The 270,806-nt window shown below is 39.0% G+C and overlaps 9 protein-coding genes and 1 pseudogene across 11 annotated transcripts; 3 read left to right on the top strand and 7 right to left on the bottom strand.

Moving 5' to 3' along the window:
• Nucleotides 1–16,508: 16,508 nt before the first annotated feature.
• Nucleotides 16,509–115,500, bottom strand: LOC129776694 (ATP-dependent RNA helicase DDX47). The gene is made up of 4 exons (XM_055782490.1): nt 115,225–115,500; nt 113,897–115,163; nt 17,142–17,303; nt 16,509–16,996 (listed from the first exon to the last, which is right to left on the bottom strand). The coding sequence occupies exons 1-3, from the start codon at nt 115,399–115,401 to the stop codon at nt 17,266–17,268; spliced, it is 1,482 nt and encodes a 493-aa protein (XP_055638465.1). The 5' UTR covers nt 115,402–115,500; the 3' UTR covers nt 16,509–16,996; nt 17,142–17,265.
• LOC129776695 (transcription factor E2F5) lies at nt 103,013–105,107 on the bottom strand. The gene is made up of 3 exons (XM_055782491.1): nt 104,633–105,107; nt 104,440–104,549; nt 103,013–104,086 (listed from the first exon to the last, which is right to left on the bottom strand). The coding sequence occupies exons 1-3, from the start codon at nt 104,783–104,785 to the stop codon at nt 103,264–103,266; spliced, it is 1,086 nt and encodes a 361-aa protein (XP_055638466.1). The 5' UTR covers nt 104,786–105,107; the 3' UTR covers nt 103,013–103,263.
• Nucleotides 115,501–117,582: 2,082 nt separating the features above from the next.
• Nucleotides 117,583–118,699, top strand: LOC129776696 (peptidyl-prolyl cis-trans isomerase E). The gene is made up of 3 exons (XM_055782492.1): nt 117,583–118,252; nt 118,318–118,490; nt 118,548–118,699. Exons 1-3 carry the CDS (start codon nt 117,671–117,673, stop codon nt 118,693–118,695), a joined length of 903 nt encoding a protein of 300 aa, XP_055638467.1. The 5' UTR covers nt 117,583–117,670; the 3' UTR covers nt 118,696–118,699.
• Nucleotides 118,700–118,748: 49 nt separating this feature from the next.
• LOC129776693 (coiled-coil and C2 domain-containing protein 2A) lies at nt 118,749–133,162 on the bottom strand. 3 transcript variants are annotated; one of them, XM_055782488.1, is made up of 7 exons: nt 132,483–132,750; nt 131,817–132,420; nt 130,309–131,761; nt 129,954–130,246; nt 119,661–120,122; nt 119,117–119,604; nt 118,749–119,060 (listed from the first exon to the last, which is right to left on the bottom strand). In XM_055782488.1, the coding sequence occupies exons 1-7, from the start codon at nt 132,614–132,616 to the stop codon at nt 118,757–118,759; spliced, it is 3,738 nt and encodes a 1,245-aa protein (XP_055638463.1). In that variant the 5' UTR covers nt 132,617–132,750; the 3' UTR covers nt 118,749–118,756. The 3 variants fall into 3 exon arrangements, with proteins under 3 accessions (XP_055638463.1, XP_055638462.1, XP_055638461.1); XM_055782487.1 differs by having other exon boundaries at nt 130,309–131,743; nt 131,817–133,162; XM_055782486.1 differs by having other exon boundaries at nt 131,817–133,144.
• A 4,468-nt stretch (nt 133,163–137,630) lies between these two features.
• Nucleotides 137,631–137,781, bottom strand: LOC129780951 (U4 spliceosomal RNA; annotated as a pseudogene).
• A 5,440-nt stretch (nt 137,782–143,221) lies between these two features.
• Nucleotides 143,222–153,563, top strand: LOC129776458 (uncharacterized). The gene is made up of 6 exons (XM_055782115.1): nt 143,222–143,446; nt 143,622–143,702; nt 143,762–143,869; nt 143,935–144,048; nt 144,176–144,348; nt 153,093–153,563. The coding sequence occupies exons 1-6, from the start codon at nt 143,395–143,397 to the stop codon at nt 153,441–153,443; spliced, it is 879 nt and encodes a 292-aa protein (XP_055638090.1). The 5' UTR covers nt 143,222–143,394; the 3' UTR covers nt 153,444–153,563.
• Nucleotides 153,440–175,605, top strand: LOC129776457 (tRNA-specific adenosine deaminase 1). The gene is made up of 2 exons (XM_055782114.1): nt 153,440–154,513; nt 175,213–175,605. Exons 1-2 carry the CDS (start codon nt 153,576–153,578, stop codon nt 175,553–175,555), a joined length of 1,281 nt encoding a protein of 426 aa, XP_055638089.1. The 5' UTR covers nt 153,440–153,575; the 3' UTR covers nt 175,556–175,605.
• A 12,981-nt stretch (nt 175,606–188,586) lies between these two features.
• On the bottom strand, nt 188,587–190,935 carry LOC129773480 (uncharacterized). The gene has a single exon (XM_055777090.1). It carries the CDS (start codon nt 190,933–190,935, stop codon nt 188,587–188,589), a length of 2,349 nt encoding a protein of 782 aa, XP_055633065.1.
• A 201-nt stretch (nt 190,936–191,136) lies between these two features.
• Nucleotides 191,137–191,721, bottom strand: LOC129773481 (uncharacterized). Its single transcript, XM_055777092.1, has one exon. The coding sequence runs from the start codon at nt 191,719–191,721 to the stop codon at nt 191,137–191,139; it is 585 nt and encodes a 194-aa protein (XP_055633067.1).
• A 167-nt stretch (nt 191,722–191,888) lies between these two features.
• LOC129773482 (uncharacterized) lies at nt 191,889–194,012 on the bottom strand. The gene has a single exon (XM_055777093.1). It carries the CDS (start codon nt 194,010–194,012, stop codon nt 191,889–191,891), a length of 2,124 nt encoding a protein of 707 aa, XP_055633068.1.
• Between the last annotated feature and the right edge of the window lie 76,794 nt (nt 194,013–270,806).

The following is a 270,806-nucleotide window of genomic DNA, read 5'->3' on the forward strand; positions in this document are numbered from 1 at the left end:
CAATACATTTCAGATTTGGTAATGTTTTCCAAGGATCGCAAATTTAAGCGTATCCAATAAAGTTTGTGTGGCAATCATTGTCATCTCCATAGCGAAGTAATTGTGCAATATTCTCTTGCACAATTTCCCCCTTTTATTGGCACAATTCCCCATTAGGGGGGAATTCCCCCCATCATTCACACCAAATTGAAAATTTTTATTAATATAAAAGTAAACCTATAAATATTTTTCATAACTTTAAAAAATATAGTACTCAACGCCGCTCTCTCTCTTCTTCTTGGCTCTACCAGACACAATAAACGAATTTCTGAATACAAGTTAATGCATGAATGTGATCATTTCAATAACGATTACCAGGATTAAATATAAAAATACCTTCTATTCAGCCATTCCATGCCAAATCGATATAGTGGTTCTCAGATCATTGTCAAAAGTGGTAATTTTGTTCTTTATCGCAAGACATTAGACCCGTATTTTTTATTTTTTTATTGGGGTGCTCACTTTCATTTTAGGGTGGTCCAAAAAATCAATTTTTTCCACTTTTTCCCAAAAATGACTTTTTTCAAAAATTCAGAACTTTTGAACCGCTGAACCAATTCAGAAGATTGATATATCAAATTGAAGCCAATGTGCTTGTTTTTTATTTAAAAATATAGAAAACTTGCAAACAAAATGAATTTTATTTTCGTAATTATTGATTGTAGTGGTTTTTTGTTGTGTTTATGGCTTTGGACTAGAGGGCGCAATATTTTTTTATATTTATTCTTGAGAGCTGAGGATTTTTACATAACATTTCTCGATATGAGAGATGCTATTTTTTCGTTTTTGAGAAATAATTTTTCAAAATTAACCGATGGTTTGAAAAAACAAATTTTCCCCCTTCTTTCCACTACAAAAATTCATAACCTTTGAACTACTGGACCGAATCAGATGATCGATATATCAAATTAAAGCTTGTGATTTTTTTTTAAATATTATTTTTGGTAAGAATTTGGATTTTTGTCTATGTAATGATTGATTGAGGTGGTTTTTCATAGTTTTCTCGGTTAAAGATAGAGAGCGCTATTTTTTTAAATGTTTTTTTCTGGAAAGCTCAGGTTTTCTTACATCTTCTTCTTCTTCTTCTTCAATGGCACTAACGTTCCTAGAGGAACTTCGCCGTCTCAACGTAGTATTACTTGCGTCATTTTTATTAGTACTTAGTTGAGATTTCTATGCCATATAACACGCCTTGAATGCATTCTGAGTGGCAAGCTCTAGAATACGCGTGATCACAGTGCAAGTCGGAGGAAATTTCTTTGACGAAAAATTCCCCCGACCAGAACGGGAATCGAACCCGAACACCCGGCATGTTAGTTATGACGCTAACCACTCGGCCAAGGGAGCACAGGTTTTCTTACATACTAAATCCGAAAATCAGAGAGGTGTTGTTTTTCGTTTTTAAGTTATTATTTTGCAAAATTAACAGTCTTCGTTCAATATTCCCACGTGACTAGACTAGACCTATGCGACTAGAATCCAATCTTCCCACAAGTGTGATAAATGAGGTTAGCAAATTGGCTTCAATTTAATATATCGATCATCTAAATCGGTTCAGCAGTTCAAATGTTATGAATTTTTGCAAAAAGTTGTTTTTGGATAAAAGGGAAAAATGATTTTTCGGACCACCGGTTAACTTTGAAAAATCATATCTCAAAAACGAAAAAATTGCATCTTTGATTTCTAGACATGTTATGTAAAGAAAACCTCAGCGTTATGCAAAAATATAGCGCCCTCTAGTCCAACGTCATGAAAACAATAAAAAAAACTACTACAATCAATAATTACGAAAGTAAAATCCATTTTTCTTGCTAGTCCTATATTTTTTAATAAAAGGCTTTGAACTATTGACATTGGCTTCAATATGATATGTCGATCATCAAAATCGGTTCAGTGGTTAAAAAGTTATGAATTTTTGAAAAAAGTCATTTTTGGGAAAAAGTGGAAAAATTGCTTTTTCGGACTACCCTAAAATAAAAATGGTCACCCTAACAAAAAAATAAAAAATACGGGTCTAATATTTTGCGATAAAGAACAAAACTACCATTTTTCATGGATCTGGAACCACTATATCGGTTTGGCATGGAATGGCTATATTAAAATATATCTGTAAATAGTACATTCGGGTAAATGTTACAATGTGGTATGTATTGCATTCGGCTAAATGTCACATTCCAGTAAATGTTCATTCGGGTAGATGTTCAATTCGGGTACCTGTCGCATTCGGAGATTCGTTACGTTCGGGTGATTGGAACTTGGGTGATTGGTCTTCGGGTAAAAGTATTTCGGGTAAATGTGACACAATCCAGAATGTGATAAGGAATATTAGCTTCGGTAAACAAAACATTTTGAGTCGTTATCCACCACTGATCACTTTGTCCCCAAACATCAAAAGAATTGCTATGCGCATTAATCGCAAAGATCGAACAAAATATCTGTTCACCTATCCTAGAATATGTGAACAGTCGTCCAAACTGAAGATTTGTCTAAGATATCAGATTGAATAAACTAAATTTCACGAGAAATTCCTTCGATACGAAGCGCACAGAACTACGGCCGAATGGCTACCGAGAGAGCGATTTCTGCTTTTATTTATATTTTGACATGGGACAGCCCTAATGATGTACAGGGTGATTCAAATGTCAGGAAATTCTTCGAACGTAAGATGACTATCAATTCCGCATCAATAGTCAATAGTTTTACTACCAAACAAACAGGTTACACCTTTGCCCCCACTACCCCTATGTCGATAACGGTCCACTGTGTCAGTGCCCTGGGGAACACAGTGAGGACAAACTAAGGTAACAGTAAGTAAGGGTAATAGTTATATAAGTAATAGTGATAGTTAGCGTCTCACATTATCATGTCGGGTGTTCGGGTTCGATTCCCGTTCTGGCCGGGGGATTTTTCGTCAGATAAATTTCCTTCGACTTGCACTGTGGTCACGCGTATTCTAGAACTTGCCCATCGGAATACATTCAAGGCGTGTTATTTGGCTTAAGAAATTTCAACTAAGTATTAATAAATGACGCTAGTTAATGCATACGTTGCGACGGCAAAAGTTCCACAGGGAACGTTAATGCCATTCAAGAATAGTACCTCATGTGGGTCTGTTGTCCACTTGCACTCGGATTTGTTAGCCTTCGGTGGGTGTGGATGATCCAAATCGGTAGAATGTGCAAAGATGTCTATTACACCCATACCTCGCTTTACGGCCTAGATACGTTCCACGAAATTCGGCCGCAAAGCGAAAAGCCGTATAAGGAATCTGTTCGCACACGAAATAAATTATCTAAGCAAACTATGTTGAATGTCAAATTAGAATTTCGCCTCCATGCCACCCAAACAACCAATGCTACGCAACAGTTAAAACAATACATCAGTAATGTTTGTTCTTATGGTAACCAAACAAATCATACCAAGCAACCGTTAAAAACAAATATAACAGCGAATACGATTGGCCACCTCAAATTGTTCAAAGGGTATAAAATGAAAACCAATCTAGGATTTGAATTATGATCATCATTCGGCATCGGACTGTTGAGCAGTCCAGTTCACTTTGCTTTCGCTGCGCTTCGATCTAAGATTGGACCCCACCAGTGGTAATCCAACTTGGATATCGTCCGGTTTTTTATTTTCGTTTTTCGCGTTATTCGTATCGTGTGTTTTCTTCTTACCGCGTCATAAATTTGACGCTTCGCGTAGTGTGTGATGAGCAAGAAGAAGAGGAAGGCAGGCTCGAGCCCTGCAAAAAATGATCGCATTGCCAGGGGCAATAAATTTTCAAGGCAAGCGTCATCTAATGATGCACGCGATGGTGGCGCGGTGAAAAGTGCCCGCACAGAGTCGAGCCTTCGCGACTGTGACACCGCATCGAACGGCACTGAAGTAGGCGACTTCGGCGCGACGGTTGAAAATGCAAACTCTGCTACTGAGGCAGCATCCAAAATCAAACTCCCTCCGCTGGTGGTGAAGGCGGTCGCTCTCGACAAACTCATCAGTGAATTTGCATCGATGGGCGTTAAAGCAGAATATAAGCTATGTGGCATCGGCACTAAAGTTTTCCTCCGTACGCGGAATGAATTTGATCTGGTCGTGGCGTTTTTGAAGAATGCCAATATTGAGTTTTTCACCCACGACATCCCGGGGGACAAACCCTTCAAGGCTGTTATTCGCGGCCTGTCTAACTACGACCCGAAGACGATCACCGCTGAACTCAAGGATCGGTTTAAGCTAGTCGTAACCGCCATTTACCGGATGAAACGTAGAGGTGAAAACGAGAAGATGTACCCGGACTGTCTGTTTCTGGTGCACTTTCAGAAAGGGACGGTGACGCTGAATGCCCTCAAAGCGATCCGCTCTCTTTTTTCCCTGAGAATCCGATGGGAACCTTACCGTGGCGGCCGTCGCGACGTCACCCAGTGCCAGCGGTGCCTGAATTTTGGACATGGCACCCGCAACTGTAACATCAAACCTCGCTGCAGCACGTGTGCTAAGGACCACGCCACTGGTGACTGCCCAGTGGACAAAGCTGGTAAAGTGGAGTACAAATGTATCAACTGTGGCGGCGCTCATCAGGGTTCGGACCGGCAATGCCCGAAACGCGAAAATTTCAAACATATCCGCAAGCAGGCGTCTATCAACAATCAACCGGGGCGGAAGAAGGAGAAGTCGTTTAGAGCAGAAGATTTTCCTCCGCTTCGCCCCACTCAGCAAACAACTCATCCAAGCGCTCGGGATCGAGCTGCCCCTCCTCAACGTACCTCCGGCGAGCCCGCCGGACAGCGCTCGCCTCCCACCCCCCCTGGATTTTGACACCCACCACAAACTGAAACCAACTCCGAAAAGTTCACCCCGACGGAGCTACTGGAAATTTTTGACAAGATGACGACCGCCCTCCGCGCTTGCCGCAACAAGCCCGAGCAGATAAATGTGCTTGGTAAGTTTATCATTGAATATGGCTCTTAGGTCTCTGAAAATTGCCACTTGGAACGCTTGCTCGATAAGAGCAAAAGCCATCGAGTTTGCCGATTTCGTCGGCAGACACAGCATCGACGTGGGTCTGCTCTCAGAGACCCACCTAAAATCCGGTGACAGTTTCTGGCTGCCGGATCACAACATCATCCGGCTTGATCGCACCAGCTCTAGGGGGGGCGGTGTTGCGGTCATCGTACGGAAAGGCCTGAAGCTCAACATACTTCCGCACGTTCGCACGTCGGTCATCGAGGCGATTAGTGTGGAGGTCGCATTGACAAACGGCAACATCCATTTCATTGCCGTGTACTGTCCTCATCAGTGTCCGAACAGCAACAGGATGGCGCGTCAGTTCCAAAATGACTTGACTGCCATCACTCGCACCTCTTCTCGCTTTGTTGTTGGGGGTGATCTCAACGCCCGCCATGAGGATTGGCGGAACTACCGACAAAATCAAAACGGGCGGCTTCTCTTCGACCACGCGCAACATGGGCAGTATGCGGTACAGTTCTCGGACGAGCCGACCTTCACCTCACCTGCGGGAAATCCATCGACTTTGGACATCTTCCTTTCAAACATCATGCTGACCAAGCCGGTGGCGGTAAACGAGCTCAGCTCCGATCACCTTCCGGTGGTTGCTGAAGTAGGGGTCAACATTGTTCCAGCCATCTACCTTCGAAAGGATTACCATCACGTCAACTGGCTGGCGTTTGGAAGGATGGTGAACCATCACCTCGAGGAGAACCCGCTGCTGCATTCAGTGGAGGACATCGACCAAGCATTAGAGGGACTTCAATACGCCATCTCCGTGGCTGATGTGGCGTGTGTGCGGCGTGTTCCTGTGAGGGATAAGTTCGTTGCTATTGACTCTCACACTCAACTATTGATCCGCTTGCGAAATGTGCGTAGACGCCAGTTTCAGAAGACCGGGGATCTCGGCAGAAAGGAAGAGATGGCCGATCTGAACAGGCAGATTGCTTCCAGGATGGTCTCTCTTCGAAACAACAGCTTCGGGCGCACCGTACAAAACTTGGATGATCGCTCCAGACCAGTTTGGAAGGTTGCCTAAGTGCTGAAAAACCATCCGAAACCAGTTCCTCCTCTCAAGGTCGGCGATAGTCTCCTCGTTGCGCCTATTGAGAAAGCGAATGCGATAGGCAATCACATTGCATCGTCGCATTTGCTTGGCTCGCATATGGCTAGTCCGCTCGAACAGCAGGTTGCGCAGTGCGTCCAAGAACTAGATACCTCCCCTTGTGCCATACCTCGGGAAGATAAGGTCAATGCAGAACAAGTTTGCTCGGCGTTGAAGGCCACTAAGAATATGAAGGCTCTCGGGTTTGATGGAATCTTCAACCTGATCCTGAAAAGGCTCACTCCCAAAGTCACAGCAACATCTTCAATCGATGCTTGGAATTGCACTATTATCCAAGCATCTGGAAAGAAGCGAAGATCGTGCCGATCCGCAAACCCGGGAAGGATCCAACTCTACCTTCAAGCTACAGACCTATCAGCCTCCTTTCAGCGCTGGGCAAACTTTTTGAAAAAATCATTTTATTCCGATTGCAAAAATTTGTTGAGGTCAACAACATCCTCCTGCCTGAACAGTTTGGGTTTAGACGGGGGCATTCGACTATCCACCAACTAGTGAGAGTGATGAACACCATCCAAAGGAACAGGGCTGTATCCAAGTCCACAGCCTTGGCACTGTTGGATGTCGAAAAGGCTTTCGACTGTGTCTGGCATGACGGGCTTGTATATAAGCTCTGTTCCTTTAACATTCCAATTTATCTCGTGAAAATCATCCGGTGTTACCTTCAGCAAAGATCGTTCAGGGTATCGTTGAATGGCTGTTTGTCAAACACATTTTCCATCCAGGCAGGGGTCCCGCAGGGAAGTCTGCTGGGCCCTTTGCTGTACAGCCTTTACACCTCTGACACTCCTCCCCTGGGAGATGGCTGCGCGTCCTTTCTGTTTGCAGATGACACCGCAATTGCCGTCAAGGGGAGGATGGCTCGTGAAATAACAAACAGGCTTCAACGATGCCTTGACGCCTTTGTTGAATATGCTAACATATGGAAAATTAAAATCAATGCCTCCAAAACCCAAACAATCATGTTCCTGCACAGGCAGTCTCCCAAACTAAAACCTCCTCCATCTTGCGTTGTGGTGATGAATGGCACAAGGGTTGAGTGGTCCGCTGAAGTAACATATTTGGGGCTAGTGATAGATCAGAAACTCCTCTTCCGTCAGCACGTGGAGAAGAATTTGAATAGGTGTTCCGCTTTGGTTCGATCTCTGTACCCTCTGATCTGTCGACGATCCCGTCTCTCAAAGGTGAACAAACTGGCCGTCTACAATCAAATCATAGCTCCTGCCATCCTTTATGCAATTGTGGTGTGGGGGTCATGTGCTCAGACTCACAGGAACAAACTCCAAGTGGTGCAAAATCGTGCATTGAGGATGATTCTTGATCGTCCTTTTGACACAAGGATCTCGGATCTACACCAAGAGGCTAATATCCAAAAACTAGATGCAATTATGTATGAAACAAAAGCTAAATTTGTTGAGAAATCTAGATCCTCTGAATTTGACCTGATAAAAAATTTGTATATAGTAGATTAGTTAGTTGGTTATTAGTTAGTTAGTTAGTAGTTTATAAGTAGTCTCTTTCAAATTTAATTTCAAACAATACCATTAAAATGGTGAACAACTGTCAAATTATAAATAAGGAACTTTTGCTTAACAGTATGGTTTTAAATCCAAAAGCTGAACCGAAGATGTAAAGCCCAGACTGTGTCACTTGAACTGTAAAATATGTATGCAAATAGCAAAACATCTGAATAAAAATGCATTTAAGTTGTAAGGATTTGAATTATTAGTGATCAAAACTTCCAAGTGAAAGTTCCAGTTCCGGCCCTCCCAGTGCCAGTGCCAAGTTAGCTACTACATTCCGTGGTGGCGACGAGTTCCAGTTCGGGCAATCCCAGTGCCATTGCCAAGTTAGCTACCACATTCCGTGGTGGCGACGAGTTCCAGTTCGGGCCTTCCCAGTGCCATTGCCAAGTTAGCTACCACATTCCGTGGTGGTGACGAGTTCCAGTTCGGGCCCTCCCAGTGCCATTGCCAAGTTAGCTACCACATTCCGTGGTGGCGACGAGTTCCAGTTCGGGCCCTCCCAGTGCCATTGCCAAGTTAGCTACCACATTCCGTGGTGGCGACGAGTTCCAGTTCGGGCCTTCCCAGTGCTATTGCCAAGTTAGCTACCACATTCCGTGGTGGTGACGAGTTCCAGTTCGGGCCCTCCCAGTGCCATTGCCAAGTTAGCTACCACATTCCGTGGTGGCGACGAGTTCCAGTTCGGGCCCTCCCAGTGCCATTGCCAAGTTAGCTACCACATTCCGTGGTGGCGACGAGTTCCAGTTCGGGCCTTCCCAGTGCCATTGCCAAGTTAGCTACCACATTCCGTGGTGGCGACGAGTTCCAGTTCGGGCCCTCCCAGTGCCATTGCCAAGTTAGCTACCACATTCCGTGGTGGTGACGAGTTCCAGTTCGGGCCCTCCCAGTGCCATTGCCAAGTTAGCTACCACATTCCGTGGTGGTGACGAGTTCCAGTTCGGGCCCTCCCAGTGCCATTGCCAAGTTAGCTACCACATTCCGTGGTGGTGACGAGTTCCAGTTCGGGCCTTCCCAGTGCCATTGCCAAGTTAGCTACCACATTCCGTGGTGGTGACGAGTTCCAGTTCGGGCCCTCCCAGTGCCATTGCCAAGTTAGCTACCACATTCCGTGGTGGCGACGAGTTCCAGTTCGGGCCCTCCCAGTGCCATTGCTAAGTTAGCTACCACATTCCGTGGTGGTGACGAGTTCCAGTTCGGGCCATCCCAGTGCCAAGTTAGCTACTACATTCCGTGGTAGCGACGTGTCCAGATCCGGCCCTCCCAGTGCTAGATTTAGCTACTACAACCATGGTGGCGACGAATACAGTTCCGGCCTTTTGCTGTAAAAGTGGTGGCGTTTCCCATAACAGTTGGCTAGGGAGCCAACAGAATCAATTATTGTAATTCAAATTCATACAAATTCAATCAGATCGGTTCCAAACCATGTTAAATATATACCATGGTTTATCATTCAAAATGCATTTTATCTTTTTATTTTTCATTCATTTTAATCAAAAATACATACATAACATAAACAAAAAACATACACTACATGAAAACCAACAATAATCTTTAAACAAAAATGAAACAACTTCATGTTACATAGAATATGTGTATGTATACATACCTAATTTGTATGTTGCTTAAGTTATTGTCTTGCAAATATTTTTTCACTTCTGTACAAAAGTGATTTTTGAACCAATCCTCGGTTTTTTTTGCCGTTATAACGAGACATTTTAGGCCGTAAATTAAAAATGTGTCTTAATTGAAAAGGGCCGTTATAGCGAAATGCCGTATAAAGAGCGCCCGTATAGCGAAGTATGGGTGTATTCTGACTCCCTGGTAATTTCTGCGTAGGTAAACTGCTAATTTGTCGAAGTATGCCTCTGCACAAGCCGATAGTGCCGGTGTGCTTTATTCAACATTTTCTTGCGGAGTCGCTTCGATGAATTGTTTTATCGAGCTGTTATCGAGTTGTCTAAATTGCACGAGAATAACCAAATACTTTATGACCGTGCTGAAAATCTGCGAAAAAATTAAACGATGAAGTTTTCATTTACTCTTACATATTTATATAATACCATGTGAATAACACTGTTGTCGATGTCAAAAAATCCATTGGCGGAAAATTTCTTCTTTTGCAGTAGATTTTTCAAAAGAAATTTATTGATTTGCCTGGTCGTTTTCTTACTCATGGGGATATGTTCAATCGAATAACTTGTGCAAAAAATAGTGTCATCAACCTGTAAGAAATTAGACAGAATCATAGAAAGAATGAATATTTGACAGTTCCTTCAATGTCATATATATCCAACACATTTCAAATAGACTAGAGCTGATATTCCATTTCTGAATAAAAACTAGATCAGAATATTATCACCACGAAATAATAGGCTTACCTCCGATGTTGTACTGTCACACGCGCTGAATATACAGAAAATTGATCCGGTGCTGAAGACAGCATATAATAGGAAGAAAAGTGTTGTCCCAAACCAAAGTTCAGTGCCGTAAGATATGAATATAAAATATGCCGAAAGGCTACATCGCAATAAAGCTACCACACATATTCCTAAGAAGAACGATCCATAGTATTCGTTGATGGCTCGCAAAACAACCAAATTTACATCAAAATCCTCTAGGATTTGAGCAATGTGTTCGCTGTTTTCAGTGGCCAGACGTTTCTTCAAACGGCGAAACATCCATTTCAGTGCCCATACCTGAACATACACGTGAATGCTATACAAATCATGCAAAGTTGCTTGCAGTACATCATTGCACTTTGATACTGTTTCAAACGATATATCATTCGGAGAGAGCAATAATTGTAACAACCTTGCGACGATTACTGTGCACGTGGTGAGTTTTAGACGGAACGATACATCCGGCAAGTATGATCCTATACGAGACTCCACTCGCTTGATTATGGTGAAGAGTCGGATAAACTTTTCCACGTTCGTGATACTGTGCAGCGTAATGAGAAGCGTCATTATTTGCAAATGACAGTATCCAGTAATAATAACAAAACGTGATGTTTTGTCCACCCCTATGGTATAAATCCAAGCGTCAGGATAAACAATCTGTAGTAGACCTATTGTGAGAAAACTCGAATGTAGTACACAGCAATAGAGGGTATAGTTTCTTCTGTTCTGATATCTTGAATCGTATAGTATACATGGGAAAGGAATCAATCCCCCAATGCCTAACAAACGAAGCAGGTGCTTTTGCAATTCGAACAGTCCCATCACTGAACATTTGTGCATTGACAAAGCATCGAAAGCGTCCGTCCCTAATTGAACTGAGACACCTTCCTGACACATATTATCATAGAATGATCGCAATCTCCTAATACCACCAGCATTGAATCCTACAACCACCCTCTTGTAATTTTAATGACATCTAATGCGTTAGTTTTCAAGGCTCCGACGGTACCAGACAAATATTGGTTTTGTTTTTCTACAAGTGATGGGAAAAGGAAGAGTTTCCTCAATTGTCGGTGAATGAGAGCGCTGGGGGCGAGACCCAAATAATACAAAGAGTGTAGCATCGATTCGTGGCACAATTCATCCAATTAGAGTTTCGTTTTTATAACACACTAAGCAATAATAAAAACTTCTACGAAGCAAGAAGCTAGTTGACTATTTTATTAATTAGGTAATAAGCCAACTCAAACGTTTGCATCAATCCCATCATTCCATAACATACTTTTAGAATGAAAGCAATGAATTATACAGGAACATCAAATCTCCCTTATAGGGTATGATATCTAACCCGCTCATCTTCGGATACAACAAATCCTCACTTCAGAAGCGATTTTAGGAATGAGGAGCAATAATTTCCTACTCGGCGAAACTCATTGTACAAGCCGTGGGAGCAGAATTCTGTGCGATTAGAAAGCTAGCTCCCGTCAATTCCACTACTGTTACTTGTTTCATCGCAAAAACAAGTAGAGGATCAAGGTGAAGGAACCAGATTCACTCGCCTGGTGAGGTCGCCAGCATAACACTACTGTAGAAATTTGGAAGCATATCGAGAAAGTAGTTCTGCAAAATATAGTGCACTGTATCTCGATCCGAATTTTTAGAGTTATAGCCGGAATGAAAAATTGTGAACAATTCAAAAATCATACCGACGGGGTAAAACGAACAGTTTCTAGTTAGAGTAAGACGGACATCGAAAAGCTAGTAATGGAAAGAGCATCCAACTCTCGCTCTCTTTTTCCCGTCTCTCTTACTCTCTCTCTCTTTCTTCTAGGGTTACCATCTGTCCTGATTCAGCAGGACATGTCCTGATTTTGAGAAGTTTTTGGGGTGTCCTGATTTATTTTCCATATTCTAGCATTTGTTCTAATTTTTATGAATCATAATCAGGGCCTTACAATTTTTCAGTTTGCTGCAAACTCATGCAAGCTAAAAATAATGCTACCTTGTCTTCACGGTCAATAAAAAGAACATCACTTCATCTTTGAACAATCTTGTTTCGTTCCACGTACATTTGATTAATTCTTCACACTGATGCGAAGTTATCAAATCGTGAAATGAAAATGAAAGTGTCTTCTATTTGTATGAAAATTTCGTTTGAGTTCGGCTTGTGAGAAAAGATGAAGTAGGAAAATAATTTTCATCTTCATGTTTCGAAATTGTCAAGCTCTGGTCATAATAAATTTTTTTTTGTTTGTTTTGTTTTTGACTATCGGGAACATACTGGGGTACCAAAGTGAAAAACGAAAAAACTGTCGCATCGCGTAAATTGTCCAAATTCAAGCACTCATTGCTCAGTCATTTGCTGATAGATTTTCAAGATATTTGCATCAATCGATTTAGGCATTTCTTAATATATATATATATATATATATATATATATATATATATATATATATATATATATATATATATATATATATATATATATATATATATATATATATATATATATATATACGTATTTCGTTTTCATATGTGTTACATATGTTATCACTATTACCATTGTGGTAGTGTAGTGATCAGAGATACTCAAAAATTCTATTACGTTAGAATAGTTATAAGTTTACTTTACAATCTTAGATTTATGGTTTAATCCAGTGCATGTAGGAGTTGCGTGTTACACGTATGAAAGTGTTGTGTTGTACAAATTTGTGTGTATAATTTATACTAAACGGCTACATTGGGGTTTATGGGGTCAGGGAGGGTTCTTATGATAGTTCGAGACCCCTCTCCTGTCATACAAATGAAACAAAAATTTCTGAAATTTGGCATGTAAAGGTTTTAGACTGCAATGAATGTTCTTACGGTGGTTAGACACTCCACCCCCCTCTCTAAGGGGGGTCTGCCATACAACTTCTTCTTCTTGAATGGCGTTAACGTTCCCTGGGGATCTTTTGGCGTCTCAACGTATGCATTAACTAGCGTCATTTTTTAATACTTAGTTGAGATTTCTTAAGCCAAATAACACGCCTTGAATGTATTCCGAGGGGCAAGCTCTAGAATACGCGTGACCACTGTGCAAGTCGAAGGAAATTTCTTTGACGAAAAAATCCTCCGGCCAGAACGGGAATCGAAACCGAACACCCGGCATGATAATGTGAGACGCTAATCACTCGGCCACGGGCTGCCATTCAAATGAAACACAAATTTCTGCATTACTCGAGAATTGATCAAACAAATCAAACGAAATTTGGTATATGGAGGTTTTAGGGTGCAATAAATGATTCTATGTGGTTGAACACTCCACCCGTCTTTCTGAGGGGGTGGATAGGGAGTGTACTGCCATACAAATGAAGCATACATTTTTGCATAATTCAAGAACTAATCAAGCAAACGGAAACAAATTTGGCGTGTGGAGGTTTTAGGGGGCAAGAAACATTTCTGATGTGGTTCAACACTCCTCCCACCTTTCTAAGGGATGGCTGCCATAGAAATGAAACACAAAGGAGGGTCCTGAACAACTCGAGAACTAATCAAACAAATGGAATCAAACTTAGCATATAGAGGTTTTAGGAATCGATAAACGTTTCTATGGTAGTTCGACACTCCTCCCCCCTCTCTAAAGGGGGGCTCCCATACAAATGAAACACAAATTTCTGCATAACTCGAGAACTAATCAAGTAAATTGTGCCATATTTGGCATGTGGAGGTTTTAGGGGCACACAACGTTTCTATGGTGGTTCGACACACCTACCCTTTCTCAAAGGGCATGGAGGCTGCCATGCAAATGAAACACAAACTTATGCATAACTCGAGAACTAATCAAGCAAATGGAGCCAAGTTTGGGATGTGAGGGTTTTTGGGTACGAGAAATGTTTCTGTGATGGTATGACACCCTTTCCTCCTCTGGAAAGAAGAGGAGTGCCATAAGTATGATGCACATATTTCAATCAAACATATTCCACATAACATTTGCAAATTTTCGAAAAACGCTGAAAGAAAATGGGAAAATTCGAAAAATTCAATTCGCATGTGTTCTACAATTACATATTGACCAGCGTTGTTAGTCCATTTGATGTTTGCGCTATCGAAATTGATCTTCGTTCGAAAGTGGAAATGGATTTTAATGTAATAAAACGCACTCCTATATCGTCTTCTATCTATATAAATAAAAATGGATCACCGAATGTGCAAAACTCGAGACAGGAATTGTCCGATTTGAGGCTGTCTTCATTGTATCATATTTTCTGTATCAAACATTTATTCCATGTAACGGACAATATATAGTAAAAACCATTTTAAAGGGTAAATTAGAAGATCAATCAATGAACAGTTTTGCGATTGGACCCATGAACGTGAGCTTAGTAAGAAAACGAGGATGTGATAACGGAAAATAAATTTTGAGCGGGACGAAGTTTGCCGGGTCAGCTAGTAATTCAATACAATGAAGAAAATTATGTATTTTATGAATCTAACCATTGAACAATTGAAAAATGTCAAGCATTATCTACACCAAAGTCCCGCGTTCTGATTGGTCAATTGGCTCAAGCAATCTGTGCGCTCCCAGTTGCTCATTAAATCCGAATACGGGACCGTGCAATGCATTATGCGTTTGGTTCGATTTTCTGATGTGGTAAATCTCACGTTTGGATTAGACCAATTTGATCTCCACCAGTTCTCATCTCTTTCCCATTCGGCATCTTTTATTGTCTTTATTGTCTTAATTATTTATACATTATTTGACATCAAGGTCTTTATGAAACTTACTACATAAATTAAAATGGACACGCGGAAAATAAACGTTGACGAAATGTACAAGTAGACACATTAAAATCAAACAAATTGTATGCTACACGAATACGTCTACAAACAAAATTAATTGGATCGTGTGAGCCATATCGGGTATTCCTGCGTGTAGCTTGGATAATTTGCCTAGATCGCAGAACTCGTTCAGGTGCATATATGCGCATGCGACCCAGTAGCTCAGAACTGTCAATTTCAGCCCGTAGGATCTTCGCTCCGAATACAGCTTGATTGATAGCACGCCGAATTTGAATGGGTTCAATATGCAACAGCGCGCATCGATCCTCATAAGGTGGAAGATTCATCGGGTCACGCCAAGGCAGGTTATTCAGTGCCCGCCTCACAAATCTCCTTTGCACGGACTCAATTCTCGCAATCCACACTGGTTATCGTGCCCTTTACAAAATTCACATCAATTTCACATGAATTACAATGAGTTTCTAATTCGAAGGTCATCTTTAGTTCTCAATCAGTTCAAATAACCCATTCGGGGTGGTTCTGACCAAGTTGTGCCATGTTGTAGTAAGTATCTCATTCTACGCAGATAAAACTGCTCGTTTATGTTCTTCAAATCCCTCATACTGCTTGTAAGGCAAATATTATTTATGGTGTAAAAAGGAAAGTTACCGAAATTACCGGTTATTCATTGTAAAATTACCGGTAATCAGATAATGAAAAATGAACCGGTATTACAGGTAAAACCGGTAACAATCCCTACTTCAGATTCTGGACTGGTCAGCATGTTACCAAATCAAAACCCTGTCATGAACTCATGAGGAGTGATCGTACGAATAGTAGATGCAGCTTACAAGCAGTATGAGTTATTTGGAGAACTTAAACGAGCAGTATCCTCTGCGTAGAACGAGATACACACTACAACATGGCGCAACTGGGTCAACTTGAGAACTAAAGATGACCTACGAATTAGAAACTTATTGTAATTCATGTGAAACTGAAGTTGATTTTGTAAAGGAGTGAGAGTTTTTCCATCTTGTTCTATACGTATGAAACACTGGAATTTTAGCTCTTTGTTGTTTTATTGCACCGGAACACAGCAATAAAGTTCAAATGGCCAGTCTTTTAAATGAAGATAGTTATTATATCCTACACTATATACTCCAATTCAACCGACTTCTTAATATCACTGGAAACTCAGAAAAAATTAGTGGTTCTATAGTTGTATGTATATCGCTTTCAGTTTTGCATGTATGTATGCACATAAACCCATATATAACGATATACGATGCTTTTTATACTGATATGCGATTTGATCCGACAATGCTATGCAAAATGAGTTGTGTGTGCGTATATAATACTGCATATAACGATACTAGGATGATCGTTATACCGATACACGACTTCATTCATCAATGATATCGCAAATAGTGTTTTTGCATTTTATACGATTTCGAATACACATGATGCATCCTTTGATTGATATTTTATACGGTTATAATTTGACACGAATTTATTTCATTCTTAAAGATGAAATTATTTCACACCTGTTCGTAATATTTGGCATTGGTTCACTTTCATTTCGACAGCAAGTAAACTCCCAGTTCGATCGTAGAAAAACATCTCGTCTTACACCATTTTACGTGTTTTATTCAGCCTATAACTTCAAATACATCTTTACTGTCAATTTGCTATTCATTGTATTTGGGGCCTGTTTGATTGATTGTTTTTTTTTTCTATTACAGAGGGTTTGAACTACGGAGTTCATCCGTCTCTAAAGCCTGTTTTCTATTCATTGAACATATACGATGAAAAGTGATCATTTTTCAATATCTACACTATCTGAATTTCCTCAAATAACAGTTCCATGATGGAACAATGGTTTGTTGCTAACTTTAAATAATGTTTAACTCATTTAACTTGTTTGATCTCTATACATTCCAAATGCGAACTAGACAAACTATGTAAAAAAGCAAATTTCAATTGTGGATATAGCAATTCGTTGTATAATGTTATTATTCTCTGTATTATTATCCTATTTATGCACTGCCAGCAATCGTTTCATTTCGTTCGCCGTGGGTCAAATCGTTCTCGAGCTGTTTGAATTGTATCAGTATCACAAGATAGGTGATGATTGAGCTGAAGACCTGCAAAAGATAAAACAGGAGTTATCCGTTGAAGAATAGAAACTAAAGACGTTGTCAAGATATCAGTGTAGACGACACGAGCTTCCCAGCTTTCGCTCTTAGCTCAAAATAAATGTAAAAAAAATAAATAAATCTAAAATCTCACCGTATAAATTACGCTGTTATCGATGTCGAAGAATCCGTACGCAGAAAACTTTTTCTTCTGATGTAAATTTTTCAACAAGAACTTATTGATTTGTTTGGCAATCTTCCTGTTCTTTATCGAGTGGTCATCGAAATGTCTCGTACACAGCGCCGTCTCGTTTGCCTTAAAATTGACAAAGCAAAATATCATTCTTAGAGATTACATTGACAAGATATGTTGTGTGAATGATAAAGAGAAAAATGAAATACAATAAACAGAAATATGAAATAAGAGCTTCGGAAATATACCGCCTTAGAAATATTTGTGTACCATGTCAGCAGCACTGTTAGTGACAATTATCATGTTTCAGCCTCATATCGGTCTGATGCAAGGAGTGTGTTGAATAGTCAGAATGAAAATTATTTCTGCACCTTCCGAGAGGAAAAAATAAGGGGTTGTATCTGGGATACGATCGCATATTCTCGACGTAGAACTACGAAGTTATATTATGAATCAACTTGTTTAACACTTCGAATATTAGTTTGGAATGCATCAAAATTTTGTAATAGATTATGTTCTTCTGTACACATAAATTTGATGAACGTCCTTTTACGTTTGATATTATGCCTAAGACTACCCAAATATTTGAACGGAAAGATTGTCAAACGATCATTGTATTTTACATTTCCCTCTGAAATTATTGCACATCTCATGTTTACGTAGTTCTCGAACCGCGAAAGTTCGTTCACCTCTAGTATCTGAAATAACGATTTTCCCAGGCTTCTCAGTACAAAGCGAGTACGAAAGTACTCACCACCAAAAATTATCCCCGACTTGCATGTATATGCAAAGCGGATCCCCCCAGACACATTAATTTTGAAATCCGTGTTAGGGAAACACAGCTCAGTGGAAAAAAATACCCCCAACTTGCATGTTTTATGGAAGCGGATTCCCCCAGGCACAATTATTTTGAAGTCCGTGTTAGGGAACACAGCTCGGTGGGAACAAATATCCCCCCGACTTGCATGTATATTTGCAAAGCGGATTTCCACAGGTACATCGATTTTGAAGTCTGTGTTGGGGAAACCGTAAATCGGGCCAATAAAAACTTGACAGTTAACCAAGTTTTGCATTCACAGTGAAAATAGTTATTAACATTAACTTTATTTCATAAAAACGTGACCTGTTCTCTGATTTGACACCCTTCCTGAAAGACGTAGTTCTACGTCAAAAATAATACCGACGTAGTTGCCAATAAAACCTAATATACCTTCGAAAAACAAGTGCACATTTACAAACCTTGGAAATTGTATTACTGCTCGCAAATAAAAAATCCAAAGTCACAACAACCGAAGCCATTAAAGCAAAACGGTTCCATGCTCTCAGCAGGGCGCCATCGAAATGCATCATTTCCTCGGGAAATACCCAATGCCGGTAGAGCAATACGGTGATCCAAGATAACTGCTGGGTACACATTAGCAGGAACGGCATTCCATAGAAATTGTTTATCACATCAACAGTTTCGAGAAGTAGTAATCCGTAATGGTAGTACCGGTCCCCATCGAGATTGGTCTTTTCGAACTTGACAAACAGCTCTCCCAGAATGTTCAACATTACCGAACATTCCATAATATATATGACGATGATCAGCGCGTTCAGTAGCAATGTTCCTAGAACCAATGTTGCTATGAGATCCTGGTTCGATTTTAAAACATAGAACGGAATCGCAAGTGCGAGTTTTGGAATCACGGCGATCGCCAGACATGCACAGGTTTTATTCGTAAGCCACCGAACACTCAAACCAAATACATTACACAAGTATTCAAGCCTCAAAAGCAGCAATTTATGTTCTTTCATATACACCATGTAATAGTTTCTCATAATCCACATGGTCACCAGCGTCTGATAAGCCAACAAAACTTCCACTGCATATAAAGTATGCTTCTGGGTGCAGTTTACGGCTGCCGCAAACCTACAATCGACACAGGTGTTCGCTACGATGAAGACTGCACAAATGAAGAACAATGCATTACTGTAGACAAAATAGCAAATTTTCACTAGTTTAGTTTTTTCGTCATCGATCCAAACGCTGTGCATTCCCAGTAAACTCATCAAGATGTACAGCGGACGAAATTGTATGATTAGACTCATGCTATATCCACGTGTCCTAAGAGTTAACTAATCCAAAGGTTCGCGAATAGTGCTATCCATAGTATCAGCGGCCGCTGTCAATCTTTATCGATGGCTGTGTAATTTTTAATATGGTAGATGGATATAACTAATTACTAAAGTGACTGCAAATAGAACAAGATAAACGGATTATATTTTGGATCCTGGCATCCCGGAACGTCGAGCGGAAGGCCGGTAGTGCCCGTCAGGCGAAGATTATTATGAAAAAGAAGGAATCTTTGAAAAAGCTATTCGACAACAAGGACGGTACGAGTTTGCGTAACGCCGGCCGAAAATTTCGTTGCTCCCATTCCTACATCCGCAGAACCCTCAAGTAGGAGGGCATCATCTGTCGGAAGAAGACTAGATCCCCAGATTACACGGACGAGCAGATGGCGACCGTGGAATCTCAGTGCCGGCGGATGACGAAGAATTAACGCGGGACGTTGTTCGTGCTGGATGACGAGAGTTATTTTCCGCTGTCAAAGCTGCTGTGTGGACGCCTTGTCGCTGGTATAGTACCGGTCATTACCGGGAGTGTGGGGTAATGAACGGTACTATACCAGCGACAAGGCGTCCACACCCCCGGGGTGAAATAGAAAAACAAGCATAAGTTTGAGAAGAATGTTAAGCTGTACATTGCAATCTCCGACAAAGGGATTTCAAAGCCTTGATTTAACAAGCCGAGCGGACTTGCCATCAACCAGAAGGTGTACCAGGAGGAGTGCCTGGAGAAGATTCTGGTTCCGTTCATAAAGAAGCATCATTCAGATGGGGAGTACGTCTTCTGGCTGGAGAAGGCGTCTTCCCATTACGGAACCCGACAAACTTGTCCCAGTGCCACCCGATCAAGGATTTTTTCGGCTCCCTCGGTGTCCTGGTGTACAAGAATAATTGGCGGGTCACGGACCCTAGTGCCGTCCAGCGCTCTTGTGAGAGCATCTCCACCAAGTTTCGCCGTAAGGTTGAGAACGGCCCCTTTGTTAACATTCATTGACCTTCTTTAAGAACAACCGTTATGTTTTTTATAAAGAAATACTGAATTGCTTGAAAAAAAACTTTTTTTTATATCACTGAAGAAATTCACACTATATTGAACACCCGTTAGTTAGTAGATTCAATGTCTGTAAAATATATTAAATCCGATAGTTGGGGCTAATCCTGTCGACATTAGTGAACAAAATGAAAATATGGATATGAAAGTGGTACCGAATCAGAGACCAAGTTTTACTATGAAATAGTTTTACCGTTTATAAAATAAAGAAATACATCACTGGTTGAATTGTGAGGAGTTTTTCCGATTACGAAATTTATCGCCAGTCCGATTGGCTTGCAATAGAAGTTCTTTCGGTTACCTTCTCAGGTTTCCCAAAAGTTACTTTCCACAGTAGCGATTCGATTTCTATGAAACGAACGGTCAATGAATAACGAAATATATCGTCGGGTTGATTGATTTTAGAAGAATTCTCTTGGTTATCTTCTCAGCTTACCTCGCGATTGGGGTAGATTCTACGGTGGAATGAAGAATACGCGCATTGAGCTGCGGAATTTATCACCGGTTTCAGGTAACCCATGAATATTATCCGTCGTCGGATGTTTAAGAATGCGACAAATTGAAGATCCCACGATACACTGAATCACGAAATATATTATAGGTATGTTTCATTGTAGAGATGTTTTTCAGGCCACCTTTTCAGGTGGTTCATGGTGTCATCTGTCGTCCGGTGTTCGAGAATGTCAAATTGAATCACGAAATTGATATTCGACTAGTATTGTGGTTGTGTTTTCCAGGTTACCTGTTCGGGTGGCCGATGGATACCATGCGTCGTAAGTGTTTAAGAATGTGTAAATTTGAAGGGTCCACGACCTATTGAATCGTATATTCTATGTGAAATGAATATGTAAAAAAAATATATTTATCTGTTTTTAAAATACATCGCTGGTCCGTTAGTCGAAATACATTCGATTTCGTAATTCAGTTTCGTCGATTGGTTGACAATCCGCGTTTACAGAATCATATCACTAACCACAGTGAATCCTGATTATTACCCCTTCCCACTAACAAACTATCTCTTCCATGATAAACGCTAGGGAACCACGCTATAGAGGCGACCCTTCTGGTCTTCGGGCGGCGAATATCATACTAACATTCCTTCCCTTCCCCTGGTGACTGTAAGGACGTGGCCGGCGTCGTTATTGACCATTCAAAGCTCGAATCACCGATAATTGCACAACGAGAATGATTTGCTAGCCCCAAGCGTCATTCTGTGTGTTCTTTGTGCAATTTGGTTGGTTCAGGTCAATCACGGAGAGCAACTACGAATTGTACAGTCTACCTAAGCTCAAGCTAAGCTCAAGAAATAGTTTTACCGTTTATATTTATTTTAGCTCAGAGCGGATATTGATGATTTACATTCCAATCGAAGAGAAAATTTTCTAGAATTTTTCGATGAGGCTTTCTAACCCATAAATGATCTAAATTACGGATAATTGAAAAAATACACATTTTCCTATCGTGTTCGTGTATGTATCAGCGAGGTACAATATTTGAGTAGCACTGCTTATCAGACGAGCATTCGTTCTACAGACAATGTGGATAGAGAAAATATTGCTTAGGCGTCGTGCGTAACGCGAGTAGGGGGGGAGGGGGTCGAGATTTCGTTACTTAATGTTACATGGGGGGGGGGGCGTAGTAGGGTGGCCGTGATCGTTACGTAACAAAATTTCACTTTTATTCCTGAATAAATTCACGTGCCCCTAGCTTTGATTCTGAGACCAAAAGAGGTGTATTTCCTTTAACCTACCGAATCATGATTTTGTCATAGCTGGAAAACATCGACTTATTCCGTCTATTATCGGAGGATGCAAAATAAAGCTAGGGCTCCTTGATCGAGCTGAAGTAGTTCTATGCAGTGTTTCAATATACGTTGCAGTTTGTTCAGGAAGGCACTGTTTTTCGAACGCATTTCTTCATGGGATCGATTTTCAAAGCGTGTGCGAGCTGGCTGAATTCGAGATTATTCGGTACCAAAGTATAATCAAGCCAGTAACCATAATTAATGTGGGTGGAGGACCAGGCGAGAACCTCTTTAATAAAAAGGTCATAGATATTTTCGATCTATCATTTTAATCAATTGAATCTTGATGCAATATTAGTTCCTAAAAATTCTCCAGCACGCAGTGCATTCAACTGAGTTGGATTGTCCCCCTTTCCCGGCAGATTGAATACTTCCTCGTGATCATCAGGGATCTCACTTGGATGAAAAACTCGAAACAAGGAACCCGGAAATGGAAAGAAACCATTTTTTGCAATCGATGGATATCCCGTCAAAGCAGAATATAGGGGAAGGGTGGTGAAGTCGGACACCTTAAGTAAACGTTGATTTTGTTCGTGAACTTTACTAAAAAATATTTAATTATCTCACCACAAATTGATATTCTAAGCCTGTTTTTATAATAAAATTTGTCTTTGAGGCAGACATTTGGCAAAATGAATGTGTCGGGCATTTTTGAAAAAATAAGATTGAGTCGGGAAAGACGGACACTTGGCGGGAAAGACGGGCACATGGGGTGGGAAAGATGAACACTATCTTAAAACTCAGAAAAATTTATGTACTCGATAAATGTTGGTGGTCTTCAAAAAGGCCTTAAAACGATCGAACAAAAAGGCTAGACAGAAATCACCTGAAGGACTTGCAATTTGTCTCATTTTTTCCATGTTTTTTATTTGTTTTTTAAATAAATTTGACAGAAGGCCAGCTAAGTGTACATAGTCAGTGCCACAGGGATTCATACACTGTATTGCAAGTTTGTACATCATTCAAATTCAAAATAAAAAATGTGATTTATTTATAATACAGGGGTGTCCGTCTTTCCAGACTTTCCCATATTAAGTCCGTAAACTCCCAAATCGACGAAGCGAAAACAGAATAATATCTAGTCGAGTTGTTTGCTCGTCACGTAAGGTCATCCCAAGACATTTTGCAAGGAGTGAAATGTAACGACAGGAACTACTGCATTGAACGAAGGTGTAGTTATTTTTGTGCAAATCAACATCAATTTATACCAGTCCATGTTCCTCTCAGCTAAACGCCAGATGGTTTGAAAGCACCAATCCCAACAGATGTGAGCATTAATTTTCCGTCTCGGTTTGTTCGAAATTCTATGAACTTGTCGAAAGTTCTTCCGAAGTCACTACTTACATATAAAGAACTTCCGTCTGAACATTTGATTCCGACGTGGGCAGATATCTGATTTCTTACGTTGATATTCTCATTACTTAAAAAAAGCATAAAAAATTTCAAACGATTTTGACTTTGTGTACAGATTAACCTTACGTAACATAAGGGGAGGGGGGTTCGTCTTGCGTTACTTTTTGTTAAATAGGGGGGGGAGGTGGTCTAAAAACCTCATTTTTAGCGTTACGTAATTTGTGCATGACGCCTAAGCTCCTCTGTATTCTATTCATTGAGTAAGAACTTCCAACGGCTCTATCTCGAAAATATGAGAGCAAATTCAGAGCGGATTGAAGAGATTTGTTCGTTAGGGAATTTCTGATAATCTCTCATATGACTTGAAAGGAATTGGACTTTCATTTAAAAATAACTTGAATTCAATGCAGAGACTAACTGAAAACATTGCTGAATTTCTTAGCAAGTGGAACATCGCAGTCAGGAAGGTATCCGAAACTACAGTAAAGTTCCTATTGGAAAATATACCTGTTCTGCAAAAAAAAAATGTGTAAATTATATTACTATCAGTTTTTTTTTTTATTTAAATCGTTTATTTTTACAGGCTCAGTTACATAGGTTTAAAGGAGCCGAACTCCTTACTGTATTGTTACTAGTATATATACATTTTTCCTTAATTCTAATGTTAATAATATAGGAAACCGATTACTCGCGGTCAACTCGAGTTTAGAAGGGTGACATATTTTCTTCAGGAAAAGGAGGGGATATGAGGATATGTTGACATTGATCACACTCACACTCTCAATCACACTCATCACACTCAATTCTTAAACCTATCTTATATCTAATATGTATTTACATTTCATCTTATTCTTAAGAAGGGATCCGATCTCTCACAAAGGAAAAGGAAAAGGAAAAACTAAGGGTATAAGGACAATCACACACGAAGATCGATAGCTTTAAGGAATACATATATTTGGGACATGTAATCAAGGTCTAACCGAGCCAACACGTCTCTCACCGGCACATTGGGCTGCCTTCCTCGGGCCCGAAGGGTGACTACTAAATTCGATCTGGCGACAAGATACAGCTCGCACGACCAAACAACGTGCTCGATGTCGTGGTAACCTTGGCCACAAACACAAAGATTGTTGTCGGCAAGATTAATACGAAAGAGTAGCGCATCTAACGAACAGTGATTGGACATGAGTCGGGAGAAGGTGCGAATAAAGTCCCGGCTCAAGTCCAGACTTTTGAACCATGGTTTGAGGCTAACCTTAGGGATAATCGAGTGGAGCCACCGGCCCAATTCATCTTCGTTCCATTTGCGTTGCCAGTTAACTATGGTATTTTTGCGGACTAAAGAATAAAATTCATTGAAGGCGATTTGACGCTGATAAATATCGCCTTCAATTGCACCTACCTTTGCTAATGAGTCAGCCCTCTCATTACCCAGAATTGAGCAATGTGAAGGGACCCAGACAAAGGTAATGACATAACAGCGTCTGGATAAAGCACTCAAAATTTCTCGTATTCTCTCAAGGAAGTACGGCGAGTGCTTTTCCGGCCTCACTGAACGGATAGCTTCGACAGAGCTAAGACTATCCGTTACAATGTAATAGTGTTCAACAGGTCGTGAGGCGACGCTGTCCAGCGCCCAGTGTATCGCTGCCAATTCAGCAATATACACTGAGCAAGGATTCTGAAGACTGTGTGAGGTGCTAAAAAATTCGTTGAACACTCCAAATCCTGTGGACTCATTCATAGAGGACCCATCAGTAAAGTACATATTATCACAATTGATATCCCCATACTTTGCATCGAAGATCGTTGGAACGATCCTCGATCGAAGATAATCTGATGTTCCATGGATATCCTGCTTCATGGACAGATCAAAATGCACAGAGGAATTGATGTAGTCAGGAAAACAAACACGGTTGGGAATATACGAAGAAGGATCAACCTGCATGGAGACGAATTCATGATATGAGCTCATGAATCCAGAATGAAAATTTAGCTCGATCAGCTGCTCAAAATTTCCGATCACCAATGGGTTCATAACCTTACACCGGATGAGGAACCGAAGAGATAATAAATTGAAGCGATCTTTTAGTGGGAGTAGGCCTGCCAAAACCTCGAGACTCATGGTATGCGTTGAGGGCATACATCCCAACGCGATACGGAGACAAAGATACTGAATTCGCTCGAGTTTAATGAGGTGTGTTTTGGCAGCTGATTGAAAACAGAAACTGCCATACTCCATCACTGAGAGAATAGTTGTTCGATACAACATTATAAGATCTTCGGGATGGGCTCCCCACCAGGTGCCGGTAATTGTACGGAGAAAGTTTATTCTTTGTTGACATTTTTTACTCAGATACCTAATATGGGCCCCCCAAGTACATTTAGAGTCGAACCAGACCCCAAGATACTTGAATGACATAGCATGAGTGATCGGTTTACCCAAAAGTTGAAGCTTTGGTTTTGCTGGTCTATGCTTCCTAGAAAAAACCACCATCTCTGTTTTCTCCGTGGAGAATTCGATCCCTAGCCCAATGGCCCAGGTTGAAAAATTGTTCAAAGTATCTTGTAAGGATTCTTGCAGGTCGGATTCGTTTGATCCTACGACAGACACCACTCCATCATCTGCAAGTTGTCTTAGGCTGCAATTTTGTGTAAGGCAATTGTCAATGTCGCTTACGTAGAAGTTGTACAAAAGGGGGCTTAAACATGAGCCCTGGGGGAGTCCCATGTAAGAGACCCGACTTACTGCCGAATCTCCGTGAGAAAAGTTCAAATGTTTCTCACAAAGCAAGTTATATAACATATTATTCAATAGAGGCGGCAGACCCCGAGATTGTAATTTGTCTGACAAAACCTCTATTGAAACAGAATCAAAGGCCCCCTTTATGTCCAAGAATACTGAAGCCATTTGTTTTTTTTCGGCGTAAGCCATTTGAATTTCTGAAGAAAGCAACGCAAGACAATCATTCGTCCCCTTGCCCCTGCGGAACCCATATTGTGTATCTGAGAGTAGGCCATTCGTTTCAACCCATCGATCAAGGCGAAACAAGATAATTTTCTCCAACAATTTCCGTATACAAGACAGCATTGCTATTGGGCGGTACGAATTGAAGTCGGACGCGGGTTTTCCGGGTTTTTGAATAGCTATAACTCGTACTTGTCTCCAATCATCTGGAACAATATTATGCTCCAGAAACCGATTGAATAAATTCAACAAGCGATGTTTCGCCACATCAGGGAGATTTTTCAGCAAGTTGAACTTAATTCTATCCGATCCCGGAGCAGAATTGTTACATGAAAGGAGAGCAAGAGAGAATTCTACCATCGAAAACTCGGAATCAAGATCGCACCTATCTTGTGGTATATCTCGAATAATTCTTTGCACTGGAGCGGAATCGGGACAAACCTTTCGTGCAAAATTAAAAATCCATCGATGTGAATATTCCTCGCTTTCATTGGATGAAGAGCGATTTCTCATGTTTCGAGCCACTTTCCATAATTTTTTCATTGACGTTTCTCGTGACAAACCTCCCACGAAATTTCGCCAATAAGCACGTTTTTTCCCTTTGATCAAGTTTTTAAATTGATTTTCAAGGTCCAAATACTTCTGAAAATTTTCAGGGGTTCCACGTTTCCGAAAAGCTTTAAATGCATTCGATTTATCTCCATAAAGCTTGGAACACTGGCCATCCCACCATGGATTGGGAGGCCTTCGACGAATAGTGGAACCTGGGATGGGTTTCGTTTGAGCGCGAACCGCGCTGTCATAGATCAAACGAGAAATGAAGTTATACTCCTCCAATGGAGGCAAACCATCTCTGGAATTGATGGCTAGAGCAATCGCGTCCGCATATTTTTTCCAGTCAATGTGTCTTGTGAGGTCGTATGCCATGTTTATTGATTCAGAAGAATTCAACCCATTGGTGATAGAAATTTTGATTGGCAAGTGGTCACTACCGTTGGGATCCTGGATTACATTCCACTTGCAATCTAACGATAGTGAATTCGAGCAAAGCGAGAGGTCAAGAGCACTTGTTTTAGCAGGAGGTTTAGGTACACGTGTTGTTTCCCCAGTGTTCAAAACGGTCATATTGAAGCTGTTACAAAGGTCATATATCAACGATGAACGATTGTCGTCGTACTGTTCCCCCCAGGCAGTTCCGTGAGAGTTGAAGTCTCCCAAGATTAATCGTGGCTCAGGAAGGAGTGAGCACATGTCAACAAGTTGCTTGCGGCTAACCGCAGCTCTCGGAGGCCAATACAAGCTGACTATACAGAGGTCTTTGCCTCTGATGTTTGCATGACAAGCAACAGCTTCGATCCCTCCAGTAGGTGGAAGGTCAATTCTAAAAAATGAGTGACACTTATTGATCCCCAATAGTACCCCTCCGTATCTGTCATCACGGTCCAAGCGTATTATATTAAAATCGTGGAAAGAGAGATCATTTTGAGAAGAGAGCCAGGTTTCGGATAGAGCAAAAACATCACAATTGAGTTTATGAATTAGAAATTTGAATGTATCCAATTTAGGGATAAGACTACGACAATTCCACTGTAAAACAGTGATATCTCCGACCTCTCTATTTAAATTAGACATCAAGAGAGATAATCATTGCAAGGAGGGGCCATGTTTGCATCAATTGCTGCAAAATTGTCTTTAGTACTGGAAGCATTGCGGTGACAATGGTTCTGATGGAGTCGGAAACATTAAAACACGTGAAGATTTGATCCACAAGGTCAGACAACTTTATAAATCCCGATTGGGAAGTTGAACTTGACGGAAAAACAGGGACAGTTGGGGTTTTTGATGTCCCCTCGAGTGCTGGGTCGTTCGAAGGTGAACTATTACCACGGAGGCCAGGAGGGACCTGATTTTGCTTATCCGCTGCACTCGATTTTTTGGGCAAGCTAACAGGGGGTATCACCGGAGGGACTTGTCCTTGAACTTTGGGAGTGGTCACATTTTTGCGCCGGGGATTCCCTTGAGAAATAAACGGCGTGCCCCCGTTAGCTGTATCCGCTTCCATTTCGTCAACTGGCAAAGTAGCGAAGACATTGTGTGTATTGATTGGTTGTTGTTCTTGAGCCAGTGGAGAAGCGCCCTTCAAAATTTCTGCGAAAGATACTATCAGTTTCATCAATATTAAATTTCTCTTTCAATTTTGTTTAGCCTTTTATAATAGCGCAATTGGTTTGGGAGTTACAGCTGTTTCAAGTTATGCATTTTGTTCTGCCTCAGTCCTAATAAACAAGCCATTCGCGATTTTAAATTACAGTATTCAGAATTCATCAACAAAATGTCGAAATAAAGGCTGACCCGAGTCAAATTGCATCACGAGAAAAGATTTGCCAGAATTCACCCATTCAACTGATCATCTTAAAATTTTCAAGGAATAAAGTAAAACATATTATTCAACTTTTACCATGTTTAATTTATTCAACCATGTATTTTTTGGCTAACTCCGACATTAGGTCGTATGAATAAAACAAAGTATTTACTTATTCTGCCCGTTTCCAAGTAAAGTAAACTTTCCTAGTATATACTTGAATCCGTATGAATAAAAGTTTACTTTACTAATTTGATTTTCGAATTCGAACATAGTTTTTACTTTGTCAAACATCTATCAACTGATTGTTTAGGTTTCGTTTCAAAACGTTTTTTTTTTGGACAAAGCGTGAATTCGCGATGAAAAAGGAATAGTGTCGACGTCTGGTGGCGACTTTCAATTAGGGACCATAGTTTGGGTCCCTATCTCGTTAGTGTAATACCTATCATATTAGAAGACACGAAGTCAGTTTTCAAATGTTAAAATTTGAATGAAAATGTTCACATCATGTTATTTAATCACTTAAAACACTTTTTCCGACTTTTATTTAACTTTTATTTTGTCTATACATTTCCAACATCATTACTGAAACTTTTCATTATAACACAGGGTGGGCCATTTAAAGTGGAAGCATCTGGCAACCCCATAACTTTTGACAGAGATGTCAGATTAACAAATGTCATACCGCGTTGGAAGCGTACAATTTTAACCATGGAACAATACACACCTAAACAACGCGCTGAAATTGTTCAGCTGTACATTCAAAATAACTTCTCAATTGTGTTAACTAAACGTGCGTGGAAAAATAAAAATAAAGTTAAAACATCGCCTGGAGACAACACTATACGTCGATTATATGCCAAATTTATATCGTCTGGTAGTGTTGGTAATGCCAGTCATCTGTCCAGACAACGACCAAGACGTTTCGACGAGAATATTGATGCCGTTCGAGCCAGTGTTGCAGAGACTCCATCGACATCAGGTCGCCATCGTTCGCAAGAGTTAGGCATCGCTCGAACCACTTTGTTCGTGAAAATGAATTGGACAATTACTGGTTCCAACAGGACGGCGCTACATGCCATACAGCGGCTGCCACGACCAAATTATTGCGCGAAATGTTCCCCGGAAGATTAATATCGAAAAACGGTGATTATGACTGGCCACCGAAATCTCCTGATTTGACGCCTCTTGACTTTTTTTATGGGGATATTTAAAATCCAAGGTATACACTGGTAAACCAAGGACCCTGGCTGCGCTGAAAGGCAATATCCGACAAGAAATTGCTGCCATATCGGCCGAAACATTGGGCAAAGTGATGGAAGATGCCGAAAAAAGGGCACATTTTGCGGTCAAGGCCAGAGGCGGTCATTTACGAGATATCATAATCAAAAAGTAGTTAGAACAAATCTCCTTGGACCAAAATAAATGAATTTAGAAAAAAAAATTTTAATTCCACTTCTTTACTTTTCTATTGCAAAAACAAATCCTTCCACTTTAAATGGCCCACCCTGTATATAGTTGTCTTCAAAAACAATATCGTACAAGAGTTTTTCACCACCTGCAAACAAAAGTGTTTTTCGTTTGAACAGAATGCCAAATTGGTACGGAAAGGTTATTTTTCATTCATAATTTAAATTTCGAAAACGTGTTCATTCCGCCTGAAAATCAATCAATTTTTTACGCTCCCCTGAACTAGTAAACGAAGCTCAATGCCATCAATGCGGATCGTTAACTTGTTTAACTTCAAGCGCAAGATAGCAGCATTAAACATAAATCGGATATGACATCAAAACGAATGATAGTGTTTTCAGATCCAAAGTATACTCATGAACATACTTGATAATAACGATGTAAATACTTGATGAATGCTGTTTTATTCATACGAAATCAGCTAAATATCCATTTTCGAAAAGTAAATACTTTGTTGTTTCTTTTATTCATACCAAACGTAGTAAAAACTTAATCTCACTGCTCGACTGCTCAAATGAAGTAAAGTAAAGGTGAATTTTGTTTTTATTCATACGGCCTATTATCTGCTTTCGAACGTCCTCAGGAACATCAAACTCATAATGAGCAGCTTTTGGCACGTGATTTTGCCACCTTATTCTCCCGTTCATTGCGATTCGGTGACTTTTGGACTTTGTACGTCTGTAATCCGTGTGTAATTTTTGACGTTGAACTACGTCTTTCAGGAAGGGTGCCAAATCAGAAAACAGGTCACTTTTTTATGAAATAAAGTTATCGTTAATAACTATTTTCACTGCGAACGGATTCCCATGATTTGCATACCAATTGAATCGGAAATTCTCTAAGATTTGTTTGATATGCTGTACATTACAATTCGTTAATCTCTAAACGGTTTAAATTCATGAAAACTGGAAGAACTTCCTTTTTTCCCACACATTTGTTCTGCCGATTTGTGTGCTGCCCGTATTGTGCAATTCCAAATGAAATCGTCCAAAAAATGCAGATTTTAAAAACATGTATTTTTGATTCGAATGAAAGTTTGTATTCCGTTTGGGTTGGAGGAAATATGAGTTTTCCACAGCAATTGGGATTTTTTGACTCAAGCGTAACTTTTGAAAACGGCGTATCGATTTTAGTAGAAGAAATCTTTGATACTTTATATCTAAAAAACTATGAGTCGTGCCGAAATAGTGTCTTAGAAAGAGTTATAGCGCATTGATGTCTAAACATGATAAAAATATACACTGAGAAAAAAAAATAGTACTGTTTTTTATTTACAAAAAAACTTTAATTTGTAATATCCAAAATACTATTTTTTATTTATTTTTTATTTTTTCATATAAAATAGAAGTCATGTAGAAAATTTAAAAGATGTGTACAAGATGGTAAAAGTATTCTTGACGAACTTTGTGGAACATCGATTTTTTATGAATTTCCGAAACTTCGAATTTTTGTATGTTAACAATCATTTTTAGCCACAAATTATGATTTCTGATGTGATTTAAAACAAAAAAGCTCATTATAAATCTCCTTCTAAATGTAACCATTCTCGAGATATTTTAAAAAATATTTTTAATTTATTGTCTTTTTTATAGTAAATATTCCCTTTTAATATGTTTGTCGTGTTATACCGTCATGTTCATGAAATTTTATGAATTTGCTTATAATTTCCAACAACTTTTCCAAATACATCATTATGGTAAAAATATATGTTAGATTATACCTGAAGTCAGGTATCTCTAAGCTACCTCTGTACAGGTATATAAAGTCAGGTACCTTCAAGGTACCTTTATAATGTATAAAAAGTTACTCATATTCAAACATCGTTCATCAGTCGAACAATCTTCCTTATAGAGTGAATAACAGTATATCACGATGGACTACAAAAAAAACTCATGTTGTAGACTGTTTCCGAAAAACGGTAAGAAATGTTCATCTGAAAAACGTTTCTTAACCGTGTCAATGATTGAGAAACTTAAGTCAATGGGATGCAATATCCTTTTAGATACATCTTTAAAAATTTGCGGATCTGTATACTCTTCCAAACCAAAGCAGTGTAATACTGAGGAGCAGATCAGTACAGCAGTAGGAAATACTTTAGAAGAAGTACCATCAATAGTTTCAGTCGTTTCAGAATCTTCGCAAGATTCCCAAATCAGCAATATACCAGAGTATTCCCGAGCATACAACATTGAGCTATTCAACAAGGGAATCGCCGGTTTTAACGTTTCACCAATAATGACGAAAAGACTTGGACAGGCTAGTTACCCCGAACAAAAATTCAAAGAAATTTCTAAAAGTATTAAAAGAAATCTATTTTCCTTTTCACATGAAGAAGACGAAGAGTCGAACTTTAAACAAAAGAGTTTGATGAGATTATCAATCAGCTCAAAGAGAAATTTGACCACACAGATAAAACAAGATCAGAAAAAGTTAGAATTTTAACAGTTTTGCCTAAGTCTTGATCCAGTGGAGGCGATCTGGCGTAGTGGTAACATCCATGCCTCTCACGCTAAAGGTCACGAGTTCAATTCTCACTCCCGACATTCTTCCAAAAATGGAAGTAAAAAGTGACGAACCAGCCAAATGAGTTGAAAATCACTATAATACAGATAAAAAAAAAAAAAAAAAAAAAAGTCTTGATCCGTGCAAAAAATGGAAGAAGAATTTGGCGTTAATAAATATATGTCAATTCAAGCTAAAAAACTGGCAAATGAAAAAGGTGCATTGTCGACACCACATAGCAAATATGTGTGGGGCTTAGGCAAGACAACCCGATGAGGGTCTACTATCAGTCCAACTGTGTGCGGCCGACTCCACAATATGGACCAAGTTTAAGTGAAGATGTTAAAAATCATGTTTCGGAATTTTATAATGACGACGATATCAGTCGATCATTACCTGCAGAAAGAGACTGTGTTTCTGTAGCCAAAGATGGGAAGCGTCAACACATCCAAAAAAGGTTATTAACACTAGAACTACCGACGTTTAATATATACCTAGTTCTACCGCACCCGTCAAATTGACGGATTTCTGACTAGCGCGTTTGTTGTATTTTTTTACTTATTTTATGTTAATGAAAGAATGTGATTTGACAAAAACAACATTGAATATAACACTTCATATGTTTTTTAATTTAAAAAACTAACAAAAAGGTTTATATTTACATTTATAGGTCTATGACTATGAGGCACATATCTTACAAAAACATGTTATTCCGGATTCCGGATTCCACTTGCCACAAACGTATTTGTTGCATGTATTAAAAGTTTTGTTTTTGTTGCACAATTGTATTTGACAAGATTTTCGTTCTTGAGGTCTTTTAGTTAAGTTTTCTGTAGTACAATCCATTGCTTTGTTTGGTTGTTTTTTGTTCTCTGCAGCACTTATGTTCATTGGAAAATTCTTCTTCTGTCTTTTTGTATAAAGTCCACGAATTGATTGCTGCTAGGTCCAAAATAAAGTAGAATACTTGCAATATCCATCTACAAGACTTTGCTTTTACGCTATATTTGCGTGCCATCTGGTCAACTACATCAACTCCAAACTTGGTTTGATTGTAAAACGATACAATTTCAGGTATTTCTGTTTCTACATTCTAAATTTCGTAACTAATCCAAACTATAACATATCGAACAACTATTGTGCGTAAACTGCACGAAATTGCATGTCTAATTGACTGCAAATAATCATTGATATCCACCATTTCATGGATGATGCATAGATTGTTATAAACTTGGAAATTGCCAGATCCGTCAATTTGACCGGTCTCGGTAGAAATAGGTATAGATGGTACTGATTATGGAAGTTAAAACCGGTAAACAGTAATTGAATATGAATAATAAACTATCCTTACATCTCATGAAAAGTCATCGCTAAATTCTAGAACAATACATCTTCTTCTTCTTCTTCTTCAATGGCACTAACGTTCCTAGAGGAACTTCGCCGTCTCAACGTAGTATTACTTGCGTCATTTTTATTAGTACTTAGTTGAGATTTCTATGCCAAATAACACGCCTTGAATGCATTCTGAGTGGCAAGTTCTAGAATACGCGTGATCACAGTGCAAGTCGGAGGAAATTTCTTTGACGAAAAATTCCCCCGACCAGAACGGGAATCGAACCTGAACACCCGGCATGTTAGTTATGACGCTAACCACTCGGCCAAGGGAGCACCTAGAACAATTATATAAAATTATATAAAATTTTTCACCATGAAATTTTAAATCCGTCAAATTGACGGTTTCGGTAGTTCTAGTTTTAATAACATCATAACGGGAAACTTTCAACAGTTTTAAGGAACCTAATCCAAATTGCAAAATTGGATTTAGTTCTTTTGCATCAACGCGTCCGAAGCATTGCAAATTGCTGAGTAGTTCAGGAAATCATAACGTTTGTGTTTGTACATTCCATGAAAATGTAAATCTTATGCCTCATAGTCTCAAAAAATATTCCTTTAACATTGAATGCAAAGAATATATGGAAAAAATACTATGTATCATATCAAATAGATCAAAATACTGTTACCTTCGTGATTGTAAAAAAGGCCCAACAATGGACGAGTTTGGAAACTGGTTTCTAGATGAGCTTCAGGAACGCAATTTAATTCAAATCACTTATGCACAATGGATTTCAACTGATCGATGCGACATAGAAACTCTTGTAAAACCGGTGGAAGAATTTGTATCGTATTTTTGCGAAAAAATAGAAAAAATACTTACTCATGATTACATTAAAACACAACAGTCTACATTTCTTAACAATATAAACGCTAATTTGCAAGAAAATGAGGTTGTTGTGATTTGCGACTTTTCCGAAAATTATTCATTTGTGCTTCAAGATGAAGTTCAAAGTCATCACTGGAACAATGATCAAGCAACAATCCATCCATTCGTTGTTTATTATAGAGATGAAAAAGGTTCTCTGGCAAATTTAAGCTTTGTAGTTATATCTGAAGTTTTAAGTCATGACACAAGCTGTGCAAGTATTCATTTCTAGATTGGTGAAATTTTTGAAACAACAAATGCAGGTAAAAAGAATAAAATTCATGTCGGATGGTGCTGCATCCCAGTATAAAAATAGGAAAAAATTCGCGAGTTTATGTCAGTTTAAATCGAAATACGACATTGACGCTGAATGGCATTTTTTGCAACATCACACGGCAAAGGACCTTGTGATGCAATTGGTGGTACATTAAAACGGATGGCAACAAGAGCTAGTTTGGCTAGGCAGCATGAACATCCGATTACGAATGCAAAATGTTATTTGACTGGACTAGCAAGCGAAAAGAAGACTATCTTACAAAATTGTCACAAGAAGAACATGATCAGGGTGTGGAAGAGTTGGGTAGCATGTTTGATAACACCAAACAAATTCCAGGTACCCAAAAGTATCATTCTTTTGTACCTGTATCCGAGAATGAAGTAGCAGCAAAGTTGTACTCTAACAACAATGCAGCAAGTTATCATAAAATATAAGAAAATAATGAATAAATTAAATTATATACAACAGAATTGTTAGTTGATAAAAATAAATGTTGATAAAAAATAAATGCTAAAAATTCTAGTATTATTCTTAGTATCTCTTAAACTCCGATAAATATCGGAATTATCTGGCCAAATTGTAGAGAATTATATTTTTTCCTTTTATAAATGTTGCGTTCTGTTGACGCAACATGTATAACATGTTAATAGTTTGTATTAAGATAAAAAAACATTGTTTAATATCGCTACGTTTTATATTAACCCACATGTGTTCAAATGATTTTCAACGTAACTCCTAAACATATATTTTTACCATGATGGTGCATTTGGAAAAGTTGTTGGAAATTATAAGCAAATTCATAAAATTTCCTGAACATGACGGTATAACAAACATATTAAAAGGGATTATTAACTATAAAAAAGACAATAAATTAGAAATATGTTTCAAAATATTTCGAGAATGGCTGCATTTAGAAGGAGATTCATAATGAGCTTTTTTGTTTTAAATCACATCAGGAATCATAATTTGTGGCTAAAAATGATTGTTAACATACGAAAATTAGAAGTTTCGAAAATTCATAAAAATTCGATGTTCCACAAAGTTCGTCAAAAATAGTTTTACCATCTTGGACCCATTTTTTAAATTTTCTACATGACTTCTATTTTATATGAAAAAAAATAAATAAAAAATATGTATTTGTGATATTGAAAATTAATGTTTTTTTTTTGTAAATAAAAAAAAGAGTACTAATTTTTTTCTCAGTGTATATTTTTTTCATGTTTAGACATTAATACTCTATAACTCTTTCTCAGACACTATTTCGGTACGACTCATAGTTTTTGAGATATAAATTATCAAAGATTTCCCCTACTAAAATCGATACGCCCTTTTCAAAAGTTGCGCTTGAGTCAAAAAAATTCCGCTTCTGTAGGAACTCCTTAAGGTAAACCTGCCCGTTTACCGTGCCGGTCATCACGAAGGGGGCGCTCCGCTTGCCACACCATGTACTTTTTGGCAAACTTGGATAGTTTCTGCTTGCGAATCTCCTCCGGAACGCTGAATTTGTCCTCTGCGGAGAAGAACAACAGGTCCGGCAGCTGACGAAAGTCCGCTTTGACGTAGGTTTCGTCGTCCATTACCAGGCAATGCGGCTTTGTCAGCATTTTGGTGTATAGCTTCCGGGCTCGCGTCTTCCCCACCATGTTTTGCCTTTCGTCGCGGTTAGGAGCCTTCTGAACCTTGTATGTACGCAGGCCCTCCCGCTGCTTGGTCCGCTGGACGAATGAACTTGACAAATTCAGCTTATTGGCGACATCCCGGACCGAACTTCTCGGATCACGACTAAACTGCTTAACTACGCGCTTGTGATCTTTTTCACTGACGGAGCATCCATTTTTGCCTTTCTTCACCTTCCGGTCGATGGTTAGGTTCTCGAAGTATCGTTTTAGTACTCTGCTGACCGTGGATTGGAGTATTCCCAGCATCATACAGATGTCCCGATGTGACAACTCCGGATTCTCGAAATGAGTGCACAGGATTAATTCACGACGCTCTTTTTCGTTCGACGACATTTTTCCAAATTTACGAAAAATTGACAGTGAAGCATGGCCAACGTGATCTATACACTCTTATCTGATTATAAGCGAAAACTGAAGATATAATTCCTAAAAATTTAATTTCTACAGCGTTTTTTCCGTGATGCAATTTGATGTGACACACCCTTTAGTAGCGGACACGCAATCAGCTACGAAGACCCTCGTTACAGTATTTGTTGCATGTTGATTTTGAAAATCGTTGATAACACCACAGTCGTACCTGACCACTTTCAGTCACGGCTATGTTACTGCCAACTTTTACTTTCTTATTCTTCTTCTTGTTTGTAATGAAAGGCTTTCAACTTTCCAGTTCATCCGCCTTGAAAAAGGTCATTTGATGTTCGAGAAGATAACGTAACGTTCTATTGGTCGCAGTCGGAGACAATTTGGTGGGTTGATGTGGTTTTCGACGTACATGATGTTGTGTTCAGCGAACCACTGGAGAGTGGATTTGGAGTTGTCAAATCTGGCCAGAACAGAGGAGGCAGGTCATGATTTCTATACAATGGAAGCAATTTCTTCTTCTAGCATTCGTTCGGATAAATTAGAGAATTCACGGACCCTTCAGAAACATGTTTAGCACCAAATCAAGTACTGAAATCGACAATGAAAAGTTTATTCATATTGAGAAACATATTAGGGGCATAAAAAATAAGACATGTTTGTTAAATTCATAAAAAAAACTCACTCTCATTACTGTAATTGGTACTACTACTATGATTGGTATTTTTATCCTACAAAATAGTTTCATATTCGCACATTACCTCACATGCAGTGCTGCCCAACATCCACGCCATAGCCACAAATTTACCAACTGAAGGAAACAACCACAGCATAAAATTCCAGATTATATCTTGCTCATTAGCTGCCATCCAGGAGTCAGTCATCCTCAGGAACAAAAGGAATGTTTGTACTGTCCCCTCAAGCAAAACAATTACAATAAACAGGACGATTGGCAGGGCAAAACATTCCATCAGTAGTCGAAACGACGAAATCAGTTTAAAATATAACTGAGATAGTTCTTTAAAATCATTTCCCGAAGTTTTGATCAGTAATGCTCCAAGAGTAACTAAATTTGTCTTCATAATCCACGCTATACTGTTGAACAGAATTAAATAAATTTCGCTGCACAACTCCAGAACGTTACGTTACATATACGCCGGAAAATGTCGAGGAATCCGCTGAAAAGTGGAAACCACATAGAGTCGCCGCTTTTAACATCACACTTATCGTAAGCCACACGTTAATACTTGTACATAACCGCGTGAACTTCTCACCATCGACCTGAACGGTTGCTGTCTGTTTCTGAATCGAGTTTAACGAATTTAACAATAACACCAATTTACTTGATACTCGAGAATGATTGAAAACCATAGCATAGCTCAAACCAAATCTTATTTCACCCTCTACCATCCAAACTGCGTTGAAGATATGACCGTAATGATCGGACCACGCCAATAATTCACGATAACGATTCCACGCAAACAGCACATTGCATATCATGATTAGAAGAACGTTTATCACTAAGAAGGAGCATTTTTTCTTCGCTTTGCGGTATCTTTTAATGCTCTCATCGTACTCGACAGAAGTAAAGGATAGTAAATTACAGAGGAAAATAACAATACTAAGGGCTTTACGCTGTTCATGATATTGGAACAAAAACACACGCGCTCGGAAATACTAACTCAATGACACTGAAACAGGACATTTGTTGTGACTATTCGTGGAAAACTATGAATGATTCATATAAGGTACAATATATGCTAACAATGCTAGATCTATTTTAAAATGCATATAGAGATGTCCCTTGAGTGATTGGCATCGACTAAGCTAATCACACATATCGTTGAGGAAGCTTCGGGTCGTCGAAGAAATTTGTTCTGCGTATTTTTAAACCTTCAAAGTATTAGTCACAAATGATTCATAAATATGGAACTGACATATTTCACTTTTTCATAATTTGCAATCATGATAGTGAAATGCAATTTGTATTACTCTCTACAAGTAACAGAATGACGAACCGGTAATAATCTGACGAGGCCAAGTCTGAAAAATATGGCAGGCGCAATAACATCTCTCCGTTAAGGGTTTTCATTGCACTTTAATGGTGCGCCGGTGCGTTGTTATGCTGTAATATTACCATACCTTGTATTTCGGCCCATTTCTGTTTTTTTAATCGATGCAATGTTTAAATTTATCATTTGTTGAGACTAGAAGGATATGTACACCATACTCTTCTAGTCTCACGACGCACAGATCATCGTCTTCCGACCGGAACGATTTGACTTCGCTGTGGATAGACTAGCTTTGTTAGGTGGAAACCATGATTTTTTGCGATTTTTTTTCTTTAAATTTCAGACTTTCCTACACATAACATATCCAAAAATCAGAAGAGTGTTTTTTTCGGTATTGTATTATAATTTTTCAAGGTTAACAAGTTTTCAGTTTTCGTTCAATATTCTTATGCACCTATATCGATTTATAGCAACTGTAACAAGGTTGCATTATCAATACTCATTATAATTTTTAATCCTAGACTATCATGTTATACGTACACTCAAACTAGTGTTGGCAGAAAACATTTCATCTTTGGCAGAAATGTGCTGTGGAGAGTGTGCTGGAGAGTCAAATGCGCAAATAATGAGCTGTTTTAAAAGCTTAAAAATGGTCTGTATGTATGCGAGCAGACATTTTTTCTGTTTTCTTTTCTCATCTCATTTGGGATTGTGCCAAAAAAAAAGTCCATACGACGTCAATGGGGATCGAACTAAGGCCGGCTGGAATGCAACGCTATTTTATACGACCACGCTATCCACATGACTAATGATGCTTCAGCAGTTGTTCAGCAAATACGTGATAATATTGCACCTGATTATAAAATGAAATTGGGAAGTGTTTTCTAAGATTAAAAAAGGAACGCATGAAGGAGAACAATATCTGTCTCGGTCTGGGCCGTGTATGTGGCAAAGTATGCGGAGAGCTTATTTGTCTTTTGTTTCGCTCGCTCGTATTAATCTTATATTGCTGTACCATGTATATTATACAAATTCTTATCAGTATTTGTGAGTCATGTCATTTTCTGTTATGTTATGCCTCATTTAATGTCATAAATCGGGATGTCAAAACATGAGCTGAAAATCAATTTTGAGTGTGGAGACATGAATCATTTTCGATTATTAGTTTCGTATCTAATAAATTAATTAGATCGAATTCAGGTAATACATCTTCCCCAGACTATAAGGAACTGCAAATCGTAACCATTTTGATTTGATTCAATGTTTTGATAAGACAATCTTATGTTTTCTAGCTATGCACATGACAGGACCGGAGCAAAATTAATTCATCTGGTATATTTTCCATATATTCTAGCGGTCATCAAAATTGATTCAAGTCTCTACATTTAACATTGATATGTCAATCGTCTAAATCAGTCCAGTAGTTCAATAGTTATAAATTTTTGAAAAAGGTCATTTTTGGAAAAGTTTAATCGAATCGGCGTCGTTATTTTTCTTCGTTCAATCCGGTGCCGAAAAGAATTAAAATCTAGTAAGAATTACCCTTTAATAATGTTATGCATTATTCCCAATAAATTTTCTTCACCACTAAAATTATTTTTTACATTTCATTGATTTCGTTTTACATTCTCAAAATGGAAAAAAGTCACTTGTCCAGAAAAGTTACTCCTACATTCCCGTTGGTCACACAGACCGATTATAGTAAAAAAGTAAACATGTAAACATGTCCCCTTCGTTCTAAAATATGCGATACGCTTAACAATGACGAACAACGAATGAAGAAGCTACAGGGAATCGCAAAGTCATAGTGTTGATATTTTCTGAAAAATCCGATGCGGACCGGTGCGTTAATATAGGAGGGTTAAAATAAAATGGTTTACAGGATCTTGTTCTTCCAATTTTTTAGAGGCACTTTTCCAGTTTTGAAAACAAATTAATGGCAACCCTAGTAGTAAGACTTATTTTTTATGGCGTGATTCTCCGCGATAACAGATGTACAGTGTCGACGTCTGCTGGCAACTTTCAAGTTCGGGACCATAATTTGGGGCCCAAACCCCAAAATACGAATTCCTGACTCTTACTCAACCTTTTGTCTGTACATTTTCCTATATTTTTACTGAAATTCTTCATTATAATATATGGTCTGGGGAAAAGAAATATCGTATATTGTCAATATATGGCAACACTTAAACATATCTTGTGTTGTACTTATCGCATCGGGTCATACTATACGGCTATTTAAAGACGAAAATCTGTGCTACAAGTGTCGTTTTGACAGTGTTGTGATTGTCCTTTTCAGTCTCAAGTTATAGCGCGTCAAAGATGGAGTCCACCAAGCAAGAAATTCGTCATATTTAACGTTTTTACTACCTGCGAGGTAAAACTGCAACGAAGGCGGCCGAAAAAAATCGTGTAGTTTATGGCCCCAAAACTGTAACGATTCGCACAGCACAACGTTGGTTTGATCGATTTCGTTCTGGTGTAGTGGCTGTCGAAGATACACCCCGTACTGGTAGGCCAATCGTCGTGGAAACCGATAAAATCGTTGAAATCATCCAAGTAGACCGGCATGTCTACTCGCTCGCTGAATTGGCCAGAAACTGGGTATAGACCATAAAACCATTTGGAACCATTTGCAGAAGATTGTATTCCAAAAAAAGCTGGATATATGGGTGCCACACGAGTTGACGCAAAAAAATCTTTTAGACCGAATTAACACCTGCAATGCACTGCTGAAACGGAACGAACTTGTCCAAGTTTTGAAGAAGATGGTGACTGGTGATGAAAAGTGGATCACGTACAACAACCTAAAGCGAAAAAAGTCGTGTTCGAAGCGCGGTTAGCCGGCCCAAACCATCGCCAAGCCGGGATTGACGGCCAGGAAGGTTTTGCTGTGTGTTTGGTGGGATTGGAAGGGAGTCATCCACTTTGAGCTGCTCAACTATGGCCAGACCCTCAACTCGGTTCTCTACTGTGAGCAGCTTGACCGTGTGACTATTATTAGTAGTAAAGTAAAAATCGTGATTCAGATTTTTATTTTTTTGAGGGATTGTTTAAAAATATATTGTAGCTTAATTAAATAAGATAGGATTTTGGTATCAGAGAGCAAATTGTAGAGCGGTTTTAAAACTTTAATTGGGTTGATAAAATCAACAAAGTTTATTATGCATTTTGGAGATATAATTAATAATATCACTTTAAAAAACACTAACTTTCAAGTTTTTTTTTTAAATTACTTCCAAGATGTTACTTTAATCCACTAATTTGGATGATTCTCAACTGTATCCTATTTTAAATTTCCTAATATTTATATTTCAAAGGGATGCAACAGAATCATCCTACAAAACGTATTGTTTAAGTACTGCCAGTTTAAGGCAAACAGATCCCGAAACAAAAATAACCACTGGAACAAAACGAAGTCAGTGTTCTAATACAGCCATTCCATGCCAAACCGATATAGTGGTATTTTTTTTCAGTTTTTTATTAGGGTGCCCATTTCTATTTTAGGGTGGTCCGAAAAATCAATTTTTAACACTATTTTCCCAAAAATGTTTTTTTTAAATTCATAACTTTTGAACCATTGAACCCAATAGATGGTCGATATATCAAATTAAAGTCAACGAGCTAGTCTTTCTTTAAAAAATATTAATCTCGCAAAAACAACGGGTTTTTTTCCCTAATTATCGATTGTAGTCTTTTTTTATTGTTTTCGTGGCATTGGACTAGAGGGCGCTCTATTTTTTTATATTTTTTAATGAAAGCTGAGGATTGTTTATATCGATATCAGAGATTCTTTTTTTCGTCTTTGAGATATGATTTTTCAAAGTTAACCGATGGTTTGAAAGAAACAATTTCTCCCTTTTTCCACCACCAAATCATAACTTTTGAACTACAGGACCGATTCAGATTATCGACAAATCAAATTGAAGCTTATGAGTTGGTTTTCTTTGAACAAATATTACTTTTGCGAAAAATTTTAATTTTTGCTTTTGTAATTATTGATTGAGTTAGTTATTCATCGATGTAAAAAATTTAAATATTTTTTTTTCGTAAAAGTAACAAAATATAAATATTTATTGGAGTTTTCAAAACTGCCTTTTGTTTTGCGGTGCGATTGATGTTTATTGAATTTTTCATCATCAAAGACGAAGGGGTAATTTTTCATTCAAACTGAAATATCTCTGTGTGGGAAGGTCCTACACGAACGTTCTGGGAACCAAATGAAAGCTGGTTGATAAGGTTTATTGGATTTGCTGTTGAGTTGGTTAGCCAAAAATTGTGTCAGTCCAGAATATTCTTGAAAAAACAAAGAAAAGTCGATTTTTCATTTCTTCCCCATATTGTCGCCCACTGAACCTATACACAGCAGAATAAAAATATGTACATGAAATATTATAAAACCTGAAAATTGTAGCTTCAAAATGATGCGCATCCCATTGATATGCGTTAATTTTTCACGAAGTTACAGAATGTCAAAAATCACTTAAAATTTCCGACTTCGCACTCAGTTTGTTGCGACAGCAATGAAAGGCAACGCACTGATTTTTGTAACGAGTATTTATTTACTGCTTCAAAATTTCAGTGGCCCGTTCAGCAGGTTGGCCTTTCAATTCACCGTCGAACTTCAGGTTAGATTTAGATCCTTTTCTAGTTCGTAAGTAGATTTAGAACTAGATAATAAGCTTGAAATTTCACGTAATTTTCAATTTGATTTAAATAAATTTTCAAAACTATTTCACCGCACATGAGATATGTTTTCTATTGTTTTGTGTATACATTTCTTTTCTATAGTCCCAATTCATCACAACATCGCAGCTGACAGTTTATCGTTCAAGCGGTGGAACCGGTAGAGACAGGCTCGACGGTACCGTTGTCAATACTGTTCCTCTAATTTTTTTGTCGAGTGTATAACAGTTCGGCTGAAAAGTTCATAAGGTTGTCATCTAGATGGCGCCTTTTGCAAAAAATTACTGGACTATCACAATTTACTTATCTTTCAATGGGTACGTGTCAAAATTTGACAGCAATCGGTCGAATGGTTCGTGAGTTACAGCATTGAGAGTGAAGCAACTTTTGTTACTGTGAAAAAAAAAGGAAAAATCCGAATTTCGTGTATTGACCTGAAGAGAATGCTCGCTGGCAATAAATTCAAGATCGATGATTAAGTGACTATCGAAATTGAGGCCTATTTTGAGTAAAAAAGAGTATTATAAAAAATGTAAAAATTATAAATTATTCGATACCATTTTTATAATTACATATTATAAAAAGTATTATATGTAATTATAAAAATGGTATCGAAAAGTTGCAAGATCGCTATAATCGCTGTGTCGCCCTCGAAGGCAATTATGTTGAATAATGAAATTGAATTTTGCAAGGAAAAACTGTTTTACTGTGTTACCTTATAAACTTTTCAGTCGAACTGTTAGATAGAAGATATAGCGCCCTCTAGTCCAAAGAAGAAGTGGAAAAAATGATTTTCCGGACCACCCTAAAATGGAAATAGGCACCCTAATAAAAAAATAAAATATACAGATCTAATGTTTTGCGACGAAGAACAAAATTACCACTTTTGACGAAAATCTGAGAACCACTTTATCGGTTTGCCTTGAAATGGCTGAACAAGACTATATGTTTTGAAAAAATGGTCAATGATTTTGGATACACGTCTATAGAATCAGTCATTATTAAATTTAATCATATGATAGTGAACAATTTCAATTTGAGTACTCTCCGCCATGTGTACAAAGTATAAAAGAATTGAAGAAGGTTTAGTCAAAATAAATTATTGTTCGGCTAATTCGACGTGGAATTACTCAGTATCTATTCTGAGTTTCTTTTACTAGTTTTTTTTTCGGTTGTAGTTATTGTTCCACACTACTGCATAATTCATCATAAATGATAGCTCAAAGCCAAGTATCGCAACAATCTTAATTTTTTTCCGTTGAACTCGAACTCGTTGAACTATACCATATAAAGTACTTATCCAAAGCCATGTGAATAATTACATGTCCCTATAAGTGATTTATAAAAAGTTGAATGTCAAATTTATAGACGTACCTCGTAAGATGTGTCACTGGCTAGTAAAATCATTATAAAACACTTACACACTAACGGTTTTATCCATGTGATATATACGGCGAGTGCTAGTACTTTTTCTTGGGTATCAACAGCCGCACTCACTTTCTGGTATAACTCGAATGATTGCACAGTACACTGTATAAATGTCAACAGGAAGCAGGACAACACAGGAATACCCAAGCTTTTCATCAACAAATGACCCAACAAAATAATGTCGAAGAACAGTTTCGATAAGGAACGTTGGTTGCTTCCCACTCCTCCAATCAGCGACGTTTTCAAAACGGTTAAATAATGCTTTAATAGCCACAAAATACTACCGAATAGTAGAAAATATATGTCATTCAGTATGTCCCCGATTGCGATCATTAGATGTATTATAGTATCGTACCATGTAGTGGAATCCCACGCAACATATCGGTAGAAACCCACGTATACTAGCCTGTACACAACACTTGCTATGAGCCACAAAACAATTTTGATGTGTAAATTCTTACTCAAGCGATAGTTGCTTTCGAACAACAGAGCGCTGTTCTGAATGCGGTATAATGCGTTGAATAACTTCGCCACATTCTTCGATTTTAACCAGTAGTTTATTATGGGCGAAAAATACAGTCCATAGCACATAATACCGTCTAGCATCCACACGTAAGTGAGGATCCTACCGACTGCTTCGAAATTATGCTGCAGCCTGTACATGAAATGCCATAGATAAATGAAGTTACATGTGGCAAACCACGCCACGTATAGCAACATAGGTCTCGATTTCCGTTCGGGGGTTCTATAGAGGCTCAATGTTTCGTCAAATTCTAGATAGAATAGCCCAAGCGCATTTGTTAGCCAAATTAGATTCTCCAATGATGCTATGAAATGCATGATGACTTCGAACTACACTACCAGCTTTCTTCTAGGATACAGTAGGCACAAGCGGATCATGCTTCTATTGTCCAGATGAGATAATTCATCATTTCAGCAGCCTAAATCATAACGGAAAATTACCTAAAAATAGGTATCTCATTTATCACCTTCGTCTGGGAGGGATAATTGATTATGATGTCCAAAATGATTGTTATCAGTCATGGTAATCATAAATGGGGAATAATACAAAAATTACCGTTGTGAAGTGAACGAACGAAATAAACCACAAACAAAAGATACTTGTTGTACATACTTGGTATTTAGCACATCCTGTTCATATCCTTGGACTAGTACTATTTATTATTATTGTTATCATATCCATCTCAAGTATTACGCCATATTCTGTAGAGAACCTTTCGTCATGGGTTACATCTGCCATACCTCACTTCCGTCAAATAACATAAAACGCTTTACAGAATACTTCCTACCTATAGCGAATAGCCTAAATCGATTATTTGTAGGTAGCATTCAATATTAATCGTTTTATCAGACTTCAACAGCTCTCAATAAATCACATTCTTCTGATTCTGCAAAACACAAGGAACAATTCCACGCCAAATCAGGTGACAGCTACCCAAAATCACAAAGTTCATTATGATAGATTATGAATTTGAATTGCGACTATTTTTTCTCAAAGGGTGTACATGAAACCATTGATCTTTTTTTTCAAAAATTTATTACTCGAAATCCAGATGTCTGATTGAAATATGGTGTTTAGCAAGGTTGCTGGATTATTAATGATTTATTTCACATACCTCGTCAATGACGCCACTGGCTAGAAGTACCATCGCACAAAACTTGTACACCAACGGTACCACCCAAGACCCATACACAACGAAGGTTGATACCCTCTCTGTGTCGTTACTAGATTCACTCAGCGACTCGAACAACAGGAACGACTGAGACGTACACTCTATGAATGTTAACAAACAACAACATAACATCGTCAATGAAAGACTCTTGAACGATAACTGACATAGTGCGAGAACTTCAAAAAACAGTATAGCCATTGAATTCCATTCGTTCTCAGCTGCTCTGCTCATCAAACTTTTGATAATGATTAAATATTTCTTTGCCGACCACATAACGCACCCAAAACATATGAAGTAAACTTCATTCAGAAAATCGCCCACCGCGAACAGAAAACTGATTCCACTCAGAACCCATGATGTATGCGTTAGCAGTCGAATACCAAGTATAAACGTTAGTTTGTAGGCTACACAAATTATGACCCACATTAGAAAGTGTCTATTTATCTGCTCACATAACATAATGTCAACCGTAGCTATAGCATTGAAGGCATTGAACAACTTCTCTAAACTTTTTGCATTCAGCCAGTTGTAGAATACTGGTGAATAATATAAGGCGAAACATACTTGGGCGTCTATTATCCACACAAAACTCTGGACTCTTCCGTGAACGCCGACATTTGACTGCTCTTGCCAGCAAAGAAACGCAATATGCAGTCCGTGAAAGGTTGCATACACTGCTATATTCGTAAGTAAAGAGCATGTTCTTCTTGTGATGGTTTTGTAGTTACTCAATTCCCGATCAAATTCGATTGATGTGAATCCGAACATGTTTGTTAAATACAGAATACCCCTAAACGAGTCGAAGCTTTCCATCATCTAACGCGGTACTAATGTGATGTTTCGACCTTTAGAACATCCTAGAAACCTGCATATCGGTTTAAGGTAAAGTGATCAATCATCTCTTCCAGCTTAGATAATCTTGAAATACCTAACATGACTTGCTAGTCATACCGAGGCTCACCTAAATGATGGTTGTTGAGGATGTTCTCAGGATTTTGGTTGAACATATTTTGATTGATTACCGGCGACTACGTAATTGATAATAAGCGCTAATTTACATCTGTTCGCTCAGCGGATTTCATCGGACGTCGTGCTTTTGTTCTGTTAGACCAGTGATTTTCAACCAGTGGGGAATTCCCCCCTAGTGGGGAATTTGGTCATTAAAAGGGGGGAATTGTGTAAGGGAATATTGCATATTTACTTCACTTTGAAGTAGGGGGAATGCCATTAGCAAAAATTTCCGCAAAAGCTTTATTGGATACTCTAAAATTTGCGATTCTCGGCAGACATTTCCAAATCTGAAATGTAATGTACAATTGAACAACATCGCAATGTTTGAATGACTTTCGTCAGTGAATGATGATGGAACAGACGACGGAAATTGTACAATGAATAAATTTGTCAAGACTTTTTACGACAAATTAACACATTAAGGACCGCATGTTTTGGGGCAAAATGGAACGCTTCATTTGTTCGGATTCCACGAATGAGATCGTTTCCATGTGGATGAGACGAAGGCGAGCCATCGGTAAGCCTTGTTAGATTCTTGGCAAACCAAGGATTTAACCTTCAAGTGTAGAAAACACGGGTTATTTCGTAATCCATCCGTAACAGACGGAACGCGAAACACGAGAAATTCTCGTGAGCGGTCCGCAATGTGTTAAACTTGAAAGGAAAAGGAAAATCCTTATATCGAAGAAAGAGATCTGAACATAGTTTGAAATCCCTTCCGACTGGCAGTGATGAACGTTTCGGATCAATTTCAAAACAAACTCAATTGATCGATTCTCATCCTGATTTGCAGAATAAGCGCTATGAGTGTTATTATTTTTTTGTAGTATTTATGTGAATCTGGATTTCCTACAATGCTGCTGATGGGAACAAAACACCGTAACAGAGTGGATATCAAAGATGACAAGATGAAAAGATGGTGTGCTTTTCTACAACGTTCTCAAGAATTACGATTTTGGCGGAAAACGTTCAGGCGCAGATGCCATTCTTACTTGACAGACTTTATATACAATTTTTGTGATCAGTTACAAGTATAAAATTAATTATTTAATTGATATGCTACAGACTTTCTCCCGAAATACTGATAGGGGGAAGCATTGGAATTAGCTTTCGTAAACGGGGGAACGGAGCAAAAATGGTTGAAAACCGCTGTGTTAGACATTGCACCCTTGGTCGCGACCAATAATGGTAGCTAGCCAAATATGACCTGAGCTCCATATGATTCTTGTGCACATGTGCACCACGCATTTTTAAGTACTTCTCGCGTTCTTTGTTCGCAGCCACAGATCTAGAGTTTAATTAAACAATATTATCAACAAAAACAAACTTGAAGTTGCGAAGGCCATTTCCGCGATATCTCGTTTGACCCGGCAAGCTGCAAAAAAACCACAACTTTCTCTTACTTGAATGTATCGTAACAAAACTTAAACCACCGAAAGAGGTGAACTTCCCAAACAATCTGCTGTCAAAAGTTTGCAGAACCGACCAGTGGGAACGCGGTATAAAGAAGAGCAGTACGTACAGGTTCCAACCAAGGTTTTAGTTTTTGTTACACCTAAACAAATTTTGAACAGGATAGATTATTTCATTTAAGGTTAACAATAATAAAATTCGTAACTGTAAATCATAGATGGGGTAGTCGTCATGAACACTTACTGTTAAATTTTGAATGCAATAAACTAAACGTACATGCAAACGTATTGGGTTGGGGAAAAAGAAATGTCGTATATTGTCAATATATGGCAACACTTAAACATATCTTGTGTTGTACTTATCGCATCGGGTCATACTATACGGCTATTTAAAGACGATAATTTGTGCTACAAGTATCCTTTTCAGTCTCAAGTTATAGCGCGTCAAAGATGGAGTCCACTAAGCAAGAAATTCGCCATATTTTACGTTTTCAGTAGCTGCGAGGTAAAAGTGCAACGAAGGCGGCAGAAAAAAATCGTGTAGTTTATGGACCCGATTTTTGAAGAAGATGGTGACTGGTGATTAAAAGTGGATAACGTACGACAACCTAAAGCGAAAAAAGTCGTGGTCGAAGCGCGGTGAGCAAACCATCGCCAAATCCGGATTGACGGCCAGGAAGGTTTTGCTGTGTTTTTGGTAGGATTGGAAGGGAATCATCCACTATGAGCTGCTCAACTATGGCCAGACCCTCAACTCGGTTCTCTACTGTGAGCAGCTTGACCGTTTGAAGCAGACGATTGACCAGAAGCGGCCAGAAATGATCAATGGGAATGGTGTTGTTTTCCACCAGGACAACGCTCGGCCTCACACATCTTTGATGACCCGCCAGAAGCTACGGGAGCTCGGATGGGATGTCCTATTGCATCCACCGTATAATCCGGACCTGGCTCCAAGTGATTATCATCTCTTCCGGTCCATACAAAACGCTCTTGGTGATACTAAGTTGGCCTCAAAAGAGGCTTGCGAAAACTGGCTGTCTGAGTTTTTTTTGCAAATAAGGAGAGGGGGTTTTATAAGGGGGGATAATGAAGTTGCCTTCTAAATGGAAACAAGTTTGCGAACAAAACGGCGCATATTTGACTTAAATTGGATAACTTTAAGTATGCTAAATAAAGCGTCAAATTTCGATCAGAAATACGACATTTCTTTTTCCACAACCCTATATAATATACTGGAATGAAATAATGAATTTGAAAAAAATATATGGTTCTAGGCCTAGGGTACGAACCGAAGCTTGACGTATGACTGGGGTTGTGGGAGTAATTGCATTTGAAAAGATTTTCAAAATTACGCTACTTAAGACAATTCTGTTGCTTCCATTCGAAAGATGAGAAAATTTTACATTTAGTGGATTTAAGTAACATTTTAGAAGTGAAAAACTTCAAAGTTAGTGGTTTTTATGGTGTTAATCTTAATTTTACCCAAAAAATACATGAAAAACTTAATTGTTTCCATCAACCAAATTAAAGCTCTCTAACCGCTCTACAATTCGTTTTTTGACACCCAGCTTCTATCTTATTTATTTTCGCTGCAATATCATTTTAAACAATCCCCGGTGAATCTTCATCAAAAATCACGATTTATACTTCACTGTACTCATAATAGTTAATAAACTTTTACTTTAAGGTTGAAATACAGGTCGGACTCGATTATATACAAACTCGATTATATGTGATTCGATTATATAAAATTTTAGACTCGATTATATACAGTTTGAAATAAATTTGTTTTTTATCTTTCAAATATGACTTATTTCAAGAAAAAATGTTACCGTTATAGTCATATTTAAGTTGAGTAAAAATTGCGATTTTTGAAGATTTTGCATGAATTTTCACCAGGAATTGTTTATATCGATATTGTAGCGAGAAAAATAGAAATTGGGTGTCAAAGAACAAATTGTAAAGTGATTTGAGAGCTTTAATTCAATTTATAGAAACAATCAAGTTTAATATGATTTTTAACCAATTATTAACCATTGAACATTACTAACTTTTCAATGTTCACTTCTAAAATGTTATTTAATTCCACTAATTCAGATGTTCCACTGTTATATCCTGTACTAAATTTTCTCATCTTTTAAATGAAGGCAACAGAATTGGCTTACGTAGAGTACTTTTTAGTGTAGAGCCAGTTTAAGGCAATAGAGTCCGAAACAAATTAAAATGTTCTATGACTCAGTCATTGTTGAAATTCGAACATACAGGTAGAAGGATTTTTTCATCAAATATGATCATCTATCATCTCTTGAGATATTCTGGAAACTAAATAATTTTTCATGTGAGAAAGGTGTTTTCTGACTTTCAATAAACGAAAAATATATGCATAAAAAACGAATAAAAAAATTTTGTTTTTTACTCAATTATACACAGGATTCGATTATATACAGTGAAAAGAAATCGGAGACTGTATAAAATCGAGTCCGCGCTGTATTTCATTTTCGCCTGAAATAAGTCATATTTGAAAATATATTCATTGAAATATTTAAAAAAAAAATTTTTAACTGTATATAATCGAGTCTATAATTGTATACAATCGAATCATATACAATCGAGTCTGTATATAATCGAGTCCGACTTGTATAACGTTTTATCATAGAACAATCGTTCTCGAGATATAATAAATTTAATATAATGAAAATCATGAACATCATGCCACGGGGCAATGCTTGTAGGCAGGGTTGCCAACAATAATTTTTAAAAATCAGAAAAAATGAAAATAAAAATCAGGATAAATCAGGATAGCTCATATTGGGTTGTCCGAGTTAATGTCGATTTTTAGGAAAACAAAAACATCATTTTCAATCAAAGCATTATAATGTAATTTGATATCCCTAGTTCTGTTTCACAATCTTTGCCCATCTTTCACACAGCTTAAATATTCTATCCTTCAGCACATGTTTGCTTCCTCGTCGAAAACTGCTGCGAGCCATACATGCGAAAAACAGGTTGCTTGGTAGTAGCTCACAATACAGAATCCATTGCAAATCCCACCAGAAACAGAGTACATCTTTCTTTGGGCGAAAACCGGATATATAAAAGAATTAATGAGGTATAAATCCTCGCATAAGCGGAAATGCTAGTGTTTCTTTTGATAGTTTATATTTTTTCCTAAAAAACCTACAGCATCACTACAGTCAATTGCAGAGAAATGAATATTCAACTTTTCACTAAATCCATCGTCTATGCTTTGGAATAAATCTTTACTCGACAAACGTGGGAAGCTTGTTGAATTTTTCCTAATTTTTATGATATTTAGTACAGCTATAGATATATTTACCATAGTCCCATCTTTACAGTTTTTCGACAAGATCGATCACCCTCTAACAGCAGTAAAGGTTCTGGTGGCGGAGTTTTGCTGGCTATTCGTTCTCGCTATAAGTCCCGGTTACTAACCCCTCCCAAAATCTTGACGGTTGAGCAATTGTTGGTGTCGATCAATGAGGGCGACCCAACGCTCTTCATCTGTGTGGTGTATATTACTCCGGATCGTGTAAACGACAATACTCTTATCGAAAGGCACTTGTTGTCGCTAAACTGGATTATCTAATACCTAAAGCGAAAAAAGTCGTGGTCGAAGCGCGGTGAGCCGGCCCAAACTATCGCCAAACCCGGAATGACGGCCAGGAAGGTTTTGCTGTGTGTTTGGTAGGATTGGAAGGGAATCATCCACTATGAGCTGCTCAACTATGGCCAGACCCTCCACTCGGTTCTCTACTATGAGCAGCTTGACCGTTTGAAGCAGACGATTGACCAGAAGCGGCCAGAAATAATCAATAGGAATGGTGTTGTTTTCCACCAGGACAACGCTCGGCCTCACATATCTTTGATGACCCGCCAGAAGCTACGGGAGCTCGGATGGAATGTCCTATTGCACCCACCGTATAATCCGGACCTGACTCCAAGTGATTATCATCTCTTCCGGTCCATGCAAAACGCTCTTGGTGATACTCAAAGTTGGCCTCAAAAGATGCTTGCGAAAACTGGCTGTCTGAGTTTTTTGTAAATAAGGAGAGAGGGTTTTATAAGGGGGGAATAATGAAGTTGCCTTCTAAATGGCAACAAGTTTGCGAACAAAACTTTGTCCCCAACCCTATATATTGCCTTAAGGCTTTCTACTGCTTGGTATTTTATGATGAAACTAACATTTTACACATCAGACGCAACGACACAATGGATGGTTGAGTTACTCCATCCCACAACATTTGATGGCTGTCTGCTGCTCTTTTCTTCAAAGGAAAACAAAACAACAAAGCTTCCCGCGAGCGCATCTTTGTTGACACAAAAGATGACATATTTGAATTAACCCTTTCACGTCGTTTGTGTGCTCTCAGCCACCACAGCTTGGAATCATACTAAATACTTTATTCAACGATGTAATTGTTTACATTTTTCCTAAACGAATCCTAATGTCTAGTGGACTTTTTCACGAATATATACGGAGTTTCTATGAACAATTGGTAACGGTACTCGGTATAAACAAAATATTATTAGCGTGGAAAGATAAGATAATCTCTTTGAAGGGAAATTAATTCCGACCGCAAAGGGTTAACACTTCCGAAAGATAATACGCCCTGAAACAAAAGATCAACACTGATGATTGAACATGAAAAAATCGAAACATTGCTCGATACATTTTAGTCACACTGACGCCATCTATCAGGAATGTTCCAAAACTTACTTGTACACCCAACATATATAAAGTTCATTTGAATAGTATTATTTACCTCCTCAAAAGTTCTTCCAGCTAACCAAAACGTCATACCGAATTTTGTCATCGTACTCAGTGACCATATCAAGTACATGATAAAAAGCCAAACATCATCAAAAACGATTATCTCTGAACCGAAGATACGTTGATATATATGAAATATTTGCGTCGTAGTGTCGGTGATCACCAACAGAATAAAGTACACCACGGGTAATCCTAAACATTTCATTAATAGGGGCTGTAACGATAGTACCTCAAAAAAGAGTTTTGCTATTAACGTCCAATCACGACCGGAATGAGTGCTCATCAACGCTTTCAAATTGTACATTTCAGTTTGCAGTAGCCAAACAATGCTGTTAAACAAGATAATATAAACATCACTACAGACATCGATAACCATATAAATAGAGCCTACGAAAGAACTAAGCCATGTTTCGGAAATCGAGATAAAGTGCCCCACAGCAATCGATTTTTGGAAAACTAACAAACACAAGCAAAAGGTGATCCTTTGTCTAAGCTTCCTACATACATCGTCATATCCGTTAAACAATATCTTCTCATTTCGTATTATATAAATCGAATTTAATAATCTTATTAACGTGTTTGACTTCATCATGTTATTCACAATCGAAGTATAAACAAACCACAGCCATAACTCTTCTTGAATCATCCACACAATTGATAAAACATTTCCGCTACCCTCGTAGGCGTCATAATTGTCCACATATTTGATCCACAAGTAAAGTCCTTTGAAAGTAGTGTATAGTACTAGATTCGCCGACAGTATCGCCAGTCTTCGCTTTGATGTTACATAAACATTTAGGTTCTCGTCAAATTTGACGGAGCTGAAGGCGATTAAGTTACTACAAATTAAAATTAACTCCAGAGGGTCCTTGCAGTCCATGTTTGGAGTAACTACTGGATTCCATCGTTACATGGTTCATAACAGTGTAATTCATTATGAAATTATTCATTCAACATTCAGCAAGTTTGACACGCGTGTCGTTCAATCGGACCAGCAACAATGAACGAATGATGCATTGGAGAAACATAATTTGAACAAGCATTGTGTCATCTTTCTGGATACCCATTTTGGATAAAATTTGTTGTATGCGCTTCATGTGTAGGTGGTACATATTTTGTATTTGTTGCGAAACAACGCTTCTATTTACTCAAATTTTTCTTGTGTGATTCGCAGCAGTTTCAAAATGCAAAAAAATGAAGCTCTTGACACTCATAGTGCAAAGCAAATAGTAATATACACAAAATCATTTATTTGAATTACCATTACGTTAGCTTTAGTCTAAGAGAATATATATGGATTCAGATATGTTGTTAGATTTTATATATGAATGGGATTATTCCAGACTTCAACAATGAGCAAAGTGTGCTATTTACATCTTTTTTTCAGTTCATCGGAATTATAATTTAAAGAACACTAAAATGTAATCATTTACCTCCTCAAAAGTACTTCCTGCTAACCACAACGTCACACCGAACTTGACCATAGTACTCAGTGACCATATTAAATACGTGATACAAATCAGAACATTTTCGATTTCAATTATGCCCGAATCAAAAATAGGTTTTTTTTTATTAATTCGTTTATTTTTACAGGCTCAGTTACTTAAGTTCAAAGGAGCCGAATTCTTAAATATAATTTTAAAACTATATATATGTATATATATATATATATATATATATATATATATATATATATATATATATATATATATATATATATATATATATATATATATATATATATATATATATATATATATATATATATATATATATACATATATATATATATAACCAATTTTCTTACATCTATGGTTAGTAAGGTGGAAAACCGATTACTCGCGGTGTACTCGAGTTTAGAAGGGTGACATATTTTTAGGAGAAGGATGGGATATAAGGAAATTGTAACAATGTTGATGAACACTTAATTCTTAAATCTATTCGTATATCTATAGTTTATTTACATTTCAACTTATTCTACTATTTATAGCAAGGGGACGAATTACCCGCAAAGGAAGGAAAGGAGGGTATAAGGATGTAGGGACAATCACACACGAAGATCTATAGCTTTAAGGAAAATATATATATGGGACATGTAATCGAGGTCTAACCGAGCCAACACATCTCTCACCGGCACATTGGGCTGTCTTCCTCGGGCCCGAAGGGAGTTTTCTAAATTCGATCTGGCGACCAGATACACATCGCACGACCAAACAACGTGCTCGATGTCGTGATAACCTTGGCCACAAACGCAGAGATTGCTGCTGGCAAGATTGAAACGGAAGAGTAGTGCATCTAACGAACAGTGATTGGACATGAGTCGGGAGAAGGTGCGAATAAAGTCCCGACTCAAGTCCAGACTTTTCAACCACGGTTTGAGGCTAACCTTAGGGATATCAGCCCTCTCATTACCCGGAATTGAGCAATGTGAAGGGACCCAGACAAAGGTAATGACATAACAGCGTCTGGATAAAGCACTCAAAATTTCTCGTATTCTCTCAAGGAAGTACGGCGAGTGCTTTTCCGGCCTCACTGAACGGATAGCTTCGACAGAGCTAAGACTATCCGTTACAATGTAATAGTGTTCAACAGGTCGTGAGGCGACGCTGTCCAGCGCCCAGTATATCGCTGCTAATTCAGCAATATATACCGAGCAAGGATTCTGAAGACTGTGTGAGGTGCTAAAAATACGTTGAACACTCCAAATCCTGTGGACTCATTCATAGAGGACCCATCAGTAAAGTACATATTATCACAATTGATACGCCCATACTTTGCATTGAAGATCGTAGGAACGAACCCCAATCTAAGATAATCTGGATTTTCATGGATTTTCTCCTACATGAACAGATCGAAATGTACAGAGGAATTGATGTAGTCAGGAAAACAAACACGGTTGGGAATATACGAAGAAGGAACAACCCAAAAATACGTTGATATATATGAAATACTTCCATTGTGGTGTCTGTGAACACCAAGAACATAAAGTACACTACTGGTAATCCTAAACTTTTCATCAATAGAGGTTGTAACGAAATTAATTCAAAAAAGAGCTCCGCCCTCGCCGCCCAGTCACATCCGGAATTGGTACTCATCAACGCTTTTCAATTATTCATTTCCATATTCAGTAACCAAACAATACTGTTATACAATATTATATAAATATCACTGCATATATAAACAATTATGAAGATAGAGCCTAGAATATAACTAAACCATTTAACTGACAATAAAACAAATTGGCCCACAACAATCAATTTGTGGAAAAATAACAAAAACAAGGAAATGTTAATCTTTCGTCAAAGATTCCTAGATATATTCTCACTTGGATTAAACATTTTCTTTCTGATTCGTATCATATTAATCGAATTCAATAATCTTAACAACAATTGCGATTTAATCGGATTATTCGCGATCGCGATATAATTAAATAACATCCATAGTTCTACTTGGATTATCCACACAATCGCTAAAACATTTCCACTATCCTCGTAAACTTCAGGAATTTCGACGAATCTATACCACAGGTAGAGTCCTTTCAAAATGGTGTAGTACAATATTAGCAACCAATATTGCAAGTTTTCGCTGAACAGTTCAATTACAGTTCAATCTTTCGTCAAATGTAACAGACGTGAAGGTGATTGAGTTGCTCTAACTGAAAATTAGTTTCAGAGGATCTTCACTATCCATGATTAGTGTCGATACTGGGAAATGTTGCCCCGTGGCCCTGATCGACATGAATTGATCATAAATCATCAATTTATCGTTCAAGCGTGGCACAGTCGTCATTAAGTTGGACATACAATCAATATGGAATTACGTTTTGAGGAATTCTCGTTTGATATGTATCGATAAAAGGATGTTCATCATTCTCGCTCAATATTGGTATGTATACGCTTTTCATGTTACTATTAAGAGGTACAGAGCAGCCAAAATGGACTGAAGCAGGTTGGCCTTCGAGAATTCTCCCTGGAACCAAGATGTCTTTATCGAATTGAGACGATTCGAACAATTTTGGCATGACTTTGTATGTGAACCTTAACAGTGTATCCGAGAAAAAATAAACTTAAGCGTTAGTTCTAGTAAATATTCTGAGCGAGCAAGAGTTTCTCATTCGAGGATTGGCAGTATTTCCTTTCCACATTTAAAATCAGCATGAAACGGAATTGATAACGAACGCGTTCTACACTTCATGATGGCTCATGTAAATCCTTTTTGGAGAGTTTTCGAACAATCAATCAAATTAAAAATTTTGGGAACCAAAAGGAACTCCGAAGGTGCGACTCCTCTGCAGCAAGAGTTACCCCATAAGAAATGTTCACCACCTTGAAAAAACACCCTATGCAAAATATCAGCTCAATCGGATTTAAGGGAGAGTGGCGCAAGGCGGTCAAAGTTAAAATTTTTTGAAAATCGAAAAATGACCCAAGGGGGAAGTAAAGGAAATCAGTGTCTTGAAATTGCGTGAATCGTCGAGATCTAGTGTCATCTCGAAAAAAAATTGTCAAAAATCGACACCCTGGCACCCTGGGGTTTTTTTTTTTGGAATACGAGACGAAACGTATGGTTTTGGGTACTAATAAAAATAGTTATCTCGATTTCTCATTCGGAACATGCTGCGAAGTATTCATTTGCTCGACAATATACCTTATAGCTTTCCATCATAAGGAATAACTACTACGAGCAATTCAAAAGAAAAGTGATTTTTTTTAAACCAGATACCCAATCCTGCCTTAAGGCGGATTACTAGTTTTCTGGTTTATATAAAAAAACCGTACATTTGAAAAATTGCCGTTATGTTTTTCGATTTTCTCATCAAAAGCATGATCTACTATAGTTTTTTTTCACGCAAATAAGAAATTTGGGTTTTAAAGGGTTAAGTTCAGTCTGTGAAATCCTTTTACTAACATTCAAGACGTTGCGAATAAATAAATAAAAGTCAATATTCATAACTAACATGCTAAAATCAAGCCATCAACATCACGGAACGCTCTTCTATGTATGACTGTGTCTTTGATATATATATATATATATATATATATATATATATATATATATATATATATATATATATATATATATATATATATATATATATATATATATATATATATATATATATATATATATATATATATATACGGCAGGAAAAATGCGAAAATGTTTAAACTTTAATTTTGGGTTAAATTATGTAACCAATGACTTATTTCTGTTGGCAGTATATTTAATTAGGTTTACTTTCAAGTGCAGCATCAGAACGCTGGAATTGTTTTTTTTTCTAGCAAATTTGTGCAAATATGCGCTAAGAAGTGATTATTAGTTTGCTGCTCGCTCGAAAGACGTTGTTGTCATTTGGCCACAATTTATCGCATCAAAAGTTCTCTACAGGATAGTTCTATGGAGCGGAAGCCGGGAAATGAGGTCCGCTGATTGTACGTACGTCACACGTGATCAAATTGCTCGCAACCCAGTTCTTTCCATCAGGAAAGAAATCAACATTTCTGAAAAATACAGGTGAAGAATCATCAAAAAAAACTTGCACGCCTTTTCCAGAGCTAGTGGGAATCTAAATCAAGAACAAGATTTTCGATAAAAGGGTCTTCCAGTCGTCTCTATAAGGCAAGTGTCCATAGTAAGCATTTTGCGTTTGATACAAACCTAGCTCTCGGCACGAATGATTTGTCGGACCTTTTCATCGAATTTATACATCATAGTGGCTCCGGTCTTGCGAACGAATCCAGTGAGGAGTATTCTTTCGTCCGGGCAATTACAACTCTACTACTGAGCATCGACAGTCTGTTGTTAATCTGTGTTTCAGAGAGGGAAGCGCCGTAACGAAGGTCCGGAGTATTCCATTTAGAACAAAATCGAGGACTCTAACATCACAATCGTACTCGAGGACTAGTGTATCCATCACTAACGCATATACCAAGCAAGAACTGGTGCTGACAGAAGCTATGCTTACGTTGGTGCAGACGAATCGCCTGAACTATTGAAAGACTTCTATATTTAGTATTTGTGAACATGCCACAATTCGAATTCCACCACAAACCATTCATCGCACTATTAGACATTAGAAGTGATCTGCGAGAATCAGTTTCCGCTCTCGAGATGAATTGTCAACGTGGTTTCTTCGATGTACCGAATGACGTTCTCTTGACTATCTATTTCGAATTTCTGGAGGCACTTAAAATACCGGTGAATCTAACGTAGTCGTAGACCTGTAAACTAACTAATAACCACACTCTAAACCTGCCATCTGGTTTCGGTGTAGCATTTCATGTTAGGGGCTTGATGAGGTTTGGATTTGAAGTTGCGAACAAAATCGGCCCACGGTGTGTGATCTCATTTATTCGCTGCCGACCATCCGAAGTGATATTGCTTTCACACTTCGTATCAGGCAAAACCGTTGTGTGTGACATAAGCATTAAGCAAGACTGTTGACTGCTCGCTGGCTGGAGCAAGACAATTTCAAAGAAATCGCGAATGGTTTCGTGTATATCCAAGCTTAAGTTTCAATAGGCGGATTTCATGCCAACTCGTTCGGGTGTAAAAACATTGATCATTTAAGGCAGTATTCTAGTCTAGAAATTAAAAAAAAACAAATTTTTTGTTTCATCTTTCTGAAGTTTACGCAAAGAAAACGGAAGAAATTCTCGAAAACCCCATTATTTACCGAATTATAGCCATTTTAATGATGCGGTATCTTATCTAGTACGGCCATAACAATTAACTTCGAACGCATTTTTCTCGAAACTATTTTTTTCAAACTGGCGTACACGATATCTCAAGTTCTACTGAACCGATTCATGTCGAATTCATACGAATACAATCTGTATGGGTCTCCCTATCGCATGAACCAATAAAAATCATGATTTTCAATTTTATTATTTTTAAAAAATCGGGAAAAGTAGAAAAAAAGTTTTAACAGCATTGTTATTTTTTTGTTTTTGGCGCCATTCTACAAAAAAAAATGTTTTTGACTTGTCCGTGGCAAATTTACAGATTCAGAATATGTTCGATTTTTTTTTTTTTTAGATAATCAGAAAGGCTGAAATCGTGTACGGCATGGCACAACTTTTGTTTAACTCTTTCACTTTAACAGCTTGTAGTTTTTCTTATTATGGATATTTTTTTCCAGTCAATATTTGCTTTATTGCTAATAAACAGATGATTATATCATCATAGTAAAACATTCTTTGTTTTATTTTTTCGGAGTTCGAAAAACCGTCCGAAATTCGTGCCTCTGCATTAGAATACTCCCTTAATCAACCTCACATACTTGAAATCTCCAAAAAAAATTGACTACTTTTTGAAAACATATCTGCTTAATTTTTTATGGAATACTCAAAAACTATAAGATACACAGGATTTTTATCGAAGAATGTACCCTTGCGGGGAACTCCAGATCAACACGGTTCGAGCGGGATTTTGCCTTTCCCTTCACTTTTCCTCCTTTACCATGTCCAGACATGGCTGCTTAGGTTGGTTTGTTGATGTGTTGTGATGCGAACCGATGTGGTGTACGGTTTGAATGAGAATGATCGTTACGGCAGCGGAGTGGGGATTTTTAAGCTAACTGGCTGGCTCGAGAATTACGCATGTGTGAGACTGCGACCAATGTTTCGTTCATTTTTATTTCTTTTTCCTTTCCAATCGTGCTTCATTGTATTTCGCTGCTGCTCTGGTTGCCCGTTTTGGTCGGTTCGATTTGAGGAGCACAAAATGGACCAATCAAAAATGGGCACATAGTGCATTTTGACAATGCTTGATATTTCACAATTATTCAATTATTTATCTCAAGAAAAATGAAATGTTATTCGTTATGATAGATGCGTAGATATATTTCCTATCAATTGATGCAAAAACCTTTGCGATCTATTGAGAAATGCTCGAGTTATAAGCGTTCCAAATCTTGCATTTTTTCCTACTTGTTCAGTGCCTAGATTTCCATTTCACCCCCTATATCTTCCGGTTAGACGTAGTCCTGCGTCAAAAACTCAGACAGCCAGTTTCCGCAAGCCTCTTTTGAGGCCAACTTAGTATCACCAAGAGCGTTTTGTATGGACCGGAAGAGATGATAATCACTTGGAGCCAGGTCCGGATTATACGGTGGATGCAATAGGACATCCCATCCGAGCTCCCGTAGCTTCTGGCGGGTCATCAAAGATATGTGAGGCCGAGCGTTGTCCTGGTGGAAAACAACAGCATTCCTATTGATCATTTCTGGCCGCTTCTAGTCAATCGCCTGCTTCAAACGGTCAAGCTGCTCACAGTAGAGAACCAAGTTGAGAGTCTGGGCATAGTTGAGCAACTCATAGTGGATGATTCCCTTCCAATCCCACCAAGCACACAGCAAAACCTTCCTGGCCGTCAATCCGGGCTTGGCGATGGTTTGGGCCGGCTCACCGCGCTTCGACCACGACTTTTTTCGCTTTCGGTTGTCGTACGTGATCCACTTTTCATCACCAGTCACCATCTTCTTCAAAAATGGGTCGAGTTCGTTCCGTTTCAGCAGTGCATCGCAGACGTTGATTCGGTCTAAAAGATTTTTTTGCGTCAACTCGTGTCCAGCTTTTTTTGGAATCAAATTTTCTGCAAATGGTTCCAAACGGTTTTATGGTCTATACCCAGCAACTTGCCAATCGAGCGTGTGCTCACATGCCGGTCTACTTGGATGGTTTCAACGATTTTATCGGTTTCCACGACGATTGGCCTACCAGTACGGGGTGTATCTTCGACAGCCACTACACCAGAACGAAATCGATCAAACCAACGCTGTGCTGTGCGAATCGTTACAGTATCGGGTCCATAAACTACACGATTTTTTTCTGCCGCCTTCGTTGCAGTTTTACCTCGCAGGTAGTAAAAACGTAAAATATGGCGAATTTCTTGCTTGGTGGACTCCGTCAAAGATTGACGCTATAACTTGGGACTGAAAAGGACAATCACAACACTGTCAAAACGACACTTGTAGCACATATTGTCGACTTTAAATAGCCGTATAGTATGACCCGATGCGATAAGTACAACACAAGATATGTCGAAGTGTTGCCATATATTGACAATATACGTCATTTCTTTTTCCCCAACCCAATAAATGGTGACTTGCCAGAAGCTCCCCTGTAAAATGCGTTGTGTTAAACAGCCGGAAATTATATTTGAAAGAAACAGAATTGGCCAAATTTATTGGAAAGGATAAGACGGTAAGGACGGTAAGGACATGGCATAATCTTACTGGTGAAAAATTCACCTCGAAAGTCGAAGTTGTGTTACTTACTTTGTATTAGAGATAGGAATTACGTAAAGGAAGGAGGGCGTCCAAAAACCGTATTCTAAGTGTTACGTAATTTGTGCACCACGCCATATGAGAATTGGCGATAATTTTTGTTTGTTTGTTTATCTTCGACATAAAAAAATCGTACAGGTATAATTAATTACTAAGTCTAAGCCTAAACACATTCTTTGATATATCAAAGTCAAACATATAAGACACTTCGTTGAACTTGCTACAACAGACGTCCAACGGATTGTTCATACCATAGGTGGTGCGGTGATTCGCTCGGCGGAGAAATTCTGATTGCCGCGTCACTCGAGAGGTGCGTTGAAACGTACTTTCGCTAATATGTCTGAACAACAATCGATGCGATCTGTCAAGACGTCAAAGACGAGTAATCGCTGAAGAAACACTCGTCTACTTGTTAATGTTGGCAGGTCAATCAGCAAGCAACGGCTTTCATACACTGGTAAATTCGTACTATCGCTCCAGTTGTGGTTCCGAAGAGCATACCGAATAAAATGTTTTTGGACTCGCTATATCCGATTTATGTGGACTACATGGAACGGTGCCCAAACTTGTACTCCGTATTCCAACACACTACGCACCAATGAACGTTTTCAAACAATAAATATCTTCAAAGCATTTCGTGTTTCGTTTGATGAAACCTAACATGGAGTATGCCTTCGCAGTGACTGACGCACTGTGTTCCGTGAACCTTAGTTTGCTGTCTACGAGAATTCTCAGATCCTTTACGATACTCGTACGCTTCAAACCTGTTGTCGCCATTTTATAGTCGAAGACAATCGGCGTACGTGAGCGACTGAATGAAATCACGCAACATTTGCTGACATTAACATCCATCCCGTTCAAACTGCACCATTCCAAAATCGTATCGACGTCCGATTGAAACGCACAACAGCCTACTAGCGTTGAGATTACTCGAAAAAATTATACATCGTTAGCATACATCGATTTTCGTGATTTCAGTGTTATGCATAGGTCGTTAATAAAGAGAACGAAGAGCAAAGGTCCCAGGATACTACCTTGAGGGACTCCGGAATGTATCTGGAACGGGGCAGAGTAGGCAGAACCACTGAGTTTCACTGAGGAACAGCGTCCAGTAAGGTATGATAGAATCCATCGTGTTAGCCACTCTGGAATTCCTATCCTCTTAAACCTCTCAACAGCTAGTATGTGTGGCACTTTGTCGAATGCTTTGGCGAAGTCAACATACACAGCGTCGACTTGCTGCCGTTTCTCCATTTTGTCTACCATAGTCGATACGAAGCTTAACAAGTTGGTTGTAGTCGAGCGTTTTTTCATAAAACCATGTTGGTCGTCAGAGATCATGCATTTCGTAGACTGGTAGAGCACATCATGTACCATTCCTTCGAAGACCTTCGGTAAACAGCTAAGAATGGAGATCGCACGATAGTTCTCTACATCGTTGATCGACCCCGACTTATGGATTGGTGTGATCGAGGCGGATTTCCATATAGTGGGAAAGAGCATCTCACTGAGAGAACAGTTGAACAGAATGCTAGCTGGAGAAGCAAGAGAGCTCGCACACTGTTTAATGAAAAAAGGTGGTAATTGATCTGGTCCAGGTCCTTTTGATCCGTCGATGGATTGCAGCTTGAGCAGGACTTCGTGTGCTGAAAAACTAATTCGAGGCACGTTCACATCGAACTGCGGAATATTGTTCAGGTAACTTTCAGTCAAAGGTGGTGAGTTATTACTTGACACACTTTGAAAGAACGACGAAAACAGATGCGCTGAGTCCTGCGACGTGATGGCAACAGTTCCCCGGTAGCGCATGTTTTGAGATATAACTTTCGTCGTTTTCGATCGTTCACGTAGTTCCAGAATGATTTCGGGTTCGGTCTTGCTAGTGGTACCGCAATCTCTGTATCCATTTCTTTCGTTCCTTCGATTTTTTGACGTAGGACTACGTCTAACCGGAAGATATAGGGGGTGAAATGAAAATCTAGGCACTGAACAAGTAGGAAAAAATGCAAGATTTGAAACGCTTATATCTCGAGCATTTATCAATAGATCGCAAAGGTGTTTGCATCAATTGATAGGAAATATATCTACGCATCTATCATAACGAATAACATTTCATTTTTCTTGAGATAAACAGTTGAATAATTGTGAAATATCAAGCATTGTCCAAATGCACTATGTGCCCATTTTTGATTGGTCCATTTTGTGCTCCTCAAATCGTACCGACCAAAACGGGCAACCAGAGCAGCAGCGAAATAGAATGAACCACGATTGGAAAGGAAAAAGAAAAAAATGAACGAAACATTGGTCGCAGTCTCACACATGCGTAATTCTCGAGCCAGCCAGTCAGCTTAAAAATCCCCGCTCCGCTGCCGTAACGATCATTCTTTGTGTGGACACCGACTGGACAACATCGTTGCTGGACGGGCTGGACGGCGAGGGATCGAGTGCCTTTCTCAAGGCAAGAGGGCGGAGGTGGTAGCGCTGGAGTAGAATAGAGTAGAGTTTTCAAAGGGCCTTTCTCAAGGCTAGAGACGAATGAACTGCAAAAGTTTAAAGTCTCTATAATACAATACCTTCCTTCCTTCCTTCCGTAACGATCATTTTCATCCAAACCGTACACCACATCGTTTCGCATCACATCACATCAACAAACCAACACAAGCAGCCATGTCTGGACATGGCAAAGGAGGAAAAGTGGAAGGAAAGGCAAAATCCCGCTCGAACAGTGTTGGTCTCCTGTTCCCCGTAGGTGTATCCGCCAATTGCTCCGCAAGGGTAGCTAGGCCGAGCGCGTTAGTATCAGTGCACCAGTTGGCGTTATATAGTTTCGGCCGCCGAAGTGATCGAGTTAGCTGGCAAAGCTGCTCGCGACGATAAGAAAATCCGCATACAGAACAGACCACATTCGGTTCGGTGGACATCAAGACAACAACAGGCGGTTGCAGCGAGTGGCGAGTGGCAATCGCAAAACTGCAGCAGGTAGCAGAAGAAACAAGTTTGTTCTTCAAACAAACTGCTTTGGTGGCAAATCCAGAACAGGGCGGCATCGAGGGCGTTCGAAATGGTTTTTTTCAAAACCACGAGTACTAAGTTTTCTAAATTGGAACCATTCCATAAAACACGGCGCTTATCAGGGCTATTAAACCTTTCAAAAAAGAGTTTACGAAATACAGTTTAATGCATTCTAAAATATTATCCAAAATAATAATAAAACACAAATTGATTTTTTCTTAATTTGTTTGCCAGGATATAATGAGTATGAGAATTTGGCAGTTGTTCTGAGCTTATTGATGGTTGGGGAATTTCCCGATTATTCAATTTTCACCAATTAAATTGCTTCCAGATTGAAAGTACAGTAATTTACATTTAGTTCGACATTTAGCTAATTGGACGGACCTGTAATGTGACATATTTAGTTGGACATTTTTGTAAACATAGAGTTTGGGGCCAAATTATGACCCAACATGTCCCAAGCTGGATGGGAAGAAATTTTCCAACTGTGAAAGCTGTACCACTGTCATCGCAAATGTTCAATTACAGGTTAAAATCGCCTCCAATGCGAAACTGAGTGGTGCTTCGGCATGTCGCATTAAATGTAATTTACAGTACAACATGTCCCAAGCTGGATGGGAAGAAATTTTCCAACTGTGAATCCTGTGGCGAGTGGCAAACGAAATCGCTAAACAGGTTTAGCCGAACAAGATGAGGATATCGAGGGATAACAAAACAATAAACTCTTTAGATTAAAGATGATTTTGTGGTCCCTTTTTTGGGTTTGCTTCCGAATCTTTATTTGGTGTTAGTATACTTCTTCACCGCTTTGGTACCTTCGGAAACCGCATGCAAGTTCACCGGGCAGCAACAGACTGATTGCGATCTGAATTTCCCACGCCGTAATGGTTAACCGCTTATTGTAGTGGGTTAGACGCGAGACTTCCGCTACGATACGCTCAAAGATGCATTGACGAAACTCATGACGCTCATCGTCTTCGATGAAAAACCGATGTCGGAACATAATATGACATATAATATGAACTGAATTATTTTGTTTATGCTTGTTTTTGAGCTTATTGGTGGTTAGGGTCTTTTAAATTGATCATTCAGCTTTGGTTGATAACTGATGTTGAAAATTGACTGACGTTATATCTGCATTGTATAGAAACATAACTGGGGAGCAACATAATGAGCTATGTATTTCCTGCTGCTCTGTTCTTATTTTAAAGGACTTTAATCCGAAGGTCATTCGTCCCTGTATTTACTGTTGGTTTTTCAGAACGCTTATAGCTCGTTTATTTCTCGACAGATCGTAGATTTCGTCTGCAAAACCTCAGTTCTTTTTCATTTTTATTTACTTTGTTTGCGGAGACTACAAATCATACAATTCATTCGTCTCCGAAACCACAGTTTAAGGTACGGTAATGTGCTCAATAGTGAAATATATGATAGTGAATGAGCTATGCATTCCCTATCACAGCCATCATTTTGATTGTACGATATGTGTATACGCCAAAAGATGCCCGGCGTTGAACATTTAATAAGGACAAAGCCTTCAGAAAAAAAAATCAAGAATCAATCATAGGACAGTGAGAAAAAAAATGAGAAAGTTTGTAAAAAAACGCAAAAACACAACACCAAAGGTTCTTTTCAGAACTCCCAACATGTTCATAAAGAGTAAACAGTAAACTAATCCATATTTCAGGTAGATAGGTAGGTATTCATGTGCTCCCGTGGCCGAGTGGTTAGCGTCAAAACTTAACATGCCGGGGGTTCGGGTTCGATTCCCGTTCTGGTCGGGGGAATTTTTCGTCAAAGAAATTTCCTCCGACTTGCACTGTGGTCCCGCGTATTCTAGAGCTTGCCACTCAGAATGCATTCAAGGCGTGTTATTTGGCATAGAAATCTCAACTAAGTACTAGTAAATTGACGCAAGTAATATTACGTTGAGACGGCGAAGTTCCTCTAGGAACGTTGGTGCCATTTAAGAAGAAGAAGAAGGTAGGTATTCATGTATAAGAAGAAGGTAAAACAATATATTTAAAATATATATTTAGAAAAAGCTGTCCCCTTTGTATAGTCCTACGTCACTCCGGTTATGTCCCCGACATTACCCACCCGTCTTTTTTTTTTGCAACGGGAACATCATTGTACTCGTCCCCTTCTTGCAAACGACGGCGCTTCCGTGTGATATGTGATGTGGCAAGTTGTTTGTTAGGACTCAGTGGTTGTGCGATCGGGATAGAGCTGTGTTGTACGATAGAGTTTATTTTTGCTGTATTCAGCTCAATTTCTCTCCTAAGCTCCTGCAGCACTTTGTTATGTTCCTCGTTAACAGCTTGCATTACCGTGTTGATGGATGAAATCGTTTGCCGGAAATTGACGATCGACATCATTTTAGTGCATCCCTTGCACATCCAAAACAATTAGGAGGAACTGTTGACCATGTCACGGGTAGTAGAGGTTTGATTGACGCATTTCAAGTGGAACGAAGACTTACAGAAGCCATTGCAGATAATTGCATCGATATCCTGCAGTGCTCTTGTGCAAGAGAAGCAGATGTTGTTCGCTTTCATTGTATTGTTTATCTCCATTGCGGAGTTTGTATACAATGGATTGAAACGATAAAATTCGTCGATTATGGTGCCAGAAAAACAGTTCACAAATATAACTCCAACGTATTCCGATGCAGCAGTAATCGATGCGTTTGATGAGGTAAGTTATTTTAATAAAACGGTGATAAGAACGTAAAAAAAAACACAAATTAGTACAGAACAAAAAATCTAACGACAGATTTGTTTACCTTCACAGATTCAATTGCTTTGCATTGAAATCAACTCCAGAGGAGGTGCGGTCCTCGCTGTTCATGTTTTGAGTCTATACTGGAATCATCGTTGCGTAGTTCGCACCAATATAACCCATTATCAAATTACCTAATTAATATACAGCATGCTTGACACATATGTCATTAAAATAGACATCAATAATGAGCTTATGACATTCTGGATAAACACAATTCAACATGCATTGTGTTCTGCTGGAAGAACTTTGGCCAAAATTTGATATACTTCCACGCGGCCAAGATCATATTACCGTGCGATAACACATTCAGGACATTTATACTGAGTGCAAATTTCAATAATATGAATTCGAAACGCATCACTTGTAGATGCATATTTTACATTTTCGCGAAACAACACTGAGATGCGAAACCAGGATGTTTCTTGAGTATTTCGTAGCAGTTTAACAATGGAAAATATCGACGCTCTGGAGACTTACAATCGCAGATTTTATTCAGAAATATTTAGTTTTGAACAAAAAATAAAAAAAACTTAATACAACCGTCATTATTCCAGCAATATAATTAACTAATGAAATAGAAGATAAGACGCTGAACTGAAAATAAATGATAAGTCGTGCATAAATTACGCACAATGCGCGGGGAAGTGGAGAAGATGGATCGAGGTTGCGTTGGTTGTAACGTGTTACCTTACGTTACGCAAAGGGGGTAAGGGTCCGGAAACTGTATTTTTAGCGTTACGTGATTTGTACACGGTGTCCCATGATGAACATGAATACAACAAGCAGAGGTGACTGAACGCGGCTCTAGCAAATTGAAATCTTCTTTGTTTTTAACAGGCTTTAAACTTTGCAGTTCATTCGCCTCTAAAATTGAAATGTCTCGAATATACACAAAAGCATTGATTTATCATACTGATAATTTTAGATGGATTTGATGGGAAGATAGTTTAGATATAAATATATAGAGATAATTTTGAAGTTTATACTTAACAAAGTTTATACTACATACACATTCTTCTTTAATATTTTCTAGTTATAACATAAATAATAATGAAATATAATAATTTACCTCATCAAAAGTACTTCCAGCTAACCAAAACGTCATCCCGAACTTGGCCATAGAACTCAGCGACCATATCAAGTACATTACAAAAACCAGACAATCTCGATGTCAATTATATTCGAATCAAAAACGCGTTGGTATACGTGAAATAGTACCAATGTAGTATCTGCGAACACTACGATAATAAAATACACTACCGGCAATCCTAAACTTTTCATCAAAAGTGGCTGCAACGAAAGTAGTTTAAAAAAGAGCTCCGCAATAGACGCCCAGTCACATTCGGAATTAGTACTCATCAACGCTTTCAAATTGATTATTTCCATTTTCATTAACCAGACAATACTGTTGAACAATACTATACAAATATCACTACACATATAGATAATAATAAACGTGGAGCCTATAATATAACTAAACCATTTTTCTGATATTAAAATGAACTGGCATAGCATGAATAATTTATGAAGAACTAACAAAAACAAGACAAAGATGATCTTTCGTCATATACTACTAAATATAGTCTCACTTGTGTTAAATAACTTCTTTTCGCTCCGTATCATATGAAACGAATTCAATAATCTCAAAAATGATTGCGATTCAATCGCGTTATTCGCGATTGATATATAATTAAATAACATCCATAATTCTACTTGTATTATCCCTACAATCTTCAAAACAGTCCCGCTATCCTCGTAATCTTCAGGATTTTCAACGAATCTATCCCACAAGTATATTCCTTTGAAAATGGTGTATAATGTTATTTTGATGACCAATATTGCAACTTTTCGCTGAATAATTCGGTAACGATTCAAGCTTTCATCGAACGTAACAGACGTAAAGGCGAATGAGTTGCTCAACTTTAAAATGAATTTCAGAGGGTCCTTGCCGTCCATGATTTGAACCGATACTGGGAACGACACTCAACATGATTTGTTCGCCACTTTGTTTTGATTTATTATTCAGGAAGCAAGGATGACACATTTGTCATTGAAATGGACAAACAATAAATACTTGATAGCGTTTCAAAGAATGTGCATTTCATAGGTACGATACCGGCTCGATATAGTTTTCTTCAAGCATCTCCACAAGCAACGACTTGTCGTTTGAACTTCACACCTAATTTTGTTTTTCGCATTCTATGCGGCTTGTACACTGCCCATGTTTGTATAGGAGACGTAAGCGACCAAATGAACAGAATCGACTTTTTCGCCGTTTTGCATTCTACGCAATGCAATTCGTTTGCATTTTTTGTTCAAAAACATCTGAGCAATTTTGCAAAAACGTTTCCGAAAAATCACTGTTTGGCCGCATAACAGACGCAGGTCCATACAGCTTCCATACATCGTTCGAAAATTAACAATTATAAGTATTATGTGCTATAAGCTAAATCTACATTTGAATCAAGTCCTTTGTCCAAACATGCCTGTCACGATAGTGTCTTATTACTTAGTGTTGCCTAATAGTTGAATATAAGAAACCATTGAAACACTGCTCATATAATTACTATTTTCTGTACACTGCACTGCGATGAACAAATAGAAACAATTGTGTTTTTTAATGTTATAAATTTCTTCATTTGAAACTTCAAGTAGATAATGAAACAATCAGATCAGTAGTAAAATTAAAACAATATTGGTTCTTAGCATTATAACTCCTCGGACTCGACATCAAATTATTCCGCATACTCAGTATTTACTCATACCGTTGGTGTGAGTCACTCCACCATCTTTATGCGATTGATCGTGATATCGGTAAATAATGTTGCTAAAATTACTAACATTGCAGATTGCCTTTACAAATTCCATTGATTAAAGAAACACGAACCTGCTGTTCTTATCATATCCCAGAGTATTCAAGAAAAAGTACTGATCTAGACTTGCAACCAGGGTTGCCAACTATAATTTGAAAAAATCAGGGAGAATGAAAATAAAAATCAGGATAAATCAGGATAGCTCATATTGGGTTGTCCGAAAAGTTAATATCGATTTTTGGGAAAACAAAAACATCATTTTCAATCAAAGCATAATATAATAATTTAATTTTATATCCATAATTCTATGTCTTCCTTCCTGCGGGCGAAGACCGGATATGTAAAAGAATTAATAAGCATGGTATAATTCCTCGCATAAGCGGAAATGCTAGTGTTTCGCCTGACTTTTTGAACGTTTATATTTTTTCCGAACCACCTACAGCATCACTACAGAGATTCGCAGAGAAATCAATATTCAAATTTCCACTGAACTCATCATCCATGCTTTGGAATAAATCTTTACTCAAAAAATGAGGAAAGCATATCAGCAGAGAAACACTTTTTTTAGAATTTTCCCTAATTTGAATGATATTTTTAGTACGGTTATCGATATAATTACCATAGTCCCATCTTTTAAGTTAATTCAACTTTGAATCAGACGAACAAATTATAAATAAAATCTTTTCATATTGACTGTGGATTCAAAAGTATTCTCTTGAGTAATTTTACACTCTGAAACGTATTCCTACATGATTAACACTGGGGATACATCTACATACACATTATCCTCAATAATGCAATTTTGTTCCTGTTCCTGTTGGTTTAATGAAATTTACTAGCATTGTTTTGGAGAGCCACGAAACAATTGAGGGTAGAGATAAAAAAGTTAAGTACAAAGTTTAACTTAATGTAAGATATATACAAGTGCGAGCCGGAGAACTATCATGACAGAAAACTTTGGCATGGCAACCAGTATATTTATCACGAATAATGTAATGAGCACAAACATCAGGAAAAATCAGGATGTTTTCAGAAAAATCAGGATAAATTAAGTATTCATCAGGAAATCAGGGAGCGTGCTAAAAAGTCTGGGAAATCTTCCTGATTAAGGTTGGCATCTCTGCTCGCAACAAATCAAGAGTGCTTTTTCTAGACACTTTACTAATTTTCTTCCAAACCTTTTTGATTTTATCCGATAACAACTTGAACTACCGACTGAGACGTTTTGACTATTATCGCAACTAACGCTACAGACAGAGCAACCTGGCGGTTAGCTATGCGAACAAATGTTCATTGAAATGATTGATTGTCCACATAAATAGACGTACCCACTGGCCTGGAGCCATGGTCCGAGGACATCCTAGTCATCTGAGTCAGCAAGCAGGCAGCAAGTGAAGAAACTCCAATAATTTTTATTTAATTATTTAAAAATGTTTTAAAATGTCTTAATGTTATTATTCTAGTTCAAATTGTTGTTCGTTCAATTTCAAATTTATGTTAATTTTTATGTATATTTTATGTCATTTGTTTAACCATGCGGCAATGTCTACTGCCGTCGCTACAGAGGCGAACCAGCCTAGGAGGCTGAAAGCCTCTCAAATAAAGAATAAAAAAAAATAAATAGACGTAAGCGTTTTCCAAATGGAAAAAAATATGTTTTAATTGTTTTAAAAAAATATGCAAAAAAAACAATAAAATTGCATTTTCCCCACATTAATGGTGTTGGTGATTACGTCTCTTATGCAAACATGGACAGTACAGGGCGGACTCAATTATATACAGTCTACAATTTTTTCCACTGTATATAATCGTATCGAAAAAATATTATTGTTTTATATACAGCCATTCCATGCCAAATCGATATACGAGGGTCGTTCAAAAAATAAGTTTCAGTGCCTCAAAAATCGTGGAAAAATAAAGGTGATTTCCGTAATCTAGGGGAACCCAGGGCAATAGTGCCATACAAGGCAAGAATCTGAATATTTTGCCTATTTCCGTCTTTTAGAATTATTTAACTACAGCACTTTGTTTTATACAGATACTGCATATATCTCACATATTATCAGCCAGAACCTTAAATATTTTTTATTAGAAAATAGATAAATACTAACTGAGCTTCTTACAACTGCAATCTATATAAGAACGCACAGGCGCAAATTAACGAAATACCCTCAGTTTCTATATGTTTGCATGACTCCACCCATAAATACAAATAGAATAATTATTTTTCTTCAACTTACTGTATGAACTAATTTAAATCGTACGCATTTAGTTCAATAAAAAATAAATTTGTTATCTCTCAACTTCCGGGGCGAAAGGTGCCATTATTACCGGGGTAAAAATGCCATAGTCGTAACCTCGAATTCGATCTGTCAAACGCGAATAGTGTAATCGTGGTTGTGTTTGTTGTGGTCATGGTTTGTAAATATGAACGGATTTCGTTCCGAAACCAGTGGCAGACGGAAACTACGGTTGTTGCCGTACATTCTGTAAATCATGGAGACGAGCTGCGGAGGAATATAGTTTGCCCAGGAGAACATTGGCCAAATATGTGCAGATGTTAGGCCGTTTTAAAATTGTGTTTTCTAAACAACAGGAGGAGTAACTCGTGAGTCACATCCCTCATATGCAGACATTTTTTTATGGGCTGACAACACACGACATCCCGAACCTAGGGTATAAAATCGCAGAGTGCAATAATTTAGATCACTCTTTCGACAAACATCCAAATTGGCCGGAGAAGATTGGCTTGTCGGTTTTCGTGAACGCCACCAGAACTTGAGTTTGCGTTCTTTGGAACTACCGTGAATTTCACAGTGTTTTTTTCATCAAAAATTATATTTTTATAAGATTGGCACTCTTGCCCCGTCGAGGTGGCACTCTTGCCCCGTACTGGAAAAATACAAGCCAAAAACATTATTTTTGTAAATGAAACCTTTTCATAGTAAACATAACTTTTGAGCAATTTGATGCATAGCTACACCTAAATAGAAGTATAAATGAACAAATCAGCAAAAAAATGGAAAAAAAATTAACAAAAGAGCATTCAAAAACGCGTATTAGTGTGGCACTCTTGCCCCGGGTTCCCCTACGTTTTATTTTCTATTTTTCTACATAATCGCCGTAACGTTCGAGGCATTTTTCATAGCGTGGCACGAGTTTTTCTATTACGAGCGCGAAGTGCGTAGCGTCCAACTTTTTGAAGTACGATGTAACTGCGTCACGAATTTCTTCAGTGTTATCGAATCGATGACCGACGAACGCCTGTTTCATTACCGGGAATAAGTGATAGTCGCTAGGGGCGAGGTCAGGGGAGTAAGTAGGATGCTCAAACACAGTCCATTCGAATTTTTTCAATTGCTCTTGAGTTACGCGAGCAGAATGGGGTCGCGCATTATCGTGGATAAGAAACACTCCTTTCATCAATAAACCTGGCCTTTTGTTCTTAATCGCGGTTCTTAATCGGTCCAAAAACTTCACAATGGTACGGTGATGAAACAGGCGCTCGGCGGTGAACGATTCGATAACACTGAAGAAATTCGTGACGCAGTTACATCGTACTTCAAAAAGTTGGTCGCTACGCACTTCGCACTCGGAATAGAAAAACTCGTGCCACGCTATGAAAAATGCCTCGAACGTTACGGCAATTATGTAGAAAAATAGACAATAAAACGTAGATTACGAAAATCACCTTGTTTTTTGTCCTAACTTTATTTTTCTGTGATTTCTGAGGCACTGAAACTTATTTTTTTAAACGACCCTCGTAGTATATCTAAATTTTCGTAAGAAATTGGTACTTTCGTTCCTTATCGCAGGAGATTAGACCCATATTCTTCAATTTTAAAATTAGGGTTCCAATTTCCACCGGTTCAGATGATCGGCCACATCAAATTGAAGCCACTACTAATTTTGTTTTCGTAATCATTGATTGTACTTGTTTTTTATGATTTGCGAGCCTTAGGGGTAGAGGGCACTATATTTTATCATATTATTTCTTGAAAGTTCAGTCTTTTTTACGTAACATATCCAAAAATCAGATAGGTGCTTTCTTCCTTTTTATGTTATGTTTCAAAGTTAACTTGTTTTAGTTGCGCAGGTATCTTAATGAAAAATATAACAGATGAACTAATTTTATTCCGAACCTGTGAAAACCATAAGATTGTCTTATCAAAATAATATATCTAAATATTGAAACTAATCAAAAAGGATATCGATACGAAGTTCCTTATAGTTCGGGAAAGATGTGTTACCTAAATTCAATTTTTTATGATATACAAAAGCAATCATCGAAACTGATTCGAGTCTCTACATATAAAACTATAGTCGAGGATTGGAAATAATAATGAGTATGCAACCTTGTTACAATTGCTATAAATTAATGCAGGCGCTTTTTTCTTCAATACTTTCGGTTTATAGCATAAACAATGTTGAAATATAATAATTTACCTCGTCAAAAGTACTTCCAGCTAACCAAAACGTCATACAAAACTTGGCTATCGAACTTAGCGACCATATCAAGTACATGATAAAAGTTAGAACAATTTCGATGTCAATTATCCCCGAATCAAAGACGCGTTGATATATATGGAACAGTATCATTGTAGAGCCTGCGAACACTAAAATAATAAAGTACACTACCGGCAGTCCTAAACTTTTCATCAAAAGTGACTGCAGCGAAAGTAATTTAAAAAAAAGCTCCGCTATCGACACCCAGTCACAACCGGAATCAGCACTCATCAATGCTTTTAAATTGATCATTTCCATTTTCAGTAACCAAACAACACTGTTGAACAAAACTATACAAATATCACTGTACACATAGATAATAATAAACGTAGGGCCTATAATAAAACTAAACCATTTCTCTGATATTATAATGAATTGGCATAGCATAAATAATTTATGAAGAACTACCAAAAACAAGGCAATATTAATCCTTCGTCAAATATTCCTAGAACTATCATCACTTGCGTTGAATAGCTTTTTTCCGCTCCGTATCATATGAACCGAATTCAACAATCTCAACAATGCTTTCGTTTTAATCGCGTTATTCGCAATCGATACATAGTTAAACAACATCCATAATTCTACTTGGATTATCCATACAATCGTTAAAACAGTTCCACTATCCTCGTAAGCTTCAGGATTTTCCAGGAATCTATACCACAAGTATAGTGCTTTCAAAACTAGGTATAGAGCAATATTAATGACCAATATCGTAAGTTTACGCTCGACTTTTCGATAACGATTTAAGTTTTCGTCGAATGTAACAGACGTAAAGGCAATAGCGTTGCTCAACTTTAAAATTAATATCAGAGGGTCCTTGCCGTCCATGATTAGAACCGGAACTGGGAACCGTTGTTGTGTGCGAACACTCAACAGGATTTGTTCGTAACTTATTGATTTATTGTTCACCGAGCATGACACTTTTGTCATTGAAATGACAAACAATAAATACTTGATAACTTTTCAAAGAAATTTGCATTTCAACAGATACGATACCGGACAGTGACGGCCAATGAACCGGAAGCCATCATCTACTTTTCCAAAACGACATCGGAATACGATATTCGACTTCTGCTGTTAAAGCCCTTTCACCCAGTACCCGTATCGTAGGGATTTTCTATTACTGCTAGGTTGACCAAACGTACCGTTTTGAACGGGGCAGTACCGTTTTTCGACTATTTTCGAGTGTCCCACATTTTTATCACTTTGTACCGTTTTTTGAGTATAATAATTATAATAATACTAGCTGATTAGTGTCGAACCTCCATAGAAATATTTTTTTGTCACCTAAAACGATCACATGCACATGCAATTTGGTTCCTTGAATAGTTCTCAAGTTATGCAGAAATTTGTGTTCCATTTGTGCGGCTGGTTAAGTGTATAAGTTAGGGATCGTTCAAACATTTATTGGCCCTGTCGAAAAAGACGATGTATCCACCACTTAACACATTAAGGACCGCACGTTTTGGGGCACACTTGTACACTTCATTTGTTCGGATTCCACGAATGAGATCGTTTCCTTCGGTGTGGATGAGACCAAGGCGCCTCTATATGTACCAGGTGAAACAATCATATGAAATGCACTTTCAGCCATATTGGAATTGCTGTCGGTATTGTTTACAAACAGCTGCCGGCGGCTCTCTACAAACTGCCACAATGCTTATTCGAACGATGCCTACTATGTTCGGCTTTCGCGAATTTATGTGAAAAAGAAGGGATGATTTTGTAGAATTTCATTTTCATCCAGTTCATCCACAACTCTCGCATGTGAAAATTCAAAAATGGCGTATCCTAGCAATAACAAAACAAACAACCTCCGCTCCACAAACCGTAATCCCCTTCTTTATGAAGTGATGATGTTGCTTCACCTGTCATACATTTATACAAGCGCCTTGGATGAGACGAAGGCGAGCCATCAGTAGGCCTTGTTAGATTCTTGGCAGACCAAGGATTAAACCATCAAGTGTAGAAAACACGGGTTATTTCGTGATCTATCCGTAATAGACGGGACGCGAAACACGAGAAATCTCGTGAGCGGTCCGCAATGTGTTAAGCTGCTGTTAATTTCAGTGAGGTTATTAGAATTCTTCAGGTATATTTGAATAGTGAAGTGTAAAGTGTTTCAAAAGATTCAGGAGAAATATGGGAGGTTTTTTTCTAAAACTTTAGAAACATTTTTACGACAATACATTGGAAAATGGAAGGCCAGTCTACGGGAAACACAATAGTAAAGTGTTTTTCAGATATAATTTGGTCCCTTATTTTTATTCACTACAGCGACTTTAGATTTCACATCTAGAAACTGAGACAGCATTTTGATTTGGATGGTTTCTTTATCCAGTAGTAAAAAATTCATCAAGATTGAAGGACACATTCAAAAGTTATCGACGATGGAACACGGAAAATTCTGCAAACTCACGTTGAGAACACGACGTGGTCAGGAGGAAAGATCGCAAAATTCCTGAAATTTACAAATTCGACTGTAAATACCGTATTCAAACGTTACCGGGAGACCCTTACGTTGTATCGGGCGAAAGCAATCAGGAATCTGCGTGCAACTTATAGCGAATTCGTTTTTGTTCAGTTTCAACCCCAGTGCCGCACTAAATGCTGTCAAAACGTTTTTTTTATTCACTCAGTTTCGCACTCAGTGTCGAACTAGTTCGCCCCGAAAGCAGTTAGTTTTGCACTGATATGTTTCACGGGTTGGCACTCGGGTTCACCAATACAACTATACTGAACTGTCAAGTTCCGAGTATTGTTTTGGAAAATCTAAAAATAAAGACTATGAAAATGGAAAACCTGCTGCTCTTGCTTTTGTATTATTGGAATCGTAATCCAATTCTGATTCTGATTTTGAAGAGTATATTTGTGTATACGGCATTAAGCTCCTTGTGCTTTCATTGGGAGTCGAACATTATTATGGATATTCAGGAGGAATAAACATGCTCTCAAAATCAAAATTATGAATGAAAATTTACTTTAACGTATCAAATATTCATTTTATGTGATGAAATAAGAAGGTTTTTTCCCGATATCACAGAAACATTGAACGAAAAATGTGTCTAACGATGATTTTATACTATAATAGTAATTATTTGTGGAACAAACAGAAAATGCATCGACAAATGGTTAAGTGAGTGTCAGGACTACATGTGTTAGGTAATCAAACAATATGAAGCAAAAATTTTCATTTAAACTTTTATATTTTTACACTGCACTTGGCCCCTCTGATCTGATAGAGAATAATTTACCTATCGCCACCAGACGTCGACACTGTACATTTGTCGTCACAAATATAAACAGATCATACTATATAACGCACACCAACAAACCACCGCATTCGTGAAACTGAAAACGTTTTTTTATTACAGAGTCAGTGTTGCACTGACTCAGTTTTAAAAACGAATTCGCTATTAGACTCGAGCAGTCCAAAACAATCCTGGGCTCTCCTTGTGGGATGGCTGTACGCTGTACGAGCAATTGTTGACCAAGTACAAAGGATGCATTTTGATGGACGATTGAACATACGTAAAAATGGATTTCGAACAAATAGCCGGTAACGAATGTTACCTTGCCAAGCCGAAAAGGGATGTTGCGAATAGGTTCAAATTTGCTCACGCAGATGGATTTGCCCGTAAGTTGAAGATTTGGCAAGGGATCCGTAGCTGTAGAGAGAAGACAAAAGTTTTTGTCATTGGGACAACAATGAATACTAAAATTTACAAAGAGGAGTGTCTTCAGAACAGGATGTTGCCATTCATTCGATCACACAAAGGTCCGGTGAAATTCTGCCCTGACTTAGCAAGCTGCCATTACAGCTGGGATGTCGTCAAGTTGTATAAGGAGAACAAGATCGATTCCATTAAAAAACAAACTACCAATCCACCAAATTGTCCGGATTTTCGTCTCATCGCAATTTGGTCAATTATCAAAGACAAACTGCAGAAATGTGGCAGAACAGTCAAAAAACGAGCTCAAATGGAAAATTGGTGGAACAAGATAGCAGATACGGTTACCAGTAGTACTGTGCAGAGAATTATACCACCCACACGAAAAGTTCAAAAATTCATCCGAACAGCTGACGAATAATTTTCTCCCTCAAACTTCATTAAGTTCACCTATAAAATGACAAATGTCCTGCTTTAGACGACCAAATTATGACTGAAACAGGCTTTATAAATGGATTGTATTCAAATCTATTTCTGAGTGGTCAGAGATTCGAAGAAGCATTAGTAAAAAAAACTTCCAATTTAATTTTACCATGAAATGCGTTACTTTTTAACACATTTTATGAAAAAAAAAATCAAAAATACATCTCAATCAATATTCGTTGTAGAGTGCAAAGTGCGTAGCTTTAACAATGTTTGATTGTTTTTTTATTCTGGATTGTAGTCCCCTAAAAAAGTTCTTCAAAAAATACTGTTTTTTTGTTTTTGTTTTTGCGGGCAAGCATGCAAGTTTTTAATCGTGAACTTTTTGCTCAGCCTAATTATTGCTGGTCATTTAGAGTCAGTATCATTATGCCGGAAGCCGATACAAGATTATGAACCCTATTCTAGAGATCGAGTGAATAATAATTTTGCTCGTTAGCTCAATTTATTATTATAGATACCGAGTAAATCGATAGAATTTTTCTATTTGTTTTCTATTTGTTATATTTTCAGAGATTTTTTTGTTATGGTTTGCGTTCCTGATATTTTTTTTGGGAAACGTTTCAGAAACGCTTAAATATATGCAATTTGCAACACATGAAGTGCTACCTCGGTAAGTGAGTGAATGATAGAAATTGCATCGACTTCTCGACTCGATTCACATAATAGGGTCTGTTATTTTCACCCATTATCCATATAATTGGCGATGTATGTCATTTCTGGCCAATCGGGAGTAGATTCATAAATAGGCCGACCAAACGTACCGTTTTTAACGGGACAGTACCTTTTCTGATTGTCCCGTCGTTTTATCGATTTGTACCGTATTTTGAGTATAAAGAAAAAATATTTATTTCTTTATCATTATTTTCAATAACATAGTTCTATAAAAATTCAACTTTTCTGCTGCCATGAGTTCAATCAATAATTATTTATGAGCTGCGGCACAAAATTGAACGTCCTTGAGTTTGAGTCCTTTTTACCCTAAAAGAAAAATGATACATCAATAGAAATTTTTGAAAAATCTGAATTTTTAGGATGTTTGGCCGCCATTTTTTCTAGAAGCAAGATACCGAAAAACTAAGAATAGTACCATGTGGCCATAGGTTTTACCAATACATTGCTACAAAGCGAATAAAGATTAGCGCCTAAAACTGTGCTCGATGTCATTTCAGCATTCAGCGTATTTTCAGATATCTTCAGAAAGATGGTCAGAAAGCAGATTCGGCGGAAAGCTTTGTATATGAAAATCATCCCAGAATAGACTTTTAAAAGCAGTTTTAGGTGCAATTCTTTTATATTTTGAATCTATAAATAGCAATGCATTGGTAAAATCTGTGTCTTCGTGGTACCATTTTTAGTTTTTTGATTTAAAAAATGTGAGGGGTTGTATATAGGACACGACCGGATATTTTCGACGAAGAACTACGCAATTATATTATGCAATTCACTTGTTTACCACTTCGAATATTATTTTAGAATGCATCGAAATTTTTGTAATAGATTATGTTCTTCGTTACAAATAAATTTGATGAACGTCCTTTTACGTTTGATATGATACCCAGGACTACCAAAATGTGTGAACGAAAGGATTGTGAAACGATCATTGTATTTTACTTGTATTGTATTTTTTATTGCACATCTCATGTTTACGTATTTCTCGAACCGCGAAAGTTCATTCACCTCTTGTATCTGAAATGACTTCCCAGGCTTCTCAGTTTAAAAGTAAATTTTAGGGAAACATATTCCGGTCTGCACAACGACAAGCGAGTACAAAAATACTCAACACCAAAAAATATCCCCGGATTCCCCCAGGTAAATGGATTTTGAAGTCCGTGCTAGGGAAACACAGCTCGGAGGGAACAAAAATACCCCCGACTTGCATGTATATTTGCAAAGCGGATTTCCACAGGTACACCGATTTTGAAGTCTGTGTTGGGAAAACCCGATTTACGGCCAGTTAAAACTTGGCAGTTAGGGCGTTTAGATAACGCTTGACATTTTACAGTTGTTCATCTCATGAAAAATAATATTTTATTAATTGTGATAGACGCGCCTATCAATTGATGCAAACATCTTTCCGACCTGTAAAGAAATGTTCGATTTATAAGCATTCGAAATACGGGTAGGGTTAGCACACAATTCGACAGAAAAAAATGTATGAGAAAAAAGGAAGTTCTTCCAGTTTCATGAATTTAAACCGTTTAGAGATTAACGAATTATAATGTATAGCATATCAAACAAATCTTAGAGAATTTACGATTCGATTGGTATGCAATTCATGAGAATTCGTTCACAGTGAAAAAAGTTATTGATTTTAACTTTATTTCATAAGAACGTGACCTGTTTTCTGATTTGGCACCCTTCCTGAAAGACGTAGTTCCACATCAAAACAGACTACCGAAAACCCTAAAGCAATACGATTTTTCAAAAAATCAAATAGTGCCTTTCTAATTATGTGGAAAGGGGTTAAAACTTTCCAACGTTTATTTTTGAGCCAAATACAATTGAGAAATCATAAAAAAGCAAAGCAAAATTTGATGCACCGTGAATTTTTTAGAAGTTTCAATTTAGATTTAAATTTCACTCGTTGTATTCGCAGATATTTTACATAGCTGTCATATTGAAAGCAGTGAAAGCTTAAAAACATTTTCCTAACTACGCGGTTTGATAAAACAATTGAACAATTTTTTATTTCGTCGATGAACGGTATGATAAATTACTTGAGCAGGGTAACATATGATTTTTTTTGACGTGGGACTACGTTTAACCGGAGTATATGGGGGGTAAAATGAAAACAGAAACACAGAACATGCAGGAAAAAATTAAAGATTCCGAATGCTTACAACTCGAACATTTCTTACTGGATCGGAAAGATGTTTGCATCAATTGATACGGAATATTTCTACGCTTCTATCGCAATTAATAAAATGTTATTTTTCATTAGATAAACAATTAAATAACTGTAAAATGTTAAGCGTTATCTAAACTCCCTAACTACCTCGTTTTGATTGGCCCGATTTACGGTTTCCCCAACACAGCCATCAAAACCGAGCAGCCTTGGGGAAATCGGCATTGCAAATACATGAAAGTATGGGGACTTTTGTTCTCACCGAAATCTGTTCCCTAACACAAACTTCAAAACCAAGCAGCATTAGAGAAATCGGCATTGCAAATACATGAAGGTCGGAGGCATTTTTGTTCCGGCTGAAATGTGTTTCCCCAATACAGACTTCGGAGCCAAGGTGTCTGGGGAAATTGTCATTGCAAATACATGCAAATCGGGGGCATTTTTGTTCCGACTGAATTAAACAATCTTTCTTCTCACAAAGCAAATATATTGAATTCAATTGAATTCGGAAATTGTTTCATTCAAACAAAAATTTGGGGGTCTCCGTAGCCACATTGGTTGCGCGTTCGCTTAGTAAGCGATCGATCGTGAGTTCAAAACTCAGGGCCCTCATTGACCATCTTTGTGTTGTTACAGAATAGCTACGTCCACGCAACAATCATCAGCGATGGAGATCGATCCACGGTCGAAATAAGATCGATTCATCCATACAACTGCTCTGCTCTGCCAGACACATCGGGCTACTGTTCTATAAATAACTCAACAATGATCAAACAACTGTCTCCGCTGTCCGGTGGTCCAACTGGATTGGATAATGGAAGAACAGAAAAAATACCCTTACGCCTAAATGGCTTTTGTGTGAATGTACCATATGTAATGATATAGAAGGAATACTGGCGAATGGCAACTGTGTAATGTGCTAATTATAGATATGATAACCATGTGACATGTACACGATTAAAATTCGGCTCTGTTACAGCTAAAATGCTAATGAGCCTTAAATAAATAAATGGGATAAAAAAAAACAAAAATTTAATCAATACAAACAAATGATTGCTAAGCTAAGGTAGTCCCACGTCAACCTTGCGGTTATATTGTAGATATAACCCACCCATTTTTTTCTCTTGGATTTCTCTTGGAAGGCGCGTAGAAGTATATCCTAAGGTGGGCCAACTTGCTAAAACCACTCTTCAGCCATCTTGGAAGTCTACTGTGTTCTGTTTGTAAACAAAACACAATACGCTTGTACCCAAGCTCGCTCGTGATCAGTCTGTCTCTTTGACGCTTCAAGGAAATCATTCTCCTTCTACTTTCTTCCGTACTGTTTTCATATACCGCTCCCCTAACCAACTTAGTGACGAAACGGCCTCACCTAGCACCATAGACCCATCTTGCTTTTATCGAGAGAAAAATCGATTTTTGACGAATTGCGCTCCTGTTTTCTTTCATAGGAAAAATGTCCTGTTGTACTACGCGATTAATTTGAAGCCCCCTGTCACAAAACATGGTTGTTTTTTTTCAGAAATCAGTAGGTGACATTTCAAACGTTTATTGATTGTTGAAAAAGACGATATATCAGCCACTGAATTTGTTGTTATTTTTGATGATTTCAGTAGTGTTCCTTATAGTCTAAATTTCTTAGAACATGTGGAAAATTTCTACGATATTTTCTACGAATTGAAGAATGGAAGGCTAGTCTACGAGAAACACAACACTATAAATGGGTTGTATTAAAGCTCATTCCTGAACGGATAGGGATTCAAAGTAGCATTAGTGAGAAAAAAAAACTGCTGTTGAAATAGATGAAAACATATTGTTTGGTTGGTGGAAGACGATCGAAGGAATTATAATTATTGAGATAAAAATTACATTGCTTTTTTACTCTGCTGGAGCAGAGTCAGAATAACGTTTGTCAAGCCATACTTTGGTTTGCACTGTATTTTTTCCATCTAAAAGCAATGCTTTATCAATACACGAAATTCGGATGTTTTCCATTTTTTTCACAATAACAAAAGTTGCTCTCAATGCTGTAACTCACGAACCAAACGACCCATTGCTGTCAAATTTTGACACGTATCCATTTAAACATGGTGCTTTGTGATAGTCAAGTAGATTTTTGCAAGAGGCGCCATCTAGTCGTCAACATAAAAAACCGTAAAATCGTTCATCCGAACTGTTATTCATAAAACTTAGTTAAAGAGTTACCCTATACTCATCATGATAGATACGACGTTGTGTTTCAATAAAAGAGAATTCTCCCGTCACTGGAAATTGGTTAATTCCTTCTTTGGTGGATGAATTGTGATAATTTTTGGAACTAGTACCGGTTATTTATTTATTTTCTTGAAGCATTCTCGCATCTTTTGTTTTATCTCATTTATTTGTTTATTTAGGCTCATTAGCATTTTAGCTGTAACAGAGCCGGACTTAATCGTGTACATGTTACATGTTGATCGTATCAATAAATTGTAAATTACACAGTAGCCATTTAGGTGTAAGAGTATTCCTTCTGGTCCATTGTTCAGTTAGACCGATCAAAGGAGATTAGTTAATATAATCATTGTTGTGTTATTTATAACACAATAGCCCGATGTTTTTGTTGCAAGCAGAGCTTGTATGAATGGAGAGAGGTCTGGACTTCGACCGTGAATCGATCGCCATCGTTGATGATTGTCGCGTGGACAACAACCATAACAACGCAAAGATGGTCAACTGAGGGTCCTCAGTTTTGAACTCACGATCGATCGCTTAGTAAGCGAAAGCACAACCAATTTGGCTACGAAAAGTTAAAATAGTAAAATAGTTAAGAAATGAAATGTTTCAATGATAAAATGTTCTACAATTTGCAAAATAGGGTAACAAATATTATGAGATTTCCGAATACTAATTACCTGCGCGCTTACGTCACTCGCCAACCACGTCAATACAATCAGTTTGATGAATAAAGGCCAGAGCCACGCTGCAAAACTCAAAATTTCAATCACCATCACTTCTATCTCTAATCCTATGGTGGACAGATGAAAGATTTGGAACATTTGTAGAGTCCCTTCATAGAACGTCAGCAGAATGTAGAACAGCATAGGCAAACCAAATGATTTCGTTAACAATCGCATCAATGAGATTAATTTGAAGTACACTATCGCCAAAATTCGTAGCTCTTCTAGATTTTTATGTGTCCTTTTTACGCGCTCTCTAATGAATTTTAACTCTGTTCGTAACACTACTAGGAATACATTGAACTGAATTATGTACATATCAGATGCTGTCATCAGTGTTGCGATAATGAGAATGATTCCCGCGTCGATCCAAAATTCGGATAAGCCTGCGGCTAGTAATTGGATTCCACAGATGAAAATATAGTTATACAGTGTGTTGGAGATTATGCACACTTTCAGTTTTCGCCAAATTCCGAAATAGTTTGGGGCACCACTCATCGTCTGAGTTTTCTGTCTAACGCTGTATAAAGAATTCAATAATTTCAAAATGCACTTGGAATTGCGCAATCCGCTCACAATGATTAAATAGTACCAGCAAAAACATAACTGACAGTCGGAAATCAACAACAAACTTAATATTGTTCCATAGAATTTGAATCCCTTGTCGACAGTCATAACCACGTAAATCAGGTACAGAACGTTCGAAAGCAGCACGCACGATAACACAATTAAAACGTTTATGCATCGAGTCCTTTTGCGATAATAGCGCCTTGTTTTTCTATCGAAACCTGCCGGATGCTGAGCGAAGAAATTTGTCACAGGCAATATTATTTCCAAAGGATCTTTTCCAACCATCCTCACAAAAGCGAGATTTCGACGACTATTATGTTCAATTCCAGGTTGGAGATAAGTTAGAAACAAAAACGTTGTCGCTTTGTTTCACCCGGAAATGTCTGATTATTCATAAATAATATCAATCAATCATTTAACAATATCCCCTTTTGCATGGAATATAATTTTGATACGGCTCCTTTATCGATTGGAATTATCTTGATCGATATTCGATTTCTCATAATTACAATTTAATAGCATTTGCTTTGATTGAGAATTCGTTTCCACTAACTTACCGCTCGCGCCCGTTTACTGGGTGTTATTACGTGCCACAAAAAAGAACAAACGAAATTCATTTCATTTAATTATTTTAATGATTTTCAAGACAATTACACGTCTGCTGAATAGAGAACTGATTTCCCGGAAAATACATACGGATTCGCGATTCTATCCATTAATCTTTTGACTCCAAGATACAATAAATATTTTTTTTTAAGATTTCAGAGAGAAATTTCGTATGTATGAAAAATGAGCGGTGTTTGATCTGTAAAACGGTGAAAAACGTCCTTCAAAACAACGCACTGAAGGTTTTTTAGATTTTGGAGATCAAACATTGTAAATAAAACAGTTTTGTTTAACTGCTCACAAATTGAGTAAAAAAATCCATATTCTGGAAAAGAGTACACATATTGTATCCATTTTGAACCGCATCATGTCGAAGAAAAATTGAGACCCACAAGCCGAAATGATGGAAAAAAACATGGAGTTTGTATTCAATTAAAATGAACAGAATTGTTGCTATTGACTATTCATTGAAGTTATCTTTTTGTATAATTTCTACCCGAATGAATTCTGGAATATATGTCGAATACCTTGAAGATTTTTTTGATTTCTGCTCACAATCGCGAGAACCTTTAGGTTACATTATTGGCTAAGATTGTCTATGCAATCTCACGATAGTTCACGATGAACTTTCCGTCAGGCCTTCTTCGGTCCCTGTGGTGGGTAGGTGACTTTTCAATAAACATTTTCTAGTTTTGTTATTATCGTTTCCAGTGCCGACGCACTCCAAACGAAAAGTTCACTGTTGGTCCAATGAGACCGGCGCGAACCAGACGGAAAATTAAGTGTCAGTTCTCATGGACCAACGCAGAGCTTAACGTGCTAACAACCTTTTTGGGTCATGGACAGCATTTCGGGAGCGTACGACAACCTATCCGAATCGATTCCACTTGGTCTACCCGCCTCGCTGCGCCCGTCGTCTCGTATCCACCAAATTCCTGATGAACAGCTTTTGCAGGATAGCTGTCCGGTATTCTTGCAAACTATCCTGCCCAGCGTTTCATTCCTACTTTGGCCACTTCATGGAGATTGAGATCAACGATGAGTTGTGTGAGTTCGTCGTTTATCCTTCGCCCCCTGCACACCGACTAAGATAGTTCTTAACACTCGTCGTTCTAAAACCCCGAGTGCTCGCAATTCTTTCATTTACCACATCTCGTGTCCGTTGAAGACAACAGGTCTTATGAGCGTTTTGTACAGAGAACGCACGATTTCTAAATCTGCTTGACCTCAATTATTTGTGGAACAATTCCACGCCAAATCGGCCAAAAAACAGCAAATTTTGTCTCGACCCTCTCCAGTTTTCTTGAAACTTGGTACTCATGAACTACTTGAAATCACAATTTTCTTTACAATAGGACCAATTTAAATTACCATTGTTTTTTGAAAAGGGCGAGACTAAAATAAAATCGTGGGCACGTTGAACTTCCGTTATTCATAGTTAATAGTTTCATCATATGCCCCATGATTTTATTTTACTCTCATCGATGCCCTAGATTACAGGAAGGGACGTGATAACTGCTAACTGCTACTTGTCTAATTATTTGCTTGATTTTAGTACATCATATGTATGATTCTTATGTTTTACCACAATGAAACCGGTTAACTTAAAAAGTTCTTTTTTCCTTTTTTAAATTTTGCTTTCAACTGCTACTGTTAACACGAAAAAACATGTATACAAGGGATTGTCCATATATCACATGGACAACTTTGAGGACGGTAGGGGTTACGAAAATGTCCACCCTTGTCCACGATTAGGGGGAAGAGGGTATAGATATTGTTCACGTGGACACGTTAAATACATAATTTTAAAAAATAACATCTGTATTTAACAATAAACGAAATTTCTTCTGCATATTTTTTAAATTTATCGGTATTTATCAAGGTTTAGGGAGAGGGAGGCAAGTTGGCGAGGGAGGCAAGATGACGAATCGGTAATTTGACCCGTTGTAATGAAGGTAGCGCCACCTACTTTTTACTGGAGATGCATCATAACAAGGCCAAACTTTGTACTCGGTAACTCTGCCGAAAACGTTATCACAAAAAAGTGAAAAGTTAAAATTTCAAAATAATTTTATACATGATATAGGTACTCTATTGTACATAATCTGTTTGTTTCCGGCGAGTTTCAATCATGAATTTTTTTCAGCTAAATTTTTTTATTGAAAAAGTTGCTTGGGGGCAAATTGGCGAACTGCAACATTATGTTAATTTTTGGTTTTTTATTGCACATGGTTAAAACTTATGAGCGAAAAAGAGACCAATATTGGTCGGACACCAGTTTGGAGAATGTTATGAATGCTATAGAAAAAGGTTTGTCTGTTCTGGGTGCTTCAAAACAGTTCGGTGTGCCAGAACCAACTTTGAGACGCTATCGACGAAAATATCCAGACATGGAGGTTAGATTTTCAATTCAGCATTTGCGTTTCCATGTTCTTCATGCAAGAAATATTAAATCTGTATCAACTTCAGGATACGTCGTCCAATAAAGGCCGCTTTAAAGCCACATTCAGGTCCAGCTTCGAAGAATTGCCTATTCGTTTGCGGTTAAAAATGGCATAGAGCACCCTTTCAAAGGAACATGCGCTGGACGAACATGGGTTGAAATGTTTATGAAGGCTCCTAAGCTATCTTTGAGAAAGCCAGAAAATACCTCAGCGGCTCGATTAATGGCGTTCAATGAAGAAAATTGTGACTTATTTTTTTCGAACTTTGGGAGATATACGAGCTCAGTATCGTTTTCCTGCGTGTGACATTTACAGTGTTGATGAAAATGACATTTCCACTGTTCCAACCAAGGATAAATAAATAATTGTTATTACATTTTGTTGATTTTTAGGTGACCAAACCATATTCGCCAACTTGCCTCCACGTGGAGGCAAGATGGCGAATTCGACGCTTTTTGGGCAAAGCTTTTGGGTGGACAAGTTTTTTAGTTTTATTGCCCATCCAATAGATAATATGATAGAAAACATTTCAGGCTATATGAATCAGCATCAACATTAAAAAAAAATAATTCCAAGATCCAGGGCTCGCCAAAGCTTAACGTTGTGCACCCGCGACCGAGTGGTTAGCGTCTCACATTATCATGCCGGGTGTTCGGGTTCGATTCCCGTTCTGGCCGGAGGATTTTTCGTCAAAGGAATTTCCTTCGACTTGCACTGTGGTCACGCGTATTCAAGAGCTTGCCCCTCGGAATACATTCAAGGCGTGTTATTTGGCTTAAGAAATCTCATCTAAGTATTAATAAATGACGCTAGTTAATGCATACGTTGAGACGGCAAAAGTTCCACAGGGAACGTTAACGCAATTCAAGAAGAAGACAAAGCTTAACGTCGCCAACTTTCCTCCCTCTCCGCTACCTGTCTGATAGTGCTTCCCGGTCGAAAATCCATATTTTTTCCATATCGTTGAACTTCTTTGCTTAAAATGTGTATTCTGATAGTAACGCACATCAACCGAAAGCGACCGATTTATTTCCGCTAGTTAAGAAGGATAATGCCGAAATGACAGGATAAAGCCACCGTCAAATCATGTTAGAATGTTGTAATATTAAAAATACACGACGTTGTTTTCCTAGATGGGATTTTTGGTTCAACTTCCGTTCTTGACGAAAGAACCGTTTTGCAAGGTCACCGCGAATAGCGAAAATCGCGGATAACGCGGATAACATTTAATGGATCGTATTTCCATCAGATCGCCTTTTCAAACTCACAGTTTTGAAGCAAATCGTGACTGGTGATGAAAATTCCAAACATTCACAACAATGTTGTGCGAAAAAAAACATCTTTAAGCCTGCCAAATGACCTCCATAAGCTGTCCTCAAAGCCTCTCTCCACTAGGAGAAAGTCATTCTTTGTCTCAGATATTGCATCTTCAGATTATCATTTGTTCAGGCCGGTGAAAAAAAAACAAGAATTTCGACTCATTGGATATCATGAATAGCATGTTGCGCAGTCTTTTGACAAAAAAAAATTATAGTAGGTTGTGTCCAAGATACGACCGCATTGTTGACGTAGAACTACGCTGTTATTTTATATAAGTCGCTTGTTTATACCTTCGGATATCGTTCTATAATGCTGTGAAATTTTAGGAACAACTGCTTAGTAGGATAATCTCTGAAATGGTTTTTTCATTGTAGAATCAGTTGACGATAATTGATTGATGATTCATCCTTCCCTCGCAAAACAATACACTAACTGATTGCATTTCGCCATTTATTTCATGTCATGTTGCACCAGCACCATTATTCCACATCTCATAACTACATCAATATATATTTGGCACCGCATGGAAACAACAACAATGACAACGATTGCAAGTATCAAATATCATGCTACATGTTATTTAGTATTGTCTCAAAGGAATCGCACCTCTAGGCATCGTTCGTACAACGTAAACCAAGCGCCAAACGAGCGTTCGCCATAGCATGCATACAAATCCATTACATTGGTGGCTTGAAACTACTAGGAATATAAACACTTCTCAACGAGAAGCGCAGCTGTCACCCTTAGTGGAGGAAGTTTTGCTACTGATAAGCAAAACCTAATCACATACAAAATTTCAAAGCGACGTTTACTTACTTGGTGACTTAACAAAAGAAATAAACACTTTTGTTGATATCAACAACCTCGAAAACAGTAGCATTGCTTCACTGTGATCAAGATTAGCGCAAATGCAATCCTAGTTGAAGGCAGATTTGCTACTGGCACGCGAACCCAAATAACTTTTAACATCCCAGTAAGACATTAAAGATGCTTGGTTTTCCCCAAATATTTTTTGGCGCACAACCTTAACGCCTGCTTCGCCATAACATCAGTTTAATGCATTGATGCATTCTCAAAGGCACCAACGAAACCCTAATGATGACGGAAAACACACAATGTTAACTGCTTGGAAATAGACTGAATTATGCCACACAGCTTGTAGTCTGCTGTAACACCCATCGATGCGAATTCGCTGATGAGTTTGTCAAGAGAGGCCGCCTTCACCACCAGCGGGGGGAGCTTGATTTTGGTTGCTGCCTGGGTAACGGCGCTTTTTTCCCTTGTTGGATGTGAACCACTGCGTCCATTAGTTTGAACTATTGTGGTATAACGGCGCTTACATTTTCGACCGACGTGCCGAAGTCGCCTTCTTCGCTGTTGTTCGATGCGGTGTCACACTCGCGAAGGCTCGGTTCAGTGCGAGCGCTTTTTACTGCACCCACATCGCGTGCATCATTAGATGACGCTTGCCTCGAAATTTTATTGCCCCTGGCAATGCGTTCGTTTTTTACAGGGCTCGAGCCTGCCTTCCTCTTCTTCTTGCTTTTCTTTCAGCGTACAATTTATGACGCGGAAAGAAAAACATACGATACGAATAACGCGAAAAACGGACATAAAAACCAAACGACGTTGACCAAGTTGGATTACCATTGGTGGGGTCCAATCTTAGATTGAAGCGCAACAAAAGCAAAGTGAACTGGATTTCTCAACAGTCCGATGCCGAATGAAAGTTTGCCTCAGCGAGATCCACTGTTTATACTCTAGGCAAGTATTCCCCTTCATTCTTCTACTTTTCCTTTGTTCACGGAGACTTTAAATCCTACGATTTCCCCTCCGTTGGTCGTCGATAAGTTGCTCGTTATTGACAGCTCTGTTCGGGAAAGCACACAAATGGACAAAACAAATGTATGAGAAAAAGGAAACGCTTAAAGTTTTCATGAATTTTAACCATTTACAAACCAGGGGATTCTAATGTATGGCATATTAAACAAATCTTAGGGAATTTCCGATTCATTTAGTATGTAAATCGCCAAAATCCGTTCGCGGCAAAAATAGTTATTAACGTTAACTTTATTTCATAAAAACGTGACCTGTTTTCTGATTTGGCACCCTTAATGAAAGACGTAGTTCTACGTCAAAAAACAAAGAAGTTCTGCGATGTAGGAATTTTCATGTTACGTGAAGGATGCAGAGCTGCATTTTTTATCAATGACAACTGACGAGTCACATTAGTCGCTTCCTACTGTCAAAAATCTTGGTCAAATGGCGGAGTACGATGCAACACTTTGCCTGTTACTAAGCTTCTTCAATACGCTTTGACCGATCAGGTAGGCGGTAAAATTGCCCTTAACGAATTGATGATTGTCGCAGATTGCATTTTATTTTCATCGCTTCGCAAAGCTTCGATTTTCGTTCCGATTGTTGTTTCTTGTATTTCTTGAAGTGAATACTAAGTCGATCACGCGTTACCGTGTGAGCGATTTCAAATCGTTTAGGCAACGGAATCTATCAATGCTTCATGAGCTTTAATACCAGTGCTCAGCATCTCAGATTTGTCTTAGAGGCGAATGAACTGCAATGTTTAAAGCCTCTCGAAAACAAAGAATGAATCAGATTTGTCTGTCATAGAATATTGGTGAGTTTTTTTTGAATCCATCAATCTATTGATGAACCGTGTGAAATATGCAATCCGAAGCTACCCAAATTCAAGAGATTTTCTTCACCATTTTGAAATTCCTGTTGCAGTCCGCGTAATATGATCAAATCACATTGGTACCATCCATCGACACAAAAACAAGTTTGTTCCCAGACCTTCTTTAAATACTGCGAATTAATCTCTTGAGAACGTTAATGTAACGATGTACCACCTCCAGTTCTTTTTCATCCCAAAATCTGACATTCAGATCCATCTGCTGCATCTTTGTTGTCTTGCAGTCCATGAAACCAACGATAAAGTATAGCTTACAAAGTTTCATCGAGCTCAAATTTAGAATTCGGGGCAAAGCCAAACATAAAGCTCATTTTATAACTTCAGGGTGTTGATTAAAAACCCGAAAAAATATTCCCTGTTATTCCCTGATTTTCCAGTAATTTTTCAGAAAAAAGTCCAGATGTAGACTAGTAATCCAATTCATTACTGTAGTTCCTTAACCATTTAGTTAACTTAAACAGTGAAATTTAAAAACATCCGTCGATATCTTCTAATGAATGAATTGTTTTGACGTAGGACTACGTCTAACCTTTCAATATAGGGGCCCATTTCAATATTTCAATATGTGAAAAAGTGTTCAGTTTTTGAACACTAATACCTCCTCAATTAATGAATGGATTTTGGTTCCAAATACACACATTGATAGGAAATATCCTCAGCAATTGTTTATGTGCACATTACGGGTTTTCAGCTCATATAACGTTCAAATTGATGAAAAATTGGAAGAAAGAATTCCCTACTTTCCCTTACACTTTGTCTACGCTCCCGCAGCAAACAGCTATTCATTACAAACAACCACGGGTACGGGCGAAACGTATGGACAAGGTGAAGGAGGGAGACAAAAAAGAGATTATAAATAAATATAGGCGGTCGCTACAACATTAACTATATGGCTATATAAAGTGAGCGATGGTGGGACTTGGCCACATTCTATCATCGGACGCCAAGCAGGATGGACGATATCTTGAAATTGATTATCAGCAAAAGAGATATGGCTGCATTTGCCGGGCATGTATGCGGTGCGATACCGCAAGAGTGAGAGACAGGAGTTTCAATGGGATGTGGAGCAGGAAGGCTTATCAAAGTGTGTTAAAAGCGGTGGAAGCGTCGCGCCGGGTGAATGAGTGGCTAATCGCGCTCGATTTGATAGAATGCTGGAGTTTTTAAATGGTTTTATTTAGCTGTGACATATTTGTATGTTTGTATGTAACATGTTTGTCTATGGCGCTGTACCACATTAATTGAAATTTGACCCCTTTCCTATTGACCGGTTGATCTAAAATTTGGAGCACACCTTTATCTCTGCAGTCATTATAAAACTGCGTATTTCATGATCTTGAAAATCCAAGATGGCGACCGCTACTAAATGGCGGATTACATATTTTCTCATTTTTCAATAGGCGTATCAAATGAAAGGGATTGACTAGTAGAACACAGTTATTTATGAAAAATGCAAATCCAAAATGGCCGCCACCACAAAATTGCGGATTACATATTTTCTCTAAACCCTATCAATATGGGTATCAAATGAAGGACTTGACTAGTAGATCACAGTTATTCATGAGGAGTGCAAAGCCCAATTACCAGACGGTAAACTCCTTTTACGATATGCTTGCCATCAACTGTGTGTTCGTTGCCGACTGAACAATAACCCCTACAACACTGCACGACATTTGCACGACAAATTTTGATTTTTTCGTATTAGAATCTGAACGTTTGAGTGTTTGTTGAAGGCTGAGGTTTTATTTTATCCTTTGATTTTTTTCTGTAATTTTGTACATGAAAAGTTGGTCATTCTGGGAGCTGTGCTCCACGATATTCAAATAATGGACACCCCTTGGTGTAGTCCTAAGTCTCTCCGGTTATGTCTCCGACATTACCCACCCGTCTTTTTGATTTTTAATTGAGTTGAACGACGACTGAGAATTATCGTTAAATATTCAAAAAAATAGATTTATTATTACAATTCGAAGTTAGTTCGAAGAACATTAAACACTAGTACAGAATTAATCATTTTCCTTTTTTATTCGGATCAAATTCATGCTTTTTCTTGCAATCTTTCGGCTCCCACCTGTGATTTTCCAAAATTTTCTTCAGTTTACCTCACGAGAATTTGCATCTGTTTCCCCTTGCTATTTCATTAACTTTGATTCATATGACGATAAAGAGAAAGAGAATTCCGAACTAGTTGAACTAACTACTAGCTGTATCACGAACTCATCGCATAGTACAACCGTTTCCTCCCACATGTTTTCATAAAAAAACAAGAAGTGAGTTATATCTGTTATATAAGCGCAAGGTAGACGTAGGACTACCGTTGGCCCGGTAATCATTTATTTGAAATTACATCTGAATCAACTCTAAATGAATGAATGAATGAATATTTTAAAAGATTGCTGAAAGTTTTTCTTATTAGTGTGTGGATGGATGAGTATAAGTGTAGAATTGTTATTAACATAAAATTCAACTCTCTCGAACTTGTTGGTGGTCCGAAACGAACCGATAGAATTTGAGTGGCCTTGTAAAAGCAACTGAAGGTGTTTGATACATGATTCATGTTTGTTTTCGTGAGAATAACACGAGATTTTTCATAATTACTCTATATGCAGAATAGAAACTGAGGGCGCCATTTCACGGTGAAAACGAGATGAAGTCTATCCTTGCATAACCGTGCATAAAATTCATTTCGTTTTAATCGTGTTGTGGCAATTTTTCATGACTGTTCCATGCGGAAGCAGAATAGAAACTGATGCTATTGGATTGCATCACGGGAACACCAAGTCGAATGCGTAAATGGGTGCGAATGTTCCTTTGCTCGTACGCATTCACACGCAAACAATTTTTCATGACTATTTCATGCGAAAGTAGAACAGAAACGGATACCGATGTCCGCTATGGTTTCCCAAACACTAATGCAAGCGAACAAAAGAAATCACAGCTTGCATGTATTCGCTATGACGGTTTCGCCAGGTGCCTAGATTTTGCGTCCGTGTTCGGGAACACATTGCGATCACCAATCATGATCAATGAGCTAGATTGTTATGATTCCAATAACTTGCTTTCAAAGCAATTTTTAAGCTATTGAAACGATTTTTTGGACCAATAAGTGACAATCATATAACTCGTTGACATTTTATCGTTCGGATGTGATTGTGATTGTGATTGTCATACCACTCCATTCAGCCGGTAAAGAGGTATTAACGTTCAAAACCTTGCAGTCCAGCGTCACTCTCTCTTTTTCGAAACTTTGAACTTACACCCCGGTACAGAAACGAAAGACGTAGTCCTACGTCAATATTCGCTATTAATGGAAAACCCCTCTCGTTGGGGTTTCCACGCGAGAGACAGAAGACCATTTTTGGTAAAAAATGTCGTAAACCTACCTGTCTTTTCCAAAAAAGTTCCAGTTGTTCATTTTTCGGATCGTAGTGAGCAAACTTGTTTATGATGCTAGCAATATTATTTCAGTGGTAAGTCCGCTGGAGCTCCACAGATGAATCCTAAATCCGTCAAACATCAAAGTAGTCAAAAGCTTCTCGAATAGTTTCTCTCCATTCTTTATCGGTATCAAACACGGAAAGAACAAGGATACATCAATACTTCATAAGCTTTAAAACAAGTGTTCCGCATCTCAGACGAAATTTCAAGATGTTGCAAAATTTTGGCGCCTTTTTTTAAGAGCCATCAATCCTTTGATGAACCGTGTAAAATATGTAATAGCCACTCATGGTCAAGAGTTTTTCTTCTCCATTTTGAATGTCCATTTGCAACACGCGTATCGGTCCATCGGTACAAGAAGAAGTCATTCAAATATATGATTGCCAGGCCTTCTCTAAAAGTTCATCTCTGATGCTTGAGTACGTTCCATGTACATTGACGTCATGTAACGATATAACACTTTCTTCTCTTGTTCATCCCAAAATCTGACATTTAGATTCATCTGCAGACTCTTTGGAGTCTTGTTCAAAGACCAGTTAGACCTTCTCAGCTTTCTGGCTATCATCAAACATTCCTCTCAATATAATCATGTCTTTTTCAGCAGTGCGGAGTGATTTGTGACACATAACTGTTCCCAGACATCACAGGATCACAGGAATTTCAAGCAAGAATTTATCGACAGTTTTCGAAGAAGAACTGCATATACTTATGCCAAATGCCAGTAAAAACAGCGCGAATGTGAAAGACGTCTACTTTTGCGCTGTTTACCTTTCGGAAGGACTAAGTTCACCTACAGGCAAAAGCAATCAACATAAACCAAAAAACCTACAGAGAGTCAAACTAGTTAAATACAACTTTTTTTTGTATCATTAACTTTAATTAGTGCAATAACCAAACTCATAATTGTCGGAATTTCATTTTTGCCAGATTGCTGACGAAATTCCCTGATATTCCCTGATATTCCCTGATATTCCCTGATTTTCCCTGGCATTCTTTGAATTCCCTGATATTCCCTGATTTTCAAGGATAGCTTTTCGTGTAATCAAAATTATAATAGACGGAATTTAATTTTTTCCAATTTGTGACGTAATTCCCTGATATTCCCTGACATTATTTGAATCCACTGATATTCCCTGATTTTCAAGGATTTTCAAGGTAGTCACCCTGACACCGTAAAATGGCATCGTATCTAGTTCCGAACAAGTTAGCAAAGTTTCAGCTAAAACAAAAATATGAAATTAAAAAATTCTTCGAAAATTCGTGTTGATTGTTGGAATACCTCAGCTTACTTTTTTATCATCTAAAGGCACACGTTTCCACAAGAAGAGAGATATGTTATCAAGATTCATATCTGTAAGTGTTTCCATATATTTTTCCAAAGACTAATACCCTTGTGGTGGACAGATTTGGGTGGATACGGAAACCGAATAAAAATTGCAAATTTAACTTTTCGATAAACAACACGAAGCGTGACTACACTTTCGCGATACTTTCCTCTTCTGAGTTTTTTACTCCTGACAGTTCTCTCTCTCTGTTGGTGTGTGTGACAACCGGGGATGTGCCAATCTCCACAGGCTCCCCCCAGTTATACCAAGAACCTTACTCGGTGGCCCGGTAACTATAGCCTTGCTAGTTCCGGAACTATCGGAAGGGGTGTCGATTGTAGTGTATGCTGACTTGATCCGGTCAATAGATATTCTTTGCTGCTTCTGATTGATCATAAAGTCCATGTACTTGTCTGTACGATCGATGACAGGATAGAGTCTATCATATGGCCTTTGGGGCGATTTTTTAACACCGTCGTAGCGAACGAAAACATGTGTGTAGTCCTCCAAATTCTTGCTCACGAAAAATTTTCCTTTTTCGTGGTGTTTGGTTTCTACCGGTCTAATCTGATCCATAAAACGACGAAAATCAGACGTAAATTCGGCACGAGTTCAGCTGGAGAGCAGTTCAAGTCCTCTTTGAATGAGGTTCTCAAACCCAGCAGAATCAAAGGAAGACGGAAGAACCATTTTTTCAGATTTAACGAAGAACTAGTCAATGTGAGTAACCTCTGTAGCTCTGCATCGGTATTTTGGTACAGAGCAATGGTTCGATAATCAATCGGCGAAGGAGAACTGATGGTATCAACTCTAGACAACGTATCGGCAACCACGTTGTGCTCCCACTAAAGTGTTAGATATCGGTGGTAAACTGAGAAATGTACTGCAACGCTCTCTTCGTGGGATAAACGACAAGCAGAATTCGAAGTCATGGCATGCGTTAAAGGATTATGATCGGTGAATATCGTAAATCGGCGCCCCTCCAACAGATATATAAAGTATCTGACGTCCATTTTCATGGCTATCAACTCCCGTCCAAAAGTAGAATAATTGCGTTGAATCGATGAAAATTTCTCCGAATAGAAGCCTAGCCAAGTCCCATCGACCATTTGCTGCAGAACTGCTCCAGCTGCGGTGTTTGAAGCATCCACGAGTAGGCCCAAAGGATTCTCTGGATCAGGATAGTAGAGTAACGTTGCTTCTGCTATTGCTTTTTTACAGCTTTCAAACGCTTTTAATGCTGGTTCGGTCCAGTGAATCTTTCTGGAATCATTCTTCTTTTTACCTATGATGAAACATCTTAGCGCTGCCTGCAACCGATGCTTGATAGACGAACCGTTTGTATCCATTTACAAACGCAAGAAATCTCCGAAGGTCCTTAATCGTCGTAGATCGAGTGAAATTTAATACAGCTGCCACCCTGCTGGGTAACGGTTTTACACCATTCTCCCCAACGAGATTATTACCATGCCGTTTGAGCGAAGCCGATCGAACACTATTCGCATGTGTTGATGATGCTCTTCGATAGAAGACGATGCTATGCATATATCATCAATAAAGACTACAACAAAATCTAGATCGCCGAATAGTCTATGCATAAATCTTTGGAATGTTTGATCTGCATTACACAGGCCAAACTGCATCCTGGAAAATTCAAACAGTCCAAATGGCGTTAAAACGGCCGTTTTTAGTGTATCTTCTTCCTGTACGGGTATCTGATGGTAAGCCAGTTCGAGGTCAATAGTACTGAATATTGGCTTACCGTGGAATGAGTTTAGTAGATCATGGACGCGTGGAACAGGATAACGATCTGGGACCGTCACGAGATAATCGCCGACGAAGCGCAGTTGTCCAGATTTCTTGGGCACGCAATGTAACCCAGCCCATGAGCTACTGGCGACGGCAAATGCCCAGATCCATCATCGTTTGGAATTTTTGTTTAGCGAGTAACAGCTTGTCTGGCGACATCCTAAGTGCTTTACAAGCGGTCGGGGGTCCTTTAGTCAAAATATGGTGCGTAACATCATGGCGAACTTATGTGCGTAACATCGGTGGACGTGCAATGATTTGAAATTTTTCAAGCAAAGGCCGAAATGGATGGTCATAGTTGATTGTTGTAACATCGTGAAGGGACACCCTGACTGTGGTCTTTAGCTTTGTTGTTCCATCGATGATGGTACGGTGCTTGAGATCTACCATTAAACTGAAATGAGACAGGAAATCTGCTCCAATTATGGCGGTACTAACGACTACAACGAGGAAGTTCCACGTACAGGAAACGTGTGTCGAAAGGCGGGATGTTCGTACTATTTGCAGCGTGCAGTAGGAACGGAAGCGGTGGTTTAGTTCTGGTAGCAGGTAGGATCGAAACATCCGATCCGGTATCGATCAAGAAGCGAATGTTATTAGTCCTCTCTAAAACAGTTAAACGACGGCTTCCCTTACTAGCGCCCACCTCCGCTGTGACAGATGAGCGGCTGTTCAGTTTTTTGGCTTATATTTAAAAATAACACGACTCGTGGCACTGGTGAGCATTTGTACCATTGTGGTACCAGCAGATTAAATCGTCGAAATTCTGTTGCACCTGTGACGATGATCTGCTTCGAATGTTTTTGCTTTTACTTAGTCCTTTGAGCTTTCGAATTTCTGCTGTAAGGTAAGCGATTTGTTCACCGAGTTCGTCCTGTGTCGGAGATGGCGCTTGCAATGTAGTTGCTGCTACGTTCGAGCCGGAAAAATCAACCATCTTATCTGCCATTTCGGCCAATTTGGCAAGCGTGCCATCGTGAATCGTCAATACGGTCCTTACGTTTGCAGGTAGACGCTGCAGGAACATCATTTTCATGAGTCCATCGTCCACATTTAGCTCAGCGGCCAGATCCTGCTAGGAGGTGCGTCGGTTTCATATCGCCTGGATCGCAGGAGTTAAATAGTTTTTCCATTTTTGTTTGTGCCGATATTTCGAAAAGGGGTTAGCAACCTCGTCTTAATTGCTTGATATTTGTTATTTACATTTCCGTTTTGCAAGCAAATCGGAAATGTGGCATAACACGCTCTGATCCACTTTGGCGATTATGTGGTAAAATTTGGTTGCACCGCGTGTCACTCCTGCCAATATGAACTGAGCTTCGGCTTGGGCGAACCACATAGCCGGGAGCTTGATGGCCACGGATGCGGTAGTCGCTGCATTTTCCTCCGCTGGAGGCTGTCCTCCAGTCGCCATTTTCCAAGTCTAGTAGGAAAATAAAACGGCGGTATTAGCGCCAAAATTTGTACGTACGAGACGCGCTAGTATCGACCGGTTTTTGCGCGATTATTTACGTCGGGGTCACGAATGTGGGCGGATTTGGGCGGATGTGAAAACCGAATAAAATGGCAAATTTAACTTTTCGAATTATATATGAGGGGCTCAGAATGCAAGGGGTGTAAGTGACTTGATCGATTTCTCTTCATCAACTTTTTATTTAGTTAATAACTCAACTGCAAAAACGTTCCAATTTAAGTTTGCTTTACAATCCGATATATGAGGTTCTGACCTATCTTCCACATTTTCAAATACAGCTAGGAATGTATTTGCAGCTAAGTTATGACCAAAAGAGAGAGTCGATGTAGAGAAATCGATCAAATCACTTACACTCCTTTCATTCTAAGCCCCTCATATATATTTATTTAGATAAACAACTCGACGCGTGACTACACGTTCGCGATACTTTTCTCTTCTGAATTTTTTACCCCTGACAGTTCTCTCTCTGTTGGTGTGAGAGGCAACCAGGAGTGTGCCAATCTCCACACCCTGTATAGGAGCTCTGGTCATCATCTAATATTGAGAAATAAGAGCCAGCTGTGAACATTGCATTCATATGCTTTTATTGCAACAATGATAGTATTCTCCATTAAATGACTATATTTTGTGGGTGCGATCCGCTATCTTAAAAAACTAAAACATAGAGTGATGATGTGAATATAAATTTTGAATATCCATGACATCTAGAGTTGGTCTCATAAATTAATTATATCTAAGTGTGGAATTTTTGTTCATGATGGAAGGAATAATTGTTCATTACACAATGCCTAAAAAGATCACAAACATTTAATTTACGTCGAGCTATCCTGAATCGTGAGCGTCTTGTTCGGAGATCGTTCGTTCGTCTTCGCAATAACTGCCGTTGCACATTTGATTTCAACTGTGGACGGATGGTCTAAATCGAACAGCTCAAATACTCCCTCGCTAGGAGACAGCGAAAAAGGATACCCACATGCTTCCAGTGGCTCGAGCGAAATGAACGGTGAATTTGGGTCTGATTCCTCTTCCTCTGAGAAAAATCGCGGAAGGAAACGACTGTGTCTTGTGAGATCTTTGCCGAGTAAAAGTTCGGCATTTAAAACTCGTTCCAGACGGTCCCGGTCGCATGCGTCCGCTTGTGCTATTCTATCTAATTTAGCATCCAGTTCTTGCCACAATTCTATTGCACTTTTGATGTCCCGCCTGCGGGCGTCTATCCGATTGAGTTGGTGCGACTTCCGTTGCCTCCGCAGCGTGTTAACCCGCCTCATCGGACGACTGAAGCAAGACCCCTGTGGTTCCCGCAATAATCTAACATCTAAAGGTGTGCCTTCCTCCGAAGAAACGCTTAGCGTTTTCGAGCTCATTTCCACACACATCGGCTTTTGGTTTTGGTAACAGTTTTTCACCACCAGACTGGTCGATTGGTCACCAAACACACCGGTTATATCTTCGCTAGTGACATACGCAAATGAAGCGTTGGTTTCGTCAATTTTGGAGTTTTTAATGCTTTGGCGGATGATTTGGAGCTGCCGGTCGATCAACGATTCGTACCGATGAAGCGAACCGCGTTCATGTTTGAGCACCCGGGTGCGACGAGTCACGTCGCGTGGATCCGGTGCTAGGGAGTCTCCCCTGAAATAGAATTAAGTCTGTTGTTAATCTGTTTTCTTAAAAACAGTGCACCATCAACTGAAAAATTAATTTCGATTTATAGCAAAATAAATTTATGAACAGAAAAAAAAACTCAGTAGGTTGTTTATACAAACAAACAATTTATGACACGTTTCATCAATTTTTGCTTCATTATGAAAAAATCGAATTTTCATTGCTAATTTTCTTACCGGAACACCTGTAATTCGCTAATGCGCGCAATTTTTCTCCCGACTGAGAGCGCCATATTCGCTATTTTGAATTGCACTTGTGTGCATAAAAACTATTCGACTCAGCAAGGAGAAAAAAAAATCATCCGCTATTTTCACACTCACCGCCATTTGACGCTGTTTTTGCCGTGCTTTTCGATAAGGCCGATTCCTTCGAGGACATTGGTCACATCGTAGATACGACGCTTCTGGCGCACTTCCAGTATTCTAGTCGCCTGCAAACCAGTAGATTATAATGAAGCGAAGATTTCCTCGATAACACACAAGTGCGCGCCCCTAATTGAGAAATGACACTTACGTCGCCCAGGTTCAGTATCCCTTTGGGGGCCTTCTTTAGAAGATCCACCACGTTTACCGTCATCATGGCCAGCGATTTCTCAAGCCGTTTGGGCCCGGAATCGACATCGTCCTCCGCCTGCTGCTGGCGCTTTTTGCCATTTTTCACCTCCATAATTACACGCTTATACTATCCACGGGACACTGGTATTCACATGCACAACAAAGCTCCAAGTCACAATTTGTCTGCACACATATTTCCTGGCACGATAAACAGATGCGGGGCAGTATTTCACAGATGTAACCGATAGAAACGTGCCACTATCGGCCCCGGAATGGGTTTAATCTAAAGATCCGAGCTGATACGGACGAGAAATTCCGCCATTAGATGCAGTGTGACATCATATGAGCTGCTGTCAAAGTTTGTTTTGGGAACATAAAATGTGTCTGCGTTGGAGGGAGTGGGAACGCACAAATAGTGTCGTGGCTAAATGCATTGCCGAGGGGTTGCTTCATTTTCGGAGAGATGTTGGTTTCCCGTTATTTGTACCTTCAGTATTTATGTTCATACTTACACACGAATGAATGAATGAATGCAATGTTCACTTACGCTGCATATCAACTAAAACAAGTTCACCTTAAAACAAGTTCCCGTAATCTTGAACTATCTATCGACACTCCTTAACTAGGTGAACCCAAGGCGCTTATATCAATGTATAACAGGTGAAGCAACATCATCACTTCTTTAAGAAGAGGGTTACGGTTTGTGGAGCGGGGGTTGTTTGTTTTGTTATTGCTAGGATACGCTATTTTTGCATTTTCACATGCGAGAGTAGTGGAAATGAGAATGAAAATCTACAAAATCACCCCTTCTTTTTCATAAAATTCACGAAAGCGGAACATAGCAGGCATCGTTCGAATAAGCATCGTATCAGTTTGTAGACAGCCGCCGACAGCGATCGGATGCCGTTTGTAAACAATACCGACAGCAATTCTAATATGGCTGAAAGTGCATTTCATATGATTGTTTCACCTGGTATATATAGAGGCGCCTTGGGTGAACCTAGCCTAAGAAGATACCTGAAGATACCTAAGAAGATAACAGTATCACTGATATCAGTGTACTGTTCAACACGGGAATGTACAGTACATCACTGATGGCAAGTCGATCACCTTTCCATCTCCATTAACACAACGAATCGTTCCTTCACCGATGCCGCTCACTTTAGCAACCGAACCGTCCGCCAATACTATTCCTATTTTCTCATTTTTGTTCAATTTCGTAAAAAATAACCTGTCACTCGTCATGTGGCAAGCACATCCGCTGTCAATGTACCACACACCGTTCTTCAGTTTACCTTCACCTTCGCTTTTCTTGAATTGTTGTTGCTAATTTATCGGAGAACAATTTGCTCTAAAATGAGCCGGCTTCCGGCGATGAAAACAAATTATACTTTACTGAAACTTTTCTTAACTCTTCGTTTTTTTCGTTTCGTTCTCCGATCTTCGTTGGAACACATCCAACAACCTTTGTTTCACAAAATCAATCGTTACATCTTCATCTGGACGACTTTCCACAGCCCAAACACGAGCACACCGAGTCGTCCCGCTACTCTGCTGAGCGATCATCATTACACTGGTTGACTTCTCGGAATGGGTTGCTTCAATCGTCGTTGTTCGGAATGCAAGTTGCGCAATCCGCATATGTGGGGACTACTCTAAAGGGCTCAACGACGCTCTGCAGCCGCATCAGTTTGAACTTTCCCTTCCGCAGGACATCTTCGACAGACTGGCGAACTTCAACGTCTCCATCCAAAGTTAATTTTTAGCACAAGTTTTAGGCCCTGATTCTCGAATACACTTCACGGTGGAAACGACAATAACGGCACGCTATTGAACTACGTTTTACGAGTTAGTGAAGTGTCGAAGATAATGATGAGTTTTCAGGCAGAATGAGCACTTTTCAAATAAAAAATCATTAATGAAAATTATCTTCTTCGTATCAAACTGGTATTCAATGTGAGTGGAAAACTTTGTTTTCTTCATGTGGTATAATAATCCCATACAAAAATTTCATCTGAAGATAATTTGATATTATATATGATAAATTTAGTGGGAAACTAATCTCGCATCCAGATGTCAACACCGTACCGTTGTCATCGCGAATGCGTTACATACCGTTTCCACCGTGAAGTGTATTCGTAGTGTATTCGAGAATCAGGCCCATAGCTTCCCGATTTATTACATTAAATGAGCTGAAAAATAACAGAAAATGTTCTACTCCTCAATACATGTACATCATTTGTTTAATATATATGCTAGAGCCAATATGAGCGAGCGAAACAGGAGACATATTTGAATGAACACATATAAAAGCTATTCGTATAGTTTGCCAAATACACGGCCCAGACAGTGAAAGATATAGGGCCTGATTCTCGAATACACTACGAATACACTTCACGGTGGAAACGGAATGAAACGTATTCGCGATGACAACGGTACGGTGTCGACATCTGGATACGAGATTAGTTTCCCACTAAACTTATCATTATAATATAAAATTATCTTCAGATGAAATTTTTGTATGGGATTATTATATCACATGAAGAAAACAAAGTTTTTCACTCACATTGAATACCAGTTTGATACGAAGAAGTTAATTTTCATTAATGATTTTTCATTTGAAAAGTGCTCATTCTGCCTGAAAACTCATCATTATCTTCGACACTTCACTAACTCGTAAAACGTAGTTCAATGACGTGTCGTTTATTTCGTTTCCAACGTGAATTGTATTCGAGAATCAGGGCCATATTTTCGTTCATGTTCTTCTTTATCCTCATAGAAAACATTTTCCAACTTCATTTTATGATGAGATGTAATATTATCACGCTTCAATATAACAGCGCTGGCAGCTATATGGATAACGTGGTCGTGTGAAATAGCTTTGCAATCCAGCCGACCTTGGTTCGATCCCCCCATTAACGTCGTATGGACTTTTTTTTTGTCACAATCCCAAATAAAATGAGAAAAGCAAACAGAAAGAAATGTCTGCTCGCATACATACAAACCATTTTTAGGCTTTTAAAACAGCTCATTTTTTGCGCATTTGACTCTCCAGCACACGAAATGGCATCATTTCTGCCAAAGATGAACTGTTTTCTGCCAACGCTAGTTTGAGTGTACAGTCAAATCGACCTCTCAGATGCATTCTTGCAGGTGGAGGTGAACGAAAGTTGCCGCGAGTTGCTCGAAATCAACACACATCGAGGTCTCTGTCGATACAATATGCTTCCACTAGGTATCAGTCGGCGACTGGAGCTTTTCACCAGCTTGTAGATACGATGCTAGATTGACTGAACAGCACGTCTGGGTATCTCGACGATGTTCTCGTTGGCGGAGTCGACGAAGAAATGATACGCGCAATCTTCAAGCCATCCTCCGTCGAATTCAGGAATTTGGATCCAGCATCAAAGCGGAAGTGCTCGCTCGGTCAACGTCAGATCAAATACCGGGGGCATCTAATCGACGGACAAGATCTACACCCGGCTCCGGCAAAAGTCGAAGCAATCTGCAACATACCGGCGCCAAAAGATGTCACCGGAGTTCGATCGTTTTTGGGAGTGATAAACTGCTACAGAAAGTTCGTCCCGAGCATGCGTACGATGCGATATCCGCTAGATGAGCTCTTCAAAACCGAGAAGAAGTTCGCCTGATCAGCAGAGTGCGACAAGGCCTTCTCTACGTTCAAACAGATCCTCTCCTCAGATTTGACGCAATACAACCCACAACGCGAACGCGTTGGAGTTGGAGCGACCATCAGCCATAAGTTCCCAGATGAGTCGATGCAACACACTTCCGCCTGATACCGACAGAGACCTCGATGTGTGTTGATTTCGAGCAACTCGCAGCAACTTTCGTCCACCTCCACCTGCAAGAACGCATCGGAGAGGTCGATTTGACTGTAGACCTTGAAGTTCGCCATGACCTGCGGAAGAGGGAGTGGATACTGATGCGGCTGCAGAGCGTCGTTGAGCCCTTTAGGGTAGTCCCCACATATACGGATTGCGCGATCGTGAGAGACTGGCGATTATCTTCGCTGTGACCAAGTTCCACAAGATGTTGTTTGGTCGGAGGTTCACCGATCACGCTCTACTTCTTCATATCTTCGGTTTGGAAAACCGCATCCCAGTATACATGAAAATAATAATTTCATGATGAACATTGCGCTGCGGTGGCGTGAATACGAAAGTACCATTTTTTTCCTAGCATTTCTTTTCATATTTTCATGGCATTTATGCTTTATATTTTGACATAGGACTATGTCTTTGATTTCTATATAGGGGGGTCACTCTACGAAAAATGTAACGATTTATTAAGAGTTTTCAAACGCATATTACTCAAAATGGTTATTGCGATATATGTTGTGTTATATATCATTAGACAGGAAATTTATCCACAATTTTTTTTGCTTAAAACATGAACAGTGAATTTAGTAAAAAGTGTTAATAATTTGACGATTCAATTGGTTATGTTTTCTTTCGATTGCACTACCCACTCGCCCACACTTTCACTTTCAACGTTAATGTTCGAATCCAATACATAATCGAATCACAAAAAAAACAATGTTTTTATTAATGTTTGACATTCATACATTAATGAAAAAATTGTTTTCTTGAGATTCGGTTATGTATAGGATTTGAAAATAATTGTTTAAAAAAAATGGTCGACTATATATAATCGAGTCCGACCTGTATGATATATTTTTGTAGTCATAGATTGATTTGGCTCAGGCTTATATTTATGTAGGTCTTAACTATTTAGACTTGTGTTTAAAAATGATACATGATGACTCTATGTCTTCTTCTGCATGATTGAATAAACGGAAGAAAAGGGTAGTAATGACTTCAATGGTATTTTTGTGTACATTTTTTAACAGAATGCGGTACTGAATTCTACCACGTTATGTCATCTAACCAGTTTAATGGATACAAGTACATACAGAAAACAAATTTTCCTGGGCATCCATTTGATGTAAGTTAAGTCACCAACCATCTGGCCAGCAACGGACCACCCGCGAAGCGATAATTCATTATCAACAAACTCCAGACATCGGACCACTCAGCCACATCACATCATAAACAATCTCACGACCCAAGATCCAAATAAACAAACATTTCCATTATTTGCCATAATGCAGTATTTAGCGATAGGACTAGAATCAGGGCACAGCGAGATTATATATAGCAGTATCCTAAAATTCTATGTTCAGTTATTAAGCAAGAGTGAATAAAGACACGTTGGTGTCAAAAAAATATTTTTTTTAAATAAACCTTCTGTAAAAGTATTAACTTGTATCAAAAGAGAAAAAAATACAGATTTTGAACAATGAAAAAATGCAACTACTACACACAATCACAGTCCTATGTCAAGATCCCGTCCGTGCCCCTAGGCTCAGACCCATCAACTTTTTTTTATTAAAATTACCTGCTTAATTTTAGAAATATTCCATAGCCCGTGCTCTTTTCTAAATGATCTCTTAGCCTTGAAGAGCAATACGGAAACAAGTCATGTTAATTGTGCCTACACTAATTTCTAAAAATGACACAGCGAAGACTGCAACATAATTTCCTAATTACAATTTCTCATTTTACTTCGTATTGCTCTTTCATGTTTTTTCGATTTAATCTTATTTGTCAACAGGAGATTCGACAAAACTCATAATCTGATTTGTCGGATTTTTTCATTCTCCATTCGAGTAAACGTTCCATCCGGGTAAATGTTGCATTTGGGTAAATGTTGCATTTGGGTAAATGTCGCATTCGGGTAAATTTTGCATTCGGTTAAATGTCGCACTTAGGTATTTGTTGCATTTGGATAAATGTCCATTCGCGTATATGTTGCATTCGGGTATTTGTTACATTCGGGTGAATGTCATTCCGAGCCGAGTTTGCATAGTTTTGTCTTCAGAACATCGTGTCGACCGCGTGATAACCGCACCGTTTCATCGGCAATCCTACGGAAGAGCCGAACGGTTCCTAGCCGCATTCAAGTCAACTTCTCTGTTGACTTACCGAACGTGTCAGCACCAGAAGGCAAATCTCCGTCCGAAGTTATGTTTGGATGCAGGATTCGACCAATTTGGACTTACTCCTTTGGACTACTGATTGTTCGGGGAACAATCAATAAAACTGTTCCGATGTCGTTCAAGAAATGTGATGGAGATGGGCACCAGGGGTCATTCTGGAGCAGGTTGAACAGGTGATGTTCAACGTTTGGATTGAGAATAGCCGGATGTTTCGTTCGCATATCAACCAGCTTTGAAGCCAAACGGAACACGACGCCAAAGTTTCTAGCTCGATTCCTGGCAAGGTAGATTCATGTCAGTGGCCTCTGGACATCTTGCTGCGAGCAAGGAACCTGCACAAGCCGAGCCAACCACAATCAACGGGTTCGTCTACATCAAAACCAGTATCATTGTACCATTTTTTTGCAAAAGCTCAGTGATAGTGAATCCGCAATTTATATTGGGATTTTAAGGAGCCGCAACCTTGTGTATAAATATTTATAACAACCTTAGATGGTCGGAGCAGCAGTCAGATAATTTTGTGTAGAATCACTTTTCTAGGTAAAGATGTGAGGGCGAATGGACAGCGTACATCGTGTTGGAAGATGTTGTTATGTGGCCGTACAATGTTTGTCCAGAGGTCAAATATTTGACACTTTTAACAGATAAAGTTTGGTTTGATATTTGTACAAACACTATTTTGTTTGCCACTCTTCAAAAATTATTTTGTACATTCGACAACTGAATATTTGCTTGTCGTGTTTTGTGTTGAATATATCTGATCAGTACACGTTGATCAAATTTTATCTATCAAAAAGAGTCAAATTATTTATGAGTTAGGGAGAATCAAGGCAAGTTTATTGAGAAGAGTAACGTCGAATGGACACTGGATGACTATTTTTTATTTGTTTATTTGAAATCTTGCTACATACCAGTCACAATGTTTACCTCCAGCCGAGATGATTAAATCTTCTTCACAATTTTTCGGCAATAAACCCGATCTATAGCCGCAGTTCTCCAACTCCCGACCGTAGCGATTCTTGCCAAGTCCTGCTCCACCTGGTCCAACCACCTCGCTCGCTGGGCTCCTCTTCTTCGTTTCCTACTGGATTCGATGCGACATGCCCTGCCCATCGCACTCGTTCAGCCTTGGTGACTTTCTGGATGCAGGAGTCACCGTAGTGCTGCGCCAGTTCGTGATTCATTCTCCTTCTCCATACTCCGTTTTCATGTACACCACTGTATATTGTTCTGAGCACTCGGCGTTCGAAAACACCAAGTGCTCGTGAGTCCTCTTCAAGCATCGTCCAACAACCGTAGAGAACAACCGGTCGAATTAGGGTTTGTACAGGGCGCACTTCGTACGGGGTCGGAGTTTGTTGGACCTTAAGGATTTGCGGAGCCCAAAGTAGACACGACTTCCATTGACTATATTTCTTCGAATTTCACGGTTGTTTTTGTTGTCAATTCACGTTCCACGTTTTTATGAAACAATGTTAATGTTTATAACTATTTTTGTCGCGAACGGATTTTGGCGATTCACATACCAAACAAATCGGAAATTCCCCAAGATTTGTTTGCTAAGCAATATATTACAATCTCCTGGTGTGTAAACGGTTTAAATTTATGAACACTAGAAGCATTTTCATTCGCCCATACATTTGTTCTGCTCATTTGTGAGCCCATGCCGTCAATAACGAGCAACTTATCGGCGATCAACGAAGAGGAATGATATAAACTCTCCGTGAACAAACAAAAGACGAAGAAGAAGAACGAAGGGGAATATTCTACTAGGTTCTAGGTTCTGAACTACACAATTGTGTGGGGTACAATAAAAGTAGGTTATCATCAGCTCACCAAGAAAATAATTGTTCAGGATTTTTTTGTGTGATTTGGTTTCGCAAAGCAGTAGCAAAACTATCTCCACCAAAGATGAAAGCTAAGCTAATCAAGGCCGGAAATATTAATAGAAACGGCTTCTGTTGAGAAGAGCGCAAAGCGGAGATCTTCTTCTTGGATGGCACCAACGTTCCCAGTGGAACTTTTGCCTTCTCAACGTAGGTATTACTTGTGTTGTTTTATCAGTAATACTTTACAGAGCTTTCTATGCCGAATAACACGTCTTGAATGTATTCTGGAGTGGCAAGTTCTAGAATACGCGTGGCATCAGTGCAAGTCGGAAGCAATTTCTTTGACGAAGAATCCCCCGGCCAGAACGGGAATCGAACCCGATCCCCCGGCATGATAATGTGTGATGCTAACCACTCGGCCACGGGAGCACTAAAGCAAAAGGTCACACAGCAAAGCGGAGATATATGTGTGGATATTTAGTTGCTTCAAACCATCGATTTATGGCTTTGTGTGCGCACGTGCGTGCTTCATAACCAGTATGCACATCTTCGCTACGCTGAAACCCCATTTGTATCTGCTTCCGTGTGCATTGGCCCTGTCGCGATGCAACAATCACCTAATATTTTGATGCTATGGTGGACGATTGTTTGGTGGTGCAAATTATGCAGCCGCGATAATAAATATAACCAAAGAGGGAGGTATGCGCTAGGTATGAATAATGGATCTCTGCTGAGGTAAATATTCAGACTTTTTCTTTATTCAAAGCAGTTAACATCGCTTGTTTTCCGTCATCATAAGAGCTTCGACCTAAAGGGCCGTCGACATTGCATCAATGCAGTGAACTGATGCTATGGCGAAGCAGGCGTTAAGGTTATGCGCCGCATGATTATTCGAGGAATATTCCAAGCTAAACCATAATGAATGTCGTGCTGGAATGTTGTGAGTTTTTTGGGCTCGCGTGCCAATCGCAAAATTGCCTTCAACAAGGATGCCATTTGCGCTAAAATGGGTCATTTAATCCCTCGTGATAGGTTTAGTGTAAATAATGACAAAATTTTCACAGCAATGATGTGCCAAGATCAGAAAAATGAAATAATGTCATTATTAATGATCGTATGCTAGATACTTTAAAGTAGATTAGTTCGTTCAAGCAATTTAATGAAAACTTGGCTTAGAATTAAAATGTATATTGAAACAAAACATACAAATTACACAAGCAGTGTAAATTCAACCTCATCAATATTTTGCGTCCAGCAGCGTCCTTCTTTTTGTTCTACTTCTAATAACCCATAGTATGACATTTAATTGAAACTGAACATTATATTTCTCATTCGAATTATTATTTTTTAAATTTCCCCTTGCCCTTCTTACCCGGTTTGATCCTCTTCCTTGCTCCATTGAACTGTTCCGTGTCATCATCGTCCGAACCGTCCCCACGACCACGATGGTTTCGCTTAGTTCCTTTCTTCTCCTCAATATCCCTCAACTCTAACCGAGCCGTCCTCTGAGCTTCGCTTACTCGCTCCTGGAGGGCCATCACCTCATCCTCTTCACATTTGAAGAGAGGCAGCTTCTTACCCAGCAAATGTTCGATTCGCTGGTACAATTCCACGTCATACTGTGTAACGAAAGTGACCGCCTTACCCGCTCGTCCCGCACGTGCCGTTCTTCCTACGCGATGGATGTAATCTTTGCTGTGTGTAGGGATGTCAAAGTTAAGAACGACATCCACATGCGGAATATCTAAACCACGAGAAGCTACATCGGTCGAGATGAGTATCTGCCGGCTCTGGCTTTTGAATTTGCTCAGTGCCGCAATACGCTTGTTCTGGGACATTTGGCCATGCAGAGGAACCGCTGCTAATCCTAAAGCACGCAACAGAAGCGCTGTTCGAACGGTATTATTGCAAGTACTGCAGAATATCATACAGCTGTTCCCAGCCAATTCATTCAGAATATGGACAAGATAGACGTCTTTGAATTTTGCCGGAATAAATACATAATACTGAAGGAGCTTCTCTACAGTTTGATATTTGCTGGAAACCTCAACCTTCACCGGATCTTTGAGCGAAGCCCTTTCGAGCTTTCTCACTTTTTTCGTCATCGTTGCGCTGAATAAAAATGTTCTTCTCTCCCGTGGAATAACCTTCAGAATCTTCTCCAATTCAACCTCGAAATCCATATTAAGAATCCTATCGGCCTCATCCATGACCAAATATTTAACAGCCTTCAAATTGAATCCCTTCGTGTTTTCCAAGTGATCCACCAAACGACCCGGGGTAGCGATAATTATATGCGGTTTTCTAGCCAACTGAAGGGCTTGAGAGACCATGTCCATACCACCGACAATAACGCAACATTTGATACCGATGGCAACTCCAAGTGCCTCGAACTGTTCGGAGATTTGATAAGCCAATTCACGCGTTGGTGTTAAAACCACAGCGAAATAACGCTGAGGATTCTCCAGCAAGGCTTGTAAAATGGGTAAAGCGAATGCACCTGTTTTACCAGAACCCGTCTCAGCTAGGCCTATAACATCCTTCCCTTGCAAGGCCAGGGGGATGGCCTCCCGTTGAATCTTCGACGGCACTTTCCACTTGAGAGATCGACAAGCCTCGCACAATGTATCGATGAGGCCCTATATTAAACATGATCCAGATGTAGTAATGTATACAACGCTTCAATCAACCAAACTTTACCATTTCTTCCCATGTTACCGGCTTGTCGTCACTCGGGACAGCTTCAGTATCCGGTGTATCCTCACTTTCGCTTCCCGGGACCTTCTTTAGGTGCTTCTTAATATCGGAGTCTGCTATTGTATAGCCTTCCTCTTCCAAATCGGTAACATTATCTACTTCGCTGTCTGAGCTTGACATTGCTAGTGAAACTATTATCTGAAATAACTAAAACAGCCGCAGAACACCAACTAACGATTCGCGATGAAACATGTGTTTTTAACTAAACACAACAAATGAGAAGCATGCGAGTGACATTCCAGTTATAAACAACAATGTTCGAAACGTCACCAGTTGGCATACCCTCTTGAACCAAGGTTCCTATAAAATAGTGTAGGTGTCGATTCTTCCAACAGAATGCATCCGACATGTATGACAATTTGGAGACTGAATGTCTGAAATTAATCAGATTCAACCAAGCCAATCTGCGGCCAAAGCAGTACAAGTTCGAAGGGATGTGAAAAAAAAAAACATTGGTCATTCGACAACTTTTCTATCCACATATGTGAAAAGTCCACGATATATGAATGAGTATCTCCGTAACATATGTCCATATTAATTTATTACAATCACTTGCGAAGAAGAACGTAATCTACCACAGAGCATTGAATTAATCAAATATTTGATTCGTTTTATCTATAGAGTAAATGCAGGATTGAAATTCGAGAGCCGTCATATGTTATCGATAGTGGATACAGGAGAGGAGAACAAAATAAAATCGACACGAAATAACGTTATTGGACGAGAATGAGTCAGTCACTCACTTCGGTCAGTGCAATAGAAACCCATAAACCCACAACGAGTATCATAAGATCTCAGTTGATCGTAAAAAAACGCACTAAAGAGTAAAATAATAGATTTCATTTCTTCCTAATATCGGAAGTAATAAATAGTAAAATTGAATGCAATAATTTGTAGTCCTACGATAACAACGCAGTTGTGTCATTCTTTAAAAGAAGCACAGTTCCCTCTAATTTTACCCAAAGTGAATATTACTTCACGTTGCCTTGTGGTTGGGCTGCAAATTTCCATTATTTTTACGTGAGATTCAAAATTTGTTTGGCACAGCTAGAATGGTTTGGGTCAGATATGCAATCAATAAGTACACTAGCCAAAATTGAACTCTTTTGGTCGATTACTCTCAATCGTGTACATTACAGGTGCGAACTGAACGTTTAACTTCAGGGGAACAACTCATAGTAGGTAATTCTACAGCAAAACAGGCGAACCAGCCCAGAAGGCTGAGAGCCTCTCAAATAAAGAATTTAAAAAAAAATCTACAGCAAAACATTCCTGGCCATCAATCCAGGCTTAATCATCTATTGCGCTGGTTCGCCACTCTTGATAATGTCTCGATGATAATGATAACGCTCGACCTTGTTATGAGTTATCCACTCTTCATTACCGGAAATAGGTTGATTATTTACAGAGCATTGCCTCTTTCGAGAACATAACGGAGGTAAAATTGGAAAACTACATATCAGTTGTGTAAGGAAACACGTACAATGTTGAACGCCTATTGCTATGGAATTGGAATTGTCATTGATGACTTCCAGTCGTACATTTATTCGCCCTGGTAAATCATTTTCTGGTAAGATTTTGATAATCATTCAATTTGATAACGTTGATTAATCCAACAATAAGCGGTTGATGTGTATATCAAAATCGAAACTGAGTGCCAAGATTACATCAGATTCAAGCATATCTATGTAAATGTTAAAAACACAGAAGGGTACTTACTTGTTAATGTCATCGGAGCTTTTTTATTTTTCGTAATGAAATTAATTCTGAGGTCAATGTAATGGGGACGAAGTCTCCATTCAACGAGGATAAGGAACTGAGATATCCTCAAGCCACCGAGATGACGCAATCAGAGTCGGCCGTTTACTCACCGATATAATATGTGTATAATAATAAATATGCTGAAATCCAAACGACATGTAATTATTCATAGGACCTACTTGCAACGAAGAACGTAATCTAACACAAAGAATTTAATCTACCTGACAAAAATTGCCTTGACTTGCAAAGTAAATAAAAAGCATTGAATTCTATCGAATTCTAAAAGTGTTCTACTCATGCGAGAACATACGTTAAGAAAAAAAATCTGGAGGAAATGTGAATGTTTAAAATTATTTAACCCAAAAATTAATTTACATGAATTGTGACCTGGACGAAGCCCGCCGGGTCTGCTAGTTATATAATAAATCACGAGTTCACATGGCTGTATGTACCTTGTTTCCTGAATGTATTATTTTTATCAAAGCAGGTGTGCCGTAAGACCCACACATTTTTCTCTGCTGTTTATTATTTTCATTTTTGTATGTTATTTTGGCAATTTTGTTTATTTTGGTTTGAATCGTAAAGCAAACGGTTCGCATTTCAGGCGGCGATTTGTGAAAGAAGATAAATGTCCAACGATAAACGAACCGTTTATGTCGGAGGCCTCTCGGACGAGGTAACCGAGAAGCTGATAAACGATGCCTTCATCCCATTCGGCGACTTGGTCGATATCCAGATGCCGGTGGATTACGAATCCCAGAAGCACCGCGGTTTCGCGTTCATAGAGTTCGAAAATGCCGAAGATGCTGCAGCCGCCGTGGATAATATGAACGATTCGGAGCTCTGTGGCAGAACGATACGAGTGAACATAGCCAAACCGCAACGCATTAAGGAGGGCAGTAATAAGCCAGTGTGGGCTGAGGATGCTTGGTTACAGCAACATGCCGGGGCTACCTTGAAAAATCCGGAAGAAGGTGAAGGAGAAACCGAGGAGATACAACCTAAGGAGCCTAAAGCTCCAGAGGAGAAGAAGCGGAACCCGCAGGTTTACTTCGATATCCGTATAGGTAGCAATGACGTGGGAAGGATCATAATGTCACTGAGGGCAGATATTGTGCCGAAGACGGCTGAAAACTTTCGTGCTTTATGCACCGGGGAACAAGGTTTCGGGTACAAGGGCTCAACGTTTCATCGAATCATTCCGGAATTTGTATGCGCGCTGTGAATTATCTTTGAGATTTGAAACGTAATTGGATTTATATTAATTTTCCCTAGATGTGCCAAGGCGGTGACTTCACTGCTAACAATGGAACAGGTGGCAAGTCTATATACGGGAAAAAGTTTGCAGACGAAAATTTCATCCTCAAGCACACCGGGTTTGGGGTACTTTCAATGGCCAACTCGGGACCGAACACGAACGGATCGCAATTCTTCATCTGCACTGAAAAGTGAAAATAAGTTTAACTGAACTAAGAGTACATTAATCACTCCGTTTGATTTTCCAGGACTGATTGGTTGGATAGCAAACACGTGGTTTTCGGGAATGTGATAAGCGGTGCTGATGTGGTGCGCAAGATGGAGAGGAACGGTACCAAAAGCGGAAAGGTGAATCAGAAAGTAACAATTGTTGCGTGTGGAGAATTAAAGGGCTAGTAATTGGAAACAATGGTTTTAATGGAGAATATTTCAGTATAATATCGATGACAATTCGTTCTCATATTTTTGGTACAAGGGAAACTAAAAATATCCACACAGAGTAAATATTGCTTGGATAGTCTTTTATGTAGACTCCAAGAGCAAACTCGACATTATTTTCCGAATTCAAATGAATGCCTGTGGCTTTCACCTGAGCGACGGCATTGGACAAATTGGTGTACGGAAAGTTCAAAGGAAAACCATTTATTTTGTGGGAGATAAAAAGGCGATTAAACATTTCCGTATGACGATCTGTGCTGACTTCCAAAGACACGTCCGTTTCGAGGCTGGAGAGCACGTATTTCAATTGCTCACTGATGTACCTGCAATTGTGGGATGTTAGCAATCATATATGCGTTTTTTGTTGGTTCAAATTTACCGATTCCAGATGGTTTTACGATGAGTTCTCCAGGCAGCGATTTTCTTGAAAATCTTCCTCTCAATAGTTTTCTGCAAATCACGCACGCTTAAAGCATTCCTGTACAAGTACTTCCCATCGTGGACACAACCTGTTGGTGCCTCGTGTGTTCTCGTAAACAGTGGTCTCCAGTAGGCTGATTTGCTGACGTCTAATTGCGTAAGAAATACACGATTCTCTTTTTGAATGTTGGCCCACAAATTGTCCTCATTGACAATGGAGTAAACTCTATTCAGAGGGCAGTACGTATCAGTACTGTTGTATTTTTTGCCGCTTGTAGGATCAACAATAAGGAATTCATTGCCTTCACGTAGCAACACAAATGTACTGTCTCCATTCAACAGACTGTGACCTATCAACAGGTAGGCGTCATATTCTAGAGCAGTATAAAAACAAGTTAACAAGACACCCAAATCTTTCGGAGAGGCGCACATCATGCTCAGGATTTCCTTAAAATACAAATTAAATCAGAAAATGGCTCAAAAACTCTTAACTGACAATGAACCTTATTAGTTAACCAAACACCGTCCAATTGTGAACATGCATCCGTGTTATAGTGGATTGGAATCAACGAAACGTACCGTCTGATCATCGGTTCGACATTTTCGTCAACCACAAACGGCACATCGATAGGCCCTAGCAATCGTGTAATGCTAACACGTTTCCCGCTAAGAAGCGTCACTAGCGGCATTTTTGCTCTCAGAGGGAACTCATTTCGGTACTCCTCGAACCAAAGGTAGATATGTGTTTTGGTCTGCTCAAATTCAACGCACTCCAGACCGTTGGTGTCCAAACTGGGAACTTCTACATTCGGTTCCAGACTAACGAAGAGTGAAATTTGGCTTGCCTCCCGCATGTCCGGTAGGCTAGTGCCGATGAACATGGAGGTATACTCTGGAGCTTCACTGCTGCATTGTGTGTAGCCGAACAGGATTGGTGGAGTACTAAGCTCGAAGGTTCCTTCGATCTGGAAGCACAAGAGACTAGATGATGAAAAGGGCATGTGTATGTTTAAATGTCTCTGAGGTACAATTTGAGTCTATGAAGCTCAGATCATTTGGAAAAGATCGCTTCATTTTGACGATAGAGAGATGCATACAGATTGTATTCCTAGAAATTTGACAGAAATCGGTTCAGTAGAACTTGAGATATCGTGTACGTCAGTGTAGAGGCGAATGAACTGCAAAGTTTAAAGCCTCTTAGAAACAAAGAAAGAAGAAGTGTACGTCAGTTTGAAAAAACTTGTTTCGAGAAAAACACCTTTGAAGTTAATTGTTATGGCCGCACTAGAAAAGATATCACGGATCACTGAAATGGCTATAACTCGGTAAATAATGGGATTTTCGAAAAGTCATTTCTAGGGTATATTCTTGAATGTCTTAACTACGGAAATATGAAGAATTTTTTTTTAATTAAAAAAAAATTGTTCATATTTCCGTAGTTAAGACATTCAAGAATATACCCTAGAAATTATTAAATTATTTTTTTCAAATTTCGAGACTAGAATACCCTCTTAAGCAATTCACTAACTCACCGAGATTTCGGCATGTGAGTTAACAGAGAAGCGATATTAGGTATATACGGAAAAGTAAGTTCATTTGCTAGTGGAAAATTTAAATAATTGAAATAATTGTATTAGTGGGGTGAAACGGACTGTTGCCAGTGGAAATGAGATGGACTATGAAAATTCTGTTTATTCTATTTCTAAAGCCGGGTTCAGACGCTGCGAGTAAGCATACGAGTCGGTCAAGTCAGTTACTGCAGTGCAGCTACTCACACCGTTTGAACACATCATGCCAGTTAGTGTCATGTGTGATTCGGCGTGCGAGCTACTTCAAAGTTTTTTGAATTCACTCGCACTCGCATCCCTCAAAATGTCAAAAACAGAATTTAGCGTTCGAATCAGGGATGACGAATGTAAAGAAATGTCTCTATTTTTAAGATATTTGAAAATATGCGAAGATATTTATAGACTTGAAAATTATTCGAAAAATAATTTAAACCCTCATACCCTAAACGAAATCGTTGTTATTTTGTTTTGCACGCTGGTGGGGCACGCTTTCTTTTTGAGATAGTTTTCTTGAGAATCTCTTATAAAGAATCATTATCAGGCACAATTTTTATTCAAAATTCACTCACAACTTGCAAAAAAAAGTATTGTTCTAAGAAACAGAATACATATTCGATTTAAAAAACTACATTTTCATTCATCATTTTAATGTTTGACGCGTATTTATTCCGCCTGCAAATCTACCATCATTTTCATTTCACAAATCGGTACACGAAGCTGCTGTCAAGGCGAAATAAATACAATTTAAAACAATCTTTTAGACTGCCATTTATAGCATCACATACTTCCGGAATTATCTTAGCTATGGATGATTTCGAGATTCTAAAAAATATCGACAACAATCTGAACGATATTATAGAAGAAAGGCACATCAATGTTAATTTCACTTTTGCAGGTATAGCATCGCTCATGAGTTATCTTGGCATTGTGTTTTGGACCAATGAAATCCTACAGTGTTTCCACTTATTCAGATGTTTTTCTCAACACTGCTCTGTACTCTAGAGGATCATCATCGTAGATTTCCTTCAATATTGTATTTGTTGCTCCTTTTCCTTGCATCCAATTCCTGGCCCAAATCCTTTTGCCTTTCTGTTTTTTCGGATAGTACCTTCAGTTCGAAGAAATTCAGCACAAAGTATTTTTATACACGGTCAGCGTGCATTTCGCGATAAAATTGTGTAATGATAAATGCAACTGAAAACCTGAGACTGCCAACTGCCAATTGACGAATTTACGTTGGATTTCCAACCAGATGGCGCAGCGAGTAAAATGAGGATGTTTTGTTTTTTTTTGTATGAAATTCGTTCAAATTTTCTAGAAAAATGAGAATTTATCTTCAAATTTCCCGGTTTCATGTATTCTTTCCACGCTGAAATCGTTAGAAAATCATCATTTTACAATGTGCTATGTGTATTACGAGGGATGGCTTGTTATAAGTATTGTAACTTTAATTTTTTTCAACTACGTAAACGATGAATAGGATGTTTTGCGCTAAAAATACTGCAAATCCTTCTCGTATCGGTCCCTACATAACCAAAGATATCAGCCAATTTGATATGATATCGATTTCATCGCAGTTATCCATAGTATCAATAACCGGTATGCATTATCAAACTTAAAATTTTCGAAGATTATCTATGACTTTGGTCAAATCGCGTGTTGAAACCATCGTAAATATACAAAGCCCTAACTTTCTTACCATATACTTACCAATGACTGAAATGAATCTAAATTAAAATAAAATGAATAATCACCACCGAATCTTGCTTTTCAGTGCGTAAAATAAACAAACACCCTCACTTTTGTGGTTCTGAGCTCTAATGTAGATGCCGCATGAGCACATTCAGCTTTGCGTAAATTCGTCAATTGGCGACCTAACGTACAAATCTACACCTAGGCGGCGCTTCGGTGAAAGTGATTATGGTTTTAAATTTTGCCTTGTGAGCTTATGGAAGGTTTGTAGTTCTTTCCATAAATTACAATGTTATAATCATGAAAGATTATTTGATAACGATGAGTTTTTAAGAAATTTAATTCTGCGCAGTTTTATATATATAACATGTTATTTATTCACCTCTTTCAGTAGTGAAAACTATAAAAATGTTGACAATGGTTGAATTAAAGAAGGAAATTCGAGAGCACAATCAAATACAAGTAGAAAAATGCACTATTCCTGCATGTTAGAACTACCTTGGAAAGCCCGGAAGTAAAATATTGGCGATCTAACGCAAAACGTAAACGATCGGTGAGACATCTGGATTCCGTTTTTGAACTACGAAAATGATGATAAGGTAACCTAAAATTGAAAAACAAATCACGTATGTTTTACTTTCGGACTTTCCAAGGTAGTTCTCACATGCAAGAACCATGCATTTTTCTACTTGTTTTGACGTAGGACTACGTCTTTCATTTCTATACCGGGGTGTAAAATCAAAGTTTCGAAAACGAAAGCGTTACGCCGGAGACCGAGATTTTGAGTGTTAATAGCTCCTAAACAACTGAACGAAATGGTATGATAAACACTTCATTCGAAAAATAAAATGTCTACGCGTTCTATACATATTACTTTCTGATCCAAAAACTTGTTTCAATAGTCTTAAATTTGCTTTCAAAATAGGCTATTGAAATCACCAATCGGTATATAAGCGAGCGCCGCTCGGAAATCTACTCAGTTCTAATTGAACAGCGATTGGAGCATGTTGTCGCTGTTGTGGTGAAGCTCTTCATTTATCATGAAAGCGCGGATGAACGGTGTCACCAAGAGCCTGTTTGTGCACCTTAGGCCAGAAGGGAATCCATCAGGAGGAGAGTGATGCCACAAACGGTTCCCCGGGAAGATCTCGAAGCAGCCGCTACACACACACATACACGCGCGGAATTCTTTCCGTTTGGATACCATTCAGCATCGAGAAAGATCCGGAAAATAATCTGCCAGTTCCTCTTGGAATTTAAAAATACATTTATGTGAAAGAGTTTATTTTGATGTTTTCTATCCATGTAACACTGTGACCAAATACATTTGGTTTTGTGATTTTTCAATTAATCGCAATTAACAGGATAGCTTCTGAAGGTTATTCTTCCCCATCAGTAGGATATTTCCGTATCCAATATTGTATGCGCCCGCAATCGATTATTGCTCAGTCGCCGAAAGTTCCGAGCTCAGAGAGTTCATTCCCCTCTAGTTTGCCTTCCAAATTGCCATCGTAAACCACGCCTTCTCTCGATTCAATCACGCACAAAAAGCATACTTAAGCGATATTCTGGTGGTGAGACGCATTCATTTTTCGTGAGGACATCGACAAAACAATATCGTTGCTGAGGGTGCTGGACGGCGAAGGATCGAGATCTGCCCTGAAACGCAAGCAGTTTGTTTGAAACTGTGAGGGAACACAGAGAAGCCGATCCTTCAGGAGAAGAGAAGGTGACCATCGAAGCAGCCGCTACACATACACATACACGCACGGAATTTTTTCCGTTTGGATGCCGTTCAGCATCGAGAAAGATCCGGAAAATAATCTGTCAGTTCCTCTAGGAATTTAAAAATACATTCATGTGAAAGAGTTTATTTGAATGTTTTCTATCCATGTAACACTGTGACCAAATATGTTTCAATCAAGTGCTATTAACAGATGGTTATCGAGTTAGCATTAACCCCTGGTGGGCTTCCAGTATCGAGGAAAATGTGGAAATATCTAATCGTTACTGAAAATAATCTGCCATTTCCTCTGGGAATTTAAAATTACATTCATATGAAAGAGTTTATTTTAATGTTTTCTATCCATGTAACACTGTGACCAAATACATTTGGTTTTGTGATTTTTCAATCAATCGTAATCAACAGGATAGCTTCTGAAGATTATTCTTCCCCATCAGTAGGATATTTCCGTATCCAATATTGAATGCATAAAACCTTGTGCCTCCAACGTAACGCTCTCGTTTTCGAAGTTCTCCAAATATTCATTCATTCAGAATGAATTCAGATTCAACTTCAAACAAATGATCTCTAAATCAACGATAGTCCTACGTCACCCTTGCGGTTATACCATAGATATAACCCACTTCCTGTTTTTGATGGTACTCTCGAATTTCCGTCTTTGATTCAACCATTGTCAATATTTATACAATTTTCACTACTGAAAGAGATAAGAAAATAACATGTTATATATAAAAATGCGCAGAATTAAATTTCTTAAAAACTCATCGCAATCAAATAATCTTTTATGATTATAACATTCTAATTTATGGAAAGAACTACAATCCTTCCATAAGCTCACATGGCAAAATTTAAAACCATCATCACTTTCACCGCAGCGCCGCCTAGGTGTAGATTTATACGTTAGATCGCCAATACGTGATTTGTTTTTTGAGTTTTAGTTTACATTAGCATCATTTTCTTAGTTCAAAAACAAAATCCAGATGTCTCACCGATCGTTTACGTTTTGCGTTAGATCGCCAATTGGCGATCTAACGTACAAATCTACACCTAGGCGGCGCTGCGGTGAAAATGATGATGGTTTTAAATTTTTCCATGTGAGCTTATGGAAGGTTTGTAGTTCTTTCCATAAATTACAATGTTATAATCATAAAAGATTATATGATTGCGATGAGTTTGTTAGAAATTTAATTCTGCGCAATTTTATATATAACATGTTATTTATTCACCTCTTTCAGTAGTGAAAACTATAAAAATGTTGACAATGGTTGAATTAAAGAAGGAAATTCGAGAGCACAATCAAACACAAGTAGAAAAATGCACGATTCCTGTATGTGAGAACTACCTTGGAAAGCCCGGAAGTGAAATATACGTGATTTGTTTTTGAGTTTTAGGTTACATTAGCATCATTTTCTTAGTTCAAAAACAAAATCCAGATGTCTCACCGATCGTTTACGTTTTGCGTTAGATCGCCAATAGAGAAGTCGATTTCATCATCTGTCATCTGTCATCTGTCAAATTCGGACCTGATTGCTGTTTCTGACTATTTGATGGACATTTGAAAAATCATCTGGCATCCCTGGTATGCCAATGCTGTAGTAGGGGTTGTGGGGGCAAATTGGTCATGGGAGGCGTGGCTTTGGTAGTCAGCTATCTCTCCTTTTTGCCATTCGCTTAAAAGTTTTCTATAGGCCGCTGCTGGGGTATGTTGGCAAGGTTGGCGGTCTACGCGACAATGTTCATCTCCAGCCGATCCATTATCCATTCTCCAGTGATCTTTTGGCATAGTGGGCTGATCCCCGTTTGGGCATAAAGACCACATCACCTTCGCAAGTTTCGGCAAGCACTTCGTACTCGTTCCCCGTTCACCATATGACTCGAAAGAAGAGCGGCTTGGACATTCCCTTCTCGTCTGTCAGAGAAGGACCTTGTTCGAGAACTTGATGTGGATGATATATTCGACATCATCGCTTACCTGGGGAACGTAAAGTACCCGGTCCCCGGCCATTCGTTGAATTCTAGCATCAAGCACGTCTCGTCTTCCATTATGAGCACGGAAAGAAGTTTTTCACTTCTTTCGCCGGAAAGAAGTCTTTCACCAGCACCTGAAGCTACTCCTTCTAGGTGATTGCCTGCTGCTCAGATACTGTCGGTCACTAACACTAAATTGGACGAAAAATGGATTGAAATTTTCGAGCATTCCATTTGGTAATTTTAAGAAAATTGTTGAATTTGAATCGTGCTTGCCAGACTTTAATGCTCTAACTAAGCCAGTGATTTTCAGGCGTAAACAAAATCTAAACCACCGAAAAATCACAATGACGATATTTAGAAAGAAATAATACAGATCAGGTTTAATTGCAAGGACACATGTTAAGTGTTTCACGAATACATGAGACTCGCTAAACTTTGGTTTATTTTCACATAACGTATATACATAACGTTTTATTTTTTTGTGTCCCGCGTTAGAACTTTGACCATCTGGTCACTTTATCATAGGTGAATAACAACTTACAATGTTCTGTTTACTAAAGCTGATATATCGCATGTGGCTTTGACCCAGGAAAAATATGCCACTCCAACTAAACCAAGCCTCATTATGCGGAACGTTATATGTTTCTTACTACGTTTTTGTATGCATGAGAAAATTTAAAGTGAGACTCTAGGTGAATAGGCCAAGCTTATTTCATACATTTACCTATTATATCAAGCATGATTTGAACAAATTTGGACGAAAAAACGCATAAATCTATCCCATTAAGCTAGATATGTGCGGGTGATCACTTTGCCCCCACTAGGTGACCACTTTACCTCCAAGCCAAAAAAAAAGTTCGATTTTTCACCTTTTTTTTTTCTAATGATGAAAAGTGTACTATTTTGAATTTTTATAGTGAAAGCCGTTCGCTATCTTGAATAACAATGAGTTGGACTATAGTATTCTTCGAGAAACGGGAATTGAAGCGGTATGTGGACGCAGGAAATGGGCATATTCCTTAGGCTAAGGTTACTTTGGATAGGAGTACGCACGAAAATTTGATTGTACGAATAGAAACAAACAATTTTGTTCGATAGAAGCTGACGAATACGAACGAAGCAAGGGGGAAGCAATGTAACCACACCAATACAACTCAATGTGGTTGTTTAGCTTCACTATTGCATACAATTCGTACGACCACTTTTCTGCATCCAGTGTCACCGCCGCCTTAGGGTGACCACTATGCCCCCACTTCCGCTATCTAGTTTCTCGTAAGCAGCTCACACCGTGTGAACGGACAAGGCGAGTCAACCAATTGTCAATCGAGTTCACCGGCCTAGTAGCTGCTCACTGTCAAGTTAGCTACTAGCAACGTATAAATGGGCCTTAAGGAATGCCCTGCGTCTACGAACGAAAATCAACGCCGAAGGTGGATAGTCTAGAAGCTGACTGTAACTAAAGACAAAATTGTTGAGGATCTGTCCGTTTATACTGCTGAAAAGCACAACATCACTTCTAAGTGGATTAATTCCATTTTTTCATCATTTAAACGGACATTCGTGATGAGTTCAGACCTTGGTTGCAGTGTTTGGATATCTGTCAAAATTAAATGAACCACAATGTGTCCTGCTACTAACCATTCATGAATATATAACCTAACATCACGGCAGTGGAACTTCATATAAATCACTCGTCGAAAAGTGTCTCCTTTTTCACCGCTTGTTTACATCGACGAATATATTTTTTTCCACTATGTTTCGTAGGAGAGTGTATGCATACTGACAGATTTCTACTACGAGGTGTTTAATGAAGGATGAAAGGTGGGAATGTTTATGTTCATATATGATTTATTGTACGATTTAATTGAATGCATAGAAGATGTCAACAAAACTGGAGTTAAGCACCTTTTTAAGTTTGAACAAATATTGATACATAAAAGCAATCTCGAATTGGTCCCACTTTTTTGCTTGAAGTTACTATCCCCTGCTAACATGCCTGGATGATTTAGATACTTGACCGAATGACAGTATTCACTTTTGTGGTACCAAATTAATATGCGCAGCACACCATTTTCGAAGCCTGTATACAAGTTTGGACCGCATATATCGTCCCGTCCTAGCTACAGCGAAAAACCGCGGCACAGACAAGTACAGAGCGATAAATGATACATGAAAAATTACACCATCATTCGGTCACTATTTGCGGAGAGTTTTCGTTTCTAACTGGAACGGTGTTGCTAGTAAAACTTTGCAGTATATGTGAATATATGTTGCAAGGGGTAGCAGCGTAAAAAATGAAAAATATAATCTGACTACCCTTCTCTTAGCATTTAGCTAGCTAAATCAGCCGGTTGCTATGATTGATGCTAGGATCGTTAGCAAAATCTCAAGCAGAACTGTCAGTAGGATACCCAATTCATGTGAAAACAAAGGGAAAATGTCAGTGGGATACCCGATGTGTTGGTTCCTGTCAGTGCAATAGGGGTTCTCTAAAGACGTCACCCACCTGAGCTAAATATTCACATAGTTTGCATTCTCTGACAATCATGGACAGGGTCGCCAATAATATTTTTGAAAAAACTGGAAGATTGCTCTTAAAAAACTGGATCCTGTAATACCTTTTTATTTTAAGAAGACCGGCTATAATTTATCTAAATTGATTTTTTTTACCCATTCCAATGCTTGAGAAATAGATATTTTTTATGCTTCGTGTAGTGTTTATATGTAGTTCATAAAACTGTAACTGTAATTACTGTGCAACAATATTTGAGGAATGGTTTTATTTGGGCAAAACTTGAAGAGCTTCGTATTAATCGCTTCATAAAATCCATAAAATCGCTGATAGAAGGGCGTAGCGTATAGTTTGATACCTCAAAAAGGCACGGATCAGCATGAGATACGAGGTAAAATACCAACAAAAATACCATAAACAACTTCTCATAATGTTTTTTCAATACTCAAATAACCACAAACAACGTTGCTCAAGTATTACTTTGGTATTGAAATTATCAAATTTTGGTATTGAGAAGCTATTTTTCTCATTTTTTTTTGGTATTATTCATTGCTAATTTACATCTTATATTAAATATTTCCTCTAGCTCGAGAAAGTACTTTTGAAAAAATATGCATAGTATGCTTTCTTGAAAAATATACACTATGGTCCACATGCATTTTATGCATGTTAGCTATCAGCTATTTAGGGGAGTTTGTTTGCATTAATTAAATTTATTATATTTAGAACTAAAATTCCATCGAGTGACTATGAGAAACTAATATCCATTTGTTGTAAACGGAAGCAAGGTTACTTGGGTTTTATATTTATATTAATTAAAGTCAATGGAAATCATCATTCTATGACCTTATGAACTTCAGAATGTTTTATAGGAACTATAACATCTGATGTTTATATAAACTCAGAGCCTGCATAGGTCGCGGACTCTATCAACTATTTTGGGTAAGTTTTCTCTCTATGGATATTGTACCAGTCGCGAATGGAATGGTAGATCAATTGGTCTGAACTTCAGAATGGTTTGGAACATCCGATATTAATATAAATTGAAACACAATGTAGCACATTGATTCTTGGGTAGGCTGTTAAATAAAATTAACAATTGAGTGATACCCTGTTTTTAAAGTAGTTTGATAAGTCTCCACCATTCGGGAAAGCTCTTCGTTTTGAAATTTGAACGTTTGTGGTCAGTGAATATGCAAGGTGATTCAAGATTTGGAGAACTTCTCATTTTTGTTTGACAATGACTCGCAATGGATCATAGCCAATCAAGTAAATACATGTACCGCCAAAGCGCTTCTGGTATACTCACCCTGTGGTTGAGGTAAATCGTGCTGATTGGAATCCTCAGCTGACCCAGCCATTTGCTGGATATCCTCTGATATACCTCCGTTGTTCGCGCACGATCATCCTCCAGCAAATCTTCTGTCAGCTCATCGTATAGATCGATATTCAGAAACTTCCGAATCTGATCACTTGTCCCATCTAATGGAATTGTTAATTGCTCATTCCAAGTGGGATTGGTACCATCTGCCGTCGAGGTCCGGAGGATTTTGTCTTTTATTGAGATCGTGATGTAAGGTCGAACATTAGACGCACGAAAGGCTGAAATTTGATTTGGATTGCGGTTTTGTTATGGTTTTTTGTTTGCGAGTTATTATACATACAAAATTTCGTTGAAGATAAACCACTGTTCCGCCTCTCACCCGGTGATGCAACTTGATGGTCATCCGATCGCATTGGAATTCCAAACGCTCTTACAACAGTTACAACTATCTTTAAGTTACTCACATCAGTTACCTTGATCGAGGCTCTGCTAAGCGGTGATTTTCTCGACGGTTTCAGCGGTCTCCTAGGTCCAAATAATTTGGAAAATGCCACCCGCAAAGATTCCATCGTCGGCACTTGATCACCGATTAGCAAATTGTCATCTATTTTGTCTTGATTGATTACACTGCAATGGTTAGCGATGGTACCGTAAACCTTCTTTAGATACTTTTTTCCGTAGTGTCGCTGCAAATCAATTGGATCGGTACCAAGGGTTTCATCGATGATTTTCTTCTCGTTGGGAATTTCAATTTCTCGCTCACTCTGTGGGATAAACTTGATATTTTTGTATCTCATGTTACAGTTGAATCTTTGAAATAACATATTCAATCTTTCGTTGTTGTTGATCTCTTCATCGGAACAAAACGCTAGGAGATCTTCGTTGAACACGAAAGTGTCATCATCCTCCTGCAGGTTACCTTGCTCATCACCTGAATCTTTGTCGGTGCTTTCCAATGCTTTCATTAAAATCTCTGCATCGGAATCATTTGGATCGAGAAGCTGATCATCGAACCATTTCTTCAACAGTTCTTTCGATAGATGAACACGTTTTGGGATATTTCTCTTTTTCGGTAAACTGGGAAAGTTCAACTCCGCTTGTTCCAGCCAACCAACCTTCAAATCTATCTTCCCGTTGTGATATTCATTCAGTTTGTATGGCTTGCCTGATGAGAATTCGTAATGTACATATTCCACTTCATCGAATATCTCATCAGAGTTTGGAAGGGGGATGAAAATCTCCGCTAACTTCATTTTATGCTTCAATCTATTCTTTTCATATAACTCGATTTTCATCGTCTCCGGAATCTTCGTAGTCAATTTGACTGAGAAGGAAGTGTTGAAGTCTACCAGCGAATCACTCTGAAACTCGCGCGGTTTCGTTGAAGCAAGATGTTTGTCATCGAGATAGAACTTTACTTTATATCTCAAATCATTATTGGAATTTGGTTGAAATGTTTGGATCGGTTCTTCCCTCAAAAATATATCGATCATTGGTTCCCCCGGAGATCGAAACGATTCGCTGAATATTTTCTTGAACTCTAGGTTCAATCGTGATATGTCTGGTTTCTTGGGCTTCTGGATGGGTATAACCTCTCCCGCGTTTATGTTTACCTCCAGATCACGCAAATAAGCTTTGTACTTTTGTTTCTCTTTAATGTATAGCTCCTGTTCTTCGTCAATCACTTCTTCCAGTTCCGCATTGAATCGTTTATTCCAACTTACTTTGGCTTCATTTTGTCCGAATTCATCGTTGGCGATAATCACCTTAATACCCTGCTCACATTTCATGTCCTGGTCAAAATAAAAGGGATTGATGAACATATTTCAAAATACTAAACGGATATACCTTTAGTTCTTTCCAAAGATCCAAGATCTGCTTTTCCATTTGCCGCTCGGATTTGGCTTCCTTATACACTAGCTTTCTCAACTCCCTTCGTTGCATTTTGAAGGACAAACCGTATTCGTCAGATTCGTTCGTCATGCATCTTAGGTCATCCAATTTCTTTTGCAAACCAGAAACAACCTTCAACTTTCGATTAGTGTAGTACAATTTATAGATTTGTTTCAGCTTTAGTCGCAATTTCATCGCTTCGTCGAACGTTGGGTGATTCTCGAATCTGAGTTTTCCAATCAACACTTTGACGGTCCTCTCCGCAGGAAGTTGTTCTGCCGTCTGTGTCATAGGCAGGGGTTCCACAAAGTACGGTACAAACTTTTTTCCGCAAACACTTCTCATGCGCTTATCGACGATGAAGCTTTGCAGATTGACTAGATCTCCACTGGCATCGAACCATTCTTCCTGTTCTTCCTCTATTAGGCGGTTTATCAAACGGGACTTATTAGCGCTATTCAAAATCGGTTTCACAAGCGCCTCTTCCACGCTCTTACTGCCATCGTCAGAACCAACCGTAACCTGTTCGAGAAAGCTTCTCACTTCGGCGAGAGATTTACTTGGGACGAAAAGCAAATCATCGTTGAGAACAAGCTTTTTTAATTGGCACCGCTGAATCACCTGATCCTCGTCTGGTTGAATGTAGGATGATGCCAAATGTGTGGGAGAGTCCTGAGTATTGGAAACCGACCGAATCGAAGGTGATTTCTCGGGCAGCACCTGTTCGTGCTCTGTTCGTCCTTCCGCCTCGCCATCTAGTTGATCCTGGGCATCGTAAAACATCTCCGGGAGAGAATCAACGAAAAATAGCACCTCGCGATCGGTGCTGTGTAATTGGTCCGACCCGAGGTCACTTCTCAGCTTCTCGAGAGAGCTTTTCACTTCCTGTTCTTCACGGATGTATTCGGGGTCAAGCTGAAGTTTGAGTTTTCTTGTCGTACCCAATTGAATCTCTTCGGCAACTGGGGCTATGTTTGGCTGGACATGCTTTGTGGTCTGAGCACGCACTACTTGTCGTTTCCGATGCCGACCACGAGATCGACGTTTTCTGGGTGATTTTGGTTTTGGATCGGACATTTAACGAAAGATATGTTTGGTTTGGGGCGAATTGAATACTATTAGCAGCGATATTTGTTTTTGAATGGGGTGCTCCGATTGTTTGTATGAACGCGTGATTGCTTAGCAACAGTTGGCATGGTTGGAATCGATAGTGTAACGATAATGTATGCAATACACACTTGTTGCAATTCCTGAATGAGTCTGTTTGTTACTGGAATTTCTATTCGAATATTATTTGTTCTATCATTTTTCGTGTTTTTGCAATGTGTTACTCGTATATGAATCGATACTAGAGTTTTTTTATTTTTTATCCAAAATATATATTTTTATTAAGGCTCATATGGCGTCAGCCTAACGGGGCCGGGAGTTCAATATTTCGACAATGTTTGCTTACAACTATGTTAGTAATATGTAACCGATTACTCGCGGTTGGCTCGAGGTTAGTATTACAAGTGTTCTCATAATTGGTATGTTGCAGTCTTCGATGCTCTGTACGTGTGCCCGACACGGGATACCTGCTATTGGGATTCAGCTGACCATTAATCAGCAACGCCCCCCTAGTCTGTACCCCATATCTAGCGTGGTGCGTCTTTCTCGACTCGAGAAATACTAGAAATACTAGAGATACTAGAGTTAACTTACACTAAGACGAGGGGATAGTAGTATGAAGTTGTTCTTTTTTTTGTTGCTTTAAATATATCTATATATCTATATATACTAGCTGACCAGGCAAACGTTGTTCTATAGTAGCTATAGCTATAGTATTGTTGGAAAGGTATTTTTGCGCACTATAATATAGTCCTTGACAGTGTTTTGTTTGGTTAAGTCGTTCGTGAGTTATAGTGTCGCATATGTGGAGCAAAATAAAGAGAAAATCCGACATATTTTACAGTACTACAGTAGGCTCGACCGATTTTGATGAAATTATACTCAAAATACTTGGTAGGTATGAAAATAGGTTGTAAACTATATATGATACCGGTAGGATACCGATAACCATACATTTAATACCGAATAGGGTGGCTCTATGCAGAAAAAAAGATCTGGATATTTTTTTTCAAAAATTTGACTTCATACCCTACATATAACCTCAAATTTTGACCCCAATTCCCTATTTTTAATTGCGATTTTATTATTTTTGTGTCAAAAATATTCTAATAATTTAACCGTTGTTCGTTTTTTTAACAGAACGAATTCATTTAAGTTGTTCAATGACTGATGGCGTAACGCCCGCTTCATTGAACATCCACAAATACACAAGTAACATCAATTCATCTAAAGCAGGGAGCATCTCCGACGAGCTGGAAGCCTTTTTGAATGAGCACAATGAGTTATCGTAATTCTTCAAATCACATTTGCTCGGATTACAAAATGACAATCACGCTATTGCAATCAACCCTGATGGTCGACGCGAAGGTAGAGATTGAACGACTGCAATTCTTACTACACAATCAACAAAAGCGATGCGAGGAATAATACATTCACTTGCGAGACACTATCATGAGCAACGCCGACACAGCTTTAGTTATAGCCAGGCCAGAGCGCAATGCATTGTCATGACATTGCGCGTGTGTTCAAACACAAATGAAGTTCGATCGTATTCGTCCCCACATATTGTTGGTTGTATTCTGTTGAATGGAAAAAGCGCAATTTTGCATTCTGTTCAAGCTCAAGTCCAATCGAGTTGAGCAAATGTGACAACCTTGCCACGCAATTCGACGTAAACAACATTGGTCTCCATGTTCCATTTCTATGAAGCAAAAATAGTCATGGTTTTTCGGGTGGAATAAACACGCAAAATTTAGCATTCAAACACATTCAAAACAAATTTAGCATCCAAACGAAATCGAATAATAATTTTCATTCAAATTTCAACAATTTAGAATTATTTCCGGAATTATGCCGATCAGATAGAGAGTAAATTGAACCACAAATACGGATGACTTATTTTGACCATAGTTTCGCGACAAGGCGAACGAATTTAAGAGTGTTAAAATCGATTTCGATTGAATTGTAAAATCCGATCACTCATATGCATATATGAATATTGAGTTCTACAAATCGGTGAAGAGTAATAAAAACATCCATGAATAAAGGAAGCAATATGGCTGTGTTTCAAACTTAGATTACCGATGTGAATACTCCTCGATTGAATGACAACGATAAAATAACGCGATTCCAAACAGGCCGATTAATCAGCTCCATTGAAGTTAGCTGGCGTATCGCTGTTTTCCAATTTATGAACGAGACCAAGTTGTTATAAACTAAGCCATGTTGAAAATCACATGCACGTATTTTATAACAAGGAGATAGCAATAAATATTGATTTTCTATATTTCATTTTTTCTACTTTACGACAAACTTATATTACTTTTTTCAGTTGACGTTTAACTTTTAAGAGGTCAAACATGTCAGTTACGTTAATGAAATACACCAAGAAACATCATATAACCTTTCGTTCAAATCATTTAATTGGTTTTTTTATCGGTCACATTCGATTTATTTTAAAGATCGTTAAAATATTCAAACACACTTACAATACATTAGTGTGTTTTATTCAACACCCAAAATATTCACTAGAAATAATTTATTTGGCAGAACAACGTCTCGATACAATCTCGATACAATGAATACAACTAGAACTACGTGCTTACAACGACACCTCGCGGAAATACCGCAGGACTTTTTTGACAGCCTAATATATATATATATATATATATATATATATATATATATATATATATATATATATATATATATATATATATATATATATATATATATATATATATATATATATATATCAATGGATTTCTGTCTGTCTGTCTGATTCTTATGGACTCGGAAACTACTGACCCGATCAACATGAATATTGGTATGTAGGTGTTTTTGGGGCCGGGGAAGGTTTTCGCGATAGCTTGAGACCCCTTCCCTCCCTCTAAGGGTGAGCTGCCATACAAATCAAACACAAATTTCTACATTACTCGGGAATTAATCAACCAAATGAAACGAAATTTGGCATATGGAAGTTTTAGGGTGCAATAAATGTTTCTATGGTGATTAGACTCCCCACCCCCCTTCCTAAGGGGAGGCTGTCATACAAATGAAACTAATTTCTGCATTACTCGAGAATTTATCAAGCAAATGAAACCAAATTAGGCATATTGAGGTTTTAGGATGCAATAAATGTTTCTATGGTGGTTAGACTCTCCACCCCCCTCTGTAAGGGGGGGGGGGGGGGCTGCCATACGAATGAAACACAAATTTCTGCATTACTCGAGAATTAATCAATCAAATGAAACCAAATGAGGCATGTGGAGGTTTTAGGATGCAATAAATGTTTCTATGGTGGTTCGACACTTCACCCCCTCTCTTAGGGGGGGCTGTCATACAAATGAAACACTAATTTCTGCATTATTCGATAATTAATCAAGCAAATGAAACCAAATTAGGCATATTGAGGTTCTAGGATGCAATAAATGTTTCTATGGTGGTTAGACACTCCACCCCCTCTCTAAAGTGGGGCTGCCATACTAATGAAACACAAAGTTCTGCATTACCCGAGAATTAATCAAGAAAATGAAACCAAATTTGGCATGTGGAGGTTTTAGGGTGGAACAAATGTTTTTACGGTGGTCAGACACTCCACCCCCTATCAATGGGGGAGCTGCCATACAAAATTAAACGGGGTCGATTAGAAGATCAATCAATGAACAGTTCTGCGATTGGACCTATGAACTTGCTCATAGTAAGAAAACGTGAAGGTATTGATAACAAAAAACAAATTTTGGGCGGGACGAAGTTTGCCGGGTCAGCTAGTTTCTTATAAATACTACATCTTAATAATTATATTTCATTAATTTTTGTTTTATAATAACCGACCGATTGTTATTTTTTTTATCCCATTTGTTTATTTATGGCTCATTAGCATATTAGCTGTAACAGAGCCGAATTTCAATCGTGTACACGTGACATGTTTATCATATCTATAAATAGTACATTACACAGTTGCCATTTTTCGGCGTAAGAGAATTCCTTCTATACCATATGGTACATTACACACTAGCTATTTAGGCGTAATAGTATTCTTTCTGTCCTTCCATTATCCATTTAGACCACCAGACAGCGGAGACAGCTGATATGATCATTATTGTTTTATTCACAGCATAACAGCCCGATGTTTTTCTTGTTGCAAGCAGAGCTTGCATATGGATAGAGAGAGGCCAGGACTCCGACACTGAATCGATCTCCATCGCTGATGATTGTTGCGTGGACCTAGTTATTCTGTAACAACACAAAGATTGTCAATGAGGGCCCTGAGTTTTGAATTGTTATTGTTGTTGTTGATATCGTGGGTGTATACATCGATATCGATTGCATTTTATCTTTTATTGGAATATCCTACGGCAGGGGTGATTTAAATTTACTGGGTGGCACGCACATAAAAAATCCCTAAGCATATTGAATAAAAAGATAAAAATAAGTTCAATGAATCATATAAAGATATTTATTTGAGTAAAATTGAATTCCACTTACCGCTCTTTGTTTCACGCAAATTGACCGAGTCTCGGCAGCATTTTCTAGGAATTGAAAACGCGTGACCAATAATCGTGATCGCGTTTAATTGATTCATCGTTTAATCTATTCATAATAATATAAAACCATTATTAGAATAAAAACGTTTCAAATTCCTTGTAGAAAACATGATACACTTAGAGGCGAATGAACTGAAAATTTAAAGCCTCTCAAAAACAAAGAAAGAAAGAAAATGATACACTATCAAAAAGGATTTTTTTTCAATTAAGAATAATCGCATCTCGGTATAACCTCATTGGTTACGATATCGGCAATGCGCAAAGCTAAGTTGGATAATTATTTTAAACGAAAAATTTCATATTCGTTCAAAATTTTTATTTAAAAATGTGCGTCTGCGAACAGAAAATAGTTGCTAGGGGCCAGATCTTGAGAGTACGGTGGATGCGGAAGCAATTCGAAGCCCAATTCATGCAATTTTCAATTTAATTGATTTGTGATTTTTCGTTTTTTTCACAACAACGAAAGTTGCTTCACTCTCAATACTGTAACTCACGAGCCAATCGACAGATTGCTGTCAAATTTTGACACGTATCCATTGAAAGATGGTGCTTCATGACAGTCAAGTAGATTTTTGCAAGAGTCGCCATCTAGACGTCAACCTTATGAACTTTCCCAATTTCAAAACGGGAGATTGCAGGTTACGTTACAGGAAGATCAATGGAGCCATCTTGTCCATCGCCGAATTGATAAACTCCATGGTTCCAGTTCCAGAAGCCACCAATGTACCATACATCAACTGACTATCGCCGTCGTGTTTTACTGTGGTAACCAAATGCAGAATCTGAAGCACCGATCCTGATTTCCTCCACGCCATCTGTCTTCCATCCGATTCAAACAGATTGGTTTTCGGCTCTTCCGTATTAAAGACCTTGTTCCAGAGCTCCTCAGGTCTGCTTACATATGCCTTAGCAAACAACATTTTCTTGGTGAAATGCATCGATTTGTCTTTCTTCTCTCTCCATGAGCACTTTTCCCTTTGGCATTTTCAAGATTCATTGATCAAAACAATTAAAACAAAGGAAAATGTAACTGGTCTTATAGAAACTTGACAGTTGAAAATACGAAAATATTCGTTTACGCTCAGCGCTTGCACACACACATATGAAAATCATCCAGTGTATGATAGTCACCAATACCTACAAACTAGAATATAAATTGAAGCATTGTTTGTTTACAATGACACAAAGCAGCAATATCATCACCTGGTCTTATAGAAGTTGTACAAAGTGTATTTCCCGGGGAGCCCAGGTCCGTTGAGTAATAACCGAAATATGCCTAATCAGTTTCAGAAAAGTTACCAGTACTGTTTATTCCTTACATTGTGTCAATACGGGTTACGGGACAAGAGAGTATTTGTCCATTAAGGTGAAGGTGGAAGCTAGCCATTGTAGTAGTATAGGTAAACCCTCGTGTAAAAATGGGGTAATAGTGTTTGTGAGAGAAGAGCAAAGCACACGTAAATAGATCAATTCACTTATCAGACTGTGTGGCGCTTCATTGACACGAGTCTTTGAATACATTTGAAAAAAAAAACAAATAACAATTCAATACTAAAGTAAAATGTATGACGATATGTTCCGATGAACAATTGCAAATATAAATATATATAGAAGGTGCATTTGCATATGATTCTGATTATACGCGAGCGTAACATGAGCAAATTTATAACACATGCGAATTGGGGCACTTTTGGTATTAACAAGTTATTCCGCATAGTAACTCGATGTTGATAATTCCTTAATATTTTCCTTCGTTGATCGTATTGTTTTCACATATTCACGTTGGAAAGCCTTAACCCTTCTCTTCGTTGGCCGAGGCATTTAGATTGAATTTAATACTTTTCCGTTTACTGTTTTTGAAAGCATAGGCAGCCGTGGCAGTGTTCCGAGCTCTGCAATACAATTTTCTTACCCAATGTTAAAGTTGCTAAAACTTACATTATAGACCCATTAAACGTAAAAATAATAATTGTATTGATATCAACACAATTTTATTCTATTGATTTTCATGATATGGGACGCTATGACTCCGGAATAACATTTTATTGAGTGGTTTTTATAGCTGTTTCGATGATGTTGTTTGGTATCAGTGTCGAAAAAATAACGATGCTTCCACCAATACAAACAAAACCATTGCAGAAGATTGAAAAACGAAAATTTAACTTTCAGAGCACTTGCTCGAGTTTTCCGACGTTCTTCACTATACGGTGCGAAAGCAGATGAAAATTTAATATCTTGTGAGTAATCGATTAGAGTTTGGTTGATATTACTTGATGGGAAGTGTGCGAAAACGATCATTTTCTTCACACTGTTTCGCAGAATTATTGATTTTCGGGCGAGAGGTGAGGGAGGGAGATGAAAGAAATGAGCGCCATTGTGGCAGCCATTTATGGCTAGCTTCCACCTTCACCTTAATCTACGCTGGTCCGAGTACCATATAATCTGTTGAGAAGTATCCGAAATATAGCCATTTCCGTTAAATCAATTCCAAAAAGGCCTTGTTCTCACTGCAGCGGGGCGTCAGCGTGGCTTGTGCGGGGCGTATGATGCTTACTTTTAATCGTGTGTGTTCTTACCTATTTGTTCACACCAGGCTGACGTGTCGTGAGCGTGGTTTTGGCGTGTGGCTGGCGTGCAAACAAAAACACTTCACACCGGCGATATTTGTACATCTCCGCTTCTCTCTTGCATATGTTTGTTTGTAGTAGTGACATCATTTTAATTTTTCGCGTTTTTTTTTATTTTTACGTTTTTCACCGTCCGATTTTTGTCCCGGATACGTCCAACGATGTTGGAATATTTGAAAATAAACCAATTTTCATTCTTTCATTCAATAACACACATTGACAATTTGTATGAAACACACCGAAGACACGCCGCTGGCACGGTGCAATGTGAGTGAATTAAAATATCGTTTCGAGAAGTGAACACGCCCCGCTCACGCCACGTTGATGCCCCGTATAGATCACGTTGGCCATGCTTCACTGTCAATTTTTCGTAAATTTGGAAAAATGTCGTCGAACGAAAAAGAGCGTCGTAAATTGATCCTGTGCACTCATTTCGAGAATCCGGAGTTGTCACATCGGGACATCGGTAAGATGCTGGGAATCGTCCAATCCACGGTCAGCAGAGTACTAAAACGATACTTCGAGAACCTAACCATCGACCGGAAGGTGAAGAACGGCAAAAATGGATGCTCCGTCAGTGAAAAAGATCACAAGCGCGTAGTTAAGCAGTTTAGACGTGATCCGAGAAGTTCGGTCCGGGATGTCGCCAATAAGCTGAATTTGTCAAGTTCATTCGTCCAGCGGACCAAGCAGCGGGAGGGCCTGCGTACATACAAGGTTCAGAAGGCTCCTAACCGCGACGAAAGGCAAAACATGGTGGGGAAGACGCGAGCCCGGAAGCTGTACACTGAAATGCTGACGAAGCCGCATTGCCTGGTAATGAACGACGAAACCTACGACAAAGCGGACTTTCGTCAGCTGCCGGGCCTGTTGTTCTTCTCCGCAGGGGACAAATTCAGAGTTCCGGAGGAGATTCGCAAGCAGAAACTATCCAAGTTTGCCAAAAAGTACATGGTGTGGCAAGCGATCTGCTCTTGCGGAAACCGGAGCGCCCCCTTCGTGATGACCGGCACGGTAAACGGGCAGGTTTACCTTAAGGAGTGCCTACAGAAGCGCTTACTACCACTATTGAAGCAGCACGAGGGCCCGACCATCTTCTGGCCGGATCTCGTTTCGTGCCACTATTCAAAGGACGTGTTGGAGTGGTACGAAGCCAACGGGGTCACCTTCGTGCCAAAGGAAATGACCCCGCCCAACGCGCCGGAGCTTCGCCCAATAGAGAGATATTGGGCGATTATGAAGCAGGCCCTCCGGAAGAACTCAAAAGTTGTCAAATCGGAGGCGGACTTCAAGAGAAAATGGATTTCTGTTCAAAAAAAACTACAACCTGACGTTGTACAGAACCTTATGGACGGGGTAAAGAGGAAGGTGCGAGCATACGGGCTTGGGCTCGAAGTATGAATAAAAAAAAAATGCCAAAAGTTGTTTAATAGTTTTTATTTTACTGTCTAAAATTTTCAAAAGGATCGGTCTACTGGGCGAATTTCTACAGCGTTTTTTCCGTGATGCAATTTGATGTGACACACCCTTTATTACTGTTTTTTCATTGCATCCTTTCTTTAGATTTGCGCATCAAACCATGTAGGGAAGTGCGGATAATACGTACAGGGAGGTAATATGGACATTTACATAGTTACATTTTGAATTTCAAATTTCTGTTGTTGAGAACCCGTTCTGTGAGTGCAAAAGAAAAATACAAATGTTTGACTTTCGTATAGTTATTCGCTAAATATAATGGTCATACATATACACACTTGTGAAAGAATTACACTTGTGGAATAATTGTAAACAGTAAACTATAAATTAATCAGTGGCTTATGGTTATTTTTAACAGTTACAGTTTCGGGGATATTTTATTTATAGTGGACAATATCGAAAACAAGATAAAGAAAAGAAAGTTCCTAGAAATCCTTTTATATCATCTTTTTATGTCCCATCTAAAAAAAGATATTAATTTCTAGTTTACCAAGAATACAGAGACAAAAAATATTAGAAATATGCAAACTTTATATTCCAGAACCTTTATCATCTGGTAATTGTCTAGAAGGTCGTTATACATTCTTCTCTTTGATAAAAGATCCGAAAAATACCCAACAACTGCATGGAATGTAAAAAATATGTTTGTTTCGGGCATGCAGTTATTCTATGTTCTGATTCTCACTCCAATGAAACCACAATCGATCAATACGTTTTTATGTTGTTTTATAGCTCTTTATACTTCCATGAATTATATTCAGGTGCTAACTTTTAATTAATAACAGTTAAAAATTCGAATTTCGTTATTTGTGTTGGAGTATCAAAAATTACTCTGTTTTGAGGAGGCTGAATTAGCTGACGTTTAAAACATAATAAAGATGAAGGAAACTAATTTTTTTTCACATAAATGCCAATAAAGCCTGAAAAATACACAATGGCAACATTACAGAGAAGTTCAATTTTCGGTCTGTGACACCTTGCACGAGTATACGTGTTATGATTTTGCACGCGAGTCCAGCCAATTTTTTTTCATTCATCATTGTAACATAAAATCGTTACCATGAACACTGTCCGGTTTTTCATAATTTCCGATAAAATCTGTTACTCTATTAAATAAATGCCGTTCTGAATCATATTTCGGAAAGCATCACATTTCGGACACTCTGTAATAATGGTAATAATAACTTGGAATGCTTAATGCCCCGATGATATAACTGAAGGGTTACTCTAATCTCTCTCTAATCTCTAAGAATCAATTGTGATATTAATTTTATAGTTATAGATTTTATAGTATAGAAATATAAAGCAGTCCGAAATATGGTTCAGAACGGTAGATTCGCTACGAAAACGTAAATTTTCATTCATCATCCGATGTGTGCGCCCATTTGCACCGTGTTGCCAATACTTGCAGTAAATGATGAACTGAAATACTAAAGTGAACAAACTTGTTACCTTCAAAACTGTCGATTCAAAAAGGTAATTTCGAAAAGCACACCTCTTCGAAAAAGTTTTCAATTTTCTTCCCTGTTTCAGTCATTGGCTTTTTGCTTAGCGCCTCTGAGGGCACTGCTGTTACAAGTTACAACTTGTTGAATTATTGTACATATATAAATTGCATCATTTACATACCGTCGAACACTGCAGACTGACAGATTGTGGTTTCAGGACAGTTTACATTTGTTTTCATTCGATTGAACGTGTTTCGTGTTCAGTGCTGCACTTTTGATTATCTGTTGTTATCGGGATAAATCACGATTGACCCGATAGTGTTAAATCATGAATTTAGCTTTCAAACTAAACACTGGATATTCTATTCCCCTGGTTGGATGTAAGTTTTTCATTCAGGACTAATTGTATCTCATTACGAACATGATTCACTTATTCATACATGTTAATTTGTCATTTTTAACACAGCTCATTTTGTACATGTCATTCATTTTGCGTCAAAATCATTTCAATATATTCGGACGGTGCTAAAAATGCTTGTTTGTTCGTTTTCATAGTTGGTACCTATCAAATTCGGGGTAGCGAACTCATTTACGAAACTCTGGATTATGCCCTAAATGCCGGCTACCGACATATTGGTTAGTAAGAATCACTTGGAAGTGTAACCATTGAAATTGAAATTATAAATTTTCGACAGACACTGCCGTGGTCTATGGTAATGAACATCATATTGGAAACGCCCTGAAGAAGCTGCTTCCCAAGTACAATTTAAAACGTGAGGATATCTTCATCACTTCCAAGCTGAGTGAGTGTGAATCACATCCCGAATCATGAGGTTTGGCTAATTATTGTCTTATTGCTTCTATCCAGTATCCCAAGTAAACAAAGGTGAACGGTTTGTGGAAGAACTCGTATTGAAGTCATTATCCAATTTACAAACTGAATATATTGACCTCTACCTGATCCACTGGCCTGGTGTTAGCGGTAAGCGAGCGAGCAGTCGCGGAATTTTCAACCATTCAACCCAAATGCTGCGCTGAATTTGTCTTTCTATTCAACAAACATATTTATTTGTTTGCTTCGGAGTGACACTTCATTGTATTCTTCGCAGGCCTCCAAGTATCACATCCAGACAACATCAAGTATCGTAAGTGTACCTGGAATGTGTTAACGAAGCTGCACCGCGAGGGCAAATGTCGATCGATTGGCGTTTCCAATTACACGGTGAAGCACATTAGAGAGCTGCTGGCTGACTGTAATGGTGTGCGACCAGCTGTTAATCAGGTACTTGGATATATAGCATCATAAATTGGTTTGATATTTGCAGTGCACGTGACGACATTCAGCGCGTAGAGATTGAACTATACCAGCGCTTCTTGATCCCTTGTGAACACATAAGTATTTTCATTCCACGCAATTGATTCTTGATCAATTTACGTTTTGTAGAGATGTATTCACAGAGTTCAAGCAATTATTAGAACCTGTTTTCAGTCAGCTCATTTGCTCTTCCCTGCATTTGTTAATCTTCTTTTTTCGTTTTTCTGACTATTCACTTGACATGTGAATCAGGATACAATCAATGTTATTTTGTATTTTGTATTTGATGTTATTAATTCATTAGGAACTTAGGAGTTCCCGTGAAAGTGAACATTGGGTGGTGAAATAATACGATCATTTTAGGGTGAATTACACTGCGAACAAATAACCCAGAAAATCGTGGTGAATAGGATATTCTTGTTCACGTTCACGTTCATACGAAAAGTTCACCAGTAGGGGAACGGGGGGTAAGCCTGGCCCCATCAGGGAATGTATTGTTTTGTGAGATCGGAGGGCACATATTGTTATGTTTCCCTCACAGAATCATTGTTAAGTTTATTTTCCATGAGATATAATAAATATCAGTGCTTTTGAACGGCAATTTTGCAAGTAATAGTTTTCAAAGCTGACATAAAAACAGAGTTCACTAATCAGTGCGGGTGAAAACGGCACCCCATGGGGGTAACATCGGCACCCTCAATAAATATATTTGACGGCAGTTCAGCTGGTGTCAATAAATATATTTGACACCAGCTGAACTGCCGTTCTGCGCATGGTTGTCCCATGTTACTTTTTGACAATTTTCACTTTTTTTATAAAACGATGTTTTTGTGCCTAATGTTCAGGAAAAACACAAAAAAAGTTATTGTTGGTTCCCAGCATTTAAAAAAACAACATCAAGCTCAATTGTTCCATGTTGATATTCTAAGCATAACTGTCCCGCCATGTATTTTTTGTAGATCCATAATAAATAAATCGATTCAAGTACAAGAATTTAATGTCACGCTTTCAGCAGGGCTAATGCACTCATTTCAGGTTTGGAAGAGCGAGCTTATTCTCAAACAAATAAAAAAAAGTTTAACAGAACAAGTGTACACCTTGTTAGCGAATGTCTAATAACAATGTGATTTATATTCTGCAAAGGTGTTGCAGATCACTCCATTCTTCATAAAACGATGTTTTTATGCATAATATTTCGGAAAAATACCTAAAAACTTGTTGTTTTTCCCAGTATTTCTAAAACATCAAGTTCAATTGTCCCATGTTGATATTCTAGGCATAACTGTCCCACCATGAATTTTTGAATTTGTAATCAAGCTTAATTGATTCATGTGGGGGGAACTTTTCACATTTCATTAGACAATAGTTTACTGCTCATAAAAAACCCGGTGTATTGTTAAACTGAAATGCTTAAAGCTTCTGGTAGACAAATATGCTAGAAAACTTTGATTGCGTTTTTCTCAGTTGCTGATTTTGGAACATGGGACAACTATACGTAGAAGGACAGTGAACCAGTTTGAATGTGGCAACCGCCAAATGGGAGGTATTCTAATTCTAGATGTTGCTATCGAATATGGTTCGAATCGCTCAACTGATTCCGGAGATATGGTCGGTACAAGCTCCGGTGAACATGGAATATCGAAAAGAAAGGAATTTGATATTAGGCAAATCTATCATGCCGCACCTGAAATCACACCTCAATTCAATTACTAGCTCGATGGAATCGAGGTCCTGGTTTCGAGCTTACCACCTTTCACAAAACGTGATCCTGAAACGTATACCTGGGGACTCCAAAGTCTTGGAAGCACGTTGGACAGGAACTTCACCAACAATAGCCTCTTTTGCAAGTGAGGTTTCTCACTCTCGCAATTCGATTTCCTTGGGAGCTGAGAGGCATCTGAAATAGGAAAATATGTCCCAATAACCTTCAACTAACTGGAAATCATGCCGGGCTTACTCCATTCAAAGGGTGACGGTCTTACCCCAACAGCATACATTTTTTAAGAAGAATATTTCTAACAATTCATTGCTTTAACATAACTCAACTGGAATCCCCGTGATAGTTAACAATCCAGGGGACAAACTGTAGAACAACGAAAAAGGATTTGAAACCTCGCTCAAGAATAAAAGCTTAAATTCCGCTACCGAAAAATTACACCCGGTTGCACATCATCGGCACTCGCGTTTGTTTTGATTAATATTTTAACATTTGACGAATCGCGGTGGGTTGGATTTGATTTGAAACGTCTAAAATAATAAATACTAACATGTACAGTGTTAAAAAACTAGAAGTGGGTTATATCTGTGATATAACCGCAAGGTAGACGTAGGACTACCGCTGGCTCAGTAGTCATTTGTTTGAAATTGCATCTGAATCAATTCTCAATGATTGAATGAATGAATATTTCTAAGGATTGCTGAGTGGGTGTGAGTGGATGAGTATAAGTATGAAATTGTTATCAACTTGAAATTTAACTATTTCGAACTTGTTGGTGGTTCAGAAAAGAACCGTTGGGTTTGCGTAGTTTTGCAAAAGCAACTGATGAAGTTGAATACATAGGGCCTGATCACGAATATCACTGTCACAAACGTTTTCACGTCACTTACACTTCACTTAATCTATTTGTGTCTATCATCATTGTCACGTGTAAAAATAAACTTCGTGAAGCGAAAGGGTTCATTCCCGTTTATAAGAGACATGTCAGTTGCATAATTTCGGGGGTTTGAACGTTGTGTAGGTAAAATTAATAAGTGTATGAGATAATATTCCATTCAATTGAACGTATGTTTTAGATTGACAAGTTTGCGATATGATTCGGTATTTCAACGCCAACTATTCGGACTCATTCCATGAATCATTTGCTTGGTGCGTTAGTTTGCTGAATCAAACGCTGGTTCAAAGATGAGGAGGAATACTTGGTTGCTCTTGAATAATGTAGTTGTTGAACATATTTTTAGTTTTATTTCCTCTTTCTATAAATTACTCTAGAGATAAAGCATGACTATCATGAGTTTAATAATCGATATCTCGCATATTCTTGTACTCAGCTCTGTCTTACTCTTTGAAGAGTGAGAAGAATTTAGTATAGGTTAACGTTAGAATCATTTTTCAAGAACCGTTCCCACAACTTTGATGAATAATAATATCTTCTATATCTCAGAATAAACCCGATTTTATCCATCTCATGATCAGTATAATCTGAGCTACTTCCATATAGGATTCTGAAGTTTAATCCTCTTATCCTACCCATTCTCGTATAATTTGATATACGGGACATGAGGTTTGATATAATTATTTAAACAGAAACTGGTCAGTAACGTCGGTCAGAAGCATAATTTTCATATGGAACATCTGATGAGTTTCAGGGAATTTGCCAAAAGCATAAAATGATTCAGATCTTTAGATCGTTAGTTCTTTAGACGGATATCAAAATTATGGAAAAATAATTAGAGAATAATTTGAAAATTATTAATTTAAAAGCATTGCAATGATAGATTCTTTTTTTCTTATTTGAAACTTAAATATTCTTTCATTCAAAGTATGTCTTCAAAACAATATCGTTGAAAATATCTATTACGTAAAAACAAAAGATCAATGGCCTTATTCGATGTAACTATCGTCCTGATTCGGGTCTTGTCCACCAATTGCGAATATTTGAATTACAAAAACCAGCTCTGCAATGTTGGAAAAACATTACAGTTATTATTTTATATTCAAAATATCAACAAATCAATTCTAAACATAATCAATCATAATTATCGTTTTGGACCAGTGGCCTCCATTGCCATTTTATGGGGTTGCAACTCTCTGTTAGTCGACTCCTTAAAATAGAAACAAAAAATTTCTATTCATTTAAGGCAATCGAAATTAGACCTTTTGCCATGTTTCAATCGGTCTACGGGAGCTACATTTTTAGTCCTCAATTAAATCCCATAGCGCATTTATCGAATCCAAATAAACAAATTTACGTTCTCTGGATACGTCAGGATTTCGTTCTAAAAATGCCACCAAGCGGGTAAATTGCTGTTTGTTTATCTTTTCTTTCTCTAAAAGCAAGACAAGATTCAAAATGTTAGCAAAAAAGCTAAATAAATCCGACATTAAATTTACTCCATTCTGCGTGACTAGCTTTCACCATCTAAAACACAAGTGACAAATATACTTGTTTTTCCCCGTGACGTGACAGTATCGTGGTATTCAAAATAACACCGAGTTCATCAAAGTTGTCACGACGGATGAACTCTTCCGGATTCTACACACATGGTGACAGCCGTAATAACTTTGTATACAATTCACTTCCTTTTCACCGTGAAGTGATGTTCGTAATCAGGCCCATAATTCTCTTTTGATCTGGTGAGAATAATATACGAGAGTTTTCATGACCACTCTACGCGGAAGCGGAATAGAAACTGATGCTCTTGGATACGATTGCATCACTGAAACCAAATGCGCAAATCTTCCTTCGCTCGAACGAGTAAAAGAAATCACAGTCTGCATGTGTTCTAGAGATGGGCAAACCGTTCTTGAATTGATCAAAAGAACTAGTTCACCAAAAAGAGTGAACGAAGTGTCGTTCTTTTTTGCTGGGCAACATTTCATATGAACTGTATACCCAGTTCAGAACGTAAATAAACTAACGAATGGAAACAAACGATAGCCCCATGAAACAACAAAAATAATATGTCAGTATTGTCATTTTCATAAAAAAAAACGCAACATTTCAGGATACGATGGTTTTAAATTGGATTGTTTGATTACTTATCAAATAAAATTTTAATTTCATATTTTGGAGTTCAGGGTAAATATTTCAGTAAGTTGATATGCAAATCTACCTCACTTGGAAAATACAGTTGAAAGCGGAAAGATTTAAACAGTCTTGTTAAACAGTAAAATTCGCGTCGTTGATATTAAATATGTTTTATATTATATCATATTGTGCTCGATAATTTTGAGATGGACGTTCGCGGTTTGGGTACAGTTTTGTTATAGCATTTATTGCAATACATATAAGCAATGCAGCACAAAGCTAGTTCGTGCTGAAAATAATGAATGACGATACAAACAAAATCAAAATTTCAAAATCATAGTTGGATTTTCTATTGTGCTAAGTTATTTCTAACAAAATTCGGACGAATAATTATTAAAACGGCATTTTATGAATGAACAGTCTTTTTTATCTGTATTATAGTGACTTTCAATGCGTGAGAGGCATGGATGTTACCAATACGCCAGACCGCCTCCACATGAACAGTCCTACATAACATCCCTCATTTTTTATACTTGCTTTGACATATTCCTCTACTGTACGAAAGAGTGAGTGAACTGCTCAAAAGAACTAATTCACTTAAGTTAACGGTTAGTCACTGAACGGTTCATTAAAGTGAACCGTTTTGCCCACCTCTAATGTATTCGCTATGACGATTTCTCCATGTGCCTTGATTTTTCGTTCGTGTTCGGGAACACATTCCGATCACCACAAAAGCATTCAGAATTTTTAAGCTATTGAAACAATTTTTTGGATCGATAAGTGACAATCATATAACTCTTTGAAATTCAGCATCACTCTCTCGTTTTCGAAATTTTGAACAATCACCCCGGTACAGAAATGAAAGACGTAGTCCTACGTCAAAACATAGTTAATTACAGTTTTCTAGTAAAACTCAAGGGGTGCCGGTCTTAAATAAACATCGAGCTTCAATAAAGTAATTCGAACAAAATATACAGTTGTTCACGAATCAACCCGAAGTGACGAAGTTTTTTGACCCGTGCAGAGATCCCATTGAATGGAATTGTATCAATATGAAAATTTTCACTGAAAACTCGAAAGTTGCTTAACATATCTTTCTACAGTTCACGGCGAAATAATTTTCAGAATGCTTTGGGATATTCGAACGTGAACATGAACGGGGGAATATTTTGACGTCTATATTCATTCATCCATTTCTATCAATACGAATTGTGTTTAAAAATTTTTTTAACTGGAAAATGCTTTTTTTCCTATCGTTTCAAGATGTATCCCTCGCGTTTAATATATGGGCTGATGAATTATTAACAAAAAACAGGAAGTGGGTTATATCTATGGTATAACCGCAAGGGTGACGTAGGACTGTCGTTGATTTAGAGATCATTTGTTTGAAGTTGAATCTAAATCCATTCTGAATGAATGAATAAATGAATATTTGGGGGATTTCGAAAACGAGAGCGTTACGTTGGAGGCACAAGGTTTTATGCATCCAATAGAGGATACGAAAAACCTTGTTCTGAAGAATAATCTTCAGAAGCTAACCTGCTAACTGTACTTGATTGACAAATCACAAACCCAAATGTATTATATGGATATTTTATGGATAGAAAACATTAAAATAAACTCTTTCGCTTGAATGTAATTTTCAATTCCAAGGGGAACTGGCAGATTATTTTCCAGCAACGATTAGATATTTCCACATTTTCCTCGATACTGGAAGCCCACCAGTGGTTAATGCTAATTCGATAACCATCTGTTAATAGCACTTGCTTGGGACATATTTGGTCACAGTGTTACATGGATAGAAAACATTCAAATAAACTCTTTCACATGAATGTATTTTTAAATTCCCAGAGGAACTGGCAGATCATTTTCCAGCAATGATTAGGTCTTTCCGGAACTTTCTCGATGCTGAATGGCATCCAAACGGAAAGAATTCTGCGCGTGTATGTGTCGATCCTTCGCCGTCCACCTCCTTCAGCACGTTAGGCAACGATGTTGTCTTGTTGATGTCCTCACGAAAAATGAATGTGTCTCACCACCAGAATATCGCTTAAGTATGCTTTTTGTGTGTGATTGAATCGAGAGAAGGTGTGGTTTACGATGGCAATTTGGAAGGCAAACTAGAGGGGAATGAACTCTCAGAGCTTTCGGCGACTGAGCAATAATCGATTGCGGGCGCATACAATATTGGATACGGAAATATCCTACTGATGGGGAAGAATAATCTTCAGAAGCTATCCTGTTAATTGCGATTGATTGAAAAATCACAAAACCAAATGTATTTGGTCACAGTGTTACATGGATAGAAAACATTCAAATAAACTCTTTCACATGAATGTATTTTTAAATTCCCAGAGGAACTGGCAGATTATTTTCCAGAAATGATTAGATCTTTCCGGAACTTTCTCAATGCTGAATGGCATCCAAACGGAAAGAATTCCGCGCGTGTATGTGTGTGTAGCGATGTCTCCCCGGGGAACCGTTTGTGGCATCACTCTCCTCCTGATGGATTCCCTTCTGGCCTAGGGTGCACACCGGTGACACCGTTCATCCGCGCTTTCATGATAAACGAAGAGCTTCACCACAACAGCGACAACATGCTCCAATCGCTGTTCAATTAGAACTGAGTGGATTTCCGAGCGGCGCTCGCTTATACACGATTGGTGATTTCAATAGCCTGTTTTGAAAGCAATTTTAAGACTATTGAAACAAGTTTTTGGATCAAAAAGTAACAAGTATAGAACGCGTAGACATTTTATCTTTCGAATGAAGTATTTATCATACCATTTCGTTCAGTTGTTTAGGAGCTATTAACGCTCAAAATCTCGGTCTCCGGCGTAACGCTTTCGTTTTCGAAACATTGATTTTACACCCCGGTATAGAAATGAAAGACGTAGTCCTACGTCAAAAGTGTTTGTTCACGTTCAGGTTCACGGGAGCTCTAAACCTGCCTTTAGGTGTTTTATACGAAAACCAATGTAATTTTTATTAAGAGGGGGACCCCGGTCTGGAAGATCGGAAAAACGATTTTTTTTTTCGCATTTTTGGGAAGCTTATGCCCTCAGAAAGTGTGCTTCCGTGGCCGAGTGGTTAGCGTTCCACACTATCATTCTGGGGGTTCGTGTTCGATTCCCGTTCTGGCCGGGGGATTTTTCGTCAAAGAAAATTCATCCGGCTTGCACTGTGGTCACGCGTATTCTAGAGCTTGCTACTTCACCACTTAACCAAGTACTACTAATGAAAATGACGCGTTGAGAAGGCAAAAGTTCCACTGGAACGTTATCGCCATTCAAGAAGATGCCCTTAGAAATGTTGCCTTAAAATGATTTTTCGATATTCGATTTTGCTGGAAAGTTACAGCCGAAAGTAAGAAATCAATCTATATAGGGGTAGTGGAGGTAAAGTGGTCACCCACTTGTTTGGTAATGTGTTGACTGTACTATAGATACCGTGTTGGTACTCACTTTATCGAGACGACTGCGTTGGGTTCAATTGAAAGCGGATCCACGCGATCGCGTTGGATTCAATTGAAAGCGGATCGAGACGACCGCGCGAGGTTTAATTGGATGCGGATCGAGACGACCGCGCCGGTTTGGATTAAAAGCGGATCAAGATGACAGCGCTAGGTTCAATTAGAAGTGGATCGAGAATCACCAACACAATCGATTTCGGATTTTTGTGGCCGTTCTGTGAAACATGATGAACAGTATAATTTGTGAATTATTTGTGGGGGAATGATGTTTTTGGGAGCGTTGGGGATGTAATTTTGCTAATAGATACAGGGAAACTACTCGGATATTCGATAAGTTATTGGAATTGACAGCCCTTGGTTTAGTCCTACGTCTCTTCGGTTATGTTCCCGATATTAACCACTCGTCTTTTTTCCATGTTATAGCTACAGAATATATTTCAATGCATATAAACCATTCTCACTCAATCGACACTACCTAATTCCCTTTCCAGGTTGAGTGGCATCCCCGTTGCTTCCAGCTGGAGCTGCTCGAACTGTGCCGATCCGAGGGAATATTTCTGCAGGCGTACTCCTCTCTCGGTACGTCTAACTACACCGAACTGAGACAGGATCCAGTGGTGACCGACATTGCCGCTCGCCTCAACCGATCGCCAGCGCAGGTGCTGTTACGCTGGGGGCTACAGCGTAACGTTGGTGTTTTGCCAAAGGGCAGCTCGAAGGGGCATATTGACGAAAACATTGCGCTTGATTTTGTGATTCCCCCGGAAGATATGAAATCGTTGGACCATCTCAAGGAAACTAGTGGGGCGAAATTTGCCTGGAATCCCGATACCGTTGTTTAATGTGTTAACAATATACTGGTTTTGCAATCAGTCGGTGCCTTTAGACGTAGCAAGCTTACTAACGTACTTTATTTTAAGAAGGGGTGTTGTTACTATCGCAATAAATTCTATTCTATTCTATTCAGAGCTAATATGATGATGAATCAGGAACAAGCTAATAGAATTGCGGAGGCATGCCTTGAAAAATTCGAACGTTTACCCAAAACCGGGAAACCTAATTTGGAATTCGAATGGACGATTCTGTCGGCGATTGTTTTGGTGGATGGTGGTTCAGAGATAGAAATTGTTTCGATGGGAACTGGTACAAAGTGTCTGGGATCTGACGAATTGAGCGAAAAAGGTGATGTATTGAATGATAGCCATGCGGAAGTTATGGCAAGGAGAGGCTTTCTGCGTTATTTAATGCAGCAAATGAATAATAGTTTAATCAATCAAACGAGTGCTTTAATATATAACAACGCGACAAATAAGTTTGTTCTGAAAGAAGGGGTTAGTTTCCATTTTTTCACGACGCACAGTCCTTGCGGTGATGCGAGTATATATGAACAATCGGATTTGAAACAAGAACCCACGGCTAAAAGAATGAAATGTGAATCTAGTGAGGCAGGACAAATTTTGAACACTGCAGATGGTATGACCGGAGGAAAACTTTTGAGCTGTACAAGCAACGATTTAATGGCGCAGGATCTGGGTATGATTCGCACCAAGCCAGGAAAGGGAGTGCGCACCCTATCGGTATCATGTAGTGACAAAATGATACGTTGGAATATACTCGGTGTTCAAGGTTCTTTGTTGATGATGCTTTTGGAACAACCAATTTATTTAAGATCTATCGTTTTCTGTGACGGAACCGATTACAATAAAGAAGCAGTTGAGAGGGCATTGTGGAAGCGATGGAACACGGAGTTGATTCACAGTGTGTTGCTGAGTCCGTATAGCTTGAATCAGTCGGGTATTTTTCAAGCCACAAACGGACTTTTGTTTGATTACAGAAAAAATAGGAAAGTCAAATTTGAAGGCAAGTTTAAGCCGTACCCTGGAGGAATTGTATGGTGCAGTGGAGTCAACAAGTAAGTATCACCTATTTACTTAGATAAGAAATTTTCTGTATACAGGGTGGCAACTCGACCAGGAAAACATGAGATATTTTTCATCAGAATAAACCAGGAAATAACCAGGAGTTTTCATTCAGAACCAGGAAAATCAAAAGAATTAATACATTTAATTATTATTTAAATATTAAATGTTTTATTCAAATAGAATTATTGGGCCCTATTATAGAAATCGAGGCGATAAGAATTTTGCTCGTTAGCTCTGTTTTTCTATTATAGAAATCGAGCAATTCGATAGCACCGAGCGAGTGATAGCTATCGATGCAAGTGTCAGAACTTTTCGAGTTGTTTGGTTCACTTGTTGTATATCTTCAGAGAATTATTTTGTTTTGATATGCGTCCCTGATATTTTCCTTTGTGAAACATTTCAAACTCGTTTAAAAATATTTCTGCAACGCCACTGACAGTCGAGCAGAGTAACAAATCGAGCTGTTTTCCTCGATTTCTATAATTCCAGATTTTACTCGGTGTGATAGCGATAGTGATTGTATCGAATCCTCGATTCGATTTCTATAATAGGGCCCATTATTTACATTGACGAATTTCATGCCAACTTGTCTTAGGAGTTGGCAGCACCATATTCGATGTCAGTGAAACGTTGTGAGTGTAAAGACATGAGTCATTTAAGCAACTTTGCATACTTGAAATTTTAGAAAAAAATTTAACTACTTTTTGAAAAGGGTAAATTTATACAAATTAAAACTCATTTTTTCTCAAAAACGTATTTTTTAAATTCTCAATATAATTACCCCTTACAATTTCCAACAAGTCATCCATACATCGGAAAATAGGCACTTTTATAGGGAAAAAGTTTGTTTAATAACAACCTTTTCATGTTTTTTTTGAAAAAATTACAACCAATCCTAATTTAGTTAAAAGTCAAGATAACGATATAGTGTATTCGACAAAGTTTTAGATCTTATTAAAATACTAGCTGACCCGGCAAACGTTGTTCCGCCATCAAAAGTATTTCTAGTGAATATGTTGGTTGTTGAATAAAAATAACTAATGTATTGTAAGTACATATGTTTAAATATTTCAACGATCTACACAAACGTGAAATTTTTGTGACTCTTGTGTTCGACATACCGAAGAATGAAGTGAAAGTCAATATAAAGGGCCTGGCTAGGTAATTTTTTTGAACTTCTATGTGGTTCACCATAGGGTCTATGGTGAAAAATGTACTTTCCAATTTATTGCACGCCGTTCTCAAACGCTTCGAGACAAAAATTTGGAAAAAACAAATCTAAAAGTGCAACTTACTATGGTTGATTGAGAAACATCGCGGATAATCGGGACTCTACTGTATTCGTGAATGGTTCTCCGCCATTATCAATATTTCTTCGCCGATAAATTGAACATTCACCTACGCTCGCGATCGTGTCGTTAGTGAACTCTTTAAGGCAACGCTTCATACATTTTCCGTCTGCCATGCAAGGCGATAAAAGTTTTAGATCACCGCCGGGCCATGAAACATGTTTGTGGTAACAATATCGAACAGTAACCCATATTCTGTCATTGGCGACCCGAAAGCGATTTAGAAGACATAGTCCTGACCGTAACTTTTAACTATTTTTCTACAAATCCTCTTGTATTCCCGCCAAAACCTTATCCATAATGGAAAATCATTATCAGAGACAATTTTCGTTCAATATTTGTCCCCAGATTGTCGAATACATCCAACAAGGTGTGAGACCGAACACGTATAATGTTGTAATGAAGCTGATTAAAAACATCCTTTCCTCGTTTGAACACACGTACTGACAAAGCATGCATGCAATGCATGGTCTGGCAATGGCAAAAGCTGTGTCAGCGTTGCTCATGATAGCATCTTGAAAAGTGAGTGTATTTTTCGTCACGCCACTTCTGTTGATTGTCTAGAATCGCAATCGTTAGTTCTCTACCTCTCTGATGTACATTACATATGCACACGTGTTCTCCAGCCGGTTTTTTATATTGATGACAATAGCGTGAGTGTCACCTAGCAACCCGAATGATATGAAGAATTTCAATAATTGATTATGCTTATTCATAAAAGTCAAAGGAGGGTTGTGTCCGAGACACGACCGCTTAGTTGACGTAGGATTCCGTTAGGCTATCTGTTGATTTTGGATATGTTTGAAGAATTATATCGTTAAACTCTTTGATAATGATTTGGTTTTAATGTCTTTGTTAGAGAACACATTTCGGTAGTAACAAAAGTTCCCCTACTTTTATGTATTTGCAATGCCGTTTTCCCCCAGGCAGCTTAGTTTTGATATCTCTGTTAGGGAACATATTTCGGTGGGAACAAAAGCTCCCCCCACTTTCATGTATTTGTAATGCCGATTTCCCTCAGACAGCTTGGTTTTGATGTCTCTGTTATGGAATACATTTCGATAGGAACAAAAGCTCCCCCTACTGCCATGTATTTGCAATGCCGATTTCCCCCAGGCAGCTTGGTTTTGATGTCTATGTTAGGGACCCGCCGCATGTGTCATCAATTTCGACCAATCAGAAGTGGGTATTTCCGTTAGGATAGGGGTTGAGATTTTTCAATTGTTCGATAGTTAGTTTCATGACATATATTATTTTCTTCGATATAAAAAATTGTTATGAAGTGCCGAAATCGATTGACGCAAAAATTTCATCAATCCATCATGAAATGGCTGAGCAATAAGCGTTTGAAATTGGACAATTTTCACGATGTGCTCGATTTTCGATTTTCAATTTGTACCCCAATATGTTCCTGAAAGACTTAATCCTACGTCAAAAGTTTCCTGCTCACGGGCAATGTGAATGGCTTTAGTCGAATCGAGGTTATTGGAGCATGTGTGGACGAAAGTTCGAAGGAGCGGATGTAGTGAAATCTGTCATTTAGCATCGTAAATTCTGTTCTGTTTGAAAAACGAACGACGAACGACATGAATGGATGTTGTTTATACCGAAATATTAAAATCGCGATTTAAAATAGGTGACGCGGGTAAACCTTTGAGGTTACATGTATTTTTGTGCCAAATTTAAGAAAAAAAGTCACAGGAGGGTTGTGTCCAAGACACGACCACATAGTTGACGTAGGATTCCGTTAGGTTACCTGTTGTTATATGATATGTTTGAAGAATCACAATGGTAAACTCTGGTAAACTATGGTGGCTCGAAAAAGGGCCGTTTTGTCTGGTTGTCAGGTATTGTTTTTTTCACTCTAGGATGGTGATTAGTCATTGGATGGTGCGTATCACGATAGAAGATGCCAAAGTGGTATGATATATGATGAAAGCCGCCCTCTGTGGCCCTGAACGAGATGGCTACTGTGTTATGTATGGATAAAATGAGAAAAGAAAAAAACTCATCACTACATTTAATATAAGATAATTATTATTATCGAACACAATTATCGATTTTCCTCACCAGAAAAAAAGTGTTATCTTATTATAGTTCTTTATTTGAAATGGAAAAGATAATTTCATTTATAATTCTTACTTTCTGAGTGTTTATTCAAACCATTTTCATTTTCGCTTTAAGCCCAACGGGACACGGATCTTCTCCATTTTCCCAATTTTTCTCGTCGCATGAATTTTCCTTGGGAGAAAAAAATTATAGGAGGTTGTGTCCAAGATACGACCGCATTGTTGACGTAGAACTACGCTGTTATTCTATATAAGTCGCTTATTCATACCTTCGGATATTATTCTATAATGCTGTGAAATTTTAGAACTAACTGCTTAGTAGAATAATCTCTGAAATGGTTTTTTCATTGTAGAATTTGTTGACGATAATTGATTGATGATTCATTCTTGCCCTCGCAAAACAATACACTAGCTGATCGTAAGTCGCAACTTATTTCATGTCAATGCAATGAAAATTTACCTCGAACGCTTATCTTTTTTTTGGCCTTTTTCGCAATTGACATAGACTCGGCTAGACTCGATTATATACATGTTGCACCAGCACCATTATTCCACATCCCATAACTACATCAATATATCTTTGGCACCGCGTGGAAACAACAACAATGACAACACTTGCAAGTATCAAATATCACGCTAAATGTTTTTTAGTATTGCCTTAAAGGAATCGCACCTCTAGGTATCGTTCGTACAACGTAAACCGAGCGCCAAACAAACGTTCGCCATAGCATGCATACAGAGCCATACATTGATGGCTTGAAAGTACTAGGAATATAAAACACTTCTCATCATTTTGCGCTATTCTCAAAAGAAACGCTTCTGTTAATATTACTGGCCTCGAAAAAAGTTGTATTTCTTTCTCATGCTCGAAAGAAGCGCAGCTATCACCCTTAGTGGAGGAAGTTTTGCTACTAGCAAGCGAAACCACATACAAAATTCCAGGACGACATTTACTTTCTCGGTGACTAAACAAGCGAAATAAACTCTTTTTGTTAATAACAACCTCGAAAACAGTAGCAATGCTTCATAGCGCAAATGCAATCCTAGCTGAAGGCAGTTTTGCAACTGGCACGCGAACCCAAATAACTTATAACATTCCAGTAAGACATTCAAGATGCTTGGTATTCCCCAAATTTTTTTTGTGACGCCCAACCTTATGATGACGGAAACAAACAATGTTAACTGCTTGGAAAAAGACTGAATTATGCCACACAGCTTGTACTCTGCTGTAACACCCATCGATGCGAATTCGCTGATGAGTTTGTCAAGAGCGACCTTCACCACCAGCGGGGCTTTTCACTGCACCAACATCGCGGGCATCATTGGATGACGCTTGCCTCGAAATATTATTGCCCCTGACAATGCGTTCGTTTTTTGCAGGGCTCGAGCCTGCCTTCTCCTTCTTCTTGCTCATCATACACTACGCGAAGCGTCCAATTTATGACGCGGAAAGAAAAACACACGATACGAATAACGTGAAAAACGAACAGAAAAACCAAACGACGATATCCAAGTCGGATTAACACTGGTGGGGTCCAATCTTAGATCGAAGCGCAGCGAAAGCAAAGTGAACTGGATTGCTCAATAGTCCGATGCCGAATGAAAGTTTGCCTCAGCGAGATCCACTGTTTATACTCTAGGCAAGTATTCCCCTTCATTCTTCGACTTTTCCTTTGTTCATGGGGACTTTGAATCCTACGATTTCCCCTCCGTTGGTCGTCGATAAGTTGCTCGTTATTGACAGGTCTGTTCGGGAAAGCACACAAATGGACAGAACAAATGTATGGGAAAATGGAAACGCCTCAAGTTTTCATGAATTTTAACCATTTACAAACCAGGAAATTCCAATGTATATCATATTAAACAAATCTTACGGAATTTCCGATTCGTTTAGTATGAGAATCGCCAAAATCCGTTCGCGGCAAAAATAGTTATTAACGTTAACTTTATTTCATAAAAACGTGACCTGTTTTCTGATTTGACACCCTTAATGAAAGACGTAGTTCTACGTCAAAAAATCGTTTCATATTTCAAGTCATTTTAACACAACCGCCACATGTGTCGTCAATTTCGACCAATCAGAAGTGGGTATTTCCGTTAGGATAGGGGTTGAGATTTTTCAATTGTTCGATAGTTAGTTTCGTGACATATATTGTTTCATTCAAAGTAAACAATTGCTATGGAGTGTCGAAATTGATTGACGCAAAAATCTCATCAATCCATCATTAAATGACTGAGCAATAAGCGTTTGAAATTGGACAATTTTCACGATGTGCTCGATTTTTGGTTTTCAATTTGTACCCCATATGTTCCCGAAAGTCGTAATCCTACGTCAAAAAAAAAAAAAAATACAAAAAATAGTTATTTCGAAAAACTATTATTTTTTCTGCAGATACCCTAACGGTATCATACATAGTTTACGTCCTATTCTCACCCCTACCAAATTTTTTGTGTATAATTCCATGATTATCGGTCGAGCCGTTTCGGAGGAGTTCGACCACGAACATCGTGACATGAGATTTTTATATATATAATATAGATGATCGTTCGTCGAAGACGACGATCTTTTATAGTTTCTGGAAAACAATGTTTTGTTTTATTCGTAACATTTTTGTGTCTAAATTCTCGCGATTGCTATGTTCTTGACATGTTTCTAAATCATGTAAATAACGATAATTTACACATAAAAATGTTACGAGTTAAACATTAATAGTAGTTTTTCAAAGAAAACAAAGGTACTCTTTCTCCGATGTATGGGTGACTTATTGGAAATTGTAAGAATTACTTATACATATTTTGTTTTAAATTAAAAACAAATATTTTCGAGAAACATAAATTTTAATTTTCAAAATTTTTTTTTCATTGAATTTGTTTCATATTTTTTAATGAAAACCCTAATAATTTCATACATTTCATTCTTTACCCAACATTTTGTAGATCTCATAGTTTTTAAATTAAGATTTTTCGAAAAAAAGTTGAAAAAAATCAAATTTTCAAAAAAAATTTCACCCGAATCTTTTGGACCTACCAAATTTTAGTCGAGGAATGAAATGTAGTGAAGTCATGCTTTCATTAAAAGAATATCAAACAAATTAAAAAAAAAGAAAAAAAATTGAAAATAATTTTTTTTTCTCGAAAACATGTTTTTTAAAATTTTGAAAAAAAATCGAGAGGTTGTATCCAAGACACGACCGCTTAGGACGTAGGACTACGCAATCTTTTTTTTTTTTTGAAATTTGTTGGTTTATTATTTCGGATATTATTTGCGAATACGTCGAAAGTTCATAAATAACTCTTCAGTAAAAAGTTCCGGGAACTCTGAAAACGTTCAATGGCTTGCGTGGTTTTGTAGGATCATTTGTAGAAGCAACGACTCTTTCTTGCCTTTGCGAGAACAACACACGAATTTGTTATATGTCGCAATTTGTTTCTTTATATCAATGCACGCATTGCACTGAGTATTCAACGAGATACATCTTCCATGCCAGGGACAACATCGTTGCTGGACGAGCTGAACAACGAGGGATCGAGTGCCTTTCTCAAGGCAATGAGGGTGGAGGTGTAGTGCAGGTGTAGAGTAAAGTTTTCATAGGGCCTTTCTAGAGAGGTAGAGACGAATGAACTGAAAATGCTTAAAGTCTCTATAATCAAAAACCGAACCGAACCGTGCATCGCAATTCAACAAGCTTCAAACACGCGTCTAACAGATGCACACCGTTGCAGCGATAAACATCAAGCGTTCACAGCTCGAGGGGGAACATAAAACACAAAACGAGTAGAATGAGCGACCTTTGTTGTTTGGGGCACAGAAAGATTCTGAGAGTTTTCCTCAGAGAAGATCATCTATCATCTATTCATCTATTTACGGAGACTTTAAATTCAACGATTCATTCGTCTCCGACTGTTTCTATTCTAGTGGCTGCATAACTTGCTCGTTAGAGGACAGAACAAATGTATGGGGAAAGGGGAATGCTTCCAATTTTCATCAATTTGAACCATATACAGGTAAACTTCGATATAACGTACATTTCACTTTCAAAATTGTACGTTGTATCGAATTGTACGTTATATCGAAGCATAATAAAGTACTCACAAACGTAGTCTATAATACATTATTGTGTTGCTGTTTTAGTAAAGTTAATGAACAACTTCAATCAGAAGACGAAGCCAGCCTTTCTTATGATGTTTCCCTTCGTACTGTTGATTGAAGCTTGATTCATTTAGAATCTGGATTCACAAAACCAGCTGTATTTCGGGATTGATTGAAGGTACAAAACTTGTTTTAGCATCACAATACAGATAATTCATCGTTCTATCAGGAAAAAAAATATTGAAATTTTTTTTCCTTTACACTTTGGAAATGTGTACGTAATATCGAGGGTAAGCTATAACGAGGGTACGTTATATCGAAGTTTCCCTGTACAGACTATGGCATTGTAATGTATAGCATATCAAACCAATCTTACAAAATTTCTGATTCGATTGGTATCAAATCGTTAAAATCCGTTCGCAGCAAAAATAGTTATTAACATTAACTTTATTTCATAAAAACGTGACCTATTTTCTGATTTGGCACCCCTAATATAAGACGTAGGCCTACGTCAAAAATTGATGTGAATAGCCCATACAATTTCTAACAAGTCACCCATACATCGGAAGATGGGCACTTTTACAGGGAAAAAGTTTTTCTGGCGAAAACTTATGTTAATATCTCTTTACCGGCTGAATGGAGTGGTACAGGGGAACTTCGATATAATTAAAAAATTTAAAAAAGTTTAAAAATTGTTTGGTCCTTTCCAAAAACTAGTCTATTTTTTTTTCGAATATTTCAAGTATGCAAAGTTGCTTAAAAGACCCATGTGTTTACGTCCACGACGTTTCGCTGATATCTGAGATGGTGCTGCCAACGGCCTGTCGAGTTGGCATGAAATTCGTCACTTGTATGTTTTATATAAATTGATCTACAATCAGAGAGTCAACGGAGTTTTCGTCGATTCTCGAGTCCCGTCTAGAGTCAGAGTTTCACAAACCCAATAAAATAAATTTATATAAATTTTTAAATTGATTAATTTGAAATTCAGGCTGTTGAAAAACATGAGTATTAAGAAATAAATTACTAAAACTAATAAAAATGAAAATAGTCGCTGCCAAAGAAAATGCAATGAAAATCGCAGTCGTAGGTACAGTTGAAAACAACTGTAATTTGTCCATTCCCGCTGAAACGCAAATACAGACACTAGTCAGGTCGTGAGCTCATTTGGGCAATCTTTCTCAGCAAGCGGTAGACCTGAACCCATGACCTTAACCCTCTACTGTTCTAGCTCTTTCCGCATATGATTCCGGAAAGTGAAATGGTACCAAAGATGCAGCTCAGCAGAACTAAAATGAGCTACCTGGTCACATAGGGTATTGCGCCATACTTTCTGAATGGCACTCTTCGTTTACTTGAAAATTGCATTCGTTTACAGCGAAAGGAACGGTGGAATCAAGGTACATTGGCTTAGCTTGGACGGTCCCCATGTTAATTGAATGAAGAAATCCGTGAAATCCGAGGCACCTAAAACTACGAGTTCACGAATATAGGTAGCTGCGGTTTGCATGTTGTACACAATTCATTCAAAGAAGGAATTAAAAAGACTGGTTGAAAAATTGATGAATTCCTTCAGTGCTTGTGCAGCCCGTTTTGAATCGTTCCGTTAAGATGTGCGAAGTACTCGTCAACTTCTGGACCGTTCTGGAAGTTCCCCCTGAAGTTTTGTGGAGTAAGATGGATCGGTGGCAGAAATAGCCATGGACATGCTGCCGTACCTTAAAACCTACGTAGCCGCAGTCTAAGCACAAAAGGAACATAAGTACAAAGATGCACATCCAGATTTCCGTAGGAGCTTTGCTGCTGTTTTCACAGCCAGTATCTTTAGAGTAATTGCAGAGGCTGTTGAGGATAAATTGATTGAAGGCAAAATCAAGCTTTTTCTTAACATTAGCTGCTGCAGTACAACCATTTTTGACGAATTTTCAGAGTGACGAGGTTATGTCACCTTTGCTTCTCTCCGAACTGACATACCTTATCAAACCAGTAATGGATTTATCCATTTTCTTGCACTTTTGAAAGGAAAATTTGAAGTCCCTCATAAACGTCAATCTTTCTGCCAGCAACTAAAATGAAATTGGGATTCGCTGTGAAAGCTGCCATCAAAAGTGTTGTGGAGAAAAATCGAGTCTCTGAGAAAATATCTAGATTTTTCGACAGAACTGTAAAGAGCACTACAAAATATTTCTCCCAAAAATGAAGGAACAATCACCTTTGTCATATTCCGTGACACGAAATATTTCTTGTGTCGCACCAGCAGTTATTGCAAACTATCCTGATGTTGCAAAAAGCGCATGAATTTCGCTCTTAAACATCTCGTGAAGAAAGAGAGTACCAGTGGTAAAACTATAGTCGAAAAGAAGAACGTTTGGACAAAACATGGGTGAAACTCATAGGCGCAGTGGGAAAAGAATATACAAATTTGTTTGATTTAGTCAAAGGGATCCTCATTCTATCGAATGGCAATGCTACATCGGAGCGAGGTGTCTCCGTGAATATAGAATGTTTGACTGTAAACCAAAATGACCAGAGGTGAAATAAAAGTCTCATGCAATATGCAAAGAGCTCTCACGAGTGTTACGTCGAAGATCTCAAGAAGTCCAATCATGAAAATGCAGATAAGAAGCGGAACGGAAGTGCAAAGTGGCGCAGGTAGCGAAGAAGTTGAGCTTGAGCTTGAGCTTGGGTAGACTGTACAATTCGTAGTTGCTCTCCGTAATTGACCTGAACTAACCAAATGGCACAAAGAACACACAGAATGACGCTTGGGACTAGCAAATCATTCTCGTTGTGCAATTTTCGGTGATTCGAGCTTTAAATGGTCAATAACGACGCCGGCCACGTCCTTACAGTCACCAGGGAAAGGGAGCGTTTATCATGGAAGGGATAGTTGTTAGTGGGAATGGTTGAGAAAAATCTGGATTCACTGTGGTAAGTGATGTGATTCTAAAAACGCGAAAATCAAACGCATTTCGTAGCGATATAATATAAAAAAGGTGACCTGAAAAGCTCTCCTCTGCAATAGGATCTCGTAAGCGCGAAACGAATTTTCTACTGAACGAAACGAAAACTGGAAAATCAAATAGATTTTGTAGCGGCTAACGATATTGAAGGGTAACCTGAAAAGGTCTCCTTTGTTCGACGAAACGAACAATCAGAAATCAAATGAATTTTGTAGCGGCTGAAAATACTAAAAAATAACCTGAAAAGGTCTTCTCTGCAATAAAACCGGAACTCCGGAAGTAATTTGATTTTGTAAGCGCGAAAACAACTACTCGACGAAACGAAAACTCAAAAGTCAAATACGTTTCGTAGGGAATATAGGGAGGCCTGGAAAGATCTCCTCTGCAATATATTGGAATAAAATCCATAAACCTTTAATACTTAAACATTGAAATCCTACGTTCAAAGAGCTGTTAACACGTTGACTGCCACGTCAGTCACCGATGAATGACAGTATAACATATGATAATAAAGGTAAATAAAATAAGCTCATAACCATTCCCTTTCGAACGAACATACTTTCCACTACGATATGAAACGATGGTCCTAGTACGTTTAAAAATGTCCATCCAATCGCTAGAAAACCGTGGTACTCAACGTGTTAAAAACCCTTCCACGCAGCATGTAAAAAGTAGCGAACAGCGTGACAGTGTGAAGAAGAACATAGAAACATTAAATATGAAACAAATATTTTCCAAGCAGTGTCGAGATAAAGAAAAATAATGGAGCATCTCTATGTTTGTTTCATATGCGTATTCGCTAAAAAAACAGAGAGCAGAAATACATACATAAACACTACTTTGGAAAAATTATAGGAGGTTGTGTCCAAGATACGACCGCATTGTTGACGTAGAACTACGCTGTTATTTTATATAAGTCGCTTGTTTATACCTTCAGATATTATTCTATAATGCTGTGAAATTTTAGAAACAACTGCTTAGTAGTTCTACGCAGCGTATTCTAGTAGCTTAGTAGAATAATCTCTGAAATGATTTTTTCATTGTAGAATCAGTTGACGATAATTGATTGATGATTCATTCTTGCCCTCGCAAAACAATCCTATGTCGCAATTTATTTCATGTCAATGCATTGAAAATTTACCTCAAAAGCTATTCCGGTGGCCTTTTTCGAAATTGACATAGACTCGGCTACAGTCGATTATATACATGTTGCACCATTGCAGCACCACTTTCCATATCTTATAACTACATCAATATATCTTTGGCACCGCATGTAAACAACAACAATGACAACACTTGCAAGTATCAAATATCATGCTACATGTTATTTAGTATTGCCTCAAAGGAATCGCACCTCTAGATATCGTTCGTACAAACTAAGCGTAAACCAAGCGCCAAACAAGAGTTCACCATAGCATGCATACGGAGCCATACATTGGTGGCTTGAAACTTCTAGCAATATAAACATTTCTCATCATTTTGCGCTATTCTCAAAAGAAACGCTTCTGTTAATATTACTGGCCTCGAAAAGAGTTGCATTACTTTCTTATGCTCGAGATAAGCGCATCTGTCTCCCTTAGTGGAGGTGTGTAACACCCATCGATACGAATTCGCTGATGAGTTTGTCAAGAGCGACCGCCTTCACCACCAGCGGAGGGAGCTTGATTTTGATTGCTGCATGGGCGTTTACATTTTCGACCGACGCGCCGAAATCGCCTACTTCGCTGTTGTTCGGTGCGGTGTCACATTCGCGAAGGCTCGGTTCAGTGCGAGCGCTTTTCACTGCACCAACACCGCGTGCATCATTAGATGACGCTTACCTCGAACTTTTATTGCCCCTGGCAATGCGTTCGTTTTTTGCAGGGCTCGAGCCTGCCTTCCTCTTCTTCTTGCTCATCGCACACTACGCGAAGCGTCCAATTTATGACGCGGAAAGAAAAACACACGATACGAATAACGCGAAAAACGAACAGAAAAATTAAACGACGATTTCCAAGTTGGGATGCCACTGGTGGGGTCCAATCTTAGATCGAAGCGCAGCGAAAGCATAGTGAACTGGATTATTCAACAGTCCGATGCCGAGTGAAAGTTTGCCTCAGCGAGATCCACTGTTTATACTCTAGGCAAGTATTCCCCTTCATTCTTCTACTTTTCCTTTGTTCACGGAGACTTAAAATCCTACGATTTCCCCTCCGTTGGTCGTCGATAAGTTGCTCGTTATTGATAGCTCTGTTCGGGAAAGCACTCAAATGGACAGAACAAATGTATGGGAAAATAGAAACACTTAAAGTTTTCATGAATTTTAACCATTTACTAACAAGGGGTGTTCCGGATCTTAGCCGCGGAAACTATCCTTGGAGTGGACAGAAAACTGGAACGTGTCCTAGATGGTTGGTTGTAATTCAACTAGATGGATTTAATCCAAAGTAGATCTTTCTGGATGGATGCCAACGTATAAAAAAAAAGGTTGACTCTACTCAAACACGTCGTGTTCTGAAGATGATCTTTATTAAACTGGATGCTGAATTGGTACCGGATACAATAAATTATCTCCCTTGAGGTTTATAAATTTTCTTGATTATTCGGCGATTTATATCGGGAGAGTAAATGTGTAGTGAGAGTAGCTTGTGTTGTAATATTTCACTTTTGAAATATTTCCCTCGCAGTGTAATCTAGTACCACAATGTGATTTTAAATTGGGAATAGGAATAGGCAATATATCGAATAATTTAGTTTCTAATAGGCTGCCGCAACATACCGGCCTCCGTTGAAAGGAACTTTCAAACATGAATCCTATCTAACTATGTCTGGTTTTGGTCAATTAGGATTGACGAAGTTGCACTGGTTGATCTGTTAGCCTCGATGACATCGTCGATCGGTAGAGGACAGACTTCCGTTATTGCCCGTCGGTAACTTCCATTTGCGGTTCGAACCTGGATGACCCTTGTGCGACCATCCCTGCCAGGGAAGGCGTTTTCGATTCGGCCCAGATTCCACTTCATTGGAGGAGTTGATTCGTTCTTCAGCAGTACCAATGTTCCAATTTTGATGTCTGGATGAGCCATCGGCCATTTCTGTCGATCTTGAAGTTGACCAACATACGCACTAGACCAAACCTTCCAAAAATGTTGAATCTTCTGTTGCATTTTCTGGAAAGAAGTGAGGCGATTAATAGGAGTTTCGCAGAGATCAGGCTCAGGAATCTGGAATAACGGCTCTCCAACTAACAAGTGCCCCGGAGTGAGAGCAACAACGTCAGCAGGATCGGATGACAGGGGTGTGAGAGGCCTTGAATTCATGATTCCTTTAATCTGGGTAATCAAGGTGTTGAATTCCTCGATAGTGAGGAGAGTATCCTTCATGATGCGATACAGATGGTGCTTGAAGGTCTTAACGGCGGCCTCCCACAACCCTCCAAAGTGCGGAGACCGAGCTGGATTAAAGTGGAAGTTAATTCCCACTTTGGTGCACTTGTTTGTGAGATCTTCAGAACGGTGCAGCTCATCGAATAGCTGTTTGTGCTCTTGCAGCTGACGATTCGCACCAACAAAAGTGCGTGCATTGTCGCAGTACACGTCAGTTACGCGACCGCGACGTGCCACGAAGCGTTTCAAAGCACTTAAGAACGAACCCGACGTCAGGCTATATACCATTTCGATATGGACAGCCTTGGAGGCCATACAAACGAATATTGCAACGAAAATTTTCAGAGAATTGCCCCGACGACTCGGCGGGCGAACGTAAAACGGACCGCAATAGTCCACGCCAGACTTCAGAAACGCGCGCGACGGAGTCACTCTCGCTGCCGGTAATGATCCCATGAGTTGTTGGATGCTCTTCGGTTTGCAGGAGAAGCAGATCAGGCATTTGTCCACCACTTTTCTCACTAAATCTCTGCCTCGAATGGGCCAAAACCGCTGGCGTAGAGTATTGAGAAGCATTTGTGGTCCACAGTGTAGTGTGTCAATGTGAGTTCTCTTGGCAATCAGGTGAGTCAAATGATGTTTCGCTGGAAGTATGATGGGGTGTCGAGTGTCGAATGGAGCGTCCAACGCTTCCAAGCGCCCATGTACTCTCAATAGCCCTTCTACATCTAAGAAAGGGTTGAGTTTTTTCAAAGACGATTTAAACAAAAAATTCCTTTGCACAGGTCCAGGATATCGGTGCAGAAAAGCAATTTCTGACGAAAAGGAATCTTGTTGAACTTGTTTCACCAGCAGTTTTAGTGAATCGTCTAATTCTTTCGGTTTGAGCGGACCAACTAATCTGTTTTCTGAACTTGTGCGGCAATTGTAAACAAACCTTCGAATCCATGAGAGCGTTCGTTCGAGAGTAGACAAAACCGAATATTTGTTGATCAGCGAAAGTATTAGGGGAGGCGAGGTTGTGACCAACGATACGGTTCCCCGAGTTTCTTGATTTCGAATACAATGGTGTAGTGGCGATAATTCGATTATATTAGTAGGCCAATGAACTTTCTCTTCCATCAGGAATGGTGGCCCATGCCACCAGAGTTGATCGTCTATTATTTGTGCAGGAGAAATGCCGCGAGATATATGATCAGCCGGATTTTGCTCTGAAGGCACATATCGCCATTCGCTTCCATGAGTGAGCCGATGAATTTCGGCGATCCGATTGGACACATACACTTTCCATGTTGAAGATACTGAAGCTATCCAATGAAGCACAATGCTTGAATCAGACCAGAAAGTGATCGAGCAAGAAAGTTCAGTATTTTTCTTTATTGTGTCGGCTAGTTGAGCAGCCATGACAGCTGCACACAATTCAAGTCGTGGAGTTGACTGTTTCGATAGCGGGGATACTTTGGACTTTGATATGAGGAGGTTGCAAGCTACATTTCCACCTTTGTCGATCGATTTAACGTACAGGCAACATCCGTACGCCTTCTCGGAGGCGTCTGCAAAACAGTGCAGTTCAAGTTGGTCAAACTGGTCGATAAGTACTCTTCTAGTTATTTTCAAGGTCGAATACACTTGAATTTCAGTTCTAAAGGTTTTCCACCAGTTTTGATAGCCGAGTGGTAACTCCTCATCCCAAGTAAACGAATTCGACCACAGGGACTGTAAATAGATTTTGGCAGACACGATTACTGCTCCCACAAGTCCCATGGGATCAAACAACCTGGACGTTTCCGAAAGTGCTATCCTTTTCGTGATTGGTATTGAGGGTGAAAGTAGTGGAACCTTGAATCCAAAAGAATCAATGAGTGGATGCCAAATTAATCCGAGGGTTTTGACCGAGCTAGATTTGTCGATTTCAAGATCATCTCGGTTATCACGGAGATATTCCGGAATGTGGGAAAGGATTTCTGGATCATTCGAGCTCCATTTCCTGAGCAAGAAGCCCCCAGAAGCCAGTAGTTGAATTAGTTGCTTACAGCTTTCGATTGTTCTATCTTTATCGTCATCTCCAGCCAAACAATCGTCAACATAGAAGGATTTCTTTAGTAGTCGAGCTGTCAACGGAAAATGATCCTGTTCGTCATCCGCGAGCTGGTTCAAGCAACGGGTGGCGAGGAATGGTGCGCATGCTGTACCGTAAGTAACGGTTTTAAGTTGGTAGGTTTCCAATGATTCGCTCTGAGAATTCCTCCAAAATATTTGCTGCAGCGTGCGATCTAGCTTGTGCACCCTGATTTGTCGATACATTTTTTCGACATCAGCTGTAACAACGTATTTGGGCATCCGAAAAAGTGACTGATATTCGTCCATGAATTTACAGTAGTCGGAATGTAGCGTGGGATTAATGACAAATCTTTTCTCCATGGCTTGGAATCTGCGATGTGCAACCGGTGATGACTCTCCCAGTTCGCATAACATTTCTTCACGAATCGGCAACCGCACTTCGTACCGACCGTCAGGGGCTCTGGAATGGGTTTTCTGGAAGTGATTTTCGCAATGTTGCTCCTCCAGGGATAATGCCTTTCCATTATCAAAACTTTCGGTCTCCCAAAATTTCTGTACTGCAGCAGCGAGATTATCGATAGTGATCGCTGCGTTGCAAACAGTTATTTTAACTGGCGATTGGTTTGCGTGATCGCCTGCAACAGCATACCCAAATACTGTTTTGCGTAGTATTGGTAGCTGAAGACCCAAAGAAATTTGTTCGTTTTCCAATAGCGTGAAAAACCATTGCACGCCAATGATCATGTCAATACCATGAGCGATGTTAAACTTCGGGTCGGCGAGTGGTAGGCTTCGAGGAATTATCCAATTCGAAACATCGACTGTTGTTGACGGCAAAATTCTAGTCAAGCTGGGTAGTACTAGAAAGTCTATATTGGCGTTGAAAGTTCCTACTCGTGACGATAAACTGACCGAAACCAAATGTGTTACACGTTGTACGCTGTTTCCTATTCCGTACACGTCGACATCTGCTTTTTCTCGTTTGAGGCGCAGTCGTTGCGCGAGATTTTCGGTCACAAAATTACGCTCGGATGCAGAGTCTAACAGAGCTCGAGCATATGAGTAGGTTCCATCAATGTCACGAACCCGAACATAGGCCGTGAGCATGAAAATCGTTGTATTCGTGTTTGTAGTGAATGTGGGAGGAGTGATAGCAGCGCAGCTTGTCACCAATCCTTGAGCTGGCCCTGACGGTACAACTGGAGACGGCGACACGTTCCTTAACGAATAACCTTGGCCTCCCGACGACGTTCCCATTACCCGAGGGACCACGTGCGATTGATCGACAATGCACGCACCAACCGACGAAGACGACTCGACGACCGTGGCCGATTGTGAAGCAAATAATGGTTGGTTATGTGCTTCCGATAGTTCACCAACCTGAACAGCCAATGTGTTGGAAGTGTTTATATGCAACAATGTGTGATGGCGCTTGTTGCATGTCCGACAAGAGCTAGAAGGGCAGTCTTTCACCAAATGCGAAGACCTCAAACAGTTCAAGCACAGACCATGCCTTTTAGCTATACTGAAGCGTTGTTTCGGTTGTAATTTTAGGAATTCATCACATGACGAAGTTGAATGAGTATCTTTACGACAAACCACACAATTTTTTACATTCGCACTTGTAATTGCGGAATGAGAAGAAACATTCACTCGATGAATGCGAAGATCTGTCTTACTATTAGCGATCGATGTATGAGAAAGTGTTATGGTTTGTAGCACTCGGGACCGTTTCTGGATGAATGAACACTAATTCTTTGTATTTTGGCCTTTCATCTTCGACCAACTGATTCTCCCACTCTTTCAATGACGTATGATCTAGCTTGCTACTGAGAAGTTCCACCAAAAAAGAGTTCCAGTGTTCCCTCGTCTCTTCTAGCTTATCAAGCACGCCAATGTGCTTTTCAAACGTATCAACAAGATCCGAAAGTGCAGATGAGGATTCCTTCTTCAACGATGGAGTGGAAAGCAGAGCAGAAAAATGTTGCTTTATTAGAAAGTTCCGATTGTCGAACCTTCTTTTCAAAAGATCCCAAGCAATACCATAGTTTGTTGCAGTTACAGCTAGCGATTGTACCAACCGAAGTGCATCTCCTTTCAGTACCGCTTTCAAATATTGAAATTTTTGAATGGATGAAAGGTGCTGATTGGTGTGAATGAGACTGACGAACAAATCATGAAAGTTCATCCATTCATCGAAATCTCCCTTGAACTCTGGTATTTTAAGTTCCGGGAGGCGGACATTGAAGGTCTGTGTAGGTGGGGCGACAGGCGATGAGGACATAGAGGTGGTCGATGGGGTCACATTTACGAGCTTACTGGTCAAAGATCCTTTGAGTTGAAAGTAAACTTCTTCAAACGACACTCTTTCTTCAGCAATCTCATCAGTAACCTCATGATCTAGTTCTATCTCAGCTTGCACATCATTAAACTCGTCCCAGAGAGAATCCAGCTTCTCAATGCGGAACTTCAATTGAGGAAAATCAGTTTCATGCACGTAGTTAGTATCGAAAACCTTTATCAATCTCGCTGAGCCAAGTATGTTGTTTCGACGAATAATTAGTTTCTTAGTTTTGCGGAGATCCCGTTTTATTTTCGATGCCATATTCACAACCACGAGAATTACTATTTAGTTAAAGTTTGTCAGTCACCAGCTGTTTGTAGAAATTACCTGTGCCCACTTGACTAACCTACGAGCACGTGTTCGGCAGTGTCCTGATTGATCCAAAACAGCGTCCAATTCCGTCCAAAACTCCAAGAAACTTGACTGAGTAGCTGGAATGTCCTTGCGAGGGTCCGAAGTAGGCGTACAAATGTCCAAGAGTGGTTACTCAATCCAAAAAACGATGACCAATGTCCGATGATGTACCCACGCTAACCTCCAAATGCACCAATCGTTGTTTCAGCAGCTGAAATCCCGGGTTCGGCACCAATTTATGTTCCGGATCTTAGCCGCGGAAACTATCCTTGGAGTGGACAGAAAACTGGAACGTGTCCTAGATGGTTTGTTGTAATTCAACTAGATGGATTTAATCCAAAGTAGATCTTTCTGGATGGATGCCAACGTATAAAAAAAAGGTTGACTCTACTCAAACACGTCGTGTTCTGAAGATGATCTTTATTAAACTGGATGCTGAATTGGTACCGGATACAATAAATTATCTCCCTTGAGGTTTATAAATTTTCTTGATTATTCGGCGATTTATATCGGGAGAGTAAATGTGTAGTGAGAGTAGCTTCTGTTGTAATATTTCACTTTTGAAATATTTCCCTCGCAGTGTAATCTAGTATCACAATGTGATTTTAAATTGGGAATAGGAATAGGCAATATATCGAATAATTTAGTTTCTAATGGGCTGCCGCAACAAGGGGATTCTAATGTATGGCATAATAAACAAATCTTACGGAATTTCCGATTCGTTTAGTATGTAAATCGCCAAAATCCGTTCGCGGCAAAAATAGTTATTAACGTTAACTTTATTTCATAAAAACGTGACCTGTTTTCTGATTTGACACCCTTAATGAAAGACGTAGTTCTACGTCAAAATAAAAAAAAAATAAACATTCTCGCACCAAAACACTGTGAGATTCTTAACTTACACCACTATCACTTCAGTTTACACTCGCCGGTTTCCACAGTAGGAACACCGCACGGCATTAAGCCCAACAGAGTTGTGCTTCTCCTACTGTGCCTTTCTCATGTATACACACATGAATCGAATACACAGAACGATGAGGAAAAACGAACAAATTGAAACCGCGCACAAGAAAAAACGAAATATTTTTAGCGTCAGCCGTAATCTTATATGATTATACTACAATTTACACACTCTATATTCACAGAACCAATAAATAAATCACTGTAAATCTCGCAGAATGTATCGGAGTGGTTTAGAAACAGCACTTTTGCAACACCGACTTTTCGTCGTCCCTTAGGAGAGAAGTAGGCGCAGGTAGCGAAGAAGTTAAAGATATAAAGGCCCACATACTTGCGGATGCTCAGAAATAGTTATGATAAATTGATGAGCAAATGAAGTAGATAAGGCAGTAATCAATGAACCAACAAATGGATGGTTTACAAAGATAATCTTTGTATGTCAAGATGTACGTTAAAAAAAAATTTAAACATTCTTCTTGCATATGAGATTTTTATGTTATTTACCTTTTTTTTCCTTTAATTATTCTGTCCGTTTTTACAGTTCTATTGTTTTACTATATTTCTCTATGACCATCTTTAACATCTCATAGAGACAACAACAACTTATAGAGAGTTTGCATGTATATTCAAAACCAGGATTTTTTTTTAAATATGCCTGGAAAACCAGGAATTTCAAAACACAAATCAAGTTGCCAACCTGTGTATAATGTCGATCAAAAGGTACACAGTGGAAATAGGTTAATCAGTAAAGACCCCAACTAGAAGCTGACAACGTGCATCATAACAATAATCGAGATGAGCAACGGAACGAATAATGATTAATTACACTAATACATTCTTAAATTAATTGTTCTCATCAGGCCACCACACGATTGCGTTTCGTAATTTGCAATTTATTTTTCTTGATAGAAGCGAACATTTATTTCCCGGTCTCGAGTGCCTTACCTGTGAAAAGCGCGATAGTACAGCATTTCCACGGGGCGCCCCCTACTTGTGTGCCTTCCTGCCCGCTGATCATAATTGATGTTGGATAATTATTCTCTCTACATTCTTTCAATTTTCCATTTCATGGCGCTGACTTGCACCGACCGCTGTTGCTTGCTTGACTGTTCCACTGACTGACGTTTCCATCAGGGAATTGGAGGTGGAAATATCTGGCAGGAGACAGGGCGTTACGAAGAAAAAACTTGGCACACCGGCAGCTCGGCTGAAGATATCTAAAATTGAATTATTTTCAACGTTTGTTGGCATCCAGAACAAGCTACTGGAAGTAGCCCGAACACGTGGACCAGCTGAAGTCATCAAAGGGACTGGAACAAATTCTGAAGAGCACCAAGTCTGGGATAGTCACCTACGATATTGTGAGGCAAAGAATCGGTCCCATTTGTATCGCGAACAGTGGAAAGCCCTTCGAGTCAAAGTGTTTGAGACATGGACGGAGAAACCGAACAATTTGTTGGATTTTTCACTAGGTTGAAGATAATAAAGCTAACTTTCGCTAATTTATTTTGCGATTTGTGTATAGAATATTGTGAGAATCTCCGTTGCAGCAACATAGAAGAAAATCTACTTTGAAGAGTGAGTGAAACGGGAGCGTAAAAATTGCGGGTTTCTGCCTTACGAAGCACAAGTGCATCGTTGAAAGCTCAAGGAAGCGGCGATCAATTTAATTAACGATGATTATCTGGAAATGATGCACTTCTCTGAACATTGTTATGGATGGTGAATGTTTGACAAGATTTTAAATTCTCTGAATTCGAATAACAATATCCCTTTAATTCATTAGCGACTTGGAAGTTTTGTGTGTTCGTGTGAACACTTATAACATTTTTAAACATTTAATCATCTGAACGCTAGTAAGAATCAACATTTTCTTCATGGTGAAGTACACGAACGAGCAACGCTTAATAATTTTTGAAAATTACTACCGAAATTTGGAGACAGTGGTTGCAACTTGTAACCAAACGTTGTATTACAATAAGGAATTTGGTCAGAAGGCCAACCGTTGGTTTGGACTTTACCCAATTTTGTAAAATATTTGTTTGTGTTGTCTTGTCGTATGCGAAAACAACAGTCCGAGTCCACAACTTGTGTTTGATCTTTCTGTAGTTTGACATATGAGAATAAGAAAATGTAGTGTTGGGAGTTTGTGATTAACGATCGTAGGAAAAGATGACGTATGAGTCTAATTTTTTGTAGAAATCAAAATAAAGCGGTAATTGCAGACCCCCAGGTTGGTGTTTCATGGGACATTACGCCCTCCAAAATTGAATTTTTCCAACGTCCTCCTCCAACACTTTAATTATAAATGTTTCCTCTCATTTCACACTTAGTGAAATTCAATTATCCGAGATCCCAAACCCTCGTTAACCACAGGTCATGAATTGTTTATCACCCACTAAACAATTTATGTGCGCAGAACCAACATTCCCACCAAAGAAGTAAACATGATACTTGAACCGTCATGTGTACAATTCGTCACACGACGCAAGCGTCAGATGTTTAATTTCAATGACCTACTTGAGACATACTTGTGCGTGCAAGGCGGAAACCCAATTGCAAGCACAAGAACATTTCTTCGTCCTCGTTCTATCTCTTTCACTTTTTACTTTTACCTTTTCCCTGTGCGATGCTCCGCCCAGTAATATACATTAGCTATTTTGTGTAGAGTTAAGAAAAGTAAATGTAAACTAGTACTTAAGCGGACATTTGACAAATATACAAAAGAGTGATGACGAGACATCAAGATAAACCAACGTCTTTTTATTCTACCATATCACAACCTGTACGGTTATGTTATATTCACAAATTATCTCGAAAACAAATTTTTGATGGAAAATCGATCTTCTGAGACTACGTCTTTGATTCCTATATATGGGGTCACTCTATGAAAAATATAACGAAAAATTAAGAGATTTCAAAAGCATATTACGCAGAGTCGTTCTTATGACACATATGATACATATTATAACATATACCATTGGACGGTAAATTTATCCATCATTTTTTCTGAGATGAAGATATAGATATAGATATAGACAGTGGAAATAGTAAAACAATTGAGCAATTTAACGAACAAACGAGGTAAGTTTTGCGAGCGAATGCAAAGGTGAATCAAGTATTATGCATTCTTTCTCTCAGCTTGGTTCCCGTGAATGTTGTATGGAACACAAAATTCTGCGCGATAATTCGTTCTATCTAACAAATTAGACCAGTTAATGTGTAGGAATAAGGGTGAAGTAGATGGTAGAGTGGGTTAGTAAGATGGCTGCAATTCCATAGAAAATCATTACTTCTGAAAACCGTTATTTCACGGATACCAAGCTGATATTGTTATGGCCCACAGTGAGAGTTTGTGACGTGAAATATAGTCTGCAAACGAACTTTATTTCACCGAAAAGCTACTATTCCCGATGACTAAGAATAAGACTAATAATAGTATAAGACAATGGAAAGAACGCACAATACAATAGCTATCCATCAAAAATAAAACAACTTTATGATTTCATGTGTACTTTACTTCAAATTATCACGAAATCGTAAGTATTCTCAACATTTTTCCCCATAAACTTCATATTCAATGTAATCAATGACTCAAAGAGTCATATAGCAAACGGCCCTTTTTATGGCCACCATTTGGAGTTTCAAAAGAGTTCAAATAAACTATTTCTAAACAATGAAAAGAATAACATTTAAAAAAAGGTGGGTTATATCTATGATATAAACACAAGATTGACGTGGAACTACCGTTGTCTTAGTAAGCATTTGTATTGTATTGATTAAATTATCGATTGAATGAAACAATTTTCGAATTCAATTGAATTCAACATATTTGCTTTGTAAGTAAAAAGTTTGAACCGTTGCCATGTAAGATCAATTCATGCATTGTAATAGATTATGTTCTCCGTTACAAGTAAATTTGATGACCGTCCTTTTACGTTTGATACGATGCCTCGGATTACCAAAATATATGAACGGAAGAATTGTCAATCATTGTATTTTATATTTTCCTCTGAAATTATTGCATCTCTCATATTTACGTAGTTCTTGAACCGCGAAAGTTCATTCACCTCTAGTATCTGAAATGACGATTTTCCAAGGCTTCTCAGTTTAGAAGTACGTATTAGGGAAACAAATTCTGGTCTGCACAAAGACAAGCGAGTACAAAAGTACTCGCAGCCTGCATATATAGGGAATGTCGTATTTCTGATCGAAATTTGACGCTTTATTGAACATACTTAAAATTATCCAATTTAAGTCAAATATGCGCCGTTTTGTTTGCAAACTTGTTGCCATTTAGAAGACAACTTCATTATCCCCCCCCTTATAAAACCCCCCTTCCTTATTTGCAAAAAACTCAGACAGCCAGTTTTCGCAAGCCTCTTTTGAGGCCAACTTAGTATGACCAAGAGCGTTTTACATGGACCGGAAGAGATGACAATCACTTGGAGCCAGGTCCGGACTATACGGTGGGTGCAACAGGACATCTCATCCGAGCTCCCGTAACTTTTGGCGGGTCATCAAAGATGTGTGAGGCCGAGCGTTGTCCTGGTGGAAAACAACACCATTCCTATTGATCATTTCTGGCCGCTCCTGTTCAATCGCCTGCTTCAAACGGTCAAGCTGGTCACAGTAGAGAACGGAGTTGAGGGTCTGGTCATAGTTGAGCAGCTCATAGTGGATGATTCTCTTCCAATCCCACCAAACACGCAGCAAAACCTTCCTGGCCGTCTATCCGGGCTTGGCGATGCTTTGGGCCGGCTCACCGCGCTTCGACCACGACTTTTGACGTAGGACTACGTTATTCATTTCTATACTGGGGTGCAAGTTCAAAGTTTCGAAAACGAAAGCGTTACGCTGGAGAACGAGATTTCGAGTGTTAATAGCTCCTAAACAACTTAACGAAATGTTATGATAAACACTTCATTCGAAAGATAGAATGTCTACGCGTTATATGCTTGTTACATTTTGATCCAAAAACGTTTTTCAATAGCCCTAACATTGCTTTCAAAACAGGCTATTGAAATCACACCTATCGGTATATAAACGAGTGCCGTTCGGAAATCTACTCAGTTATGATTGTGCAACGATTGAGGTACGATCCCTGGAATGGATTGATGTTTCCTTAACACAGACTTCAAAACCATGGAGCCCGAGGAAATCGGCATTGCAAAATAAATACAAGCTGCGGGTACTTTTGTACTCGCTTGCGTTCCTAAAAAACGGAATGTTTCCCTAACACAGACTTCAAAACCATGGAGCGTGTGGAAATCGGCATAGCAAATTAGATGCAAGTAGCAGGAACTTTTGTACTCGTTTGCGTTTTTGCAAATTGGAATGTTTCCCTAACACAGATTTCAAAAACATGGAGCCTGGGGGAATTGACATTGCAAAATAGATGCAAACTTCGGGTACTTTTGTACTCGTTTGCATTTTTGCAAACCATTCCGATACCAAGAAGTTGGGAAAATTGGCGTTGCAGGTACATTCAAGTCGGCAATACTTACATACCCCAATGCATTTTTACACTCCGGAATTCGTTATGCTAACATAGTCTACAAAAGCGGATACAAATGCAACGCTTTGGTTCGATTATTCAAGACTGCATTGGAAGATATCCCTTCATGTCATCAGCTTACTGAACTTCTACGCATACCGTTTGATGATCAGGCAAAAAGTTGATAACTATTTGCTGCGATAACTACTACCATAATGCATGAATTGACTTACATTGGGATTTGTTTGCAATTGAATTCGTAAATAGTTTCATTCATTCACTACTTTAATCAATAATTTAATCAATACACACAAAAGATAGCTCTAAACAGCGGCGATATCGTACCCAATCAGGATCATCCGAGGTGGGATTACTGCTAATTGAAGAGATGTAATTGATTACTAAGCCAACGTTAGTCCTACGTCAACCTTGCGGTTATATCATAGGTATAACCCATCCATAGTTTTTTCGCTTTAGGTTTTCGTACGTGATCCACTTTTCATCACCAGTCACCATCTTCTTCAAAAATGGGTCGAGTTCGTTCCGTTTCAGCAGTGCATCGGAGGCGTTGATTCGGTCTAAAAGATTTTTTGCGTCAACTTATGTGGCACCCATACATCCAGATTTTTTTTGGAATCCAATCTTCTGCAAATGATTCAAAACGGTTTTACGGTCTATACCCAGTTCGTTGCCAATCGAGCGAGTGCTCACATGCCGGTGATTTCAACGATTTTATCGGTTTCTACGACGATTGGCCTACCAGGACTACACTACACCAGAACGAAATCTATCAAAACAACGCTGGGCTGTGCGAATCCTTACAGTATCGGGTCCATAAACTACACGAATTATTTCGGCCGAATTCGTTGCAGTTTTACCTCGCAGGTAGTACAAACGTAAAATATGGCGAATTTCTTGCTTGGTGGACTCCATCTTTAACGCGCTATAACTTGAGACTGAAAAGGACAATCACAACACTGTCACAACGACACTTGTAGCACAGATTGTCGTCTTTAAATAGCCGTATAGTATGGCCCGATGCGCTAAGTACTACACAAGATATGTTTAAGTGTTGCCATATATTGACAATATACGACATTTCTTTTCCCCAACCCAATATTTAAAATGCGAATTACCCTATGTGTCTTGGTTTCGAAATCCATCTTAGGAAAACACATTTCGGTGGGAGCAAAAATACCCCCGACTTGTATGTATTGACAGAGCGGATTCCCCCAGGAACATTGATTTTAAAGTCCTTGTTAGAGAAACATAGCTCGGTGATAACAAAAATACCCCAAGTAGGGGGTATGTATATTTGCAAAGCGGATTCCCACAGGTACATTGATTTTGAAGTCAGTGTTGGGGAAATTGTAAATCGGGCCAATCAAAACTTGGCAGTTAGGGCGTTTAGATAACGTTCAACTACCTTTATTCGCCTTTAAGGATACCCATGGGCATGGGATATATTCCTTTCGAACAAGCTTCTTGATGCAAGAATACACGGTGTCGACGTCTGGTGGCGACATCCAATTATTTGGGTCCCAAACTCGTTAGTGTAATCTATATCAGATTAGAAAACACGAAGCCGGTTTTGAAATTTTAAAATTTAAATGAAAATTTTCACATCATTTTATTCAATTACCTGGAACACATATTTCTGACTTCTATTTAACCATATGTCATTATAATATCAAGTTGCCTCCATAAACAATTCTCGTATGAGATTTTTCCACCACATGCAGAAATAGGTGTTTTTCATTGAAATAGAATACTAATTTGATACAGAAAAGTTAATTTTCATTCATAATTTTAATTTTGAAAACTTGTTCATTCCGCCTGCTCATTAAACTAAACTAGTAAACGAGGCTCAATGCCGTCAACGCGGATAGTCGAGCATTTCATGTAATTGATCAACAGTCATCCTGAACCTATGTATCAAGTCGGAGGAAGGGTCTTTCGCACTTTTCAGGCGAGTATGCATTCGTTCCTCACCTTTTGCTTCCTGATTTTCTATAATACGGCTCGTCTCAACATAGTATTACTTGCGTCGTTTTCTAAAATTTGTACTCAGTTAGGATTTGTATGCCAAATAAATGTTTTCTGAGTGGCAATATCAAGAATACACGTGTAGCAGTACAAACCGGAAGAAGAAATTTATTTGCCGAAAAATTTCCCAGCATGAACGGAAGTTGTACCCAAAAATCCCGGCATTAGAAGAACTGGTGGTGAAGTGGTCAGTTGCTTGTTTTGAAGTATAACTTTTGACTATTGATGTTGTACTGATAGACACCTTGATGTTTGGAGAGTTTCATGACTAAAGCTGATAGACCTTGTCATATGCTTTTGTGGATTTAACACTGTGAAAAGAGGCCACCCCAACCAGATTATGGAAAGAGTTTTGCGTTTCTTACTACGTTTTTTGTACCAACGAGAAAATTTCAAAAACGGCTCTTGGTGAATAGGCTAAACCAAGTGGTCACTTTAACCCCACACATAAACAATGTTCGATTTTACAACTTTTTTCCTTATATCAAAAGTGTACCATTTCCATTTTTTTTAAAAAACCCCTATTTCGAACAACAATTTTGTAAGCTACAATGTTCTTCGAAAAATGTGGATCGTAGCGGTATGTGGACGCGAGAAATGGGCATATTTTTCTCCTCTCACCAGTACTCCTACGCGAGTAACACTAGCTACTCGAGCACAGAAGCCACTTATCTTAGCTTATTTTATGTTGTTCTTTTTCGATCATATGAAAAGTCAACCACTACGCCTCGACCTGGACCCTGTCAATCAAATCCGTCAACGCATATCATTACTTCTCTTCTGGGGTAGATATGACCATAAGCACAAAGTCTAAAGCACAAAATTCATCATAATTTGAGGTATTATTATAAATCCGCAGCTCATTTCGAAATCAAAACCACCAACTAATTATGCAAGTATTTTCGTTAATTGAATTCAGGCCACATTCTATAGCACTTTCGGGCACTTTGAAATTATGTGCCCAACGATATTTCATCTTATTGTCTCTGATGAACATTAGTGAAAAATCCCACTTCTTGTGGCTGAGGCAGCAATGCGGAAGCGAGCCATTAATTTTAGGCACGCTACATGGTTCTGGGGCTTAGCACCCACGCCACATACGAACACTATTCAGGCAATGATTTGAGTTGCGAAATTTATCGTTTCCCCGGCTTTGTTTTGGTTTTGGCTCATCGGCAGTAGAAAAAAACTATGTTGGGGTGCTATTGAAAAATATATGCTACCCCATGGAGATAAAATATTCGGTGTTCTTATTTATTTCGTGTACAATAGTTAAAGCACTGCTTTGTTTTCTATGAGTGTGGAATATATGTATTCCAAATAGCTTACACAGCCTTCCCTGGAAACAAAAATAACACCAATGTCCCTTATCGGAGCGGTGCGAATTGAATTGTTTTTGTGTAGAAATTGCTCGAAAAGAAAAAAAACTAATGTTCAGAGTTATGGCTTTGGTCTATTGTTTGCCTGCTACTCGATGTTCATTTGCATCGTTAGAATATATTTTTCACAGATGAAAAACTTTGTTGCATTCAGGTGAATATTTGTGATCATTCAAAATAAAAAAAAAACGGGACGTCGATTGCCTTCGTATAATTATTGATTCAGCAATTCAAGCTATTACTCCATTAGTTTCTTATTTTGGTCAGTACTCAGAATAAACACAACCATTTTCGTCACTAGCGCTTCAGAACCATATAAAGGGTGTGTCACATCAAATTGCATCACGGAAAAACGCTGTTATGAGGAATTATATCTTCAGCTTTCGCTTATAATCAGATAAGAGTGTATAGATCACGTTGGCCATGCTTCACTGTCAATTTTTCGTAAATTTGGAAAAATGTCGTCGAACGAAAAAGAGCGTCGTGATTTAATCCTGTGCACTCATTTCGAGAATCAGGAGTTGTCACATCGGGACATCGGTAAGATGCTGGGAATCGTCCAATCCACGGTCAGCAGAGTACTAAAACGATACTTCGAGAACCTAACCATCGACCGGAAGGTGAAGAACGGCAAAAATGGATGCTCCGTCAGTGGAAAAGATCACAAGCGCGTTTAGACGTGATCCGAGAAGTTCGGTCCGGGATGTCGCCAATAAGCTGAATTTGTCAAGTTCATTCGTCCAGCGGACCAAGCAGCGGGAGGGCCTGCGTACATAAGAGGTTCAAAAGGCTCCTAACCGCGACGACAGGCAAAACATGGTGGGGAAGACGCGAGCCCGGAAGCTGTACACCGAAATACTGACGAAGCCGCATTGCCTGGTAATGGACGACAAAACCTACGTCAAAGCGGACTTTCGTCAGCTGCCGGGCCTGTTGTTCTTCTCCGCAGAGGACAAATTCAGCGTTCCGGAGGAGATTTGCAAGCAGAAACTATCCAAGTTTGCCAAAAAGTACATGGTGCCAAAGGAAATGAACCCGCCCAACGCGCCGGAGCTTCGCCCAATAGAGAAATATTTTGCGATTATGAAGCAGGTCCTCCGGAAGAACCCAAAAGTTGTCAAATCGGAGGCGGACTTCAAGAGAAAATGGATTTCTGTTCAAAAAAAAAAAAAAACTACAACCTGACGTTGTACAGAACCTTATGGACGGGGTAAAGAGGAAGGTGCGAGCATACGGGCTTGGGCTCGAAGTATGAATAAAAAGAAAATGCCAAAAGTTGTTTAATAGTTTTTATTTTACTGTCTAAAATTTTCAAAAGGATCGGTCTACTGGGCGAATTTCTACAGCGTTTTTTCCGTGATGCAATTTGATGTGACACACCCTTTAGTTATTTCGCTCGGAAGAAGTACTCTCTATAATCTGGAGTGGTATACATGTGCTTACATATTCGGTTTTATTTTGTGGGTTTCGTCTATGGTGTAAAATGTTTTCATTCACCTGTAGCAGCAGTGGCTGAAATCTACACGATGAGCTGGTAAGTGAACGGTGGTCTTATTTGAGAATTTGAATGAATAAAACTGCGTGCGGATAATATTTTCGATGCCTCTAGATTAAGCGTTTTATATGGTTTGATCTCAAAATTCGATTCACTGATGGTTATATTTCGGTATGTGAGTTGTATGTGAGTTAACATAGAACTTCGTGTAGCTGCCGTAGTAAATTGATTTCATCGGGAGTTGAGTTCTGCCTATTTGTAGGGAAGAGATTGGAGAACGAACGAGAGAGAATCCAAGAATCCAAGGAAGTGAAGCGGGCAAAATCATGTCAAATCATGTCAAATTCCAAAAACCGATCATACACATTTTGTTTATTTGCCCAAAAAAATGACCTGTGCAAAGTTTCAGCTCAATCGGACGTGATTTAGGGGTGCCTCAAAGCGCTCTAAGTTTTGATTTTTTGATCCTCGAAAATCTATATATAATCTATATATAGGAAATTTGGAAAATCGAACTTTTTTTTTCGATGCCAAACGACTTTAAAATGCATGAAACGTTGAGATCTGGTGTTATCTCGAAAAAAAAAGTTGGTCGAAAATTTGGACTTAGTGGCCAAAAAATCAAAACTTTGAGTGTTTGAGTCACCCCTAAATCATGTCAGATTGAGCTGAAATTTTACACAGGTAATTTGTTTGGACCAACAAACAAAATGTACATGATCGGTTCTTTAAATTCGATAATTATTTTTTCCCATACCTTCATTGTCCCTCAGGCCTCAGGTCCCAAAAGGTCGATTTTCGGCCAAAAATTTTTTTCGAGATGACACCAGATCTCGACGTTTCATGCATTTTTAAGTCATTTGGCACCGAAAAAAAATTTCGATTTTCCAAATTTCCTTTACTCACTTGGAAGATTTTCGAGGATCAAAAAATCAAAATTTTGAGCGCTTTGAGGCACACCTAAATTATGTCCGATTGAGCTGAAACTTTGCACAGATAATTTTTTTGGGCCAATAAACAAAATGTACATGGTAGGTTTTTGAAATTCGATGATGAAATTTATTCCATACATCCATTGCCACCTTAGAAGACATATAGTTATGAATGCACCAGAACTCACAAACATATAAAACAACATCATAAGTACCTACACCGAGTATGCAGCGAACGGATCACAACCAATTGAAGGATAACCAGATGTCAGCCAATAGACCTCCAGCCATGCACCATTTCCAAAACCCCATGTATGGAACAACAGATTAGTTTTTCTCAGTCTCATCCGATCCTTCGTAGCGTTAAGTACAAAGATTGTTAATGTCAGCATGAATTAACTAGACTCATTATTATAAATGGGTAACATAGTATTAATATTGAGACTATACTGTGAGTATACCGTTTCGAAACTTTCAATAAGCAGCCTGTTAAATTCTTTAATTACATTTTTTACATTACCAAACAACATGCTAGATGTCATAATATTAACATAAATTGTTAGTAGCAAGGCCTACACGATAAAAACGTGAATTGAGCACGAATTGATTGGACAGCCACCCTAAAATCAATCTAGTAGAATCGCTATCAATATTCAATCTTTGGAGCCAGGCTCTCGTCGAATTTTTTGGGAGAATAGAGTAAAATCATCCAAGATCATCTTCATGACCATTTTAAGATCATCCCCTCATTGATTCTGCCAACTGATAAATGCCTATTATCGGTAAATGAAGAATAATTTATGGCACGCTCGAATTGTAGGTAAAAAGATTGCTCGACACGTTATGAGGAAAAACGAGTGACTAGTAAAATCGAAATAACATACCCATTCTGATCGTCCAATTGTAAATTTCTTTTCACAATAATCACTGTTCATGTTTTAAGCAAAAAAAATCTGGATTAATTTCCTGTCTAATGGTATACAAGATAACATATATCACAATAACGATTTTGCGTAATATTCGTTCGAAATCCCTTGGTGAATCGTTACATGCTTCATATTCAATATCGTATAGTGACACCTTATATAGAAATTAAAGACGTAGTCTTACGTCAAAACCAACAGCGCTGCATCCGTACCAACCGTATGCGTTTGGGCGTAAAAAAAAAATCATCATAAAAAGCAAAGCAGACAAACCTTTCGAGCGCGTGTTCGGGTTTTCCGGTGCAGAGACACGAATTTCGAACGGTTTCCGAGCAAATAAAGCAAAGAATATTTTCCTACTCATTATTTATAATTTGTTTATTTATCTTTTTGGAATACAACAAGAAGTAAACGAAAGAAAAATATTCAAGCTTAGAATAGTTATAATCTGATGAAGTGAGAGGATTAAAAAAGTTGTACCATGGCGTGTACACAATTCCAGTCGTTCTGGTTATTTAAAAAAAATCGAACAAATTCATAATCAGTAAAGATACTGCTATCGTATGAACCTCAGACAAGTGAAAACACTGTTTTTGCAAAATGGCGGCCGTTTGATTTTTTTATAAATACATAAGTTACCTTTAATTCGACATCTAGCTAAATGGACAGACCTGTAATGAGACACAAATAATTGGACATTTAAGCCTTTGATTGGACATTTTTGTAAACATTGAGTTTGGGACCCAAACTATGGCTCACAGTTTGCGTCACACACTATCATGCCGGGTGTTGGAGTTCGATTTCCGTTCTGGCCGGGAGATTTTTCGTCAATGAAATGTCTTCCGACTTGCACTGTGGTCAGGCTAAAGCATGCTAACTCCAGAATACATTCAAGGCGTGTTATTCGGCATAGAATGATCAACTAAGTACTACTTAACAAAAAATTACGTAAATAGTACTTACGTTGAGAAGGCAAAAGGTCCACTGGGAACGTTAGTGTCATCCAAGAAGAAAAAAGAAGAAGAACTTGAGATATAGTGTACGCCAGTTTGAAGAAATTAGTCTCGAGAAAAACGCGTTTGAAGTTTTGTGTCAAGGCAGTACTAGATAAGATACCACTAAATGGCTATAGCTCGGAAAATAAAGGAATTTTCGATAAGATCTTTCTAAGGTATATTCTTAAATGTCTAAACTCCAAATTAGTTTTTTTTTCAAAGGGCCTGGCCGGGTAAGGGAGTAAAAAGTGTCCCCAAACCAAATCACCAGTTCTATGGCAAATATGTATAGGATATTAAATAAGAAATTTTGGCGGTTTATTTGAACCCCTATGTGGTTTAACATAGGATCTATAGAGAAAAACGTACTTTTTCGTTTATTTCACGCTATCCTCAAAAGCTTTATATATTTTCTGGCATTTCGAATTTTTGAAAAAAATATAACTTCGAGACCCACTTCTGCTCTAATTTTTATTTAAATGCGTTCGTATGTGTCTTTTCTTCCACATGTGGCGTAATTTTTCCTGAATTTTTAAGAGAATTGTGAGACACTATAATAATTTTCTTCGTCGTCTGCATTATTATTTTTATTTCTTGAAATCGATTATTTTATTGTATTCGTGGTTTTCAATTGTAAGATGAAAAAAAAAAATAAAAACAATTCGGATTTTTCTAAGTGTTTTCCTCATTAATCCGAATGATCTTTCCACAAGGACTTTATTTTTTTCTCACAGAGCTCTATCGTACTGCTGACACCTATGAATTTGGTAAACCATCTGTTACGGCGAACCTGGTCGACTGCTGGCGGACACGGACGATAATACGGTGGAATCCGATGCTATGATGGACGAAGTCCTTTTCGGGATCTAATACTGAGCGTCAAAGCGTCGAAGTCCAATTATGTTTTAATAAAACCTCACTTTCGAAAATATAACTTTATTCGATAACGTATCGACCAGAACTGAACAATTCTATCCTATCGTGTAATCGACCTCGATCGTCGTCGGTTTCCCGCGCAACGATCGGGTGGGAGAAAGATAGAAAACGGAAATGCGGTTGATACGAATTAGCATACTAATTTCAAGCTAGCTATAAATTGTTTGGTTCACAATATGTAGTGGGATTCTGAGTTATACAATTCAAATATGGTTCACTATTTTTCTTATGTTCTAACGTAAGATCTCCAACATGCCGGGCCCCGTTGAAAGCCACTTTCAACTAACCACCAAGCGTCTCCTTGCTTAGTGGGTGGTCGGTGGTGCATCTGCAGGAACTGTAGCGCTGATGTCTTGGGTGCGAGGCTGCTCGATAGGGAGTGGGCACACCTCTGTAATGGCTCGTCGATAAGTACCTTGTGCGGTCCGGACCTGGACCACACGCACGTGTCCGTCTTTTCCTGGGAAAATTTGTTCCACCCGTCCAAGGTTCCATTTCATGGGTGGTGTTGACTCCTTCTTCAGCAGAACGAGTGTGCCTACGTCGACATCAGGATGGACCACTGGCCATTTCTGGCGGTTCTGCAGTTGGCCGATGTAGTCGCGCGACCAAGCCTTCCAGAAGTGCTGGAAACGTTTCTGCATTGCCTGGAATGAGTTAAGACGGTTGTCAGGAAAGTCACACAAATCTGGTTGCGGGAGCGAATTGATTGGCTCTCCCACAAGAAAGAGCGCAGGCGTTAGGGCAATCACGTCCGCCGGATCGGAGGACAAGGGCATCAACGGACGAGAGTTCATCACTCCTTGTATCTGGGTGATGAGCGTGTGGAAGTCATCGATGATCAGCAGCGAATCCTTCATTATACGGTAGAGGTGATATTTGAAGGTCTTGACGGAGGCCTCCCATAGGCCTCCAAAGTGGGGTGATCGTGCAGGGTTGAAATGAAAGGTTATTCCATTGTCAGCACAATGCGAAGCGAGTTTCTCGGAGCAATGCATCGCGTTGAACTCGCGACGATATTCCTGGAGCACGCGGTTTGCTCCGACGAACGTCCGCGCGTTATCGCAATAAATATGAGCTACACTACCGTGCCGCGACAAGAAACGAATAAGAACATTCACGAAGGCGGTAGTCGTGAGACTGTAGACCATGTCAATATACACTGCTTTCGACCACATACAAATGAAAATTGCGACGAATATTTTCATTGACGAACCTCGGCGGTTCGGTGGACGAACAGAAAACGGTCCGCAATAGTCGACGCCACTACTAACGAACGGACGCGAAGGCGTAAGACGAACAGCTGGTAGTGGTCCCATGATCTGGCAGATGCTTTTGGGTTTACATCGAAAACAAACCATGCACTCTCTGACGATCTTCGTAGCGAGGTCTCGTCCCCTGATTGGCCAAAAACGATGTCTCAAGGTGGCCAGTAGTAGTTGAGGTCCGCTATGCAGCATTCTAAAGTGGGTCGCCTTCGCAATCAGGAACGTTAGATGCGCTTTCGATGGAAGAATTATGGGATATTTTGTATCGAAAGGAGCATCCAGATTTTGTAGACGTCCAAATATCCTCAGCAAACCTTCTGAATCGAGGAAAGGATTAAGCTTTTTCAACGGCGATTTAAATGTCATTTCCTTTCGTGCAGGACCTTGATGTTTCCTTAGAAAATCGATTTCTAGCGAAAAGTATTCCTTTTGAGCGACTTTAATCAAAGTTTTCAATGCGATATCAATCTCTGTGGCAGTAAGTGGGCCACGATGGTGATTTCGGGCTTCTCTCGCGCGGGCGTTGTGACTAAATCGGTGAATCCAAGCGACCTTGCGTAGCAGAGGAGAAAGAAGAGAGTGTCGTTCGATCAATTCCGAAAGCAATGAAGTTGTAATGGTGGTTATCATGGACACTATTTGTCTGGCTTCTGTTTCTCGAGCCTGTAAGTGTAACGGCGAGAGCGCTATATTGTTCGGCGGCCAGCTTGACTCATCCTCGAGTAGGAACGGAGGTCCATGCCACCACAAATCGTCATCAATTAAGCGAGATGGGAGAATGCCTCGTGAGACTCGATCAGCAGGGTTATCGGTGGTTGGAACGTGGCACCAAATACTATCTCGGGTGAGCCGATGTATTTCGGCGATTCTATTCGACACAAACACTTTACACGAAGATGATGACGATGCTAGCCAATGAAGTACTATTGTCGAATCCGTCCAGTACGTTACTGGGCAATTAATCTTTGTGGCGTCCAGTACAAACTCGGCCAGTTGCGCAGCGAGCACAGCGGCACAAAGCTCGAGCCGAGGAGTTGATTGTTTGCTGAGTGGGCTGACGCGAGACTTTGAAATGAGTAAATTGCATTTGCGTTCGCCCATTGAATTGATAGATTTGAGATAGACGTAACATCCATAGGCCTTGTCGGATGCGTCTGAAAAGACGTGAAATTCAAGTACCCGAGGATTATCCACCATAACACGGCGAGGAATTTTTAAAACAGCGAGTGTCTGAATCTCGGACCGATATTGGATCCACCAATCTTGAAATTCTTTTGGAACTTCTTGGTTCCAGTCAAAGTTTTTCGACCACATTAATTGCAGAAGGATCTTCGCGCTGACGATAGCTGCTCCGACTAACCCCATCGGATCGAAAAGGCGCGACATCTCTGAGAGTATTAAACGTTTTGTGATCGTTTCCGACGATGAAAATTTTGGAACGTTGAAACTAAAGTGATCGGGAAGGGGGTGCCAGAGGAGGCTGAGTGCCTTCACCGATCCTGACTTGTTGATTTCCAACTCTGTTCGAGTATCTCGAAGTGATTCGGGGATGTGTGAGAGAATGTTGGGGTTATTACTACACCACTTTCACAAATTGAACCCTCCACAACGAAGCAGATTTATCAGCTGATTATTTGTTTCTATCAGGCGTTGCTCATCGTCATCTCCCGAAAGATAATCGTCCACATAGAAAGAACTCAGAACTTTCGCAGCACCCAACGGGTAATTTTCGGCTTCATCCTCGGCCAATTTGTTCAACACGCGGGTGGCGAGGTACGGAGCAGGAGCAGTGCCATAAGTCACTGTTTTCAAACGATACGTTTTCAGTTGATCCTTCGGGTTCTCTCTCCACAAGATCAGTTGCAGCGCACGGTCTTCTTCGTGGATGAGAACCTGCCGATACATCTTCTCCACGTCGGCAGTTATTGCGTGCTTCGGCAACCGAAAGTTGAGAAGTGTAGACAGTAGCGGTGGTTGAACTGTGGGTCCAATATAGCAGAGGTCGTTTAACGATAGATTGTTGGAGCTTTGACACGAGGCGTCGAACACTACCCTCGTCTTTGTAGTAGTGCTCTCGGGACGTTGTATAGCATGATGAGGAAGATAAAAGTGTGGTTTCGACATATCTGGTTCAATTTGTTCCATGTGTCCCAACGAAATGTACTCGGTCATGAATTGTGAGAATTCTACCTGGAGCGTAGGATCTTTTATTAGTTTCCTCTCGATGGTCAGGAATCTGCGTTTCGCAACCGAATATGACGCTCCCAGAGAACACAACAACTCCTCACGAATCGGCAGACGTACCACGTACCGACCGTCAGCGGCTCTATAATGCGTATTCAAAAATGCTTCCTCGCAATGCTGCCTCGCAATGCCTCGAGGGAGAATGCCTTTCCCTTCTCAAAACTCTCCACCTGCCAGAATTTATGAACTGCTGACGTCAAGTTTTCAACAGTTGATGCGTTGCAAACTACCACAGGACTATGGTGAACCGATGCTTCTCCTGCGACAACATATCCGAACACCGTTTTGCGCAACACCGGCATGCTATCGCCCAGTGTGATCTGCTCATTTTCTAAGATCGTGAAGAAATTCCTTATACCGATGATTATGTCTACATCGTGAGCGATATTAAATTTAGGGTCTGCGAGAGGGAGGTGGCGAGGAATAACCCATTTCGATATATCTACATTGGCAGTAGGTAAAATCCGAGTTAACGTAGGTAGTATCAGACAGTCTATACTAGTATTGTATGATCCAAAGCGAGAGGCAACTGTAATAGTTGTTTGGTGTTTCACTTTCTTGACCGATTGACTGATGCCGTAAACATCTATGTCTGCGAGCTTGCGCTTTGAGCAAAGCTTTTGGGCTAGTTCTTCGGTAACGAAATTGGCTTCGGATGCGCAGTCCAACAGTGCTCTGGCGAAGAGATAAGTGCCATCAGCGTGTCTAACTTTGATATACGCTGTGAGCATAAAGACAGCAGATGTGCTGCCTTTCGAAACGAACGATTGGTTTGGAGTGACGGATTGGCAATTAGTCACTTGCGAGGAAGAGCGGGCTGAGCATGACGGTGTAGACTGCGTACCCGACGAAGGTACGTACGAAAAAGAGCGATTAACAAGCCCATCCGACGGCGACGGGGCTAGTCCCGTAACCCGAGGGACCACGTGACATTGATCGGCAATGCACGTAGCCGACGGTGGCGCTTCGACAACCGTGGCCGATTGTGAGAGTTGTGAATATTGGCCGACCTGTGCTGCCACAGATTCAGATTGAGCGACAGCATCCGAAGACTGTGAATTCAGATGCAACAGTGTGTGATGTCGTCTGCTGCATGTTCGACACGAACCAGCTGAACAATTTTTCATCAAATGTGACGCCTTCAAACAATTTAAGCAGAGGCCGTGGCGCTTGGCCACATCGAAACGTTGTTGTGGCGAAAGTTTCTTAAAATCGTCACATTGGGATAATATGTGTGAATTCTTGCACATGATACACTTCGGGAAACTATTTGTAGTGTGATACGAGGAGGTTTTACTTCTGACAGGTTTTAACTCGTGCTTTGGTTCGGATTTGTTCACTTGGTTCGAAATCTGGGAGAGCGTTAGTGATTGTAGAATTCGTGCGCGTTTCTGGACAAACTCAACTAATGTTTGATACGTTGGTCGTTCAGTTTCATCGAGCTGTTGTTCCCATTCCTTCTGCGTTGTCGGGTCGAGCTTACTGCTTAGCAGCTCTACAAGGAACGAATTCCAATGATTGTTGGAATCTTCCAATTTGTTGAGCACATTGATGTGCTTTTCGAACTCGTCAGCTAAGTTGGATAGAGCAACTGACGATTCTTTACGTACTGAGGAAGTAGATAACAGTGCCGAAAAATGTTGCTTGATCAGCAGATTCTTGTTGTCAAATCTCTTTCTCAACAGATCCCATGCGATTGTGTAGTTAGTGGATGAAACAGTAAGCGATTGAATGAGACGTAAAGCTTCTCCTTTCAGCACAGCTTTCAGGTACTGAAATTTCTGTACCGATGAAAGATGGGAATTTGTGTGGACGAGAGTAGTAAAAAGGTCGTGGAAATTCATCCAATCATCAAAGTTTCCACTGAACTCAGGAATTTTCAGTTCAGGGAGACGAACAGAGGAAGCGTATGCAGGTGGAACACCAGGCGAAGTGGGAGGTCGGTCAGTGCGCTCGGTAACAATTTCGAGTTTTCTCGCCAAAGACCCTTTCAGTTCGAAGTATTCAGTCTCGAACGAAGCTCGAATTTCAGCTAAATCGTCGGTTAAGTCCTCGTCTAATTCAATTTCCGCCTGAACCTCATTGAATTTCTCCCACAGCTCATCTAGTTTTTCAAGACGGAACTTCAGTTGAGGGAAATCGCGATCAAATACAAAATTCACGTCAAACGCTTTCAGCAATTTAGCGGAACCAACGATGTTATTCCTACGCAGAATCATCTTCTTAACCTTTTTTGATATCATTTCGATGTCTTCGTTTATTTCACACAATCTCGCTTTATTTTCACAATAGAAAGCTTGGTCCACTCACCTGCTCCTATTCGATATAGGTTACCTGGGTTCTCTTGACTAAACCTGCGTTCCTTGTTCGTCAGCGACCATGTGGTGAAGAATTCCGTGTCCCGTCTAGACGTCCAGTTCGAGAAGACTGCCCTGGCAGTGTGATGTCCAGCCTGTAGATTCCGTGGAAATAGCAGCAGCAGCAGCAATAGCAGCAACAACAGCAGAGAAACTCCTTTGAACAGCGATGTCTATTGTTCAAGGCCAACCCACGCTAACCTCTCAGGTCGGTCGAGAATGATGATGACCAGGCAGTCCCGGGTTTCGGCACCAAAAAATGTTACGGCGAACCTGGTCGACTGCTGGCGGACACGGACGATAATACGGTGGAATCCGATGCTATGATGGACGAAGTCCTTTTCGGGATCTAATACTGAGCGTCAAAGCGTCGAAGTCCAATTATGTTTTAATAAAACCTCACTTTCGAAAATATAACTTTATTCGATAACGTATCGACCAGAACTGAACAATTCTATCCTATCGTGTAATCGACCTCGATCGTCGTCGGTTTCCCGCGCAACGATCGGGTGGGAGAAAGATAGAAAACGGAAATGCGGTTGATACGAATTAGCATACTAATTTCAAGCTAGCTATAAATTGTTTGGTTCACAATATGTAGTGGGATTCTGAGTTATACAATTCAAATATGGTTCACTATTTTTCTTATGTTCTAACGTAAGATCTCCAACACCATCTAAATCCAATGTAAAGATAATCTCATATATTTTAAGATACGAGAAAAAAATTGTACAGCGCAATGCTCTAAATATACCGACAAAATTTAGACATATTAAAAACAAAATTTGAAAAATATTAGAGCAGTAATGGGTCTCTAAATTAAAAAAAAATTAAAAATGCCCAAAGGCCAAAAAAACAATACTTTTTTAGGCAAATCTCTTCAAAATTCAAGAAAAAATAACGCTACATGTGGGAAAAAACAACAAATGCGAACGCATTTAAATAAAAATTAGAGTAAAATTGGGTCTCAGAGTAATATTTTTTTCTAATTTTCGAAATGCCTGAAAATATATATATATTTTTTGAACCGCCAAAAACACTCTAAAAATTCTGAAAAAAATCACATATACCTAAAATAGACGTAGGAATAAATTTGAATACAAACTAGAGTAGTACTGAATTTCAAAATAAAAAAAAAAAATATAATTTAAAATAAAAATTAATTTAAATTTTTTTTAGTATTTGATTTTCTGATGAAAATATTGTTTGAAAATTTTGATCGATACGTCTAAGTAAGATGTACTTTCAGTTTTTTTCTTCATATTTTTGTCTCAAAGCTGTTAAGAATGACGTGACAAAAAAGAAATGGTGCATTTTTCACCATGAACCTATGGTGTACCATATAATTACTCAAATATATGGTACTACTGCCAAAATGTTTTATTTAGTACCCTATACAATATTTTTCATACAGCTGGTGATTTGATATGGGGACTTTTTACCCCCTTACCCAGCCAGACCTTTTGGAAAAATAAAAAATAAAATTGTACCGCGCAACACTGAAAAAAATCGCAGATATCTAGAAGAGCCTTAGAAACACATTTAAATATGAATTAGAGTAGTACTGAATCTCTAAATCCAAAAAAAAAAAATTCAAAATTTCAATATTTTTTTAGTACTAAAATTTTTGATGAATTTTTTTTGATAATTTTTCTTGATACACCGTAGTAAGATGCACATTCAGTATTTTTTCAAATTTTTAACTCGAAGCTTTTGAGGATGGCGTGCAATAAACGAAAAAGGTACGTTTATCACTATAGATCCTATGTTAAACCACATAGTGGTTGAAATAAACATTCAAATTTTCTTATTTAATATCCTATACAGTATTTGCCATACAGCTAGCGATTTGGTTTGGGGGCACTTTTTACTCCCTTACCCGGCCAGGCCCTTTCTATACTAGAATACCCCCTTGAATGATTGATCACGATTGAATGATTGATGATTGAAAGATACCAGTGGAAGTAACAAAGTTTTAGTACATCTTTTTTTTCTATTCTTAAGGAATATCTCGCGTTTATAGGTGGAAATCAAATCGACAGAGGTATAAACCATCTCACAGATTTCGGAGATATGAAAAATATACTGTGAAATACACGATATCATTTCTAAGTGCAGGACGTCGAGTGAAACTATCGTACCCTGTGCGGAAGTGTCTGATTGCTTCGGGATTTTCTTTATGTTGTGATGATTGTACTCGAAAAAAAACGCCGCACTTTCTATGTTGTATAGCTCTTTATTGCATGAGTAAGAATTGAACAAAATTTTGAGTAAAACTAGTCTAGAGTGTAATTTTTACATGTGCAAAGTTTCGTCATGAGATGGGGCCCAAGCGAGAAGTGCTTCGACAAAAAATTATGGGCGCGGAAGTGGAAAGTCCAGGCCAGTCCCACAGGGTCGAAACATTTGGGAATCGACCATTCGACCATGTCCCGTGTGGTAAAATCGTTCAAGGGGACCCAGATGACACAGTAGCGAGCTGGCAGCGGGAAAAAAGCGAAGAAGACCGACCCCTTGGAGGCCAGGGAGGTAAGAGATTACTTCAAGCACAATCCGAACCTTTCGGTTCGGGACGTGGCCAAGAAGGTCAATTCTTTTGTCTGGTTCATCCACACAATAAAGCGGCCCAGACTTCATGTCTTCAAGGAAAGTAAGGCGCCTAACCGAACCGATAACCAGAATACGGTGGCCGAATCCCGCGCCAAGAAGCTATGCCGCGAGTGTCCTGCGGTATTTCCGCGAGGTGTCGTTGTAAGCGCGTAGTTCTAGTTGTATTCATTGTATCGAGTCATACTATAGCTTGTTGGAAAGGTATTTTTGCGCGCTATAACATAGTCCTTGACAGTGTTTTGTTTGGTTAAGTCGTTCGTGAGTTATAGTGTCGCAAATATGGAGCAAAATAAAGAGAAAATCCGACATATTTTACAGTACTACTATGACAAAGGCAAAAATGCATCTCAAGCTGCCAATAAAATTTGTGCAGTTTATAGACCCGATACAGTTTCCATTTCCACCGCACAACGATGGTTTCAACGTTTTCGTTCTGGTGTAGAGGTCGTCGAAGATGCGCCACGCTCCGGAAGGCCTGTCGTCGAAAATTGCGACAAAATCGCTGAATTAGCCGAGAAAGACCGGCATAGTAGCAGCCGTAGCATCGGCCAAGAGCTGGGGATAAGTCATCAAACCGTTATTAACCATTTGAAGAAGCTTGGATTCACAAAGAAGCTCGATGTATGGGTGCCACACACGTTGACGCAAAAAAACATCTTCAACCGTATCGACGCATGTGAATCGATGCTGAATCGCAACAAAATCGACCCGTTTCTGAAGCGGATGGTGACTGGCGATGAAAAGTGGGTCACCTACGACAACGTGAAGCGCAAACGGTCGTGGTCGAAGCCCGCTGAAGCGGCTCAGACGGTGGCCAAGCTCTCATTAACGGCCAGGAAGGTTCTGCTGTGTGTTTGGTGGGATTGTCAAGGAATAATCTAATATGAGCTGCTTCCCTATGGCCAAATGCTCAATTCGGACCTGTACTGCCAACAACTGGACCGCTTGAAGGTAGCACTCATGAAGAAGAGGCCATCTTTGATAAACAGAGACCGCATTGTCTTCCATCAGGACAACGCCAGGCCACACACTTCTTTGGTGACGCGCCAGAAGCTCCGGGAGCTCGGATGGGAGGTTCTTTTGCATCCGACGTATAGTCCGGACCTTGCACCAAGTGACTACCACCTGTTTTTGTCCATGGCGAACGAGCTAGGTAGTCAGAAGTTAGCCACAAAAGAGGCCTGTGAAAATTGGCTATCCGAGTTTTTTTTCCAATAAGGAAGCGAGCTTCTATAACAGGGGTATTATGAAGTTGGCATCTCGTTGGGAACAAGTCATCGAACAAAACGGCGCATATTTGACTTAAAACAGATGATTGTAACTAATTTTATGAACAAATGAAAATTAAAAAAAAAATACCGCAGGACTTTTTTGACAGCCTTATTAGGCTAATCATAAAATCATAAAATAAAAGAGATGATTTTTGGACATTAAAATTTGATGCGGGTGATTTGGATCGTCTGTGGGGTGATTTGGTCCAGTGAGTATTTCATCGAAAAAAATATACTTATGTTTATGTATAGTATTTTGGGATAATGTTACAATCAGTAACAATGTTTTGGGATCGATACCAGGTGGCCAGATTCCAGACCAGAAAAGTTGGATTGACACCATCTCGAATTCTGCATGAATCTTTTCATTGTTCGTCGAGCATTTTCAAACACTTTTGATGCTTGGTCAAAGAAAATCCGTTCTCGATGGCCTGCGTTGCTCTTTCAAGCTCCTACTTCTTCCAATGTTGTCTGTCCATCCTCTTCTTGTAATTCAGCGGCATCTGGAATCAATTAGACCAAAGAAAAGTCTCAAACCTGTAGGACCAATTCACCCCAAAAAAAACGTGTCCATGTCACCCCACACAACGCGCAAAAATAAAAATGCAGTTAATTTCATTTATTGTTATCTAACTTACAGTTTCGCTACATCAAATTGTTCCTCTTCTGTAGGCGAACAGAACTTTACTACACAATACACGAAAAGTTTGTTTAATCAGCTGGAAAAACCTTAAAACCACGATCGTAAAACTCACATTTTTTGACGCTCAAAGTACTTGCTGTATTTATGCTACCGTTTCCCTCTACTTGTGAAGTTTTTCCAAAGTTTTTTTACTTTAGGTACATACGGTTCAACGATAGAAGGAAATGACATTATAGAAAATCCAAGTTGAGCCGTAATTTTTGAGATAAAGGGGTGGTCCAAATCACCCCATATGACCAAATCACCCCGTGTTACCCTACATGGCTACAGCTTGCCAATTCCAACTGTGCGCAGCGCCATAGATGGGTAGTGGTGGGTAGCATGAACAAACCGAATCAAAAAACTTGGTAAACAATCGTTTCATTGAAAATTTGTTTGTTGTGTTTGATAGTTTAGACGGTAATAAAAACCTTTTTCACTGAAAAATTGAAAAATTGAAAAATTTGGGCTATCATGGAGACCGGAGTGCATCCCAAAATTACAAGTTAGAGTTGAAGTTTGGATGAATACAATTAAAAAGTAGATAAATTTGTTGTCGGAACTTTGATGAGTGAAGTGAGGAGAAACGTGTGGGCATTCGGAACAATAGAGAAAATTTAATAAAATAACAAAGCGAATCATCACTAATTAGTCCTGAAAGTTTCAATAAAATCTGATAGAATGCGTCACTTTGGTGAGCAATCTTGTATTTAATAATGAAGAATAGACACAGCATTTTGTACGATTAGAAACGGAGCATAAGCCGGATGAAACTTGATTCAAAATTATATTTTTAACAAAATCACTTATTTTTCCCCAACCGTTCCTAGAGTTGAGTGCCCAGGTTCCGTCGGAAGTAGCCGCAATAAGAGTGGAAGTGTGGTTTTCGCTTTCAGATTTTTTTTCCTTGCAAAATTGCAAAAGGGAAAGCGTGAAAAGAAAGAGAGATATGGATCTGGATGCAAACATGCACCTCAAAGCAAGACGATGCAAACCGTATAAACCCACAGTGCCGGAAAGTTTCTTCTGCTTTCGGGGGGAACATTATCATAACATTATCATCAGATTATCTTTACACTGAGAGAATCGAAAACAGGTGGGCTAACATTCTTTTTAAGAGTTTTCTTCCCGGCGACTACCTAGTATTGCTGTTGATAGCGCCTCGCTCACTGCAAAACAACCGAATGAATGCAATGGGGGATGCGATGAATAAAAAAAGTCCCGAATCAGAAACTGATTTTTGTAGCATCATTTGGTTTGTAATATGCTTTTGATAGGTTCGGATGCGCTTTTGATTTGAGTTTGAGGGTAAGTGAAAAGTATGATAGTCTGTTTATATGTTTGCACCCAGCGGTAAACCTCGATTGTATCGAAAGTTTTTGCCTACACTTGTTCAACGGAATGGTATAATAAAAGGGTAGAACTCTAAGCCAAAATGCGATGGAAGTGGGTGTTCGAAATCCGTCTCTTATTCACTCCGTGAATGATTGAAAAGGTTTTGACACAGGACTATCTCTTTGATTTCTATATAGGGGGGTAACTCTACGAAAAATGTAACGATTCATTAAGAGTTTTCAAAATATAATTACTCGAATTCGTTATTGCGACATATGTTGTGTTGTATACCATTAGACAGAAAATTTCTCCAGCATTTTTTTTTGCTCAAGACATGAACAGTGAATATAATAAAAAAAATTAACAATTTGACAAATAAAATGGGTATGTTTTTTCGATTTTACTAGCCACTCGTTTCCCCCACAACGCAACGAGCAATCTTTTTTCTACATTTCGGCGTTAGCTCACAATGTGATTAGATGCGTATTATGAATTATTCTCGATTTGCCGATAATAGGCATTTATCAGTTGACAGAATCAATGGAGGGATGATCTAGGAATGATCTTGAAGATGATATTGGATGATTTCACTCTATACTCCCTCAAGAATTGGCGAGAGCCTGGCAGAAAAGGTTGAACGTTGATAGAGATTTTTTTAGGTTGAAGTACAGGTTGTTGTCCAATCAATTCGTGCTTAATTCACGTTTTATCGTTTAGGTCTTGCTACTAACAATTTATGGAATTGTGGTCCAGGATGTCATTATATCGATCGCGTTATTTGGTTATGTAAAAATGCAATTAATCAATTCAACTGGCTGCTGATTTAGGCGCTCGAAAGGGTATTTTCACTCATATTTTTCAGGGCTTCCATTTGATGTATCAAGAAAGAAAAAATAGAGAATTTGCACAATTCACAATTCAAATGCAATGACTACATACAATCACAGTCCTATGTCAAAACCCCGTCCGTGCCCCTAGCCCCAGACCCAACACCTTTTTTAAATTTTTTTTTCTATTAGTATAGTTTTCCAGACTGCAAGAGACACTTCATGAATGAGAACCTCAAAGATGTTAGAAAAGAGTTAGAATAATTTATAATCTATCTATATATTTAAAAATAGATTTCTGTCTGTCTGTCTGTCTGTCTGTCTGATTCTTATGGACTCAGAAACTACTGAACCGATCGACATGAAAATTGGTATGTAGGGGTTTTTGGGCCCGGGGAAGGTTTTCGTGATAGTTTGAGACCCCTCCCCCCTCTCTAAGGAGGGGCTGCCATACAAATGAAACACAAATTTCTGCATTACTCGAGAATTAATCAAGCAAATGAAACCAAATTAGGCATATGGAGGTTTTAGGGTGCAATGAATGATTCTATGGTGGTTAGATACTCCTCTCCCCTCTCTAAGAGAGGGCTGCCATACAAATGAAACACAAATTCTCTTAGGGTGGGCTGTCATACAAATGAAAACCAAATTTCTGCATAACTCGAGAACTAATCAAGCAAATGGAGCCAAATTTGGCATGTGAAGATTTTCGGGGGCACGAAACGTTTCTATGGTGAATGGACAATCCTCCCCCTCTCTAAGGGGAGAAGAGGGGAGGGATCTGTCTTTATTCTGTCATATTTTCTGTATCAAACATTTATTCTTGTAACGGAGAAAAATGTTATTTGCAAGTGGTTGAAAAATCTTGAACGAGAATTGTGTCTGAAAATAATCTGATATTATAATGATGAGTTTTGGTAGAAGTACTAGGAATTTTTTAGTAAAAGGTTAATTCAACGGGGTCTATTAGAAGATCAATCAGCGAACAATTCTGCGATTGGACTCATGAATCTGCGCTTAGTAAGAAAACGTGAATGTTTGAATGTATTGATAACAAAAAACAAATTTTTAGCGAGACTAAGTTTGCCGGGTCAGCTAGTGATTTAATAAAAAAACATATTCAAATTAAGTTATTTTTTGAACCATAAATTTGATTTATATTTCTACTGATTATGTATAAGACTATAATAATTTGGAGTCCTATTAAGCAAACAATTGTTGCAGTGTTGTCAGGTACCGGGAAAAATGATGAAACTCTACATCAGGGGTTCTCAAAGTGGTCGATATCAACCCCTTGGGGTCGATATTGGTTTCTCAGGGGTCGACATGAACGAAAATTGATTTCGGGGTCGACGAGGTCTCAAAATCGACCCCCATTAAGTAAAACAAATTCTTGTTTGAAACTTTCGAGATACAGTATAAGTTGTGTTACGTGATCCAACTTGAATTCTAGTAGAAAATTGTTGTACTTTTCAAAAACTCAACAAATAGATGAGCGCGCATAAGTTCGTATAGGATGAAAAATTTGGCATTTGGCATTTGCATTCTGAAATTTGTTGGAACTTGGATACACTCATTTACAAATTTAATTCAAGAGATTACATTAGTAGAAATAGAACACTATTTTGTTTGCCATTCTTCAATTATCAACAGTGGCAATCAATGTCAAACATCGAACATGGGAAAAATTCGACTGAAATATCTAAGGTAACCTAGACATGAACCGACAGGTTCGAAGAAATAATACAGACAAAAATAATATTTGGGCATCCAATAACTGAATATTTACTGGTCGTGACTCGAATATATTTGATCAGTACACGTTGATCAAATTTTATCTGTCAAACAGACAAACAGTGTATGAGCATCCTTAGTAGCCAGAACTAGCTATTGGAAGGATGGTATACTGTTCGTGAAGGATTGTTTTTATGACCTTATACAGGTTACCGAAACGGATTGTAGTACGTTGTATGACGAGATGGTTTCGTTGTTCAAGAGGGACGAAATTGCATACCAAATTTATTTGACTGGCTATGGGGCTGATGGAGCAAGAACCATGACATCACTAGGCAACTCGCTTGGCGCTCTGCTTAACCCTTTTACTACGGCAGTGTGCTCCGTCGGTGTAATACCACTGAACGGAGCACTGCGCCCAAAAGTGTCCATATCGCGCTGGTGTGATGGATGTGCAGTATCACCCCGACGTCGTCTATAGGCGACACTCATACACCCTGTCCAACTTCTATAAGACCACCCTGATTCTATTCCGTTGCAACACAAACAGTTAGAATTTTAACAAGATACATTCATACATTGTAGACACGAGCCTCCACCAAAATTGCTGGTTGGAAAATACTGTTCCTTCTTCCGTAAAACACACCAGTACCCGTTGAAACCATCAGGACTATCCAAATTGAACTTGTTTTCGTCAGTGAAGATAACCAATACATTGAAGAACTGTTCGTTATTGTATATAGCAAAATGTATTCATTTGGAAACATTTTTTGTCACAACATACCATGTCCCACTGTCGGTTCATGTGAGCTTTGGTAAAACTCAGACGTCTTCTGATGTGAGATGGTGTAAGATGAGGAGTTTTAACCTTTTAAGCCCTCTTCATGTGAGGTTTTTTTACCAAAATTTGATGAATTGTCACCCGAGCAGTTAAGTAAGAAATATTGCTTTATTTGCACATGCGATTGTGAGGTATTCGAATCTGTGCGTGAGGCCAGACGTGCCGTCTCATATTCCACTATATATTATATACCATCTCGAGCTCGATCCATTATCACAATCGCAGCTCTCATCAGAGAGAGTCAAACAGCCAACAAGGTAAGACGTGCATTCGTGCTTCGAATGCAATGGGTGATTCCCAGCGGCGGAACCAAGTTACACAACCTGTTCTAGCTATTTCCCGCTCATCCCGGTCAGAGAGCTTCGATTCACGTGGAGCTCTCTTCTTCTTACCATATCCTTGAGGATTCGCCAAATAATTGAGCACTACTTGATTGAATCGTCCACTCCGACGAGAAACTTCTCTGATATCAACATTTTCTTGATGAAATGCATCGATTTGTCTCTCTTCTCCCTCAGTGAGGACTTTTCCCTTCGGAATTTTCCAGATTTAATTGATCAAAACAACTAAAACAACGGAAAAGGTAACTGGTCTTATAGAAACTTGACAGTTGAAAATACGAAAACATTCGTTTACACTCAGCGCTTGCACACACACATATGAAAATCATGCAGTGTATGGTAGTCACCAATACCTACACACTAGAATATAAATTGAAGCAATGTTTGTTCACAACGACACAAAGCAGCAAGATCATCACCTGGTCTTATAGAAGATGGACAGAGTGTAGCGAAAGAGTTGAGAGAGATTGTCCATTGCTTTTCATTACGAAGTGTACTTGCTATAGTTCTGCCTTATGCTCTTCCTATGCATATTCCTTAAGCATATTCGAGATGAAATTGAACAAACCAATAGCTGTGTTAGCTTAATGCTTCAAAGTGAGAGTCCTACCGATTCTTCGTTCGAGCATTTCACCACTTTTCCGCACGGTATTGGATTTTTTTTTCACAAATGAGTTCATGCAAACGCTAAAAAGATCTGAATAAAGTTGTGTTTGGTCAACAAAATTACGAGAGCTTGGAAAATATGTAGGTTGAGACAACGGCTGAACTACGCATTAGGGAGTACGTAAACGATGGAAAAATATTTGTTGATCGGGCTAATGTAATGCATCAACTTCAACGACTCGGTTATGATAAATCTGACCATTCTAGATCCGCCATGTCATCAGAAGAAAACGTCAAACCATTCTACTGATTACTGAAAATTCACCTAATCTGGTTCCCAGAGAAATGATTCATTTGATGAGAAATTCAGAGAGCTGCGCAATGTTGATTATTCAGACTATTCCCCAGATGCACGAACCATGTTTTTGGGTAAAATTCTAGCCACAACTACCCGTGGTGGTGAAATGGCATTCCCGCAATTAAGGAAATTTATCCCAAAAATTAACTGCACACCGAAGAAAGTGGTTTGGTGCACATGTCTATAATCATCAAATTTAAGTATAATGCGTCGTTAGATGATAAGAAGTAAGGTCTGTTAAGCCCTGTTTTACAAATCAGACGTAAAAATATTGATTGATTGATTGTGTTGAATTATAGAGATTTAAACTTTTGCAGTTCTATTCCAGAGAAGGGCCCTCGGGGACAAACTCAATCTAAACTCCTTCTTCACCTGCCTTGAGAAAGACACTTTCATTGCCATTGCTCGTCAGCAAACCGTGTCTGCTTCCACAAACATCAAACGAAGTTCTCGTTAAAATGTTCAATAAAATTAAATTTATTTAATTTTATCAATGAAAAATAAAATGTCGACAAAAATTCAAACAAATCCAGACTTTTCATTTTCCAACATCCATATTTCTGTTCAATATACCTGGCAATCTTGGGTTCACTCTTTATAAGGCTAGGAAGCCAGGCAAGGAATCGACTCAAATTTCTGAGAATATAGACAAATAAAAAATATAAAATTTGAATTTTTCATCAAATACACAATATTTCATCAAACACACAATTTTTTTTATTGAAGAAACTGTATGAACTTACACAGTAGATCCCAAAAGAACGCTTACAGTGCAAAACTTATCAACTTGTTGCATGTTCAACGAACTTTTTTCCGACGCTCTGAAATCGCGTTTTTTTTTACATAAAAATGACTCCCAAATTAATATCGTACATTTTTGTGTCCCAAAAAAAATTGGAATATTGCCAGATACTTTCAGAAGTCTTTGGTTAAGCAAAATATTGTAATAATGTTCCAAGTGCGGCAAAAAAACTATTTCTGTGGGTGGCAATATACGGCCTTATAACAGGTTAACCAACCGCAAAGTCTTTGAATTAGTAAGAATTTTGTATGAATAAGACAAAACCTAGAAATACAGGGTGGGCCATTTAAAGTGAAAGGATTTGTTTTTGCAATAGCAAAGTAAAGAAGTGGAATTTAAAATTTTTTTTTTGAAATTCATTTATTTTGGTCCAAGGAGATTTGTTCTAACTACTTTTTGATTATGATATCTCGTAAATGACCGCCTCTGGCCTTGACCGCAAAATGTGCCCTTTTTTCGGCATTTTCCATCACTTTGCCCAATGTTTCGGCCGATATGGCAGCAATTTCTTGTCGGATATTGTCTTTCAGCGCAGCCAGGGTCCTTGGTTTACCAGTGTATACCTTGGATTTTAAATATCCCCATAAAAAAAGTCAGGAGGCGTCAAATCAGGTGATCTCGGTGGCCAGTCATAATCGCCGTTTTTCGATATTAATCTTCCGGGGAACATTTCGCGCAATAATTTGGTCGTGGCAGCCGCTGTATGGCATGTAGCGCCGTCCTGTTGGAACCAGTAATTGTCCAATTCATTTTCACGAACAAATGGCAATAAAAAGATGCCTAACTCTTGCGAACGATGGCGACCTGATGTCGATGGAGTCTCTGCAACACTGGCTCGAACGGCATCAATATTCTCGTCGAAACATCTTGGTCGTTGTATGGACAGATGACTGGCATTACCAACACTACCAGACAATATAAATTTGGCATATAATCGACGTATAGTGTTGTCTCCAGGCGATGTTTTAACTTTATTTTTATTTTTCCACGCACGTTTAGTTAACACAATTGAGAAGTTATTTTGAATGTACAGCTGAACAATTTCAGCGCGTTGTTTAGGTGTGTATTGTTCCATGGTGAAAATTGTACTGAAATGACGCTTCCAACGCGGTATGACATTTGTTAATCTGACATCTCTGTCAAATGTTATGGGGTTGCCAGATGCTTCCACTTTAAATGGCCCACCCTGTAGATACTTGTTTAAAAATTTTGGCCGTAGGGGTCTGATGTATCACTTAATCCTGGAAAAGGGGTCTATTGCCCAAAAATAGTTTGAGAACCCCTGCTCTACATCTTAGGTCATAATTCTTGAACACTTATTTTTTGTGACTAATGTTTCCCCTGACTCAACCGCTCTAAAGTTAATTTTGAAGTGAAAGGAACGAGTTATTGAACTTATTCCAGTGAATTTCAATTCCAGCACGAACGCTTGGTCTTTGTTCGAAATTAATTCTTCTTGCGTTTATATTGTGAGAAGAACAAACCCCAGGGTGATTTTACCCCAATAACCAATCAAAGAATAACGGTGGTTGGTTTTCTTCTCCGGAGTAGCGTTTAGTCCAACCACTAGACTGCGCAAAGCCTTCGGTGGTGTCTGGCTCACGCGCTTCACAAATGTTGCGGGTAACAACATGAAGTTTTCCTGGAGGAACTTATCAAAGTTGAAAACGGAAAACTAATTTCGGAAGCAGATTGATTGGTTTTCAGACAGATCTTATCGCATCATATCAGGCAGTGAAAACTAAATACACTGGTATGAGCTCAAAAATTAGCGCGAATCAATTGGGGTTTCCCGGAACTTCTGTCAAAATTGCTGCTATTAAAATTCATGAGTGTAAATATGAATGTTCTCATCTGCTAGACCGGTCTCGTATAATATTGCTTCCCAACCACACAATACAAATAGTGGAAGAAAAAATGAATTCCACTTCATACGTTTCTTTTCGAAGCTTCGTGCTTTTATTCAGCAAAACCACAACTGTATTTCCTGTCACCTTAATCTTCTGGTGCGGTTTTTCCGACTGTTCCGCATGCAGGTAGGTATATTGAAAACAGACCGACCATCGTCTGGGTTGGGTGGAGAACTTTAACAACGAACGTCTAGGCGTACAGCAGCAACAGCAGCGAAGAATGCTCGAAGAAATGTTGGAACCGAACCGTACCGAACAAGTTTTTAAGGGTTTGAAGTTGGAGCCGGGGGAGCAGCGGAGCGGGATTTCCAATTTTCTTGTTTTTCGATGACCTTTTTTTTTTCGCCGATACGACTTTTTCGCTGGCCAATAGAATGGGAGCGTTTGAATTCAAATGGCATTATGGCGATTATACAATCATGGTGCCATCACGAACAAATTGCTTTCAGATTATGTGGACGTATTTTTAATTGCTTTGTTGGCCTTGCTGCATAGCGAAGTAGGGTTTTTGCTAAGACAATACGGGGCGGAGCAGCATCCTGCAGGATTGATCTTTGCCGAAGCTTGCTTTTACAGAGATTTCGAATTTTGATAAATGCCTTTGAGCTGTTTCTGACTGAGAGTTGTTCGATTCAGGCAGCAATTATATGGACAAAAAGGCTATTATTTTGGCCCGTCGATCTTTGACATTTAAATTTTTTTCTAAGAATTCATTGGATTGTTAATTAAAAGCATTGAAGAGCAAGAAAAATATTCGTTCTGTTTTTTAAATAAAAACAAGTGAGATGAAAGTACAATAAGTAACCATAACGTACAGGCAATTCATAAAAAGCTTCGTTTTTAACGATTTTTTAATGATTTTTTTTATTGAAAATCAATTTTAATCATATCTATATGATACTTGACTTGGTAATTTTTAAAACATGTTCACGTATGAAAAGGAGCTAGCAGAGAAGGGACGTGGTCTGACAGCATGGAACCCATACGACGGAACGGTACCCGGAGAACCATGGAACGGATTCAACAGTTGGCGACTAGGTGCCAACTCTGCTGACAAAGATACATATCATTGATAGAAATGTGAGTGTTCTTCGATCAAAAAAAGGACTCGATTGTTTCGTTTTTTTTGGTCCCATGATGTAGTGCTAAACTGGATGATAAAAGTTGCGTAATGTGCAAGTTTTGTCAATTGATTTGAGATTATATTTATTCTCAACAATATCTCGAAGATAGTGAATGTTGCGATAAAGAAGCGACAATTTTCACAATTCTCCATGTTGGATCGATAATGTTTAGCATTCTCACGAAGATCTATTGGAACTTCCCTATTCCGAGACGAATGAATCGCAAGATTTAAAGTTTTCGTAAACTAAGCGAAAGAAGAAGAAGATCTTGTCAAAGAAGCAAGAGGTGGCGAAGGTCAACTGAACCTTCCCAGAGAAGCGAGAATTTTTCGAATTCTCCTTGTTGTGTTGAGTTGTTTGGCGTTTTCACTGAGGTGGCAAGGGTAGGTTGGACCTTCCCAGGATAATGAGTATTTTCTGAATTTGCCATGTTGTACAGATAATGTCTAGCATAATGAGAATTGATGAGATGAACTGAATGGTACGCGATATACTACATGTGCTGAAAAGTCCCGGGATTTTTAATGAACACAATCGTTTTTAGGCAAAGCTGTATTTATTCCTCAATATATTTTCCTTCGAGGGCAATACATCAACAACGCTAAACCGGCTGTTGAATCATCAACGCGAAGCTGTTTTTGATCGATGGTCAGTAAACGCGGCACCCATTGCGCTGATAGCTTTTTCATGTCCAAAATGTCGTTCAAAATGTATCCCACTCGTTCCTTTTGAAATGCCCACGACCTCAGCTAACTCGCGTAATTTCACTTTACGATCGTTCAAAACGAGTCGATGCACTTATTTTATGATTTCTGGATTCGTAGCCTCTTTTGGCCTTCCAGAGCGAGGTGCATTTGGGGTGCTTGTACGGCCCATTTTAAATTCACTAAACCACCGATAAACTATTGTGGCAGAAGTGGAATAACATTTCTTCAATCACTGCATTAATTGTTCAGGAGTTGTTCCCATCAAAAAACAATGTTTGATCAAAATACGATATTCTTCTTTAACCATTTTGTATACGAATGCTCAGGTAGTGACCCTTAAACAACTGTAGTTTGTGAACAAATAAACGAAATGTCCTGAAACTTCACACATAAGCTAGTGACAGATGAACCTCTCGAAATGAATCTTGTTCATTTTTGAGTGGCGCCATCTGTTGAAAAATGTAGTATTTTTGTGTGATGAAATGAAATTTGTGGTTGGACATATGTAAATATGGATTTATATGCTTGGTCGATGATTTGAAATGATAAACGATACAAAGTATTCAATTGTTCTTGATATCTGAATTTAATGGACATAATTTCGCTTGTTACATATGGAGGAAATGCAGTCGATCCCTCCGTTTCGATTAGGTTTACTGTTTTCGGGGATCGAAGCTCTGAGAATATCGTAAGAGGGAGTCGACCAACAAGTACAGTAAATTGTTTCATTGATGCATCCAGAGATGGTCTACAAAATGAGGCATTCAAGAACAGATCCAAAGGACAGCAATAAGTTAATCATTAGGGCAGCATTGATCTGCTGCAACTGCTTTGTAGAAGAGATCAGGAGAGTTGGACTGGGATAAATTTCTGGAATTTCTATATAGGCGGTCACTCTAAGAAAAATGTTACGAAAAATTGAGAGATTTCAAATGCACATTACGCAAATGTTATACCATATACAGGTCGGACTCGATTATCCGGAGTATTTTATTTTTGATTATTCTTATTTTTAGATCGGAAATTTTGAATAATCAATATTGGTATCAAATGAAAGGGCTTGACTAGTAGAACACGGTTATTTATGAAAAATGCAATTCCAAGATGGCGGCCCCTACAAAATGGCGGATTCCATATTTCCTCAAAACCCCATCAATATGGATATCAAATGAAAGGGATTGACTAGTACCACAAAGTTATTTATGAAAATGCAAATCCAAAATGGCCGCCACCACAAGATGGCGCCATATATATTTTTTTCACAAACTCATCAATATGGGTATCAAATGAAAGGGCTTGACTAGAAGAACACAGTTATTTATGAAATTATTATTTATGGTTATTATTTATGGAATATGTTAATGATGTACTGTATCCTATTAGTCAAATTATTTTATTTGATACTGATATTAAGGAGATTGTAAAAAAAATATAGTCGACCATTTAGTGGCGGAATTTATTCTGCAATTTTTACGATTATAGCTCAATCAGTGAAGATGGTAAAACAAGAGAACAATTTAGCTGCATGTCAAATGCAGCATTCGTTCTATGGACACAGTGGAGAGAGGAAATATTGCAACTTAAGCTCCTCCCGTTGATAACTTATTTGGTATAAAGGGAACGATACACGTTTTCTAGTACATAGTCTAGTTCCAGTCAGTGCTCAGATGCAATGTTCGTTCTGCGGACACTGAGGATAGAAGAAATATTAAGCTCCGCCCGATTGCATCTTTCTCACGTGGTCTGAGCGTAAAACCAGAATTTTCAAGATCCTGCCCGCCTTGATCCGACCAGAAAACCGTCAACATCTGTTTGAAGACTCGATAATGTGTCATGTTGCAAATGAAATCGTGATGCGATTTGGTTCGCAGCATCAAATATAAGGTGAAACTCGATGAGTTGATATAGAATGTCGGTTTTCATGCCATTTGACAAAAGTGTGCACAAGCACAGTGTGCACAAGCACAGTGTGCACAAGCACAGTGTGCACAATTTGTTAGTTCTTCTGCGTTACCGAATACAGATTGAAATTGTTATCATTAGGCGGTTTTAATGTTTTGTTGATTAGAAGGGTGGAAAAAATTGTGGTGATCGAACAAACATATGATCGCCCGAGGACGTGTGTATGTCAAATGAAACCGTTGCCGTTATGGCTATAAAACCAAGGAGAAAAATAACGCTTACGACGCTTGCTCATTTTTCTCGTGGTCGTCGTATTGTTCTCGTGAGGGAAAAAATAAACCATGACTTAAACATGATACTGCAAAACTACTGCCCATTCCACACCACTGAAACACCACTAAACACCACTAAAGAATTATTTCAAAAATTCCGAATCATTCTATAATAACACCAGAAGTGATATACAACGGATTTAATAAATAATTTCATAGTCCTACCTCAGAAATGCGGTCGTGCTCCAGAAACCACCGCCTTCATTTTTTTTGACGTAGGACTACGTCTAACCGGAAGATATAGGGGTGAAATGGAAATCTAGGCACTGAACAAGTAGGAAAAAATGCAAGATTTGGAACGCTTATAACTCGAGCATTTCTCAATAGATCGCAAAGGTTTTTGCATCAATAGATAGGAAATATATCTACGCATCTATCATAATGAATAACATTTCATTTTTCTTGAGATAAATAATTGAATAATTGTGAAATATCAAGCATTGTCCAAATGCACTATGTGCCCATTTTTGATTGGTCCATTCTGTGCTCCTCAAATCGTACCGACCAAAACGGGCAACCAGAGCAGCAGCGAAATAGAATGAAGCACGATTGGAAAGGAAAAAGAAAAAAATGAACGAAACATTGGTCGCAGTCTCACACATGCATAATTCTCGAGCCAGCCAGTCAGCTTAAAAATTCCCGCTCCGCTGCCGTAACGATCATTCTTTGTGTGGACACCGACTGGACAACATCGTTGTTGGATGAGCTGGACGGCGAGGGATCGAGTGCCTTTCTCAAGGCAAGAGGGCGGAGGTGGTAGCACTGGAGTAGAGTAGAGTAGAGTTTCTCAAAGGGCCTTTCTCAAGACTAGAGACGAATGAACTGCAAAAGATTAAAGTCTCTATAATACAAGACCTTCCTTCCTTCCGTAACGATCATTCTCATCGAAACCGTACACCACATCATTTCGCATCACATCACATCAACAAACCAACACAAGCAGCAATGTCTGGATATGAAAAAGGAGGAAAAGTGAAGGGAAAGGCAAAATCCCGCTCGAACCGTGTTGGCCTGCGATTCCCCGTAGGTGAATTCGCCAATTGCTCCGCAAGGGTAGCTAGGCCGAGCGCGTTAGTTCCAGTACACCAGTCCATCTAGCGTAATAAGGTTCGGCCGCCGAAGTGATCGAGTTGGCTAGCAAAGCTGCTCGCGACGATAAGAAAACCCGCATTCAGAACAGAACACATTCGGTTCGGTGGACATAACGACAACAGGCAGTTGCAGCGAGTGGCGAGTGGCAAACGCAATCGCAAAACGGCAGCAGGTAGCAAAAGAAAAAAGTTTGTTCTTTATACAATCTGCTTTGGTGGCAAATCCAGAACAAGGCGGCATCGAGGGCGTTCGAAATGGTTTTTTTCAAAACCACGAGTACTAAGTTTTCTAAAATTCCATAAAACACGGCGCTTATCAGGGCCATTAAACCTTTCAAAAAAGAGTTTACGAAATATAGTTCAATGCTTTCTATAATAATATCCAAAATAATAATAAAACACAAATTGATTTTTTCATAATTTGTTTGCCAGGATCTGTATGTGGATTTGGCAGTTGTTGTGAGCTTATTGATAGTTGGGGACTTTCCTTATTATTCAATTTTCACCAATTCTTAAATTGTTTCCAGATTGAAAATACAGTAATTTACAATTAGTTCGACATTTAGGTAATTGGACGGTCATGTAATGCGATATATTTAGTTGGACATTTTTGTAAACATAGATCCAAATCATGACCCCACATTGAAAGTCGACACTGTACCACTGTCATCGCAAATGTTCAATTGCAGGTTAAAATCGCCTCCATTGCGACACTGAGTGGTGTTTCGGCACGTCGCATTAAATATAATTTACTGTACAACATGTCACAAGCTGGATGGGAAGAAATTTTCCAACTGTGAAAGCTGTGGCGAGTGGCAAACACAATCGCTAAACAGGAAGGTTTAGCCGGACAAGATGGGGATATCGAGTGATAACAAAACAATAAACTCTTTAGATTGAAGATAATTTTGTGATCCTGAAAAGGACCCTTTTTAGCCTGCACGTGAATCCAACGAGCGAACAAATCGTAATGAATGTATTTTTTTTGCCATCGCTGCCTTTTAACGCTCATTCGTTCGTCTCGTTGGACTCGCCCCTTTGGCTGAGTCTACCGATTTGTCTCTATCCAATGAGCATGTACCGCTAGAGTACAAAAGGCGCGGATCCGCTGAAAAATATATCATTCTCTTTCAAATCGTAAATCAGTGTGGTTGTATGGCATCGTTTCACATCACATCGCATCAACGGATTGGTGCCGGAGCACCAGTATACCTAATAGCGGTTATAGAATTTCGGCCGCCGGAGTGCTCGAGTTGGCTTGCAAAGCTGCTCACAACAATAAGAAAACCCGCCTACAGAACAGAGCACATTCGGTTCGGAGGCAACAACTAGTTTCAGCGAGTGGCAAACGCAATCGCAAAACGGAAGCAGGTAGAAGAAGGAAAAAGTTTGTTTATACAGACTGCTTTGGTGGCAAAACCAGCCACCGTAAAACATGGCGCTTTTCAGGGCCATTAAACCTTTCAAAGAAGAGTTATTGAAAGTTTTTCACCATACCAATGCATTCTAAAGTGACATAATATGACATATAATATAAACTGATTTATTTTGTTTATGCTTGTTCTTGAACTTATTGGTGGTTGGGGTCTTTTAAATTGATCATTCAGTTTTCACAAACCCATGCATGGTTCCCGAATTGAAAGTGGCTTCAAATTACAACACATTGTATGCAGGATGGCATTCACGAATTTGCTCGGTAGCAAGAACTGCTTTCTTTGGTTGATAACTGATGTTGAAAATTGACTGACGTTATATCTGCATTGTATAGAAACATAACTAAGGAGCAACATGATGAGCTATGTATTTCCTGCTGCTCTGTTCTTATTTTAAAGGACTTTAATCCGAAGGTCATCCGTCCCTGTATTTACTGTTGTTTTTCAGAACGCTTATAACTCGCTTATTTCTCGACGGATCGTAGAGTTCGTCTCCAAAACCTCGGTTCTTTTTCATGTTTTATTTACTTTGTTTGCGGAAACTACAAATCTTACAATTCATTCGTCTCCGAAACACGGAAACAGTTTAAGGTACGGTAATGTGTTCAATAGTGAAATATATGATAGTGAATGAGCTGATGACCACCTATGCAGCCATCATTTTGATTGTACGATATGTGCATACGCCGAAAGATGCCCGGCGTTGAACATTTAATAAGTACAAAGTCTTCGGAAAAAAATCAAAAATCAACTATAAGACAGTGAGAAAAAATTGAGAAAGTTTGTAAAAAAAACGCAAAAACACAACACCAAAGATTCTTTTCAGAACCCCCAACATGTTCATCAAGGGGGTCTTCGTAGCCACTTGGTTACGCGTTCGCTTACTAAGCGATCGATCGTGAGTTCAAACTCAGGGCCCTCAATTGACCATCTTTGTGTTGTTATAGAATAACTACATCCACGCAACCATCATCAGCTATGGAGATCGATCCACGGTGGAACAAAGATCGATTCATCCATACAACTGGTCTGCTCTGCAAGAAACATCGGGCTGCTGTTCTATAAATAACCCAACAATGATCAATATCAACTGTCTCCGCTGTCCGGTCTGCTGAACAATGGAAGAACAGATAGAATACCCTTACGCCTAAATGGCTACTACAGTGTAATTTACCATAATGTAATGGAACAGGGAATCTAACGCCTAAATGGCTACAACTTCTACTGTGTAATTTACAATTTATAGAAACATAAACATATGTACATGTACACGATAAAAAAAACCCGTCTCTGTTCAAGATAAAATGCTAAAGAGCCTGATAAATAAATAAATGGGATAAAAAAAAATGTTCATAAAGAGTGAACAGTAAACTAATCCATTTTTCAGGTAGATAGGTAGGTATACACGTAGGTGAAGAAAATAAAACAATATATTTAAAATATATATTTAGCAAAAGCTGTCCCTTTTGTATAGTCCTACGTCACTCCGGTTATGTCCCCGACATTAACCACCCGTTTTTTTTACTTTGATTAAACTGCTCCTGTCACTTAATTCAATATGCAAGACTTCTTTACTTAATAGAATGTCTGGTCAGCTATTATCTGTCGGTAACTCTGTTAAAATAATTTTTCCTTACTATTTTTTTATAACTAATGAAATTTTCATCATTTGTATTTGCATTAAATTTTAGCTTGTTCACGTTGACCAGTAAGCGAAATCATCGACAGACGATTCATGCATTTTAATATCGATTCTCATTTGAAAAAATGCTAATGTTACGACAACGTCACGTTTGAGATCCTGATTTGAGATTTTTCTCTTACAGCATCCGCCAAATATTGTTTCCAATAAATCCCGTTGAACACTGATGATTGTCAACGTTCCTTGAAGCTACTACTGCTGCTGCTGTTTTATTCATTACTTGTGGAAGCCTTGTGTTACCAATGGATTAAGCGTTAAAGTGACTGCGGCTGTGACTGTGGCGAAGTACTTGTTCATGCTTTCATTTTTCCAATGGGTGCGCCCAAACAACAGCGACAAGGCTTCACGGAAACGGACAGCTTCATTCGAAGTTATTTGGTTGTTTACAGCCGCGTGGCAGTTGATGGATACTGGTAAACAACACTGAGGGAGGGGAAAAAATTCCTTGAAATTAATTTGTCAACCCTGCCTGCAGCCTGCAGCGGTTTTCCATGAGTAAATTTCCATAATAATCCATCAAGCTGGTGTTGATTATGGCTAGCAAATTGGGTTACGCGTGATATTTTTCTCGGCCATTATTCCGTCAACCGAATGGTATCGGGCGGGAAGGCGTTCATCAATAAAACACAGCGATGAAGCTGTCGAGGCTGTTCGGAATACAGTAATTTCGAAGAATGTCTTCTGGTTTGTACAGCAAGCATTTATTTTCTAATTCCTAATGTTTTTTTTTCGATTAGCATATCCTATACAATTCCACTAAATTTTCTTCAAAGGAAGTATTTCCCCGAGAAAATGACAAAAAAAGAACTCAGGCATTTGACATTCCTCTCGCATAAGCGTGTAGTTGAATAAGAGGATTTATTTAATTGTCTCTGTCCTTCAAATCCCTTTGTGTTCCAATGATGGCCGGCGCGAGTTCTGTCCTTCGCCTGGGTTTTTCGTGTGCTGCCACATTGTTTCTCTTGGGTCCCGGTCCCCACTCTTATATCGTTCTGTTGTTTTGAGGCGGATGAAATCAGCATACTTGTGCTATTGCAAAATTGCCACCAAGCTGAAAGTAGAGTATTAAAAGCTTCTCCGCAGTGCAATACGAACAGACAAAAGGGCTCATTTAAGCAATGGAAGCGAACAGAATATCTATCCAGAAGGATAAAAAAGCATGACAGAGACACTGTTTTAAATTCAGAGCAGAAAAGCGACGATTTTTTTCGCTCTGCCCGTGCTACCCAGTGACAATAGAAAGTTGGACTAGAGTGAGCATGGGGAAACATAAAAGTATAAAATTGAAAAGTTTTCTTTATCCAGTATTGGTTGCGGGGGCCGAGAAAATAAAAACATCCGCCATCGCACTCCGATGTACATAGTTCTCCGTTTCTATAAGGTTAATTGTTTATAGAAAAATAGGGGTGGAATTATGGCATCAGCCAGATTATGTGACAGGGATGCAAGCCCAGCGGGTCTCTCGGAAACCATTTGAACAACTATTTCTAAAGAGGATGATAACCGGTTAAATAGCTCTGGATCGTTGGGGATGATCAAAGTTTTATGCGGATAGATGTGCAACATGGACGATAAATGAACAATAATTTTTATGAAAGCAAAGAAGTATCTTTTATCCAGAATTATGTGTGGTAATTAAAAGTCATCTACAGTAATGGGCACAAAAAATCAACCTCATTTGAAATCAAAATGTACCAATATAAAAATGTTTTTCAAACTTTCGGTATACTACGTAAAAGTAGGTAATTAGTAGACCATTTTGCCATTTCAGCATTGTAGATTTATTTTTTGGAAAAACAAACCAATTATTTTTGTTCCTAAATCGGTACTTTTAGGGAATGACTAAAAAAAAAATCCACTTGCGTAAACTTGTTTTACCGTGTTTTGTTCAACGATGCACCCCTCGCTTTTGACAGCTGGTTGTTAACATTCTACACATAGTGCGTAGTGACGCGTTTTTCACGCTGAGGAAGCTTCCGGAAAATGAGTGAAAAGCAAATCTCAACATAGGTCCGAAATTTGATTGTGCGTGACTTCCGGAGTAGGAAGTCGTCTGGGAAGTATGGGGTAAGCCGTGGTGCGGTCCAGTCGGCCATTCGGACACATCATATGCAGCGTGGCCGATTGACCAGGAAGAGAACCAAAACGTAAGACTGACACGGACACGCTAATCATCTGCAAAGTAAAGAAATGCTCACGAACGACTATTCAGACGGTTGAAGAAAGGTTGGATTTGGACCTTTCTAATCGCACCATTTGACGACGTTTAGTGGAACGGGACCAGAAGAGCTACTTCGTCAAAAAGTGACCGATGATCAGTAACACCAACAAAAAAAACGACTTCAGTTTGCGAGGGACCGCTGGAGTTCTGGAAGCATCATGTTGTTGGGCTGTTTCTCGTGAGCTGGGTGGGAATTTAGAGCAGGTCAACGGTATTATGACTGTCGATGATTAAATCGACATTTTGTGCGAGAACCTGGAAGAATCCATGCAGAAAATAGAGTACACCTTCCAGCAAGATAAGAACCCGAAGAGCCTACTGCGAAGAAAACAGCAGTATTCTTCCGATCGGCCCGGATTAAACCAATGGTGTGGTCACTCCAAAGCCCCGACTTGAATCCTATTGAGAATTTATGGGCGATTTTGGACAACAAGGAGGACAAAACTAACGTTACGAACAAGAAAAACTGTTTTGCTGCATTGAAGACGGCTTGGGACGAGCTAGCCCCAACACCTCCGGAACCTTGTGGAGCGTATTCCGAAGCGTGGTCAGTTGGTTATCGAGACCAAAGGGGATCACATTGACTCTTAATTTTTTACTTTTATAATTTTTTTTAAATGGACCATAAAATGGTTTTTTTATGTCATACCCTATAAGTACCCATTTAGGAACAAATGTCATTTTTTGTTTTTTTAAAAAATAAATCAACGATACTGAAATGGCAAAATGGTCTTCTAATTACCTACTTTTACATGGTATACCGGAATACTGGAATACCGAATAGTTAGGAAAAACTTTTGAAATTGGAACATTTTGTTTTGAGCCCATCACTATAAATATTGTTCTTTAACCGTAACCAACAGATTCGTTCATCATTTAGGATTCATGATGCATGACTTTGTTATATTACACGAAAATCATAGGCCACGTCTTTTCAACTAAAATGGCGTTATTTTGGCATAGGACTACGTCTAACAGGTCAATATAGGGGGTAAAATTAATATCTAAAAACTGAACACGTAATAAATAATGAAAGATTTTGAATGCTTATAACTCTACTATTTCTTGATAGAAGGCCAAAATGTTTTCATAAATCGATTGGAAACATTTCTACGCATCTATCACTATAAAATTTCATGTTTTTGAGATAAATAAATGAAAACATATAAAATGTCAAGCGTTATCTAAACGTGTTAAATACCCCGTTTTGTCTGACTCAATTTGTATCCTAGATTTAGTGTGTATACCCAAAATTGGTTTTTAGCTCATGTTAGATATTGCTCTACTTGATGCGCTCCTTTTTACTCTTAGAAAAACACTTTCTAACTTCATTTTATAATCAGGTGCAATATTATCACGCATTTGCTGATCAGCATCATTAGCCATGTGGATAGCGTGGTTGTGTAAAACAATCTTGCGTCCTAGCCGGCCTTGGTTCGATCTCCGTAGTCGTCGGTTGTGGTTTTTTGCTGTAATCTCAAAAAAGATGAAAAACGAAAAAAGAAGACATACTTTGTACATCCATACATACAAAGCGTTGGGGGACAGATGGCATTGTTCGAGGCAGACGCTTCAAGGCAGAAGAAGAAGAAGAAGAAGAAGAAGAAGAAGAAGAAGAAGAAGAAGAAGAAGAGATAAAGGGGTGGTCCAAATCACCCCGTATGTCCAACTCATCCCGTGTTACCCTACGTTCCACGCAAACATTTTTGTGTTAACGCGTTATCAATGGTTATGGTTGTACAAATATTGAGTAGAAAGTGTCTGCATGTTTTGAAGAAAACATTACGTTCTTTGGCCATAACACAAATTTCGACATATTGCCTGCGAGTGTATTGTTCTCGCGAGAACTAGAATGAATAATCAAGCAACTGTTTTTAGCTGCTTCCATATAATCACAACCCCTTTCAGGACCGAAACATCCATTAAAGAGTTATTACAGAAATCCAGCAATTGTGCTGAACCTAATACATTCGATTGTTTAGGTTGAACTCCCAAAGAGAAGCCCTTGCCTTTTCATCAGATCCCCGGCTTGGAGTTTTTCGTCGGGATGGACCACCCGCGGGGTAGACGAAGTGATACTATTTTCGAACAGTTTAGTCTAGTAAAAATAACAGGAACAGTGTTGTCTAAGGTACTAAATGTTTAGGGTAGTTCATCAACTACACACAAACTTTTGAAAAGGCCATCCATATTCCACGTGCATTGTTTTGAAAATATTTGTGAAAAATCCACCAAATTATCGGAATCTATAAGGACGATAATTCGACGACTTCCTTATGTTCTTTCGAGACATTTGTGTGTAAAGAGACGAGCAAAAGAGTGGTATTTCATTTGTATGAAAATCATTCAATATCACAACGGGTGGTGCTTTTATCCCGTCGAAAATGGTCCGTCTTCCCCCCACAGCACATTTTTCATTATTTTTCACTTTACACGCATTTTATGATATATTTTATATACCTTTCCACGCAGGCAAAACCGGAACAATCTACTGAAAGACTGGAATACTGGCAATTAAAACTGATAACTATGATATGTGAATGTTTCGATTATTCTGCGCAGTTCAAGCGCTATTAATGTTTTGAAAAACACACAAGTATCGGCTAAGCAGATAGGCTCTGAGACTGCTAGTTTTAAAAACGTGATTAAGTAAGGCTGAACTGAAATTAAAAACAAAATACTCCAATAAAATCAACGAAAAGAATCTTCATTATTGTTTAATTTATGATTTCAGAGAATATACAGGAGACCCAAAAAAATCGAGAGTTTCAGTTTCAGAGTTTCAGAGAATATGATACAGCTTGAATAAAAGACTTCATGAAATTCAAATGTTATATAGAGCTTCGAAGATTGTTCAAATAATTTCGATGCAATTCGATGCATTTAGATATTTTAATATTCACGAAATGAGGCATATCATAATAGCCAAAAATGGTCGCGGTGATGAAAATGAGTGATACCGGACTAAAAAAACATTACCATGGTTTTTGATATTTATCGTTTATTTTAACACTAAATAAAATCTTCTACATATCAGTAAGGCAAAGAATCCGCGATAGTGCTCGAAATCATCGAATGTACAGTGTTGAAAAGTGTCACTCATTTTCACTTAGCGCTAGAGGGTTTCTTTTATTTCTCAGCTCCCGCCTCTAAGGAATAAGCGTGCTCTCTTCTTTCTAATTCCTAATCTTTTCTTTCTAATCACAATTCTAATATAATACCAATTGAATTTGTTTTTCGGCATTTATCTTTGCAATAGCCGTGCGTTTTTTGTTTACGAACCCAACAATTTGACATTTCTTTTTGAGACAAGTTTTGCTCGAAATTTAGTACACTGAAAATAATAATTCCGAAAAAGATACATAATTCCAAATTTAATTCGATTCGAGTTTGAATTTTCTCGAACCGAGTTAATCGTTTCGAAATGCGGAATGCCACCCCTAGTGTCGTGCCATTGCGCGAAACCGGTGATGGAGTGATATGAAGCCAACGATGTTGTTTTTGTGCCGAAGGAGGCAAATCCACCAAATTCGCCAGAACTTTTCCCAATGGTAAAATTCTAGGCGATCATGAAGGCAAACTCCGGAAAACAGGAAAGATCGTCAAAAACGACCAGGATTTGAACGAAGAGCGGATGAAAGTGTGTAAGAAAGATGGCGCAAGTGTTGCCCAGGATCAGGTGTTAAGTTCAAGGTGCGGGCATTTAGCCTAGGAGAGGTGGTTGAATTAAATAGCTTTGCTAAGACATAGCTAATATGTTTTTATTTATTACCTGAGTGTTTTAATATATTTGACTTGAAATGAATTTTTGGTGCTAATTTTTGACTGAATATTTGCATTTTTGAACATGACATTGGGGTTGCTACCGAATGTCGTCAAATTGCATGAAACGTCAATTTTTTTGTCAAAAATCGACTCTCTTGGACTTTCCTTGTTTTTATGGTCGTTTTTTCTGTACTCCAAGAAGACAAAACGTGGGGTTTAGGGACCCTATGAAAATGGTCATCTCGAATTTTCGACCGGGACTGCGAAATGTTAATTGCCGCTAAAAAATAACATATGCAAAATTTAAGCTTAATTTATCATATAATCGAATCATATAGAATCGGGTCCGACCTGTACAAACATTTGCTGAGCTTTTACGATAAGTAGTTTTTCATTCATTCAAGGGCAGTTATTATCATTATGAAAAAAAAAACCGAGCTAAGTGAACATGCCAACAAAGTTCCATCGAGATGGAAAAAAACCTACTTGGAACTCGAGTAATAACTCATACAATGTGTATTCATTTGTTTGGAGTGGAAATTGTTAAATCCTCTGTTATTCCTGTTGGCTCTTCAATGGGCCATCGATAGAGCATGGTCAATGGAATCCTATCAGGATTCAATCAGCAGAGTAGGTATGTGGAATGAAATTGTTTTCCACTGTACTGTGTTGGTACATTGTTAGCGAGCTCACTTCCCCGCATTATAATCGGTAGGTTGCCTGCACTGTTCGAGCGCAGCACCAAACTTTCCCTTCTTCCATTGCCGGGCAATATCTCTTTATTAGCGAAAACAATGCAATCGAGCTGAGTGGATGTGTTTTTCTTCCTACTGGAGGGAAAACTTTTTCACCCTCATTTGGATTTTTCAAAATGCTTTTTTTTTGCTGCTCTGCTCGCACTACAGCGACTATTAATGCAGAAAATTGCTCTCAATTGAATTTTATAATATTCTCCGTAGTGTTATTTCTTGTTAGTTTGAGTTGTTCTTTTTTAGAGTAGATTTCCTGAGCTGGAACATATTCAATGACTTGGCTGGCAACAATAATTTTTATTGCTACGATCAATTTGAGATTAGTTGAAAATAGCCATTTTACAACGAATCAATTCGAAATGCAATTATCATTCGAATTACAAACTTTTCATTTAGTTGTGATCCCAGCTATCTTAGTTAATGAGATTTATATGATTGTTGTGCCTTTATTAATATTACCGACTCGCACTGTGGTTACACGTTTTCTACAGCGTTGTTAAATTCATGGCGTGTTATTTGGCGTAAGAAATCTCAAATAAGTATTCATAAATGACGCAAGTTCAATACCTACGTTGCGACGGCAAACATTTTTCTTGGAACGTTAATGCCATTCAAGAAGAACTCTATATAATTTTTGCTATTTCGTAATATTATAAAGACATGTAAGCTAGACTTCAATGTTTGAGTATGATTTCACCAGCATGAATCAGTTTGATGAATTAATCGTAATCCGGTTTCTAGAGCGCTATGCAGAAGACTCGCCCGTTTCTCTTCGGTGCGTGCACTGGGCATCGAAACTGTTCCGGAGATGATTGATTTCTCCTTTGTAATAAATCCCCTTTTCCATCCTGACTGAGAGGGACAGATTCGCGTTTATGATAACGTTAATTGGTTTTCTCCTTGACGGCCTCTTTATGCATGCTGTGAATCGGACACTTTGGCGCTGCTGGAGGCTAACAAATTTCTCCAGACGGTGAGAAATTTCCCGGTTCGGTAATCGATTTTCCGTACTGCCGATTAGTGAAGCAACTGGTAATGGCATTAACTTTTCGTTAACTGAATTTTGCTCAGCGAGTGATTAAATAGATAGATGTGCAAATTTCCGCCTCTCGTGAAATTTAAGCAAATGTGTCAATCGTGTTCTCATTTGATGTAAGACGTGATGACAGTACTTAATACCTTAAATGGGTCTATAATTTCATTTTTCTGCCACCTTAACATAGTATGTTTTGCATTATTTTCATTATTATTGTTGCAGAATAGTTTCTGGGAAAGGAATTTGATAGAATAGGCACCTAAAAGTAATTATACGATATGTAGAAAAATCATAAAACTATAACCATATTATTATAATGTTTATATTATACTTCTTATGAATTTATAGTATGGATGGCCTGTACTGCGATGTTTTGCGAAGCCCATATAATATGGCTTAATTTTGGTTGTGCTAATGTAAGGAGATTTATCACTATTCACTCACGAGACGCGACACGGAACTAGGACACAACACTTATAGTCCTTACAAACATTAAAAGGGTTAAAATTACCTTAATCGTAGACCGGTTTCGGGCTCGATGTTGCCCATCTACTGGGCGGTGTCTGACTGGTTACGGTGGAGCACTAACACACATTCGTACGCTAATTAGTACGTAGTATTGTAGTATATATTGTAGTAGTATTGTCGAAGAGACATTTAGCTGAGTTATCAGCTTCGTCAGGTGGAAGAGAGGAGATGATGTGGGTGCATTTTTCTCATTCATAGGCGGATGATCGATGGTTGAGATATACGACGGAGGGTCGTTCAAAAAATAAGTTTCAGTGCCTCAGAAATCGCAGAAAAAAAAGTTAGGACAAAAAACAACGTGATTTTCGTAATCTACGTTTTATTTTCTATTTTTCTACATAATCGCCGTAACGTTCGAGGCATTTTTCATAGCGTGACACGAGTTTTTCTATTCCGAGCGCGAAGTGCGTAGCGTCCAACTTTTTGAAGTTCGATGTAACTGCGTCACGAATTTCTTCAGTGTTATCGAATCGTTGACCGCCGAACGTTTCATCACCGGGAATAAGTAAGAGTAGCTAGGGGCGAGGTCTGGGGAGTAAGGAGGATGCTCGCAGTCCATTTGAATTTTTTCAATTGCTCTTGAGTTACGCGAGTAAAATGGGGCCGCGCATTATCGTGGATGAGGAACACTCCTTTCGTCAATAAACCTGGCCTTTTGTTCTTAATCGCGGTTCTTTATCGGTCCAAAACATCACAATAGTACGATGATGAAACAGGCGTTCGGCGGTCAACGATTCGATAACACTAAAGAAATTCTTGACGCAGTTACATCGTACTTCAAAAAGTTGGACGCTACGCACTTCACGCTCGTAATAGAAAAACTCGTGCCACGCTCTGAGAAATGGACAGTCACATCCATAATCACATCCAATGCATGATGTAAAGTGAAGGGAAGGAAAGGAAGGTCTTGTATTATAGAGACTTTAATTTTTTGCAGTTCATTCGTCGCTAAGAAGGGAAGAATATTGAACTCTTTTTTATATTGCTTTCTCTTTTTGTTCTATTCCAGTTACTGGACGCACAAACACTGAGAGAGAGCGAAATTATTCCTCTCGCGAGCGATAAACCTCTACGCTTCGTATATTATGAACCTGTCCATATCCCCCCACTACATGTCCGTTATACCCGCACCGATAAAAATGTTGTACTTTTCGGCTTGTTTTAATTTCAGTAAAAAACATGGAAAAACACATTTTTATAAAACATTTGGCCAGTTATTTCGAAAACCAGTATATGGAACTGTAAGAAACTGCTTTTAAATTTTTGAAAACATGAGTTTCCAAAGATACAATTGAAGTTTTCCTTAACATGTCCGTCTTACACCCATCTCCCCTACATTGATTCCCATACATTCAGCTCTGAGGATTTCCGTTCGTTCTTGATGATTTTTGCCTTCTCACAATCTATGCAGTGGGCTTGAGCTAAAGCGTGTGCTGCCACATTCGAATCGTTGGCGCCTGCATTTCCCACGGCATTCTTATGTTCCCGTAGGCGGATTTTGAACTTCCGACGGGTCTGGCCGATGTACACACTAGTGCAGTCTTTGCAGGGAATCTGATAGATCCCTGATTTTTCATCCGGCAGAATTCTGGCTTTTAGGTTGTACAAAAGACCTTTCAGGGTGCTCTCACTTTTGTTCACCAGACGAAATCCTTGTTTCTGAAGTTTAGACTGGACAGCGTTAGTGATCTTTGGATAATAGGGTAGTCTGATCCTTTTGAAGAAGTTCTCAGGCTCTAATGTGGTGTTGTTTCTCCTACGTTTCTTGTTCTCGTGTTTTCGGAGGATTTTTTCCACGAAGCTCCTTGATGATAGGGGGGATAAAGGGAATGCAGTTGTGATCATGGATAAACATGATTACGACTTACGGGTTCTTGACATGATCCGATCCGTATGAAGAGCATTGCTTCAAAAATGAGAAACCTATGGGAAACTAGAAAATAAATTACAATGAATTATTTGATATCACAGTTTTGTTAGGTATATATTACCTAACAAACAAAAACAAATTGGTGTCAATTGGACTGTGTCTTGAATAGCCGCAACCGGTTTGTTCAACCCTTGCAACCAAAACCTTGTAAACTGGTGGGAGTTCTACAAGTTTTTCTAGTCGACCGATTTCAACCAATGATTTTTTACGTAATCTCGGATATATTTCCTGTCATCGCACGTAGGATTTTTTCAAAGTATTGATTTTTGACGAATTGGCGACATTTTTTTTTGGAAAAGAATTGCGTTTTGGGCTCAACAATCGAGACAAAACATTCACCAAAATTTAATTTTTCAAAATATCAGAAAAATCCTACGTACGATGACAGGAAATTTAGTTGAGAATCTGGGAATAATTATTTCATCAAAATCGGATTGACCGTTCCGGAGGTAGAACTCCCATTAGTAGACCTAAGTCTTTGCGTAAGGATCTGCGCTTCTTACGCAAAGACTTAGGTCTACTAATTGGCTTGTAACTTCGGAACGGAGCGTCGGACAAACCTGTAATAAAAACTACAGTAAAGAAGACATCTCAGAGAACATTTCAAGCCAAAAATATTTTTTTGATTTTTTTCATAGTGCACTACCTCCTTAACCAATAACCAATATATTTTTGGCAACCCATAAAAGCAACAAAAATGGTAATATTTGCATGCATCAAGTTTGCCTCATGTTGTTTAGTGTTGCTCCAGCGGAATCGCACCTATAGAAATCTTGCACCTTCTTCCATCTTCAGACATCTTAGATTGAACGAAGGGATGTGGAAGGAAGGGTGTGAGAACTACTACTTGCCTAATTATATTTAAGCTTTTTGTACATTATCTGTATCATTTTCAAAATGTTTGATTCGTGCCTAATTTTTTTTCGGAATGTTTTCATGTCATGTTTTCATGTTACTCAAATCATCTCATTTGATACTAATAATGATGAGATTGCAAAAAAACATATAGTAAACGGTCGGCTATGTGTTTTTTGCAATCTCATCATTATTAGTATCAAATGAAATGATTTGAGTAATAGAATACAGTACAACATGAAAACATTCCGAAAAAAAAATTAGGCACAAATCAAACATTTTAAAAATGGCAGCGATTTTTTTTTTGAATTTATGTTGTTCATAATGTAGTCTGTACTCCAAGTCAAGTCCATTCATTCGATACATATATCCTAATTAACATTTTTGACGTAGGATTACGTCTTTTGGGAACATATTGGAGTACAAATTGAAAATCGAAAATCGAGCACATCGTGAAAATTGTCCAATTTCTAACGCTTATTGCTCAGTCATTTCATGATGGATTGATGAAATTTTTGCGTCAATCGATTTCGGCACTCCAAAACAATTTTTTATATTGAATAAATAAATATATGTCATGAAACTAACCATCAAATAATTTAAAAATCTCAACCCCTATCCTAACGGAAATACCCTCTTCTGATTGGTCGAAATTGACGACACATGCGGCGGTTCAACATCAAAACCAAGCTGCCTGGGGGAAATCGGCATTGCAAATACATGAAAGTAGGGGGAATCTTTATTCCTACCGAAATGTATTTCCTAACAGAGACATCAAAAACAAGCTGCCTGGGGGAAATCGGCATTGTTTGACATGGCATGGAATGGCTGTATATCGCCATTTTGTTGTGGCAGTCATTTTGGATTTGCATTCCTCATAAATAACTGTGTTCTACTAGTCAAGCCCTTTCATTTGATACTCATATTGATGGAGTTTTGGAAACACCCATGTTGATGTTGGGATTTAAAAAAATATATAATCCGCCATCTTGAATCTTTAAGATCTGAAATACGCAGTTTTATAATGACTGCAAAGATCAAGGTGCGTTCCAAATTTCAGATCAATCGGGCAACAGAAAGGAGGTCAAATTCCTGTCAATATGGTACAGCGCTACAGACAAACATACATACATGAAACTGATGTATGGGTGACTTGTTGGTAAAGGTATAGACTTTTCGTATATATTTTTTCAGAATTAAAAAAAACATGTTTTTGAGAAAAATGAATCTCCAAAAAAATTTTTTGTTTCGACGAACTTTGTTTTTTATTTGAGGAATTATTTAAGTTCTCATAAAAATATCAAATAAATTGATATTTTTATGAGAACTTAAATAATTCCTCAAATGAAAATAAAAACATTGTTTGACTAAAATTTTGAATGTCTTATAGTTTTTTCGAAATTTTTCGAAAAAAAAAACTTGAAAAAAATCAAAATTTCCAAAAAATTCTCACTAAAAAATTATAAGAATTCAAAATTATTTAAAAATTTTCGACTGAAGAATAAAATGTAGGAAATTATTTGGGTTTTCATTAAAAAATATCGCACAAATTTATCAAAAAAAAAGTTTTATTAAAAAGAATTTTTGAAAATAACAATTCATTTTCCACAATAAATTATTTTTCTATTTCTGAAAAAAAGCATTCGAATGGTCCATACGAATTACCCATACATCGGAAGAAGGGGACTAACAACAACTTTATCATGTTTTCTTCGAGAAAATACTGTTAATGTTTTGCTGGTAATATTGCTGTGTAAATTATCACGATTGACATATTCCACAAACTTTTTTTTTTCTATTTTGAAATAAACGTCAAACGTGAAAATTTACACACAAAAATGCTATGGATAAAATATTTTTTTTCAGGAGCCTCCATTCAAAAATGCCATATATAGATCGCACTCGATTATATATAATATGATTCCATTATATACAATTTTGGACTCGAGTTTCAAGAAAAAAAATTAATATTTCAACGTTAACGTGCAATTTAATTGGCTATTATAAGAACAGTGGAGTAAAAATCGTGATTGTTGAAGTTTTTGGTTGAATTCACACCAGGAATTGTTCATAAAGATATTTCAGCGAAATTAAGAAAGATAGAAATTGGATGTCAAAGGACAAATTGTAGAGCGGTTAAAAAGCTTTAATTTGGTTGATGAATTCAATCATGTTTCCTATGGATTTTTGGTATAACAATATTAGTAACACATCATAAACCATTATCTTTTATTTTTTTCACTTTCAAAATGTTATTTAAATCCACTAATTTTGGTGTTTTCCAACTATAAACTGTACTACATTTTCGCATCATCCTCCGTAGCGTACTTTTTGAAGTATGAGTAAGCCAGATCAAGGCAAACAGATTCCGGAATAACAAAGAAGGTCAAAGACTCTGTCATTGTTGAAATTCGACCATACACGTAGAAGAATCTTTTTCATGAAATATGATCGTCTATCACCTACTGAAAGATTCTGGATAACTTGATATATGTATGAAAAACAAAAAAAAAAGATAAAAAAATTTGACTCCAATATATACAGGATTTGACTATATACAGTCAAATAAATTGGAGATTGTATATAACAGAGTCCGCTTTGTATTCCAGAAACCATGAAAGATAGGAAGTAGACGTCTTCTACTTTAATAAAATAATTAAATCTAGAACTTTTTTGAAAATGAAAAACGTTTTCAAATACACTATATCGTTATCTTGACTTGAAAAAAAAAATTAGGATCAGTTGTAATTTTTTCCAAAGAAAACATGAAAAGTTTGTTGTTAGGAAAACTTTTTCCTTGTAAAAGTACGCATCTTCCGATGTATGACTTGTTGGTTATTGTATGGTTTATTCATATTTTTTTTAAATTTTTTTTTGAGAAAAACAGAAAAAAATTATTTAAGAAATTTAAATTAATTTTTCTCAAAAACGTATTCTTTTAACGTTTTTGAGAAAAATTAATTTAAATTTCTTAAATAATTTTTTTCTGTTTTTCTCAAATGTTTGGTATTTTTTCATGAAAATTTAAATAATATACTACATTTTATTGTTTCATTGCTCGACAACAATTTTGTAGGTATTATAGTAGAGTTAGAAATTTTTTTAAAAAATTAAGAAAAAAATGTAGCCTTTTTCAAAAAGCAGTCTAGATATTTTGGAGATTTCAAGTATGCATACTTGATGCTTAAATGAGCAATGTTTTTACACCGACAAGGTTTCACTGCAGTCAGAGATGGTGCTGCCAACTCCTAAGACGAGTTGGCATGAAATGTGTTAATTGTAAACAGCACAGAAAGATAGGATAGTGAATGTGTTTTTTTTTTGTTGAAAATTAAATAATTTGATTTGTGGAATTTAACGATTACAGCAACTTTATAATACTAATTGAATGATTCGTGCTGATTGGCTCCAACGATGGAATCTCCGCATAAGTAACTGCGATGGTCCTTCCGCAGTTTTCCACTGGATTTGGTAAATTCCTTGTTGCAGATATTTTCCCCCACCAATCAGTCTTGGATAATAGAGGTTCTCAAAAAGATTGAAAGGTCACAAACAATCTTAGAATCGCCCTGCAACGCTGCGTGAGTCCTGTCGCAGCGTATGATGTATTACCTTTGCCTTTTTGGGGTGTAGAGCTACTGCGAAATTACTCTCTATCTGCATGACTGTTCTCCGGGTCTAGATGGACTGGCGGCTCTTGCTGTTTCCGTTTTGACGATTTCGGCAATGAAAGCCTCTGGATGTGGTTAATTTATTGGGCCCTCGGTTCAGCGGAACTCGAACACCGACCGTCCATTAGGCTCCGCATGTGTCTGCGCGCACGACGGATCAGCCCCCCACTGTCGCTATCCGTCCGTCCGCCGCCCGAATGAACCATTAATTATTTTAATTTTTTGATTCCACGTTTTCATTTATGATTCATTGTGGATTCCTGCTGTGGTTTGTTGGTTGTTTCGCCCAGGAAATGGTTTTTCCGTTTGCCAGTGTCCCATTGCTCCCCGGAGAATAGCCTGGAAATAGGACAAAAAATGGAAAGCGTACCATGTTTGCGGGTTTTCAGGGATTGCGTGTAGTTAGAGGGGTTGTTTTGTGGTAAGTGGAAAATAAATGATTAACTTGAACGTCACCGGGGGTTTTTTCCCCTATAAGCGTAGTGCCACAAAAACCGATGTTGTGTTATCCACAGAATGAAAAACAGTAAAAGGTCTCATTTTCCTAAAGTGGCTGCCTGAAATGAACCTAACCTATGCCATTCAAATGTAATGTGCGGTTTGTTGTTTTCGCTGTGATATCCAGTTTTTCTGCGGATTTTCACGCGAGATGAGAATACTAATTCTTCTCGGCAGGCTCAGCACGAATGTAATTGCCATTCCGAATGGATTATTGAAAATACATAAATAAACCTTTCAAATAGATTACGGAAGCAAACCTTTTTTCGGCACATATTTCGAACAAAATCATTTGTTTGAAAAATTAACGCTATAGAGTGCCTTTCACAAGTATAATTTGAACTATGATCCGGTTCTCACTCGAGTCAAACGTGGAACTCAACCCCCCCCAAAAAAAAAACAAAAACGACAAAAATTGATGGGATAGCGCAACAAGCTGAAGTAAACCTTCGAAATTTATCATAGTGGCACAATAAATCACAGCTTTTGAGCATCTTTTCAGCTTCAGATCGTGTCTTCCCTCTCGTAGAGCCTCAGCGGGGGTGTTTGTTCACAATATGGCGTATAACCAAGTTCACCGTTCTGCTATCACTGATTGCCAACAGCCTTGATAAAGTAGGAAACACTTGTCTCGAAGTGCGACGGAAACTATTTTCTTTTTATTAACAGTGAAAAATATGAATAACAACAATTCCACACTACTCGCAGCTGGTGGTGCTGTGAGTGTACTCGGGCTAAACAGTTCAGCTGCATATTTTAACGAACCTCTTCCTGAGGCCATAAGCGTTTTCCTACCCGGAAAGCCAATCAGCACGGCAACTTTATTCGTTTTTTGTTGCGAAATGGGAGGAAGCAATTTTGGTTGGCTTCATCGAAGTGCGAAAATCTAGTCTAACTAGTTATAGCGGTTCAATCACTTGTTAAAATATACTAGAGCTAGCTATGGCTAAGTTCTACTGCGTTCTTTAGCTTCGATTTGATATCGCCTTGAAGGGAGTTTGTTGAGAGAAAAACAAAAACTTGTCTATCGAAACACAAATCAAATAAGTAAATTCATATTTAAATCGTCAAAAACAACAAACCACAACAAAACACTCTAGTTTAAATCGTATGTGAGAAAGGTTTATTTGAGGAAAAAATCGATCAGGCTTCCAATGTATTCCGAAACTTCAAAAACAATGAGATAATGAGCATTGATTTTGAAGGAGTATTCTTTGTAATCAATATATTCTCCAACCCATTACATAACAAATCGTTATGCTTGAACTAACAGTGTGCTTAATAGGCGAAGCGTAAAATTATTCTTTTATGCATTGATGCTTGAAGATCGTGTGAGTAGTATACAAAGCACCATTTTCACGTTTTCTACTTGAGGAACTGATATGTTCAAATATTTCGCTGCTGAATGAAGATTTTAGTGAACTGTATTGCAGAACAAACGGAAGGCTATTCGGAAACCTTCCGATGATATATTCACCAAATAAACTCGTTGATTTTGCCTTGACATTGTTCATCTTAATTATTAATTATTTCGAACGATGCATATTCTTTCTGAGGAGATCTTTAGCAGCTAACATCTGATAAGTGTATAATGGTATACTTAGAAATATTGGTAACTCATTCGTTTGAGATCCACCAGGTATATAAACATGAAAACGTGGTTTACCAGCATATTGTTACAACTGTCGATGTTATCCTGTCAAACGGCATAAACGGCACCATTTTTTTCATTTCGTCATCCGAGAAAGATTTTCAATTCCCAACAGAACAAGGTTCCCATAGTTTTAAAGAATGTAGAAAATGTCCATTGTACCATAAAGGTAACATCGATTATTCTGACTAAAAGTGCTGTAGAGTTGCATTAAGTTTTCAAAGTTAACGATGTATATGCTGTTGTTAAGTTGTGGTGTACTGAGGTATTTCTCAATTTAAAAATTGTGATTTGGATGTTACAGACTTATAGGGTTGAAGACCCTCGAAAAAAGTGAGAATAGTGAACAGTAAGCACCTTTTGGATGCAGATGACATAAGCGTCTCGAAAAGCCTCCAACATACGATTGTAGGCTATGGGTTCCAAACAAATCAAATACAAGAGTCAACAAGATAACGGAAAACCCATCTGGGGAATACCTACCGTTAGGTTGAAAATTCTAGGGGTTAGGACGTAGTACTACGCATATATTTTTTTAAATTGGTTGGTTTATCATTTCGGATATTATTTGAGAATGCGTCGAATTTTCATAAATAACTCTTTAGTAAAAAGTTCCGGATACCTTGAAAAGGTTTAATGGCTTGCGTGGTTTTGTAGAATCATTTAGAGAAGCAACGATTCTTTCTTGCCTTTGTGAGAACAGTACACTAATTGGTCACATGTCGCAATTGTTTATTTATATCAATGCACGCATTGTACTGAGTATTTAACGAGAGGCATCTACCGTGCATTGCCATAAAAATCGCGATAAAAATGACACATCGCGAGAATGACCGTTTATGAAAAATCGTTTCTCGACTCTCGGTCAAAACCGCCAACAAAGCTAGGAGATTGTTGCATCAGAACAGAGCCGATGCGCACGAGAGCAAATACGAATGGCAACTAAAAGTATCGGAGGTGTGCTATTCACATGTACAGGAAATGAACAAGTTCTAAGTTTTGCGCAACGAAAACAAGCAACACACACCAAGCCATACACTGATGGCTAGAAGTTGTTTCGGGCGCAGAAGGATTCTGAGAATTTTCCTCAGAGGAGATGCAATACTTATACGCTCGCGACAGCTTACTTAGTTGGCAAGGGTGGAGTTTAATTCGCAAATATTCTCTTTTCGCTATCCCTCTTCGTTGTTTCTATTCTAGCGGCTGCATAAGTTGCCCGTTATTAAAAGCTCTGTTCGGAAAAGCACACAAATGGACAGAACAAATGTATGAGGAAATAGGAATGCTTCTAATTTTCATCAATTTAAACCATATACAGACTATGGGATTGTAATGTATAGCATATCAAACAAATCTTAGAAAATTTCCGATTCGATTGGTACGAAAATTGTTTTAATCCGTTCGCAGCAAAAATAGTTACTGACGTAAACTTTACTTCATAAAAACGAGACCTGTTTTCTGATTTGGCACCCTTAATGTAAGATGTAATCCTACGTCAGAAAACTTCTCCATCGAATCGCAACTGTCGAAATTCATATATAATATCAATTGTATCGTAGTTTCCAATACTCTGTATTATGGTAGCATACTGAAAGCAACCAATTTTCATTCATTTTACACCATTTGAATCAAGCTTTGCGTGAAAAACGACAGAATCGAGTTCGCGCGTGAATGGGTGTCACCGAATCAGAACCATAAACATTGTTCACATTTCCAGGTACATAGCTAGCGAAGTCAAAAACGTTGGTAGGAACGTTTCTTTGATGTGACACCCACTGTTTCTCATTTTGTCATTTGGCTCTAACCGTGAAAAAGGCCATTTGGAGTGTAGGCCTTAAAAAGGCAGTTTGAAGAATGCACCGATCGTTATGTTATGCCGGGTGATTGCCTTTTGTGTCTTCCTGTTGTATGAGGATTTTTGACGTTGGCCTATGTTTGTATACCAATCGGACGGAAAATCTCTAATTTTTTTTTGAATATGGTACAACGGGTTTTTCAATAAGAGCGCTACAATTTGTTTTTAAATAAAACGAAAACGGTTTTGGATACAAATGGAATTCTTTATTTCTTTTTTTGAACGATTTCTTTTGCATGACCACCACGGGCACGCTTGCAGAAGTCCAGACGCTGAACCCAATTTTCGACGGGTTTCAAGCATAAATCGGCCGATACTGCTGCAATTTCACGTTCGATATTCGTACAAAGTTTATCAATCGTCTCTGGCTTGTTCGCATAGACCATAGACTTGACGTAGCCGCACAGGAAATAGTCTAACTGTGTCAAATCGCACGACCGAGGCGGCCAATTAACTGGGCCATTTCGTGAGATAACATGCTCACCAAACTTGGTTTTCAATAAATCGATTGTTAAATTCGCTGTGTGGCTTGTGGCGCCGTCTTGTTGGAACCACATATTGTCCAAGTCCAAATCATCCAATTCGGACCAAAAATATTCGGTTATAATTGAGCGGTAGCGATTCCAATTCACAGTAACGTGCCGGTCTGGATCATCACGAAAGAAGTACGGGCCAATGACACCGCCGGACCATAAACCGCACCAAACAGTATTTTTTTCGGGATGCAATGGTGACTTATGCGTTATTGGCCAGGCAGCAATCCACACGTACTCCATATTTTGCTTATTGACGGAGCCATTCAGAAAGAAATGAGCCTCATCGCTGAAGATGATTTTTGGATGAAAATCCGGATCATTTTTAAGTTGTTGCTTAGTCCAATTCACGAACATACGACTCGTCTGGTGGTCAAGCGGCTTCAGTTCTTGCGTCAATTTGATCTTGTAAGGATGTGGGCCAAGATCTTTTTGCAAAATTCGCCACAACGACGTTACAGAGATGATGCCCAACGCTTGAGAACGACGTGTGAGAGACTAATTTGGGTCTTCCTCAATTGATGCGCTAGCGGCAGCAATATTCTCGACACTACGAGCACTTCTTTGATTCACTGGCACGGGAAGATTTTGAACTGCGTCTGTGGATTCTTTCACCAGATGCCTGTGGATTTTTTCACTACACGCTCAATTGTTGATCTGGCAGGACGATTATGACGATCATAAATTGGACGTAGCGCTCTTAAAGTTGAGGCCATTGACTCCGAATTTCGGTAGTAAATTTTAATAATCTCGACTCGTTGTTGGATTGTATATCTTTCCATTATGAAATGGCAAACCTTACTGAAGAGAAATGTCAAGAGAGCGGGAAAAATATGACGTCGTATGCTGTCCCTATCGGTCTACTTTTGTAGCGTCCCTATTGAAATATCCTTCGCATTGCGATTCCCTAATCCGTAAATGGTCAGAATGAATGAAAATTGGAAGCATTCCAATTTTCCCATTTTTCCCGTTGATAACATATTTGGTATAAAAGTAACGATCGCTTTCTAGCAGAAAGTCTTGTTCCAGACAGCGCTCAGACAACGGCTTTTATCAGTGATATTCCCTCATGCATTTGTCTGTGCATTTCAGAAATTTTTTAATCATTGTAGATAAGTAACGTGTAAATCGCTCGCCGAACAGATAATGCTTCCACTGAGGAGAAAGCAAATATTGCTGTTCAACTCCCTCCGTTTGCATCTGTTACAAAAGTGAGTAAATGGATGTGCGTCCTTTAATTGATGGTGGACTCACTCTCATAATCCTTCATTGACAACGATCTAAATGGCTTTTAACAATGATAAAAGCGACATTTAAATTAATAACACCTGTAATAATAACATCATGGCTGAGGAACAGAGGGTCACCGGTGAATAGAAGGATCTCTGCGGAGAGAGGAAATATTACAAAAATATTGCAGATGTTAACTGCTACCTGACAGGGAGCAGTTAACATCTTTTTGGAGGCTCGATAGTCATGCCAATGAAATCGTGGTGCGATTTTTTCCGAGCGACTGATTACACTACGCAATATTACAAACATTGATACACAAACGGCATAAATATTGTAAGTAGAAATCGTGTTCATCTTTTTGTTTGAAAAAGTGAATCCCATAATTCCTTCTGAGTAGAATGGTTTAGGAAGTAGTCGGTGGTTCCCAATCATTCCATCCTTATAGAGAGCACTTGGGTCGGGTGACCGAAGCCTTCACAAGTTCGAATAACCTTATGATTTTTTGTTTTTATTTCATGTGCTTCCGGGCAGCGAGATGATATCCTTCCAATGGTAAAAACATTGTCAGGGAGTTGTTCGTTCCTGGGAAGCATTGGGAATTCTATCAGTTTCTTATTAATCCCTTTTGAATCCATCCAGTCCGATAACCTTTTGTCGTTCCTGTCATTCCCCGTAGGGGAGTCTGCGTGACTAGCCGCCGTCATGACCCTAGGGACACGATTATCAGATTCCTTAAATGGTAGGTAAAACATCCGCTAAATGAAATATTTCTACAGCATTTAACGATTTCATCACAAATCGAGGCTAAAATCCACTAAAGGATGTGCCAATAAAACATGTAGTTTTTTTTCAAACTGGCGTACACGATATCTCAAGTTCTGCCGAACCGATTCATGTCATTTATATGAATACAATCTGCATGCATCTCTCTATCATATGTACCACTAAAAAAATTAGGTTTCTTCAATTTTAATATTCTTAGAAAAACGAAACGTAAGAAAAACGTTTTGAACCGCGTTTTTTTCCCTCAAACGGCCGCCATTTTATCAAAAAAGGTATTTTCGACTCGTCCGAGGTTCGTGCGATAGCGGCATCTTTACTGATTCAGAATCTGTTCGATCTTTTTTCGTTTCAGATAACCAGAAGGGCTGGAATCGTGTACGCCATAGCACTGTTTTTGAACCCCCTTACTCCACCAGCTAGTAACTATTCTAATTATGAATATTTTTTTCTCGTTCAGTTTTTGTTTTATTGGTGAAATATAGATGAACAAATAAAGGTATAATGGATATTTTAGTATATTCTTTGTATTATTTTAATGAAGCTCGAAAAAACATCCGTAATTCGTGTCTCTACACTAGAATACCCCCTAAAAGCTCGAATCATCGATACTTACACAATGAGATCAGTTTGCTTCTCCATAGCGTAATTCAGTTCTTTGTGCAATTTCACTAGCTCAGGTCAATCACGAGAGCAACTACGAAGTGTACAGTCTTCCCAAGCTCTAGCTAAAAAATACCGAAACGGAGACGACGAAACTGGAATTACGCGTGATTGTCTTTTGCCCTCTCCAGATCATAAACACTATTTATATTCGCAGCTACCAGGCCAGCGTTTTAGAAATCAAACTGTGAATGATGGCGTAAATAAATACTCCACGCTCAGACAATGTAGAGTCAGAGTCAGAGATACATGCAATCGCGAAAAAATCGGTGAGTTGTGTTCTCTACAAAACCTTATCTTTCAATGCAACTTAGCGTATCCTGATCGCAATTATACAATTTGAAATAATGATCTCCATCTTCTGAAAAATATTTATTTTTACCACGCCTTTTCCTGTCATCGTTAGTATATTCTATACTCTTACTATACTCCGTCCCCACCGTCCTCATATGATTGCCGTGCCGTCAAATCACCACGCGTTCAAAAATAAGTGCTCGAAGCCATCTGTTAGAAAACTCCACGTTTGATAGAAAGTTGAACATGAAATTGCAATTTTTTATAACCATTTGTTCATTTTCGATGAAACAAAAAATAATGCATCTATTCTCATATATTGCCTGTTCATGGTTTTGTGGCTGAGATAATTTATTTTGCACAACAACCTGATTATCACTATCACAGCCATCCATTTGAGTCATTTTGCCTGCAAATTTGCTAATTTTCAGCTGAATTCTAAAACCTGATGAAACAGTGTTACAGTACAACGGAATCAAAACCACTTGCTCGTTGAACCAATCGTTTAACTGTTTTCTAGGAAACATTGATAATGACTCGAACACGACTTCTAGCTCACTACCAACGTTGGAATGTGTTGCTCAGTTCTTCTGGATACTTCTCTGGATCCAGAATGATGTTTATTTCACCGCACCACACTGCTGAATATGTTTTCTTTCCAGCACCACTTTCAGTGTACAGCTGTTCTACATGGTATCGACATCCGCCCAGCCATCCGGAACTGGAGTAGTACAGCACGTGACTATGTTCTAAAACGTATTATGGAAGGAACTCCTTTCCAATAAAATGGTACGTCTCAGTCAATACGATACGATATATAAATTCACACCCCCATCGAAAGTGTGGAACGCTCTGTTGGCGAGGGCATACACGTCGGATCATTCCGGGCTAATAAATAGGATTCCTTTCGAACCAGCCGGCGCTACCTAGTTACTTAGGAATGAACATTTCGGAAAATTGTTTTCCACTTCGCTCTTCTGGCAGCCGCCCAGACAAATCTTGCACAAGTCACGTTCTGTGGGGAAACTTCGCCTCGGAGAGCACTGCACGGCAAAAAAATGGCCATGGTGGCCATGTGTCAATATTAACTTAGTGCTTATTTGGATTTCAGCACCATTAATGGCGAGGCACGTGATCGCCCGTTTTTTGTGTCCACCAATTTGTTCCTCCAACCACATTTTGGGTCGGATCAGGGCATGAAAGATTCGGAGAATAATAATTTATTCAGCGGGTGTGACCCTTTTTGATGTGCGCCTGATGGCTGCCGCTTTTGGGTCCTGATCAAATAGTGATAATTTTGCCAATTTTTGATGATGATACTTCAATCCCGTTGAGTGGTGCTTACGAGCAACGATTTCGTTGGCTTTTTGCTGCTCTGTTTTTGGGATCTAGGACATTTGTAGATTGATTTGTGTTTCAGAACTGTTTGTTTCTTATTGATTTGGTTCAGGAATGCTGGTAGTCATTTAAAAATTCTGTAGTAATTGATCTCAATTGTTTATATGCGATGCATTATTTTCGAGCTTTCTGAATAAATTGTTTTCATATTGAGCATACTACTACGAAACAAAACACTCAAGTAACAATATGAAAGTCGATAAGCTCCTACATCCAAGTCAATTTTAATTCCTTTATTATTTCTGGAACTTTACGACGCAGCCCTCATTATCATCAAGCACAACCTCATGCTTCCACCTAAATCGCTGCAACGGAAGTAGATTAAATAAATATAAACCACAAGTCGCCTCCCAATCAACTCTATCAGTAACCATAAGCCTAATGGCTTCAGCCGACAAAATGCTGCTGCTGCTGGTACATTGGAGATAGGGAAAAGGCAACCCGCCCACCGCCGGTTCCCCGTCAGTGGCAGCCCAAGCAAGAGCAAACAGTTATTTACGATGTCACTTGATTAAAGTTATGATTTATTTTACACCTTCATTTTCGCTCCTTTTGTCAGCACTCCCCGGGCACTTTGCCCAGAAGCTCTTACAATATCACCGAGCCTGGTCGCAATGTATATACGCATAATTTGTGCTTTTCGCTGCTGCCCTGTGACGCATTTTCGTTTGCGCCAACCCCCAACAACCCCCTCGGATAGCCGTCGGGTGAGAAATGACTCGTTCTCTGTTGTGACTCCGAAGGACGTAATATCCTTTTTCATGTTTATTTATTTCTACACTGATGTGCAAACTGAGACCGCTTGCTAGTCGTGGGATCAGTGTCTCTATTTCTCATTTTCTATGGATCGAATGTTGGGTGGTTTCACGACAGCCCCAGTGACCAGGCACAGGCTGAATAACAAGGGGGTGCGGTCTTTATTTGAAGTTGATACCGTAGGAACTAGCACGATAAAACTGCGACACTCCGGAAAAGCCACGGCACTGAATGATATCCTTATTTTTATGAGAGGTCACGAAAACGGTGGCCCTGACCGAGCAGGAGAATTTAATAGCGCGATGATACCTTCTGGATGTTAGTCCAACTCGGTATAGCTGTTGAATGTGGACTAAATCACTGTTTAGATATAAGACAGATAAGTTATATCGAAAGCCAATGAAAATACGAGTTTCTTATCCAACGAACGAATATCTTTCTTAACACGAGTTTTCTGGTGTTTCGCGTTCCGTCTGTTTCGGATGGATCACGAAATAGCCCGTATTTTCTACACTTGATGGTTAAATCCTTGGTCTACCAATAATCTAACAAGGCCAACCGATGGCTCGCCTTCGTCTCATCCACACCGAAGGAAACGATCTCCTTCGTGGAATCCGAACAAATGAAGCGTACAAGTTTGCCCCAAAACGTGCGGTCCCAGGCGTATGTCTTACAGATTTCTTTGCGGTCCTCAACTCTTTGGGGTCGTTTGTCTGCTCTCAGCCACCACAGCAAAGAACGATACTAATCTTTTACTTTACGCAACAATTTATGAGTTCACACTTTTTATAAAAGAATTTTAATGTCTAGTGAACTTGTTCACGAATCAAAACGATGCCACTATGAATAATTATATAACGGTACTGAGTATAAACAAAAGTAGTTACCCATGCTTGAGGAAAGGTTTAATGCAACATTTCATACATTGCGGCAATGTGGAGATGGTAAAGAGCATTGGTCTGTATGTTCGAACAGAATAATTTAAGGCGGTAGACACAAAACTAATTATTTTTGTGATATATGCGAAAACCAGGGCTGCATTTAAAGGAACTGTTTCGAAAGATATCACACGAAGGAAATTTTTTACACATTGTTCTTTATATCCAAGTAACACACTGAAACACATGTTTAGTAAATACTTATTTAAAGTTTACAAAAAAAATCATGTTCATCTTTCATAATGTCACAAGTTATGAATGCATATAATCTTAAAAAGTTATACATCACTGCTTTTTCAAGTAAAAATAATTACGACCAGTACCATACCCGTGTTCAAATTTAATACGACCGTAAAGGGTTAATATGTTAAATGCAGTAGCATTCAGATGCTAGCTTTAAATCCATTTTTGATCTTCAATTTTAACTATATAAAGTGACGGTGGTATTAGATGGTACTACAACACTATCTTTACAACATGGTTTATGGAGCGTATCGATTATTTTGCGGCTTCGAATCATACACTCAAACTAGCGTTGGAAGAAAACATTTGATCTTTGGCAGAAATGATGCCATTTAGTGTGCTGGAGAGTCAAATGCGCGAATAATGAGCTGTTTTTAAAGCTTAAAAATGGTTTGTATGTATGCGTGCAGACATCTCTTTCTGTTTTCTTTTCTCATTTCATTTGGGATTGTGCCAAAAAAAAAGTTCATACGACGTCAATGGGGATCGATCGAACCAAGGCCGGCTGGAATGCCAAGCTATTTTATACGAGCACGCTATCCACATGGCTAATGATGCTTCAGCAATTGTTCAGCGCATGAAGGAGAACAATATCTATCTCGGTCTGGACCGTGTATGTGGCAAAGTATGCGGAAGCTTATTTGTCTTTTGTTTCGCTTGCTCGTATTAATCTTATATTGCTGTACCATGTATATTATACAAATGGTTACCAGTATTTGTGAGTCATGACATTTTCTGTTATGTTATGTCTCATTTAATGTCATAAATCGGGATGACAAAACATGAGCTTCAGTAGTGGAAATTTTCATTTTCAAATTTGAACAATGAAGAACATCGTCGAAAGCATTTAGCGCTTTTCGGTTATTTGGTTCCGTTCTCACGATTTAACTTCTCCTCTTGTGTCTCTATGTGTGTGGAATCAACATTAGGTATGAGTGATGTCCGGTCGTTGTGTTGTACTTGCTTGTTCGCTCGCAACTGTGGTTTCATTCCATTCCATCAGTGGGAAGAAACTCTACTTCATACTCCTCCTTCCCTTCTCTTTCTCGACAGGGAAAGAATCCATTCACGCTCGATGCTCGCCAGCACCGATGTTTCTCCGATGACCACCAAACGAGAAGTGGTAGGGATAGTGGGGGCAAATTGGTCATGGGGGGCAAAGTGATCACCTGCTTGTTTGGTAGTAAAACTATTGACTATCGACACCGTATTGATAGTCACCTTATGTTTGAAGAATCTAATGACTTTTGGGTCACCCTGTACTTCAGTACAGCTATCGCATGTCAAAATATAAATAAAAATAGAAATTGCTCTCTCGATAGCGATTCAGCCGTAGTTCTTTGCGAATGTTATCAAAGGAATTTCTCGTGAAATTTAGTTTATTCAATCTGTAATCTCAGCGATTAATTAGTGTAATCTCAGCGATTAATTAGCATATAAATCACTTTGATGTTTGGGGGCAAGATAGATAAACGACTTACAATGTTCTGTTTACTATAACTGATACACCTCATCACGTTCTGCTCTTGAAGAGGTTCCTTTTGTGGCTCTGACCCTGGGAAAAAATGTACCACTCCAACTAAACCAAGCCTCAATATGCGGAACGTTATGTGTTTCTTACTATGTTTTTGTATGCATGAGAAAATTTAAATTGAGACTCTAGGTGAATAGACCAACCTTATTTCATACACGTACCAACGTACTTGTTCAAATTAGATTTGAACAATTTTAGACGAAACAAACGCATAAATCAATCCAATTTAGCTTGATATATACGAGTGACCACTTTGCCCCCACTAGGTGATCACTTTACCTCCAAGCAAAAAAAAAAGTTTTCACCCTTATTTCTAATAATGAAAAATGTACTATTTTGAATTTTTATACTAAAAGCCGTTTGCTATCTTGAACAAAAATGAGTTGAACTATAATATTCTTGGAAAAACGGGAGTTGAAGTGATATGCAGACGCTGAAAATGGGCATATCTCTTAGGGTGACCACTATGCCTCCATTTCCTCTAAGGTGTTCAAATCGTGGATGGCTTATTTATATCAAATAAGTAGAAAATGGGCAGAAACGAATATATTATTCGCTATTATTTGCTTCACGGCATATTGAAGTGACTCCCCCAAGACTGAATTCGTTTCTTTCTCTCATGTATCATGAATGCATATATCGATGTTTGAGTTCACGGTGGGTAAACAATGCATTGCATCAGAAATCAAGTTTTCGTTTCACTTTATATGGACGATAAAATAAGTATGTATACGCAGGCAAAGAGGTACATGTAAGGGTGGAGTAATAGTGGTGAGATGAAGTCAGGTTGAATGAAGAGACAGATTTGTATTCATTCTTCACGTCAATTAGAATAATATTTCGCTAGAATTGAATTGAATTAACAGTGCTTATTGCAGTTGATGAAGATCCAATCTCCCAACCAGAGACGTTCATGGGCTTCCTACCAATGAGCGCGGAAGACAACAGTGAAGACATTCTGGCTCTACTATAGGCTTAGGATGAAAATTAAGTTGTTGATAAGAGGTGAATTGTTTATGAGGAAAACAATCCACAAGCGCCATGTAGAATTTACTTTTAGAGTGAATTGGGTATCGATGCAATCACTGAAAAATGCGATTTTTTCCTAGACTATATGTTTGGAAATACTCCTATTAGGATAAAAATTCGTACATTTCATTTAAGATCTTCATTCAGCTCGCGCAGTCCGAAGACATCGGTCGCAAATTTGTTCGCGTCTATCATATAGTGGAGATTATACCGTTATCAGTGGCTGGTGAAGTTATTTCGCCCTAACGGGGTTCTCTTTATTGCGCGAGTGAGAAGAGCAGCAATCACAACCAGCGTGAGGAAGAAGTTCTCCACCGCGGGCGCGGTGCGTGTGCCGTATCATCGCTGTGTGTGCTTTATCATCGTCATCGATTCCATCATCGTGTGGTGGTGCGATTTACCGTTGCAGCTGTACCGAGCGATTGCCACGCGGTTCGATTGGGACACCGTTTCATTTCATTCGCATTGGTGTGCGATTTAGGTATAATATATATATATATTAGGTTTAGGAAGATAGAAGAATTCAAAATTATTTTATTTCATATCTGCCGTAATGGCAGAAGGTCAAGTTGAAATGGAGATTGAAACTACTGTTTCCTCCTCACTAGCTACAACGGGGGCTGGGAAGTCGCTCAAACGCGTTCCCCCCTCAGAAGATGTCTCTTCAGAGAAAGAGTTAATTAACCTCAACAAGCCCCCCTCAAGAAAATTGGCAAACTTTTCCTCTTCGCCCCCTCCATCTCCCGCTTCCGTTCAACTCCCGAACTTGCCTCCCAGTCCTACTGATCCCACTCCCGCTCAACAATCGACCTCGTCCTCCCCCTCAGTTGTTTCCTCTCCTCGTGTCAAGGTCTATCCAGACGATGCACCTGGAGCTGGTCCATGGGTTGTTTTTTTCCGGCCCAAACCTAAAGGAAAATCTATTAATGTCATTCAGGTTTCGAAAGATCTGGCAAGATTTTATTCCTCCGTGGTCGAAATCTCTAAGGTTAGGCCGAACAAACTGCGTGTTGTCGTGAGTGATCGGAAACACGCAAATGCAATTGTGATCGACGAGAGGTTCACCCTAGAGTATCGTGTCTACGTGCCCTCCCATGACGTAGAAATCTCGGGGGTGGTAACTGAAACGGGTCTGACGTGCCAATTGATAAAAGAAGGAGTTGGTAAATTCAAAAGACTCCCTTTGGTGGGCGTTAAAATTTTGGACAGTCGCCAACTAGGTAAAGTATCCCAAGAAGAGGGAAAAACGAAATTCACGCCGTCAGACTCGTTTCGAGTAACTTTTGCTGGTTCGGCCCTCCCTGACTACGTCATGGTGGACAAATTGAGACTGCCTGTGCGACTCTTCGTGCCAAAGCCCATGACTTGCAACAAATGCAAGTCAGTTGGTCACACTTCAGATTATTGTGCCAACAAGGAGCGCTGTGCAACTTGCGGAGAGCAACATGTGGGGGAATCCTGCAGTGCGACTGAGCATAAGTGTCCATATTGCGGGGGATCCCCACACGTGCTCTCAGCTTGTGAAACTTACAAGAGTCGCTGGGAGAAACAGAAGCGCTCTTTGAAGGAACGCTCAAAACGCACTTTTGCGGATATTTTAAAGGGCGCTTCTCCACTTGCCCAACAACAATCAATCAACACTCAAAATGTCTTCGCCACGTTGCCCGTTGACGAAATGGAAGCGGACACAGCTAACGGGGGCACACCGTTCATTTTCCAAGGGAATCCCCGGCGCAAAAATGTGACCACTCCCAAAGTTCAAGGACAAGCCCCACCGGTTATACCCCCTGTTAGCATGTCTAAAAAATCGAGTGCAGCGGACAAGCAAAATCAGGTTCCTCCTGGTTTCCGTGGGAATAATTCACCTTCGAATGGCCCAGCACTCGAGGGGACATCAAAAACCCCAACTGTCCCTGTTTTTCCGTCTAGTTCAACTTCCCAATCGGGATTTATAAAGTTGACTGACCTTATGGATCAAATCTTCACGTGTTTTAACGTTTCCGACTCCATCAGAACCATTGTCATCTCAATGCTTCCAGTGTTAAAGACAATTTTGCAGCAATTGATGCAAACATGGCCCCTTCTTGCAATGATTATCTCTCTTGATGTCTAATTTAAATAGAGAGGTCGGAGATATCACTGTTTTACAGTGGAATTGTCGTAGTCTTATCCCTAAATTGGATACTTTCAAATTTCTAATTCATAAATTCAATTGTGATGTTTTTGCTCTGTCCGAAACCTGGCTCTCTTCTCAAAATGATCTCTCTTTCCACGATTTTAATATAATACGCTTGGACCGCGATGACAGATACGGAGGGGTACTATTGGGGATTAATAAGTGCCACCCATTTTTTAGAATTGAACTTCCACCTATTGGAGGGATCGAAGTTGTTGCTTGTCATGCAAACATCAGAGGCAAAGACCTCTGTATTGTCAGTTTGTATTGACCTCCGAGAGCTGCGGTTAGCCGCAAGCAACTTGTTGACATGTGCTCACTCCTTCCTGAGCCACGATTGATCTTGGGAGACTTCAACTCTCACGGAACTGCCTGGGGGGAACAGTACGACGACAATCGTTCATCGTTGATATATGACCTTTGTAACAGCTTCAATATGACCGTTTTGAATACTGGGGAAACAACACGTGTACCTAAACCTCCTGCTAACCCAAGTGCTCTTGACCTCTCGCTTTGCTCGAATTCACTATCGTTAGATTGCAAGTGGAATGTAATCCAGGACCCCAACGGTAGTGATCACTTGCCAATCAAAATTTCCATCACCTTCGGGTCGAATTCTTCTGAATCTATAAACATGGCATATGACCTCACAAGACACATTGACTGGAAAAAATATGCGGACGCGATTGCTCTAGCCATCAATTCCAGAGATGGTTTGCCTCCATTGGAGGAGTATAACTTCATTTCTCGTTTGATATATGACAGCGCGGTTCGCGCTCAAACGAAACCCATCCCAGGCTCCACTATTCGTCGAAGGCCTCCCAATCCATGGTGGGATAGCCAATGTTCCAAGCTTTATCAGGATAAATCGAACGCATTTAAAGCTTTTCGAAAACGTGGAACCATTGAGAATTTTCAAACGTATTTGGACCTTGAAAATCAATTTAAAAACTTGATCAAAGGGAAAAAGCGTGCTTATTGGCGAACTTTCGTGGGAGGTTTGTCACGAGAAACGTCAATGAAAAAATTATGGAAAGTGGCTCGAAACATGAGAAATCGCTCTTCATCGAATGAAAGCGAAGAATATTCACATCGATGGATTTTTAAATTTGCACGGAAAGTTTGTCCCGATTCCGTTCCTGTGCAAAAAATTGTTCGAGATATACCACAAGATAGGTGCGATCTTGATTCCGAGTTTTCGATGGTAGAATTCTCTCTTGCTCTCCTTTCTTGTAACAATTCGGCTCCAGGAACAGATAGAATTAAGTTCAACTTGCTGAAAAACCTCCCTGATGTGGCGAAACATCGCTTGTTGAATTTATTCAATCAGTTTCTGGAGCATAATGTTGTTCCAGATGATTGGAGACAAGTGCGAATTATAGCTATTCAAAAACCCGGAAAACCCGCGTCCGACTTCAATTCGTACCGCCCAATAGCAATGCTGTCTTGTATACGGAAATTGTTGGAGAAAATGATCTTGTTTCGCCTTGATCGTTGGGTTGAAACGAATGGCTTACTCTCAGATACACAATATGGGTTCCGCAGGGGCAAGGGGACGAATGATTGTCTTGCGTTGCTTTCTTCAGAAATTCAAATGGCTTACGCCGAAAAAAAACAAATGGCTTCAGTATTCTTGGACATAAAGGGGGCATTTGATTCTGTTTCAATAGAGGTTTTGTCAGACAAATTACACTCTCGGGGTCTACCGCCTCTATTGAATAATATGTTATATAACTTGCTTTGTGAGAAACATTTGAATTTTTCTCATGGAGATTCGGCAGTAAGTCGGGTCTCTTACATGGGCCTCCCTCAGGGCTCATGTTTAAGCCCCCTTTTGTACAACTTCTATGTAAGCGACATTGACAATTGCCTTACACAAAATTGCAGCTTAAGACAACTTGCAGATGATGGAGTAGTGTCTGTCGTAGGATCAAAAGAATCCGACCTGCAAGAACCCTTACAAGATACATTGAACAATTTTTCAACCTGGGCCATTGGGCTAGGGATCGAATTCTCCACGGAGAAAACAGAGATGGTGGTTTTTTCTAGGAAGCATAGACCAGCAAAACCAAAGCTTCAACTTTTGGGTAAACCAATCACTCATGCTATGTCATTCAAGTATCTTGGGGTCTGGTTCGACTCCAAATGTACTTGGGGGGCCCATATTAGGTATCTGAGTAAAAAATGCCAACAAAGAATAAACTTTCTCCGTACAATTACCGGCACCTGGTGGGGAGCCCATCCAGAAGATCTTATAATGTTGTATCGAACAACTATTCTCTCAGTGATGGAGTATGGCAGTTTCTGTTTTCAATCAGCTGCCAAAACACACCTCATTAAACTCGAGCGAATTCAGTATCTTTGCCTCCGTATCGCGTTGGGATGTATGCCCTCAACGCATACCATGAGTCTCGAGGTTTTGGCAGGCCTACTCCCACTAAAAGATCGCTTCAATTTATTATCTCTTCGGTTCTTCATCCGGTGTAAGGTCATGAACCCATTGGTGATCGGAAATTTTGAGCAGCTGATCGGGCTAAATTTTCATTCTGGATTCATGACTTCATATCATGAATTCATCTCCATGCAGGTTGATCCTTCTTCGTATATTCCCAACCGTGTTTGTTTTCCTGACTACATCAATTCCTCTGTACATTTTGATCTGTTCATGAAGGAGAAAATCCATGGAATTCCAGATTATCATCGATCGGGGATCGTTCCTACGATCTTCAATGCAAAATATGGGCGTATCAATTGTGATAATATGTACTTTACTGATGGGTCCTCTATGAATGAGTCCACAGGATTTGGAGTGTTCAACGAATTTTTTAGCACCTCCCACAGTCTTCAGAATCCTTGCTCAGTGTATATTGCTGAATTGGCAGCGATACATTGGGCGCTGGACAGCGTCGCCTCACGACCTGTTGAACACTATTACATTGTAACGGATAGTCTTAGCTCTGTCGAAGCTATCCGTTCAGTGAGGCCGGAAAAGCACTCGCCGTACTTCCTTGAGAGAATACGAGAAAATTTGAGTGCTTTAACCAGACGCTGTTATGTCATTACCTTTGTCTGGGTCCCCTCACATTGCTCAATTCCGGGTAATGAGAGGGCTGACTCATTGGCAAAGGTAGGTGCAATTGAAGGCGATATTTATCAGCGTCAAATCGCCTTCAATGAATTTTATTCTTTAGTCCGTAAAAATACCATCGTTAAATGGCAACGTAAGTGGAACGAAGATGAATTGGGCCGGTGGCTTCACTCGATTATCCCTAAGGTTAGCCTCAAACCATGGTTCAAAAGTCTGGACTTGAGTCGGGACTTTATTCGCACCTTCTCTCGACTCATGTCCAATCACTGTTCGTTAGACGCGCTACTCTTTCGTTTTAATCTTGCCGATGGAAATATCTGTGCTTGTGGCCAAGGTTACCACGACATCGAACACGTTGTTTGGTCGTGCGAGGTGTATCTTGTTGCCAGATCGAATTTAGAAAACTCTCTTCGGGCCAGAGGAAGACAGCCCAATGTGCCGGTGAGAGATGTGTTGGCTCGGTTAGACCTTGATTACATGTCCCAAATATATGTCTTCCTAAAAGCTATCGATCTTCGTGTGTGATTGTCCTTATATCCTTATATTTTCCTTTTCCTTTTCCTTCGCGAGAAATTAAATCCCTTCTTACTAACAATAGAATAAGGTGAAATGTAAATACATGTTAGATGTAAGATAGGCTTAAGAATTGAGTATGATGAATGTGAGTGCGAATGTGAGTGTGAACATTGTCAACATATCCTTATATCCCTTCCTTTTCCTGAAAAAAATGTCACCCTTCTAAACTCGAGCAAACCGCGAGTAATCGGTTCTCTACTTCATTAACACTAGAATTAATGAAAAATGAATATATATACTTGTAACAATACAGATAGGAGTTTGGCTCCTTTAAACTTATGTAACTGAGCCTGTAAAAATAAACGATTTAATAAAAAAAAAATTTAAGATCTTATTGAAATATGAACTTTTGTCGAAGATGACAGCATCCTATCTTTTATAGTTTCTTAAATATAAGGCATACTTCTGAAAAAAAAATTAATGTTTTACTAGTAATTCTTTGTGTGCAAATTCTCGCATTTGACAACTTTCTAAGTAGAAAAAAAAAGATTGCAGAACATGTCTGTTACGAAACCACAGGGCAGTTCCGTCTGACAGTTAAGTGAATTCCGTACAACCCCGTTTTCATCGCATATGTAAAGTGGAGCATAGCGGATAACTTCACTCCAAAAGTGACAAGCAACAACATAGTCGTGCTAGTAGCTACAGCTACCCTTTTTTAAATTCAAATTTAGTACATTGCCATTTCTATTAATTCTTTAGTTAAATTAAAGTCTGCAAAAAGGTAAATATGGAACCTCCATCGATGAAATGTTGATCTAGTGAATTCAAGTAAGAATTTATTTCCGTTTAAGTTCGACCAGATTTATCGTAGCATACAGGTAGTCAGTAAGGTTTCAGGTAGAACATCAAAAATAACACGACAATGTAAGTGTACAGTAATCAGTATAAAAACGTCAAATAAGTACAAATATATTTTCAGCTTTGAAGCTGTGTAAAAGCTGCTGTCAAAACGTCTTTTCGTCTGCCTGAAAACCTATCCGAACAATGTCAATTGCGATAATTTACACATCAAAATGTTATGAGTTGAACATCAGTTGTAATTTTTCAAATAAAACATTAAAAAGATGTTGTTAGTAAAACTCTTTCATAGTAATAGTGCCTTCCTTCCGATGTTAGGATGAATTGATGATAATTATATGGGCTATTCATACATTTTTTTTTCCAGAATATAAAAAACACGCTTTGAGAAAATTAATTTTGATCTTCAAAATATTTTTTTTAAAATTTGTTTGATTTTTTCAATGAAGACATAAATAATTTCCTATATTTTATTCTTCAACCAAAATTTACTAGGTCTAATTGTTTTTGAATGATTTTTTTTTAACTTTGAGTTTCTTTCAACTTTTTCTCGAAACAGTTTCGCTCAAAAACTATAAGACCTTCAAAATTTATGAAAATTCAAATTATTTTTTTCAGAAAAACATGTTTTTAAAGAAATTCTGATCGAAAATTAGATGAATAGCCCATACAACAATCAGGAAGTCATCCATACATCGGAAGAAGAGCATTATTATAGGGAGAGAATTTTCATAGCAACAACTTTTTCATGTTTTCTTCGAAAAATTACTATTAATGTTTTACTCGTAACATTTTTCTGTGTGAATTATCGCGATTGATATGTTCTGTAAACATTTTTACAAACGCGATAATTTATACAATTTCCAAAATTTTTTTCTTCTACATGAATTTTGTGGGTATTATACTTTTTAAGTTGAATTGATAATTTTGTAGGAAAATAAGAAAACAAACTTTAGCCCCAAACTTATCAAAAAGTAGTCGAATTCTTTTTTTGAGATTTCAAGTATGCAAGGATGCATAAATGGCCATTGTTTACACCCGCAACGTTTGACTGCAATCTGAGATGGTGCTGCCAATGGTCAGTTGAGTTGACATTAAATTCGTCCAAAGCATCGAGCGTAGTTGCTTGACTGCTTCCGCCATGGCTTCTTCTTCTTGAATGGCGTTAACGTTCCCTGTGGAACTTTTGCCGTCTCAACGTATGCATTAACTAGCGTCATTTGTTAATACTTATTTGAGATTTCTTAAGCCAAATAATACGCCTTGAATGTATTCCCCCGGCCAGAACGGGAATTGAACCCGAACACCCGGCATGATAATGTGAGACGCTAACCACTCGGCCACGGGTGCACTGCCATGAGTTGTGCAAATCAACTGTCATTCAGTTGGTTAATTCCGTTAATTCTGTTGGGAATGCTGTTTACCCAGTATTGAATGACGGACTTCTCGATATTTTCTTTTCTGCTGGGTTTAGGTCGGAAGTACGAGCTTCAATTTGTCCCTTTTTTCCGGAAGCTTCCCTCAATATTTTGAAAACTCCACATGAAAAAATATATTAAAATAATACGTAACAGAAACATTTTACACAAACTGACTAATTACTTGCTCTGTGAAAAGAAATACTAAATTTAATTTTCGGTTTGCAACTTAAAGCCTATTCTGAACGCAATAATAAACAATCAATTTGATATCATTTGACACCAACACTGCTATCCGAGGGATTTGAAAAAAGCACTTTACTTTGAGCCTGTATTAGATAGCTGCGCTCAAACTTTTTTTACGTAGGACTACGTCTTTCATTTCTGTACTGGATTTTAGTTGAAAAATTTCGAAAACGAGAGCATTATGTTTGAGATGTAAGGTTACAAGCGTTAGGGTAGTATTCTAGTATAAAAATATAAAAAAACAAACAAAACAAACATGTTTCCGTCATATATCTGTAGTTTAGGCCTTCAAGAATATACCCTAGAAAGAACTTGTCGAGAATCCTATTATTCACCGAATTTGAGCCATTTTAGTGATGTAGTATCTAACCTGGTATGGCCATAACAAAGAAGTTCAAACGCATTTTTCTCAAAACTGTTCTACTGAATCGATTCATGTCGAATTTATATGAATACAATCTGCATGCATCTCTTTATCGCATGAATCTCTAAAAAATATATATTTTTTAAAATTTTACTATTTTACTAATTTTACTAATTTTACTAAAAGTAACAACACTTCTCGGTTTCGGTTCGGGAGTAAATGAACGCGTGTATACTGTCCGTCTATTGTACACTAAATTATAAAATAATATTTACAGCTTATGTGGTTCACAATCGTGTGGAGATCTGAGTGTCTATTGTTAATTCCATTGAAGGGTGTGTTTGTATGTGTGGACAATCGTTTATCTGATTCGCGATAATGATCGGGTGACCAGAGTGTTTCGCCACAGTACTCCCCCCTTAGGTTTATCAATACCTCTGGGGAATAATCACGCGGCGGCCAGATCGGGTTCGGTATGTCGGTGGTTCGGTGTTATCCGGTATCTTCGGTTGTTCCGATGGCTGTTCGTCGGCTTCGATGAAGGCTGCTTTCAGTCGATCTATGGAGATTGGTGATTTCTTTCCATTAATGTCTACGATGAATACTTTCTTCTTCCGACGAAGTACTCGGAACGGTCCGTTGTATGGTGGCACCAGAGGAGGTTTAACGGCGCCAATCTTCACAAAAACGTGGCTGCAGGTGCTCAGTTCTTTTTGCAGGAATGGAGATGCATTGGAATGGTTGCTTGTTGGAGTTGGGCGAAGTTTCGCCATCTGCTTTTTTAATTCAATGACGAAATCTGGTGTGGTGTTTTTGTTGGATGTTTCAGAGAAGAATTCTCCGGGTAAACGTAAGGTTTGTCCGTATGTTTGTTCTGCTACTGATGCTTGCAGGTCTTCCTTGATGGCGGTTCACATTCCGAGGAGCACAATAGGCAACGATTCAGTCAACTTTGGATTATTATGACACATGATCGCAGCCTTAAGTTGTCGGTGACACCGTTCAATTTGCCCGTTGGCTTGGGGATGATACGGTGTTGTCTTCAAGTGGGTGATACCCAGGTTTCTGACTAGCTCATGGAACAACTCAGACTCGAATTGTCTTCCAAGGCCAGTGGTGACGTTTGTCGGAACTCCAAACCGCGCAATCCATCCGTTGATAAAAGCTCGCGCTACGGTGACTGCTGTCATGTTTGGAATCGGAATCACTTCAGGCCAACGCGTGAACTTGTCGATCATTGTTAGACAATACGCGTGTCCGTCGGATGGTGGTAATGGTCCGATCAGATCAATGTGGATGTGAGAAAACCTTTCATCTGGTGTTGTGATTTGGACGATAGGCGTTTGATTGTGCCGATGAATTTTCGATTTCTGGCAAGCGATGCAGTGAGTAACAAAACTATTGCAATCGCGCCGCACCGAGGGCCAGACGTAGCGATCCGTCACGAGACGAGTGGTCGCACGAACACCAGGATGAGATGTGCTGTGCAGCTTCTGGACAATTTGCTTCCGAAAATTCATAGGTACGAACGGTCGAATAGCAGAAGTAGAAATGTCACAATACATCGGGATTTTTGATAACGGAGATTGAAGTGCTTTCAGTATCAGCTTAGTATTCGTGGGTGGATTGGTGAGGTGTGCGTTGAATTCGGGATCGTCTCTCTGCTGCTTTGTCATCAGTTCGAAGTCGATGGGTTCGTCAATGTTCGTGATGGTTTCGATACGACTCAGCATGTCAGCGACTTTGTTTGCTTCACCGGGTATATGCCGAATGTCAGTGGTGTACTCACTGATAAAGCTAAGATACCGCTGTTGTAAAGGACTGGCTCGTTCGGGGCGCTGTTGGAAAGCTGTGACTAGAGGCTTGTGATCCGTGTAGATGAAGAAATCACGAGCGGTTAGAATGTCTTTGAAATACTTCACCGCTTCGTACATCGCATACAGCTCCCGATCGTAGGTACTGGACTTTTGTTTGCTGTTGATCAGCTTTCGAGAGAAGTATGCCAGTGGTTGATTACCTTTCTCGGTGATCTGGTGTAAGACTGCTCCAATTGCGGTGCCCGATGCGTCCACTTCTAGTGCCAAATTGGCATAAGCACACGGATGAGCAAGAAGAGCCACGTTCGCTAGATCCTGCTTACACTGCTCGAAGGCGACGATCGCTGTTTCATCCCATTCAACGGAGTTTGATCATTTCGGACGTTGCACTTCATCATTGCATGGAGAATTTGCTGGTTTGTAGCTGCATGCGGAATGAACCGACGGTAAAAATTAATGGTACTCAGAAATCGGTGCAGCTGCTTCGTAACTGCTGGTCGCTGGAACTGCAAAATAGCCTCCACTTTGCTCGGTGTGGGTTTAATACCATTTTGGGTAATGAGGTGGCCAAGGAATACAACCTCAGGTTGGCCGATTTGGCACTTGCTGGGATTGATGGTGAGTCCATTATCTCTCAGCCGCTCAAAGACCAGGCGAAGATGCTTTTTGTGTTGTTCGATGTCGTCGGATGCGATGCAAAGATCATCGACATAGGGGAAAACAAAATCAAAATCTCCTAAAATATCGTGAAGATGTCTTTGCAACGTTTGCCCTGCGTTTCGGAGTCCGAATGTCATGAATTTGAACTCGAACAGTCCAAATGGAGTAGTAATAGCGGTTTTGGCGATGTCTTCCTGTGCAACGGGAATTTGGTGGTACGCACGTTGCAGATCGATGCAAGAAAAAACCTTCTTGTTGTAGAGGATATTGGAAAAATCCTGGATGTGCGGTATAGGGTACGGATCAGGAATAGTAATCGCGTTTAGGTTCCTATAATCCCCGCAAGGACGCCATTTCCCATTAGTCTTCTTGACCATATGGAGTGGGCTAGCCCAAGCGCTGTTGGATGGCTGACAAATACCCTGTTCTATCAAAAATTTGAACTCCGCTTTTGCTTCGTTCAGCTTATCGATTGGCAAACGACGTGGTCGGGAAAAACTGGTTGACCTGTCGTAATAATTTGATGAACGGTTTTCGCTTTCGTAGGTTGGTGATTCATATTCAAAATGGTAATGTCTTGATATTCCCTGAGAATGTCGGCAAAAGGTGAGTTCACGTCGAAGGTGGTGATTGTGGGTTCGGTTACGGCAGTGATGTCATTAATTTCCAGTCGAGTCTGATTGTCAATAAGTTTATTTCGTTTGAGATCCACCAGCAGGTCGTAATGTTTTAAAAAATCCGCCCCGATGATCGGCGATTTAACATCAGCGATGGTGAATACCCAAACGAAAGAACGTCGAAGTCCAATGTCGATAAGGACCGTATCGTTATTTATGGGTACGCCTTAGAGTCTCCGTCTGAAAAAGACTATAGCTTGTTTTGACAGCTGTTTATTTTTCTCCTGTTGTTGACACAGTTAGCGTTCAGTTAGCATTGTTAAAAGATCGTTTTTTCCTAAAAGTGCAATCATGAGAGGGCTAACAGAAGAAAAACGAAAATCCATTGTGACCAGATACTGCTCCGAAACAGGAATATCAATGAGAAAATTGGCGAAGGCGGAAGGAGTAAGCGTCCATGCGGTCCAAAACGCTATCAAGCGATTTGGTATGTATAATACATTGAAGGATCTACCCGGTCGCGGCAGAAAACCTGGGCCATCCAAGCCAAACTTGGATAAAAAGATTTGCAGGCAATTTGAAAGAAAAAAGGAATTATCGATACGAGATTGCGCAAAAAAGTGTGGAACATCAATCGGTATGGTTCAACGTGCCAAAGAACGTAACTCACTGAAGGCATATAGAAAGCAAAAATGTCCCAAACGCAGCCAAATTCAGGCAAGTTCCGTGAAAACCCGTGCCCGTAAGCTTTACGATGGGATTTTAAGCAAACGCGAACTGTGCATCGTCATGGATGATGAAACCTACGTCAAACTGGACTACAAAACTCTTCCTGGGGCACAGTTTTACACTGTAAAGCAAGGAACAGATGTCCCGAACGCGGAGAAGTCAATTTTTTGCGAAAAATTCGGTAAGAAAGCGCTGGTTTGGCAAGCTGTTTGTCAATGTGGCATGAAATCATCTCCTTTCTTCACTCTCGGGAATATGAATGGTGAAATTTACCGGAAAGAATGTCTCCAAAAGCGTGTGTTACCGCTCATCCGAAAGCACACTGGTCCGACACTATTTTGGCCTGATTTGGCATCATGCCACTATGCACGTTTGACCTTGGATTGGTATCGCGAGAATAATGTCGATTTTGTGGAAAAGGAGATGAATCCTCCAAATTGTCCGCAAATAAGACCTATTGAAAAATTTTGGGCTTTGATGAAGGGACGACTGCGGAAGAAGGACAAGGCAGCCGATGACCTTGAGCAGTTCAAAAAGGATTGGATAAATGTGAGCAAACAAGTCGATGAGACGGTTGTCCAGAACCTAATGAGGGACATCAAGAAGCAGGTGCGATCATTGGCGCGAAAATCAGAATCTTGATTATTTTTTACTGTTACTCCTTTCTTTCATTCATAAGATACAATATTTTGATATCAGAACTGAAAAATAAATGCAATATTTGAAATAAAGCTGTGTTTTGAGCGTACCCATAATTAACGATACGGTCCTTAGTGAGACGTTTGGTACCGTAGGTCTGAATTGCACTCCCATTGGCAGCGAAGAGTTGATGAAATTTCACAGGGTGGAGAAGTTCGTACGGAGACGGCCCAGACGGTCTCAGACGGGGGAACAACAGAGATATCGGCACCAGTGTCGATGAGGAATTTCTGGCATGTTTGCTGATCATGGACGTGAATTCTTCGGATTTCGATGGCTTGGTTCGTGTTGGAGTATGTTTTATCATGTCGATTTATTTCAGGTTCGAATATGAGCTCGGACATTAGTTTTTTTCTGAACGTACATAGACGGGCATTTTTCCGTCGTAAAAAATACAAATAACATTTGCGTTATCTCCTTTTTGTTTCTCACACTTCCGAGCCTGTACTCCGTGGCGATAGTGGAACCAGCATATCCAACGGCGAGCTGCTTTCGGTCGTGACGGCGTTCCATCGCGTTGTCCAGGCGAACGGGATTGATAGCGGCCTGTAGAACGCCCTCGTCGTCGGGAATCCCTCGAGAAAACTTCATCGAAGCGGCGAGTTAGCACTTCGATTCGGTGCTCCAAGCTGGAAATCGTCGTATGTTCAGGAGATTGTCGAAACTTCGTTGCGGGGCGCTTCCATGATTTTATCAGCGACCTTCGCTTGCTCATCAAGTGTGGCGGTTGACATTGAAGCGATAATTGAACGGACGGAATTAGGCAGGGCACGTAGCCACAAATTCGTGAGCACTGTGTCCGTACAACCTTCGCCACCTAAACGTCTCATTTCGGACAACAGGACACTCGGTTTTTGGTCACCAAGCGTCATTCCCGAGAGTAAGCTGGTCAGACGCTGAGTCTCCGATGGCCGAAAATGTGCAATGGCTGCCGCTTTAATTGTATCGTAGCGGTCATTGTTCATGGACATATTGCACTGAGCGATGGCGGAATGGAAAAATTTAGCACGCGGTCCAAGCGCCACTATCACTGCATAGAACTTTTGTTTGTCATGTTTGACCTGGTTGACACTAAACGCGGCTTCCAGGCAAATGAACCACGTATCGACATCGTCCGGGTCGAAATCTGGATAGTTGATCTTAGCGATTACCGCGGGTTCACTATTTTCAGCTTTTACGGTGCTGTTCGAAGTGTTGGCTTCACCGTCAGTCATTGTGACTGTTGCACAAAATTGTTTTTCACACGGGGTGAAAATTGACGCAATCGAGTATACACGATCTCAAAAAACTGTTTCGGATGTGGAACTATTGTTCCGTCGGGGTCACCAATTTTTGGGGGACTTCTCGGTTTCGGTTCGGGAGTAAATGAACGCGTGTATACTGTCCGATAGTCTATTGTACACTAAATTATAAAATAATATTTACAGCTTATGTGGTTCACAATTGTGTGGAGATCTGAGTGTCTATTGTTAATTCCATTGAAGGGTGTGTGTGTATGTGTGGACAATCGTTTATCTGATTCGCGATAATGATCGGGTGACCAGAGTGTTTCGCCACAAACGTTTAAAACCGCATTTTGTTTTTAAACGGCCGCCATTTCGTCAAAAAACATGTTTTTGACTTGTTCGAGGTTCATGCGATAACGGCATCTTTAGTGATTCAGAATCTTCTCGACTTTTTTGTTCCAGATAAACAGAAGAGCTGGAATTTACGCCATGGTACAACTTTTTTTTTGAACGCCCTCACTTCATCAGCTTTGAACGATTGGAGTATTGAATGTTTTTTCTCCGTTCAGTTTTTGTTTTATTGTTAAAAGATGGATGAACAAGCTCGAAATAAGTCCGAAATTCGTGTCTCTACATTATAACACCCCCTTAAAATCTCTTTGCCAGCTGAACGAAGTGATGTGACAATTACTTCATTTGAAATATAAAGGGTGTGCGACTGATTTTTGCTGCTTATTGACCCAAAACTTGTTTCAACAGCTCTAAAACTGCTTCAAAATAAAACTTTTGAAAACACAAGATTCTATGAATATGAGTTCTTCCAGGAATATAATATTATTAGCGTGTTGAACGGACGTGCAACATTTTCGTCTCTGAATGCATCCTTTCTCTGTCCATTCGCTGCTAGCCTTCAAAATGGACAATTTGGAAAACTAAACTTAACCTACGGCCTTTTACAAGGCTTCGCTGCTCCTGCCATCTCTTCGCTAGCCGAATGACTGATGAATCGTGAATGGCTTATTGGTGACGTTTTTCCGATCAATCATTTAATTCAAACCAAAAAAACAAATTCGTGCATTCAGGCATTGTTCTCAGGTTAAAGTGGCGTCAAAGTGTAGCGTATTTCAAGTCGGAAGTGGAGAAACTATTCTCCAGCGGTAAGAGCTGTGTTCTTCGGTGAAAAACTGTGTAAACTGGATGTGAATTTTTTTTCGGCGTCGGTTGCTGTTATCCACTACCATCACCACACTACCGATTCGGTACAGATTTTCCGCATAGAACCATTTGAAGATTATTTTTCGGAAAACTGTGTTTTTGATAGTGTTGGAGATGTTATTTTTCTAAAAGATGCTGAAAAACGATTTGGGCATTCAATAAGTTGAGGTTTCTGGTGTCACATTAGACAGTAGTTTGTAAGTGCTTCCAAATATTTGTGTTAAGATTCATTCTAAAATTTCTATAACGTTCGTTCCCGCCGGCAATAATTTCGTATGCATAAAATGCATTTTTTTTTAAATCCTATATCGAACAAGATCCTATTCATTACTCGCTGAGTATTTGAAAAAGGAAAGAAGCACTGCGAAGCAGCTACAAGTAAGAATCACCATCATTCGGCACCTTCCGTTTTTTTTTATAACGGAGTGGCTCAGCTGTTAAAAGGACCAAATTCCCCGATACACCCTGCGGAGCCAGCCGAGGAGTGGCGGTTCATTTATTTTGTTCTGGATTGAACTTCATTTAAATATTAATGCTTCCCATCCACGGGCTTGATCTGATTTCGCTTTCAATTCCAGATTTCTCCAATTCGGCAGGGTGGGTGTCGAGTCGATCCCCAAAGCGTAGTAGATTCAACGCTCCGACGCCCGTTTCATTGGGGTTTTGACAGCATTAACACAGATGGTGCGGGCTGTGAGCAAGAATTTCATCGAAATCTTTTAATCTTTGCAACATTAACTTAATTACGATAAACATCTCAATACTCTGTACCGACAAAAATTTATATGCTCGTGGTTCGCTCGGTGCTGGGGACAATTTCGTGACTGGCAGCAGCGTTGACTGTTTGCGGATAGTTTCTCTGGCAGTGAGCGGGTAGCGACTGGTCCGGAAATGGTATGTTGGCAAATAGGCAGACATAAATGGAAGTGAAGACGGAAGCCGCTAGATTGAATGGGATTTCTGCGGTGATAAGTTATGTCAATCTCATCGCGCCGAGCGAATGTTGGCACAGCGCCGTGACCGGATGGAAGGTTCTAATTGTGGGAATCGGATCCCAACCTCGCTCGCACTAGGATTTTGCGCTGGTAAAGCATTCTGCAATCGGTTTTGCGGGTTCTGAGATGAAATTTGGGAACATGAATTCATTTATTCACACCCATTCCAATTTTAGTTGCAGATTGTTGGATATATCCCTCTTCTGTTTCCGTGGGGGCCATACAGTTGGGCCTATCGGAGTAAACAGATATTCATGTGAAAAATCGATCCGTATTGTAACTTGAAAATGTTTTGTAGACCACAAAAACACATTATTTCAAATTTTTACGATTGAATTTTCGTTTAAAATGTTATGTGCCATATCTATCCATTTCAATTGTGAAAATTGCGCTGAACGCCTATTCATCATAATTTTCTCAGTGAATTAATTGATACGAAAAGTGTCACATTAATTTTGATGCATCTATAAACCACTATTTACAACCATGATAAAATAAGGAATGCATGATGCCCATCTTTTACCTATTCTCCGTCTACACGTTTTAGAAAATCAGAAGAACGAAAAAAAAGGTACCATTAAGTCCTGCGCCAATTCATACGATTTTGAATATCAAAAGGGAGAATAACCCGAACCGAGCACTGAAAGAACCGTAATTAAAAGGTAAATAAGTAAAGAACAGCAAACAACATCTCTTATAAAAATGTGAACCATATCCAAACACGGTACATTCGTCGAAACGGGGAGCCAAAGAGGAAAATCCCAAATATAAATGGATGTTTTGAATGGAAAACCGCTGGTACCGGAAAAGCCATTAATCTGATGTGCCAAAGTAGTTCTTTTTTTTTTTGTTGTGCCTGCGGCCTGCTCTCGAGTGCTAGCTTGCTCTATAATTTTCGTGTTTTCTGCCAGTCTGCATACGAGATGGAGGGTCGATGTGTTTGTCCTATTGGGTGGCGTGGAGATGTGGACTCGCTACTCTCGGCAAATCTTGGTTAAGGGTCATCCACGGAAATGAAGTGGGGTGCGCGAACTACCCTGACGAGAGACAATCCACTTTCGTTCGGATTCTGTTTGTACACGTTTCCGCTGTATAGTGTTAGGAGGAAAACCATGAAAGTGATTTTAATGGCGGGTGAAAGTAATTACAGTAGCTTGCGGAAGCTTGTTCGTAGACATTGTAAGCCAGGGATGTTACGATTCGTCTAAATGAACACAGTCACCACTTGTCGCAACATATTATATTCATTGCCATATCGTTTTGCGTTGAAATGCAAGTGAAGTCCGATCAAACGCGCTCATATATTGAATCATTATGGCATTGTGCTGGAATACGTTTCTTATCCCGACCGTTTTTGAACTGTACGCTAAAGAAATTAACTAATAGAGTGTTCTTTGATTGCTGACCAATTAGAAATGCCTTCAAAAGGTTTTACTCCACCCTTTCCGACTACCTCTTATTCCGATCGATGATTCATGGACCGGTCGTTTAGTAGGGGAAGCGGGGCAGTATCGGATGGGGGCAGCTTCGGACAACGCTTGTAAAAATGAGGTGGTACAATTTTCAACGAAATTTAAAATATAAGTAAGTTAACAGCCATTCCACCAACAGCTGTTATATGGCATCACCTGGTCGTTTATTACATACGAAAACAACACAGTGCTCTTTTTCATACACGTTTCGGAACTTTTGAGCTTGAAGTTGTAAGCATTTCGCTAATTCCTTTGTGAACGATTTAGAAATTCAAGTACACCACCTCATTTAGTAACTAATATGAAATGAAAAAAAAGTGCATACAACGGGGAAATTAAGGTCTATTTATTAGATAAAATTATGATTTGTCTTCGGGTGGTGGTGGGGCACATTCGGACATCGTTCACGGGACATATTCGGACACTGTTTAATACCTCATGAAATTTGTGTCTGATTGTTGTTTACTAACAAACATCAATTTAGTCTGATTCTCAGACCTAATGATGGTTCGAAACTACAAAAAGAAAACCGATAGAACCAGCATCAACGAAGATGAGATGGAAAGAGCCATCGAACTAGTTTCGAATAGAACGTTTTCATGATTCTAGTTCACAGGTGGTCCAACTGGGTCCATTTTCTTTGGTAATTCCCCAACTAACGGTTGCATAACGGGAAAACTGTTTTTCAATGTTCTGGAACATTTGAAATAGGTAGCAAAAAGCAACGTAAACGAATCAATTTCAAAAAATCATATATCAATCAAAAAGTCATTGTACTTTGGAAACAATTAAATATTGCAGAGAAAATTGCAAAATTCATGTATCTTTTCCACCTTATGTCAAAAATCGCTTACAACCGCTATATGTTTCAGTTATGGGCTCTTTCAAGCAAAAGCTCTCAGTTTCCCAGAACGATTGGCTACTTAAGCAGCCTAGAAAAATTATTTCTATACACGACCTTTCAGGTATAGTATCCTCGGCTTATAATGATTCTTTCAATCTGAGTAATTTTGTTAGCTGGATTCAAAATGACAGATTGATATCCATTCTCAAGAAAGGTTTTTTCGGACAAGGATTTTGAAGGCTCCAATGATTTCACCTACTGGAGCGGAGGTTGCAACTGACTCATCGGGTAATCCAACAATGCTGCAAAACATTGCGTCTACAGCACAGATAGATTTTACTTTGGCAACTTTGGTCCCGGGAAATGTTGAACCTTTCCCAAAAACTTCACCGCGAAAACAACCACTCGAAAACTGAAGAAAGCAAAATGACGAATATTTACTGACTCTCATAGCAAGCGCAGTGTTCTTTCAGACAAATACTGATAAACAGAAAAATGCAGAATATGCTGGAAATAAGAGGAAACGGAAACAATCGTTGATAAAAAATTTTTTTTTTCGTTGTCCGAAAGTGCCCCAGGACTGTCCGAAACTGCCCTACACATGGGGCTCATTTGGACAAAAAGGCAATTTTCTAAAATTAGAATTACAAATTTGATAGAATGTATAACCCTCAGTTAGGTTATACTTTCCGAAAACTCCCGAAAACTCGAGTTACTTGCAAGGAAAGTGCTGGAAAACCATCCAAAATTATGGATGCAAAAGGACTTCGTTCTTTTTCTCGTGCCTTCAACAACAACAAGGATTCACTGAGCCATCTGGATGCCGCGAAAATGTTCAACTGCTATCACCCGTGCATCTGGAAAACATAGAAAAGGATCAAAATAAAGTGTCGAAAGAAGACAAGAGCTCCGGAATACACTGATAAACAGATTTCGACGCAGAAATCCAAAGGCCGCAGGTTGATCAAAAAATATTCCGGAATATGTTTTGTTTTGTACGACGGAAGTTACTTCCCTCTTACGAAGACGCACATTCCCGAAAACGACCGATACTATTCAATGGATAGTTCTACTGCATCTCCGAACATAAATTATAGCGGAAAGTCGGGAAAGATGGATAGGGCGGATAAGATGGACACTTATGTATGATAGATAATTTACATTGTTATTTTAAACTTGAATGATGCATAAACTTGCAATACATTGTATCAATGCTTTTGACACTTACTGAGTATGCCTAGCTGATGTTTTGTCAAAATTGTAAAAAAAAATGTAAGGGGTTGCGTCTAGGACACGACCGCATCTCCGACGTAGAACTACGGAATTGTATTATTCAATCCGCTAGTTTTTCCCTTCGGATATTACGTTAACTTGAAGTTGTCCAAAAAAATCACAAACGATGCCAAGCAGGGATCGAACTAAAGTGGGCTGCGAGTTTATTAGGCTGTTCCATATAAACCCTGGTGCTGTTACACCAAAGTACGAGAATATTACATCACATTACATCACATCACGGAGAGCGTAAACAAATTTGTTTTACCCTTGATGCGTGCTTCTCTGCAAAGGGTCTCCTATTTTGCTCTTATATTGCTATGACACATATTTATATTATGAATACACCTTCTTTACCTTTTTGATAAATTAGTGCTACATTGCTATTAAAACCCTGTGCTACGAGACGGCGACGAACAATTCCACCGGAAACTGATAGCTGAAGTGATTCCTGGGTAGGGTTGCCAACTATAATTTTCAGAAAATCAGGAATAATGAAATTAAAAATCAGGAAGAAATCAGGATTATTCGGTTATCCAGAAAGCTCGTACCGATTTTTGGAAAGCAAAAGCATCATTTTTATATGCTTCAATTTTATGTGCACATTTTCATTCTAAAATCTTTCACCTCTTAAGTAAATATCGAACTAACATTCTTTCCCTCTCCTCAGCAGTTGCAAGGACGTGGCCAGGACAATTCTTCACTGTTGGAGAAAGCATGCCTTCATCTAAGAGATATTACTAATCATCAGCAACGGATGGAGACTAGCTTTTTGAATTCGTACCACTTACGATATTGTGCAACTAGCTCAATGCTAATTTCCATTCTAAAATCTTTTACCATTTTTCACGCAGGTTAAAAAATCCATCCTCCCAGAACATACAGCAAACATATCGAAAACTGTGCTATGTATTTTTTATGCTGGCCATGCAGTTGTCAGCAATAATGTTTTTGCCATTGACACTGTTTTGTAGGTATCTTTTGATCGTTCATATTTTTACCAAAACTCTGCAGCATCACTACAGTGAAATGCAGAGAAATTAATATTCAGAATTTCTCTGTATTCAACGTCCATACATTGGAATTAATTTTTACTTACTAAATGATGAAAGTATATCAGCAGGTAATGAATTGTAGAATTGTTGTATCCCACCCAATATTCTCACACGCTTTTGCCCAGTGGGCCTTTGTAAAGATATATCATTATTAAATCGACTACCGATCATAAAGCAAGTCATCCGTGTATTATTTTCTTCGTATTATTATCGAGAGGTCCCCCAAATTTCGGTGACCCCGACGCTTGATAAGTAGTCGAAACACACAAAGTAACCGCGTACTGCGAAAAATCACGTTTTGACGTAGGACTACGTCTTTCATTTCTGTACCGGGGTGTAAGTTCAAAGTTTCGAAAACGAGAGAGTGACGCTGGACTGCATGGTTTTGAACGTTAATACCTCATTTCCGGCTGAACGGAGTGGTATGATAATCATTTCATTTGAAAGACAAAATGACCACGAGTTATATGATATATTATTGTTATATTATGGTTAATTATTGACCCGAAAACTTGTTTCAATAGCTTTAAAATTGCTTAGAAAACAGGTTATTGAAACCGTATATAAACCTGCATACGCTCTGGAAATCCATTCAGTTGATGCGGTTATGTGAGATGAGGACGGTCACACTCAGACACCTATGCATTATGGTCTTGTTTTCCAGTTTCATTTCTCTTCTGCAGTTGAACCGAATGGATGGCTATAAAACATGACGCTTCCTTTACTTTCGTTCATTTCTACCTTTACTCTCGCACCGTGAGGACTCGTTTCATTGGGACCAAGCAGACAGCTCGTAAATCTACCGGTGCTAAGGCACCACGAAAGCAACTCGGAAATGCGCACCAGCCGCAGGAAGTGTGAAGAAGCCATATCGCTCCTTTTGCGAAATTCACCGGAAAAAGCATCTTCCACACGTCTCGTTAGGGCATCAATACGGCTTTCCAACCTGGTAATGGTCGCTTCCTGGTTCGTACGAATGGTGGCGACGATGATACTGGCTGCTTTGATCAGCAGCGTTTGGTTCGTGGAATTGCCCAGGACTTCAAAACCGACTTGCCCTTCAAAGTTCCGCGGTTATGGCACTGCAGGAGGCCTATTCGAAGATACCAATTTGTGTGCTATCCACGCAAAACGCGTCACATCATGCCCAAGGACATCCAGCTGGCCCATCGTATCCGACGAGAGCGTGCTATTACCTTAGCATATAATCAACGGCCTTTTTCAAGGACACTAAATTTGATGGATTAGAGTTCAGAAAAGTTTTCGCAGACCGAACTGAAAGAAGCATTTAGCGAAAATGGTGTATCGATGATAATTCGATACAGATGGGTGCCATAGACTATGGATTAGATAATGAAGAAAACGAAATTCGTGATAGTGGATATTTAACCATATCGAAGGAATCACTTTGATGAAAGTTGCGTTAAAAAATTATTTGTGTACGAATGCCGCATTCGATAGTCGATTCTAATTTGCACTGGGTATTTCCTCGGAGGACTCGATTCCTCCTTTGAGCATTAATAATATCTTTCTGGCAAAACGAAGTGGTATGGTAACCACATTATTCGAAAAAGATAAAATGTAGAAGTTTTCTGCTAATCTCCTTTAAACTTCCAACATCTCTTTCTCCCGTTTGTCGTTTTTCAATTCCATTTCTCCTCTGCAGTCGGACCTAACGGAGAATTTGGCGGAAAACGAGGTATCGATGATAAATCGATGCCGATGGGTGCTATTGACTATGGATTTGATAGTGAAGAACACGATATGATATGGTGTAGTGGATATTATATTACATATCAATATATGTTTACAAACGCTGCAATCGATCGTCATTATTGGGAAGTTGGAATTGTTGGGAAGGGGGCCTTATTTTTACTGTGTAATTCCGAAGAGGAATCCATTCCTTCTCTAGTGTTCATAATCCTGCCCGGATCAACGATGATTCCAATTGTCGGAGCTTGGGGAGTGGGTACTATTTGCACTGGGTATTTCCGAGGAGGAATCGATGCCCCATTTGAGCGTTAATAATTCTTTTCCGTCTAAATGAAGTGGTATGTCTAAGAGATGAAATGTCTGAGATTTATATGCTTGTTACTTATTTATTGCTAAGTCAACGTTAGTCCTACGTCCACTTTGCGGTTATATCGAAAACACTTGGTTCATCTGTATGGAAGCAGCTTTCAGTGTTAACCAAATTAAGCAGGGCAGACATAAATTCAACGCACTAATCGTTGCACTTGGTTGCATCGTTTAACGAGCTTGCTCGGCGACCAGAAATCCAGTGTCTTACTGTCCGAGATGCGCCGGCTTGGTGGAACGGGATATACCGACAGTGTGCTGTACAACCTTTAAATGCGCGCTCTACCCATCACCGCATCACAGCGTTGCCATCTCCATCGCTCGACTAGCAAGCCAAAGTTGCTGATCAAATCATGGAAACAGCCAGTATCACCGTCGCCACCATTCGTACGAACAAGGAAGCGACCATTACCAGATTGGAAAGCCGTATTGATGCCCTAACGAGACGTGTGGAAGATGCTTTTTCCGGTGAATTTCGCAAAAGGAGACGTTCCCGCACTCGTTTTGGAAATGGTTCTGCAGAACGACGTAGTGCTACTCCGAGCCAATCAAAGAGTATTCGTCGATGAATTTGTTGGTTTCATTAGCAATACGGTACCAAGGCGACGAAGTGCAAGAATCAGAATGGGGACAACTCAAACATCCCGTGCATTTTCTACGACGGTAACGTCGAAACTTACATCCGTCACAAAAAAAATTGCTTGTTTCCAGCCCCCCCATGCACCCAAACTCCCGCCGTCGCAGACAAACCAGCAAATATAACCAGCCCCGCTCTGAATCATACTCGCATCTGGCGAATCTACGTGCACTATCAAAACACAGACCAGCATTCTCTGATTGACACAGAAGCCGACATGTTGGTCACTCCTCCCACGCCACGTGAACAGTTCAACCCTGTGAATTAACTATTTGCTGCAAATGGCAGCCCCATCAACAGACAAATATTCTATTCGTCTGGGTTTTTCCATAGCAGATGTCAAATCCCCCATAATTGGCGCGGATTTCCTGAAATACCATGACCTTCTCGTACATCTGCGACGCAACAAGCTCATCAACACCCGAACCAACCTAGAAGTCAACAACATTTCGCCGTTTCGGAGCCGATGATCACCACCTAAATACGACGTGAACTCGCCCTTTGCCGACATCCTGAAGGAATTCCAACACATCACTGTGCTCAATTTGAACCGATGACCCACCAAGACTAAGACCATTCACCACATCACCACCACTGGCCAACCAGTTTTCTGCCGACCCCGGTGATTGCCGATTGACAAGCTAAATGAAACTAAAGCTGAATTTCGGTTATTGATGGATCAAGGGATATGCCAGCCCGCTGCACTTGTTGAAGAAGTCGAACGGAACTTGGCGAACCTGCGGCGATTACAGAGGACTCAATGCAATCACGGTGCCAGACTGCTACCCTGTACCGCACATTCAAGATTTTTCCAACATATTATATGGTGAGAAAATTTCCTCGTGTATAAACCTATCACCGAGCATACCACCAGATCCTCGTTGTACCTGAGGACATACCGTGGATCGCCATCGCAACTCCCTTCGGATTGTTCGAATTCAAGTATATGACATTTGGACTTCAGAATGCTGGTCAAACGCTGCAGCGATACCTACACGACATTTTGGGCGAACTCAATATCATATTTTCATATGTTGACGACCTCTACGCAGCACAAGCAGCACCTGCGTATAGTATTTAGTCGGCTACGTGATAATGGGCTCACTATCAACGTTGGCAAATGCCAGAAGGGGCATCCAGATGTCGAATTCCTCGTCCTTCTCATCACATCAAACCAAAACGCTATCCTCGATTTTACCCGACCAATCGTTGCTAAGCAACTGAAACGATTTTTGGGAATGATAAAGTTCTATCGCCGCTTCATGCCACGAGCAGCTGAAACCCAGCAAATCCTTCACTTGACGATCACAAACAACGTCCGGAACGACCAGACTGTGCTACAGTGAAGTGGTGAGCAGAACGCTGCATTTAAGAATCGAGGAGAATCGAGTAGCCAACATGCTGAGTCGAATCGGAGCTCTTAACAGCACTCATGAAGCTATCGATTTCGATGCCCGGCAATCCGACCACTTGTCCCGCGTAGCCTTCGGAATCGGATCACACCCCGGAGTTCGTGCGACCACCAAACTCGTCACGGAGAGCAGCAGCAACCTGAAACCTACTCCGGAGTTCGTCGCCGACCTGAAACGAACGATGGAAAAACTCCGACTTACACCTACAAACAATCACTCCAGGAAGACGTCATTCGTCCAAAAAGAGTTGGCCAAATGCAGTAAAGCGTGTGGGAGAGTTGGTGCCATTAAGCCACCACTATCACAACTTTTCGACGTGTTATAGTGTTATACGAAGCAAGAAGAAGGTCTACTTCGTTGACATCAAAGGTAAACCATCTCCGATCTCCAGATCAGGTCGCCAAGTAAAAATCCCTCGCCGCTCTTGGCAAAACTAAGTGGGAAGTATTGTGGCGACTATTGGCATCGCACCCTAAATGAACCGATCGCCAATGATCATGCAATCGCACAATATACATTGTGCACGCATTCTGCTGAACATTATCCCAGACAATGTTCTCACACGCTTTTGGCCATTGGGCCTTTGTAAATATACTTCTTCTTGAATGGCGTTAACGTTCCCAGTGGAACTTTTGCCGTCTCAACGTATGCATTAACTAGCGTCATTTATTAATACTTAGTTGAGAATTCTTAAGCCAAATAACACGCTTTGAATGTATTCCGAGGAGCAAGCTCTAGAACACGCGTGACCACAGTGCAAGTCGAAGGAAATTTTTTTGACGAAAAATCCCCCGGCCTGACCGGGAATCAAACCCGAACATGATAATGTGAGACGCTAAACACTCGGCCACGGGTGCAAATATACATCAATATTATATTGACTAGCGATCAGAACTCAAGTCATCCGCGTTTTATTTTCTCCGTATTATTATCGAGAGGTCCCCCAAGCCCTTTCTGCAGTACGAAACGTCTAAGTCTATGAAATGCGCCTCATTGCCATTCTGCAGACTGCCTATTGGACTCAGGAGTGTGTTAATGGATCCACGTTTAATCCATGGTCACAAAATGTCGAAACGAAGTCCACTCGACTACGCTTCAATAACGCCAAACCAGCTGATGAATCATCAACGCGCCTCAGCAAACACGGCACCCATCGCGCTGACAGCTTTTTCATGTCCAAAATGTCGTGCAAAATGTATCCCACTCGTTCTTTTGAAATGCCTACGGTCTCGGCTAACTCGCGTAACTTCGCCTCACGATCGTTCAAAACGAGTCGATGCACTTGTTTTATGATTTCTGAATTCTGGGCCTCTTCCGGCCTTTCAAAGCGAGTTGCGTCTGCGGTGCTTGTACGGCCCATTTGAAATTCACTAAACCGTCGTTAAACTGTTGTTCTCGAAGGAGCAGAAGTGGAATAACATTTCTTCAATGCATTGATTGTTCAGAAATCAACCAGTCAAAAAACACTGTCAAAATACGATATTCTT

This window comes from Toxorhynchites rutilus, chromosome 3, assembly GCF_029784135.1.
Source record: "Toxorhynchites rutilus septentrionalis strain SRP chromosome 3, ASM2978413v1, whole genome shotgun sequence".
Taxonomy (NCBI): Eukaryota; Metazoa; Arthropoda; class Insecta; order Diptera; family Culicidae; genus Toxorhynchites; species Toxorhynchites rutilus.

What these genes read in the sequence shown, in the direction of transcription:
- LOC129776695 (XM_055782491.1), bottom strand. Translation starts at nt 104,785, where the DNA reads ATGGAGGTGAAAAATGGCAAAAAGCGCCAGCAGCAGGCGGAGGACGAT. An exon ending in GGATACTGAACCTGGGCGAC is followed by an intron (nt 104,550 to 104,632) that starts GTAAGTGTCATT and finishes ACTGGTTTGCAG; the next exon opens with GCGACTAGAATACTGGAAGT. An exon ending in AAAAACAGCGTCAAATGGCG is followed by an intron (nt 104,087 to 104,439) that starts GTGAGTGTGAAA and finishes ATTCTATTTCAG; the next exon opens with GGGAGACTCCCTAGCACCGG.
- LOC129776694 (XM_055782490.1), bottom strand. Translation starts at nt 115,401, where the DNA reads ATGTCAAGCTCAGACAGCGAAGTAGATAATGTTACCGATTTGGAAGAG. An exon ending in CGGTAACATGGGAAGAAATG is followed by an intron (nt 115,164 to 115,224) that starts GTAAAGTTTGGT and finishes TGTTTAATATAG; the next exon opens with GGCCTCATCGATACATTGTG. An exon ending in AAGGAAGAGGATCAAACCGG is followed by an intron (nt 17,304 to 113,896) that starts GTAAGAAGGGCA and finishes GTCAATTTTAAG; the next exon opens with GCAAACGAGACGGCGCTGTG.
- LOC129776696 (XM_055782492.1), top strand. Translation starts at nt 117,671, where the DNA reads ATGTCCAACGATAAACGAACCGTTTATGTCGGAGGCCTCTCGGACGAG. An exon ending in ATCGAATCATTCCGGAATTT is followed by an intron (nt 118,253 to 118,317) that starts GTATGCGCGCTG and finishes AATTTTCCCTAG; the next exon opens with ATGTGCCAAGGCGGTGACTT. An exon ending in TTCTTCATCTGCACTGAAAA is followed by an intron (nt 118,491 to 118,547) that starts GTGAAAATAAGT and finishes TTGATTTTCCAG; the next exon opens with GACTGATTGGTTGGATAGCA.
- LOC129776693 (XM_055782486.1), bottom strand. Translation starts at nt 132,938, where the DNA reads ATGTCCGATCCAAAACCAAAATCACCCAGAAAACGTCGATCTCGTGGT. An exon ending in ATCTTTGGAAAGAACTAAAG is followed by an intron (nt 131,762 to 131,816) that starts GTATATCCGTTT and finishes TATTTTGACCAG; the next exon opens with GACATGAAATGTGAGCAGGG. An exon ending in CGTAAAACCATCTGGAATCG is followed by an intron (nt 119,061 to 119,116) that starts GTAAATTTGAAC and finishes CCACAATTGCAG; the next exon opens with GTACATCAGTGAGCAATTGA.
- LOC129776458 (XM_055782115.1), top strand. Translation starts at nt 143,395, where the DNA reads ATGAATTTAGCTTTCAAACTAAACACTGGATATTCTATTCCCCTGGTT. An exon ending in TTCTATTCCCCTGGTTGGAT is followed by an intron (nt 143,447 to 143,621) that starts GTAAGTTTTTCA and finishes TCGTTTTCATAG; the next exon opens with TTGGTACCTATCAAATTCGG. An exon ending in CCACTGGCCTGGTGTTAGCG is followed by an intron (nt 144,049 to 144,175) that starts GTAAGCGAGCGA and finishes TATTCTTCGCAG; the next exon opens with GCCTCCAAGTATCACATCCA.
- LOC129776457 (XM_055782114.1), top strand. Translation starts at nt 153,576, where the DNA reads ATGATGATGAATCAGGAACAAGCTAATAGAATTGCGGAGGCATGCCTT. An exon ending in TGGTGCAGTGGAGTCAACAA is followed by an intron (nt 154,514 to 175,212) that starts GTAAGTATCACC and finishes CGTTTCCATCAG; the next exon opens with GGAATTGGAGGTGGAAATAT.
- LOC129773480 (XM_055777090.1), bottom strand. Translation starts at nt 190,935, where the DNA reads ATGTCGCGCCTTTTCGATCCGATGGGGTTAGTCGGAGCAGCTATCGTC.
- LOC129773481 (XM_055777092.1), bottom strand. Translation starts at nt 191,721, where the DNA reads ATGACCGAGTACATTTCGTTGGGACACATGGAACAAATTGAACCAGAT.
- LOC129773482 (XM_055777093.1), bottom strand. Translation starts at nt 194,012, where the DNA reads ATGATTCTGCGTAGGAATAACATCGTTGGTTCCGCTAAATTGCTGAAA.